This window comes from Mesoplodon densirostris, chromosome 16 (assembly GCF_025265405.1).
Source record: "Mesoplodon densirostris isolate mMesDen1 chromosome 16, mMesDen1 primary haplotype, whole genome shotgun sequence".
NCBI classification, from domain to species: Eukaryota; Metazoa; Chordata; class Mammalia; order Artiodactyla; family Ziphiidae; genus Mesoplodon; species Mesoplodon densirostris.
The window spans coordinates 33615543-33902403 of record NC_082676.1 but is presented as its reverse complement, the minus strand read 5'-3'; the positions used below and the strand labels follow the sequence as shown (position 1 = coordinate 33902403).

General features: G+C 47.8%; 5 protein-coding genes across 14 annotated transcripts; 2 read left to right on the top strand and 3 right to left on the bottom strand.

Moving 5' to 3' along the window:
- The first annotated feature begins 50577 nt into the window (after window positions 1-50577).
- On the top strand, window positions 50578-136272 carry BAIAP2L1 (BAR/IMD domain containing adaptor protein 2 like 1). Its single transcript, XM_060079190.1, has 15 exons — window positions 50578-50800; window positions 50883-51079; window positions 73152-73227; window positions 78357-78443; window positions 109614-109675; window positions 109780-109851; window positions 111103-111240; window positions 111908-112060; window positions 114738-114905; window positions 117581-117728; window positions 119491-119698; window positions 120317-120394; window positions 121814-121994; window positions 135559-135596; window positions 136197-136272. Exons 1-15 carry the CDS (start codon window positions 50578-50580, stop codon window positions 136270-136272), a joined length of 1905 nt encoding a protein of 634 aa, XP_059935173.1.
- A 442-nt stretch (window positions 136273-136714) lies between these two features.
- Window positions 136715-146728, bottom strand: BRI3 (brain protein I3). Of its 4 annotated transcripts, XR_009534621.1 has the most exons (6): window positions 146411-146728; window positions 145794-145896; window positions 139596-139647; window positions 138541-138721; window positions 138012-138068; window positions 136715-137408 (listed from the first exon to the last, which is right to left on the bottom strand). XR_009534621.1 is itself a non-coding variant. In XM_060120013.1 (4 exons), the coding sequence occupies exons 1-3, from the start codon at window positions 146553-146555 to the stop codon at window positions 138589-138591; spliced, it is 381 nt and encodes a 126-aa protein (XP_059975996.1). In that variant the 5' UTR covers window positions 146556-146728; the 3' UTR covers window positions 138012-138068; window positions 138541-138588. The 4 variants fall into 4 exon arrangements, 3 of the variants coding, with proteins under 3 accessions (XP_059975996.1, XP_059975994.1, XP_059975995.1); XM_060120013.1 differs by lacking the exons at window positions 136715-137408; window positions 139596-139647; XM_060120011.1 differs by lacking the exons at window positions 136715-137408; window positions 138012-138068 and having other exon boundaries at window positions 138308-138721.
- Window positions 146729-162270: 15542 nt separating this feature from the next.
- Window positions 162271-189302, top strand: TECPR1 (tectonin beta-propeller repeat containing 1). Of its 6 annotated transcripts, none has more exons than XM_060077708.1 (26): window positions 162338-162355; window positions 163436-163511; window positions 166025-166259; window positions 166679-166861; window positions 167132-167254; window positions 168155-168280; window positions 170503-170677; window positions 170848-170885; window positions 171439-171540; window positions 173047-173192; window positions 175341-175696; window positions 176043-176188; window positions 176791-176946; window positions 177626-177775; window positions 177867-178024; window positions 178647-178774; window positions 179728-179830; window positions 183490-183586; window positions 183661-183740; window positions 184296-184352; window positions 184771-184951; window positions 185257-185392; window positions 186177-186269; window positions 187051-187157; window positions 187306-187425; window positions 187579-189302. In XM_060077708.1, exons 2-26 carry the CDS (start codon window positions 163501-163503, stop codon window positions 187738-187740), a joined length of 3369 nt encoding a protein of 1122 aa, XP_059933691.1. In that variant the 5' UTR covers window positions 162338-162355; window positions 163436-163500; the 3' UTR covers window positions 187741-189302. The 6 variants fall into 6 exon arrangements, 5 of the variants coding, with proteins under 5 accessions (XP_059933690.1, XP_059933691.1, XP_059933689.1 ...); XM_060077706.1 differs by having other exon boundaries at window positions 170785-170885; window positions 187579-189301; XM_060077707.1 differs by lacking the exon at window positions 163436-163511 and having other exon boundaries at window positions 162271-162355; window positions 170785-170885; window positions 187579-189301.
- Window positions 189303-191548: 2246 nt separating this feature from the next.
- Window positions 191549-193053, bottom strand: BHLHA15 (basic helix-loop-helix family member a15). Its single transcript, XM_060079295.1, has 2 exons — window positions 192991-193053; window positions 191549-192331 (listed from the first exon to the last, which is right to left on the bottom strand). Exon 2 carries the CDS (start codon window positions 192271-192273, stop codon window positions 191716-191718), a length of 558 nt encoding a protein of 185 aa, XP_059935278.1. The 5' UTR covers window positions 192274-192331; window positions 192991-193053; the 3' UTR covers window positions 191549-191715.
- Window positions 193054-194696: 1643 nt separating this feature from the next.
- On the bottom strand, window positions 194697-274801 carry LMTK2 (lemur tyrosine kinase 2). Of its 2 annotated transcripts, none has more exons than XM_060120303.1 (14): window positions 274426-274801; window positions 247945-248069; window positions 244796-244940; window positions 240943-241016; window positions 237115-237233; window positions 232221-232308; window positions 222358-222494; window positions 215377-215461; window positions 214320-214441; window positions 209897-210046; window positions 205656-208617; window positions 199651-199783; window positions 199165-199407; window positions 194697-198278 (listed from the first exon to the last, which is right to left on the bottom strand). In XM_060120303.1, the coding sequence occupies exons 1-14, from the start codon at window positions 274505-274507 to the stop codon at window positions 198250-198252; spliced, it is 4494 nt and encodes a 1497-aa protein (XP_059976286.1). In that variant the 5' UTR covers window positions 274508-274801; the 3' UTR covers window positions 194697-198249. The 2 variants fall into 2 exon arrangements, with proteins under 2 accessions (XP_059976286.1, XP_059976287.1); XM_060120304.1 differs by having other exon boundaries at window positions 274432-274801.
- Window positions 274802-286861: the final 12060 nt, after the last annotated feature.

The following is a 286861-nucleotide window of genomic DNA, read 5'->3' as shown; positions in this document are numbered from 1 at the left end:
CTGTTTCCTTGAGACAGCCACTCTCTGGGTCTGGTCAGTTGGCAGCTTTGATGGGGTTATTGAACACGGCTTTTCAAATAAAGGAAACCTGGAGAATGTGGAAGGTCCTTTTTTGGTCAGTTCAGCCCAGGGTTTGGGGTGGAAGGAAGTTTCTCTCACCACGTGGGGGTCTGGTGGGCCCCATGCAGGCCTGCAGCTGGTCCTGGGCTCACGCAGCCAAGGTGCTGAGCTTGGCCTAGATGCTAAGCACAGAGACAGCTGTGCTGGTTCTCAGCCACCTTTCCCTCTGTGGCCTCCCCTTCCTGTGGTTTCAGAACAGGACCCCAACTCCCTGTCCAAGCTCAAGGTTTCCTCCCCATTTTCCTGTCACATCTCCTTGTTCCAAAGAGGCAGATCTCAGTTTCCCAGTCTTTAAAATGGGGATAGAAACAATGCCAGCGTGAATTTTTTGCCTTTCATTTGTTTTTCGTTTGTTTGTTTGTCTGTTTGTTTATTTATGGCTGCGTTGGGTCTTCGTTGCTGTGCATGGGCTTTCTCTAGTTACCGTGAGCGGGGGCTGCTCTTCGTTGCGGTGCGCGGGCTTCTCATTGCAGTGGCCTCTCTTGTTGTGGAGCACGGGCTCTAGGCACGTGGGCTTCAGTAGTTGTGGCTCGCGGGCTCTAGAGCTCAGGCTCAGTAGTTGTGGCGCACGGGCTTAGTTGCTCTGCAACATGTGGAATCTTCCCGGACCAGGGCTCAAACCCGTGTCCCCTGCATTGGCAGGCGGATTCTTAACCACTGCGCAACCAGGGAAGCCCCTTTCATTTGTTAATAAGGATCAACTCAGATGGTGACATGAACACGGTTAGTAAATTACCCAGAGGTGAGCCGCTGCTGTCACTAACATTCCTCCTTCTTGTCAGCAGCGGCTCGCTCGCCCCTTCCCGCCCCAGGCCTGGCGGCGTGCGCATCAACAATCCTTGTTTGCAGACTACATCCTGCAGAAGCACTCCTGCAGGGAGCCTCCTCGACCCCAGAATCGTTTAAGGACTCAGGAGCGCCAGGCTTCCCCCAGGCATCTCCTGCTTCCTGAAGGGATGCCCCGAATCCCCCAAAAGTTCTGAAAAGTAATTTCAGTCTCATTAATTATGGAAACAAACGACGGCAGAGGGAGAAGGAAGATGACGAGCAGAATTAAAGGACAAAGCAGCGGGGGACCCAAGGTACCTGGGGTTGGGGAGAGTGAGGGAGGGGGCGTGAGGTGGGTGCAGCGACCCCACACTCGGTGCAGGCTGGGACAGCCGGGTGAAGGGTGCAAGAGGAGTGGTGCTGGGGCGTGGTCAAGGCAGGGCCAGGGTGGGCGGGGCCCACGGGCATGGGGCCTGGATGCACAGGTCCGGAGTAAGGGGAAGATGGGAAGGGGACTAGGGCGGGGCAGGGTCCAGCTGGGACTACATCTTCCAGGATGAGTGAGTTATCCAGAAAAAGGAACAAGGGGAAGAACATACCAGATGGAGACAACAGCATATCCACATGTAATGGGTTGAACTGTGTCCCCCAAAACTTCATATGTTGCAGTCCTAACCCCTAGCACCTCAGAATGTGCCTATATGTGAAATAGGGTCCTTGTAGATGTAATTAGTTAAGATGAGGTCATTAGTGTGGGCTCTAGTCCAATATGACCTGTGTCCTTATATGGGGAAAATGTGGACCCAGGGACAGTCACAACAGGAGATGCCATGGGAAGGTACATAGGGAGAAGACGGCCATCTACAAGCCCAGGAGAGAGGCCTAGAGCAGATCCTCACAGCCCTTGGAAGGAACTGACCCAGGCCACACCTTGATCTTGGACTTCTGGTCTCCAGAACTGGGAGACAATAAATGTATGTTGTTTAAGCCGTCCCATCTGTGGTACTTTGTTACAGCAGCTCTAGCAAATTAATACACAAACTAAGTCACAGAGACCCAAAAATGTGTGGTGAGGGGAGAGTGCAGACAATTTGTAGCAAAATAGGAAGTAGGAACGGGGGCAGATGAAGCTCTGGAGGAGGGGGGCTCAGAGGGCCACGTTTAGGAGTTTGAGGTTTATCTTTGGTCAGTGGGGAGGCATGGAGGCCTTCAAGTTGGGAACGAAGGTGGTCAGTTTGGGCTTTAGAAGACTCACCCTGGCTGCAGAGTGGAGGAGACTGCCACAGCCACGTGAGCAAGAGATGGAGTTCCAGGGCAGGGAGTAGAGAGAAGAGAGAAGCTCCAGGAGAATGTAGGCATTCTCATCCACAGGACTCCCCAGGGGCCAGCAGGGTGGGGTGAGGAATGTATCACTTTGCTCAAGATGACTTAACAAAGTCCACAGACTGGGCTGCTTCAATAACAGACATCATTTTCTCCCAGTTCTGGAGGCTGGAAGCCCAAGATCAAGGTGTCAGCAGGGTTGATTTCTTCCGAGGCCTCTCTCCGTGGCTTGTAGATGGCCGTCGTCTCCCTGTGTTTTCACGTGGACTTCCTTCTCTGTGTGTCTGTGTCCTAATCTCTTCTTATAAAGACCCCAGTCCTATTGGGTGAGGGCCCACCCATATGACCTCGATTTAATATTTTTTTCAATTCAAATGTACATTTATTGAGCCCACATTAAATGGGACCTGGTTAAGAAATGACCCTCTCCTCATCTGTGTACAATGCCCTGCTCTTTCTCCTTGGCTGGGTACATCCTGTTTCACTAGTCTTCCACAAACATGCAGTCTTCCAGAATGGAGACTTCTGGACAGCAGTTCAGAATCTTCTCAGAAGTGATGGGCAGCAGAGTGGTGGTCACAGCTAGTGGAGACTTTGCTTCATTTGAAGCCCGCCTGGAAACAGACTTGTGGCTGCCCGTGGAGGGGCCGGCCCTGGCTGGGCTGGCGCTCCGGTCATGGGCTCCTTGGAATAAACAACACTGACATCTGCATGATCTCGACTCACAAAGTGTAAATGGAATTGTAATTGGCTGTTTGCCCCCTTGGCTTCTTCCCCAAAGCTGACGATGGTTGACTCCACATCGGTAGAGAATTCGAAAGCCTGTTCTCCGAACACATATCAGGGGCCGCCTCTAGGGGTGGCATGAGGAAAGTCACAGCCGGGACAAACAGGGCAGAGAAGACCAGGGCCTTCCTGAGTGAACGTGGTGCCAGTGGAAAGCAGGCAGGGAGGGCAGCCCTGGAGCGTGCTGGACGAGCCTTCCGCTGGGCTTGTACAGAAACTTCGGCTCCATTACCCTGAAAGCAGCATTCCCAGCTGGCTGTCAACCTCATTTTTTTTTTATTTTTTATTAGTTTCTGCTTTATAACAAAGTGAATCAGTCATACATATACATCTGTTCCCACATCCCTTCCCTCATGCATCTCCCTCCCTCCCACCCTCCCCATCCCACCCCTCCAGGCGGTCACAAAGCACCGAGCTGATCTCCCTGTGCTCTTTTAATGTAATTACCTCTTTAAAGACCCTATCTGCAAATAGTCACATTCTGAGTTGCTGGAGGCTAGGACTTCAACATATGAATTGGGGGGGTTCGGTATACAATTCAGCCCATAACAAAGGGATACCCACGTTTCTGTGGCAGTTTTCACTTCAAACCCATGGCTCATACACACTACTATATATAAAATAGATAACCAACAGGGACCTACTGTATAGCACAGGGAGCTCTACTCAATACTCTGTAATTACCTATATGGGAAAAGAATCTAAAAAAGAGTGGATATATGTATAAGTATAACTGACTCACTTTGCTGTACAGCAGAAAGTAACACAACATTGTAAATCAACTATACTCCAATAAAAATTAAAAAAAAAAAACCCACAGCTCACTGTGAGACATCAGAGAGAACCCAGGACAGGCCAGCTGCTCCCCTAGCCTGGCCCTCACAAGGTGACCATTTTCCTTGGGAATGCATTACTGTCTGGGCTTGGCCTTCTCCTGCAGGCTCAAAATCTAATTTCCATTCCTTCGAGTGATATTTATGGTGCTGGCTCTGCACCAGATGTGATTTTGTGGGCACAGTGAATGGTTCCATCTCTCTTGGGGGTGAGCGGGCATGAACCAACTTCAAAGAAAATGATAAATAAAAACCATGATGTCAATTTAATGATTTGCCCTGAGAAATACAGCTATCAGATGTGCAGGTTGACAGGACAGCACCCTCTCTCCCTCTGGCAGGCTCTAAGGAGAGCCAGACAACCGTCAGCTGGCCACTTTGGTGGACAGACCTCCTTCCACACTACCTGCACTCTCCTGTCCGGCAGGCAGGCCTCCAGGAGAATGACTGTGATGCCCACAAATTCACCTGATTAGCCTGGAACCAGAACAAGGAGAGTGAGGTAAACTCGGGCGGAGGCTCTGGGTCTAGGCAGCCGGAGGCTCCCTCTCCCATGCCACGGATCAGCCTTGGCAGACAACCTGGATGCCAGAGCCAAGATGCCTCCTCCCTGGCCCCAGCTCGACGGCTCTGCCCACAGCTGTCTCCAGGCCCCGGCTTACCAGCCCCTTCTCGCTATGTGATCTTTCTCCCAACAGGATATGATTCAATTGGCCAGGTTTCCATCAACTGAAATTGCAACCCCATGCCTGGCTGCCTCTGGGCAACTGCCCCCAAATCCCGGAGCACAGGGGTCCTGGGTCTTTCCAAATCCCCCTGCCTCTCATTTACTCACAGATCTTGGGTCCCACTGCAGGCAGACCCAGCCAAGGCAGAGATATGACTTTTCTAGGCAGCCTTGTTTTCCAGGGGCAGATTTTCGGTAAAGCTAACAAAGGCCCAGTGTCAGGACCCCTCCTTTGCTTGGGCCCCTGGAAGAGCTGGAAGATGCTGGCAGTCATAGAGTGTTCTAGGCGGGGAGAGAAGTCAGCTTGGATTCAGCAAGCATGTCTCGTAAATTGCCTAAAGGCATTGCAGAAGAAAAAGACCTAGATTCCCAGGGCTCCGGTACTTGATGGTGATTTCCTTTTTCACTGTAAATCAACATTTGCTTTCATACCTAAATCCATATTGTATTTATATATCCTTTCTCTCAAATGGGCTGAGCTTCAGGCCTCACAAACCTTGGATCCACTCCTGCTGGTTTCCCCTGAGTCCTCATCCGTAGGGTGCTGGGGATGAGGGGCTGCCCCCTGAGACAGGCAGCTCCATGACTTCCAGACTCACAGGGACACTGCCCAGGAAGTGGGTTGACATCATGAGTCAGAGAAAGATCCTGAGTGTTTCAGCATATGAGCCTTCAGTGTGTAATGGACGTTGGAGCTGAGCTCTGCCCCCCCTGCACCGGGCCCTCCCCCAGGAGACCACTGCGGTTGGGAATACCCGCTTGGCTGGTGTAGCCCTGTGCTTCCTTCACCTCACTGAAGGGAGAGACTGACATCTCTCAATAACACATGGCTCACGTTCCCTTCCAGGGACATTTTTCAGCTTTGGGGAAAAAAAAAAAAACAACCTTTGAAAATTCCTTTAAAAGTTAAATCATGGCTTTTGGTGCCTCCCCCTCCAAATCAAAAACATGTATTTTTGCAAACGACAGAAACATCAGACGTCTTCCCTCTGTCATCTGTCTGGCTGAGACGTTTTTCGGGACAGGCGCTTGCAAGGCTTAATTTATGTCTCTGTGTGTTTTAAGGAGCTCCATGCGATCATCCTGATCTGGGAGTTGCCATGTGGCTCTGCATCTCTCATTAGTCTGGTCATTCATCCTTTCCTCACCTGTGGAGAGTCCGCCCCACCCTGTGCTTTGTTTTGTATCTGTCGTTCCGCTCTCCACCCCACCTCCCTGCAAGCCAGTCCATCTGGGACTGTTCAGGTGCCAGATCCTCCATTCAGGATAAAGTCTGTCACATATGGATGACAGCGCGGGAGGGGCAGTAGCCAGGGCCCCATCCCCACGTGACCTGGCGGCAGGGCTCTGGACGCTGCCAGCTTCACCTCCTCCAGCCTCCATCCATCCCCCCTTTCAGAGTCTGCTCCTCCCCACAGCCGGAGTCCCTGACCCTTGCCTCCTGAGTGCACAATGCACACCCCTCCCTTTTCAAGAGCTTCACCCTCTGTGTGCAGCCATCACCAGAACTAATGCATGATTCATAGGAGGCTCTTGGCCTGGCAGTGGGCGCCAAGGGAGAGGATCATGAGGCCCACAGAAGCACTTTGGTTCAAGGAACATTCTTTCCCTGATGCACATCTGTGCTGCCTGGAAGTGCATTAAAAAGAATCAGATGAGCTGCTACTTCTAAAATAGGTTTTGAATGTGTAAAGTGCCCGGGGAGGGCGGGGGGTGGTGCCGAGCTGATGAGGTGCTGGGGCTTCTTTCCGGCTTTGTCCCTGAAGCACAGGGCACCATGTGCCCTGCAGTGGCCCTCCTGGGCAACTGGGAAGGGGACAGGCCTGCCTCAGCAAGGGCAGGGCCACCAAGGCCTCCAAGCCTCAGCACTCTGCTCTCTCACCAAGCAATGCTCTTTTGGCTCTGTGGCTGTTTCAGGAAGAGGAATGGGTCTCTTATCCTGGCCTAACAAGGAGACCCCCCTAGAGCCTTTGCCAGAGACCCAGATTCGAGCAAAGCAGCCAAGGGGCCCGACCTCCTGGCTGGTCCCAGCTCCACCACCCACCACTTGGGGGCCTTGGGCAACTCACCAAGCCTGGAATCAGGAAAAGTGTGCCCTCCTGACTTGAAACTCCCCAGGTGGTATCCCACCGATTTCTGACCTGCTTTTCTCTGTGCAAACCACATACTACAGGATATTCAGAAGGACCATTTGTCCTGGGGACCAGACCTACAGAGCTGTGAGCCAAGGAATTCTGAATCAACAAGGCATGTAAGGCCAGGACTTGGGCACAAGGCACATGCGTTAATCATGGCTTCCAGTGGTAAGTGACTGAAATCCCAACACAACTTGGTCTTGCAAAAAGAGGGAACTTATTAGCGTCTACAGGTGAAAGGTGGCTTCAGGCATAGCTGTATCCAGGCACAGAAACAATGTTGTCAGGACTCACTGCTGTTGCAGCCCAGGACTGTGCTTTCCCCTCTGTTGGCTTCACTCTCAGGCAGGCCTGGTCCCCATGGTATCTTCATGGCCTTGCCAGCCCTGTGGAAGATGGCCTCTCTTGTCCAAGGGCTCAGCTAAAGTCTCAGGGCCAGTCACTGTGACCAGGAAGATGGATTGCATAATAAACTTGGGGATGAGGGGTGTCATCACTACCCAATCCACAAGAAACGGTGGGGGGAGACCCCTAGAGGAAACTCGGAGTCATCAGAAGTCTATGGACAGCATGCTGGGAAAAGAAGAACATTAGGCATCCAACGTGGAGTGAAGACAGGGACCCCATCACTGTTCTGTGCTGTTTAGACAGATTGAGCCAATAGTTCGTGGTTTGGGGTTTGTTCTCCCTGGTGGTCAGGTTAGAGGAGTGGGCGTTTGAGCTGAGCTGCCGAGAGTACAAGTTTGCCAGGTAGGCAAGGAGGGAAAAGCATTCCAAGCAGGGGGAACAGCACAAGCAAAGCCATGAGGTGTGAAAATGCAAGGCACATTCATAAACAGTGAGCCTCATCCTTGCAGGCATCATGCGGATGGCAGGGAGCACAGAGTGGGAAGCGCTTTCATCTGGTAGTCAGGCAGACTCAGGTGCAAACTCCAGCTCTGCCACCTGCTCTCTGTGAGATCTCAGCAGGTCCCTACCCCTCCCTGGGTTCTGGTTCCCTCCTCAGGACACTGATGTGCACTGGAGATTGAGTCCCTTATGTCACTGATGTTCTCTGTGAGCTTCCACTACCTGGGATATTTGCTGGCTTTACAGTGCCACCTGCTCTACCCACCCACCTCACACACACCCACAGCTGTCGCCTGGGCCTTGCCTTCCCTGCTCTACTCTGTAATGCAAAAAACTACACTTCCCAAGCGCACTTGCCCTCTGGCTTCTGGGTAAGTTTGGTTAATAGGAGGCACTAGTGCATGAAAAGATGCTCAAAGTCACTAATCATTAGAAAAATACAAATCGACAACAGTGAGATATCACCTCACACCCATGAGGATGGCTGCTATTTAAAAAACAAAAACAAAAAACAAACAGAAAATAACAAGTTGTTGGCAAAGACGTGGAGAAACTGGAACCCTTGTGTGCTGTTGGTGGGGATGTAAAATGGTGCAGCTGCCGTGGAAAACAGTATGGTGCTTCCTCAGAAAAATCAAACCTAGAATTACAATAGGATCCAGCAATTCCACCTCTGGGTTTATACAAAAAAGAACTGGCAGCAGGATCTCAAAGAGGTATTTGTACACCTCTGTTCATAGTAGCATTATTCACAAGAGCCAAAAGGTTTCGAAGCAACTCAAGTGTCCATCAACAGGTGAATGGATAAACAAAATGTCCATCCATACAATGGAGTATTATTCAGCCTTAAAAAGGAAGGAAATTCTGACACATGCTACAACATGGATGAAACGTAAGGACACCATGCAAAGTGAAATAAGCCAGTTACAAAAAGACATACACTGAAATATCACACTTACATGCGGCAGCTAAAGTAAAGGTGGTTGGGGAGAGCGGGGGAGAAGCCGACTGGGCGTTGCTGTTTAATGAGGAGAGTTTCAGTTGTGCAAGATGAAAACGGTCAGGAGATGGATGGTGGTGACGGTTGCACAACAATGTGAATGTGCTTAGTGCCACTGAACTGTACCCTTAAAAATGGTTAAGGTGGTAAATTTTATGTTATGTGTATTTTATCCAAATATTTAAAAATTGGAAAGCAGGATGAAAGAAGCCAGGGTCTGTCCCCCCACTTCTCCGCACGGCTGCTTTTCCTCCACGCCTCTGGCACCTGCTGCACAGTCCCTCCCTCTGCGGCCCCAGCTCCCGAGGGTCTCTTGCCATGACTCCCCCTTCCACCAAATGGCTCCAGATCCCGGGGTCCAGTAAAACCACTTCCTCCCTTGGCCTCTCCAGTCCCAGGGATGGTTGTGGCTTCCAGCATTGCTAATCCCTGAGTTGCCTCACTTTAACCTTCGGCTTCTCCACTCTCTAATCACTAGAGTAACCAACAAATTCACTCTTTTTAAAAATACCCAGGTGGTTTCTCTTTTCCTAACTGGGATTATCTGTTACACAACCTAATGAATGGCTCATGTGGCAGGCGTGGGCACAGGGCTCCCCTGCAGCAACTCCGGCAATCCCCACTGGCTGGGGTACACTGGGGGCCGAGGAAGTCCAGATGTTTGGTGCCTCTGGGGCAATCTGCTCAACCAGGAACCAAACCTAAAACAGCCAGCCTGGAGTCTCAGCTTCTCCGGCAGGTGGGAACACATGAGGCAGACACTCCACGGGTGCAAAGGAGAAGTCAAAAGAAATCCACAGGACTTCCCAGGTGGCGCAGTGGTTAAGAATCCACCTGCCAGTGCAGGGGACGCGGGTTCGAGCCCTGGTCCGGGAAGATCCCACATGCCGCGGAGCAACTAAGCCCATGTGCCACAACTACTGAGTCTGCGCTCTAGAGCCCACAAGCCACAACTACTGAGCCCGAGAGCCACAACTACTGAAGCCCGTGCACCTAGAGCCCGTGCTCCGCAACAAGAGAAGCCACTGCAATGAGAAGCCTGTGCACCACAATGAAGAGTAACCCCTGATCGCCACAACTAGAGAAAGCCTGCATGCAGCAAGAAAGACCCAACGCAGCCAAACATAAATTTAAAAAAAAAAAGAAAGAAAGAAATCCACAAGCACCCTTCAGATGGTGGTTCTGTAAGTAGCTGCAGTGTTTCGTTATTTACTCCTGCTTGCAGCGGATGCTCCTCAAGCCTGGGCTGGGCCCTCCTCCAACCCCACCCCACCCCCGGGCCCTCTTGTGCCCTGGGCTGGCCGTGGGGACTCCCTGGGAGGTTGGTCCATGACCCCTTAAATCCTCCTACTTCTCCTCAGATTGGCCCCTGGTTCAAGATCTGCGATCTTGAGCTCATCTCCCTCCGGTCCCCAGGGCCACCCACACTGTCCCCCAGGGCAGCCCTTCTGCAAAGCCAGGAGAGAGAGGAAAACCTGCCCCACTCAGGTGGGCCGCGGCCCAGCCGGATCCTGATGCTTCTTGTTGAGAGCCGCCAGCCTGCCTCCTGGGCACAGGCAGACAGCATGGAGATGCCTCCTCACTCTGGACCGGTCAGAGAGGCAGACAGCAAAGGTAAGACCCTGCCAGCTTGCCTCCCGCCTTCGCCACACCCAGTTCCACTCCCCATTTGTTCTGCAACGCCGCCCAGCCCCCCACGCCACAAGCTGCTCAGCAATCTGGGAGGATCGCCATCGGCGCTCTGCACCAGGGCCTTCCCGGGAAGAAGTTGAGCATCGCCGATGTCCTCCTCCAGCCCCGAGCCCAGCATCCATGGCCCCAGCACCACAGCACTGCCCTGGCCCTCAGCCAGCCCTTGGCTCTGCACTGGGTGGGCTCCGGCCCCCCGGAGGCCCCTGCCATGTTTAGTGGGGGCAGAGCCAGGAAACAGCCGTCCTGAGCACCACCTCCTCTTGGGGCTGAGTCCGCTGGGTGCCAGAGACCACAGGCCTTGCCCAGTATTCACGGATCCAAACTCAGCGGGTGTCCGAACCTTGTCAGGCCCCAAGGGAAACCCACCCCTGGCCACCCCCTGAGCAGGAGGCTGAGCTCCCCTCCTCTGCTCCCACCTTGGCCCATAAAATAGAAACTGCTTTCACTTCCACCTCCCAGAAAGACTGTGGGAGAAGCACCCACCCGGCTCTCCCTTCTCCATCCCTGTCATGGTGGACAAGTGACCGCTGTGATCGATTGTCAAGGGCGGGGCTGGTGCTACCATGAATCAAAGACCACCCTCTGCCCGCTCACCCTGGGCAAGGGCCTGGTGGATGGGGAAGAAGGGACAGTCCTTCCTGCCTCTCACGTGGGGTGGCAGCCCCCTCCTCTGCCAGCCCACGCACCTGGGCAGCAGGACCTGGCCTTCCGCTCTGGCCCCCCTGTGTAGTGGTGCAGACCAGACTCCCCTCACAGGCCCAGCTGGAGTCTAGGTGGCAGGGGTAGGTAGAGGAAGTCAGGCAAAGAGCAGGGAACCCCCTTCCGGTTTCAGAACTCTTAGGGGCCTAATTCCCCTCTCTGGTCTCAAACTGTGCTTTTATTCTTTGAACAAAAGAATAACAAGTTGCTTAGAGTCAGAAACCATTTGCTCTTTGGCTGCAGCAGCATTGTTCTCTGCTTGGGGGTCTAGCTGGTGTCAGGATGGGATGGACAGACAGAGGGGCGAGCCCGCGGTGGGCCACATCCAGCCCTCTGCTCCAGCCCAGAGCATCCTAGTCTCTTTTTAGAACCTTCCTTGGGGCTGAGACAGCGGAAGAGAACAATTTGTCATCTTGTCCCTGGGCTTAACCCATTAGTCTTTGTTCAGACAATCTCTTTAGACCTTAAATAAAGGATTCAGCTTCTTCCCAAAGAGCTGAGGACAGCAGGAAAGACAGAGGATGTTCAGGAGATTCTTCACAGTAAAGAAGGAAGTGACCTTGGGCCTCCTGTGTTTGGGGACAGTGTCAGGAGTTTATAAATATTCTCTCTTCCCGTTGAGATAACCTCCCAGCTCAGCTGTACTGTGATAATGCTGACAATGGGCCTCTTCTGGTCCCCTTGGTCTGTCTACCAATTGACTGACACTTAGAGGGTGTAATGGGTTGGATGGTGTCCCCCCCAAATTCATGTCCACCCAGAACCTCAGAAGGTGACCTTATTTGGAAACAGGGTCTTTGCAGATGTAATTATTAAGGTTAGAGTTGAGATCATACTGAATCACGAGGTGCCCTAATCCAGTGAGAGTGTCCCTACAACAGAGACTGACCACCTTAGAAACAGGGGGCCTGGTTTCCAGGCCAGGAACACCTCAGTATAGGAACTTGTGGACCCTCATCCACCAGTTCTTCTCTGCCTGTGCCCACTCATCCCCATGAGGATCAGGATGTCCCCAAGCCCTTCCTCCTCTTAGTAGACTGTGCCCTGGGTGCACCCCAAGTGCCTGCCAACAGTTTACCCCAACCTAGTAGTCAGCAAACTCAGTGCAACTGGCACATCCCAGGAGACCTAAGGACAGAGCAAGGATGTCTGCCGCCAGCATCCTTTCTCTAGCCAGAAACGACTCCAAGTTATTCACAAACAGAATACCCCTTAAAACAAACCTGAAGATTACTTTGCAGCCCTTAACTTCATGAAGCATTTAGACTTCCTTGGTTTAATGAATTTATGTGAAAATCTGGTTCTCCAAATCTGTGCATCCTCCTAAAAATAGTAATTCCGATCTCAGTGTGTTTTTCACAGTGTCGCCCCTTTGACACTAGCGATATTCTAAGCTTCATGAATTCCTTTAGTAACATGACATTCAACAGTTAGGTGGGATGTGTGGCACCCACTGCCATGCCTGACGCAAAATAAGCTCACAAAAGATATTTCTTGCTTGAAAGAAATGCAGTAAGGCATGGTGTTCTCTTGTCTCTGCAGTTACCGCAGTGCAATTCTGACTCTACCTCTGTGGAGTTAGCACAAGTTTCACAGGTTCAAGGGTACAGTCCCCAACAAGACTGCACCCACTTCAGACACCAGCCACACTTTGGAGGCCCCCAGGCCACCCACAATTCTGACCAAGTGGCCACAAATCTGGAAGGTTTCACAACCCCCATCAGGTTCAACTATTTGCTAGAATGACTCACAGGGCTCAGGTAAGTGCTGTCCTTCTGGTTACAGTTTTATTATAAAGGATACACATCAGGCCCAGCCAAATGAAGAGGCCCCGTGGCGAGGTCTGGCAGGATCTTCTGTTCCCTCTCCTTGTGAAGTCTGGGTGTGTCACCCTCCAGCATACCCATGTGTTCAACAATCGGGAAGCTCCACCAAGTGTCAGGGCCCAGAGCTTTTATTGGGGTTTCACTGTAGGTAGGACTAGTTGAATCACGGGCCAGGTGATTGAACTCAATCTCCAGCCCTCCTACCCCCTCCCACCCCCAAAGTTTGGGTTGTGTCTTAGTCCATTCATGCTACTATAACAAAATATAGACTCTCTATATAAACTGTATAGTCTATATTTTGTTATAGGTTGGGTGGCTATAAACAGCAGTCTATAACACCATAGACTGGGTGGCTTATAAACAACAAACATTTATTTCTCACAGTTCTGGAGGCTGGGAAGTGTGGGATCATGTCACCAGCAGATTCAGTGTCTGGTGAGAGCCTGCTTCCTTGTTCACAGATGGCCATCTTTTCACTGTGTCCTCATATAGCCAAAGGGGCTAGGAAGCTCCCTGGGGTCTATTTTATAAGGGCACTAATCCCATTCATGAGGGCTCCACCCTCATGATCTAATCACCTCCCAAAGGGCCCACCTCCAAATACCATCAGATTGGGGGTTAGAATTTCAGCACATAAATTTAGGGGAGACAAAAGCATTCAGGTCATAGCAGGCTGACATCACTTGGCTCAAGGACACAGACTGCTAGTCACGTGGTTGGTCTCTATGGCGTGGCCACCCCCATCCTGAGTCGTCTCAATAACCTAAACTTAGTTGTGGGCCTAGGAGTCCACCATGTATAACAGGCACTCCTATCACTCAGGGAATTCCAAAGATTTAGAAGCTCCCTCCCAGGAACCAGTCACATTCTCTATTACACAAGAGCTCAGATCTTTGAGTGATTATTTTAATAGGAGGTGCAACTGAACACAACACCTGAGTTCTCAGATTCTGATGGCCACTCTCTAAATGTATCTGAGTTAATCCCACAGCCCCGTGTGGCAGCACCTTCCAAGAAATGCCATTAGATAAAAACTATCAAAAGATATTCTGATCTATATCCTATCTATGACTCTCGAAGAATATCACACATGGATGGTTCTTCATATATGCTTCTTTTCCTGTCTTTTGGCATTTAAACCCTCCTCACCAAAGCTGCCCAGGCTCCCCTCTCCACTCCTTACTGTTGACTCCAAGAATTCAGCCCTGGGACTTCTCTGGTGGTCCAGTGGTTAAGACTCCGTGCTCCCAATGCAGGGGGCCTGGGTTCGATCCCTGGTCAGGGAACTAGATCCTGTAACCAAGATCCTGTGTGCTGCAACTAAGACCCAGCACAGCCAAATAAATAAATAAATATTAAAAAAAAAAAAAAAAAGAATTCAGCCCTGACCTGGGCCCCAGTAGCTCTCAATGTTTCCCCTCCTCCCCCAGGAAATAAGCTGAGCTACAAAGACCATGCCTCCAATTTCATGAATGAAAGGAAGAAACTTTCCAAGCTGTGATGGTTAATTTAATGTGTCAAGTTGACTGGCTATGGGATGCCCAGATTAAACATTCTTTCTGGGTGTTTCTGGATGAGATTAGCACTTGAATCAGTGGCCTCAGTCAAGCAGATGGTCCTCCCCAATGTGGGTGGGCCTCATCCAATCCACTGAAGCCTGAATAGAACAAAAGACCGAGGAAGGAGGTATCCACCCCTTTTCAGTGTGAATTTCAAAGTTTGAACCAAAAGGGCTGCTGAAGAGCATTTGATTCCTAAGAACCAGATGCCCCTCCTTCCCCACTGGTTCCCTGGGCTCTTTGGATTTCAGGAGCAATTCATTTGAATTCCTGTTTCTAACCAACTCTGTTTCCTGAATTTCTAAGCAATCCAGGTGCCCACTACTTGGAATGAAAAGGAGAGCACGTGTGTCTGCCTGGCCTGATCATGAACTGTAGTCTTCAGAGGGGAGGTGATGCTTCTAGACATTCCCGGGTCATTCTCATCTGACCTCATCTGAGGACAGATGCAGTGAGGTGCACCTTTCCCTGCCCAGGGCCCTCCTCACAGACACCCCCAATTGTTTTTCTACAGCACTGTTTTGCCTTGAGGCGGGGTCAACACAGAGCTCCTGTCCGGGAAGCCGTGGTGTAGAGAAAGGATGGTAAGTTCCAATCCAGCCTCCAGAACTCACTGGGTGATCTTGGACATGTTATTGGATTTGCTGAGCTATTTCTCTGCCCACAAATTGGGGGCAGGAGGGACTCCCTTGCTCAGGAGTCCCACAGGCTGCCGTGAGAACCCCAGACATCAACCGTGCAGCAGAGGCCATGCCTCTGGGCGCCCTTCCCACCTCTTGCTCTTCTTCAAGAAGTCTCCCTCCTCAGGGCGGATTCCACACCCTGCCCCCAGAACGTCAGCTTGCAGTGCCACTGACAGCCCTCTAAGTCCGGGGTCCCAGTGGGGTGAGCCCCACCCTCTGCTGAGCCCGACCCTGTCACTGGTGGCCGTGCTCCCATCCCCAGCTCAGAGAGGTAAACTCTACTCCTGTCCCCCACCTTCTGTCTGTGGAGGCAGAAGGAGCATGGTGAAAGGGTCCCCAATCCCTCGGGTTTCCAGGGATCCTACAAGCCGTGCTGTGATGCTTAACTGCCAAATAGGAGAGGAGAAACAAATGACGTTTTATTCTCCTATCCCCAGATCCCCCGACCCCCGTTCTGAGCATTCTGAGTGGAGACCAGACCCCATGGGTGCCCAGCCAGGATCAGTTTGTCAGAAGTACATGGAGTGTGAGAAACTAATAAGATCCATTCAACTTGAAAGCTAATCTTATATGACTGTGTCCATTTTTCCCCCGAGAAATTTCACATCTTGACACAAATGAGGAGATTCTAAGAAAGAGAAATTTAATGTAAGTAGCATTTCCAACCATGGAGGGGTATATGGAAATGGGCCTTTTTCTCTGTGACCAGTGGCCTCCTGAGATACATGAAAGGAAGCCCACTCCCCCAACATGGTGTCCCTCCCACGACAGTAAAGCCCCAAATTGGCTCATCTCACAAGGACCTTGTACATCTGATGGTGTCTTTTTTTTTTTTTTTTTTTTCTTTTTTGCGGTACACATGCCTCTCACTGTCGTGGCCTCTCCCATTGCGGAGCACAGGCTCCAGACGCGCAGGCTCAGCGGCCATGGCTCACGGGCCCAGCTGCTCTGCGGCATGTGGGATCCTCCTGGACTGGGGCACGAACCCGTGTCCCCTGCATTGGCAGGCGGACTCTCAACCACTGCACCACCAGGGAAGCCCTGATGGTGTCTTTTGAAGGCAGGTCAGTGAGAATGATACCTGAGCTGCAATTTAGCTGGCATTACCTGGCATACAGTGAGTGCCCAATAAATGCTGGATGGATGGATGGATGGATGGATGGATGGATGGATGGATGGATGGATGGATAAGTGAGTGAGTTATTCAACAGTCCCATCACAAGCCAACATTCATTAAAGCCTTTCCATAACAATCTAGACATAGAAGAGTTGTTTGTGGAAAGGCAAGAACCGAATTTGCAAACCCTCCTGTTGGCTTCACAATAATTCATGCTCACCTGCGTCTAATAAAATGTGGAAGCAATTCTACAGGAATGTTTTGTGCTTCAGCGATTCACTTAACTGTTTCCTCCAGGGGGCAAGTCATATATTCTCATCCAGATGTGTGGGGAGTTCCACGAATAAATCTGCAAATATCAAGATGAGATGCTCCCCCCTGACCCCCGGCCACACGAGTTCTTGCTAACGGAAGCATGAAAGTGGAGACCAACGGAAGTCATTCTGGCCTCTGCTCCCAATCACGGTCCCCAAGCCCAAAGCTCCCCGTGCCTGACCCCCCTACTGCAGTGACCTGAAACAGCTAAAGGAGGTGAGTGCCCAAGTCACTTTCTTCAAGGAACTTTCCTCTGTCAAGTCCATGCCTGGCACTTGGCAGGACCTCGGAGAGATGAGATGCTCTCCACCCCATCAGCCCCGACTCGAGAACACCAGGAAGGACGCTCAGGTGCCACAGCTGCTGCCACTGTCCCTGCAGACCCCAACCACGGCCCTTCACTGGGCCGAGTCCGCCTGTGTCAGCTGCCCCCCAACTCCTTGCAGATTCAAGAACCGATGAATACAGATGAGCAACACCTGCCCGGAGCTGCCTGGCGTTCCATTCATGTCCTGATTTTCTGGGTCACCAATTTTTTTAATTAAACTTTTAATCTTGAAATAGTTGTAGATTCTCATGCAGTTAAGAAATAATACAGAGAGATCCCCAAGTCCCAATTCTTCCTCCCCTGCCCCTGTTTCCTGTGGTAATATCTTGCAAAATAGTAGTACAATAGTGAGTCACCAATTTTTTAAAATGTCACATCCCACGCCTATTTCCTAATGTGTGATAAGAAGTATATTTTCACCCAGTGGAGGCTCTTGTCTCCCCGTTCCCACTCCCAAACCCGCTTGACTTCGCCGCCCAATTATTTCCCACTTAGATAAAGGGCACAGTGTACACAGCCCCACATTCAGGATTTCTCTCCCTCTTCCTTGCATTTTCTCTTTTTTTGGTGGGGGGGCCAAAACAGTCCTGAATCCACCCACTTGTCACTCTCTGGACCACAATGACCCTGGCATTAGCCACTGTCAACGCTCTTCAGCAGAACCAGCTAAAGAATTTGCAGGGCCCAGTGAAAAATGAACGTACAGAACCCCATGTTCAAAAACTATTAAGAGGGGCTTCCCTGGTGGCACAGTGGTTGAGAATCCGCCTGCCAGTGCAGGGGACACGGGCTCAAGCCCTGGTCCGGGAAGATCCCACATGCCACGGAGCAACTGGGCCCGTGCGCCACAACTACTGAGCCTGCACTCTAGAGCCCACGAGCCACAACTACTGAGCCCGTGCGCCACAACTACTGAAGCCCACGCGCCTAGAGCCCATGCTCCGCAACAAGAGAAGCCACCGCAACGAGAAGCCCGCACACCACAAGAAAGAATAGCCCCCGCTCGATGCAACTAGAGAAAGCCCACACGTGACAACGAAGACCCAAAGCAGCCAAAAATAAAAAAATTAATTAATTAAAAAAAAAACCAAAAACAGAAACTATTAAGAATTTCAATATGGCAGCAGCACAGCATTACACCAAGCTCAGGGCACTGGTCCCACACCCACGAAGCCCCCCCTGCCCCTCAACCAGAGACCACCAGGAGCACAGCTGTCGACGAAAAGTTGGGCTTGTTAACTTGATGCAGCAGGAGTGAACACACACCTTGGGGAACCCTGGGGCATCTCAGTCAGGACCTCGTACAGGACTTGGGCTTCTGTCATATGATCTGGGGGAGGGTTCAGGGAATCAAGCCTTCACTCTGGGTTAGATGCTATCAGGAATCAGGGGTGGTGCTATGATTGGGCATCTTAATAATTCTTATCTAGAAGGTAAGAAAGACGGGACAAAGCTAGAACTGTGATAAGTTTAAAAAGAAAAAAAGAGTCACGTTAGCCAGGATGGGAGATGTTTGGTTGATTTTGCGGTTTGGATGATGTCCATGTTTTGTCTGTGTTCAGACGTGATTTCGGAAGAGTCTTGTTGCTGTCTTAACCCATCGTGGTCACAGAGTGGCTTTGTCTGAGGTTGGTGATCCGTGAAATTGTTTATGTCCAACAGGAAAATGCCTTTTTCTCTTTCTCACCCGTCATCTCCGGCTCAGCTGCCTGCAAGAGCCCACACTTGCCTCCCCATCTTCATGCTCTTCTCCACACAGCAGCCAGCGTGATCCTGTTAAATCATAAGTCAGATCATAGCTCTCCTCTGCTCAAACTTCCAGTGGTCTCTGAGTGAGTTGAACTGTGTCCAAGTCCTAACCCCCAGTATCTGTGAATGTTAACTTAGTTGGAAATAGGACCTTGCAGATGTAATTAAGTTAAAGATCTCAAGACGCTATCATATTGGATTTAGTTTCTAAATCCAATGACTGGTGTCCTAATATAAAAAAGGTACAGAGTATAACTGAATCACTTTGCTGTACAGCAGAAATTAACACAACATTGTAAATCAACCATACTTCAATAAAATTTTTTAAATTTCTATTTCTTTCTTTAAAAAAGGGGGGGCACAGAGCACACACACACACAGAGAATAGCAGGTGTAGACGGAGACAGACTTGGAGGGATATAGCAACAGCCAAGGAGCACCTGAGCCCACCAGAAGCTGGGAGAGGCAGGGAAGGCTCCCCCCCACCCAGATTCTTTGCAGGGACCATGGCCAATACCCTGATTTTGGACTTCTGGCCTCCAGAGCTATGGGAAGATACATTTCTGTCTTAAATCACCAAGTTTGTGGTACTTTGTTGCCACAGCCCTAGAAAATGAACACAGTCCCTTATTGCAATTAGAAAAGAACCTCAATCCCTTCCCTGGACCACCAGCCCCCATGGGACCTTCTTCTCTCCAAACTCTTCCACACACAACTTCTCCCATTGGCTACCATGCTCCAGCCACACCTGCCTAACTTTTCCTCCATCTCACTGGCCCTTTGCATATGCTGTGCCCGCTGCCTGGAATCCACCCCTCTGATCATTTTTTTTTTAATATTTACTTATTTGGCTGCATCGGGTCTTAGTTGCGACACGCAGGATCTTCATTGTGGTGCATGGGATCTTTAGTTGCTGCATGCAGGATCTTTAGTTGAAGCATGAGAACTCTTAGTTGCAGCACGTGGAATCTAGTTGCCTGACCAGGGATTGAACCTGGGCCCCCTGCATTGGGAGCACAAAGTCTTAGCCACTGGACCACCAGGGAAGTCCCTGCACCCCTCTGATCTTTGCACAGCTGGTCCTGGTCATCATTTCGGTCTCCATGCAGATACCACATCCTCCGGGAGGCTTTCATTAACTTCCTTGATTAAAATAACACTCCCCTGCCTGCTACTTACCCTCTATCCTGTTGCTGATTTAATTTCCTCTTGACACTGCAATTCTATCATTTATTGGTTCACGTCTGTTGTTTGTCTCCACCCCCAATGTGCGGGGTCCATGGAGTTAGAACATCCCTGGTCTCCCAGCTTATTTTTATTGAACAAACATACATATCATGTGTACTGTATGCCAGGCACTGGGCCAAATGCTTTACAAATGTTACCTCATTTAACTTTCATGAATAAGATATTTTACAGATGAGAAAACCAAGGCACAGAGAGTTTAAATCACTTGCCGAAGGTCACACAGCTTGTCAGTGGAGGAGGCACCCAGAGTCGATGAGCTTAAACCCTCTGCTCAACACAGAAGACTTCAGTCAGTGTCTGCCAGATGGGTGGATGTCCCCTGAAGAGTGAGCACTAGCCCCTCACCGGTAACCTACCAGGTAGGAGGGAAAGGGACCTGTGTCTGCACCTCACCCACTGCTCCCACTAAGGCTCAGGGGTGAGTGAGGGAGAAAAGAGCAGCACTGTGGAGGGTTCTAGAACAGCTCCTAGCCCCCCAGGTATGGGATACCTCCCAGGGTGTCAGGCTCCTTTCTGTTCCCACATCCCTCTCACCTACATCTCTCCAAAGTGCCCTCTGCCCACCTACCTGTCCACCTGGGCCCTGAGCTCCTGTGGGAGGGAGTCCAGCATTCGCCAGCAGTTCCTGCACCGGCCCCTCAGTGCCCTGTGACCCCTGCTCTGTGACTCTGCCTCCAGCTGATCAAGCCCACCACGTCCTGGAGCTGCTTCGGCAACCAGGCCCCCAAGGGTCAACCAGGGCCTGGGCCCTGGGCCGTAGTCCACCTTCCTCCAGCCACAGCACCTGGGGGTGTCTGAAGAAGGGGGTGTCTTCTTCTCTGTGCTCTGGCACTTTCTGGCATGTTTTATATGATATTAGCACTTTGGTGCATTGGTCATCACTCCCAGGAAGCAGAAAGGAAGTGAGTGGATGGAGAAATACATTTTGTAAAAAGGAGAGGGAGGGCTTCTCTGGTAGTGCAGTGGTTAAAAATCCGCCTGCCAATACAGGGGACACGGGTTCAAGCCCTGGTCCGGGAAGATCCCACATGCCGCAGAGCAACTAAGCCCAGGCGCCACAACTACTTAGCCTGTGCTCTAGAGCCTGTGAGCCACAACTACTGAGCCCACGTGCCACAACTACTGAAGCCCGCGCACCTAGAGTTCGTGCTCCGCAACAAGAGAAGCCACCGCAATGAGAAGCCCGCCCACCGCAGCAAAGAGTAGCCCCCGTTCGCCGCAACTAGAGAAAGCCTGCACACAGCAATGAAGACCCAATGCAGCCAAAAATAAATAAATAAATAAATAAATTTTCAAAAAAAGGAGAGGGAGCAATGGAGGGAAAGCATCATCGGAAACGAGGATGTGAGCGCCGCCCGGGGAAGAAACTGGAGGTGGGCACGGCTGGACGTGAGGGAGAGAAAGGAAAATTATGCTTTCACCCCAAGCCCCGGAGGAGAAGAAACTGCTCCCGAGGGCCCGGCCGGCCACCTCCAGGGCCTCAGCGACCCTTCCGGCTGGAGGCCTTGTGGTCAGCCCGGTTCATGATTCATAGATCAGCGGTGAGTTTTTATTTTCAGGTAAAAAAAAAAACATAATAGAATAACTATCTGGTTCCTTAGGCAACTCCTTTTTCTCAGCGGTTCTCTCGGGCCCTAGAAGGCTGTAAACAGAGTTTATGGCTGCCCCTGGGTTTCCTTTAAGGTCTACGGAGCTTCTGTTTCCTGCTGGCTGAGAGGTGGAATTGAAAGCAAGCTCTCAGCCACGAGCAGCCTCTGTCTCCAGAGGCATCCGATGCCACTGATTCCACACTAACGGGAGGCACTTCTAGATAAAGTTTTCCACCCACCTTGTCTGTAGGAAAACCTACTACTAAAATATCCACCTGCCTGTTCTAGATTGAAAGAAGTATTTCCCACGTCTTCTAATCAGCATCCTCCACAAGCAATCAGGATCCGGGAAAGAGAGGTCTGATTCAGGAAACTTCCCTGGATTAAAATGAGAGTTCTCCTCCACCTCTCTTAAAATTATATCCGTTGTATGCGTTACGCTTCACTATTTACAAAGCAGTTTTGCAAACATGTTTTCACCTGGCTTTCACATGTCTTCTAGGGTGAAAACTCACTCGGGAAGCTTTCCTGACATGACCCCAGCCCCCCTCTGTGAGCAAGGGAAGGGGGATAGCCTCGATGGGCGGGTCTGAGTCCAGGGCCAGTTTGGAGCCTGTTCACTAGTGGGAAGATCACTGTTATCTAAGGACTCACACGTCCCTAGGACTCACCTCTCTCCTTTGACTTGTGATCCTGGTGAACCTAGGGAGTGATGAGACTCAGGCCCGGCCAACCCTCCTCCCTGGCCCCCTCCTCCTCCTCCCATGCAGATGTAACAGAGTGCTGGGCCGGCCACCCCCACCCTCTTCTCTCATGAGGCAGCGAGGTGCTCAGTCCAGACCAGATGGGTCTTAGGGTCTGGGGGCCGATATGGTCTGTCTTGTTCTCTGCCTCTCTCTGATCGCATCTTCTGGGGCTGACAAATATGAATAATTGGTCTTTTGTCCCAAATTCCTGGACCTTAGGAAAGAGGGGGCTCCATAGGATCCAGCTTGGATCACAAAGTTTCCACACCAGGATTTGGGACCCAAGTCAAGAGACACTTTCTTACTCAGGTACCATGTCAGGGAGGAGGAGATTGACAAGGCCAGATGAGGGCATTGCTGATGTATCAGTCAGGAAAGGTTAGGTTATGCTGCTGTAACAAACAGCCCCAAAAATTTCAGTGGCAGAGAAAAAGAGAGGGAGAAAAGGAGGAAGGGAGGGAGGGAAGAAGAAAGAAAGAAAAAAGAGAGAGGGAGGGAGACAGGGAGAGAGGCTGGTTTCTCATCATCTTCATTGTTAGCTGCAGTTCAGCTGTGGTTTTTCTCCCTGTCCTCTTTATTCTGGGACCAAGGCTAAAGGGGCCACTTCTACTGGCACATTCTGGGTTTGCAGCAGAGGGAAGGGGTAATGTAGGACAAGAAAATGGGAGGGGATCCTGGGAAAGACAGGTGAGGGAGCAAAGAGAATGAAACAGATCCTTCCTGACCCCCAGGAGCTCCACTCACATTTCATCCCATGGCCAAGCCTGATGTCAGTGGGTTGGGACTTGTAATCCTTCCTTAGGGATGGCCCCGTAGGGACGAGCAGCTGATGTTGTGGCAATCAAACGGCTGTCCCACCTGGCCGCAATACAAACCAGAGTCTCACTTGTCTGTCCCTACTGTGTGCCACCAGGCTGTCGTGAGCAGCTCTCCTAACTCAGAGCTGAGACTCAAGGATACAGGGCAAAAGTGAATCCCATTTTATAGACAAGGAAACTGCAATTTCAGAGGCAAAAGCAGACCAGATACTCCCTCAGCCCACCTTCTCCTCCTGGGCACACGGATGACATTTCCCAGTAGACTGATTCTAGGACACAGAATATGCTTAGGACTCATGCATGCTGCTTCCACACCCGAATATAAGCCTCTGTCAACCTCCCACCCTCTCTCTTCCCCTCTGTTGTTCACTGTGAAGGCCGTGTTTCAAGACGGCAGCATCTAGAATTGGAAGGAGCAGGAGTCCCAGAATCAGCACTCAGCTTGCCGCCCTGCAGAGCCCCCAGATCTGCAGCACACGGGGACCTGAGTGACAAACCTCCAGTGTGGCAGGACACGGAGAGACTAACACACCTCACAACACAGTAAATCAGGACACAGAGCTGAGGAACTGTGAAGCTGGGAGACGGGCCCCAGGTATTTGGGTTTGGGTTCCCCCAAAAGCAGAGCCTGTGAGAAGGACTGGGTCAGGTAGTTGTACCGGAGGTGATCCTGGGGAAGAGGAAGGAGGGAGCAAAGAGAATGAAACAGAGCCCTCCAAAAGAGATGGGAAATCCTGACCCCCAGAGGCTCAGGTCGTAACCTTATTTGGATATAGGGTCATTGCAGTTTGTTGAGATGAGGTGATACTGGAGTAGGGTGGACTGCTAATCCAAGATGACTGGTGTCCTTATAAGAAGACAGAGGGCTTCCCTAGTGGCGCAGTGGTTGAGAGTCCGCCTGCCGATGCAGGGGACACGGGTTCGTGTCCTGGTCCGGGAAGATCCTACATGCCGTGGAGCGGCTGGGCCCGTGAGCCATGGCTGCTGAGCCTGTGCGTCCAGAGCCTGTGCCCCGCAACAGGAGAGGCCACAACAGTGAGAGGCCCGCGTACCGCAAAAAAAAAAAAAAAAGAAAAAAAAAAAAAGAAAGAAAAGAAGACAGAGACACACAGGGAAAGCACGTGATGACAAAGGCAGAGCCTGGAGTGATGCAGCCACAAGCCCAGGGATGCCAAAGGGAGGAACCCCCTACAGCTTTCAGGGGGAGTATGACCCTTCTAACACCTTGATTTTGCAGTCCTAGTCCCAGAACTGTGAGACAATACACATCAGTTGTTTTAAGCCACCCAGTTTGTGGCACTTTGTTGTGGCAGCCCTAGGAATCTAATAAAGCAAGAAGAAGGAAAAGCTCATCAACGGTGATTGAGCTGTCACCCCTGAAGGCCACCGGCTCTCAATCCACCCAGGACACCTGAGCACCCAGGAGATTGTGAATCAGACTCATCCCTCCAAGACCACAGACCGGGGCATCTGTGCACCAGCTCCTGCTTCCACTGGTGAAGGCTGTCCCTGGGGCCCGCTGGTGGCAGGGCCACCCCTGCACATGGCCTGAGCTCACCAGCTTTCCACTGAGCTGCAGATGACATCAGAGGTGGACGTGGGGACATGGGGTGGGGCAGGCGCCAAGAGCATATGCTGCACCAGGACACGGCTCCTGACCCATCATCTCTCTGTAGCACCACTTTACTCCAAGTTCAAGGTGAAGACTGAAAGTCACCCAGGCAGAGGTACCATTCACCGTATGCACTTTGGGACCTCTTATTTCATATGTGTGCATGGATGAACTTGTCAAGATGTTACGAAGGGAAGAAAGAAGGAAGGGGAAGAGGAGAAAAAAGGAGAGGAAAGTCAATATTATTATCGTCATTTCAGGGAACCTGGGACACAGATTAAGTGATGTTTTCCTGGCAGCACAGCTAGCAAACATCTTCACACTAATTTACATGAAGCCCACCTGACTCCCAAAGCCCACAGTCATCTTGAACACAGATGATTTTTTCTTCATTTACAACCTGAAGAATCCACAGTCTCAAGCACATCTGATCTGTTAAAGACAGAACTGGGAAGTAAACTGACTGAAACATTGTTCATGCTTGTGATGAATGGTTAAAAGATATACATATATTTATTTGTGCACAAAAATTGCACAACCTTGGCTATGGATCCACACAATTTAGGGGTTTGAAGGTGTGAAACGAACAGACTCAGATTCCTGACACTGACACCTTGTACTCTCGCTTTGTAAACCAGGATGGAGATCTCTAATTTTTGCTCATAACCAATTTAAGGGTCATGCTAGCTGCTATAACAAATAAACTGCATCAGGGCTCAAAAAAAGTCACTCACCTTGGAAGTTTATTTCTTGTTCACTTAGAGTCCTGAGTTGGGGTCTGGAATCATCCTTTATGCAGTGATTCAGTGACCCAGGTCCCTTCCATCTTGTGGCTCCTCCAAGGTTACTGTGCTTGTCTGCACCAACCCAAGGGAAGGAAAGAGAGTTATAAGACATATCTGGTTCTTAAAGGGTGACTATATAACATATCTCCCAAACCAGGACACTTTTGAGGGTGAATGGGGGTGTTATTAAGAATTATACCAAGACAATAAACTCAGTAAGGGCAAACTCGGATATATGATCTCCCTACTTCATAACCACCTTGATCTGGAAACAACCCGCTTCACTTTGCTTCACATGCTATTGGTGAACATGGCCACATGGTATTCCGCTGATCTGTTTTTGTGTAACGAACCACACTGAAACAGTGGCTTGAAACAATAACCAAACACGTTTTGGTTCACAAATGTGGGATGGTCTGGGCTCAGCTGGGTGGCTCTTGCTCAGGGTCTCTCACATGGAGGAAGGGGGGCTGGGAAGACTCAACCGGGGGCCTCGTGCACATTTACCTCCCTGTGGTCTCTCCAGCATGGCAGCTCCAGGGCAGCCAAACTCATGCAAAGTGGCTCAGGCTCCAAACGACACGTCACAAAAGAGAGCCAGGCAGAAGTTGCGACACCTTCTGGGTCCTGGCTCGGAAGTCCCACAGGTCATATCTGCTTACTCTATTGGTTGAGGCTGTCACAAAGACCCACCCCTGGTCCACCTCTCAAGGGGAGAGCAGCAAGTACAGATGAGACCAGAAACAGTGTCAATGTCATTTTTGGGAAAACACAGCCTGCCATGTATGAACCCACCAAAACATGAGAAGCGATGGGTGCTGCTGGAAAACAGAGACAGGCTGGGCCTCCCCTTCCCACCTCTCTCAGTCAGTTCAGGCTGCTGTAATAGAAATACCATAGACCAGGTGGCATGTAAACAACAGATATTTATTTCTCACGGTTCTGGAGGCTGCAAGTCAAGGACCAAGGCATCATCAGATTCTGTGTCTGGTGAGCACCCGCTTCCTGGTTCACAGATGACATCTTTCCTCTGTATCCTCATGTGGCAGAAGGGGCAGGGGAGCTCCCTGGGGTCTCTTTTATAAGGGCACTAATCTCATTCATGAGGGCTCCACCCTCATGACCTAATCATCTCCCAAAGGCCCTACCCCCTGATACCATCACCTTGGGATTAGGGTTTCAACATATGGATTGGGGGGGTGGGGCACAGACATTCAGTCCATAGCACCAGCCCTAAACCAACTCTAAACTCTAAGATGGAGAGCAGGACTTAGTGGACACTTGGCCATCTCTCCCACACCAGTACTGTCTGCAAAGCAGCCCACCACTTGGGTCATTAGGCCCAGAGAGGATGGCCGGGTCCTGCTGTGGCACCTGTGAGATGTGGGACCATAGGAGGAAGGGGGAAGTGGGAGAGAGCTTTGACCTGACCTCAGAAGCAGTTTCTTCCATGGGGTCAGTCTAGGCAGCATTGGACCTTGTATGGGAGGAAGGACCCAAAAATATGGGTGCCCCCCAGCTCGGCCTGGCCTGATTATTCCACCATGAGCCAACACGAGGCTGGTGACTCATGGTCAGCCTATTAGAAACGTTTCTTTTTTTTTTTTTTGGAAAAACAATAATATCATTGGTGGCTAAAATTTATTATTATTAAATGAACTGCTTTGTAAATGAACCCTGGGAAACATCTTAAATTTCAGCTTAAAGAAAACCAGCCATTTCTGCTTTCCCATTCTATTGGAATCCCAGCAAAGCAGGAATTGTGCTTTCCAATGCTAAGGCATGCTAGACCATAACATGAGAGAAACAGTTCCTAGAAGGTTCTAGAAGGACCCACTTGGTCCACACCCAGAAGTCCTCCTATGCAGCCACTCAAGGCTCCTACCCAACCTCATCATCTGTGTCTCCTCCTTTTCTTTTTTAATAAATTTATTTATTTATTTGTTTGTTTGTTTTTGGCTGCATTGGGTCTTCATTGCTGCACACAGGCTTTCTCTAGTTGTGGCGAGCGGGGGCTACTCTTCATTGCGGTGCACAGGCTTCTCATTGCAGTGGCTTCTCTTGTTGTGGAGCACGGGCTCTAGGCGCATGGGCTTCAGTAGTTGTGGCACGTGGGCTCAGTAGTCGTGGCTCATGGGCTCTAGAGCGCGGGCTCTAGAGCGCAGGCTCTGTAGCTGCAGCGCACGGGCTTAGTTGCTCCGCTGCATGTGGGATCTTCCCGTGCCAGGGCTCGAACCCGTGTCCCCTGCCTTGGCAGGTGGATTCTCAACCACTGTGCCACCAGGGAAGCCCTCTTCTCCTTTTTAAGAAGCATCTTGTCTTCCTTAACAGGTATGGTTTCCGTGGTGGTTAATTATATGTATCAACTTTGCTGGATCACGGGAGATAGATATATATATATATATATAGGTTCCGTTCTCTGGAGAACCTTGATTAATACAGTTTCCTTTTTGTGCCTAAATATTCCTCTTTTATAAGAGGTTGTTTCCTCTCCTTCCCCTCAGCTCTTCATCCCTATTCTGTAAATATTACAAGATGAGAAGCGATTAATTCACCTGCAAGAAACAGGAGATTAGACGTCTGTCTTCTTTTTTTTTTTAATTTTATTGAAGTATAGTTGATTTACAATGTTATATTAATTTCTGCTGTACAGCAGAGATTCAGTTATACATATATATACATTCTTTTTCTTACATTCTTTTCCATTATGGTTTGTCACAGGATAGTTCCCTGTGCTCTACAGTAGGCCCTTGTTGTTTATCCGTTCTCTACATAATAGTTTGCATCTGCTCACCCCAACCTCCCAGTCCTTCCTTTCCCCCCGCAACCCCGCCTTGGCAACTTGCCTTCTTTTCTTACTACAAGTTTCTATAGAGGGAAACATTTGAGTTTCCTTTGAACAAAAATGACAGCGATTTTCCAAATTCCTGATTCCCTCCATGAAAAGGTTGGGTGTGTGTCTCAGGGCCATGAACACAGAAGTTCTCACCTGCAAACTGACGTCTGTTCTGTTTAAGTGACATTCTCATGAGAATGTCCAATCTGGGTGGATTTCTACATAAAAGTAGAGCAAGCCTCCACTTTCCTCGTGAGGGTCTGAGGAGACGGGTCTAGCTTAAGTGAGGGTCTCTCTATCACAGCACGGCAATGGGCCCCCGGCTGCCCCCTTGCTCCTCCTCTGGAGCTCCATCCCCTCCTGCCACCATCGGCAGGGCATGGGCAGTGGCGCGGCCCTTCCGGGCCCCCAAGAGCGCCCTGACCATGTGCGGCTCTTCGCAACTCCTCACTCACCTTGGTAACTTGGAATCAGACGCTGTTCCCGGGAAGCTCGTTGGTGTGGGACCACAGGTCTGCAGACAAGAGGGATCAGGACGCACCCTCCAGGCCCAGCTCACTAACTTCGGGACCCCCGGCCCTGAGACCAACCCCTTAGGCCCCATCGTCTCAGGCAGGCGTGCCGATACCTTTCCCCCGGAGGTGTCCCCACCCCCACTGAACACACAAACCCTCGTGGCTCCCCAAGACTGGGCCGACCAGACCCCAGGAGTTCGAGGCCCAGACCTGGGTCCTGAGTGTCACTGGAAATAGGAAAATGCCCCAGCAGGTGGTGGGTGCTGGAACCTTTTTGCTTTTTAATGGTTGGGACCTCAGTTATGGTCCCAGCAAGGAGTGGCCTCTTGGCTTTTACCAACAGAAGCTTGTTTCCGAGGGGCTGCGAGGCCCAGGAAAGTGTGGGTCTGTGAGCTGTACCCACACTTCACAGGGGAGACTGGAGCAAGAGTCACAGGTGAGGTCACCTTGCTGGGTTAGATGGGGGGAATTCAGCTGAGAACACCGAGTGCACCCCACTCTCAGTCCAGCCCATGGCCCACGGCAGCAGGACCCCATGCAAGACCCCACTCCTGTCTCTGTCTGTTACCCCCCTCCCCCCTCCACAGATAACCATTCCGATGGGCTCCACGTGTACACTTGTTTTCATGTGCGCTCTGAAACACCTGTGTTGTTTTGTGTGCAGGTATTTTATGACCACAAATGCAAGCACTGTGGGCCTCATCGTCCTTCTGTTTCCAGGCAGCTCTCGGCTTTAAAAATGCTGCTCTGTGTCCATCTAAGCCGTTACCCGGGCTGCTGCGCAATATTTTGCTGGGTTTCGACCGCCTTGCCTGACCTCTCCGTGAGCGAGGATACCCAGGGTGCCTTCACCTCCCCGGGCTCAGTGATAGTGGAGGAGCATCCTCAGACATGCCCTCTACACACCCCTGCGCGACCATTCCGGGATAGCGAGCATCTTCTGAGTGCTGGGAACTCTGGCTGTGCCATCTCAGGTATGTCCTCCGTGGACACAGAGGTGTCCTTTTCCTCACCTGCCAGGGGTGAGAATGCCTGGACCGGGCGGGGTGAGGGTGGGGGGATTGCATGAGGACATGCAGGTCTGGGAGAGCTTTGAGATGCTGTTCTGTGTCAGAGCTCATTAATTCCCAGAAGCCACCCCGAGAGGGACATGTGTGGACCAAAGACCAGGGTCACCTGAAAGACTTGTACCAAGACCAGACGCACCCCCCCAGGCCCATCCTTAGCCAGGTGGCAATTAGAAAAATTCAGTGACATTTGGGTCCCCAACTATAGAGCCAGTTCTCCGCCCTCTAGTGAAAGTTTCCAGTTGACTAGGAAACAGGGATCTGCTAAGAGTGACAAGCCTGAGCAGCAAGAAGGGATGGGCACTGGATCTAGGGGGGCAGCTGGCTTCACGGAGGAGAAGGCACGATTCTTCCGCTGTGAAGTGGGAATGGAAAGCGGCGGGCAGACGGTGGCAGGAAGGAGGGAGCTCACTCTGCTGGCTTGTCGTTCCTGGGTGAAGTTAGAAATGGGGGCGTCCGCTAAGCAGAAGGGGGGTGGGTAGGAGCGTGGGCAGCCGAGGAGAGAAGAGGAGGTACGAAGTCCTCATTGCAGAGAGTAGGAGAACAACCTACGGGGACAGTAGTGGGATTGCCGGGCAGCACAGGGATGCTGGGAGAAGATGGAGAAGAGCCAGCCAGCGTGTGTGTCAACCACCCTGGGGTGTGCTCAGCGGGGGATGACGGCAGGAGAGAGACAAGGGAGGTGATTAAACGAGGGATGATGAGTAAGGGAGGGAGATGGTGGGAGCTCCGGATGAGGCTGGCAGGAGTGCTATAGCGAGTGGGGGGCAGGAGAGATGCTTGGATCTCTTTTCCAGATAAAGTCAGGGTCCCGGGTGTGACCACAGGAAGGGGTGGCTGGATCGGACTGTTGGGAAGATCACTGGAGGTGAGGGAATCAAGGTAGCGAGAGACCAGGGGGTAGGATGGTCCATCCACATGGGTCCTGGAGAATAAGACAGGAGGATGGAGGAAACAGTAAGCCAGGAACCATGTCCCCAGAGAATGAGATGACCAGCAGACGGACAGCAGGTGATATGGCTGGGTTTTGAATGAGAAGGAGATGTCCCGGGAGCACGGAGGATACTGACCCCGGCGGGATTCTGCAGTGCGCGGGGTGTAAGAGAAGAGCACCCATGAGAGGGCACCAGGCGAGGCGGCGAGCCAGGTAAGAGCCAGGAGAACACACCCAGAAGGGAGTTTGCTGGCCATGGATCTCACGGTGCCATCAGTCAAGTCTGAGGAAGGATGGGGGTGGGGAGGTGCGTTGAGTCAGAGAACGTGCAGATCTGGAAAGACGGTCCATGGCTCGGAGGCTTGGTCTTTTTTTGGGGTGATGGATTAACAGGGGAAGCGAGGCATGATGGGAAGAGCCCTGTAATCCCCTCAGAGGGGCACAGAATCGTTGCAAGCTCTGGGTTTGAATATTGTGGGCGCTTCAGGCAACTGCTGGGGTGACAGCTCCCCCTGGTGGCGGAGGCAAGTAGACGCTCTGCAGAGGGGAGGCCTAATCTTGCACCCAGAGAACAGGTGGCAGCTGAGGGGCGGGGTGGCTCGAACAGCAATGAAGCCCAGGTGCACCCCCTATGCCTTTCCCATTATCGTTACCTGTTGGAAGATTCCAGCCCAGTAAATACATTGTCAGGAGTAAAAACCAACAGTCTCCCCATGTGTCTGTCACCTCTCCCCAGAATGTCTGCATGAATGGCTTAAAAACTGCTACCTTGGAGAAAGAAATGTACCTCCGTCCAATGGTAGAAGTTTCCTTCCTTCCAATGGTAGGAAGGATCCTGAGCTAATAGACGTGAGTGTAGAATACCAGCATCAGAATTTCCCCCTCCAACATTTTACGATACAAATTTTCAAACTTAAAGAAAAATTGAAAGAACTTTGCAGTGATTACTCATATACCCACCACCTGGATTCTGCAACTAACATCTTATTGAATATTATACTTACTTTATCACATATCTATCCAACTAGCCATTTCTCTGTCCAGTCAAGAAGCCATCTAATAATTTGATGTATTTCAAAATGAATTGGGATGTCAGTGCATTTCATCCCTAAACGCTTCGGCACATAAACTATTAACTAGAGTCCAATATTTGTTTACAGCCCTTTTGTTTTTCTTTTGAGGTAAAATATGCATACAATAAAATGCACAAATCTTCAGCGTACCATTCAATACATTTTTGACAAATGCATACACCTGTGTAACCCATATTCCCATCAAGACAGAATAGCAGCATCAGCCCAGAAAGTTCCCACCTGTCCCTTCCCAATCACCCCTCCCATCTCCCCCAGACAACCACTGTCCTGATTGTTCCCATTACAGATTAGTTTTTGCCTGTTTCAGACCGTAATATAAACAGAATCATAAAGTACAGTCATCCCTCGGTATCCAAGAGGGATTCTAGGACCCCAGAGCATTCCAAAATCCAATCATGTTCAAGTTCCTTATGTGAAATGGTGTAGTATTTGCATAAAACCTACTGCCCTTCCTCCCGTATACTTTAAATCATCTCTAGATTACTTATAATACCTAATACAATGTAAATGTTATGTGAATACAATGTAAATGCTATGTAAATACTATGTATATCCAAGGTTGGTTGAATACAGATGTGGAACCCGTGGATATGGAGGGCTGACTGTATAGTAGCAGCTGGTGTAGCAGCAGCATATTTGAGAAGATGCCAGGTAATTCTAATAGACCTCTGGGCTGGGAACCTCTGCTCAGAACCAGGCGTTTTCTCACATTATGGATGAGGAAACTGAGTCTGTGAGTGATTTGACGTTGGGTCACATCTTGTTGGCTACAGACCTGTACTAGAAACCAGGTCTCCTTGCCAATGGCCTTCTGTTGACTGTACAACAGTGGTTCTCAAACATCAGCATCCATCGGAATCCCTGCAGGGCTGGGGTGGGGCCCAATAGTCTGCATCTCTCACAAGTGCCCAGGTGATGCTGATGCTGGTCCAGGGACTGCATTTGAGAACCACAGTTCTAAAGGCCAAGAGTAAGATTTACTATTGGAAACCAATGATGTCATTCATACAGCTGGCCCAAATGGGTGAGCATCGTAGCAGGCAAGAGCCGGAGGGGGACTAGATGCAGGTGGTGACCATATTGCAGTGTGGTGTCCTCATCCCAGCTGGCTTTCTTAAGATCTTTCTCAAGGGTTCTATTCAGCATTCACTCTACAGGACTCTGTCATGTGTGTTCTGCAAAAATATCCGCACTTCACCTCATTTTCTCTTTAACTGGGGGGGCCTCCCCCTCTGCTGAATCAGTTACACATGTATCTCAGCTGATGCCAGGGCCCCTCCTCCCTTCAGCCTAGTTTATCTAGTTGTTTTCAAGACCCACTGGCAACTTCCAAAGGCTGGGAGCAGAACCCCTCACGTGCTGTGGGGTGGCATGTGGTGAAAGAGGTGCTTTTAGGGGAACACACTATATCATTTTTTCATTTAATAGCTATGCATTGATTTTAATGTGCATTAAGAAAACAGCAAATCCATGAATTCACACCTACTGTATATTATTTAGACCAGTTCCTCTTTAAATAAGTTTAAAAAGCAAATTGATTTGAAGAGCCAATATTGACAGACTAATAAATCAGGTGTTTATACGTGTGTGGCAAAGTGAAGGCTGACTAAGCCCTGAGAAATCTGCTTCGGTAATTCCAGGAAAAAGGTGGGCTGTGGAGTCTCACAGAGTAGCATGTCCTGTTAGGAACACTCACATTCTTTTTTCCCACAAGCTTTAAATCCTTGTCCTAAAACATCAAAACAACTCTAGTTCTTTTGCATTTGTATTCTATGACTTATTTTGCATATTATTCTCAGTATCTTACAATAACTTTCTTTAAGATATGTGAATTTACATATTTGCTGCAATTTTAAAAGTGTGATTTTTATAACATTTCAGGACTAGGATTCTTTTTCCTTGAGGAACACATTTTCAATTTTATAATGAAATTCAGCTGGAATAAGACTGCATATAGGAAATTACCTTAGAGACAAATTTTCAATATCTTTTTCATTTATAAATGAGTTGCATTGTTATTAAAAAGCAACTCTATTCAGTTACATTCCTTTCTTTATTTTACACTCCACTTCATTCCATATAGACTTGAGACGACTCTAGCAAGAACACATGATAAAATAAAAATTTAAAAAACTAAGACTGGGAATTTAAAGTAAGAAGTCAGGGGGAGGGAAAGTAAAAACACAAATATGCAGGCTTCACAGGTCCAAGTGGTTAATGTAGTAAAGTTGAGTTTCAAATTTGGCTTTGAGCTCCCTGGCAACTGAAGAGAAAAGAGACACGCAATCTTTTCATGATTTTCATTTTGGGGAAAGAGGAAGCATGTCAGTTCCTCAGGGAAAGCAGAACTTCTCCCAGGACTTAGCAAAAGATGAAATTTATTAGGATGGAGGAGCATTGCATGATGCAATGGACCATGTCCTTGACATCCCTAAAGCAAAGAGAACAGAATAACCTCCCTGATACCATCAAAGGTGACAGTAAGTTCACCACATCGTCTTCCCTAATCCTCATCTAAGCCCTTAGAATCGGCCCTGGCTATAACACTGCACTTCAAAGTTCCTCTTTATAACCAGCCAAAGTGTTTTGAGACATTAAACTATTGATACCATCTTTCTGTCAATGACTCCCAAATTTATATTCTCCTAACTCCAGACTCAATCATCCAGTGTCTCCCACACATCTCCACGTGGGGTCTAATAGACATTTTATTTATTTTTCCTAAGAATATCATTTTTGGGCCTCCCTGGTGGCGCAAGTGGTTGAGAGTCCGCCTGCCGATGCAGGGGATACGGGTTCGTGCCCCGGTCTGGGAGGATCCCATATGCCGCGGAGCGGCTGGGCCCGTGAGCCATGGCCGCTGAGCCTGCGCGTCCGGAGCCTGCACGTCCGGAGCCTGTGCTCCGCAACGGGGGAGGCCACAACAGTGAGAGGCCCGCATACCGCAAAAAAAAAAAAAAAAAAAAAAAAGAATATCATTTTTATTGTCATCACAGAAATAACATATTAATAAATATAAAATAAATGAAGAGAAGTTAGCCAAATAACTTTTGAATAATTATTTAAGATTTCTTTTGTTGTTGCAATAACAAACACCCTCAAAATCTCAGTGACTTAAAGAAACAAATGTTGATTTCTCACTTGTGCTACAAGGCTCAGGGACCTAGGCTGACTGCACAGCCTCCATCTGAAATGTTTCTAGTGTCCACGTCCAGGGGCAGAGGGAAGGCTCTGGAGGGTCTCTCGTCAGTAATTAAATGCTCTGGCCTGGAAGTGACATCACTTCTCAATTCATTGGGCAGAACTGGCCACATGGTTTCACGCAATCACAAGACCAGGGAGTAAAATCCTACCATGTGCCCAGAAAGGGGAAAACTGGGACTATTTAGAGCAGTAATAACTACTATAATTTTGCCTGTTTTTATCATTTGCCACCCCCAACTCCCCAGAACATGAGCTCCACAAAGGCAAGTATCTCTAGTGGTTTGCACATAGTAGGTGCTCAATAAATATTTCTTCAAGGAATGGATGGATTGCATAGTTAAATTCGTATCTGAAACAGAATGTTAGGAGTTAACTCTAAACCCCAAATCAAACGTGTATACTGCAAACATGCAGGAAAGAGGCGCCTCATCTATTCCTGGACTGTTCTGGAAGCCCAGGAAATTATTTTCAAACTTTTTCCAAGGAGGGGTCCAATGGCTCTCACCAGGTTGGCACAGGTGCCTCTAAAACAGACCAAGAAAAAGTGATCCAGGAGGAAGGGGCGTTTGGCTGTGGCAGGTACAATGCCAGACCCCAGAGCCAACGTTAATATGTTAAAGGCATCAGGTGTATCACCTCAGCTCGCCTCTCCGTGCCTCAGTCTCATCTATGCTTTGGGCCCGCGGTGGGGATCAACTGGACAGGTGTTCTCCAAACTAGCCAGCAATTCACAAAAGCTGGGGTGGTGGGGCAGGGGTGGAGGGGGCCCCGTGCTCACCCGTGCAACCAGCGCGCCATCTAGTGGGCAGAGCGGGCAATCAGGGCAGCGGGTACACACCAGGCCCTCCTGGACCCCAGGAGGCAGCTGGTGCTCAGGAAGGTTTAAGAGGCTCCAAGTCTATGCAAGCCCCAGAGCAAGACAGTCCTTTTCACCTTCCCTGCAGGGCAAGCTGGAACTCCAGGGCTGGGCGGCCCAGGGCGATCATCTCCTTCTGTCCATCCACACCTCTCTGATTCACGGACAGCAACAAGAGGGCATTCAGGAAGAATAGGATTAGACAAGTGAGGTGAGGGAGACAGTTGACTCAGCACAGAATTGCCTCGGTGAGCAAGATATCTTAATGCAGCGTTTTAGAAAATCAAAATTACTGCCAAAAAAAAAAAAAAAAACTATGATGAACAAAATAGCAAATCCTCAAAGAAAGATGGGATCATTTTCCTGAATTTTCCATCCACCTCAGACTCCAGTAGGGTTCACGGGGCATGTTACAGGTCCTATGCCTCACCAGCCTGGCCCCGGGAGAGCCCTGGAGGGAGCCAGGGGCACCTGCCACATCAGCCGGGGGCCGGGCTGGGCCAGAGCCTGGGTTCCAGAAGCATGTCATCACCAAGAATGATATGGCCCTGAAGAAAATGGCAAACTCCAGTCCCAATGTGTATTCTGTTTACCCGGGGAAGAAGATTGGTCTCCATACGTTCTCTGCCGTGATGGACACAGGCACTGAGCTCGGAGCCCACCCTGCCCTCAAGGGAGCCACCATAGTCGAGCTGAGACACATAAGGACAGGAGCAGGGCATTAGGGGGTTCTCTGCTTGGACTTTAAATAACAGCGACCCCAGGGGAGACTAGAGCTCAGCTTCAGAGCAGCAAACCAGGCAACAGGAACGGCTGCCTCTGGGCACCCTTTCCCTGCACAGCTAAGGACACAGCTTCCCCCCTCTCGATTCCTGTAGCAAAGTGACAGGATGACCCTTGAGGATGTCTCCCACCCTGGGATGCTGGGGTCCCTCCACAGACACGTCACCACACCAAGTTAATACCCAGGGCCTGCCGTCCTTCATCTCCTCCACTGAGCACCAGGCAGCGTGGTGGCGTTTATCTCCAAGACAAACAGAGCTGCCCCCGTATCCATGACTGGCTGGCTTTACCGATGGTGTCACATCCATCCCGGGCTTCCTGATCACTGCCTGGTGACTCAAGGGTGAGCTGCTGGTCAAGGTGAGCCATACTGTGACCCACCCAAACAAGCAAGTATCTGGCTCCCTGGAGTGACCCAGCTGGAGTGAAACCCTACAGATGAGACACGGCCGCTGACGTAAGGAAGGTCGACGAAGGGGCGTCTCAGAATGCCCACCCCTCACTCAGCACCTTGTGGCAGCTCACAGCATCTCATTCCCATGTTTCAAATGAGAGAAAAGGGGCTTCCCTGGTGGCGCAGTGGTTGAGAGTCCACCTGCCTATGCAGGGGACACGGGTTCGTGCCCCGGTCCGGGAAGATCCCACATGCCACGGAGCGGCTGGGCCCGTGAGCCATGGCCGCTGAGCCTGCGCGTCTGGAGCCTGTGCTCCGCAACGGGAGAGCCCACAACAGTGAGAGGCCCGCGTACTGCAAAAAAAGAAAAAAATAATAATCCAATGAGAAAAAAAAGGCTCAGAGCGGGGAAGTATCCTGCCCAAAGACACACAGCAAGCAGTTGACCGGAGGGTTTGCTTACTCACTGGTGCAGAGGCAGCAAAATCAGGCCAGGAGAAATGATTTCAAAAGGCAGAAAGGGGAGAGAGGTATTCCACAGAGAGGCAGGCAAACCAGGTTAGAACAAATCTATCAGGGAATGGAGATCTCTTATGTGTGGGTTCAAATTCCAGCAGGTTCCTGGCTTCTTCCAAAGCAGTCTTCTCCAGACGGTTACCCAGGAATGGTTGCTTTCAGCCTGGTCACCTGGCCCTTTCTCTCCCATGACGATTGCTAAACATCAGTGATTCAGATGGGTGGGCCATCGAAAAACATAATAAATCAACAAGTGTTCACTCTGCAAAAAGTAATGATAATAATTAAACTTAAAATGCATCTGTACAGTAGTTGCACAACGTGTGAGGAGTGTGGAAATTCCATGTGCCTCGACCAACAGGCTCAGGGCCTGAAGGTGAGGGGGAAAGAACAGGCCTGCAGATCTCAGCGTGAGCTGCAATCTCTGTTGACAGTGGAGTGAAGTGATCTGGAGATCAAAGGCAGCCTGGCAGGGGAGGGAAGGGGCAGGCTGCAACCTCAGAATGTGAACCCTTGACCTCCCTTCAGCCAGCAGTCCCAGGACAGGGTGACCGGCTGGCCTACACAGCTGCTTCTCGCTCCTGTGTATTCTGAGAGGGAGCCTGGCCAGGTAGCTGCATCTCTAGGGAAATGCCACAAAAGAGGCCTCTCACTGCCCTCGGGGTCATCTGCAGGACTGTCCACCCTCATTCCGATCTATCAGGACATGGAGGCCCAGGGACAGGATGTGACTTGCTCCAAGTCACATAGGGACTGTTATCACTAAACAGAAATGAAATTCACCAGGCCTACCTTCCAACTCCCTTCCCGCCATGACAGGCACACCATCCTGGTGCCTGTCCCATTTCAGTGGCAGCAGGAGACCCCTGTCACCAAGTCACAGTGGGGACAGGCCTCAGGAGCCTAGGGCTACCCCAATGTCAAGTCAGGCTGACAACAGCCTGGCAACATTACAAGGCACAAACGCTGTTCCTTTTCCCCAGCTGCTGTTTCTACATGGAAGAAGAATCCGTTGAGTCTACACCCAAGAGTCAACCCGATAACCCAACATCTAGCTCAGTCAGAAGGAAAGGAAATAACCCAAATATTTTGTGTGCTTAATATCAAAGATCCAAATGTTTCATGACCTCAGAAGCTCTGATATTTTGTGCCAAAATCTCATCTCCTTTCGCGTTTAGAAGAAAGCTGCTACTATAGGAGAAATCTTCCAAGAATTATGAACTCAATTACAGCCCTAGAGATGGTTCTATTATTTTAGTTAACAATAATGCATGAAGACTTTTCTACTCAGGTCCCCTGGGGATACTGTCATCATTGTTGTTTTGTGGGAACAATGGCTGACTCAAAAGCAAAGCAGGTGATTTAAGCAAAGCAGGTGATTTATCTCTACATGGTTTTTATTTTCCAACTTTGAAAAATGATTCAGAAATGTATTTCTTGGAAAAGTGGGTGTAAAATTGTGTTCTTCAATCTAAGTAAAATAAAAGTGCTCTTGGAAAGTGGCCTAAGGATATAAACTCACAATAGGGGATTTTCCACGAGAGTCCCAATTTTAATAACATTCTCCCCTTTGGTCTCTATAATCACGTTCTTATTTGACAGTCCATGGGTCTTTTTTGTTTTATCTCCAAAATATGGTCATTCCCCCAGATGAAGAAATGTAAATATATTTAAAGTTTCAAGAAGCTCTTTTTCACCATTTGGATTTTTCATTTGAAGATTCATTTGTGTTTGTTGACTTCAACACAATCTCAAATTCTCCCAAATTTTAATGACAATGTACGTCACTTTAGGAATGCTTTCGGCGACAAAGAACAGAAAACTCTGTGCTCACAACTATAGACTTTAAATATCTGTAAACACAACAGATGTAGCCTAGAATGCATGCTTTTCATTGTTAAGTGCATCCTATTGAGAGTATTAAAATAGCAAAGCTCTTTCTACCATGAATCTGTGACTCCTACTTCTGGGCCCCAGGTACCGCCTGACATCATAGCCAAACGCATCCTAAAAGTTTTATAGTCATTGGATACTAATGGGACATTACAAACCGGCTTACGTGGCAAAGTCTGCCTTTAGCACTCAGCAGAGTTTCCGTTGATTCTCCAGATTTCTTGTACTTCCTGGCCAATGTCAATAGGTTGGGGACATTTTAAAAGAAACACATAAATTACTACTCAAGGCCTTTGCTTAATTATTTATAATTGTATGCATTTGCCTAATGGAAATTTTCACTTTGTGCTGAATTTCAAGATCCACGGGGATAATACTTCCCCTTTTAGTAAAAGGTTGCATTCTCTCATCGTTTATTGCTCTCATAGATCCATGGAAATTCAGAGTCAGAGCAGAGGCATCGTGTAGACAGAAGGAAAGGTTACAGAGGTCTGAGCTGGTCTGGAAACAAATTCACTGGAAATGCCAGGGCCCGAAGTTGAAGCGGCCCCATGTGATGAGGTGGTACCCAGCAGGCACATGGGTACAAAGATGGGTGTGTGATAAGTGGGCTTGCAGACAAAAAAAAAAAAAAAGTTCATCAGAGGCAGCCTTCTGCTCTCCCTGAAAGAGATTAGAACACTGAAAGACAGATCATCCTAGTGGAAAAGAATATTCCCTTATATTCCACCCTCTCAGCGCCCCCTGCTGTTCACATTTTGGAACTGCTTGACAATCCAGGTGTTTTCCTTGTGGCTTCACAGCAGGGACAGGGAAGGAAATGAGAATTGCTTATCTGGCTCAATAGATTTCTGTAAAAGCACTTCAGAGCATCTTTCCCCAAGTCTTCTCTCTCAGAAAAATTCCCAAGTGAAGGTAAAATTATTCCAGAATTTACTGCGCTTGTTTATCAAGGGAAAATATTGGGCATACCCAGCAACGATTTAAGTCCTACAAAGAGGAAACTTGCAGATGTGGTCGATGTTTGGAATTTGCTAAACACAGAAAAAAAGTCTGCTTAGGAAAAGAAAGTCTGGAGCTCTCTCTGCTGATGCTTTCCCGTGGAAAAATCAAGACAAGGCAGAAGAAGATAGGCCAGGCAGATCCGCTTCCACAGATTGGCCATTTCCCCGTGAAGCCAAATCACTGTGGTGTTTTCAGGACAACAGACCAGTGTCTCCCTTTCTGCCCTTGGAAAAATAAAGAATGCTCAGGTTATCTTGGCCTCTGGCAAAGAGCCTCTCTTTACAGAGGCCAACCTGCACCTAGAGAAAAAGAAAGACTTCAGAATCAGCACTGTGGACAGAAGTTAAAAATAAAAAACAAACAGACAATTTTAGAACTAAAAGTAACTTGAAGACCAACTACCCTATTACAGAGGTGAAAAAAACTGAGACCAAGAATTGAAAAATGCCTTGCCCAGGCCTGCATACAGATAGAGACAGACTGGTACATGATCCTTCCTGCTCGCCCAGCCTTTATCACTCCATAAGCAGTCTCACAAGGAAACTACAAAGGCCCTTTTAGGTTTCTGGCTGACTGACCCAGAATTTCTCCAGCTACAAATACTTTAAATTATAGATAAAACGTAACAAAAATATGTTAATACATAGCTGAGTTTGCAAGAAAAAAGGAAAACAGATACCAAAAACACAAAGGGAAGAAAAGCCCTGGAACAGAGGATATGGCAGCTCTTGGGGGTGTGGATGCGAGTATGGGAGCTGGAAATGGACCCAAATGTTCAGGTGTTTTGAATGTTAGGTGTTTTACCTACATAAGGACTGTGTAAAAAGGAGAGCAGACACTAAGACCCATTCACACAGTGGGACCCTCAAAAGACCACGTGTCAATAAGAGGGGCACTCAAAAATACTTAAATACTTATTGGCCCAGCGGGAGGACATGGGAATTTGACTTAACTGGGGTCTTGAGCAGAAAAAATATATATATCCCAAGAGAAATTAACAGCCCAAGCCTGTGATACGGGGCAGGCACAGAGTCTGAATTTTACAGTCTCCTGGGGGAGCTCCTTGGAGTACCTGGCAGGAACAAATACAAAACACTTCTGGAGGAATACTTTACAATTCAGGTCACATGGGGTTCCTAATGACAAATGGATTGCTACAAAAGATCACCTCATAATTAAAAATTACCAAAATAGATAAGGAAATGATGGATCCACCATGCCAGAGAATCAGCAGATCCAACCATGGATGAATGAAACAATAAACAACCAAACCAGGCAAGATTAAACAAACAAACAAACAAAAACCACACAGAATTATCTGGTAGAGACTATAAAGTAATATCGTAAATGATTAAAGACATGAAGGAATAGAAACCCGAGGAAATAACACTAAAAAATAAACGGAAAGATCTATAGCAAGAGATTGGATTAGTAATTTTGAAATTTCTCACAAAGCAAAGTTCAGATCTAGATGGTTTCACTGATGAATTCTACTAAACGTTTAAAGAAAAATAAATACCAATTCTTCGTACACTCTTCCAAAAAATAGAAGATGAGGGAACACTTCCCAACTCCCTCTATAGAGCTGGTATTACCCTAATATAAAAACCAGTCAAAGCCATCACAAGAAAACAATACACCAATATCCCCTATGAATATAGACATGAGTCATCAACAAAATACTAGCAAACTGAATCCAGCAACGATAAAAGTATTATATACCATGACGAAGTGGAATTTATCCCAGGAATGCAAGGTGGATTCAACACATAAAAATCAGTCATTGTTATACACCAAATCCACAGAATAAAGGTCAAAAAACACATGATCATCTCAATAGACACAGAAAAAGCATTTGACAAAATCCAACACTCTTTCATGATAATAACTCTCCATAAACTAGGAATAGAAGGGAATTTCCTCAGTCTAACTACTAGAACTAATGAACAAGTTCAGCAATATTGCAGGTTACAAGAATCAATTACATTTCTGTACACTTGCAATGGATAGCCTGAAAATGAAAATAAGAAAACAATTTCACTTATAATAGCATCCAAAAGATAAAATACTTAGGAATAAATTGAGCAAAAGTATAAAAGTTGTACTCTGAAAACTACAAAACATTGTTTAAAGAAATGAAGGAAGACCTAAATAAAAGGAAGGACATTCTGTGTTCATGGATCAGGAGATGTAATATGGTTAAGACAGTAATACTTCCCAAACTGATCTACAGATTCAATAAAATCCTTATCAAAATTCCTGATGCTTTTCCTGCATAAACTAACAAGCAAATCCTAAAACTGATTTGGAAGTACAAGGCACCCAGGGTAGCCAAAACAATCTTGAAAAAGACAAAAAACAAACAAACAAAAAGACAAAGTTGGAGGACTCACACTTCCCAATTTCAAAACTTACTACAAAGCTACAGTAATGAAGACAGTATGGCAGTGTAGTGGTAGGATAGATGTATAGGTCAATTGAACAGAATTGAAAGTCAAGAAATAAACCCTTACATTTATGGTCAAGTGGCTTTTTATAAGAGTGCCAAGACAATTCAATGGGGAAAAGAATCATCTTTTCAACAAATGGTGCTAGAACAACTGGATATCCACAGGCTAAAGGATGAAATTGGACCTCTTCTTATACTACACCCCAAAATTAACTCAAAATGAATCATAGACCTAAAACTATAAAACTATTAGAAGAAAATATAGTGGTAAATCTTTGTGACCTTGGGTTAGGCAATGGTTTTTTAGATATGACACCAAAATCAAAAGCAACAAAAGGAAAAAAATAGATAAATAGGACTTAAAATGTTTTTGTGCTTCAAAGGACAACCCACAGAAAAGGAGAAAATATTTGTAAATCTATGTATCTGATAAGGGACTTGTATCCAGAATAAATAAAGAACTCTGATGACTCAATAAGAAGAAGATAGGGCCTCCCTGGTGGCGCAGTGGTTGAGAGTCCGCCTGCCGATGCAGGGGATACGGGTTCGTGCCCCGGTCTGGGAGGATCCCATATGCCGCGGAGCAGCTGGGCCCGTGGGCCATGGCCGCTGGGCCTGCGCGTCCGGAGCCTGTGCTCCGCAACGGGAGAGGCCACGACAGTGAGAGGCCCACATACCGCAAAAAGAAAAAAAAAAAAAAAAAAAAAAAAGAAGAAGATAAAATAACACATTTTTAAAAAGGGCCAAGGGCTTCCCTGGTGGCGCAGTGGTTGAGAGTCCGCCTGCCGATGCAGGGGACACGGGTTCGTGCCCCGGTTCGGGAAGATCCCACATGCCGCGGAGTGGCTGGGCCCATGAGCCATGGCCGCTGAGCCTGTGCTCCTCAACGGGAGAGGCCACAGCAGTGAGAAGCCCGCGTACCAAAAAAAAAAAAAAAAAAAAGGGCCAAGGATCTGAATAGACATTCCTCCAAAGATGATATACAAGAAGTACATGAAAAATGCTCAACATCATTAGCCACTAGGGAAATGCAAATGAAAACAATTCAAACCCTGTAGGATGGCTATAAGCAAAAAGAAAGACGGGGCGGGGAGCTGATACATGAAAAAGATTGATGGAATGCTAATAATTGTTGAACTGAATGATGTAGTAGTTCATTACACTATTTTTTTCTACTTTTGTTTTCAGACATACATACATATTTCCATAATAAAAAAATAATGTGTGATGCATTTAAAAAAAAAAAGAAAGAAAGACAGGGCTTCCCTGGTGGCGCAGTGGTTGAGAGTCCACCTGCCGATGCAGGGGACACGGGTTCGTGCCCCAGTCTGAGAAGATCCCACATGCCGCGGAGCAGCTGGGCCTGTGAGCCATGGCCACTGTGCCTGCGCGTCCGGAGCCTGTGCTCCGCGATGGGAGAGGCCACAACAGTGAGAGGCCCACGTACTGCAAAAAATAAAAAAATAAAAAAGAAAGACAATAACAAGTGTTGGCAAAGATGTGGAACCCTCATACATTGCTGGTGGAAATGTAAAATGATGCAGCCACTTTGAAAAACAGTTTGGTGATTCTTAAAAATGTTAAGCACACAATGACCTTATGACCCAGCAAATCTACTCCCATGCATGTACATAAAAGAAGTGAAAATATACATCCACACAAAAACCTATACACAAATGGTCACAGCAGTATTATTCACAATAGCCAAAAGTGGAAGCAACCTGAATGTCCATCAATGGATGAATGCATAAACAAATGTGATTTATCCATACAATGGAATATTATTCGGCAATCAAAAGGAATGATGTAGTGATAGATGCTGCAACATGGACGAACCTTGAAAACTCTGTACTAAGTGAAAGAAACCAATTGTAACAACCACATATTGTATGATTCCATTTATATGAAATGTTCATAATGGGCAAATTTACTGAGACAGAAAGCAGATGTAGTGGTTGTGTAGGACTGGGGGAGAGGATTGGGGAGAAATGGGGAGAAACTGCTAATGGGTACAGGATTTCTTTTCAGGGTGATGAAAATGTTCTAAAATTGATGGCAGTAATGGTGGCACAACTTTATGAATAAACTACCAACCATTGAATTGTACACTTTAATGGGTACGTTATATGTGAATTATATCTCAATAAAGCTGTTTTAAAAAAAATAAACTGATAGTTGAAAAGGAATATAATAGAATGTAGAGAAATGAAAAAACATCTTGAACTTTTTTTTTAATATTTATTATTTATTTATTTGGCTGCTTCAGGTCTTAGCCGCAGCACGTGGGATCTTCATTACGGCTTGCAGGATCTTCTTTTTTTTTTTTTTTAGTTGCTGCATGCGAACTCTTGGTTGTGGCATGTGGGATCTAGTTCCCTGACCAGGGATCGAACCTGGGTCTCCCTGCATTGGGAGCACAGTCTTAGCCACTGGACCACCAGGGAAGTCCAAATCTTGAACTTTAAAACTCAAAGGACAGGTTAAATAGGAATTTAACACAGCCAAATAAAGAATGAGTGATTTAGAAGATGATTCTGAAGAAACTATCTGGAATGCAGCACAGAATGATAAAGATGTGAAAAATGTAAAAGAGGGGTATGATTTCTACACCCAGCTAAACTACCAGTCAGTAGTGAGAGCCCTTTCAACACCGCCAGCTCTGATTTCATCATGACAAACTTAAGTGTTCGTTGACACAAAACACAACAACTATTAAGTGTTGCTGGATAAAATACCACTTCTAGAAATAAACAAAATAACATTTTCAGGATACTTGTTAATAATTCTTGAGCAACAGAGAGGATGGATTAAGATTTGAGCTTTCTAAACAGAATAAAGTTGAAAAGCAGAAATGGTTCGAATATCACTGGAGTGACAAAATGGGTTTTCATATATATATCTTATGGAGTCTGTTGAAACTTCATGATCATATAGCATTTATGGTAAATTAATACATGTTGCATTTAACTTATTCCTAGAGGGACTTATACCAGAGTTGAATACACCCGTATGCTTTAGATACATCATTTAGTGTTTTTTGGTTTTTTTTTTTAACTTTCTTCCTTCCTTCCTTCCTTCCTTCCTTTCTTTATTTTTGGCTGCGTTGGGTCTTTGTTGCTATGCAAGGGCTCTCTTCAGTTGTGGGGATCAGGGGCTACTCTTCATTGTGGTGTGCAGGCTTCTCATTGCAGTGGCTTCTCTTGTTGCAGAGCACAGACTCTAGGCACTCAAGCTTCAGTAGTTGCAGCTCGTGGGCTCAGTGGTTGTGGCTCACGGGCCCAGTTGCCCCGTGGCGCGTGGGATCCTCCTGGACCAGGGCTCGAGCCCGTGTCCCCTATGTCTGCAGGCGGACTCCAAACCACTGCGCCACCAGGAAAGTCCCTCATTTAGTGTTTTTCTGAATTTGATAAATATGTACCTTTTTTGAGCACTAACATTTTTATTGTATAAATATATAACAGTGACTGGGTGTTTGCAATTTACTGTGCTAGAAAATTCACAGCTTTTTATCAAATTCTGTTCATGCCAATGCTTTGTTACCTTTTGATAGTTGTTGAATAGAATCTGTATATTCCCTTCTAGACTTCCGACCCACAATCGGTTTATTCTATTGTTTCTTGAAAACTGAAGAAAGCAAACCCCCGCTGTAGTTGTTTCTTATGAAATGAAGAGCATCTTGACTACCTCATAAGTTTATCCTCCTAACAGTTCTTGAGCACCTACTATGTGCCAGGGACTGAGCAGCCTGCAGTGAACAAGGCAAAAATCATCCTTGCCCTTGTGACACTTGTATTCTTATGGTGGGTGGTGGGTGGGAGGACATGATCAACAAAAAGATGAACAAGAAAAAGATTAGTAGTGTCTTCATTTCCCCTGGCCACTATAACAAATTACTGCAAATTTAGTGGCTTAAAACTACACACATTCATTCTCATGTAGCTCTGGGGCAAATGTCTGAAAAGAGTCTTACAGGGCTGAAACCAAGATGTCAGCAGGGCTAGTTCCTTCTGGAGGCTCTGAGGGGAGAATCCACATACTTGCCTTTTCCAGCTTCTAGTGGCCCCCTGTATTCCTTGGCTTGTGGCCTCCTCATCCATCTTCAAGGCACATCACTCCAGTCTCTGCCATCACATTGCCTCCTCCTCCGACTTCTCCTGTGTTCCTCTAATAACGACCTTTGTGATTATAACTGGCCCATCCAGATAATCCAAAACAATTCCCTCCTCTCCAAATCCTTATCTTGATCACATTTGCAAAGTCCCTTTTGTCATATAAAGTAACATTCACAGGTTGCAAGGATTAGGACTTGAGCATCCTGGGGAATCTTCATTCAGCCTACTATAGCTAGGGGTAAGCACTAATAGAATTAAAATAGAATGCTGTGTGAGAGACGGCCTGAAATACTATCAATACTTCAGGTGAAGGAAGGTCCCTGTAGGCTAAAATCCCCATTACAGGGAAATACTGTAGTGGGGAGAACGTTCTAGGCAGAGGGAACAGCTAGTGAAAAACTCTACAGAAGGGAAATTCCCTGGCAGTCCAGTGGTTAGGACTCGGTGCTTTCATTGCCGAGGGCATGACTCAATCCCTGGTTGGGGAACTTAGGGGAAAAAAACCAACAACTCTACAGCAGAAATAAATTTGGCATGCTGGAGAAGTTAGTGCTGCTTGGATTGGAAGGAAGTTACAGAAAAGCAAGTGAGTTTTCAATTTACATTTGCTTTTTCAGAATAAGAACACTTAAAGCCACATCTAATCTCTGGGTCTTTAAATGGTAATTTGTCCCAAATTACTGTTATCAGCACGGACCCCTTTGGTCACAAAACATAATGGAATTCTTGTGGACATCCCAGGGCACTCATCAAGGCAGAGAGCCCATTGGCAGGCCCCACAGTAAGTTCAGAAGAAGGCATAAACCTTGGACTTCCTTGGTGGTCCAGTGCTTAATTTAAGACTCTATGCTCCCAATGCAGGGGACACCAGTCGGGGAACTAAGATCCTACGAGCTGCACGACACGGCCAAAAAAAAAAAAAAAAGGCATAAACCTCAAAACGAGACAGTTTGGAGTGTGGCCTTCAAAATCTTATTGATGTTGTCACCGGCAATTGCATCTTACAACTTTTGTTAACATAAACAGGATTTTTGGTTATTTAAACTCAAGCAGGAGCTAAGAGAGGAAAGCTTGGTTGCCCGCCCCTGAAGTTGTGGAGCTGATCTCCAGTGAGGCCAGGCCAGCCCTTCAGGCTGGGGTTCCGGGAAGTTGGAGAGCAGCTGCTGTGCTTTCTCAGCAGGCAGAATCTGCCTCTCACCTTCTCCTGAGTCATTCCTTTCTATTGATTCACTTTACTTCACGCTGAGCATCATGAAATCTCAGAACAACTAAGACTGAGAGTTTTCAAGTTTGCATTAAACCACACACCTGAAAAGCCTAATACAAATGGCCTTTGGAGAGTGCTCCCATCTTTTTAAACCTATAGCACATTTGACTGTACCTCTACTACAGCTTTCATTGCAGTCCTCCTTAAATTCTACCTCCTGCACATGTAGAAAGGCTTGGGTCAAGGCCAGTACACTCTGCACTCCTCCTGCCCCCAGGAGAGCCCCTGGCACAGAGCAGATAATCAATACTCTCTTGTTATTTGGGACTGAGCGGCACTAGTCCTGATGTCAGTATAGACCAAGAGCTGACCATTCTCTACGACTTCTAAAGGAGCAGGACGGTCCTAACCAGGAAATTATTTCCATAAAGGAGAGTTCAATATGACAGTTAAATATCTGTTTGAAGATCTGCATACAACTGTGAACCTGGTCCTTCAATCAAATTCCAACCTTGGAAATCAAACTGGGCCATCTGAGGTATGTGCTGGTTTTATGGCGGTTTATTAATTGCCCCAAACCACAATGCTGAGCTGTGGGGTGTTAAAGGTTAAGCCTCTGCTCTCTTTCCTGCTCCTCGGTTGACTGCCTTGCAGCAAAGGGTGAAATGACCCCATTCATCAGAAGGCACAGAGGGAAGTTGTAAAACAAAAGGTAACCGACCTGCAAAGTTAAGGCAGCGATTTTCAAGTTTAAATAAAAACCAACAGACATCCTTGAAGAGCCCAGTAGGTAACCGTGATAATGATAAGGTCATCAGTTCACTCAATATGGCAAATAAAACCCACCTGGCAAGTCTTATGAGTCAAATGCTAGAAATCTGTTAGGAAAGAGGCAGCTGCTTCCACTGCCTGAAACCTAGGGCTGTTGTGTTATTTCCCCCAACACCCAAGGACACATAACCTTTTGGTTCCCAAGCATGATATGCTTTATAGCTTGCAAAACCTGATAACATTGTCCCAGAGTCCAAGTTGTTGATTCTAAGTCCAGCTGCATCTCATGCTCTGGTGTTCCCACCTAGGTCACACAGTGCTTTCTTTGTGTACATTTCCCAGTGAATTTTATAACAGGAGAAGTTTAGAAGCCTCATGACCCAACAGCCCATAAAAGATGAAATTGCACCCAGATAGAAGTTTTAAAAATCCAGCATAAGGTCTCCTGCCCTTGTTGGGTGAGTGTCTCAGATACGAAGCCGTATTTCCCGCTTGGAGAAGCCTTTTCTGGATCCTCAGGGTCTGGGCTGGGGCTGGGATGGAGACAGAACGGGGAGTTAATCCACAACACCTGCACTCAACAGGGTCTTCTAAATCTCTATCTTGTGAATAGCACGATCTTGTGAATAGCACGGTTACATCGCATTACATCGAATTAAAGGTCCTTCTTAGAGCAAAGTTTAAAAACGTACTGCTATTTCTGTAACCAGATCGTGGCATTTATTAATTTTTTCATGTATCAGGAGCTTCCAAAAAGGGCTGCAAGTGGCAGCCCCTTTCCTCCACCTATGAGAGCCTATGTCCTGGGGTCCCGCAGATCTCTGAGGTCAGGGACACGGGTGCGCAGGAAGGGGTCAAGCAGGGAAATCAATACAACTGGCGGACGTGGGACCCTCTTCCCGAGTCCCCAAAAGGCAGCTGGGGGTAGCACCCGCGGAGAGCGCGGGTGTCAGGGCATTCGTCGCCACCACTGAGAGGGGCACTACAGGGCTCTAGGACCAGAGAGGCCTGACGGAATTCGGTGTGGACTCCAAGCAGAGCAGCCTCGCGGGGTCCGGGCCCCGGCGCCCCAGCGGGCCAATGCGCCTCAGGTGGGGACGCTCCGCCCACTTGACCCAGCTCACCTTCGCCCGCCCACATGGGGCCGCTACACACCGCCCACCCACCGCCTCAAGAAGGGTTGCTCGGCTCATTTGGCCCAGCGCGCTTCTGCCCCGCCCACACGGGCCTCACTGACCCGCCCACCACGGGCCGCCCGCTCGGCCCGCCTCCTTCCCACTGCCCCTGCCGCCTCAGGTGGGGTAGCCCCGCCCACCCGGGCCGCCCCGCCTCGCGGCCGCCCCGCCCCCCCCGCCCGCCTCAGGTGGGGCCGCCTGGCCAGCCCTGCTCGCTCCAGCAGCGTTGGGCTGCTCCTCCTCAGCTCCTCCAGGGCGGCCGCGGCGTTGGCGGTAGCGCTGCAAGTTTTGACGTTTCGGACGCGGAGGCGCGCGCCTGCACTCCCCGGCCGACGGCTGTGGAGGCGGCTGACCCTCGAGGGCCCCTCAGCCGCGCCCCAGCGCTCCCTCCGCCCAGGGTCGGGCGGCCACGAGGCCCGGCCGCGTTCTCCCGCGCTCGCCAGCCCGGCGGCTGCAGCCATGTCGCGGGGGCCGGAGGAGGTGAACCGGCTCACGGAGAGCACCTACCGGGTAAGCTGGCCCGGGGCGGCCCAGGACCCTGGGAGTGCCGGGGTTCGGGGTTCGAGGGCGGGAGTCCTGGGGACAGTGGGGGCGCTGGGGTTCGAGGCCGGGAAGGGGGGAGGCCCCGCCGGCGGCCGGCAGTTCTCACCGGGGGAGACGGTCGGGATTTTTCACTTTCGGGGTGAGGAGGGGACTTTACGAGGGAATGTCCTTCCCTCCCCCATCCTCTCCCCTTCTCCCCTCCCCCTCCTCTCCCCTCCCAGCGCTGGAGCCGCCCAACAGATTACACATTTCACAAGGAAACGTCTGTGGGGAGAGTTGGGGGCGGGGGCGTCTTGTGTCGCCCCTGGGGCGCGTCCTCTTCCCCAGCTTCTCCTTGGGGTCGGTGACCGCGCCGGCGTGGCTGCGGCGATTAAGCTCTCGGAGAGCAAAGAGCCAAGCTCGAGTTTCCTCTGAGAATGTAGGGGGGGGGGAACTCCCAGGTAATTAACAAGCGCCAGGTGAGCTGGGCTCGGCGCGGGGGCCTCCGGGGGGCGCTCCCTCTGAGACCCTGTCTCACACAGCTTTAAGTTCAGCTTGGCTTTTTAGACATCGATTATTTTGTGAGGTTATGGGAGTCAAAGAACGCCCGAGGTTTGAATAAAATAGACCTAACCTCAAGAAATGCGTCGATGGTCATTCTCTTAACTTTCACTTATTACGAGCGAATGTTTCCAGAAACGAACATAGTTTTAGGATTAGTGGCCAGTTTAGTAAGTTTAAGTACTTATAAATGAATTCCAGTTGAAATAAGATATGTGTTTAATCATCTGATATTAATAGAATACAAAACAACTTTTGTTTTAATTCGGCTTAGGCTCATGGAACTCAAGTTCTCTAAATTCATTTGTAGCCATTTTTAAGACCCACAGTTGGGTCATTTTTATAGGTTTTTTTAACCCTAAAATTTAGTTTCTAGTTTAGCAAGGTCTGAGTGAATTCCTGAAATCAGAGTTTACTGACTTTTGTTGGATAAGAATAAAAGCATGAAAATAGTTTCATAATCCTTCGAAGTTTAAAAGATTGGTTCCCTTCATCTGGATGCACAAATACTGTCATATGTAGCTTATACTGCATAGATAGATACAATAGGTACAGTTGTCATGGTATTTTGGGGCTCAGTAAGTAAATGTGACCAAAATCCGTTCCTTATTTATGTTTCCTTAATAGAGGGCAGCTTTTAGAAATCCCAGAAATTTGAATGTTAAAGTTCTACCTTTGGGTTGAGATTGTTTAATATTTAAATGATCCTGAAGATGGTGGGGTAGGAAGTGGGGCATGTTGACAAAGTGTGTAAATATAACATTTTTACTCTTGGACTTGGGAGTAGTGGCTACTCTGATGACTGTCCAGTTAGGGACGGTAAAACTGTACATTTGTGAGGAATGCAGATCATTGCAAATTTGAGTGGAGTTGCGCCCCTCCTGCCTCCAAAACACAGACACATATATCTTTCCAACCTGAGATACCAACTCTGGCATGCAATCCTGAAGTCACTCTTCTCTGCTTTTTCTCCCAATTCTTGCTGACTTTCACTTTTAGTGGTGACTTAGTGGAGGGACTGTACTCAAGTGAATTCCAGTGCCACAAATGCCAATGTCGCATTACCCAGAGAACTGAGGCAGGAGGGGAAAAGTGTGGATTTTATAGTTTTGGTTATGTGTATTTATAGACATAAAGCATTGCAAATCATTTTCATACTTTGAAAGGCTATAATACACTGAAGATTAGAGACCAGTACCTTATTGCTTACGACTCCCAGGTGTCTTAAAAGATACGAAAATCTCACAGGTGTTTATTGACTGACTTTAATCACCATATCCTCGTTAATGTTTAGGGGTCATGTTTAGGTTGGGATGGTGGGATAATAATTTACAGCTCCAGACAACAAGTTTATATGTAATCTATGAAGTGGATGCTGCTAGCTCACGCTTTGACTGTGATGGAAATGCACAGTGAAATTTTACGTTCACAGCTCTGATTGAAAGCCCAGCATCCTTTCACCACCTCCTCTTTGGGTTCTTCCCGTCCCCCACCCCACCCCACAAAGACGAAAGCTGAAAACAATTTAGGTTTAATATGGTAAAAATCTCCCTGCAGTGTTGATGAACCTAGAAAAGAGATCTCCTTTATGTTACCTGGCAAACTAGAATGTTTTACTAATAGAAACACAACCTAACCAGGTGTGTTTACAAAAGCCACCTGCAAATGAGATTTTATGACTTGTATGGGTTTTAGATTTTTTTTTAATACTGAAATTTCTCTAACTTTGAAATAAAGGAATAAATTCTTTTTTTTTTTTTTTTTTTGTGGCATGTGGGCCTCTCACTGTTGTGGCCTCTCCCGTTGCGGAGCACAGGCTCCGGACGCGCAGGCTCAACGGCCATGGCTCACGGGCCCAGCCGCTCTGCGGCATGTGGGATCTTCCCATACCGGGGCACGAACCCGTGTCCCCTGCATCGGCAGGCGGACTCTCAACCACTGCACCACCAGGGAAGCCCGGGAATAAATTCTAGAGAAAAGGGGGAATTATAAAGTGGTGTGATCCTCTGTATGCAGTATCAAATATCTTTACATATTTATTTAAACATTTGCTGAGTTTTCTAAAATGTATACTTAGACAAATGATTACTGGAGAGCCATGCTAAATCCCAGGAAGATGTGTATTTTACGGCATCACAAACAAATGGCATGGTAGTAAGTCCCAAAATGTCAGGTAGTGTCACTGTTGCTAATTAGAATTAAGCCAAAGATCCCTCTCCCTCCCCACTCTTCAGCCTATACTATGCCCATAATTTTCCCTCAGCAGCTTGCTTGTGATTTTGCATGGTTTTCTGATGAGTACATGCTTTAGTGGTACAAGGAAGAAGTAAAGTTAAAAAAAAACCTTAATTAAAAGTAACCACACACACGCAAAAAAGTAACCACAACCTTCCTAGAAGTTAGAACTGTTGGTCTTAGGAAGTTGAGGAAGGCTGGATGTGATGTCATCCAGGGATGTCACCCCTACATTAATCTTGCTGAAGCAGCAGTGATGGGGAAGGGGACGCAGAGGTCTTTGTTTAAATGCCACCTTCTCAGAGTCCCACTGAAACAGCTTTAAAATCCCAGATGACGCTGTCCATCTCCCAATCCCACCTAAGCCTACTTTACCTCCCCCCCACAGTGCTTATGACCTTAGCATGTAATATATATTTACTTATCATGTATGTTTATTCCTACTCCAACTAGAATGTGAGCTCCCAAAGGAAAGAAGCTTTGTTTGGTTGTGTTCCGAGCAATTAGAACAGTTCCTGGCACCTAGTAGGTGTACATATTTGTTGAATAAATGAACATTTAATTAATTTCGTTAGCACCTGTCCTGTGCCAGTCTCCCCTCTCCCTCCCCTGACACTTTGTTTCATTCTAAGTGTACATCAGCCGTCTAGGTGGACGTGGATCTTGTTTACCATTGAGAAAGTGAGGCCCAAAGTCTGTGAGAGACCAGTGCCCACATGCCAGTTCCCCTGCCAGCCTTCATCCCTCTCCTTTTCTGTATAGAAATTTAGCTTGTAGTGGCCAACAAATGCACAAACCAAATAACATTTTCATACTTCAGTCATCTAAGATGTCACCCAGAAGTTTCTGTCATTGTTAACTCATCATCATTGACATGTTTTGAACAAACCTTCTTTAAATAAGAAAATGAGGTACTTTTGTTCTTTCACTGGGTAAAGCGAGCAGTCTAGGCCTATGTGCTAGGTTTTGTTTGTGTAAGGGTGGTTTATTTTCTCGACTTGGGTTTAAGTGGGGACATGTAAGTGAAAGTCCCTGCCTGGTTGGCTTCCAGTGTGGACTGTGGCATATAGGTCTAGCTTTTGAAGCTTTCAGTTGACGTTTATGTTTATTGTTGTTGCTGTGTAGGCTACTTGATATCTTCATGTGTTCCCGCCGTAACACTACTTTCTTCAGGTATGCTGAAGATAAAATGGGCCTTGCAGAAGACCAGACAACTTGCTCTTGGCTCCATGATGACTAAAAAAGGAGATTGTAAGAATCAGGTGCCAGGTAGCAGCAGAAAGCGTTGCCAGGTATCAAATATGAAACTGCACAGCCCAGTATTGTAGCTTTTTGTATGGTAAAATGAAAACACAAAGCCAAACACTGAATGTCCTTTCTTGTCATAACATTTTTCTTGATTGGAAAGAGGTTTTAGAACTACAATAACATTGCTAAGCAGACAGAACAACGTCCTTTTTAATGAAGGCTGGGGCCACTTGGACTTGTGACACCAAGTTTCAGGTTGCTTTAGAGTTTACACTTGTGACATTATTCCAGGATTAGGCATTAATTCTTGCCTTGCACTTTTATCGTAATGAGCTGCAGGCAGACCTGCAGGGGAAACCTAATGTCTGTGCAATTGCAACCAGTTGGATTTTTTTCCCCTCAACATTCCACACAGGTATTTATTCTGCAGTTCAAAAGTAAAAATCATTATAAATACAGCACAAATACTCATTTAGCTTATCTGTTAACATTTGCAAATATATATATTTTTATTTCTAAAACTTATTTTTAATTTTTATTGAAGTATATTTGATTTACAGTGCTGTGTTAATTTCTGCTCTACAGCAGAGTGATTCAGTTATACATATATGTACATTCTTTTAAAAACCCTTTTCCATTCTGGTTTAATAGTTCCCTGTGCTATACAGTAGGACCTTGTTGTTTATCCATTCTTATTTCTAAAACTTTTTATTGAACTTTAATATGCCCACTGAAAGGTTTGCTTAGGCGTATAGAGCTCACTGAATTGTCACAAACTGAACCCACGTGTGTAACCAGCACCCAGATCAAGAAGTAGACCATGATCAGCCCCCAGTCCCTCTCATGGCCCCTGCCAGTCACTGTATCCCCTCCAAGATAACTACTCTCCTGACTTCTAGCAGCGCTAATTAGTTTGGCTTATTTTGTCTGCCTTCTTTCACCCAATGTGTCTGTTGGATTCATCCATATCATTGTAGTAGTTGTAGTTAGAGTAGATCTAACTCCACTGTAGTTAGTAGATCCCCCATGCATGCGGGATCTAGTTCCCCAACCAGGGATCGAACCTGGGCCCCCTGCATTGGTAGCGTGGAGTCCCAGCCACTGGACCACCAGGGAAGTCCCTGTTATTTTTAATTTGGGTCTTCTCCCCACATAGATTGTACATGCTTGTGAACAAGTCCCCCAGATTATACTTCTCAGCATTTCCCACAGTCATTCATGTTGTATTAATTTACATGTGTGTGTTGGTTTTAATCTCAGAGGCTCTTTAAAACTATATTTTTCTCTGATACCAGAGAATTTCCAAAATTTCTATGAATATTTACACCAAAAGTAAAAGTCACCCAGAATCCCACACTGTTAACTCTTAATGTCACTCTTTCCAGTATCTTTCAGTACCTCTTTCAATGTCAGTCAGTATTGTGTGCTTCATCACTTTGATGACTATCCATTCTTCATCAGAATTTATTGATCCACTCCCCTTTTCTTGGATATAAGGTCATTGCCAATACTTTGCTATTAAAGTGCTGCACTGAACATCATTGCAGGTAAAGCTTTGCACAAATCTGGTATCTTTTCCTTAAGCTAAATCCCCAGCAGGAGTTGTGGGTCAAAGGGTAGTCAACATTGTAGAGCATATTTGTGATACATTGCAAAATGCCCTCCAGAAAACATGCCCCAATTTATGCTGTAATCTGATCGTGTGAGAATGTACCTTTCCTGAACCTCAACCAATTAAGTAGGTCTTTTAAAACTGCTTCCTTTTTTTTTTTTTAATAACCTTTAGAGGGTTAAAAAAAAAAGTAGTAAAACATGTATACCTATAACATAGAATAGCTTGTGGACATTGGCTGGGAGAACACCCTAGATTTCATGTCTAGCACTACTGGGTATAATTTCCCCTATAAACTTTGTACTTGTAGATGTGTCCAGAGTAATTACAGCTCTGTGGCCCCTGAGGCCTGTATGTTTCTGTTCTTACTTTCATCAGCCTTGATTTTATACTTCTCTTTATGTTTTCCAGACCTTGAGTCTGTCTTTCTGGTTTATCATTATTTTAAGGACTGTGTTCTGGTTGTAACTCAGATCTTTATGGTTAAAGGTAAGAGTTGTGGAAATGAGATGAAATGTTACTGGTTTCTCTCTTGTTCCAAAATAAATGAAAAATATTACCAGAATGTGTTCCCAATCTAGGAAGCAAAATAAATAAGCACCCCTCAGAGATGTAAAGGATTGCTCAGGGCCTTCTAGAGCTGTGTTCTGAGAGAGAACAGCCAGTGGGTGAAGATACTTCTGGGTTTGTTGCTTAAACTGGTTTTATTTATATGGTAATTTGGGGGTTAAATGTCCCTAAACAGTAGCAATTCGTCCACTAAAAATATTAAGGGCTGGCTGTGGTTAGCTCTAGGGCAGGGGGCAGGGGGCTTTTACTTCTTAATTACACTCTACCTTCTGGAGTGTTTACATTTTATGTGAGCAGGTTACTTTTAAAATACTTAAGCTAAAAAAAAAAAAACCCTAGAAATTGATAAATCTATTCCATTTTAATGGATAAAAAGTTTTAAAAACTAAGGTAAAATGTGCCACTTTCTACCTCTGTTTTGCAAATTAACCTTCTGAGGGTAAACCTAATTTAAAATCTTACCATTTTCTCTTAATTTTTACTTATGCGGGTACATTTTTAACTTTTACTAACCTGAGACTATGAGTGCAACAGAAGAAAAATTCAACAAAACTGAGAACCAAATTCTAGTTATTACAACTAGCTTTTCAAAGTCTTATTCCTGATGTTGCAAGCAGCTGATCCACTTCGAGGTGTGGCTGTATCCTTGAACGGTACGAAAGCAGTAAGAAGGACCAGGAAAGGTACAAAAGTGGTATTAACAACCTGCCAAAGTAAGAAGGGATAAAAGTTCAGATGATAAGAACATATTGCCTATAATAAACATGAAAAAGCCCTGGGTTGTGGGTCAGGACAGATCTCAGATGATGAGTCCAGCTACCAGCCACCCTAAGGGCTTCCCTTTGACCTTCTGTATGGAGCAGCCCCCTCCTGAGTTAGGAGAAGAGAAGCTCCAGTCTGGGGGGGCTGGGGGAAGGCAGGGGAGAGGAGGACCAGAGACAACCCTGGTCACCTCTTGGATTCGGATGCCTGAGACCTAAGCTAACAGACCAATCCATTTCTGGATGCAAAAACTCAAGTGACAGAAGAGAATCAGGAAAATCGCAATGATAATTCCTTATATTTAAGTGCTGCAATTTAAAAAAAATTTTTTTAATGGTTTCAATTGACCAAATGGTGTATTTTTTCACGGGCTTCATCTTACACTTGGAGCAGATTGAGGTGCCGGCCGTAACTATGTCTGATGGTACAATATATTTCTAAGTGTGTGAACACTTGAAACATGCAAAACACTGTCCTTACATGACACTCAGTCCAACTGTTGTGCCCCTGAGACAGACAACTTCTTCAGCAAACCAGTCCATCCTTTGTGTTACCCCAGATTCTGGTATGTACTTGATAATGCCACATTCCTTCATTTGACCTTGCCTTCAATTTTCACGTCTGTGAACAAGGGTGAGGATAGTACCCACCTCATGGTTGTTGTGAAGATTAAACATAATAATAGGGCTTCCCTGGTGGCGCAGTGGTTGAGAGTCTGCCTGCCAGTGCAGGGGACACGGGTTCGTGCCCCGGTCCGGGAGGATCCCACATGCCACGGAGCGGCTGGGCCCGTGAGCCATGGCCGCTGGGCCTGCGCATCCGGAGCCTGTGCTCCGCAACGGGAGAGGCCACAACAGTGAGAGGCCCATGTACCGCAAAAAACAAACAAACAAACAAACAAAACCATAATAAACGAAAGCTCTTAGAACAGTGTGTTGGCTGCGAGCAGTAGTAGCTTGTGTTTGCTGGACCATACCACCCTACGTGCATTGATTTTCATGTGTTTTGTTTATTGCTTATCCTCAGCATCTAGTAGAGTAACTGACACATAGGCGGGTAAAAGAATAGTATTAATATTATTGGCACAAATGTGTCTCTCAGTCGATGAACTGTACACTCCTTGAGGATTTTTTGAAATCCCTCATTGTGCTGATGGCACAGTAAGAACTCAGAAATATTTGTTGAATAAGTACGGATGTATGCTTATCTCACAGTTGTAACTAAATCCTCACCTGCTCCGTGGCCACTGAGACTGAGGTGGCACTAACAATCACAGCTACCGTGTTCTGAGCATCTGTTGGGGATGCACTAAGCTTCCCACCGACATTCATTCCTTCTGCAGCTTTTCTTGTGCCCCAGGCTGTACCAAGCACTGTGGTCACCACTGGAAACCACCCTAGAGAAGAAACAGAGCCTGTGCTTTTCTCGAGTTTATAGTTTATGACAGCACAACAATGCCAGCCTTTCCCCTCCACCTTGGCCTGCCCCGGATCATAAATTCTGCGTCCTTGCTCCTTCCCCCTGCCTCCAGCAGTACCAGAGGCGTCCTGCCTTTACCAGTTCCATTCTTCGGACTTTGTTTGCTTTGTCCCAGTATTGGAAGAAAGGAGGAAAAGAGTGATGTATGAGCAGGTTAAGGTCAAGAAGAGTTTCTTAGGCAGTTTGTAAGAAGTCTTTGGAAAGTTGGCTATATGAGAGAAGTAGATGAAAACAAAACAACAAAAGTTTTGGAAGTTTTGATTCCCCTTACTGGTATCAGAACTGTATTTAACAAACTTGAACTATTTTTACATTATTTTGGATTTTTGAACAATATTTCTCAGATTGCAAGGGCTGGGATTTTTTTTTTTTTTTTTTTTTGGTTGCGCCAGGTCTTATCTGCGGTAGGCGGACTCCTTAGTTGAGGCTTGTCAGCTCCTTAGTTGTGGCATGCTAACTCTTAGTTGCAGCATGCATGTAGGATCTAGTTCCCTGACCAGGGATCAAACCCGGGCCCCCTGCGTTGGGAGCATGGAGTCTTGTCCACTGCACCACCAGGGAAGTCCCAAGGGCTGGGATTTTAATACAAAGCAGAATGACCTGTCTCACAGGATCTTATTGAGGGCAGTTCATTAGAATTATTCCAGATATTATGTAAGAGTGGTGTTTGGAAAGAACTAGTGAACTAAAAAAAGGAATGTCGCTTGCGATATGAAATCAGCAATTTACCGCTGACGCTTGAACAACACAGGTTTGAATTTGTACAGGTTCGCTTATACTTGGATTTTTCTCAATAGTAAATACTACAGTACTGCACCATCGCATTGATTGAATCTGTGGATACGGAGGGCCATCTATACTCAGATTGAAACTGTGGGGAGCGTGGGCACCCCTACGCCTCATATTGTTCAAGAGTCAACTGTACTTTGATCTGGTAAAGTTCCTGTTGCTCGTTAAGTACTTGGGGACTTTCTAAACAAATGCAACTGAGCACATGAGACATTCTTTCCTGTAAATTCATTGCTTGCTTTTTATTCCATGACACACCTTTTAAAATTAATAACCAGGCAGGCAAGAACACTTAACCAAATGGTCTAGCGCGCCCTGTAGCCTTCAAAGTGTATGTCTGTCAACAGCTATTTTAAACCCAGTAACTAATCAGTTACTGTTTCCTTAATACATGCCATCTATCTGTGGTAAAGTTATATATTTCTAAATGATTTTCAAGTTACATTAAAGGTATTTTGCATTTCTTATTTTCACCATGTCAGTCTAGATTGCCTGGGTATTTTTTCATACCCGTCTCCCTTAGACCATGCATTTTCTTTTCTTTTTTTTTAAAAAAGATTTTTTTTATGTGTACCATTTTTAAAGTCTTTATTGCATTTGTTACAATATTGCTTCTGTTTTGTGTTTTGGCTTTTTGGCTGTGAGGCATGTGTGATCTTAGCTCCCCAACCAGGGATCAGACCTGCATCCCCTGCACTGGAAGGCGACGTCTTAACCACTGGACTGCCAGGGAAGTCCCGACCATGCATTTTCAAGGGCTGGAACTCTTACCTCATTCATCTATGGGTTCTGTACATCCAACATAAGGTTAGGCTCACTGTATGTGTGTAATAAAAAGTGAACAAATGCGTAGTTGTTTCAAAGGCCCAAACGTGAGGACTTTACAAGTTAGTGGAGTGATACGTAAGTATGTGTTCTCTAATACTTGCCATGATCTCTCTCTCTCCCTCCCTCTCCCTCTCCCTCTCTCTCCTTCTCTCTCTCTCTCTCTCTCTCTCTCTCTCTCTCTCTCACACACACACACACACACACACACACACACACACACACACGAAAGTACCAGGAAAGAAGCAAATTTCCAGATTCTGATAGAAAGTTATGTAAGAGTTGTCCTAGCACTGTGGCTTATAGGAAGGATTATTTCCATTCTTTCAAATAAGAACATGGACCTGTAGGAACCAAGCAAAAATGGATACTAATATTATCATAGCTGGAATTTCAAGAAGTGATTTTTTACTTTAGTCTCACAGGTACTACTTCCTCTGAAGTTCAAGGTCCAAAAGTTGCTTGAAATCTGGGGTAGGATCCCCAAATCCTCTTGCTGATGGAGGCTAGTGTGGGCCAGACATTGCTACCATGTCTGATAGCATTGGCAGTTAGTAAGCTAGGATTGCCTACTCTCAGCCTGGAAAGGGTTTTTAGTGCTGCCAGGAAATACATGCAACTATATGGTGTTATAGCACCTGCTGGACCTTGGACCCAGTGTAATCATCTATACTTAAAACTACAAGGAAGGGCTTTCCTGCTGGCGCAGTGGTTAAGAATCCGCCAGCCAATGCAGGGGACACGGGTTTGAGCCCCAGTCTGGGAAGATCCCACATGCTGCAGAGCAGCTAAGCCCGTGTGCCACAACTACTGAAGCCCACGCGCCTAGAGCTCGTGCTTCACAAGGGAAGCCACCGCAGTGAGAAGCCTGCGCACCACAGCGAAGATTAACCCCCTGCTCGCCCCAACTAAAGAAAGCCCGTGCGCAGCAACGAAGGCCTAATGCAGCCAAAAATAAATTAAAAAAAAACTACAAGGAAACGTGGTTTCAAATGATTCCCCTCATAGACACATGCAAAACTTTTGTCTAGTGTTTAAAGTAAAATGAAACTTTCTTTCATTGAAAGTGTTGAATAAGGTTCAGGCCATTTTTTTCCCCCAAGTTATGTTATCAGGTGGTCATGAACACCGATTACCTATAACATGGTTCTCCCTCCACAATTTTCTTTAAAAATAACAATTGAAAATTAGTACACTAGTTTACTGGGTGGGGTAGCTCTGGGACCTCATTTTCTTGACATGCTTGATAACTTCTTCCAAAACGTCTGAACAGTTATAGAACACACTTCTTTCTCACAGCAGTATGTTGGGACCTTTTTGTTTTGCTTAATTGTGCTTTGGCTTCAGAGCAGTTCTTGCTGCCTAAATGAGTAGGGAAGATGGAGTTTTGTCACAGAAATCTGTTTCTTTAAACAATGAAATAAAAGGTCCCGGAGATGTAATTGCTTCTAGTAACGGATCTTAAGGGCAGCAAGACGTACCTTTCTGGTTCTGATCACACTGGTTCTCATCACTTGGTTGGTTCTTAAGGAGCTTGGGATCTACCAGATGCTCTCAGAACTCTCTCAGAATGTTCTAGGAGAGGCTAAGCCCAAAGGGGTAGCCCTATTCTTTACTGACCACTAGCCCAGTGGCTTCTGGTGCAGAGGTCATGTTTCTGGGGGGGAGCCATGGAACCCTTGGTGCCTTGTGGCTTCATTTCTGGCATGCCCTTTGCCCTCTGAATGAAGGACCACTTTTGCAGAAATAATTATCTACAAACCAAAGCCTGGTTATGAATAAAGAAAGGAAAGGAAGAAGGAAGGCAAAACAGTGTTTAAGTCATAGTGAAAGTTTCATGGAGTGGAGTTCCCTCTGTGGGCTGAAGATTTCCTATGAAACTGTCCTTCTAGAGGGACACGGTAATGATTTTTTGCCTGGAGAAACATTTGCCAAACTCCTTCCCCAATCATAGCTGGAAAGATAACTGCCAAGCAGGAGTTTGGTCTCAAAATAGCTGGGTTATCTTTTTCTACTAATGGATCTAACTGATTGAGCAGTGGAAGTTGCTGCTAACAGCTACATGGGCATACATGCTCTGCAGACCAGGAGCATTGTTCTCTCTGGTCCTGGAGCAGTGTTCACAGAGGACAGTGGATGGCCTGCACCTCAGCACATCTGGATCTTCTGTGGGCAGGCTAGTTAGAAACCACAGCTTTGTGGCATTTCTCAGCATTGAGGATTTAGAGCCTGAATCCTTAGCAGCCTGGGATGTCAAGAAGAGTAGGGTTTTTGTTGTTGCTGTTGTTTGTTTGTTTTTTAAAGAAGTTGGGGGTAGGAGTTTATTAATTTTTATTTATTTATTTTTGCTGTGTTGGGTCTTCGTTTCTGTGCGAGGGCTTTCTCTAGTTGTGGCAAGCAGGGGCCACTCTTCATCATGGTGCGCGGGCCTCTCACTATCACGGCCTCTCTTGTTGTGGAGCACAGGCTCCAGACACGCAGGCTCAGTAGTTGTGGCTCACGGGCCTAGTTGCTCCGCGGCATGTGAGATCCTCCCAGACCAGGGCTTGAACCCGTGTCCCCTGCATTAGCAGGCAGATCCTCAACCACTGCGCCACCAGGGAAGCCCAGTGTTTTTTTTTTAATAGCTTTATTGAGGTGTAACTTATAAACTATAAAATTATAGTTTTTTCATCTATTCACCAGTTAATGGACATTTGGGTTGTTTCCAGCAATGTATTTTTTTAAGGACTGTGTTATCGCCTAATACTTAAAAAGTAATTTAAATGTCAGCTTGGGAAAACATAGGGTTGGGAAGCAAAGTGCACAAGGAAAGATGTGGCACTTGGAGATTTTGTAAGCCTGTTATGACTTAGTAGGTAAGAGGGCAGAATCTTGCAGCTTCTAGGAGCCTCTGTTGGAGCTGGTACTTTGAGCTAATGAAGCTGTGAGCAGAGCATTACCTCACTCCACCAATCCTTGCTGTGGCTAATCAGCCCACCGGCTCATTGTGTCTGTGTGTCCAGATGAGCTGAAGGCACATGATGCGGCTGATTCGTCCACGAGCACATACATCTCTTATGTAATTTTAAAAGAATTCAAAAACTGCTGCGAGTACACCTTGGGCGTTACATAGTCCAGGTACTGTTCTTGGTGCTGGAGGTGCAGTGGTCCTTGGCCTTAATTTACTTAATTTCCTTAGTTTCTACTAAGGAGACAGAGTAAACAGGTAATATCCTGTAAGGTAGTGACAAGCCTTTTGATGAAAGAGAAGCAAGAAACAGCTGGGGGGTGGGGGGAGGGGGGAGGAAGCTGTCTCTGAGACCCAGGTGGGCGGGTATCCAGGAGAAGAGCCTCCAGGCAGAAGGAGAGCAGGTACAGGATCCCTGCAGTGGAATTGGTTTGGCCTGTTCCGAGCACAGCCCAGGGGCCATTGGCCTGGAGCACAGAGATGGGGGTAGGGAGGGGAGGCCACAGCCCAGACTGGCTTGATTTCAGGCGTGATCCATGCTTTTGGTGCCTCTTCTTACCCTGTGGTGAAAAGGACAAAAGTCACTAATGACTTTACTCCATGATAGACTTGAGAGCTGAGGATAAAAACCACCTTTCATTGTTTCTCTTCCCCTGCTTAGATAGTTCCAGTCCTGTGTCCTTTTTTTTTAATGCTGACAAGGGAAACGGTTTATGGTACTTAAAAAAAAAAAGTACTGTTTTTCACCCATTGGGCAAAAGAAGTATAAAACCAAGTGTTGGTGATTGTGGTAAAATAGCGCAGCAGTTGTAGGAGCACAGATTGCAGCAGCCACTTCGGAGAAAGTATTCGGCAGTAGCTAACAAACCCGAAAAATCTTCATGTACCCTGTGCCCCAGCAGTTGTGTTTCAAGGGGAATTCTCGCCCATGTGCACAAGGAGACATCGACAGCTTCTTGCCACACAGTTGGTGTTAGCAAAAACCTGGAAGTCGCCTAAATGTCGCTCGGTAGAGGAAGTCCAGAAACCGGCTCACGCTGCTGTGCGGCCTGGAAGGTGTGAAATTGTGGGGCAGCCCAGCAGCCCGGAGTCTACGAGCGGAAGGTCTTTTTCCTCAGGGAACCTCAGTTTCATTCTTAGAGCCTTTCAGCCGACTGAAGGAAGCCCACTCAGATTTCTGAGGGTAATCTCTTAAAGTCTACTGGTAGTTAGCCACATCGACAAAATTCCTACCTGGCCGCACCGAAATTAGTACTTTCAGTTGACCTGGTACTGTAGCAGACACATAAAATTAGCCATCACAAAGGGATACCATACAGAAGTTAAATCGGAATAAAGCCGGTTAATACATATCAAGGTAGACAGGTCTCAGAAGCATAACACTGAATTTAAAAAAGGATGTAAAAGTAAAATGTATTACATGATACTGTTTATTTTATTAAATGTACAAAGCAAAATTATTTATCAATCCTGACTAAATATATGTGTATAAGTATGAGTTAGAAAGTTTACAGTCTTAATTAGTGGTTCTCTGGGGAGAAAAAAAGGGATATGAGACTTGGATAGGGTGGCGGAAACACCTGTGGTTTTGCAGTGTCGTTCTGTAACGTTTTGATTTCTTTTCAGCAAAGGAAATTAATATGACAGTGTTAACCATTATGAATTCTTGGGAGGACTGCAGGTAGTTGGAGAATCTTCTTTTTCTCCCCCACTTCCTCCTTTTTTTAAGGGAAAGAAAAGAAGAAGATCAGAAATACTTACCCATGTAGAATTGGTCCATATTGTGATGCTATTGGAAGATTAATTATATTCATCTAAAATCAGGAGTAAGATTACAAGAAGGCATCCAAAAAGAAAAAGAAAATATTGTAGAGGCTCCCATAATTTCTCACCCTAAAATAGTGCTCTCTGTCATAGAAGCGTTTTCATCTCACTTTATTGCACAATTCTCAAGGAACTTGTCAGGAGGCCTCAGTGGTGAGCGCAAAGGTTAGTGCCCGGGCCTGACCCTGCCTCTCACTGCCTGTGGGACCTTCGGTGAGGTTTTTACATTTAACATCTCAGAGCTTCTTGTCTCATCTGTAAAATGGGGAGGATAACCATCGCCTTGTTAGGATCTAATGAGCAAATCCATGTGAAGTGCTAGGCATAGAGCCTGAAACATAGGCTGCAGAGTGTCAAAATGTATTGCTAAAGGAAAAAAGGAGTAAAGAGTTTTGAACTGAATAAAGCAGATAATAATTACACCTCCAGTTTCCTTTGTACTGCAGACTTCTGGAGGATTTTGTGTTCACGGTCTCTCTCATCCTGATGTGATGCTTTGAGGCAGGAGAGCCCGGATCATTTGTTTTCATGTTACAGAAAGGAAGCGGTAGAGCCTGGAGACTTCTGTGTAAATAGCAATGCTCATCCATCTGAAGAGTTGACTAATATTTTCTATCTTCTGTCTTGCAACGTTAATTACTACAGTTGATTCAGTGCACTGAGTGTCAGGTGCCTTGAAGAACACACAATAGGTGCTCCATAAATATTAGTTATTATTTCAGTGAATTCTCATACCCCTCATGAGGTGGAAATTAGAGGTTTTCCCATATAGAGGAGGAGACTGAGGCTCAGCAAGGAGGGATGTGATTTGCCCGAGGACTCAAGGCCAAAGTATTTTTTATGCAATATTCCCCCACCCCTCAGGTTCATTGCTACTAGGGTGGCATGTTACAAATTATAAATGATACAAATTGATACGTAATACAAGTTGCTAACTGGTAGCCTAGATAGATCATACAGACTGAGGGGGCCAAAACATTGTTCACATTTGACTGACGGGAAGCATTTTTGTGTACTTATATCTTCAAATATGAGTATTTTTGCTCTAACTCAATATTTCAAACAAAAAACATCTTAGTTGTCTAACTTTCCTTTGCTTGGCTTCTGCTCCCCATTCAAGATGGGTATGAAAAACATGGCTCTTCTGACCATCAGTTAGCCCACAGGCATCTGCATTTTTGCCAAATTTACTCATCAGTACTTTCCCTAAAGGCAGGGGACATAATTACATACTGGTGACGTTAGTCTAGGAACAGCAGCTTCCGACAACACATGCAAGAGGAAGCGAGATTTTTTACAAATGACTTCTATCTAGAAGTATTCTCAGTTAGCCCTTATGAACAGGTATTCTTGTCACACGAAATTAAAATGTGCCTTGATTAGTTTAAGCATTTGTGAAATTGCTAGATTAATTCGTATGAGATTATTTAGAATAAAATATCGAAATTTTCAGACATACAGTACCTGAATCAAGTTATAAAAAAACTGTATTAGAGATTCTTTTTTTTTTTTTTTTTTTTTCTTTTGCGGTAGGCGGGCCTCTCACTGTTGTGGCCTCTCCCGTTGCGGAGCACAGGCTCCGGACGCGCAGGCTCAGTGGCCATGGCTCACCGGCCCAGCCGATCCGCGGCATGTGGGGTCTTCCCGGACCGGGGCACGATCCCGTGTCCCCTGCATCGGCAGGCAGACTCTCCACCACTGCGCCACCAGGGAAGCCCCGTATTAGAGATTCTTAAATCACTTTTAAAGTTTATTCCAGTGTAAATATAACCCACACTTGTCAACTGAGAAGATTAAGCACTGAAATCTCAAATAAGTTGTCCTTGGTCTTGTAGAGAACTGGAAAAAGAAATGGAAAGAGAAACTAATTCTTAGAAATTTAAAATCAGCTCAGTTTACCTAGTCATAATTGTATTTATGCTTCATAGTCTATAGTTTCATACTGGTAAAGGTAATAATTTTTCAATAATGAAAGAAAAAGCTAAATGGTGAGAAAGTTAAAAACCATCGTAAGGTTGTATAATTCGTTTAAAAATTATGATCTGTAACGGTACAGGAGGCAGAGGAAATGTATGAGATAAATGGACCAGCTAGAAATCTGGTGGAAAGTGCCTGTAGGGTCCGAGTGGCCTGTTTCTCAGCAGTTTTGGAAATACCTAAGCACTGATTCTCCAGTGCTGCGGAGCTCTTGTGATAGGACCAACCCTCTTCATTATGAGACACAGCACAGGTACAACAGTGATGTTGCCAGTCATCTTATTTTAGCCTAGATGGTCCATATTCTTCCCTGAATGAAGATGAAATTCATTCTGGTTCAAACTGATTTGCCACATTATCCTCTTTGCCAAGCAGTAACTGTTGGGATACATACTAAGCTTTTGTTATAGATGGTAACAAAATAGTGCTTCTTGGCCCGATAATGCCTTTTATAATTTATTTTGTTTTTGTACTTGGAATCTTAAACCTTTTATTCCTAGTGCCAAACTTAAAATGGATTTGTTCATTACTGCTGGTGATTCTCTCTAAGTTTGAGGCTCTATAAACAATTCAGGTCTTGACAAGCCTTGACACAGCATGACCTTTGACCCAACTGCTGCCCTCCCTCCAAAATGTAGAACCCATCCAATTCACAAGGACATCCACTGTAAAAATTTTATGGATTGTGGAATATGACAGCGCACTGCTTTTTTGTTCCTGGGTTTAAAAGTACATGTACTTCAGCTAAAATAACTAGATTAATGGCCAACAGCCAGTGTAGAAATGGATTTTCCACTGTTCAGAGAGGGCAGAATTTCCAGGGGAAACATTTCTGTAGCTAAACCTAAAATAAAGAATTGAAGTGTATGTTGAACTTACAAGCTTAAAAATTCTTATATTTTCTCTGAAGCTGATTGTAGTCTCATGTCTTAGTTGAACTATTTTCCTGTTGAATCATTTGGATAGTGGTTTATGCTTGGTATTAACTTTGGAAGTTCTCATTATTTCATTGTTTTTGAAATTTTAAGATAGGAGTTATATGTAAACATTTCAAGAATTATATCAAGAAATCAAATTATACTTTCCCATTATTTGAATATACTGAACAAAGAATAATCTTAAGAAAAAACACGGATCTTAGCTTCTTTTTGTAACTGCTTATCTGCTAGAGGACGGAGCTTGCTCTGTATTGATTTCCTTATACATAGTACCATCTAGACTCAGCCACGTGAGATTATTTTAAGAATTTTAAGTGATGTTTTAAAAATAGTTTTATCTTTTTATTAGAACTTATATTCTTACCATCCAGACTTGGTGTTGTAAGATTATTTTAAGGATTGTAGATGAGGTATTTGAAAAATAGGTTTTTTTTATTAGAAAACAACCATTTTCTAATAAAGTTATTAGATTTTAAAAATTACTGAAATCTCATACATTGCCGATGAGAATGTAAAATAGTACAGCCAACTCTGGAAACCAGTTTGGCAGTTTCTTATGAAGTTAAACGTACACCTACCATGTGACGCAGCAGTTGACCTACCAGGTGTTTATTCTAGAGATGTGAACACTCATGGTCACACAAAAACCTGTACATGATTGTCCATATCAGGTTTATTTGTAATTGCCAAAAACTGGAAACAACCCAAATGGTCAACAATTAAATGGATAAACTGTGATACATTCATTCTCTGGACCACTGATAGCAAAGAAAGGGAACAAACTTGATACGCCCAGCAACTGGGATGGTTCTTAAGGGCATTGTGCTGAGTGAAAAAGTAAATCTCAAAAGGTCACATACTGTGATCCACTTATATTACATCCTCACAATGACAAAACTATTGTGACTGAGATCAGCGGTTGCCAGGGCTTAGGATTGGTGAGGAGGGTGTGGCTGTAAAGGGGTGGCATCAGGGAGATCTTTGTGCTAATGGAACAGTTCTGTATAATAACTGTGGTGATGGTGACTTATACAAATCTATACGTGTGATAAAATTTCATAGAAACAAGGCACACACCCCGCAGATTAGAGACATGAAAACTGGTAAATCCAGATAAGGTCTATAGTTTAATAGTGTTGTACCAATGTTGGTTTCCTGGTTTTGATGATGTACTATGGCCATATAAGTTACCATTGGAGGAAGCATACATGGGAACTCTTTGTACAGTTTTTATAACTTCTTGTGACTCTTAAACTATTTCAAAATTAAAAGCTTAAAAACAAAACAAAGAACTTGAGGAAAGACGATAGAAATAGCAGCTGTGGCGACAGGTCCCCGTGATCAGGTACTGGGGCTGACCATCTTGCAGAGGGACTGGTGAGGGGTCAGCATCGGCTCTGGAGCTTCATGGCTACTGGTTGTGAATGAGGCTCAAACAGCTGACTGGCTCCAGGAAAACAAGCTGAGTGGACTTCCAGTTAAGCGTGGCCTATTGACCTCAAGTCTTTTTCTTCTCTTCCTTTTGAGAATACATTAAAATGATGGCAAAGGAACTTAAAGAAAATGCCTGTAAATCCATAGTGTAGAGATCTGAAAAAGGAAATATCAGTTGACAAAAGGCCTAAAGAAATTTGGGTTGTTAGAAATGGACGGAGGTGTGGTAACTGCCTTAAGAGAACTGAAAGAAACTGCGGAGAGGAGTACCAGTGAGAGCTGGTACTAGGAGAGAGAGGGCTAGGATAGGAGTTACACAGGTGGTTAAACTGCCAGGTCCCCTTTCCTGCCCCAGCCACCACTATTACAGCTGCTCCCTTGGCGTGGCAGCCTGGAGATTCACTCTCAGGATGTGTTGAATCAGAGGCACTGTGGACTTTGAAACACCAGCTGAGGTACTGGAATTCAGGAAAAATCAGCACAGGAAACCTGTGGGATTCCCAACCCCCTTCCAGACCTGGGAAAGCTGACCACCTGCTGATTGCCCCTTCCCCCGCCCAGTGATAGGAAATTAGAAACTTCTCTGGAGAGACCCAGTGGCCCCTGGTTACCGTCACTTGGCCAGTTTCTTTACAGCTGACTTGCTGTCCAGTCACTCTGAATGAAGCCTACTGGTCAGTAGCCACCCTGTATGCACACACACACACTTCCAGCCAACATTTTAGGGCTTTACTCCTAAATACAAACTGACAGTCAAGGATCACCAGACATTTGGGGAAAGCCTCCAACACAAAAGACAGTTGGATACCAAACAATGAGAAGAAATAACCAGACAATATGGGGAACTGGCAGAAAATATCCCCAAAATTACAGTTTATTCAGATAAGAGATGATACTGCATCCATAAAACAACAGGATGCTTTTAAAAAGGAACAACCAAAAAAACCTGAAAAAGCCCAAATTAAAAATATGATATCAAAAGTTTGAAAAACATAAGAGGAGTTAGAACGTACAGTTGAGGACATCTGTCAGAGATAGAACAAAAAGTGGAAAATCAGAGAAAAGGGGTAAGATGATTAGAGAATAAATCCAGGTCATATAAAATCCTCCTCAGAGTTCCAGAGAATGAAGAGGCAAGAATCAAAACAGGAACACTTTTCAGACCTGAAGGACATAATTTTCTCTATGGGTAGGGTCTGTTGAGTGCCCAGTAAAATAAATGAAAAAAGTACCCACACTGAGACAGCCCATTGGGTAGTTTCAGAGCACAGGGATAAAGAGAAGGGTTCCAGAAATAAGCTCCCTCCCACCACCTGCCCCCCACCAAAAAAAAAAAAAAGTCATGTACAAATAATAGCTGACTTCTCAATAGCAAAACTGGATATTGAAGACTGGAGCAATATCTTTAAAATCCTAAGGGAAAATCACTTTCAACCGGTAATACACAGCCCAGCGAAATACCAGTTAAATGTCAAAGTAAAGATAATTTCAGACATGTGGGGACTCAAATTTACCTCCTGCGTCATTTTTTAGGTCACTCTTGGAGAATGATCTCCAGCAGATAGCAATAAATGAAGGAGGAAGGTGTGGAATCCAGCTAATGAGACCGTCACACAGGGGACCAGAAAGGGACATGCAAGGGCAACAGTGTGGCAGGAACGGTCAGGCCAGACTGAGTAAGAGGACGGAGAGTCCTTGGAGGAAGTTCTGGGGGAAAAAATGGATGGAAGATTAGCTGACAGCTTTGTACATTTGAAAAACAGTGATAGGCTCCTGTGAGATCCCATGGAGCATGTGGAAACATTTAAGGTAGATACATAGAAAAATCTAAGGCGGGGGTGGGAATGAGACAATTATTAATCCCAGGAGAAACAAAAAGAGTATATCAAGAAAGGAAGCATAATTCTTGTACATTCCTTGCATTGTAGTGACCAGTATTTACAAAGTCATAATAAACCTTGACTGTTGATTTACCAGGAAACTGTTATTTAATTATATAGGAAAGACTGGGAAAGGAAGAGTAGGGTTGTCTACCGTAGCAGAAATCCAGTAGTTATTGTCCAAAATTGAAAAGTCAAGAATATTCATCAAAACTATGGCAGCAAATACAAAAGAGCACTTGCAAGCAAGCTGTTATGTGGGTGTAAGGCCAGGGGTAGGGAAGGGTTGGGGCAGGGGTTCTTTTTCATGATAAACCTTTATACTGTCTGATAAAGTTATTATAGTCTTTCTGTACTAACTCGTAATGGAGGACTTTTTATCCTGAAGAATAATGTGTCAAGTATCTGCCCCTTTGGATGTTGTATGGTTTTTTTATTCTTTTTGTTGCTTGGTCCTCTACAAACAAGGTACACATTTTGGGAGGGGGGTAAAGGGATTTGGCTGGTCTATCTGGAATGATTCATATTGTAAACCTTATGGTTTGTAGGTGTGACAGATATACGTCACCATGTGTTCTGGGTCAAGAAGCCAGAGACCCATAGGAATGATTTCTTGTCTGTACTTCAGATTTAGGGTAGCATTTTAAATTTAGGCCAATGTTCTAAATAGTTGCCTGTTTTATACTTGTCATAGCACTTCTCTCTATGTTTATGACCTTCTAGTGATACAGAAATGACACTTTTAAAAATGAAAACCATGACATCTGCGGAGATAGAGCATCATGAAGTCCATAATGGGAAACCACGTCTCCCCCTCCACTGCTGTGAGCACAGGACCTACCGCACACTCCATGAATAATGAATGAACTGATGGCTAGGAAAAAAATGCCAGTGACCACCTAGAAAGAAAGTTCTAGGCTGGCCTATGTCTTAGGGCCGTCAGCAGCACCCACCCCCATCCCTTCCCCAGTAATTAGGCAGAGCAAAAACAACATCTCTTGGAAATTCCTGTTCTACTGATAGCCAAAACACTGCCCATATAATTAAGTTCCTATCATGTGCCCCTGTTTCTTAGCACTATCATGACAGCCATTAACTTACCTAAACCCAAAAGGGAGCATCAGCTTCTGGACTCATGGTCCCCACAGGGTGTACTTTATAGAGATGGAATGTCTGCTACCTGCTTCATTTACAGTAAATTCTAGGCAGCTCCTGGGCAGGCAGGGAACTGCCAGGGTCACATGCACCTCACCACTCCATCAGTTAGGATGGAAGTGCTCTTCACTACTTTCAGATCATGACTTTGTGGACGGTACCATCAGGCACATGTGGGGATCCTAGGCTATGCAGTGACACCATCTAAAGATTATTTGGTCTGCCGTTTGCTTATTTTATTAATTTGGTTTTTTTGTTTGTTTGTTTTTCAGAATGTTATGGAACAGTTCAATCCTGGGCTACGAAATTTAATAAACCTAGGAAAAAATTACGAAAAAGCTGTTAATGGTAAGTCTGTTTTCTAAATTTATAAATATTAGAGTGCATATGAAAGCCATTCATTAAATATTTTACTTAATTATTTTTAAATGCTTGCTACTGAATTTTTAAAATATCTTTAAATTGGTAGAAACTGTTTACAATTAATCTGTAGAACTTTGCAGTGATAGGATATTAGTATACCTGAAATGAGTAGGTTGAATAATAGGCTACCAAAAGTGACATATCTTATATATCAGATTTTGCTTTTTGGCACTGCTTAATCTTTTATATCATTGACATAAACATATTTTCTACTTTTTACACCAAATTCTTTGTAAACTAATAACATTTATAAAAAGTGTACTTAAAATTTTAAGATCCTGAAGCATAGGAATTATTCTCCTTTTTATTTATGTAGAAGAATTTCTTGTCTTTGGGTGTATCACTTTTGATAGTAATATGAGAAATAAAATGTTTTAGCCTGAATGGTAAGACGTCTAAATTAAAGGTTGAACTTAGATTCTCATTTCAAAATGAGTGCTTAATTTAAAATGAACTCAGGCATTGGCTTTTTTTTTTTTTTTTTTTTTTTTTTTTGCAGTTTGCGGGCCTCTCACTGTTGTGGCCTCTCCCGTTGCGGAGCACAGGCTCTGGACGCGCCATGGCTCACGGGCCCAGCCGCTCCGCGGCATGTGGGATCCTCCTAGACCGGGGCACTAACCCGTGTCCCCTGCACCGGCAGGCGGACTGTCAACCACTGTGCCACCAGGGAAGCCCCAGACATTGGCTTTTGTCTCTCTGTGAACCAGAGTTTACTGGTTTGAGCAGATTTCATCTGAGGAGGCCAGTGTGCATCTACACATGCATTCCCCTCCCAAAAGAGGAACGTTACCAGTGATCACCTTGATGTGGACCATTTTTTTTAAAGTCTTTATTGAATTTGTTACTGTATTGCATCAGTTTTATGTTTTGGTTTTCTGGCCCTGAGGCATGTGGGATCTTAGCTCCCCAACCAGGGATCGAACCCACACCCCCTGCATTGGAAGGTGAAGTCTCAACCACTGGACTGTCAGGGAAGTCCCTTATCAGTGATCACCTTGAAAACTCAAGATGCTAACAATCACCAAATTCTAACATGGTCAGAACAATTCTCCGTATGTAGCAAGTGTCACCCCCAAAATATTCAGATCCCAGTTTTACCATCTACCCTGGTTCACTAAGACCAGCACGTAACATAAGCAGAAAATTTAGTTTCCACCGGTTTGAGATTTGAAGAAGGCTTCAGACCAAGCTTTGTGTCTTTTTTCCCCCTCTTCTTTCTCTCTTTCACGATACCCCACCTTTGGCTGCTCCCTGATGATGTTTTGAAAATAAACCTGCGCCCCCACACCCTCAGTGTGAGCCTGCTCCAGGAAAGGGGAGGTGCTGGCGAGACTCGGGACTTTGTATTACAGATGAACTATCGTTTCAGTCACTGCAAAAGTAAACTGCTTATTGACTTCCTTCTGGATCTCTGTGCTCTTGGCCAGACGTGTTCAGTGCCAGGATATGCAGCAGGCCTGGGATTTCCCTCCCTCTCCCTCTAGCAGTACCAGTGACTCCTATGGGTGCCCCCTCCCTCCTTCAAAGAACTGGAGCCTTGTTTTGGAAGCTGACTCTCTCCTGATGATTACCTAGTCACAAGACCACAAAGTCATTGCTTTATCCATCCCCGGGAAGGAAATCACTCTGACCTGCAGTGATTTTTTTTCTTTCTAGCATGAGCTGCCTCTCTGAGGCGGAGTTTTACAAGGTGATGCAGTGAAGAGCCCACAGCTTAGCCTCCTGCTAACAGGGCTTCTCCCCAGCAGCCTCTACCACTTTAACACCTCCTGGGGCCTATTCTGCATTTCATAAGGTGTTCCAGGATTTCTACAGGCCATCTGTTTTTGGCTGAAGCCATTGAGAAACTTCAATAAAATGTGTAAAGTCGTTGGTAAGAATCTGTAGTATAGTCGAGGATGCCAGATGTGCAGTCAACAGTTAGATTGTAGCCCAGCGCAGCAGCACAGCTGATGAAGAGCACAGGCCGAGCAGCGTCATAGGAGTTTGAGCAGGAGGCCGGTGGGGTATGGAGCAGGCAGGAGGCTATGTAGGAGCTGAGCCAGCTGACAGACGTTAGGTTTCAGTAGGCAGACGCTGCTTACTAGTGCTTCAGGCAGAAAAGACAGTATCCAAGCCGAGACCGGGGGTCCACGCTAGCATGGGTGAGAAGCTGTGAGGGAACAGTAAAACATAAGGTAGAATAAGGTCCTACTATGAATGCATTTGGATGCAGCATCTGTTAGCTATTGCCGCGTTAAGACAATAGTTCGTTATTTTCAGTCGTCCTGTAAAGGCAGTGCAGTTGTCTGTACACCTGGGACTCTGCAGTTGCAGTGGACTGGGGCTGAGCTCACTTCCTCTCTCAGGCATAGCTGGCTGTCCCAAGAGTACAAGCCCCGTGGGAGTTATACCTGCTCGTTCCCCATTGGCCAAAGCAAGTCACATGACCAAACAGCATATCAGCGTCCTAGACAACTACACCAGCTGGGAATTCCGGGAGGTGTGATTCATTGAAGGCCATGACTGTAAAAATCTACGATGAACTCTGTGGAGTGTGACAGGCTTACCCTGTGGCCATTGGGAGGCCATTGAAGGCTTTTGAGCAGAACTGTAACCTAGTGAAATCATATTGATATTTTAAGGAAAGTTTTTCTGGTAGAAATGTATAGTTTAGATTGATGAAGTAGTTGATCAACCACTAAAAATTAATAAGCTTCATTCCTTAAAACAGTAAGTGGTAGAAAATCTCTATCTACAAAAGGGGACAGAATTATGAAAATATTAGTTTATTTTTTCTGGATAAATTATAATTTTTAAGTTAATGCAGCTTTATCATAAAAGCAGGATATTTTACTAGACTAATAAGGTTAAATAGTTTTAAACATAAGTCAACAGTTAAAAAATTTCAATGTGTGGATGCAAACCAAAAATTTTATTTAAGTGTTATGTAATCCTGTATTACCATTCTCCCCCGTTAATTTGCTTTTCAGCTTATCAGCACCTTGCAATTTTAAATCTTCCCACTAAAATATTACATATATTAACTTGACAGTTTACTGGCTATAAACCTTGTTTTTCGGTGGAGTCATCTCTTTTCAGTGCTAGCTGAGACCAAAGAGTCCAAAAGCACCATGATTTAGAACTGCCAGGGTTGTGTGCACTGCCTCTGCTTCGCCATTGACCTTGGACATGTCCCAGAATATCTCTGCTCCACTTCGTGAAATGGGGTGATAACATCACCACCCTATGTCTTAATGTAGTGTGGTAGATTAATTAATTTAAGTAATGATTTGGAAAGTTTACATAAATGCTATTTGTTACTGCTCTTTTTTATAATTACGCTTTACGGTTATCCTTAGCCTTATGAAATAATAGTATAGTAGAGCATTAGATTTCATGAACTTGTATATATATGTAGTAAAGGCTGTAACTTTCATAATTTTTTTTAAATTCTACAAGACATGCAAAAATAGATTGATTTGCCATGAAAATACTACTTTTTTTTGGCCTGCATATCTTCAGCGAGACTTGGGCATTAATTCATTCTGTGACCTCCTCCCCCACCTTTTTAAAACTTGAAATACCTTTTAAAATCCATCTTTTAAAAACAATACTCATGGGCTTCCCTGGTGGCGCAGTGGTTGAGAGTCCGCCTGCCGATGCAGGGGACACGGGTTCGTGCCCCGATCCCGGAAGATCCCACGTGCCGCGGAGCAGCTGGGCCCGCGAGCCATGGCCGCGGAGCCTGTGTGTCCGGAGCCTGTGCTCCGCAACGGGAGAGGCCACAGCAGTGAGAGGCCCGCGTACAGCAAAAAAAAAAACAAAAAAACAAAAAACAATACTCATTATAAACTGGTGTGGCCTCAGGTTTTCTTCTCAGTGAGAGGAAAGGAACCTGATAAGGGTTGCTTAGGGCTCTTCTATCTCCCAAATCCTGTGGTCTCCAAAGCTACCGGACAAAGTGATGTCTGTGTATGAAGCTAGCCTTTGAGCAAGATAAAATATTTTCTCCAAAGTCACACTAAATAGGCTAGATCTTATTGAAAAGCTTGCTTGTTGTACACCTTCAGTCTCCTGAAACCCAGCCGGTGTAAAGTGACAGAAGGAATGGGTATTAGCAGCTTCCATTAGTTTGTCCAATACTCACACTGTTAGGGCATTTTATAGATTCAAATCCTTTGTTTCCAAAGGATAACTAACTTGCCCAAGAAGCTCATGTTGTTGGAAGTAACAGTAGAATTCAAACCCAGATTCGTCTTGCTCCTGACTCCCACCTCCAACCTCCCCGCACCCCCCCAAAAAAGAAAAAGGAAAGGGAAAAAAAAGGAAAAGAAAAAGAAATCAAAAGCAGATTTCTGTACCTTATAATGTAGTTTTCAGAATCAGTTTGAAAGGAGAAATGTGATTTTTAAGATAGTTAGAATCCAGCTTGTATAGCAGTAAGAGTTTTCCTGTCTCTACCAAAAAGGAGCGGAAAGAAAAGCAGAGCATTCAGTTATTTTTCAGATAATTTCATTTTTTAAAAAATGATAATATATTTCAGGTTTCATAGATTTCTCTCCTGGCAACAAGTATAGTAGTTGCTTGTGTCTCAGAATATCTTTTTCAATAGAAAAAGTAAAAATGCCATAGAAGGCCCAGGTGCCTAGACCAGCCCACACAAGCCCCTCTAGCTAACAGTATTGCAGACCTGTATTGCTGTAGAATGACCAGCTTGCTGCAGTGGATGTGTTCCAGCCCCAATTCCGTGTTAGGAACATATCGCCTCTGGAGCTGGCCTGAGGAGTAGGTGGAACCTTCTCCGGACCCCCAGCCTCTGCCGCTGCTGAAGGTTCCCCAGAGCTTGTCGGAGGCGAGGATCCCATGAGGGCTTTCCGGTGGGTGGGGGGCCTGCAGGAGTGCAGTGGAGGGACCTCTGCCCCCGGCACAGCTCGCAAGCTCAAGCCCCGCCCCTGGAGAGCCGCACTTGCCTCAGCTGCGAGGGACTCCTGGGTGTTTGGAAGAAAACCTCTGTGTCGTTTCCTCCTTTCCATGTATAAGTGATGATTGTGTGTGTCACCTTCCCTGTCTAGCTATGATTCTGGCGGGAAAAGCCTACTACGATGGAGTGGCCAAGATCGGTGAGATTGCCAGCGGGTCCCCTGTGTCGACAGAGCTGGGTGAGCTGACCGTCCGTTACATATACACCCAACTTGAGCGCGGTTCCGGAGCCTTCGTCCTGCGAGCCCTGATGAGAACATACGAAGTGGCCCAGATCCAGAATGGAAAAGAGGGCTAGCCCAGCACTCGGGTTTGTTCACCTCTGCAGTGATTGACTCCTCCGTGGTCTGTCCAAAGTGGAGGCTTAGTTAAGGGCAGGCTACTAGGAACTGGGCTTCTGCCTCTGAGGTTTGGGCCCTAGTTCCCTGCTGCTCCCTGAAGCGTGAAGCCGGGGGAGCCTTGAGCCACATTTTTAACTGAAGGGGATGTGCACGCAGCCTCCGGCCTCTGGCAGAGCGTTTCCTGTGACTCACCTTGCAGAGTCCAGCCCCTTTACGTTCTGCTCTTGGCCGTCGCTGCTTCCACAGTTGCTCTCAGTTGTGATTTTTCCGGTTTTGCTGGTATGAATCGATCCCCTGTGCACACGCGGAGGGCGAGGGCAGCCGCACCCTTGGCAGCACCAAGGCTTCTATTTACAGAGCCGGTTCACTGTACCATCTCCGAAGTGGGGAAAGGTGGATTTTTTTTTTTTAATAGCCCCGCACGTAACCATCATTTTAATAACTTGTTAAATATGTTTTACTTGACAGAGGGTAACATTTCACAGTTTAAAATGTTTGTCAGAATTTGAAAGGTTCAGAAAACCAGAGGAAAGGATTGGTAAAGTGTGTGTTTAAAGAAAGGTGTGTTCCTCTCCAATTAAAAAGTGGAAAGGGAAGCAGAGGGGCAAAGGAGCATATGTTTAAGGTTCAAATAATTCACACCATTCGTATGTTAAGTGTCTTGAGGGTTTTCAGGATTGCTTGGAAAACTCCTAACTGACCCATAAAAGCCAAGGAACAAATCAAGGTGTGATGATGGTTCTGGGGTTGGGGGCTGGGCTGCTGCGCCTGCAGTGGATCTGGGCGCTCGTTAACATTCTCTGACAGCTTTTGTACCGGAAGAGTTCATAGTCTTGAAATCTGTAGGCAAAAGCTAAGCCTGAAGTGATGCTGGGTGATGAATAAGTCAGTACTGCGATACTGAATAGAATCAGTTACGTGTAGAAAATTTTCAAAGCCCTGACTTGTATTCTGTTGTCCTGGCAAGGTCTGAACTATAGTAACTCTGTCCAAAGTGGATCAATTTAATAAAATACACACTGTGTTAGGTAGACAGAAGCAGATAATAAAATTTAGGACATTTGAGGGATGATTGGGGTGATTATAGGTTCCAAAAATAGAACTAAATTAAAAAGAAACAGCCTATTTGTGTCAGGCATCAGGGGAAAAAGAAAGTATGACCCTTATGTTAAAACATATGGCGCTTTAACTCACCGTCATTCAGTTTGCCTTTTTAATGTTTTATGATTCTTGCCACTGTTTAAATAAGACTTCTGTTCCACACCTTATTTGATTCAGCTGTGAGTTCATAATGTTGAATCAGCTGTTTCCACAGCAACCGTGTTGTTATAAACAGGAGCTTAAAATTTCGGTTTCAATAAGGAAAATATGTTGCAATGGTGCAGTTTCTTTCATGTTTGTATTTCATTCAGAGGGAATGGAAATTACTTGCTGCCATTTTTCTTCCAAGTTGTCCTTTTGCTTATATTCACTCTATCATGTAGTTAATTTCCTACTCATTTGCAGCCATTCCATGATAAAGTGCAATCCTAGTAGGAGTTGCTTTTGGAGGCCTAACATTTACTTCTTTTGATTTGCTTAGTTTTTTATTTTGTTGTTAAAGTTCAGACTAAAATACTACCCTATATCTGTTTAAATTCCTGTATGGAAGAGCACTGGACAATTCATAGAAAAAAGAGAGACCTAAAGTTGATTGTACCTTTCTTGTTTTTCAAGAAGATTTTCTGATCTAGTTACTGACATTTTGGTATTGGTCTTCATACTTTATTATGAAACTTATGTTATAAATTCCATTTGTTAAAAACTGAAGGGGTATTACATACGTGAAGATTATGAATCATTTCAAAATTTTCGTTCCTGAAGAGTACTATCTCTGAAAAGCCTTTCTTTTCCCATGCCCCACCCCCCGCAAAAAAAATCCTATAGTTATACAATTTTCCATTTAAAATTTTTGCTTTGGGAGGAAAATACCCTCTGGGTAAAAATATTTACTTAATTCATAGAAATTTGTAGTGAAGATTCAACTTGGAAAACTTGGCCAAATACATTATTAATGTAAATCAGGGTGGCAAAGCTAAGCATTTCAGTCTCTTCTCACTTTAGAGGAAAGAAAAGGTGTGTGTGTGTGGGTGTTGATTAGCCTTTTACATTTTGTCTTCTGGGTCGGCCTCTGTTAGTAGCACAGAGCTGCAGCAGTACCATTTCTGACTTCTAGCTCTGGGTGTTTTCATTTTGATATCCCTCTTTTGGCATCAGCTCACCCAGTGCTGTGTGACTCATTTAAGATGCTCTTGCCCACGAGTAACAAAATACCCAGCTAACAGTGGTGTAAGCAATAAGGATGTTTATTATCCCACATAAGAAGGCCAGGAACAAGGGGTTCTTGGTTAATCATTACTAAGGACTCTGGTTCTTTCTCTCTTTCTTCTCATCCTAAAGCCCAGCTCCTTATGGTACCAAGATGGCTGCCCTGCCATTGCTGGTCTCAGGCATCACATCCTGCCTCTTCCCACTACGTCCAAAAGCAGGAAGGAGCACCCTTTACAGAGGAGGAAACCTTTTCCCAGGAGCCCCAGCACACACCCTCTTGTCCCCTCTGGCCTGATTTGGATCACACGCCCGTGACCCAGCAGCAGTAGAGGTTTCCCACGCATGGTTGGCCAAGGGATACATCGAGGGGAGAGGGCCCAGTTGTTAGGAGGACACCCGATGGTGCCACCAGTCAGGCAGCTCTGGTTATCAAAGGTCTTGTTTCAACGGCTTTCAGTGAAAGGAAAGGACTTAACACACATGTTACTGCTTTAGCTGTGCCGTGAGCTGCAAAGTGCTGCTGCATTTTGCTTGTGTCTCTGATTGGGATCGTGTTTTTCTCCCACATGGGTTGTGTGGTTTTACTATCGTGTGTACTTCACACTCTATTTATGATTGTTGTTTCTCCAGTAGACCACAGCCATCCTTCCCAGTCTATTCCTATTTGGGAAGTGGGACTCCCAAGCACAGAAGATGAATTAGGGATGTGGGGTAGTTTTTGTTTTTCTGTCCTTTTGCTTTTCTTCTCAAGCCTTTGGGTAACTTTTCATCACGAAGTCTTGGGGCATCTTCCCTGCCTCCGCTTCTCTCTCCTTTCTTTCCTCCTCTCATCTTCCTCTCTGCTGACATACCTGCATGGTCTCACAGCCTCTTTCATCACTGCCATATTTCTTTCCAGGCTTTTCTTCTGGTGAGTTTGTGCCTAAGAGCCAACATTGAGTGCATGCTCTCCTCGTGCACAGGACCCAGTGCCCGACAGGGCCTTTAGTTCAGCGTCTCATTTAGTCCTCAGAGCCGTCCTGCACAGAGCTGGGTGCAGGCACTTCCACTGTCTCCGTTTTCCACGTAAGACCCAGAGGTGAAGTGTGTGCCTGGGTCACACAGTTAGCAGGTGGTCCGACTTGAGGATCTGAGCTCTTCACCTCTGCACTTACTGCACTTCACTGAGGCAAAGGGAAAGGAAAGAGGCAGCCAATCACGGGTTGCTGAAGAGGAAGCAAACAGGAACCCCACGACAGGGACCTTTTCAAGAAGGAGATGGGAGGGAATCGTTGGTGTCAGAGCAGCCGGAGACTGGAGAGGGGATGGCAGGTGTGGTGATTGGAGCTCACTGGCCCCCTCGGAAATGGCGGCTTCACTAGGGTCCTGACCATAAACACCAGGTGTTACAGGGTTGAGGAAGATGGAACTAACAGAAGTTTTACTTACATATGTATGCCTTCTTACACATATTGCTTGACTTTTGTACAGCTGTGCTTCACATAGAAACTCAGGTCTCACTAAGTGCGTGTTGTGTGCCGGGTCCTTCGTGTGTTGCCTCTTCTCATCCTCAGGAGCCTCGTGGATAGATGTTTCCTCTGAGGTCTGCAGGGTGGATGCTCACCCCGCATTTCCCTGGGGAGGCTGGTAGACCATAAGGGTAAACTTGGCAGTCACAGCCTTCTGCATGGTGGTGAGATAACCTCCATGGGCAACCACATTGGGTCCTGTGTCCTCAGCCATGTGCTCTGCAGCCAAGCAAGGCAGAGCAAGGGCTGTGGAGGTCGTGACCTCTGCGAGAGGATGGTAGGTGGCATTGGTGCTGCTTGGAACGATCCTGTGACCCAGGACAGGGAGGCCAGGCCAGATTGTATTTTCCCCTGAGACTGCCCAACACCTGAGAGATGCTCAGTGAAGCTTGTGTTGTTATAGTGCCGCTGTCAACTTACACCACCCTGGGCAACACGTCACCTCATAAGTGGTTGGCAGGACTAAGGGAGAGGACAGCAACACGTTCTGGGTTGTTTGAAGATGAAATGAGATAATGTGCCTTGTGTTTTCTAAAGTTTCACAGACCAGAAAGATGCCTCTCTGTTGCCACTTCATATGTTCACAAGTATTTGAGAACTCAAAAATCATACCAATTTTTTTCATTGACATTATTCTCTTCCATAAAGTAGGTGATATGTTTGTAAGAATATACACTTTTGCTTGATTATTCAAGAACAAATTATTTCAGTTCTCTCCATTGTATCTTCATTTTCTATTTCATTAATCTCTACTCTTACCCTTGTTTTCTTCCTTGTACTATCTTTGGGATTATTCTGCTCTTTTTCTAATTTCTGAAATGATACATTTAACTCATTAATTTTAAATTCAGGTAGGACCACAAAGATGACCATACAAGTTAAAACCATGAAAAACCATCTTAATAATCAATGGGGAAAATTATGATTGTCCTGTGACCTTTAAAAATGTTTGCCAGAAACATTAAAAACTCTCTCACTTTCAGTTATAAATGTGTAAGGAAATGGAAAAAATAAAACTGATATTTATTTAGTACACAGTACTTTAAAGCATTAGAAACACTGATAGTTAAAGCATTTTTATTTATTTGTAAAAAACTTGAGTTGTTTCAACAACTCTTGTCGCCTTCTTGTATAACTTAAGATACAATATGCTTTCGCAAATTGTCGTGCTCCTCTCTAAGCTTGGATCAGCTTCCAGCATTTTATCCTCGGTGATTTCAACGTTGTGAGATAGCCTTGAGAGTTCCTTTAATGTGAAGTTTTTTTGGCTGGTATCACTTTCTCTGAAACACCTTCATCCTTTTCACCACAAACGCTTTCCTCAATTATGTTGATGATTCTGGGCTTCACTCCATTCTTGTGGCTGTACATCCAGGGTCTCTCAAACAGTAGCAGTGTCGACGTTCCCACAGGCAGGTATTTCTTCTGTAATTCCATTTACAGTCATTGTTACCACTTTTAATGTCTTTGCTGCACTTCCTCTTTCAATTATTCATATTTGTAACACATCACATGGGTTTGTCACTGGGAAACAAGGAGGCAACACACCTACACACTTTGCTGTCTGTGTGCTGTATTTGCAGTCCTTGCAGCAACACCACACTGTCTTAATTACTGTAACTTAATGATAAATCTTGATATCTAGTAGGAGATATCAAGTAAAGTAAGTAGATTTTATTCAAGATCGTCTTAGCTATTATAGGACTTCCGCATCTACACGTTCTTTAGCATCAGCTTGTCAATTCTCACTAAAAAAAAAAAATCTCCGATTTTTGACTATAGATTGAATCTATAGATGAATTTAGAGAGAACTGACTCAATCTTCTAATCCATGAAGATGGTATATCCTTTTACTTGGGACTTCTTTAATTTCTGTTAGCACTATTTTGTAATTTTCATTGTAGAAGTCTTGCACATTTTTATACATGCATTTTTAGATACTTATGACATTTTTGTCCTATTGTAAATGGCTTTTTAAATTTTTTTATTTTCTATTTTTTTAATTCTGTTGAGATTTCAATTTGTCATTCTTTTTCATTACTATAAGTTCTATTTAGTTCTTTTGAAATCTGTGAATTAATTTTTATCATTTTAATAATAGCTTTATTGAGATCTGATTAACATATAGTACAATTGCCCCATTTAAAGTGTATAGTTCAGTGGTTTTTAGTATATTCACAAAGTTTTAAATTATCACCACAGTCAACTTTAGAATATTTTCCTCACTCCAAAAAGAAATCACATACCCATTAGCAGTCACCTCCCATTCACCCCCAACTCCAGTCGTATTTAACCATTAATATATCTTGTCTCCTATAGAGTTGGTTTTGCTGGACTTTTCACATAAATGGAATCATACAATATGTGATCTTTTGTCACTGGTTTCTTTCACTTAGCACAATGATTTCAAGGGTCCTTCACATTGTAACATGTAGCAGTACTTCCTTTCTTTTTATGGATGGATAATATCCTATTGTATAGATATACCACATTTTGTTTATCTGTTTTATCAGTTGATAGATATTTAGGTTGCTTCTACCTTTTAGCTATTAAAACATACTGCTGCTATGAACATTCGTGTACAAATTTTGTGTGTATATACATTTTTCTGTCTCTTGGGTATATACTTAGGAGTAGAATTGGTGGCTCATATGTTAACTCTAAATTTAACCCTTTGAGGAACTGCCAGAGTGTTTTTCAAAGCAAATGCACCATTTTACATTCCCACCAGCAGTGTACGAGGGTTCCAACTTCTTTAAGTCCCTGCCAACACTTGTTTTTGTCTGTCTTTTTGATTATAGCCATCCTAGTGAGTGTGAGGTACTACCTCATTTGAGTTTTGATTTACATTTCCCTAGTGGTTAATGTTGAGTATCTTTTCATGTTCTTACTGGTCATTACATATCATCTTTAGAGAAATGTCTATTCAGATCCTTTGCCCATTTTTACTTGGGTTATTTGTCTTTTTATTATTGAGTTCGCCAATCAACTTTTAATAAAGTTTTGTTTTTCTCTTTTGATTCTTTTTATTATCAATGCAGTTTGAGGTTCTTTCTTTATCTATCTATCTATCTATTTATTTATTTATTTATTGGCTGCATTGGGTCTTCATTGCTGTGCGTGGGCTTTCTCTAGTTGCGGCGAGTGGGGGCTACTCTTTGTTGTGGTGTGCAGGCTTCTCATTGCAGTGGCTTCTCTTTGTTGCGGAGCACAGACTCTAGGCGCACAGGCTGCAGTAGTAGTGGCATGCGGGCTCGGTAGTTGTGGCTCACGGGCTCTAGAGCGCGGGCTCAGTAGTTGTGGCATGTGGGCTTAGTTGCTCCGTGGCATGTGGGATCTTCCAGGTCCAGGGCTCGAACCCGTGTCGCCTGCATTGGCAGGCATTCTTAACCAAAGTGCCACCAGGGAAGTCCCAGTTTGAAGTTCTTGACAGTCTAATTCTGCTGATGCTTTATGGTGCCTCTTGATTCTCATTCATGTGGAAATATTTCTGTATGGGTTTTATTGTCATCTCATTGTTCTCTTCCATGTTGGGGTCACCTATGGAGGTGTAAAAGTTTTGCCATTGGAAGTCACCAAGAAATGAAATGTAGAAATGCCAAGCAATGGTGGAGCTTCTCTCATTTAAATATGTTTAATTCTTAGAAAATAAAAATAGTTGATGGAATATGACTTACCATTTGATAAAATTCTTGTAAAATATTTAGAATGTGCAAATGAAATGCTCCTTTATTTTCTGTCATATCCATACTAACAAAGGTATTCTTCCAGTTTTGCAGGGAAAGTGACTCAGACTTTATGGAAAATATCTTTAAATGTCTTAAATTTGTAAGCTATTCTGATTATCTAAAACTTAAATAATGGCAGGTTTTAATGTTCTATAAATAGGCTAGATACACAGCCTTCTCCCAAGAGTCATTCCTAATGGTTTTCTCTTGAAAATAAAAGGTCCTTTATGAATAGAGTCTGTTCTCCTATTATAGAGAATATTGAGGAAATGTGTCATTGCTTTTTCTCAACTATAATTGAAAGTAATAGAAAAATTTTACTGACTCAAGAGAAATGCCAAATTTTAGTCATTTTTATGCTAAATTGGCTGAACCACTAGAAGATTACAGTAAGAATTAGCATATATTTTGAAGTAGCCTTCAAATCCGCTTTGTTAAAGCATCACCTTTTATCAGTTGTACCTTAACTGAGCAAACAAGAACCAAGGGGCTGGCCAGCACCGATTTGAAACTAAAATTTTATTGGGACACAGCCTTGCCCACTTGTTCATGTGTTGTCTGCAGCTACAGTGGCAGAGCCAAGCGGTTGCAACAGAGACCTGAACTGTTCAACCCGGCCCCTTGCAGGCCCTTACTTGACAGCAGAAGGCCTTTAGGGTCATCCAGTTGCTTAAGTCACTCAGGACGGAGCCATTGTGTGAGGGATTTGATATCCTTTTCTCCAAAGAAAAAGCAGCTCCTTCCCATCTGCGATCTAAGTGCTTGGGTTTAAGACTGTACTTTCCGGGATCATTCCTGTAGTCTGTTACTAAGTGCTTGGGTTTAACACACATGAACAGCATGATCCCAATAACCACAGCGTGTAAGCAGCTCTGGGGCGAAACCGCCTTGCCCTGTTGGGAGAAACAAACGAACAGACAAATGCAAAGCCAAAGACCAGAGCTCTGTAGTCAGGATTTGGCAGGTAAAATATTTTAATCCACTGTGTTTGTTAAATAGTAAGTCATATGAATAATAATTCATGTGACTCAGATCGTCAGGGTGTGTACCTGTAGCCGTGCACATAAATCCTTATCACAGATACACAGTTCAACTCAAGGAACAGTGCTCATTTAAAAGAGGAAACTGAAATTTGTCTAAAGCTTCCTAAATCAAATGACGTTTATTTTTTAAGACTTAGGAAATATGGAAATGGTGGAAAGGGAAAACAAATGGTCAGGGGAAAATATTTTGGCAAAATATTCAAAAGAAACTTTGAACCAGTTTTTTCATCTTTAAACCATAGAAAAATAAAGCTTGTTCTCACTTATTTCGCAAGGAATAACAGGGGACTTTCTTCAGGGAGTTGACAAATTTCCTGTAAGGGGTAAGGACCTCAGCATTACATAAATTTAGACTATGTTATTATGTTCCAATTCAGCCAGCTATTACATTATTTATGCATGTATGTATGGCTGCATTGGGTCTTCGTTGTGGCGCCCGGGCTTTCTTTAGTTGCATCGAGCGGGGGCTTCTCTTCCTTGCGGTGCGTTGGCTTCTCACTGTGGTGGCTTCTCCTGTTGCGGAGCACGAGCTCTAGGTGCACGGGCTTCAGTAGTTGCAGCACGCGGGCTCAGTAGTTGTTGCACACAGGCTCTAGAGCACAGGCTCAGTAACTGTGGCACACGGGCTTAGCTGCTCCGCGGCACGTGGGATCTTCTCGGACCAGGGCTTGAACCCGTGTCCCCTGCATTGGCAGGTGGATTCTTAACCACTGTGCCACCAGGGAAGCCCACATTATTTTGAATCATCTTTTAAATTGTTTGGGCCAGTTTCTTAAATTGATCACAAAACAGAGGATTTTATCTCCTCACCATCAGGAAACCTAGAAAATCTTAAGTTTTCTTTTGTTATTGATAGAATGTTTATTGATCATGCAACTAAAAAAATATATTTATTACAGTTTTGTCTTGTTGACACTGAAAATCCAACCTGACAGTCTTGGGTCTTAAAAATAAGAGCAGAAAAAAATACCTGAAATATTTTTTTAATGTTATTCATTCACAGAAATATCATAGATAGATTCCTAAGGTCTAGATAAAATAAAAGAATTCATGCCAGAGTCAATGAGAGAGCTAAGTTGAGTCAAAGCAGTTGTTATTGACCAAAACCATTTATCTTTTAGTTGCAGGTGAGACGCACTTTAAAGAGATTAAAATCCTTTCCGCAAAAATAGGAAACAGTAGGGAATTCATTTTATTTGCTTAACATTGTACCTGACGTATGCATATTAACTCCTGTACTCATCGTGATAGCTCTCTGAAGTGTGGGTACTATTGTTATTATTATTTTCATTTTACAGATGAGGAAACTGGGGTTCAAAGAGAGTTAAATAACTTGCTGAAGTCACCCAGCTGGTTAACGGCTGGTTAATTTGAGCCCAGGTAGTCTACCAGCTGCGTGGCCTGTTACGCTGATTTAATTTTCTACATGTCGAAAAGATGGGCTTTTTCTGATATGATTTATTTTATGGCAGTCAGATTGTCCTGTCCATTATAGTTCAGCAGATAAAAGGTTGTGTTAAATAGTGAACCATCATATAGTCTGAAACTGATTCATCATGTGAGTATGATTCTGTATTTTGTGTTTTTATCAGATATAATCAAGAGTTTGTATTTTGTATTAGGAGCATTGATTACATGACCATTTATTCCAACTTTGCAAATGACTTGCCATTTCAATTTTCATTTGCTCCTCTTTGGGAGCAAAAAAAAGATCTAACTGTAGAGAAAGATAGGCTTATAATTTATAAATGTATAATTTATAACATCTATATAAGCACATACCATATAAGTCCATATATCATCTAGGCATATTGGTATAAGTATATATAAATTTCTAAAACTGTGAGAGGATGTTCTGTGTTGTAAATTGTACCTCCCTACAGAAGTTATTATAAGAAAAGCATTCCTTCTCCCAGCTTTGAAGTAACCATATGTGCAGATGATGTATTATAATTAGTAAAAACTACAGGTATAAAAGCTAAGATGTCAAATCAAGATGAGTTACTTTAACATTTAATGCTTCCTGACGGCATGATGGGCACATCCTGAATGTCATTACCTATTTTTCAATGCACTTTATGATACTTGCCCTTTCTCTTAAATCTTTGAATTTTGAAGTGTGTGAAGGGAAAATTATCTTGTTTAGACCCAGTTTTCACAATTATTTAAATTGGTCTTTTTCTCCTCAAAGGATATCATGTGTCCTGTCGACTCCGGATGGGGAGATGATCGGACTCCTTATTCTCAGGCTCTCAGCCGTGGCCAAAGAACAGTGGTCAGGGGGCCACAGCAACTGTCCAGGCCTCCACGAGGCAGGGGCTGGGGGCTCTGCCTCGTGACCGCCTCTGTCGTCATTCGCGAGAGCTACCCACATCCTCTCACAAATGCCCGTGGGTGTCTTACTCTATTCATGGTGCTTTGCTGGGCCTGAAATTAGGAGTCAAACAAAAACACAAAGTTCTAACACACAAATAGGGGAAGGGACTTCACAGCAAGAAAGAGTGGCTCTGGTCAGAGGCACCAGACACAGCAAAGGGTATGGCCCCTGCAGTAGGTTGAGGGGGGAGGACAGCGAAGTTAAAGGGAGAGGGACACGGCGGAGACAGGTGTAGTTAGAATCGTGGTGCGGTGAGGCCTGCCTTGACCCTGCCAGCCACATGTTCCCAAGCACACGGGCATGCTGCGGAGGAGAATGACAGCCTTGGCGGGGGGGACATGGTAGATTTGTTAGCGCTCGTGGGGTTCTGAATGTTTTTGGTCTTCCACTTGGAAGTAAATGCACTTCCTCAGGTACTCTTTCCTGGTCTGGATGCCTTAACAAAATTATTAAAAGGAAGGATGCCAGTATAAATCAGCTATCCCTCAATTGAAGGAAAAAAGAAAAAGTAAGGATGACAAAGGAGCACATGAAAAACTGGTCAACACCATTAGCCATTAGGGATTTGCACATCATAACCACAATGAGATACCACTTCACACCCCGCAGCAGCTGTAATTAAGGAGATGATAGCATGTGTTGGCAGAGATGTAGAGAAATGGGAACCCTTGTGCATTGCTGGTGGGAATGTAAAATGGAGTAGCTGCATTGAAAAGAGTCTGTCAGTTCCTCAAAATACAGTTTACCTTATGACCCGGCAATTCCATTCCTTAGATGTCTCCTCAAGAGAAATGCCCATACAAAATCTTAGCATTATTCCCAGCAGGCACAAGGTGGAAACAACCCAAATGTCCAGCAGCTGATGAACTGCTAAACAAAATATAGTATATCCATACTGAAGGGTGTTATTCAGTCATAAAGAATGAAGTACTGACACATGCTACAACATGGATGAACCTTGAAAACATGCCAAGTGACAGAAGCCAGATTAAAAGGCCACATATTGTAAGATTCCATTCATACAAAAGTTCTAGAGCAAATTCGTAAGAGACAAAAAGCAGATTGGTGGTTGCCGGGGGCTGGGGAGAGGGGAGAATGGGGAATAACTACTTGATGGGTACAGGGTTTCCTTTTCAGGTAGTGAAATTTTTGAACTGGATAGTGTTGATGGTTGTACAGCATTGTGAATGTACTAAATGTCACTATTGGTAAATTTAGGTTATGTGTATTCTACCACCAAAAAACCCCCTCAAAAATAAGTATGCCGGGCTTCCCTGGTGGCGCAGTGGTTGAGAATCTGCCTGCCAATGCAGGGGACACAGGTTCGAGTCCTGGTCTGGGAAGATCCCACATGCCGCGGAGCAACCAAGCCCGTGAGCCACAACTACTGAGCCTGCGCATCTGGAGCCTGTGCTCCGCAACGAGAGGCCGCGATAGTGAGAGGCCCGTGCATGGCGATGAAGAGTGGCCCCCGCTTGCCGCAACTAAAGAAAGCCCTCACACAGAAACGAAGACCCAACACAGCCAAAAATAAAAATAAATAAATTAAAAAAAAAATAAGTATGCCACTTCTGAGAAGTCCCCAATATATGGGATATCCTAATTAATTCATACTAAAAACAATATAATAGACACTGTAATGATTCAAGAGGCTAGTGGTACACATTTCCCAGCCCCTGTGAAGGGTTTTAGTTGGCTCTGCCCGACTCAGAATGAATTACACAGTAAATGAATTTTGAGGTGCACACTTCCAGTTATAAAATAAGTAAGTCATTGGGATGTAATGTACAGCATGATGACTATAGTCGATAATATTGTAGTGCATATTTGAAAGTTGCCAAGAGAGTATAACTTAAAAATTCTCATCACACACACACAAAATGTTTTGGTAACGCATGGTAACAGGTGATAACGACTTCTTGTGGTGATTGTTTTGCAGTGTATACAAACATTGTATCATTTTGTACACCTGAAACTAATACAATATGATATGTTAATTATACTTCAATATAAAAAAAACTTTAATGAATTTTGTTGGCGTTAATGGAAATAAAAAATTCAAGAGTCTCATGTAATTCTCACAGCAGTCCTCTGAGGAAGGAGATATCATTCCCATTTTATAAACAAGAAAACGAAAACTTAGGTTACATAACTCGTCTAACTTCACACAAGTAGTTAGGAGTGAAGCTGGGGTTTAAATTCCAGTTGGTTGATTCCATGGCGAGTGCAGGGTTTCCCACAGACTCCGAGTTTAAGCTTTAAGGCCTCTCAGTTTCACGACATCTTTTAAAACCTTGTACTTAATTTTGAATTTGTGATTTTGTATTCCTTAAAGAGGACCCCACAAAAGTTGGATTTCTACACAGGGAACAAATTACAAAAGTAGTCTTTAAAATCTGGAAGACAGGGTGTGTAACAGAAGGGTGTAGTCGCTCGTGTATTGTTCCTGAAATCCAGTGGGAGGAAGTGACAGGAAGCTGGCATTTGGTTCAGTATAGAAAATGGCCTTGGGACAAGTCCTCCTATAAAACCTGCAAAGGAGCTATGAACAGCTGTGCTTGCAGCAATGTCTCAAGAAGGATTCTGAGGCTGGGGGAGGTATCCTGATGGTCCTTCAGCAGTGTCTGCTCTAGGGAGGTTCCAGAGGGGGAGATGGCAGCAGTTAAAACAAATGTGCCACCACTGCCCTGCTAAGTGAAACTTTCAGTGAGAAGTAAGCTCTAGGATGAGCTTAGAAATGTTTGTTGATGGACTAAATGAGTGTATCAGGTAAAGGTGTTGGGCTCTTGCATTCTAACTCTATGAATCAGGTTTTTCTGGGCTTTCTTGAAACCATGACTGTCATTTACAGCATTAATAAACTTGGTCCCCACCTTCAGGGTATCTACAGCTTAGTAAGGGAGATTATGAGAATATATACATACATACCTTTAATACAGGACCCAGTGCAAGAGTAAAAGGTACAAAGGCTACAGGACTTCATGGGAGGAGGCAATCACACCCACATGCAGGTGGAGGAGGTCGAGGCAGACTGAGTCAGGGGGTGCTGTAATCCTGAGTAGGAAGGGGGTGGTTTCTGGTGGAGGGAGCAGGTGGAAGGGACAGGGGATATTTCAGTTTGCCTGGGATTCAGGGTTCATGGAGAGGGTCATGAGTGTAGGTTAGAATTGGAGCCTTATTACTTTGAGTGATAGGCTACAGATTCTGTGTTTGTATGTCTCATTTCAAATTGAAGTAAGAGTATTATTAGGACTAAAAGGTTTTGCATTATTAAAAGCTGACTAATATTTTAGGAACATGAGTTCAAAGATAAAAAATTATGAGATGACTAAAAAGGCAAATTAAATGGCACGCTCTTTACAACTAAAAACTGGACTCTTAGTGTCCAGAATAAGTCTATTCCTGTAACTCTTGAGTGCAGTGAAACTGATATGTGTATATGTCTCGGGTATTTATAACTCAAAGCCATAGCTGATAGCAGCTTCCATTTTTATAACAGTAGAAACTTGTGACATACTAAGGTTTCTTTTTTCTCTTCATATATATATGAATAAATGTTTTAATATTATCTAACTTTTATTCTGTACTCAATCCTGCCCAACTTTCCACTTCGTATTAATATTTTAAAACAACTTATGAATCCTCTAGGAAGTTTAGAACTTGTTTTATAATGAGTATTAAAATACACTTCAAATATTTTAAAAATTAATACTTTTACTGAAAAATGAACCTAAGAAAGAGTTTCTTTCCTTATTATTTTAAAATGTCTGTTTTAAAATAATTAAAACCCGTGGCTATATAAACTATCTTGGGCACTGCTTTTTTTTTTTTTTAATCAAAGTATAGTTGATTTATAATGTTGCATTAGTTTGTGGTGTACAGCAAAGTGATTCAGTCATATATATGTATTCTTTTTTTTTTTTTTTTTTTTTTTGCGGTATGCGGGCCTCTCACTGTTGTGGCCTCCCCCGTTGCGGAGCACAGGCTCCGGACGCGCAGGCTCAGCGGCCATGGCTCACGGGCCCAGCCGCTCCGCGGCATATGGGATCCTCCCAGACCGGGGCACGAACCCGTATCCCCTGCATCGGCAGGCGGACTCTCAACCACTTGCGCCACCAGGGAGGCCCTATATGTATTCTTTTTCAGATTCTTTTCCATTATAGTTTATTACAAGATATTGAATATAGTTTCGTGTGCTATATACAGTAGTACCTATATTTTATATATAGTAGTTTGTATCTGCTAATCCCAGACTACTAGTTTATCCCTCTCCCTGCTTTCCCCTTTGGTAACCATAAATTTGTTTTCTATGTCAGTAGTCTTATTTCTGTTTTTTAAATAAATTCATTTGTGTCATTTTTTTAAGATTCTACATATAAGTGATATCCTATGATATTTGTGTGACTTCCTTAACTTAGTATGATAATCTCTAGGTTCATCCATGTTGCTGCAAATGGCATTGTTTCATTCCTTTTTTTTATGGTGGAGTAATATTCCATTGTATATCTTGATATATACCACATCTTCTTTATCCATTCATCTGTCGATGGACACTTAGGTTGTTTCCATGTCTTGGCCATTGTAAAGAGTGCTGCTGTGAACATTGAGGGGGCACTGCTTTTTTAACTTAACATTCCACACGTATTTCTTTGAATTCATAAGTAATCCATTTACTCATCATTTTGATGGCTGCCTACATTTCACTTCTTTAACTTTTCCTCTGTTGGCACGGAGGTGGAGTCCCAGTGCTGGGGAGGAGGGTGAGCATTGTGGTAGCGGGATGAGTACAGGGTTTGTTCTTCTCTGCTCTTGTGAAAAATTGTCCTTTAACTAAACAGAAAAGTCCTTCTATGGTTTTCTGAAAAGCACATAAAACCAAATATTCAGTAATCAAGGGATTACAGTAGTTTTTCTTTCCTCATTTAAGTAACAGTATGCTCCATTCAGTGAGCATCTCTGCTAGGCGTTGTTCTGATCACTTAGGGGTAAATCAATACATGGAAGTCCCTGCTCTTGGGAACTTGCATTCTAATGGGTGGTAAACAGGTCTAATTTGCCAGGCAGTAATGAGGCGAGGGGCCACTGATGGAGGAAAGGGGTGAGCGCAGCTGGTTTGGGTGGGGCGTTCAGGGACGTGCAGTCAGGAGGGAGAGCGGATGTCCCAGGAGACCGTTCCATGGAGGCCGGCAAGTGCAGCGTTCCTGAGGCCTGGTGAGCTTGGGTCCCAGTTGGGAAGCCGGTCGGTTGAGGTGCAGTTCAGGATGGGGGGAGGGAGGGGATGAGGGCTGGAGGTGGGCTGCGCGGGTGGGACCAGGCCCCGTGGGGCCTTGTGGGTCATGGTAAGAACGTTGCCTTTTGACCTGAGGTGAGGGGCTTCTGAGGGCTTTGGACTCCGGAGTGGCAAGGTTCTTCCTGGCTCTGCTCAAAGAATAGGCTGTAGAAGGGTGGGAGCAGGGACACGGGCTGGGAGGCTGTTGTCCCAGTGCAGGTGAGCCAGAATGCTGGGTCGGCCTGGGATTGAAGGAAGAGGCAGTGGGCTTGCTGTGCACTGGCCGCTAGCTGTGAGGGGGTGTGGTGGATGAGGGGTCAGGGTTTGTTCGTAGATGTCTTAGGTTTGGGATGCCTGTTAGACCAAGCGGAAATGTTGAGGCAGCAGCTGGAAACGTGGGTCCGGAGTTCATTGAACGAGTAGCTTTTTATCCCTGTGGGCAAGACAGGCCCTCTTTCGCTCGCGCAGTGTGCCCTGTGGCTTCCCTCAGTCGCAAGGAAACCAACAGTTATAAGCATCACAGCGAGTCAGATGCTTCACCTCTGTGTTCTCATTTGATTCTCGCCAGGTCATATCGGGGCTGTTTGTTTACATGTCCATCATACAGATGAACCAGGGATGCAGGGACCAGCCCTCCCCACCCCACATAAAGCCTCACAGCCACAGGAACGTGCCAGTCGGGCTGGCAGCCCAGCCCTTTTCTGAGCACTCTTCCCCAGTGTAGCTGTACTGGAGGCTGTGGGGTTCTCTGCCCTTTGCAGTGGATCGTCATCTTTTTATGCCTCCCTAGTTCCTTTCCTAAAGCATTTTATTAGTTTGTTTCAAAAGTTTAGGTGCATCAGGCAAGGTGGCCATCGACCACTCTGTTTGACTTGGAGTTAGGGCCTGTGTGTGTGGTGTGTTTGGGCTGTGACAGGTGTGGGGAGGCTGATTGTCATGGGCTGCCTTGGGGATTCAGTCCTACTACTTTGGTTTTACTTCCTGCACAAACCAAACATTGAGCTGAAATGGCTTCAAGCGACCAGGCCAGCCCTCACCCGGTGCGTCCGTGCCTCTGTGATACTGCCCCCCCCCCCAGCAGAGGTAGCCTATTCCATTTTAAAACAGCCCTAATAATTAAAGTGTCCTGGTGGATGTTGGGTACACATGCCTGTCCCTGTAATTCACACGTACTGGGCATCATTCTGTCCTAGGGTACCCGGTAGGGAAAATCTAATTCCTTTTGCATATTTGAGTGAGGATGCAAAGTAGTTAAGAGCACAGACTCTGGGTCGGACATGAGTTCAAATTCCAGCCCCACCACCTTTAGTACTTGTGTAATTTGGGGAAAAATCATCTAACCTCTCAAAGTCTCAGCTTCCCCTTCTGTACCGTGAGGTAATAGAGCTACTTCTTCTTGGGCTGTGAAGACTAAATGAGGCCATTTCTGTAAGGCAGCTCGCACTGTGCTTGGCACGAGGCAAGGACTTGACACCTGTAAGCTGTCCGTGAGGATCATACAGTTGTCATCTTCCTGTCTGAAGGAGAAGAAGGTGAGGAATACTTTTGAACTGTGAAAGCACCAAGTTATCCTGTTTGCTCAGTTGTCCCTTCGGAGTAAGAGATATAAGGAAATGGATTCTGGGTTTTGTGGAATCTCCCTTAAATTCACGTCATAATAGGACTGACCAACATCCACATGGGGAGTATGGTTTTAGATTAATGGCTTTCCATCCAAAAGTTGGGAGCGGTAGCCCAGTTTTATTTTGTGTTTTTAAACTTGCCTAATTAGAACTGGTTGCCTTAAAAGAAAACAACAAAAAACCATAGTCTTTTGAAAAATTTCTTCACTTGAAAATTTAATATGGTTTTACTCAGTAATACTGGACGGAAACTGTCTCTTAGTGCCTCCTCTACCTGTGTATTGTCCTCATCTTTGCATTTGGGGTCCTGTTTTAATAATTTTAAAGAACTTAAAATTTTTTCAGATGTAGCATTTTTCAAGCTTCAATGAAAATGCGTGCAGTTAATTAGTGATTCCATGAGACTAACTGGTTGTCAGCTTCATTCATTATTGATAATGCGCACCTGCTGTCATTTTTGTTGGCATCAAAATGGTTGTATTTTAACCTTAAACTACTAATCAATGAAAAAGGAGAATAAATAATTAATGTTAATTTACCTCACTTGATGTACTAACTTATAGAAAACTTTTAATCTTTTAATGCTGTATTTTACATTCACATGTAAAGAAGACAACTTATAATCTGTATATGGATGCAAAATTGATAAATTATTTGTGTGATATAATTGATACACTTGAACAAATTCACATTATTCTTTTAGCTAAAATAAGAGTAGTACATTAAAATCCAACTTGGGAAATATTTTCATTGCAAATCCTGTACTTTGTTTAACTTGACAGCACTTATGTGTAGCAGGTAGGCTAAATTAGTTTAATTGCTAATCAAAAATGAAGTGGATAATAAACATTCAGTTTGCTTCCTGAATCAATCTAATGACAGAATTATCACCTAAGCCCCGAATCTCCACCCTCCTTGACATAATACTTGGTTATAATTTTCTGAGAGGACACCTCTACTAGGTATTACCTTAGGTATTGAGAAGACTAGATCGCTGATATTGTGGGATTGCATTTGCTCTATACCTAACTGAAAAGACTTGATTTTAAAATATCCAGAAGGTTTTCTAGTGATAATTCCCATTGAGATTTAAGTCCTGTCGTTGGGATAATAGTAATATTTTATTTTTAAAAGCATTCTTACATAAGCTTAAATTTAATTCAGTGTGTCAGTCATATGGGGTTTATTAGTTTCCATTTTTTCCTTTTTCAGACCTTATTTAGAAAAAGAAAATGTTTCTTAAAAAAGAAAAAATGTTTTAATGTTTCTTTTTCTAGCTACCTTCTTAATTCACTTTTCTTCTATTGCTAAACTTCCAAAATAAGTAGTTTATGCCAGCTTCCTCCTTTCTCCCTTGTCTCTCCCTTCCTCTCCCACTTTTTATCAGGAAGCTGGAAGGAATCAAACACTAAGTGTCTAGTGTGTGTCTTGCTCTTAGCACATTCCACTTGTTAGGCACTTAATCCTCACAACTCGGGTTGCCAGGTGTCCAGCACTGAACCCACAGAGTCTGGGATTGTAGCTTCTTGCTTGGCAAAATGAAAATTTTATAAACAAATATGTCTCTTGTTTTTTTTTTTTTAATTATCTTGTTTGTGACTCAGAAGCCTCTGAGACTGGACCTCAGTGTTACTAAATCTTGGTGATAGGAAACAAAAGATGACAGGAACTTGCTCCTGGAGCCCTGAGGATGGAAACAGCCCCATCTGGAGCCAGCCGGCTCTGCTGTGGCTGCAGATGGATGCCCAGCGCTCACACGTTAGGGAACAGGCATTTGGGTTTCACAAAACTCACTTTTCCTATAGGCATTTCTGTAATCAATATATTCATACCGATAAAATCAAACACTACAGATGCCACTTTCTGATAGGTCCAGCTTTTGCTGGTTTTCTTCTCCTGCAATCACTGAACTTCCATGCTTCACTGCAGTCACCCTTTCATTTGTGTGTTCAGTATATTCATTAACAACCAGACTTTTAAGGCCGGTGTGTTCCAGGCAGGCACTGGGGGTCACATAGGTAACGGAATCAGAAGATCAAGTTCTCTTCCATGTGTAACTGCCAGAAACGTTCAGACACTACGTGTGTGTTCCTCCAAGCAGTGTGCTGGTTCCTAATCACTGCAGGTTCCAGATGACTGCTGTGAATTTATTTTTAATTAATAGACTTTAGTTTTTAGAGCAGTTTTAGGTTTATACAAAATTGAATAGATCTCATACAGTTCTCACACACACTCTCTCCCCCACTCACTATTTCCCCTGTTTTTAACACCTTGCATTGGTGTGGTACATTTGTTACAAATGATGAACCAGTATTGGTACATTATTATTAACTAAAGATCATAGTTTATATTGGGGTTCTATGAGGTTGACAAATGTATAAACAGCCACCCTCCCCCACCAGTCCTTGGCAGTCAACGATCTTTTTACTGTTTTTATAGTTTTGCCTTCTCCAGAATGTCATTTAGTTGGAATTGTGTACTATGCAGGCTTTTCAGACTGACTTCTTTCACTAAATGACATACCTTTAAACTCCCTTCATGTCTTTTTGTGGTTTAATAGCTGGTTTCTTTTTAATCCCTGGTTAATATTAAGTTGTACAGATGTACCACAGTTTGTTTATCCACTCATCTGGGTTGTTTCCAGGATTTGGCAATATAAATAAAGATGCTATAGGCATTCATATACTGTACAGGTTTTTCCATAGGTATAATATTTCTAGTCATTTGGGTAAACACCTAGGAACACAATTGCTAGATCAAATAAGACTGTTTACCTTTGTAAGAAACTGCCAGACTATCTTGAGAAGTGACTGTACCATTTTGCATTCCCACCCGTAATGAATGAGAGTTCCTCTTGCTCCACTTCAGCATTTGGTGTTGTCAGTTTTCTGGATTATAGCCATTCTGATAGGTGTATGGTTGTATCTTGTTGTTTTAATTTGCAGTTCCCTAATCATATGATATGGATCGTCTTTTCATATGCTTATTGGCCATCTGTATATCTTACATTTTTCTTTTTTTTCTATAGTTTTTTTTTTTAAGATGTTGGAGGTAGGAGTTAATTAATTAATTAATTTTTGCTGTGTTGGGTCTTCGTTTCTGTGCGAGGGCTTTCTCTAGTTGTGGCAAGTGGGGGCCACTCTTCATCGCAGTGCGCGGGCCTCTCACTATCGCGGCCTCTCTTGTTGCGGAGTACAGCCTCCAGACACGCAGGCTCAGTAGTTGTGGCTCACGGGCCTAGTTGCTCCGCGGCATATGGGATCCTCCCAGACCAGGGCTCGAACCCGTGTCCCCTGCATTAGCAGGCAGATTCTCAACCACTGTGCCACCAGGGAAGCCCTGTATATCTTACATTTTAACTGAGTTTGTTTTCTTATGGTTGAGCTTTAAGCAGTCTTTATATATTTTTTACATGTATTTTGGATACAAGTCCTTTATCAGATATGTGTGTTGCAAATATTTTCTCCCAATCTGTGGCTTGTCTTTTCATTCTATTAGCAGTGTTTTTTGTAGAGCATAAGTTTGTAATTTTAATGAAGTCCAACTTAACCAGTTTTTTTTCTTTCATGGATCATGCTTGGCATTATATCTAAAAACTCATTGCTAAACCAAAGTCATGTGTATTTTCTCTGGTGTTATCTTCTAAAAGTTTTATAGTTTTGCATTTTACATTTAGGTGTATGCTCCATTTTCAGTTGCTTTTTATGAAAAGTATAAGATCAGTGTCTAGATGCATTGCAAGTGGATGTCTAGTTGTTTAGCATCCTTTGTTGAAAGGACTATCCTTTCTCCATTGTCTTTGTCTCCCCTGTTGTCTTTGGGTTTCTTTTGAAAATCCTTCTAAATGGAGTGTCAGTTATAATCCACTGTTATTATCCTGGAGTCCTGTTGATGGGTGATGTGGTGGTAAAGTATTGGAGAAGGGGACCATTCTATAATCTCACGTTTAAATCTCCATTGTTTTGTTTTGTTGGGTATTTTTGGTTTTTACAGTGGGCCACAGTATCTGGGATATGACCTTCGGAAGAATTTCTTAGCCTTTTTTCCCCTCCCCTTACTTGAGACAGGGAGGCTAGAGGGGCTGCAGGTAGCTAGTTGTCTTTCCCCAGATCAGATAAAGCTGATGAAAAGTGTTTCCCTGGAGGGCTAGCCTTCCTTACACAGAACAAAACAAGAACAGAACAACTTCGGGCAGATTTCAAAATGGTCGTTTTCTCCCTCCCCCTGCCAGAAGCCCCAGAGGAATTTTCTCCATTCCTAACAATAAAAACCTGGTGGCGAGGATGCCTCCTACAGATAAAACTCATGAAAATGTGAGCCGCCTGTTGTTTTTAACTCTCAAGCTGGTCCACACTGAGCCTCCAGCAAAGCCTCAGTTACCGTTTGGGTTCCTGGCAGCCATGGCTCCAGCATCAGTCTCTGCTCCTGGCAAACTCTGATTTTCCACATCAGCCTGTGAACTTAATTCTCTGATGAATCTAAGAGTTGTTTTTCAGTTTGTTTAGCTTGTTTCTTGTTGTAAGTAAGGGAGTGACGACTTCCAGGCTTTTTACACGTTGGAGCAGAAACCAGAAGTGCCCTTGCAATTCGTTCTAACCTGCAGTGGTCAGATGTACCTCTTCTCATCGTGGATCAATCCTGATAGATACTGTTTAACTACAGTACTGTAAAGGCTGTGAGGTGGAGGAAAGCAGAGTGTATTCTCTAACTGTTCCGTTTGGTAGTAGGAGAGTAGCAGTTTTTCCTTTGGGGACCCTGGGAATGGAGGGTGGGGAGGGAGGAGATGAGTTTAGGAGAGGTTGGTGTCTGTTTCTCTCATTCTGTAAGTTTTAAGAGTTATTCCGAAGCATTTTAAACATAGTACAATAAAGCATACTAAAGAATATATAGATGTATATGTATAAGGAACAAAAAATAATGAAACACGGTGACTAGTTACAAGTTGACAACCTAGTATGTGGATTTTATTTCTAGAAAACAAGTACTCACCCAGAAAATGGCGTGTTGAGGAGTGTGGGCCCCATGCTGTTGGCATATATCATGCATTATTGAACTAATTTGCTACTTCTGTCTGGACGCACACACCTTACCAGCCAGTATTTCTCTTCAACTCACAGGAAAGTATCACACTCACCCAAGCCTGTGAAGTAAGTATTTTAGTTACCACCATACAGGTGAGATTCCTGGAGAGAGGTTAAGTAACTTCCCAGGTGTGCACAGCTAAGAGGCTTGTCTGGCACCATTGTAACTTATTGCAGACTCTGACCTTTGCCCAGTCTTCGTGTCCCTTGAGTTCTCTGTGGGTGATGACAGCCCAGAGGACCCCACTTTCTGAAGATGCTTCAGTCTTTTAGCTTTCACAGTACCCTGGCCCTTTCCAGACTCCTTTACCAGCCTTTCATCTTCTTCATGAGCTCTTCTTCCTAAAGATCTTGTGTTCTATCACTAAGACATCAGCAGTAGCTGCTGGCCTCTTATTATGAAAAACCGACATCCTTTAGGCAATCTCTTCTAGACTTTTATATAAAAGTAAGTTCTGTTCGTTCTGTGTCTAAAAGGGACTCCACTCTGGTGGGGTCGGGGGCAGGGGTGGTGTTTAGGTTTGTGGTTACAACTTTTGTTTGGCTCAGAGGACTTGTCACTTTCAGATCTTTGGCCATTTCTACTATTTTCTAAAATCGAGGTTTTCAGAGGTCTTACTATTAAATAAGTAGAACATTGATGTTATTTCTCCTGACAACAGACCTCTTCATCTCTTCCTTACCTTTGTCGGCTAGTACTGGATGAACCATCAGAGAAGGATGAAATCATTTTATTCTTCTCCAACAGTAAGCAAATAAATTTAATGTTGGCAATAAAGAACTAGCATGAGATAGCCCTGTATCAGAAACCCTAAAAGGGGATGAATAGTCAGGAACGCAAGATAATAACTCTCAAATGCCAGGTCTTCATGATTAGATTCAGGTTATATGAATGCTGTCTAAGGCAATTTGTGCTCAGAATATCAATTTGGACACACAGTGTTACCTGCCTCTCATTTGTGGCATTATTTTTGACTGTCCAGTGAAGGTGGTGTCTGATTTCTCCAATGTACAGTTGCTTTTTTTTTCTGTTGCTACTTTCAGACTATGTAAATTTCTTATTCCTTATCAACATTTGTATCCTAAATTTAGCACCTATTAATGATTTTTGCCCGAACCAGTCTTTTCTGTGATGGTTGCAAACTCTACTGTGATGATTTTCCAGCTCTAACATTCCCATCATACTGACCAGTTGGCACTTGGCATTCCACTTTTAGCAGGAGCCCTCCCTTCTCCCTCATTTCTTTCTTTTTAAAATGTATCTATTTATTATTGCTATGGTCTCATGGATTCTACGAATTTTTCAATGATTTATAATATACTACTGTCCTTATTTTGGTGCTCAAACTGTCCCATGTTTGGCCTATAGGAGCTCTTTTGAGCTGACTCTTTTACTCATTCATTCATTCATTCCTGTGCACTTCCTTACTCTTTTGCATAACAGTGTGTTCTGGGCTCATCTTGTCCTTTTACGCCTCAGCTGTGGAATCCATAGCCATTTTTCTGAGGAGTGTTGCTTCCCCTTAGTGGGGAATGATTTTAGAAACCAAGATTTGGGTACTAGGTGTGCTCATTGCTATTGAGATGTCATCTGGGTCCTTTCAGCCAACAGAGCTAGGAAATATATACATGTGTATAGCTTATATTGTGTACATACACAAAAATAGACATGTGTGTATATATATATGTATACACACATATATTCATACACAAATGAGCAAATGCACTTACACTTACGTATTTTGGAAATGTTTGAGAACCCTGGCTCCCGGTAACATCAACATATTTACACACTTTCTCAATCCTATAATACATCTAAAATAGCTTTGGAATTATTAGAAATTTTATAAATTTATAATTTTATATTATAAATTTATATTATATGTTAATATATTTTATTATAAGTTATAAACTTAACTATTATTAGAGTTATGAAATATATTTTAAATACCAAAAAATGACCATACTAATAACTCTTGGGAAAAAGAGTTCAGAGTTTGTTTGTAGTTTTACCATTCACCCTGTCTACTGATTTTTTTTTTTTTTCCTATTCTGTATATTGTGGTAAAATATTGTAGAGACTTTGGATTCTGTTACCCTCCTCTTAAGAGTGTGGAGTTCTATTCTAGCAGACAGTTAAATTACTGATGAATCACCTGACTTTGTGGAGGCTTAATTTTGGACTTTTTTTCTGGTGGATCTATTTTGGTTTTGCCCTTAGTCCTGTGACTTAGTCCTCATTCCTAAGGTATAGCCCTTCTCAATTTCAGTGGGAAGCCTGTGGTGTTTACCAGACCTTGAATTCCAAACTCTGTATTCCCAACACTGTGTATCCTGAGAACATCCGCTAAGCTTTCCAACCTTCCAACTGTTGCTTTTGCTGCATTTCCTAGTCTCACCCTGAGCATGTGCAATTTAAGTGTTAGTCAAGGATTTGAGGGGAATTTATATACAGTTTGAGGTCTCCCTGCTCCTCCATTGTGTGAGTGAGTATTCCACAATTTATCCATTCTTATGTTGATGGATATTTGGGTTGTTTTTAGCTTGGAGATATGATGAATAAAACTGCTGTGAACATTCTTGTACATGTCTTGGTGAACAAATGCACTCATTTCTCTTGGGAAAAATATCTAGGAGTAGAATTGCTGGGTAATAGGGTAAGCAGATTTGTTTATCAGATAACTGTCAGTTTTGCCTTTTCTGGAATGTTTTATAAATGGAATCATACAGTATGTAGCTTTCATTGAGCATAATGTGTTTGGAATTCATCCATATTTTTATGTCTAGTTCATTTCTTTTTATTATTGGGTAGTATTTCATTAAATTCTTGAAATGGGTGCTTAGAGCATTGATTTTTCACTCATTTTTTTCTAATATATACATTTTGAGGCTATAAAATTACCTGTAACCACAGCTTTAGTTGCATCTTACATGTTTTATATGCTATATTTTCTTTTATCATTTCACTTCAAAATCATTTTAACTTCCTTGTGCTCTTTTCTTTGACTTACAGGTTATTTAGAAGTCTGTTTCATTTCCAATATATGGACATTTTCTAGTTACCTTTTTGTTAATGATTTCTAGCTTAATTGTGGTGCATTTAAAGAACATTCTAAGTATAATTTCAGTTTTTCTGAAATACCGGGAGGCTTTCTTGTGGTTCCTTTTTAGTATTTTGTGTTTGCTTTAAAATGAAATTATTGGATAAGCTTTATATGTAGGGTATATATAGATAATGTATTCTTTATATGTATTATATAGTATTATTTATATGTTCACTAGATCAAGTTTATTTATTGCATTATTCAGTCACCTATATCTGTACTGATTTTTTGTCTGCTTGTTCTATCAGTTTACTAAGAGAGATATATTAAAATCTCCTATGATGGCTATTGATTTATCTGTTTCTTTTTTATAATTCAGTTTTGGTTTAGAAACATTGAGACTACATTGAGATGCACACAAATACAAAATTTTTCTATCTTCCAGGTGAATTGAACCTTTTGCCATTATGAAATGACTGCTTTATCTCTAATAATGCTTCTTGCCTTCTTTGACTATTTTGTCTTCTTTGTTTGGTCTTAATGTACCTGCATCAGCTTTCTTTTGGTTAGTGTTTGCCATGTATCTGATTCCGTCCTTTTACTCTCAACCTTTCTGTATTTAAGTGTGTTTCTTGTAAGCAGAATATAGTTGGGTGTTGTTTTTTTAATCCTAACAATCTTTGTCTTTTAATTAAACTATATACTCCATTTACCTCCAGTGTAATTACTTTTGCTTTCTACTCTCTGTCCTGTGTTAATTTCTTCTCTAGTCCTCTTTTTGACTATTTTTTCTCCTCTCTATTAGCTTGATAGTTATATGAACTTTATTCTTTTATTGGCTACCCTGGAGATTTCACCATGCACCTTTTCTTATCAAAGTCAATTGTTGCTTGGCACTTTACTTTCATTTCTGACAATGAAAGAACTTTGGAACACTATATAATTCTGTTGTATAACTTCAGTTTGTCTCACTTGTTTTCATCAGATGGGATAAATCATGATCAATGGTAGAATAATTATAGTCTCCATGCAAGGTGTTAATTAGAGCTGTGGAACTATGATTGGGTAAGTCAAAAGCTAGACTTTGGAGGAACGTTGGATGAAATGCTCACCCTGTCACTGACTTGGCATTGTGCCTATGTGCACAGTGTTTATTTGCACAATTTCAATACTGACGAGAGAAGAGCACCTCCACCTGCATCCAGGGACTCGGGAACAGCCATTGGGAGCTATTCTTAGATGCTGGCAAAGCCTTCCAAGCTGGGTCACATGTTGGTGGGTACTACTCCGACTCTGCTAACAGTGTTGGTGACCCTGAGTACATACTTGTGTTTTCTAACGTATCCCATCTATGTGTAATTTGTTTTACTTTCATTATATTTTCTCTGCATCACATTGGGCATTTGAAAAACTCTCAGAAAAAGTATATCCTTTTTCCAGTGAAAAAAATTTTTTTCTATCAGTTTTCCTTTCATCCATACAGTGTAACTTTAGGCCAGTAGTGGGTTGGCTTCCATCTTGTCATTTTATTGTCTGATTCCACTCAAAGTCACATGGAGGAAGTAGTGTGCGCCTGTCACTGCTCTGTGCTATCTGGAAATAATAAATGTTCTGATTATACACAATCAACTATAAATGAAAAAGAATATTTATGCCTACACGTTCTGTACTACTCAAGTCTGTTAGTAGTGTCCATCTGGTTCCTCTAAATTTATACTGGGAATTGATGAAGAATTATCTAGTTGAAAATATATTAATAGTCCAATGACTAACCTATATTTCAGATGAAAACTTTCTTTGTGTTCATACTAGTAATATTTTTTAATTTTTGTTTAACTTTTAAAGTCCATACTGCCTATTGGCTAAGTGCGCATCTTCATACAGTATTGTCCAAAATGTTGGACATATTTGCTCATAGTTCCTAAAATTAGAGTGATACCACAAGTAGCTATTATTTGTATGAATTTTAGAGAAAAATTGATGGTAGACATTGACTTTTAGTTGTATCAAGTTCATGATTTTGAAAAATTCGTAAATATTTAAATTCCCTTAATATTGCCATTTAAGAATATAATTTATTCAGACCGAATTACATTACTGTACTTACTATGAGTTTCTTCCCCAAATATTGACTCAGAACCTAAAAGGGAAAAAAGGAAATGGTTGATCCAGTACCTACGGTACTGTAATTTCTGAGATCAACACTCGATTCCTGTTTAGGCGTTTACTTAGTTCTGCTCCATTAGAATCTGGGCCATGCTTTCTCGACTGCATCCTCTCGTTTCAAAAATTTTTTTCTTCCCAAATGTAATTTATGAAAAAGTAGGTTACAGGGCTAAGAGTAAAACGTGCGATACCACATTTCAGACATAAAGTAACACTTGCTATGTTAAGAATAAACTTCTGTAGATTGAACATAAAGGCTGTTTTCATTTTCTGTTTCAAGATACTCTTTTGGCAGCTTGCAAAATCACAGTAAAGATGTTTTTTAATCCTTTTTATGACTGAGGACTCAGTGGCTGCTGCTATGAGGTTGGCATTTAAATTCCACGAACTGTGAGGGACAGGAATAACAGGGGGGGAGGTCAGGTGTTCCGTCTCTGCCCACAGAGTGAATGGGCTGTTTCACTGGGCCTTTTCACTGGGCGCCTGCGGGGCGGGGAGAGACTGTGGACAGGAGGGGGAGAGTGAGGAGGGGGCTCGGGTGGCCGGGGCCCTCAGGCCGGAGCGCCGGCTTTAGCAGCGCTGGCGTTCCCGAGGGCACTGCACAAGCACATACTTTTGACAGGCTTCTCGGAGGTCCATGTTATATAAGGTTGTAGAAATTAAGTTCATGACAACATGAAAAAAAAAGTGAACACTTTGCTTCTAGCCTGAATCACTCTGAATGATTTAAGCAAAATTATTTTTAGACCTTTTTCTTTTTTAAGTAGATCTGATTTGCCCAGGATAGGGTGCTTGATTTTCAATTAATTGAAGTGGTTTTTGTTGTTGTTGTTTATTTTTCATCTCCAACTCGGAGTTATGGCTTTAAAATAGATGTGAAGGTAACTCAGATTATTTCAATATATGAAATGACATATTAATGTAATTATATTCTTGGTCATATAAAGGCTTCCTTTGTGAAGAACTCTGGTTTATTTGTTTCCTGTTGAGCTTTAGGAGAACTGAATTATGGGATAAATGGAGTCAGTGTCACTGAGGGTGTAGAGTGGGTACCTTGATACCCTGGCATGTGGACCATGAGTGCTGGGGACGTGTCTGCCCTCGCTCTCATGCTTATCCAGCAGATGTTCCTATAATCACATGGTGCTTAGGGACTTACATGTACCTATAACCTATTAACATGGTTATATCCTTCCAGGAGATTCTCTGTCCCCACCACCCACCATGGTTATTTTAAGCAACACTGCTCATGGTGGGCTTCAGGCCGAGGAGTTGTTTTATCTGGGACCCCATGGGAGGGAGTGACATTTTACATGGAGATTGGAAAGATCCCTGGCACCTGTGAGGGAGGAGATCCAGAAGAGAACAAGCTGGGAGTCATGAGAAATAAGAGCTTGAAGGAGGAGGGCGCCTCTTAAGAGGTCCAACTAGCAGGTGTAAACGTGTGGGGCAGAGGGCCTGGGGAGACCCCTGCCCACCTCTCCTAGAACAGGTCATCGAGCAAACATCGACTTCACGTCATCCCCACATGCCTTCTCTCCTGGGCAGGGGAGGGCTGGCACATTTGTTGCCCAAGGAAGCAGGATGAGTAAGAGGCATGGTTCCATGCCGGAGGTGCCCAAGTGATGGCACAAGGGAATGAGCCTTTGTCATTGGGCGTAGGCGGGGTGTTGACCCCTCATGACCGGCTGGCTGGCAGCCAAGAGCTGGGATTAGAGAAGATGAGGGTGGGGTGGGGTTCACTTGTAGGCCTGCTGAATACGGGGCACCTAGTGGGACATCCAGGTGGACGTGTTCAGGACAGGCGGAATTTCTGAGTCTGAAGATGGGGGAAGAGCCTGGGCTGCCCCCGTAATGTCAGATGTCTTAAGATGTTTCCAGAACTGGGCCTACTAAAGTCATTTGCATAGAGGTGCTCGCTGAAGCCAGAGTCTAGTCAGTAATCTTTTCCTCTTCCCCCGTGTCTACCATAGTCGTCCTTTTCATTCTCCCTCATCCATAGCCTTTCAGTTTGCCCAAAGAACTCCTTTTTATCTGCCCACCGAACCGTAGGATGGTCCGCTCGGCACGTTTTGTGGTTTGGGATTGATTTGGTGGTGGTTCCAAATAACTCTTTTGCTCCCAGTTTTTGGGTATCAGACCCATTTGATTCCTGTAGAGAAGTTGGCAGGGGGGCTCTTGTTCACCTTTAGAAGCGGGGAGGCCACGCTCTGCCGCGAGCCACAAGACATGTGCTTTGCAAATCAAGTGGTCATCTCGCTGCTTTTTTGGAGCAACACTCCTTTGTCCCGGAACATTCTCTTCTGTGCAGTCACTTCAGAGAACGGCGTAGCCCCAGGAGACGCGAGGCAGAACACTGTCCGTGCTGCAGTTTCCCGTGGCGTTGAGATTTTCCAGAATGATACGAGAACTAATATGAGAAAGAGAAAATAACCTCTATCTTTTATGCCTGACAGATAATCAGATTACCCAGGATTCGATGAAAATCGGTCCTTCGTTCCCCATAGTTAGAACTATAATGACCAAGATAATCTCTTGTAAGAGAATTTAACAATTAAACCAGATAAATAGGATTCAGCTTAGGGAATGAGTAAATGGCGAGAGAACAACGTGAGTGTGAAGACAGAGTTGGCGAGCTTTTGACGAACGGTGTTGTGGAGTAAGTTTGCTGCCAGCTGTGTCCGTCTGACCCACCCTAGCTGTCAGGACGCAGCCGCTGTTCCCAGTGCCACGGGGCTGGTGCCCACCTGCTCTGGGAGCAGCCGGGGACTGGGCTTCATCCACCACTTTACTTCCCTTTGTATCTTTACAAAAACCACGTCATGGCTTTTTGCCCTAACGTACCTGGTTTTGTCCACAGGCCACGTTCTCATAGAGATTTCGAGTATCCATAAGAAACTCAACCAGAGCCTTGATGAAAATGTATGTGAACTGTTTTTATATTTACCAAATATACTTATTTTTAAATTTTATTTCACTTCAAGTCTCAAACCTGGTCTGAATTTTTCATTTCCTTGTGTTCACAGTTCAGAAAATTCCATAAGGAGATTATCCATGAGCTGGAGAAGAAGACAGAGCTTGATGTAAAATATATGAACGTGAGTACCTAGTTCTGCTCCACCTCCCGTGGGTGGAGGTGGCCCGGGGCTGGGGGCCCAGCTCGCGAAGGCTGCACTTGCCTGATGGCTGAGCTCGAGGACAACTTCCCCCACTGCTGACTCGGCAGCAGCAGGTATGGAGCTGGCCGTCGAGTGTGTACACAGCCGCATAACACCGACAAGGTCCCTTTGGGCTGAGTGGGCCACGTGCTAACACTTGGGATCTTCACTAAAAAGCATAGCAGGAAATCCTGCAGGGAATCATACACTTCTGGAACACATTGTTTTCAAGGAACACGCATATGTGGATGACACCTGCATCTGCGTTAGTGCAGCTGTTGCTTTCACAAACCGGCACTTGCGGACGTGAGCCATGTGGGAGGACGCCGTCTGGGGCTCCCTGGGGCTCCAGGTCCCATCGTGGTGTCTCTCCCCTGTTGCCCTACGGCAGTGTCGATTCCAGCAGTTTGTTCCTTCTGCCTCGCCTTTCTGCTGCACAGTAGCTGCTTCCTTGGCCACCCGAAGCCCCCCTTCTTCTCCACAAGCCCTGCATGGCAGTAAGCGGTGGGGGTCACCCTGAAGTTGTTCTGCTGCCCTGCGTGCACGCGCTGTGCGGCCCGGAGGATGTAATACCAAGCCCTTTACGTGCATTGTCTGATTTTTATCCCCACAGAAACTCTGTAACGTAGGTACTCTCACTATCCCCACTGTACAGATTAGAGGGTAAGCATGGATTTCAGAAAAATTAAGTAATTGCTGAGATCACACAGGAAATGAGGGATGAAGCCAGAATTCTAACCCAGGTCTGTGAGGCTCCAAAACACTCGTTTCACAGCCCTCAGAATCACCAGAAGCGATGGCTCTTGTTCATTATGTTTCTGGAAATTGTTAAGTCATAAAATAGGAGTGTGTGAGTTGATATTGTTCATTTATTCATCAAAGTACTTACAGGGCACCCAGTGTCCAAAAACCTTGGAGAAAAAAGGAATAAAAGAAAGAAACGACATTGTTTTCCTCCGAGAAGCTGCCCTTCTGGTCAGGGGCTCATCATACAAACGGGGAACTTCAGGACAGGACATTGAAGTCAAAGGAGTGGAGGGGGGTGGTGTGAAGTGGGGATACCTGCAGCCAGGCAGGGCAGCGCAAAGCGTGGGCCTGTTGCCACCACGCCCAGTGGAAACGCAGCAAGAGTAACCGCCTGACACTTTGCCTGGTGCTGCAGTAAAAATAAGTGCAACGTTTAACTTACAGGCGACTCTCAAAAGATACCAAGCAGAACACAGGAATAAATTAGATTCTTTGGAGAAATCTCAAGCTGAATTGAAGAAGATCAGAAGGAAAAGTCAAGGAGGACGAAATGCACTCAAATATGAACACAAGGAGATTGAGGTGAACTTTTCAGCACTATTTTACTTTATTTTGGGGTTGATGATTTGTACAGTTAACTGGGAAGCGTGCTCACCTCAGTCAGTCTATACTTCATCCGTCACTGTTGTGCTGCTGTTGAAAGTTAAAAATAAGCATTTCGACTTGGTAGGAGCTGAAGGCCTCCGAGTTCCATGGAGTTAAGGATAATTAGTCAAGAGCATTGACATTTTCTCCCAACTCAGGGAGGGTCAGGGACTCCCCAGTATAAGCATTACTATCTCCATTTTACAGATGGGGAAAGTGAGGCTTAGGTTAAGTCACATGGTTGGCACTTGGAACTGGGATTTGAACTTGAACTTTCTGGTTCCGAACTTTTTGGTTCCACGATTTTCCAGTAAAACATGATCATATCGCTGGATTACAAAGTAATATTTTGTGCAAATTGCCCAGTGGAATGTAAGGCCTTTGGCAACTTCTCTCCAAGCATGAGTCAGGGATCTTAATGAGAATTTGCCATCTGCTCAGATCAGGTTACAAGTATGTGGTTTTGTCTAATGTTTATCTGCATTTAGCACTTATTCCATTATCAAAATAAACCAAGCATAAAGATGGGAGAAGATAAGTGTCAGGCTGTGTAGCTATTTGATTCCTCATGTCATACTTGTATAATTATTATTTATTTTCCTAGTATGTAGAAACCATCACTTCTCGCCAGAATGAAATCCAGAAATTTATTGCAGATGGTTGCAAAGAAGCTCTACTTGAAGAGAAAAGGCGCTTCTGCTTCCTAGTTGACAAACACTGCAGCTTCGCAAATCACATTCATCAGTATCACTTACAGGTGGGTGTGGTGGCAAATTGCGTTGTGTGGACTAATTTTATTCATATTTAAATGCCCTTGAAATGCTTCACCTTCCATACATGCCCAAATATAAAGCAAAAGGCTTATTTTACCAGGGAGAAGATTCCAAGGAATTATATTTTTTATAATAGTTATTTATTTATCTGGCTGCACTGGGTCTTAGTTGCGGCACACAGGATACCTTAGCTGTGGCATGCGGGATCTTTCATCGCGGCGCGCGGGCTCTAGAACACGTGGGTTTAGTTGCCCCGTGGCATGTGGGATTTTAGTTCCCTGACCAGAGATTGAACCCACGTCCCCTGCATTGGAAGGTGGATTCCTAATCACTGGGCCACCAGGGAAGTTCCCCAAGGAAATAATTTTTTACCAACTTGAATGTGTAAACTTTTAGAAATGTAGATGAAATGGTCAAATGCTTGTTTATAGTGTTTAATTTAGTAACACATTCATACTTAACGAATAACTGAGAAATGGCACTTTTTTCCTTTTCTCACCCATGAGTCAGCTTTTCTCAGACTCTTTCTGATGCATCTTCAACATCAGTGTCTTCCCCAGAACCACGGGGTGAGTCCCGGCAGGCCCCAGGTCCACCTGGGTGGCCTGAGATGCTCACCTTGGGGGTCCATGTAGATGGCGTTGCTGGAAATTCTATCCCAGGCCACAGACCCCATTCACAGCCTCAGGACAGCTGGTCGGGGCTCCTTTTTCACTCCTCCTCAGGTTGTGTGTCTGTTCAAGGTCGCATCAGCTGTGTGACTGGATTTATCCCTCTCCTTCAGCATGTGCAGTTGTGAGGTTATATTTCCAGGAATCATTACAAACCGTGTGTTAAATTTCCTTTCCTCTCTCTTTTTGTTTTTTAAATTATGAATTCTATTGGGCTTATGTAAGCATCCAGAACTAGCATTGACTGAAGTCAAATATTCATTGTTATTCATAATAAAGTAATTTAGAGAGCACTCCGTGATATGAGAAGCTTTGTAAGAGCTTGAATATAGCGCAACTTCCTCTTTTCAGGGGAAAGAAAAACTTGGACTTGTATGTATGCATGTATCACAGGTTACATATTCCATAAAGTTTTTGCAGCTTTAAGGAATATTCAGCTACCAAATCTAAATACCTAAGGTCTCAGGTTGTTACAGGAAAGAAAAATATGCTGCATTAGATGATCGCTTTTGTCACCAGTGCATACGTACTAATGTTTCCATGGTGACAGTGTCCTATTGGGGCAGGGTCGTGGGCCGGAGGGGCACAGAAGCAACATTGAAGCTCTCTGTGGTGACACCACCCCCCAGTAATGGGGTACTTGCTGTGTCGTGAGGCAACATGGCCTATTTCCAGAGAGCTCTAGTTGTTGACAGAGTCTTTCTTACACTTAACCTTGAGTCCCTATTACGTTTTTTAGTGTGACGCAAGCCAGATCTCCTCCTTTCCCTAGCAGAAGTCTCTTCAAGTCTCTGAAACCGCTTTTGTGCCTTCCCTGATCCCAGTCCTGGATGAAGCAGGCTTAGTAGTTGGTCCGCAGTGTGTCTGCATCACAGGCAGGGGACAGGGTGGTGTGAGGGGCGGGGCTTAGGATTTACACCAACTCCCCCAGCCCACTTCTGATGGACACAGAGCCTAGATGAAAACAGTGTGGTTGTTATGAAAATAGTTTCAAAAAAGATGCCCTACTTCCCTTTTCCAACTAGATTGCCGCCCTGGAAAAAGGGGTTCTCGGAAAGGCTGCGGGGAGTCTGGGAGTCCAGTTGGAGGAAGAGCCAGGCTGTGGGAACCAGGACAGATGCCTCTGCCTCTGGGGCTAAGGGGTCTCGTCGCTGTCCTTCTGCATCTGTCTGTTCAGCAATCCAGCTTTTCTGCAAGGCCCATGGTCTGCCTGCCCCAGAGCCCCAGCTGGCCTGTGGGCGGGGCTTCCCCTCAGCACTGCCCCCGACTCTGAAGACCCACCACGCTCTGCTTCTAGTCCCTCTGTCCCGTAGAGGAACTTCTTAGGGCAGGTCTGATTCACTCCTCTAACACACCAGTCCGGTTTCCCTGAGGTCCCAGTAGCTGAAACCTCAGGGTCCTGGATCTACCACGGAGGGCTGTGTTAACCAGTTACTTAGCCTCTCAAAGTTCTCAGTTTCCTCATCTGTGAAATGGGGATGAGAATGGTACCTACTTTAGGATTGTGGGGCAGATGCAGTGAATTAACAAGGATGAAGTACTTAGGACAGTGTTTAGTGCACACGAACGTACACACACACAGAGTCCACTCCTGGTCCTGTCGCTCGGTCAGAGGTGCTTCTTGTGGGAGGAAGACAGCAGGGATTGGCAGTTCTGGGGCCGCGGGGAAACATGGGGATTAAGACGGATTGCTCCGCCTTCCCTTTTAGTTTTTGAACTTCTTTTGAATCATGTACAATCCTTGTATTAGTCTTGAACTCTGTATTCACCCTGAGGGAGACGGTAAATTCCTATAGAACAGGAGCCTCTACATCCTCAGCAAATAAGACACAGCAGATCCTTGTAGGTGCTTAAGCTCCTCATTGAATTTAACTCATAGCTCCCACACTTCCGGTGGTAAGCCAGGAAGACATTAGTAGTACTTGTAATTTGTGTCAGTCCTTCCAACAGTACACATTTGTCTTTGGTTTTGTTTCTTTTGAATTTATAGTCTGCAGAATTGATCAATTCCAAATTGCCTAAGTGGCAAGAAACATGTGGTGATGCCACCAAAGTACCAGAGAAAATCATGAATATGATCGAAGAAATTAAGACCCCAATCTCCACCCCAATGTCTGGAACGCCTCTGCCTTCACCCATGATCGAGAGAAGCAGCATGGTAAGAGCTGGTTGTCTCCTCAAGATTTCGGTTGTATGTTTGCTAATAAGATTTCAGCCAAATTTGCACGACAGACCAAGGCCTTCTTTGTTAGTGGAAATCACGGGTCCTCCTGTACTACTTCTAGGGCCTGCCTTTTCTTTTATCCCCTTACCTTCAGATTTGAAACTAGATGTGAAAATGTTTCACACTGTGTTAGCACTGTAATCTTTGTTTCAGAGATGTTTTTTCTGATTCTGGGGATTTTTTTGTTTTTGTTTTTTTTGTTTTTTTTGCGGTACGTGGGCCTCTCACCGTTGTGGCATCTCCCGTTGTGGAGCACAGGCTCCGAACACGCAGGCTCAGCGGCCATGGCTCACGGGCCCAGCCGCTCCACGGCATGTGGGATCTTCCCAGACCGGGGCACGAACCCGCGTCCCCTGCATTGGCAGGCGGACTCTCAACCACTGCGCCACCAGGGAAGCCCACTGATTCTGTTTTTAATTGTAATGATTCCAACTTTATAAGTTTATTCCCATTGAAGGAAGCGTAAAGTGTCTTAGAACACAGATTAGCAAAACTCTGGTGCCATTCATCACTACATAAGGCACCTGAGGAAAAAAATAATCACCCCAGTATTCCAGGTAATGAATTCAAGCATCGTAGTTCACTGTTCTTTGAACATGGGCTTTATTATTTTTTCACAAACACGTGTGGAGATTCGAATCCAGCAGGTAGTTTGAACACATGAGTCAGTCCACCCTCCCTGTCCATATAAAGCCCTCTGAAATGACAGCAAAGATATTAATGACCAGCCATCAACCTGCCTAATAGATCCATAACCGCATGGGAAAATAAAGAGCAGGTGCTGTCAATGGACCAGAAACGCTGAAGGAGTCTCCAGAGCGAGAAAGGCAAGGTTGGCATGTGGAGAATGAAAATAGAAGGACGTCTCAGCCCCAGGGAAGATGTGCAGGGCAAGGTTCCTGCAGAGGGTGGAGCCGTCAGTTCAGAGCCAGTGGATCCAAGAAGCGGGGAAGAAGCTGGGGTGTCCTATGTGTTGTCGGCTGGGGAACTGGTGCAGCCTGTCCAGGCTGCTTGGTCCCTCCGCTGGTCCCACCTGTGCTAAAGCACAGGCAGCCTGGGCTTTCGTCTGTGAACTGAAACAGCATGTGTGGACTGAAGGGTGGGGCTCACTCCTGGGGGTGTGTCTTGCCTCTTCCCCACATCGCATGCGATCGAGCACAGAGAAAACACAGACCGTCGTGTACAAGAAAAAGAATGGGGACCGCCACCCACTACAAAGATGGACAGACAGCCAGCGGTCACTGAACAGGTGGGGGAAACCAGTGTCATAAAAAGACGCACCAAAGTAAAAACTGGAATGACAAGTAAAAGGGGCAACAGAGCCAACAGGGCAGAGGAGAAAAGAGATGAAATGAAAGGCTATCACAACCGCAGAGAAGAGTCAGTGGTCTTGGAAATTTAAAAGGATTATTATTTCTAGTTAAAATGGTATGTCTGAGATTCGCTTCAAAATAATCCAGTTGTGGGGGAAGATGGATGGGGCATACAGGAAACGAGAATGGCCGTGGATTGGTAATTGTTGAAGCTAGGTGTTGGGTACATGGAGATTTATTGTGCTGTTTTCTCTACTTTTGTACCTGTTCAAAATTTTTCTAAAATTAAAGTTTTTCATTTCCCCCTCGTCCCCTCCAAAAACATCCCAAAACAACAGCTGGGCTCCTTAGCAGAATGAATCAGCTTGGGAAATTAAGCCAGAGAACTCTCCCAAAATACAGTGCAAAAACAGGATTTAAAAAAAAAAAAAATCAAAGAGGATAAACATAATGTTAGCTGGGTTGAAACGTGGGAGGTACGTCCAGCTGCCGCCTGGGGCCTCACCGCCTGCATGTCTAGTGGGGATCTTCCCGCTCAGCGTGTCCAAAACCACAAACCTGAGGCGCTCTCACTCTAACCCCGCTTCTCATCAGTCTTTCCCGTCCAGTAAATGGCGACTTCATCCTTCCAGCAGCGCGGACATCGGACATCGACCATCTCCCTCTCTTAGGCCGCGGCTAGCCCGCAGGTACACACTGTTGTTTCCCACCACTTCTACCCCTACCCTGCTCTAACCGAGGTCCGGCAGAGATGACCATGGTAGCCTGGCCTTTAACACAGCAGGCAGGGTGATCCTGGCTGAATGGAAAAGACCAGAACCTCAACAGACGGCAGAACGCTAGCGATAAAGAGAAGATTCTGAAAACTTTCAGGGAGGGCAAAAATAGATTACTCACAAAGAAAAGAGAATCCCACTGATACTGGAAAGTAAGATGTTAGAAAGTAATGGAGTAATGCACTCAAAATTCTGTGGAAAAATAATTTTAAATGTAGATGCCTTTAGCCAAGCAGCACTTAAAAGGGAGCCTAAAAATCCATAGAGATAGGAAGGAGATGAGTGCTTTTCAAGGGGTGGGGAAAATGGGGAGTAACTTCTTTAAAAAAAAAAAAAAAAAAGACAAAAATGGTAAAACGGATGTGGTGTTCTTGAAATAATTCAAAAAGGGGCATTGCCCTACAAAAAGTTTGGGGAAAAAAATGGAATTTAAAGCACGTAATGCAAAACAGTCCTGGGGATCTGTCTAATGCCATTGCTGTATTATACTAATGTTAAACTAATAAGGAATTTTTCACAGGTTGGGCGAGGTTATGACACCCTTTCTAAATATTCACCGAAGATCCCCTCGGCTCCTTCAGGCAGAGCGTCAACCAGCCCTTTGATTGATATGTTTAACAACCCAGCCACAGTCGCACAGAATTCAGCAAGAAAAAATAATTCAACAGGTGAGATACTTAGTTGGGTTTCTTTTAAAGTACCTTTAAAATTTTTTAAATATTTAGGATAAGTGTGCCTTGAGATAGAGGTAAATACACTTGTATGGTAGCACCCCCTCCACACTGGCTTGGAGGAGCTCACACCTTCTGATGGAGTCTAGGTTTATTCTAAAACCATAAGACACGTTGCGTTGACACATGCTAATTCTATATACAGATTGATGTTTACATAGAGTGAACATCCTATTGAAAGGTGTTATATTTTCAAAGAAATGGGATATAACTTACAGAGCCTCACGCTGTGTTACGTATTTGTGGCAATTGGACTAAAATTTCTTCTTTTTCAATGAAACAAACTAGAAGTTCACATGACAAAATTAATGGTTATCAGTCTTATCAGTAGGCTTCGTTTGAATTATAATCGGTGTTTTCATCGTCTCTAACAGAGCACTTCATGCTTTCTGGGGGCTTAGGTTCTAACTGCTTGCATTTCTTAACCCAGTTGACTCTATTTCAGTAAAATGGGACCAGTTATTGTTTGCAGGCATTTCAGGTGGCTTTGGTTAGGCTCCACTCTGCCTACACAGAGTCTTTGGCACCCAGGACCTCAAGACTGTCGTGGCGCCAGACCCGTCTCTGTTGGGGGGACTCATGGGCCCCTTGGGCGTGAAGTTGTGGCAGTCACACGGTGTGCTGCTCACGAGAGCCCATGGGCTGTCCAGCGCGTGCAGCTCTTGGGGAAGAGACGGGATTTTCAGAATGTCAGCTGGAAAGATGATACTCTGTAGCCATTTGCCTTTGAAGAACTATAAGTTATATATAATATAAAGTTAAAATATACAATGCTGTGTGCAGCCCAGTCATTCAAATGATTCTTTGGTTCTTATTGGTAAAAGCTAAATGAAAATCACTGAATTCAATACAGCCAAGGTAATTAGACTGTGCGGCATGTTGAAGAGATAGCAGAGTTTACATTGTACTTAGTAAGAATTTGCGAGAATGATGCAGAAAGAGATTTTGCATTATTTTATAGTAAGTAGTGGGCTAGCAAAATTTGAGTGGAAAAAAATCTGGAAAAAAATTTTTCCATTCCAATTTTGGGGCGGCGGGGGGAGTGCTGGTAGATATCAGCCTGCGTTGAGCTGAGACACGACGTAGTGCAGCGTTAGGCCGTGGAGCCAGGCCGCCTGAATCTGGTTCAGTCTGGTTCCTGCCTCTGCCACGGCACCTAGGGGGAGGGGTCAATACACGTGAGTCGTCCTCATCACATCCCTGCCGCGCTCGCAGGTGAGCAGCCATGGCAGCAAGGACATCTGCATTTCCGGTTTCTCTCTTTTTTGTGGCACAGGCCTTGGACAGTTTGGTCTGAGTTGGTGCCTCACAGCCCTTCTGTGATTTGTTCTGGGGGAGCGGGGCAAGGAAAGCAGTGGGCCACTTGGTGATGGAGCACTTTGCCTCTTTCAGAGCCGTCCTGATTGAATCAGTGCAGACGAAGCTTGGCTACACTACTTTATCCTCTTGGTCTGGAAAAGAGCCTTTAGCCACAGGGATCCTCCTCTGAGAGGCCTCGGGCCATGGCTCTGCTGCTGTCCCTTGCTGTCCCTGTCCATCCAGACATGGGTGGAGGTGTGGAAATATAATCCGATCGGTGTCTCAGTAGAATGAGTGTGCTGGAGAGATGGGGGCGGGTGGTTTCCTGGGGTTGGCTCCTTTGAACTTGCCTGATCATCCTTCCTTGAAAAGCCATCACCGCTCGGTTCATTTTTGACAGGTTCTTTAGATGACCCCAGTTTACAGCGATCGGTTTCTGTTGCCACCGGACTGAACAGGGTAAAAAAGCAGAAAGTGAAAACCATCTTTCCGCACACGGCCGGCGCTAACCAGACCTTACTTAGCTTCGCGCAGGGAGATGTCATCACGCTGCTCGTCTCCGAGGAGAAGGACGGCTGGCTGTACGGAGAGCACGAGGCCACCAAAGTGTAGGTCTCGGGAGCGGCCTCCGCACGGGGTCCAGCGGTCCCACACCGAGATGGCTGCTGTCTCTCCTCGTAGCAGGTCTTCCTTGTGGGCAGATTAGCATTTTCACCACAGTTAGGTTCATAGTTTAATGATAGTTATAGTTAACTGCAGTTATTCTATTCCCAGTCATTCCCAAACTGTTTTCTGTATGTGTGTGCGTATATAGATGAATTTGATGCATAAATAAATAGGAGTCACTTCTGAAAGTAGTTTTAAATGTTTTTTTTCACGTGACTTCAGATTTCTCAAGATATACTTTGTTAAGATTTAGCACCTGATAGTTTAAATGCCACTGTCATCATTTCAACTGTACGTGCATAAGCTTTACAGGAAGTAGGTTAAATCAAGTTTCTGTGTAGATTATTCAGGTATTAAGTAAAACCAATATGGAAACAAAAGACAAAAAGGGAATCCAAATAAAAGTAATGCTGTATATAAGATACCTATGAGAGCCTGTGATGAAAGTGGCCCGGCCGGCCCCTGAGCTGTGACCGAGCCATTCCTGGGTGTGTTTATGGTTTGCTTGTCTGCTGTGAGCATCCCAGCGAGGTCTTTTTCTCCCCACTCTTCACCTGCAGGAGGGGTTGGTTCCCGTCGTCATACACAAAGTTGCTGGAGGAAAACGAGGAGGAGACCATGAGCATGCCCGGGCCAAGGTAGGACCTGCCTGCGGCTCAGATGGCCCAGGGGCAGAACACGCACCTCGACCTCGTGTTCTCAGGCGTGTCGGGATTAATCTGGATGTGCAGCAGAGCCCACGGGGAGGCCACAGACGGTGTGGAATAGTGGGGGGTTGCGGGGGATTGCTGCTCCATGATTGTTTCCTTCCTGACTTCTGTTGCCCACGCGCTTCACTGACCATCTGCTGGAAAGAGACGCGCCTCAGAACCCCCTTCAGCCTCAGAAGCACTCTCCCCACCGCAGCTGAATCCAGGGCCCATGTGCTCCGTCTTGGTCTTACTCGGCAGCCTTTAACACTGATAAACACTTTATCTGGAATGTTCTCTTGCCCTTGCACTCTTTATTTCCCCTCTACCTCACCAGCCATCCATCTTCAGTACCCTTTCAGACCTCTCCTCTGCCCTGTGCTTAGACATAGGTGTCCTCGGGATCTGTCCTCAGTCCTTTTTTCCTTTTTGGTGCTTCCTGGGCCACTGTGTCTGCCCCCTAAGCTCGAATTACATCAGCGGGCTTCACTCAGCGCCTCTGTGCCATCACCGCCCCCTCACGTCTGTATCCCACCCAGATATGATCATTATCACCGTTGCTTAGGAACTGTCCAAAGTGCCTTACACTGACCAGGTCATTTAATTGTCATACAACCTTGTGAGATAGGTCCCCGCTTGAAAATTGAGAAGACGGGGGCACGGAAAGGTGTAATAACTTGCTCAAGGAGCTGGAAGTGGTGGACCCAAAACTAGACTAACCCAGGCAGGTGTCTCCCAGCCAAGATGTGAATGTTTGTATGTGGTGTGGGTCCTCAGAAACATGTCCAAGCTGAACGTGGCATCGTCTTGACCACAGACCACCTTGGCCACGGTGTTTCCCATGTCAGAGCAACCGTCCTGACCCATCCCGTGTCCCCAGCGGACCACGGACGCCGCACCTGATGCCCCCCACAAGTCCTCCCATTATACTTGCTCCAAGCCATCTGTGTGTCTCCGTCCCTTGCAGAATAGCTCAGCTGCCAGTGGCCAAGGAATGAAACTAAATATTTTTAGGATGTTAAAATTCTGAGATTTTTTAGTCCGAAGTGCTCGATGCTTTTGCTTAAGGCATTTGCTGTATTTTCTTATTGAACTCCTTGAATTAAGAGCCAGCCCCTAATTGAGCCAGTTTTCCTCTCCTTTTCTTTTGTCATGTCTTTTAAAGGATTTCTTTCGAGTGTACATTTATAAGTCAGCAGAAACACTGCAGTGTCATATACAGTGTGTGTGTGTGGGGGGGTAATCTCCTCCTCCCTCACCGTATTGGATTATTAATCCACTGCAATTCTGGCCATAGGAGATTGGGGATGTTTGGGGTGCAGGGGCCAGGTCACATCTAACTTGTATCCTCTGGTTCTTGTTTGCTAGCTCGGTATCCGTACGGAGCGTGAGCACAATGAACTTGTCTGAGAAAAGCAGCGTCGTCATTCCCCCACCGGATTACTTAGAACGCTCATCCACGGGGGCGGCTGCAGAAAAGAAAGGAGCTGTTTCCCAAAACGCTTCTACCTTTAAAGCACCAGTGTCCAAACCAGAAACCACGTCTCCTGTGAGTAAGGCCCAGTGCACCCCGATCCTGAACAATAGGCTCTGGTGATGCGGGGTGCTTTTCCCTCCACACAGGAAGGTGATGACCCTCAGGTGGGGTGGAGACTTGCTCCCAGGGCCTGCAGATTCCCCTGCCACACAGCCTTTCAACTTCCTTAACTTCAGTCCCCCTTTTGTTTTTAGTTTATCTGTAAATGACAGTTTACACACAGTAGGTCCATCGTTTGCCAGACTGTATCAGGTTTTAAGCTCTCCTACTTTGGGTCGTGGCTGCAGTCCTTTAGACCTGTAGGGACCTTTTTCTGCATTTTCTTCCGTTTTCATATTGTTTTCTGAAGGAAGACTTAAGGTTGAACATAGCGATCTGATCATTACACCTTCAGAAAGTGTGCTGTGTGAACCCTGTGTGTACGTTATCTGTAATCCTAAACAAGCCGGTAAGAGGCACAGAGGCTGTGAGTCACTTCGTCTGTTCCTCTGACAACTCTGTCTTCTGGGCCAGGCCCCGGTGTGGGCTCTGGAGACGCAAAGATAAACAAGACCAGCCCCTGGCTCTGCTGGAACTTAGGTTCTAGTGATAAGAAGCAGACGATGAGAAGTAAACACAAATATTAATGCTAGAAGCTACGGAGAGGAATGAGGGATCAGGTGACGTCCTGGACAGAGGTCAGGGGTTGGGTGTTTTGGGAAGCTGACTCTGAGAACGAGTGCGGGTGCTGATGAGAGCTGCCCGGGCCCCATACGGAAGGGAGAGGCTGGGCCCGTGCCTCCACTGCCCCTGCCGAGACCTCTGGGCTGGGACGGCCCTTGGAGCTGCCTGGGTTTGGGGCAGCATCTGGGGGCTGGGGTCAGCCAGAGCGATTCCCGAGCAGCACTGCCAGCCGAGGGCCATCTCCCCACAGCCAGAACCAGTCCCAGTCCTGAAGAGGATCTGGGCGGCACATGACAGAGCCTGCAGCGGAGCACTTCTCTGGGGGGGGGGTGACATCTGAGACCCAGGGGTCAAGGGGAGGAGCTTCCCAGACAGAAGGAGCAGAAAGTTTAAAAGTCCTGAAGCGGGGGTGGACTCGGCACCCTCAGGGAGCAGAGGAGGGAGGCGAGGACTCCAGGGCGGCGGAGCCTCCTGAGGGGGCTCTCGTCTTTTTTAAACTTTATTTTCAGTGTAGATTATACAGTAGAGAAGGGGGAAAGGATGGAGGAAAGGGGATGACTGAGAAGGAAGAAGAGCACACGGGGAGGAGCCGGCCGGTGGGGCAGGGATGCGGGTCCACTGTGCCGACGGGAAGGCCAAGGGCCGGGGGCCTGGGTGCAGCTGGGAGGACAGGCTCGAGGGCTGTGTTGGGGGACGTCTGTCAGTGCCGAAGGACAGATCACCAGCAGACGGGGTGGGCAGGGTGGTGCTGAACAAGTTCGAAAGAAGAGAATTTGTGCCAGAGGTGTTTTGCAGAGTGAGAAAGTGAGCGTGCTCCAGAGAGGAGTGGGATACGAGCAGCTGGTGCGTAAGCCTGGGCCACTGTTTCTGCTTGTTTCCCTCATCCTTCGTTATTGTGTGCTCCTTCCTGTGGTGCGTGCAGAAGCCATGCCTCCCATGGGGTGTGTTGTCACCCCTAGTGGGGGCCTCTGTTCAGCTCTGAGTGGGACGGGGGCGGAGTCGGTTACAGGAGATGGGCCCGTGCTACAGTGCGAGCGCAGGTGTCAGGGACCGTGCCGGCCTCCTCACAGGCCGAAGCACGTGTTTTGGTCCAGGAAATGCACTGTTCTGAAATCTCATTCAAAAATGCCTTTGGCTTCTCCTCTTAGATAAGCATACTGCATGATTGTTTGCAAATTACCCCCAACTAACTCCAAAAATTATTTTCAGAAGAAAATGGAGCTCTTCCATTTTGTTAGCAGTAGATGTCAAAACTGGACAAACTGCTTGGGAAGGGCACATGTGAAATGCTATTTTGTTAAAGGCCCCAGTATATTTTAAAACAGTATTCAAACTCTTTGGAAATGATCTTAAGGCATTTCTGAAAGCTTAACAATTCCTTTTGCTGGGGGAAAAAAAAACTTACAATTTGCATGTCACAAAACTCAGAATCCAGGCACATGAGGCACATTGTTCAGGTGTGACCTGTCCGTCTGTAGTGCCTTCTTCTGGTTTTGATTTTCAACTTTTTCTTATAGAAAAATTCAAACACACAGAAAAATGGACAGAATAATCTAATGACCTGGTCCCCCAGGTTAGCTTTAACAATTCATTTATAAATCTTGTTTCATCTCTCCCCCACCCACTCCGAGATCAGTTTGAAGCTAACGACAGACATCATATCATTCATCTGTAAATATATTAAAGATCCTCTTTTTTTCTCTCACATGACCACAATGCCAATTATCATATCTTTTAAAATTGACAATAATTCCTGAGTATCATCACCTGGTCACTTCAAATTTCTGATTGTCTCATTAAAAATTTCTTGACAGTATAGTTGTTCGAATCTGGACCCAGGCTAGCTCCCTACATTGTAATTGGTGGTTCAGTCTCGTGATGAGTCTTTCCATATCTAGAGGTCTCCCCTGTCTCTTTTTCCTTGTAATCTCTCTGTGGAAAACCCAGGTTACTGGTCCTGGAGGGTGTGCCCAGTCTGGATTTTTGCTGGTTGCATCCACATGGTGTCCTTTACTGAGTTCCCCTTTGTCCTATATTTCCCGCTTTGATCAGATTTGTTTCGTAGAGCATTTCATCAGCGGTGGTGGTGGGTACACGTTTGTCTGCTTGTTTCCTTCCGTGATGTCAGCAGCCATTGATAATGACCGCCCGGCTCCATAGACGCAGGTTGTACAGGCAGGCCTCAGAGATGTAGCAGGTTTGGTTCCAGACCATCTCGATAACGCAAGTCACAGGAACTTTTTGGTTTCCCAGTGCATTTAAAAGTTATGTTTACACTATACTGTAGTCTGTTGAGTGTGTAATAGCATTATGTCTTAAAAAGCCTCAATTTAAAAATACTTTATTGATAAAAAATGCTAACCATCATCGGAGCCTTCAGTAAGTCGTCGTAGTGACACCAAAGACCACTGATCACAGATCACCGTGACTGTAATAATCATGAAAAGCTGAAATATTGCAGGAATTACCAAAATGTGATGCAGAGACACGAAGTGAGCAAATGCCGTTGGAAAATGATGCCAGTAGCCTTGCCACGACCTTCAATTTGTAAGAAAAAAAAGCAGCATCTGTGAAGCACAGTCAGGTGAAATGCAATAAAATGAGGTCTGCCTGTATAGTGTCTTTTAGGGTAAAAGAACCTTGCCCCCAAATCATAGCTAGCACTGGAATTATAAATGAAAACACATTTTAGCTAACAGCACCGATTTTAGAAAATAACGTTTTAATTTTCAGTATTTTTACCACGTGGATAAAGCTCAATGAAGAAAGCATTGGTGCACTTCTTAACACACTGGATGGATAGATTGAAAAATCCTGGTTTTAGATATCAATATAGTCAGTAATGATATTCATTATTAAGCATTTGGCAGTTTAAATGAGCTCTAACTTTATTTTTAAACCTCTCTGTTGGCTGGATCATAATAGACTGTCAGTACCAGGAGGCTGTCTTGAAAAGCATGGAGACCAGCTAGGGAGCAGCACTGCACACCGTGCCCACCTTTTTATCCCTTCCCACTTGCTGAGCAGCAGAGCTTCAAGCACACTACTTTCTCCCGAGGCCCAGGGTGGCCTGGCTGCCCTGGGGCCGCCTCCTCCGTGGCAGGCCCTCGTGGAAGCTGCTGCCCTGCCCCCTGGACCGGGTGCAGGCGTCCTCAGCTCACACCCTGGGGGTCCCGGTCTGCGGTCTGCGGTCTGCGAGGTCCCGGGCCGCCTCCAGGCAGAGCTCCACACCCGAAGCCCCTGCCCACCGGTAACTTAAGGTCTCCTGACAAAGCCCAAAACCCGATGGCTTCACTGGTGAATTCTATCAAACGTCTAAAGAACTAATACCAATCCTACTCACACTTTCCTTAAAAGTGGAGAGGAGAGAATTCCTAACTCATTCTGTGAGGCCAGCATTGCCCTGACACTCTGGTCAGGCCCCCTATTTCTTTTTTTTTAACATCTTTATTGGAGTGTAATTGCTTTACAATGTTGTGTTAGTTGCTGCTGTATAACAAAGTGAATCAGCTATATGTATACATATATCACCATATCCCCTCCCTCTTGCGTCTCCCTCCCGCCCTCCCTATCCCACCCCTCTAGGTGTACAGAAAGCACTGAGCTGATCTCCCTGTGCTATGTGGCTGCTTCTCACTAGCTATCTGTTTTACATTTGGCAGTGTATATAGTCCATGCCACTCTCTCGCTTCGTCCCAGCTTACCCTTCCCCCTCCCCGTGTCCTCAAGTCCATTCTCTACCTCTGCGTCTTTATTCCTGTTCTGCCCCTAGGTTCTTCAGAACCTTTTTTTTTTTTTTAGATTCCATATATATGTGTTAGCATACGGTATTTGTTTTTCTCTTTCTGACTTCACCCTGTATGACAGATTCTAGGTCCATCCACCTCACTACAAATAACTGTTTCGTTTCTTTTTATGGCTGAGTAATATTCCACTGTATATATGTGCCACACCTTCTTTAAGCATTCATCTGTCGATGGACACTTAGGTTGCTTCCATGTCCTGGCTATTGTAAATAGAGCTGCAATGAACATTGTGGTACATGACTCTTTTTGAATTAAGGTTTTCTCAGGGTATATGCCCAGTAGTGGGATTGCTGGGTCGTATGGTAGTTCTATTTTTAGTTTTTTAAGGAACCTCCATACTGTTCTCCATAGTGGCTGTATCAATTTACATTCCCACCAACAGTGCAAGAGGGTTCCCTTTTCTCCACACCCTCTCCAGTATTTATTGTTTGTAGATTTTTTGACGATAGGCCCCTATTTCTGCCTTGCAGGCTGGAAGGCCTTTTTCAGTCTTTCATTTTAGTGGCCTTTATTTCTTTATTTCATATAAGAATATTTAAAAGCTCTAAATATGTAATGAAAACGCCCTCCTTCTGTGATTCCAATGGCGATTAGTTGCCGTTGATTTTGCAAATGTCAGAATAATGAATGTTGACGAACACTTTTCTTAATAATAAGTGAAACCTCGCAGTAAAAGGGAACAGGTATAGAGTCGATAGTTACAGTGAGGTCACATTTATAATGCTGGCAACAAACATTTCTATGGCATCAGACTACTGTGACCAACGAAACTTTTTTAAACATAATCACATGGCACGTGAAGGTACACTTTGTAGAGGGGATCTGCGGGTCGCATTGGAACTCGTCCATGGAACATTTATTGACGAGCTTATTACGGTCCAGGCCCTGGGCTAGGCTCTAGAGAAACAAATAGGAATCAACCCCGGAGCTGAGTCCAGTGAGCGGTGTTTACTGGGGCTGCGGACAAGGTGCAGGGTGACAGGAGGCGGGAAGGGCCCTGGCTCAGGCTCCTGGGAAGCATCAGAAGTGGCTTCTTGGAGGCAAGCATTTGAGCCGAGTCCTGAAGGAAGAGCTCTGATGAAACCCAAAGCCTTCCAACGGTGTCGTGGGGTCTGCGTGGCTGGGCGCGGTCGCGGCAATGGCGGAGAAGCGGGGGATGGGCAGGCCAGGGGTGACGCTCCCCGAGCCAGGCCGCCTGGGCTGTACTGCGTCCTTTCCCGTCCTTCCGGGTGGCATTCGGTCATCCAGGAAGGGGACGGTAGGAGCCCCGTCCACTGCTGGGGATGGGGTGACAGGAGTTGTCAGTACTTAAGGGGAAGAACTGATAGAGCTAGTGACTAACTGCTGGTACCTACACGGGAGAGAGCGCTGTTCTGTCTCAGCTCTGGGAGCAGGTCTGGTTTACTCGTGTTTACATATTTTGGAGCCTTTTTCTTTCTTTGGATAATTTATATAACGAGCACATACATTAGATCTTTAACATGCCAGCATTAGAAAGAAAAAACATTCTTACACATTTAACTACTAGAAAAATATAAATATTTATTTTGGAGGTTCTGAATAATTAAAAATAATCAGTGTCCAATAAGTATGATTGTATTAATTAAAGACAAAGTTACTTATGGTTTGTTAAAGTACCTACAATTTGAGAAACCGCCCCCTTCCCACTTTTGATTAAAAAACAGATAAAAGTTGCCTTTCATGGAGGTATTTATATATTTCATGATTTGACTACTATATTAAGAAATGGCTTTATGGCAAGATTTTTATCTAAAATTCTACTTTGCAAGTAAACTGATAAATTATCCCACTCTTGAGACAGAAATAAGGATGAACTCTTAAATTAATATTTATCCATCCCATGCTTTAAGTAAACAAAAGTATGTTTTAATATTTTTTCACCTCCAATGTTGCCATTTGCTGGGTACATTAAACATACACTGAAATGAGGTTTCCTTTTAAATCCGGCTGGCAGTCAAAGCTACAGGTTTTGGCTAAACAGCAAAATCCAAGTTTGGTCAGGGTCTCTTTGTAAAAATTAAAACATCTAATCATTACATCTCATTTTAAATACTACTTCTAAAAATAACACTTTCTGCTCATAAAAATAATCCAGAGAATTTTTGTTTTGGTAGAAAATTTGGGAAACATAGAACAAGTATTAAAAAGAAAATTCTATTTATAATCTCACTTCTAGGATAACTCCTGTTAACATTTCATTATATTTCCTTTGAGATATAGATAAATATTGATATATTCAGATATATAGATATTTCCCCCTCCCTCACCAGCACCCACCCTCATGGTGGGACCATAGCATTTTCTCATGTCACCTTAGAAGCATTTATGCTTCTAACAAGCCCCAGCACTGTGCCTGGGCTGTGATGAGCTGCAGGCCTGCGGCAGGAACCCTGTGAGCCCATGAATGCACCTCCGCGCCCCTCTCGTCCTCACGGATCAGCAGCCTGTAGGTGTCCCTCCATCAGAACTCTGTTGATGAGACAAGTACTGCCGTCACCTGTGTGCTGTTTAAGAGGTACCAATAGGTTACTATGTTGTTCTGATCTGGAGAATAGTGGAAAATGCCAATTAATAAAGGCCACAAGAAAATATTAATTGGCTTTTAAAAATCATCAAAGGCCACAAGGTTCGTGCACTTCCTGAACGAGGCACTGCCAGCCGTCATTTCAGGGCCTCTCACCCAGTCACCCTGACTCTTCTGGATGTTCAGTTTTCCACATCTGTAAACGTGCATCTAACCTTGGGCTGAAGATGGTAATAACCCACAAGTAAGTACAGGGCGTTCACAGACGCATCGTGAGGTATAATGACTGATTGGTGCTCCATTTCCATCGCTTCAGCTTCTGAAGTAATATTTCAGTATCCTCTGCAAAGTGCCACAGAAAGAGCTGCAACTGTCAGCGGTGTACACCCTCAGACGCCCCCGCTGCCTACATCCTGTCCGTCAGACAAGCTACCGCGTTTCATCGCTGCCAAGTCAGAGTGGGAGTCCAAGAGCGCAGCAAAGCGGACAGAAGGACCGGCTCTGCCCCAAAGAGAGCCCCTGGGGAGCAGGTGAAAAGGCCTGTTTTTAATAGGCCACCTAGTCGTCGTGGCCTCTTGCAAAGGCAGCCGACACAGGATCCAATCATCTGTGCGTCGGTAAACAAACCCAGAGAGATTATGGATCGGGCAGAAATGTTCCAGAACTGGGCGGCCCAGCAGAGTGGCCACTGGACACGGGGGCTGCTGAGCACTTGAAAACTGGAGAGTGCAACTGTAAGGAACTGAGTTTTTAATTTTAAATTCGTATTTTCATCTAGTCATACAGTGAGCGGCTGCCGTATCAGTCAGGTACAGATCACACAAGAGAGAACGAGATTCCATTTAGAAACCTGATCCAGAGAGTGGTGGTGGAGAAGCAGGTACCATGATGAGGCCCTTCCAGGACCCCCTGAGGGCTGGAGACACAGCCCTGGAATTTCGTATCTCAGAGGTTCTTACACCCAACTGGGCTGGTCATTTATCTTTCCTAAACTGTTTTACCCCAGCTGATAACACTGGAGAAAAAAGTATGTTCTGTCTCAGCCAAACTCTGGGGTCCGTGGGAGCTGGTAAAGCAGCCTAACACTTTTATATATGTAGTTTTTACACACAACCATCAGAATACTGTCAGTTACACACAGAGTTTTGCTTAAACACCAGGAAACCTAGGGTGTACCTGGGAGCCACCCATCAGAGAATGTTCCTGAACCCAGTGAGGTGGACCCAGCTGCCCTGGGACGTCCCATCTCAAGAGATCAGATGCCATCTTCTCACCACCCAGGGGCTGGGCGTCGGTCACGTGCTCTCTGCCTTAGTGGCAGTAGCTTTTAAGTAATCCGATAACTGGGCTTTAAATAGCTATTGAGAAACCAAGCCCTCAGACCCACACACAGATTTCACGGTGCGTCTGCCGACCTCTAAGAGCTGCGCTGAGCGGGTGCTGCCTCCAACCCCCATCCCTACCCCCCGCCTCACCGAGTGGGCACCTTGGTTTCAGAAAAGAGCCCTATGACCAGGGCAGCGGCTTTCCCCATCTGGGCTTCAGTTCCCCTTTTAAGAATAAACGGGTTGGGCTTCCCTGGTGGTACAGTGGTTAAGAATCCACTTGCCAATGCAGGGGACACGGGTTTGAGCCCTGGTCCGGGAAGATCCCACATGCCACGGAGCAACTAAGCCCATGCGCCACAACTACTGAGCCTGCGCTCTAGAGCCCGCGTGCCACAACTGCTGAAGCCCATGCACCTAGAGCCCATGCTCCGCAACGAGAAGCCACTGCAATGAGAAGCCCGCGCACCGCACCGCAACGTAGAGTAGCCTCCGCTCTCCACAACTACAGAGAGAAAGCCTGTGCACAGCAAGTAAGACCAGTGCAGCCAAAAATAAATAAATTAAAAAAAAATAAAGAGGTTGAACTGGGTCAGAGGTTGTGAACTGGGAGAGTCCAGCCTGCAGCTGAGGACTGAGTTAGTTGTTAACACGTAAAGCTGTGTCACTCAGGGTTGCTCACACTGCGGGCCACGCAAAGCTGCTCTCCAGCTGGCGGTGGAGAGGAAGGGACGTTCTGTCCGAGGAAGCAGCCGTGCAGGAGGGTAGGCACCAAGGAAGCCCTAGGGCCCGTCCCTCAGGCCCTGCTGTCTGCAGGGTGGCTCGGTCCCCAGGGGAGTGGAGGGCTCCCTGTGAGGCTTCTCAGCAGAGCCTTGGCTGGGCTGCAGGTCCCATCATCTCTGTGCATCTGAGCTGACCCGTAGGCTGGGACCGCATCATCATCTTCAAGGCACACGGGCACGCAGTAGACACCCGGCAGAACTCCGAGGTGACACGGACACCGTGACAGCCAGCAAGGGCCACCTCCAGATGGCCTGGGGTTTGGGGTTTTTCGGGAGAAGTCACCAGGCGTGTCCTGTGCCTGTTCCCACCTGTGGGCTGTCTCACCATCCAGTCCCCAGGCCTCCCCGGCCCCGCTGTCCCCTGGCAGCCTGGCCACTCGCAGGGAGGGAAGCATGCTGGCTGCCAAGCGGGGACACAGAACATGCGACAGCCCGTGGCCACGGGTGCAGCCCAGCAGAGGGACCAGCGCCTACAAGTCGTGCTCTGTGAAGCCTGAGGGAAGTCGGGGCGGGACGCGTGCTGCGAACTCGAGCAGAGCCCAACAGGTGAGTGAAGACCAGCGTCTCCCCAGTGGACGGCCCGGAGCTGTTCCGAGTGCATGCTGTGTGGCCCGCACTGCGACAGAGGAGGTGCCCCGGGCACGCCAGAAGCTGTGCCGAGATGGGTCAGAACGACCAAGAAGAGCCTCCCGAGCCCTCGGTGGCACAGGGCGACGTGTGCCAGGCGATGGAGGAGGGAAAGACGGGGTGTGGGGGGGAGACCCCCAACCCCTCACCGCAGGCTGGTGGAGGCAGTAGAGGGACAGGTGGCTCCCGGCTCAGCCGGCGGGGGATGGGCCGTGCGGGCGGGTCTGAGGCCAGCGTTCCGGAGCTCCTCGCTGGGTAAAGGAGGTGCCTTCGCCGAGGAGAAGGGAGCAGGGAGGAGGGCGGCCGTGGCAATAAGCTCGCTGGCAGATGTGTTAAAGAGGACGCCTTTCTGAAAAGGTCCTATTTTTTTAAAGTAAATATTGAATACCATATACAGAAAAGTGCAAGAAAAGTCACTTTTCACAAAGTGACTCCATATAACCAACACCCAATCAGGAACTGGAGCATTACCAGCCCTCCAGGAGTCCCCCCGCCACTGTCCCATCTCACAGGCCAGGCTGCCCTCCTCTGGACGCTGGGTGCCTGTCTGGTCTGGCCCTGCGTAGACAGAACTGTGTCCCCCTGTGGTTCCACTGGTGTCTCAACAGAGGCTGTCATCCCTCCTGTTAGACAGAATAACTGACTTACAACGTTGCATTAGTTTCGGGTGTACAGCACAGTGATTCAGTTACACATACGTATACATTCTTTTTTAAAATATTCTTTTTCATTACCGTATATTACATGATACTGAATATAGGACCTTGTTTACCTATTTTATGTATAGTAGTGTGTATCTGTTAATCCCAAACTTTAATTTATCCCTCCCCGTGTTCCCCTTTGGTAACCATGTTTGTTTTCTATGTCTGTGAATCTGTTTCTGTTTCGTAAATAAGTTATTTGTGTCATATTCTATTTCTTTAAAATATTTATTTTGGCTGCACCAGGTCTTAGTTGCAGTATGTGGGATCTTCTTTGTGACACGTTTAGTTGTGGCACGTGGGATCTTAGTTGCTGCATGCATGTGGTAGTCTAGTTCCCCAACCAGGGATCGAACCCGGGCCCCCTGCATTGGGAGCGTGGCGTCTTACCCACTGGACCACCAGGGAAGTCCCTATGTCATATTTTAGATTCCACATATAAGTGATATCATATTGGTATTTGTCTTTCTCTTTTTGACTTCCTTCACTTAGTACAATAATCCATAGGTCCATCCATTTTGCTGCAAATGACATTATTTCACTCTTTTTATGCCTGAATAATATTCCATTGTATATATGTACCCCATCTTCTTTATCCATTCATCTGTTGATGGACACTTTAGGTTGTTTCCGTGTCTTGGTTACTGTAAATAGTGCTGCTATGAACGTTGGGTGCATTTATCTTTTTGAACTAGAGCTTTGTCCAGATATCTGCCCAGGAGTGGAATTGCTGATTCATATGGCAATTCTATTTTTAGTTTTTTAAGGAACCTCCATGCTGTTCTCCATAGTGGCTGCACCAATTTACATTCCCACCCAGTGTAGGAGGGTTCCCTTTTCTCCACACCCTCTCCAGCATTTATTTGTGGACTTTTTAATAACGGCCATTCTAACCAGTGTGAGGGTGGAACCTCACTGTTGTTTTGATTTGCATTTTTCTAATAATTAGCAATGTTGAGCACCTTTTTATGTGCCTGTTGACCATCTGTATGTCTTCTTTGGAGAAATGTCTAAGTCTTCTGTCCATTTTTGGATTGGATTGTTTTTTTGTTACTGAGCTGTATGAGCTATTCGTATATTTTGGAAACTAAGCCTTTGTCGGTCACATAGTTTGCCGAGATTTTCTCCCAGTCTGTAGGTTGTCTTTTCGTTTGGTTTATGGTTTCCTTTGCTGTGCAAAAGCTTGCAAGTTTGATTAGGTCCCATTTGTTTGTTTGCTTTTATTTCTATTCCCTTGGGAACCTGACCTAAGAAAACATTGCTACGATTTATGTCAGAGAATGTTTTGCCTGACCTCTCTCCTGTTGTGAGGAAAGGGCTGCCCCATGCATCCTAGCGGGTGTCTCAGTGCCAATGTGCACGCACGTTGCTTGTACCAACCAGGAGTGGGCTCGCTGGGGCATGTGCCAGGGCCCGGTAGCTTCGGGCTGCCGTCTTAAGAGTCATTTTGCTCTTTCCTCATAGCACAAGTTGTTACTTCTTGCCACTTTACCGCCAGGGCTGGACTTCAGTGCATCTCCTCCAGTGTTTCTCTCACCATGTCGTGTCACCCAGATAACACAGCCTGTGAAACCATGGCTAAGCTCGTTTCAGAGTTCAGTCGGGCTCCAAGGTTTCTGCCTTGAGGGCAGCGGGGGCGCTGCTCAAGTTGAGGACACACAGGGGAGGGAGACAGTGTCCTGCCCCAAGGACAGGCAGGAAGGTGGTTTCTGTTACATGCCCTGCGGAGACTGCATCCAGGGAGTCCAGCTTGGCCGGACGTGGGCCTTCCAGGCCGGGAGGATGCAGCCAGCCTCCCCCTGAGCCACAGTCACAGCCCGGACTCAGCCTCCCCAGTCTGGGGGCACCTGCTCTGGGCAGCAGGTTAATGCCAGCACCCTGAGCACGTGTGGGACTGCACGACAGGCATTCTGGGGTATTTTTTAAATAAATCATAAGTTAGCCCTTACTCATCCTGTAACATGAATGTTACACCAGAAACTGCTCACTCCGAGGCCTGCTGAGCAAGCCCGGCGCGCCCTGTGGGACAGGCCCTTTTAGGATGTGCTAACGAGCAGAGCAGCTGCTTTGTGCTTCAGTCCTGAGAGGGAGACATTGAATCCGGACGCCGGGCTGGCTGCCCCTGGTGCTGGGGGCTCCCCCTCGGGATGACCTTGCTGGCCCCAGGTTCATGGTCAAGGTGTGAGGTCCCCAGAGGCCCGGAGACAGCAGGTGCAGGTCTGAAGTAGCCCTGGTGCCCCCAGCCCCCTTCTGCCTTGAGTCTGTATATCCAGCACCCAGGAGAGGCCGTCCCAAGGGAGCCCTGGCCTGGCTTTTACTCCAGGCGTGGCCTTCAGCCCCAGGCTGGCAACTGGCAAGGGGAAGTGAGAGGAGCTCAGAGGCCTGCAAGCCCCGACACCATGGGGCATCCTGGGAGCTGGCCTGGTGGCCCCGGTCAGACGGCATGACACTGCCCTCTCCTGGGCAGCCATCTGAATAAGCCCACCAGCTTGGGCCAGTGATTTCTTACAACAGCCAGAGCAGATTTAAAGCAGATTCTTTGTGGAATGAAGGAGAGGACACACGACCACCTGGCCCCCGGCCACACTGGGAGACCCCGAGCCCCTGGGAGCCGGAGGCCGGGGCTCCGAGAGGGCTCTGGCAATTCCTGAAGGCAAAGACGGTGCCGGCACTGTTCCGTCCTCTCTCCCCCCGTTACGGAACTTGTACAAGATCAGATCTCTGCTTGGCGGTTGGCACCAGTCTACGGCACCGAAACCCAACAAGGTTTTCTTCTGTTTCTCATGGCATCGTTCAGGATCGGGCTCCCAAAAAGCCAACCATAATCACTACAGTTTTGCACCTGAATTCAGGCCACAGGCAGGGAGCAGCAGACCCTGTGTTTCCCTCTAAGATGTTCCAGCACTTGTGAGGGTCCCTCACTGTGTTTCAGAATGTCTTCTGTTCTTGCCCTTACGCCTCTGAGTGAATTTAGTTAAATGAGACAAATGAATTGAGACTCCAGGGCACTTTGAAACATGCATAGCTTTAAGCAGTCCCTTATGCTTTAGATGTCTTTACCTTCAGGTCTTATTAAAAATGCCCCGATTTCATGAGCCTTCCATAAACTTCTTTTTCTTTCCCACAGAATGATGCAAATGGGTTTGCAAAGCCTCCTTTTCTCAGGTATGTTACTTTCCTCCACAAGGGCCCTCCCCCTTGCTCAGCCCAGGAGGACTGGGCTTGCAGGATCTCAGTTCCCCGACCAGGGATTGAACCCAGGCCCTTGGCAATGAAAGTGTGGAGTGCTAACCACTGGACCGCCAGGGAAGCCCACCGCTCATTACAGAACTATCAGAGCTTTAAACATTTCTGACAGAGGGCAGCGTACCTCTCTGCAGTCCTGTGTGGGGCGGGGAGGTGGTGGTGGGAGAGCCTTCTAGGACAGCGGCTGCATTATTAAGTGCCAAATGCAACACGAGGCCAGGGGAACCCCCTTCTGGATCAGGTAGATGCTGGGCAGGCCCCGCTCCCAGAGGACCCCCAGGCCTGAGGCTTTCTCAGCATCAGGCCCCTCTGCGGCCAAAACGAAACAAATTAGCAGCTTATAATGGGCGCGTGGAGAGAACTGTCACAGAACAAAACTTTCATGTTCAGAAAATGTCTGGGATTTATATACGCTATATAATTTTACAGAGCAAGAGGAGTTATTAGCTCTTTTTCTGAACCAAATCCCTGTCTTGAAGTATTTCTGCCAACAATTTTTTTCTCCCCCCGCCTCCCCAGCAGAGAAAATCCCTTTGCTACTGTGAAACTCCGACCAACGGTGACAAACGATCGCTCAGCACCAGTCATTCGATGAAGAGGTGGGCCCAGATTCTTCTGGTTCCCCGTTCGGTTCTCGCTTGGGAAATGATAGGTATACGCGTGTGATAAGTGCTGTCCTGTTGTAAAGCTGCACAGGAGGGTGCCTGATTTTACATGTATTCCACTTGAGCAAATCAGTGCATTTTCTAATTTAACATAGTTGGGTTTACGTATTTCTGTCTTTAAGATAACTCCGTCATAGTTTAGATACAACTCAATCATTTCAAGTATTTTCTTTCTATTCTGCTCAAGAACTGTAAATTTGGTTCCAATCCTATTGTATCATTTTTTTAAATATTCTATGAATTTTTTTTTAATAGCCAGAATAAGGGACAGTCGATGCTTCTGTGACTGGCTTTCTGCACCTGAATGCAAATAAGATCACAGTTTTATTTTATAAAGCATGTGCTCTCAAATAGCATTATGATGTTTAAAGAAAACACTGTGTAGATTTGCATCCCAGCATGCAAATAATCTTAAGCAATATAAATTATGAGAATATTGTATAAAATTTAATTTTTTAACTTAAAAACTTTTAAATGTTTGCTTAAATCAAATGCAGCCCTACCCAAGATAAAGCATCCCACAAGTTCTCGTGATCTAGACACAGCGCTAGGGCACTGAGAATTCACCTGTCCCCTATCACAGCCATGATATTAGCACTTGAATAATTTCTAAGAGGTACTGAATTCGGCGTTCTGAGTAACCAACTGGAATACCAATGAAAAGATGCCAGGCCATGCTACATGCGGGCCTGGCTCACAGGGTAACACATGCATCTGGGGACTCCGCATGTAGAAACCCAGGGTCCTCTTGCTAAGCTAGTTGACCAAAGCTGCCTCCATCACTGATTTACTCTGAAACCTCTTGGGGTGCAAGTTTCTCCACTTTTCAGTCAGGTGCTGAAACTGCAAACAGCGCTGCTGAAGCCAGGAGGACCTCTGGGAGCCAGGGGAGGGTAGTGGGAGGCTGCACCTCGGCTGAGCCCCACGCCAGCGTACCCGGAACCTGCGCTTCTGCAGCGGCGAGGCGAGGCGGAGCCAGTGGCAGGGTTTATCTCTGGCTGTCAGGGACTACGCCCAATTTGGAGGAGTGGAGAGAGGTGATGAAAACTCACACGCAGGCCATCCACTGTATGGGGGCAGGGGAGGGGAGCTTGTTGCTGACCACAGCTTTTGGCTTTGCCGTGAATATTATTTTTCTGTAAGCTTGAAATTGGTCAAGGTCAAATGCAGGTAAACCAGTGTAAGCATGTGACGCTTTGGGTTCTTGGTCCCGTCTTCCTCCTGGCTGGTCGACTATGACCCCTTGGTGGTGGGGGTCTGGGGCTGTGGGAGGGCTCCCAGGACCCGCAGGCTAAGGGCATCTGTCAAGCAGCACACTTATCTTTTGAGAGCAGACCCGTCCACCAGCCAAGAAAACACAATCAAATTAGTCACGTGGCCCATTGCTCCTCTCACCGTTTGACAAGAGTAGGGTTCACAGAAGCCCTTCATTTTCAACAGTGTGGAAGGAGTGAGGTGTAGAAGCTTGTTAATAAGGGAAAGGGGCAGGGGGTATCACACCATGGCCCCGGCCCCCAGAGCTCCGCTGCTGGGGGTCTTCTGGCTGTGTTTGTTAGGCTAGGTTACAGGGATGGCACAGGTCCTGGGATTATCAGATGCCACTTGCAGGCCCGCCTGGCTCACCCAGACCCTCTACACCTCCACAGAAGGGACGATAGCCATCACTTACCTGCGTCACACAGCACGGGAGGCCTTGCCTTAGGTCCTGGGCACTGGGGTGCGTGCTCTGTAAATGTCAAGGTATTAGGTTTCATTATTATAATACAAACTTGAAAACAAGCACATTTTTTGAGCTGTAAATGCCTACTGAGGAATAAAAGAAGGTCGGTGTGAACTGGATAATGTTGAAGCTGAGTTAGGAGAGGTAAACGCTCTTCTCTATTTTGTATATGTTTGAAGTTTTCGTAACAAAACTTGATTTCTGTAAGTGGCAGTGTGCAAACACTGAATAAGCAAAACCAGGTAAACAATGGTATGGATCTCATTTATTTAAAACAGTATTTCTCACCTTTCTCAAAGTGAAGACTGCGAAAAGTAAAAGCAGTGCTTTACTGAGCTGTCGTTGACCTGGGAGCAGTGCCGTGCGCGTCCACACTCCCGACCCCTGTGCCCTCGGCTCCAGCGCCCAGTCCACCCACCTCCCTTTACAAAACAGTCCTGAAGCTGAATCCCATGAAGCTACTGTACACGACATTTACATTAGAAAAAGAGAGCTGGGTGTGGGGAAGCCAGGCGTGCTGTTCCCTTTAAGTAAAGTTTGCTCCACAGTTGGGGCATCTTCGCTTCCTCAAGGCAAAACAGCAGATGAACCCAAAGGGGAACAAGACGATGGCCAAGAAGATGCCCAGGAAGGTGAAGGAGTCCTCCAGAACCCCGACCCTGCGGAGAGAGAGGGGGCACGCGGGTTAGGGCCCTCGCAGACCCCAGGCCTGCCGGCCCAGCGGACCCCTGTCCCCAAGGTGCCTCCAGAGCTGGGGCGCCGGTCGTGGAGGGAACGGCCAGCTGCCACCAGTTGCTGCACAGAAAATGTGAAGAGGACAGAAGAGCCGCTTGGGAGGCACCAGCACCTACTGATAAAGGCAAGAACATCCGGCTGCCATATAACCTGCCACATGTTTTCTCTTACAAAACAAGCAACAAGAGGCAAATGCTGGTTTCTATAAAAATTCTTACGTCTCTGAGAAGAACAAGACCAAGAAACCCAAATCACTTTAGGATATTTTTTCCCAACGCTGAAAAGTTTTAGACTTATTTTCCCATTCCCTACAGGGAAATTCCAAAAATAGTGATAAGAGTTTGGATTTTGTGTGATTTTTATCGGTTTGGGCGGTGGGGGGGGCAGATTTTAGTGAAAGACTAAAATCAGCCATGTTCACACCATGTTCACACAATGTCACTTATCTTGAGAAATTTAATCTCAAAGCTTCCTCTTTGGAAAAAGTCACGATAACCTTCAATGTGCACCGTACATAATCCCTCGGACCGCTAGGGGCCATCCCCCCACCGTGTGCCCACGAGGGCACCACCCCGGGTCTCGGGTCCTTTTCAAAGGCCCCGAAGCGGGGGAGCAGGAGCCCTGTGCTCAGCTCCTCCGGGACGCACAATGATGCCCGCCCCCCAGAAGCGTTTCTCTCCGGCCCCACAGGCCCAGCCCCGCCCCAGCTGCAGCGCAGAACCAGTGCCCCGCCCTCGGGCCCCCAGCCCATCCCCCCACGCACACACCAAGGTCCTTGGGCTTCCTGAAGCCACTTACCGTCCTCAAACATGGTAAGGATCCTTTATGCCCACAACCCTCCTCTGGCCGCCTGTGTGGAGAGGAGGAAGGTTCGGCCCAACCAACAAGCGTGGGCGGGGGGGGGGGGGGGCGGGCAAACAGCTGCGGGGGCCCAGCGAGGGGCAGCTCAGCCGGGACTCCGACTCCAAGCCCTGCCCCGGAGGAGAGCGCGCGGGAGACACTCCACTCCCGCAGCACCTCCCAGCGGGCCTGGCCAGCGGGAGCCCTGGGAGCTCTGCAGAGAGACCAAGGGCGGGGAGTGTTGGGGACCTGCCTCACGCCCCGAGTTAGTTGAGGAAAGGTTCTGAGCAGCCCTGCAGCAGAGACACCTGCTGAGCCCAGACTCACGGACGCCGCCCACAGGCCAGGCCCGCCCCAAGGGAAAGCGCATGAGCTGGCCAGCATCTGTCAGCAGGGCCGCCATTTCTGGCCCAGACAGTATAACACAGGCTGTCAGGTCACCACGCCGTGTCCCGTGCCCGTCCAGACCCCACCTGCCCCAGCTTCGAGGCCCTCTCAGACCAGGTGGCAGAAGAACCTGCTGAGAGAGCGAGCACCTGAGGCCACGCGGCCGAAGTAGGGAGCGGGGGCTTCCAGAAGGCCCTGAGCCACCACCTGTGGCTCCACACAAAGGAGGCCGTGACAGGCTGCCCCGGGCCCGGAACACGCCTGCTCTGTGCAGTCGCTGCCAGCAGCTCCTACACCTACTGGTACTCATCAGGCCACCTGAGAATAACTGGGGGCGGCCAGGCAGCCGGGGACCACTCGGGGAGCCATGGCCCCATCTCCCTGCTTCCTCCAGGTACCGAACCAGGTTCCACCTACAGCTGAAATCCCCAGACTCAAACCGGTTTGTACGTTCGGTTAGAATGTCCAAGGGAGGAGAAGCACAGGACAGAGTTGAACTAGGCCTCACAGCTGGGTCACCTGCACCAGCTGAGAACCTTCTGAGTCACCAGGGTGCCTCGTGTCCCCTCCAGGGGCCAATGGGGCCCGAGGACAGTGACTACCAGATGCTCTGTACTATCTCACCTAAGGATCAAAGCTGTTCAGAGGCAGAGCGTAGAACCCAGTGTGTCCACTCAAAGGCTCCAGGAGATCCCAGGAGGAGGCTGGGCCCAGGTGGGGTCCCGCCCTGCTCCCCTTGGTGCCCTGGAGGGCACCCTGCGCCCCCTAGCTGGAGAAGCCCTCCAAGTGGCGGCCGTCTCCCCACAGTGGAGGGGCAGGGCTTGCCCTGTGCTGCCTGGTGCCCGCGTCCGCGTGAACTGGCCCGTCTGCGACTCGTTCCTGTCCTCTGGGGTCGGGGGTCAAACAGCAACAGCCCCCCATCTGCTGCTTCCCTAATTCTCCACCCAGACCCCAGACCCTGGTCGACACTGTCTAAAGCTGGAGGAAGCCCAGGAGGGCCAGTCACTCTCATCCGGGCCCTCCCCACCATGAGGCCAGTGGACTGGCCCCACGTGAGCACAGCTTTCCAGCAGCAGCCAGACCAGCCGGGGGAGGCCCTGGCAGCCCAGGCAGGAGGAACACACTCCCTCATTCCACAAACCTGCAGTGCTTTCTGTCCAGATCCATCACTCCCTCGAGCCAGAGCAGAGCAGGCAGCTTGGGCCTCCCCTTCCCAACACCCTCAGTCAGGAGTCCGGGTTTGATGGGGAGAAACCCCACGCCCTCTCCCCGGTTCACCTCCAGCCCACCCCAAGAAGGCGGCAGAGCCAGGCCGTTTCCCTTCAGCAGCCAGGGAGGTGGGCAGAATCCGGGCCCTGCCAGCAAGTCTGCTCCACACTCAGACCTTCCACGGAGAACCACGGCCCGACCCGCCAACGTGGCTTCCCAGCCCAAGGGACCTGCTACCCGCAGTCCACACCTCTTACCCACAATTGCAAATGCCAAAAGCTCTGAACGCAGAACTTCTTTATAAGTTTGTAACGAACCCAGCTGGCAGCCACATGTGACCTGAACTGACATGTGGCCTTTTATAGTCTTAATGCGTCCCCTTAATGGGAATATTTGTGTCTTGCTGCAGAAATGTTAACATTTGACCATGGGTACTGCCCAAACCTCAAAAGCAGTGCTGGCATGATTTACTGTTTTTAAACATCCAAAATCTTCTGAACTGAGAACACAATCTGGTCTCTAGGCCAGTCCTGACGCAGCAACAGCAGGCTGCAGAGCAAACCTGTCCCTCTGGGACCACGTAGGAGGGAGGAGACCCCCTGCCCGTCCTGCCAGCCTCTCCTAAGTGGCGTGACCTCTCTTTCTCTCCAAGCCCCTCAAAAGCCCTCACCGTTTCAAAGTGAGTTTCACCTCTTCATCCATTGGCTCAGAATCCAAGCGGCTCCAGCTGTGGTTAAAAGGCCCCTCCCCCATTCCTGAACAATGGGGGTGGGGAGGATATAGAAACTGGAGAAATCTGGGAACTGATTCTGAAAACACTTCCTTAACGGACTCTGACCTTATGGGGAGAGTGGTCACTCGATTCCACTGACACCCATCTGCTCAGGGAGCTGGGCTGGGTGGGGCCCCAGGACGAGCGCAGTGGAGACCCTGCAACCCACATGTCCCATCCCATCCTCACCACCCCCCGTTTCCTCACAGCGTCCTCCCCGTCCCATCGCGTCCCCCTTACACGAAGCTGGAGCCCGGAGCCTTGTTCAGGCAGCGAGTGGCCTGGCCGGGAACAATCCAGACCCCAGCCCAGGGCCTCCCTACCCTCTGAGCACCCCCGCCCGCCCCCCCCCCCCCCAGTTAGTGCCACCACTGCTCCCAGCACAAGGTGGCCTCAGGTCAGGATCTGCCGCAGAACAACCCCAGACAAGCCGAGAGAGGGGAGCAGAGGGCTTCGTGCCGGTGGCCATGAGCCTGCAGACAGGCAAGGGGCGGGGCATGATGCCCCATAGCACCTGGCCAGCCCCCTCCAGAGACCAGGTCATACCTCGCCCCCAGCTGTCCCACGGTCCCACAGGGACGGGGAGCCGCCGGCCACTCCAGGGGCGCTTCTGAGCAAGCCTGCGGCCGGGTAGCCCAGAGCCTCCCCAAGCAGAACAAATGCTGCAGGAGGCCTGCAAGGTGGGAAGGCCTGCCTGGGGCTCCGGGGGCTCCCCAGACCCCAAGCTCAGTCCAAGCACATCTGGACGGAGAGGCCCCGAGCGCTCCCAGGCCCCCACGGTCGGCACGGCCTGCCCGCGGCAGCCCGGGAGCCGGGACCGGCTCATCAGTGCTCGGGGCCGGAGCCCTGGTCTCATCACTGTCCTGACCTCTGCGCAGCATCTGACCTCCACAGCTATTCCTTGAGCCCCTGTCTTGGCTTCCAAGACCCCAGCCGTTCCTGGATTCCCTCCTACCTCTTTGGTCACCCCCAAGACCGAACGCCCAGCGACGCCCAGCAGGAAGCCAGGTGCAGCCAGGCCCCGCGCCTCGACGCGCCTTCCAGCCTCCGACCCGCGCTGCCCAGCGCCCTCTGCACAGGCCCTCCCACTGCAGCCCCGGGCCCCCAGACCCGAAGTGGCCTCATCCAGGGACAGCCCACGCCCCAGAGAAGGACAGCTTCAGAGAGGCCCGAGGCCTGGCCGAAGCCCCACCAGCCAAGGCTGGTCCACAGGGGTCGCGGGCGGGCAGGGGTGGGGTGAGGCGCATGCTCAGTCTGCAGGGGTAGAAAGAAATGCTCTCATAGTGGCTAAAAAGGGAAGATGGGGTCAGGCTGCTTAAGGGAAAGCTCAGACGGTGGCAAAGTGACAAGTGGCACAGGCCTCTGACGCCAGGCCTCACTCAGAGGGAATCACAGACGTGTGACTTCGGCAAACTCCTGCCAAGCTCCCAGGGAGGGACGGAGCCTGGCGGGCTGGCTGGGAAGGAAGGAAGTGTGGTCACATGAGAAGCCGCTTGTCTCCCAACCCTATGACGCCGGACAGCAGCCACACGGGCTGTCCCCAGGGACTAGGCACCCTCTCCCCAAACCACCGCGGAGCTTCCTTGGAAGCACCCGGCCTTCCCCTGCTTCCTGCTGCCCACCTCCCCGGGCCCCCAGCCCACTCTTCGGCAGCAGAGGGCACTGCAGGCAGGGGGCCGGGACACCCCTGTGTAAGAGCCCAAGCGCCGGGAGGGCCCTAACCGCCGGCATCTGTCCTCAAGCTGACAGAAGGGCCCACGGAGGACACGTCCTGGCGGGAGTCAGAGTGTGTGCTCCCCACCCGGGCCCCAGACTTGTTCTCAGAGCACCTGCTCCCCGTCGTTGCGCCCACCACCCAGAGGCCGGCGATCCGACAAAAGGGAAGAAACGATCCCGGGTGCAGGCGCCCACCCTCAGCCTTCGAGCAGCCCTGAGCCCAGACCCCTCCTCAGAAGAGCAGAGAGACGGTGACCCACATTCTGCACGTTGGGGGCTGAGAGCAGAAGCCGGGGCCTCCGCTGTGACAGCCCCCACCCCAGGGAAAGAGAGCAATCAGGGGAAATGCTCCCCATCCTGCAGCAGCCTGGAAGCCCACAACCCTGGGGGATCCGTGCCCGGTAAACCCCACTGCTGGTCTCCCCTCCTCCACGCTCAGGGCCTTGAGCCAGCAAGAGCCTTGGACCATCCTATCAGACACCCCATCTCCCAGATGGGGAAACGGGCCCAGCTGGCAGCTGGCAAGGCCAGGATCGGAGCCCAGCTCGTCTGGCAGGCTGGGCCCTGCGGGGAGACGCTGAAACCCCAGCCAGAGGGCTCTGCTCCAGGTGCGGCGCCTCCTCAGCTGCCAGCCTGAAACCCCTCCTTACACTTAGGATATCGCTCGGAACCCCTCCCGCCCGGAAACAGGCCTTTGGAATCGCCCAGCTAGGCTCCTTGGGGACAGAAGGGCGTGCACACAGCAAGGCTCTGGGCACCCGGAACCAGCCTCAAAGGCAAGCACAGCGGGTTTCCCGTCGCCCACCTCTCTGTGCAACTTTCCAAAAGGATTCCCAATGGCTCTCTCCACAAGGGACCAGCCTCCCAGGCCATGCCCCCATCTCCAAGCCCACCCATATGCCCCCAACCCCAAGAACTCTGCCGCCTACAGGTGCCCGGTGCAGGGTGCAGAGAGCTCCTCTCCGGAGGCGGCCAGCTGTCTCCCCTCCCCCTTCACATTCTCCAAAGGCTAGAGTATCACCAGATGTGTCCCAAGAGACACCTGCTTAGGGTTTGCAAATCAAGATCCACCTGGCCGGCACGCAACCCAGAGGGCTCTCCCCTGCCCACAGCCCCTTTAGGAAACTCACGGTTGGTTCCGGGGGTCCAGCCTCCTGCCCTCACTTCCAGACGTCCCCCCTCTTCCCAGGCCCTTGTCTCCCCACACAATTGACCCTTGTGACTCAAACTGTTAACTTCCCTTCGACTCCACTCTGGGTGTCCCTGATACACTTTTGAAATTAAGCCTAAGTGTAAACCAGGGCTTCTCAGTTCCATCTCACGAACTCCAACTTCCTCCGCCACCCGCCTCTCCACCCAGGCTGAACACCCCGTCCTTGCCAAGTCTGCCCTGACTTTCTAAACTGTCCATGCAGTCGAATCCACCAAGGGCAAGGACCAAGTCTTATCTGAATTTGAATCCTCAGGACCCACACAGAACAAGCATCTAACAGCTGCCTCTCAGGCCCTACAAAAACAGAAAATTCTAGAGGTTCAAGGTTGAGAATCTGAAATATCGCTCCCACCCCAAAGAACCTCGGCGTTGCTGCCCTTATGCAGGTAAGGGCCCTGATGGCATGAAGCAGCCCTGACACCGCCTGCTCCCCTGGCCCCCTGGCCTTCCAGCTCCTCTAACACGGGCCACCTGAGTCGGTCTCTCCTGCCCACGCACTTCAAACTGACCCTCCCGCGAGAAGAGAACCTTCTACCACCTTCAAGAATCAACCGCACAGCAAACTTGCAGCTCCCAGAACCGGGGATGAGAGGCTGCCAGTCTAACTGCTACCATTTCTTCATCCCACCCACTTGGGACTCAGTGGCCCCCAAAGCATGCAACTCCCCTAGGAAAGAGAACCCAGCCCCCTCTGCCCCATGAAAGGTGCATGGACCCAAGGACCACTGAACCCACTCTCTCCCATGCCCCAGTGAGCAGCCTGTCCCAAGACTGACCGTGTCTCCAAACGACCCTGCCTTTATGAGTTTCAGTAAGTGTGTTCTTAGAGGTTTCTGGGGCCCCCAGCCCCGTAACATACCTGCAGACAGGGCAGCCTCCAACGACAACGATGGAATTGGCAGGGTACCGGGTGACATTTCGACTGTGGATGTTGTAGACCCTGGGGTGGTGCGTGGGTAACCCTGTGGGCAGGAAAGCACATCAGAAGGGGGCAGGCAGGAAAACGCGGGGAGTCAGAGGTCTACTTCTCCAGCCCTTCCCCTCTCCCCACCAAAAACTCGCATCCTTTTCAAAATCAAGACAACAACAGCGTCCACTAAGTGCCTACTATGGGCTTTATCAGGTGCTAACTTGCAGACAGCATCTCATTAATAAAGTTAATTTGCAAGGAGATGGTGATGCTTCCCGGGAAGGGCGAGCCGGGCGCGCGCGACCGCGCAGGTGGGCTGAGGGCCCTCAGGCAGCACCCAGACTCGGGGTCCCGACATCAGGTTCGCGGAGCGGAGACTGCCCGCCACCGGGTCTCCCCTCGGCCGCGCCCCCGCCGCAGCCGCGTCCGGAGAAAAGTTGGTTTCGGGGTTAAAGGTCGCCACAGAACTCCGCCCAAAGTTTGCTCCCGGGGCCCCGGGCCCCGCCCGCTCGGCCAGCCCCGGTCCCGGGCCGACCCCCACCCCGCCCCCCGGGCCCCGGGCCCACCTGTGACGAGGTAGGGGTAGGGCGGCGGCGGGGCGGCGGCGGCGGGGATGGCGCCGTAGCCGTGCGGGCCGCACGCGAAGTCGCCCTGGCCGGCCTCCAGGTTGTAGGCGGGCGGCCGCTCCTGCAGCAGGGGCTTGTGGTCCATGGCGGGCGGCGCCCACCGCGCCCGGCCCGGCTCCCGCTGGCGCTCTGACTCGGCTCCTACTCGGACTCGCGGGGACGCCCGGACGCCCGGCGGCGGGACCCGCTCTTCGCGGGCGGCGGCGGCGGCGGGGCTGGGCCCCCTGGAGGCGGGTGCCGCGGGCTTCCCCCCGCGCCTCCCCCCGCCGGTCACAAGACCCGGATCACGTGGCGCGGCTCCCGCGGGGGGGTGGAGCGGGGCGGGGCCGGCGGCGTCTTAAAGGAGCCGCGCCCGCTCTCAGCCGCCCCGCGGGCCTCCAGTCCGGGCGTCCCGACATCCGCAGCCCCAGACCTCACACCGCGAGGAAAGACCCCGCCCCCACGCCGACCCAGAGACGCCGCACTAGGGGCGTGACCTTATGGCCTGTCGACCCGTCCCTCCCGGCGCTCCTGGCCCGCTGGGCCTCGGGGGCCCGAGCCCAGGCCCGAGCCCACCCACCACTGAGGAGGGCTGAGGCCTGGGGGGCAGGGGCGGCCCGGAGGAGGTGCTAGGCGGGGCGAGTCCCCAGGCTGCCCCCTGGTTGTCACGCCCCGGGCAGAGGGGCCGGGGCCTCCGCATTCTGAGCGACCCTGTGAATCGTGCCTGCTCGTGCTCAGCTGGTGTTCAATTCCGCGGTTTTCTTTTTGACAAACTAAATTCGGTAATTTATAGGGGTTGTGGCCACTGATTACAAATTAACTCCCCTGTTGGGGACAAACCCTAAATATCGGGCACCGCTGTGTGGCAGGTTCTGTCCCACTGTTGCTCCTCGGTTCGGTAATCTTCACGGCAACCCAAGGAAGTACTGACCCCTGGTCCACAGTCCGGAGACGGCTCAGAAGAGGGGAGTGACCTAGTCTGGACCGCCAAGGCCGCTAAGTCCCACGCCCTCACGGAAGCACTATGTCACATGCTAAGAGCTTAATGGTTTTGTAATAAAACTTTAAACAAACAGATGTGTGAGCTTCAGGCCCTGACACCCTGTAGCTCCCCCTGCACCCCTCCCGGGCCTTTTGCAGCGTTTGGGGTTTCCCAGCCTTTCTCACGTGACCCGCACTTTGATCTAGCTCAGGGACAACTCTCAGACCCCGCCTCATTTTCAACTTTTCTTAAGAGACCATCGAGATTCTTTATCGCAAGTGTAGCCCAACAATCCAGTGGGAAGGGAGGAGGGGAGGCCGGGTAAGGGCCTGGCTGGCACTGGGGGGAAGAGCCAGGTACAGAATGGAGGCTGGCCCCGAGTGGCCAAGGACTTCCGGCCAGCAGAGGTCCTGGCTACGGTTGGGAAGCCCTGCACTCCAAGGGGCAGCTGTGAGCTGTGACCAACCATAGGGTGAGAGCAGCCAAAATCAAGACCGCCCCCCCCCCCGTGCCCTAGGGAAATCTGAGGCGCAAGCCCAAGCCTCACCAAGGAGTGCGGAAAAGTGGGTTCGGGGCAGGCCTCCTAAGATTCGTCAGCTGTGGACACTCCTGCGGGGCCCCCATCCTTCCCCGCCTACCCCTCAGCCTTTCCTATCAGACTCAAGTTGGCAAATGTCTCTTCAATTTCAAGGTTAATTTTCCCTTCCCCACGTGTCTGTGTTCACAGGTCAAACTCCGAAGAATCCATAGCCACAGGCTCCCTTCTCTTCCAGTAATAGATTTTCGCCCCCAGCAGTGCCCCCCAGCTTGGAAATCCGTCTCAGTGAATGACAGCAGGCCCCTCCCTGTCATTCCTTCACTGAGCCGAGGGTGACCGGCTCTCCAAGCTTCCCCCAAGCAAGGCCTGAGGGGAACAAAGATAACTGGCCATGGAAAAGGAGCGGTCCAGTAGGGAGCCTCACTACAGCAGTGCAGCAAGCGAGGCTTGAGGGGGGAGAGTTAGAGGTGCCCGTGAACCCTGGGTGCCCCGGGAGTGCCCCACCTGAAAGTATGGCCAGCAGTGACTGGTCCCGAGGGACCAGGGGACGAGCATTCCAGGCAGAGTGAACTGCGGTCCCAGAGAGCATCAGCTCACTACCTGCTGAGACTCTAGGTCACCTGGTGCGGCCGGAGCCCTGGGAGGGGGCTGAACCGCTGGGAGTTGAAACAGAGAAGTAGGAGCATCAGATCTATTAGAAAAATGACTTTGGCAGCAGCGTGAAGGGTGAGAGGTGCAGGGGGATCAACGAGGAGGGACAGCTGCAGGGACGGGGAGGAGAGGCCAGGTGCGTGAGGTGGAAAGCCCGCTAAGGCCTGGCGACCGCCTGGCTGGATATGGGAGACTCAGGACGCTCGGCTCTCGGGCTCAGGTGACAGTGGTGCCAAGACCTGGATGTGGATCAGGAGGAGCCAACAGGAGGGGACGGGGCGGGTGGGGAGGCTGAGGGGCCCGGGTGGACTCGGAATGTGCACATCCTGAAGCGACACCTAACCAAAGGCGAGTGTACGCATCCGTGAAGCACTAGCCTTCAGATAAAGACCTGCGCCGTCTCAGTGGCAGTTCACCCACAAGTATTTTGGAGCAGACACTCTGCCCCAGGAGGCAACAAAACTGGCAACATCCTGCCTTGTGGAGCTGACACTCCAATGGGTTGGGGCCGGTGCTGCAAAGTCAGCGGGTGGGCGGGGTGGGGGGTACAGAATGAGCAGGTCAGGGGCATAGGGAGTGAGGCAGGCAAGGCGGTGCAGTGAGTGGTGTGCGATTTTACTTTGCTGTTCAGAGAGGCTGAGCCAGTAGGTGGGCAGTCTGGAAGGAGGTCGGAGAGCCAGCCGTGAGGAGGCCGGAGGGACCAGCTTTTGTGTGTTTGCCAGTTTGCTGGTGTTTTAAGGGAAAGGGGAAGTAACAGCACAGTTTGTAAGTTGGGGGGAACAATTGGATGCAGAGGAGGGGGGTGTGGGAGAAAGGGGGGGAGGAGGAAAAAGGGTGTGGGGTCCCTGGCAGAGTCCCAGACGAGCCACCCACAGAAGCGGGAGAAGGTTGAGCACGTGGGCACTCGGACAGGTGGGCAGGAGGCGGGAGGGGACGCTCGCTTCTGATTGCTTGTTTTCTGTATGAAACAGGAAGCAAGGCCAGCCTCCAGGAGTAACCTCACCTCCAAGCTACTTCCTATCTCAGCTCATCCTTGGGGCCATCCTGAGAAGTAGGCACCAACATCCCCCAATCGCTTGACGAGGAAACCCAGGCACACAGAGTTTCCGTGACCTTTCCGCCGTCTCCCAGCCACAGAAAGTGGATCTCTGGATCCCTGATCCAGCACAGGTGACCCTAACGATCCCAGCACGTGGCCTCCATGACAAATGCATGAGAGGAAAGCCAGCCACTGTGTGCTGATTTTAACAGAAACACTTTCTTCTTGAAGAAGGCTTGGAAACATACCTTCCTCTGTGCCTATTTTTCAGGTCTCTGAAATTCTGCTCCCAATCCACTTTTATATCATGCATACATTAACAAAAGAATTTTTTAGCATTGCCAGTTCCATAGAAGTGAGAATATGATTTTAACTGCTATCCGTACATGTTTTCGCTGGGAGCACTCAGCAGGGGACCTTGTCGGGTAGGGGACATGCTGGCCCCTGGCCAGGGGGCCAGGGAAGGTGCCACTGTCCTCCAGACCTTGACTGTCACCAAGGACTGTCCTCAGATATAGCCAAAGGAAACCAAAACCGGGACTACACCCTTTCTGGCAGGCTTTGAGAAGTGCTGATAACCCGTCACGTGTGCTGCTTGCGCATCTGAGAAGCTAGCACCTCACGTGGTTGGGATTGTGGCAAAAATAAAGTAAAATTTAAAAAAAGGAAGCAAATATCATTTCCAAATTCAAGGCTGTAACTGATTACAAGTGCCTGGCTTGGAGAAAGCCCTTGCCAAATATTTGCTAAATGTTTATCTTAGATGAACACCGAGGTTTCCGTTTGATGGCAAGCCTTACAGTTCTACCAGGAATATCTTTCTAAATATTTTAGAAATTAAGCACAGATGCTTTTACACAACACAAATGACAATTTCATGCAAATCACGAGGTCAGTCTTATCACAAGTACAATACACGGGCAGACCTCGTTTTAGTGCACTTTGCTTTACGGCACTTTGCAGACCTGCATTTTTTACAAGTTGAAGGCCCGCGGGAAGTCTGTTGGCGCCACTCTTCCAACAGCATTTGCTCACTTCATGTCTCCGTGGCATATTTTGGTAATTGTCCCAATATTTCAAGCTTTTTCATTATTATTATCTTTGTGATGGTGATCTATGATCAGCGATCTTTATGTTACTACTGCGACTCACCGAAGGCTAAGATGAGGATTAGTATTTTTTAACAATAAATTATTTTTAAATTAAGGTATGCACATTTTTTTTTAGACCTAATGCTATTGCACACTTAACAGACTACAGTGTGCTGTAAACATAACTTTTCTATGCACTGGGAAAAGAAAAAATTGTGTGACCCGCTTTATTGCGGTGGTCTGGAACCAAACCCAAAATACCTCCGAGGTCTGCTTGGATGTATTACTATATTTAAATCCATACTACGCCCTTCAGTCTCTAAGAGGTGGTCCTCACTGCATAATCCTGCTCAGCAGAACACACTTACTTGTGCAATGAAACACAGAAGCATCTCTTTAAGTCAACATTTTCTAGCAATTCTCGCAGGAACAGAGAGTAAGTTCTGAATAGAAAGTTTCCAGCTAAATAAGTTACCAAGCAGCTGTACTCAAAACCTCTGAAAACACTGCAGTATCAATAGATGTCAGTGATGTATCTGGACTAACGATGAGCTAAAACACAGAAGTCCACACATTTATGGCAACCACACGCAAGATGAACTGAACGCCTTTTACATCTGCCACATTCAGAGTAACAGAACAGGGTGCTTCTCCAGGACTTCTTGACTGAGGGCAGGGGGAGTCCAAGAAAACTTCAGCCACATTTGGATGCTGAGGAGGCATGTGGTCCCCATCCTGATGGTTCTACAAACTCCCTGTGTGACTTGGACAAGTCACTTCACCTCTGGGAGCTGGGCTTTCTTACACGAAGATATCCACCATCCTTTCAGAAATACAACGTCTCTTCTGTGGGGGGCAGTTTTACCCCATCACCTTCCAGAATGACAGAATCGCCAATTCTAAATGGAACTTCGAGAGAGAAACCAACGTGTATCCTGCTCCTGCTATGCGTTGGACACTGTGGGGACTCATACTTCCTATCAAGGCCGTGATACTCGGGTATCACCCCCAACTTGGAGGAAAGAGGCCACCTCCCCACTGAGCTGGGTCCACTGAACCCCTTGTATCTTATCTCTGCATCCCCAGTGCCTGGAACGTAGTAGGTGCTCAATGAACGTCTAATGGAACTCAGGGTCACTTGCCCAGGTGAGGGTTCAAACCTAGGTCCTTCTGCCTCCAGACTGAGCTCCGGCCCAGAGACTGTGAGGTGTGTCCCCCACCCCACCCCTGCCCCCGCTTCAGGCTAGAAATAGGTCTGGACCATTCCAGAAGGCCATTCCTGGTTTTATAAAATCAAGAGTGCCCAGATAGTAGGGGAGACACTCGTTAAGATGATGACTGCTCTTTGGGACTCACTCGGTGTTTTCTGTGATTACAAAGTGTCATTCAGGCAAAATGATGGACTGCTCAAGTTTTCTACCCTCTGCCAGGCATCAGTGAAAGTTACTCAGATTTACAGAAAGTACTTCCCTTTGAAATCTGCCGCCAAGTGGACTTGTTACCATTTACCAGAGCACTGAATTTGGTGACAACCAGGCATCTTCTTTGTTTGGGGGCAAGCAAATGACCACTCCCAAGCTGAGGGGAGAGGTCACTTCCTTAGGTCAAGGCGGGACCTCTGTGGGTCACCCAACCACCTCCCCTCATCGTGAGTGATTTTTAAGGGGCCCTGCAGGGCCTGGGAGAGTCTTGGTCTCCTGCTCTCTCGGTCATTAGTCTATTCTGCCACATAACTCAGTTTTCCTGTAGGCCGCAGAGGGAAGCAGAAGAAACCAAGTCGTCATGGGGCCCTGGCTTTGTAAAACAAGTGGCCCGGAAGACTGCAGAGGGCAGGGGTCCTCAGGAAGGAGAGGCCGCCTCTGCCGTGAGGGCCCCCTCTGTCCCACCCCACCTGCTCCATACCCTCCTCCAGCCAGGCCCACCCTGGGCCCCCTCTCCAGCCCTGTTTGGTGGCTCCTACCTGCTGCCTGCACGGTGGACATGGCTGGCTTCAGTGAGATACCCCTGGGCGGTGGGCGGGAGCCTGAGGACGGGGGCCAGGAAGAGTCCCCTTACGCTCCAGCAGAAGATGGGCAGGGGCCAACATGAATGGGTGATGGAGAAGGCCACGGGGGCGGGACAGGAAGGCCGAGAGAGCTGGGCTGGGCCGGGCCTCTTGGGGGACAGAATGCTGGCTCACAATCCAAGATTCTCAGGTTCTGAGCCTGGAGTCCCGCCTCTAGGAAGAGGCTCGAGGTGCCACCACCAGATTTAACCCCTGGGAGCCGGGAGGGTTCGGCGAGAAGCCCATTTAAGAGCACTGCCCAGGGGATCCCTGATGAAAACCACAACTGATGGTCTGTAGGGGCAGGAGAGCCACTCAGGTGACGACAAAATGTGACTGGCACCAAAGACAAAGGCCCAGCATCAGGCTTTTTCCCGTGTCCCTATAAAGTGTCAGCAGGGACTGGAGGGGTGGGGAATGTTGACATGAATAACCCCTGAAATTCCAAGAGCCAGGCCCCCCTCAAATGGGGCCACTGTTCGTTCGCTTTCGCGGGTTCCTCCCTTTACTTTCTGAGGACAAGTTCCTTCTGCAGTTTTGACAAAGGCCCAAGGAAAGGGGAGTGGTGTCGTGCACCTCCGCCAGGAGGAGGGGGTACCCGGGGTCTGTGCAGGGAGCTGGCAGGAGGACCCCGGAGGCGTGCACTCTGTCCAGGGCATGTCCTGTGCTCCCTGGGCTGCCCGTACTTTCAGCTGCTGCAGGTGGAAAGCGGTAACAGGTGTGCTGTGTGGGAGGGTTCCCAGATGCTTACCACGAACCGCCTTGCCCAAGGAACCCGTTGGCAAACTGAGCTGTTACCTGCAATTCACATCCTTACAGCGAGCAGAGCTGGGTGCTGTAGACTAAGTTTTGGTCTTTGGCGCTACCCACTATGTAACCCTTACCCCTCTTTCATTTAGGAGGAGTGGCCTTTAGTGAAAACAGGTCTCCTTCCTGTCTTCCTACCTGTAGCCTGTTGGGAGGTGTAATCGTGTGGTCTTTCTTTTAAAGGCGACACAGCCTGCTTTTCCATCTCAGGGCTGCGGGTCCTGGCCTCTGTCACCTGCAGGCCTCCCATCTCCCCAGGCGCCCCTCACGCCATGCCTGAGAGCCTCCACGCTCAGCACGCAGGCGCCAGGAGGCCAGGCAGTCTGGGGTCTGCTACTCCGTCTCCTTAGCCTGCTAAGGAGGAGCCCACTCGTGACTCAGTTTCCTCAACTGTAAAATGAGGTATTAATAGCACGTACTCATCCGATCTTTGTGAGAGGTCCAGGACACGGCACGTGGCACCAAGTGAGCGACCATCAGCCAAGTGTGGTTATTGCCTCTGAGCACTGGCTGCTGCCTGGGGCCCCTGCACAGGGCAGTGGCACGTCAAGCATTGACATTCGGTGAGACCTGACTGTCCCCCTGCTGCCCCCCACCCAGCAATCTTAGTGAATGGTGTGGAGTGGATCTTGTCATCTTTCCTGTCAGTTACATGCATATGTAATAGACTAGGGTTGCCTTTTCCCCACGTGGGGACATGTTCTGTCTTGTTGGGTAATTTGTTTTTTCCACTTGGAGATCTTTGCTTCTCCTCTAAGATACCCATGATCTCTGTCCTCTGTCTGATCCATATACGTCCCTGCTTGTTGGAAGGCCAGGTCCCCCAATTGGGACCCCATACCCAGATCCCTTTCACTTGCTGATGGGGTTCCCAATTGTCCCAGGAGCATCCACACTCCCTGCACTTTGTTTAATGCTCAATGTAACTCTCATGTCCAATGAACCAAATTTTACACATCTTTCTTTGTTTTGCACATCTAAACAACGATTACAAATACATTAAAGTAATTCTCTTAAACAATGTAACCTGCAGTTTTAAATATGGCATGGTTGATTCTTTCGAATACTGCAAACACCTCAGACAGCAAATAAAGCTTATATTAATGTGATGACTACAAAACCAATTTCTTACTCCAAATATCAACATCATGGATTTAACTAACATCTTCGTTATTTCCTTTATTATTTTTTTCAAATACCTTTTTCGGGTTACAGTTATCTTTACTTTGATAATCTTCCAGGATTGACGGCCCCAGGGAAGAAGAATACCATCTCTAATCAGCCGAGTTAAGGCATTTTGGTTATAGACGGAGTAATTCCTGGATAGGGCTGGATCTAGACGGCTCTTCCCAAGGCCATCAGTTGAAAGTTGCTGTTTATAAGTAAATGCCATTTGCTACATCGATCAGATTTGAAAGCTCAAACCCTTCGCGTAGGTTTTAATTCTTTGCCGCCTTGTGTCTCCCCTAAAACGATGCATTTGTAAAGTCTTGCTTGGTAATACAGTATTATGTAATCCATCTTTGGGTTTTTCTGATCAACTAACCTGGTCCTGTCATTACGAATTAGTGACTTACCTGTTAGCATTATTAAAGTTATGTGTGTCTTATTAGTATTGCATTAACATTAGCAAAGCCATGTAAAAATTCCATCTCCCAGAAATGAAGGGTTGAATCTTCGTGGTTAAGTTTTCTCTTTAGGACACCTGGGGAGTGCAGGATCTGGGAACACCCTGCTGCGCCTGCCCGTTACCTGGCTTCTGTGTGTGAGTGCTGGGGCAGACCCCTCCTGGTTCTCATGAGTGACCACCAGTGTGGACACTTCCTGCTTTTTGGGCGCCACTAGCTTTGTCCCTTGGTCCACGCATTTACCAGTTTCTACTTACACAGACAGAAACAAGTACACAGCATCCCTTTATAATCGGGGCGGGGCGGGGGGTGGACAGCACACCTATACATTAGCAGCCGCCTACTGTATTAGTTTTCTGTGCTACACAAGAGGACCACAGGTTTAGCAGTTGAAAACAATGCCCATTAATTATCTCACAGTTTCCGTGGGCCAGGAGTCTGGGCTCAGCTTAGCTGGTCTTCTGCTCAGGGTCTCACAAGGCTGCTATCAAGGGGTCGACCAGGCTGCATTCTTACCTGGAGGTCTCAGTGAGGAGAATCCGCTGCCAGGCCCATGCAGGGTGTTTACAGGATTCATTTCCTTGCAGCTGATGACTGAGGGTCCTGGCTTCTTGTTGGCTGTTGGCTGCCCTGGGATCTAGAGGGTGCCCCCGGTCCCTGGAGGCTGTTCACAGCCTGGCTGTTTGCTTCTGCAAGGCCAGCAGCAGAGAAATTTCCTAGCCTCAAAGAGCCAAGTCTGTCTTCAAAGGGCTTTTCCCTAATTAAGCCAAGCTCGACCAGGATAATCTTCATTTCGATTAATTCAGAATCAACTGATTGGGCACCTTAATTACACCTGCAAAACCCCTTTCTCTTTGCAGTGTTCTGCCACCTAGAAGGATGTCACGGGTCAGCCCCCATTCAAGGGAGGGGGCTACATGAGGGGCAGAGATCTCGGGGGCCACTCTCCCCCATCTTCTGCAGTTACAACTACCTTTGTGCACACATCACAGTAATGGTTCCCTTGGAGTTTCACTATGAGCTTGTGGCTTTGCCGCAGACCCTAAGGCCGTCTCCCTCAAGGTGTCCTGCGCCAGGTCTCCAGCCACCTGGCCTCCCTGCTGGTCCCGGGCCTTTGCACTTGACGTTCTCTCTGTCCACTTCCCTCTCCCGAGAGAGCCACATCCTCGTTCCTTTACTGTATCTCTAGCCTCTGCTAAACTGTCGCCCCATCAGAGAAATCAGAAAACCGCTCCGAGAGGCGGCAGTGTAGGGGTCAGGAGCCAGGCTCCGAAGGGTGAACCCCGGCTGCCTCTGGACCCACCGTGTGACCTCCCACCCTGAGCCCGAGGGTCGTCCTTGGTCAAGTGTGGACGGGGGTCTGGGCTCTCATAGACCCCTGGCCCACATACACAGTTATCCAGCTGACTCCTTTCTACCTGGGATGAAAGTGGCTCCTTGTGTGGTTTCAGGGCAAGCTCACCTGCCTTCTTGGTGGTCAGAGGCCCTGGCGGGGGATCCCATGCTGCTCCCAACCCCTTGCTGGTCCTTTTCACTTTCTGGAGGAATTTCCTTTATGAAGTTTCCCTTAATTTGACTTCCTTCGGATCAGGAGACGTTTTTATTAGGTAACCTATGGAAGGCTCTCAATACCGAAATCAGATTCATCCTCTCTCTCCACGACCTGCCACCTCTCACCGTTCACTATTATTTGTCAAGTACTTACCATGATGCCCAAAGAACTACATCAGCCAGTGAAGTAGCTTGTCAAACAATCCCGAAATTCGCATTCCTAAAGCTTCCTTTAATAGATGAGCTTTATCACTTGGGGAGAAAGAGGCGTGACCATAACTGTAAAACATAAATTGGAAAAGAGATTTCACACAGAGTACTTGACCCCTAAAATATATACTTGGAAATACAATGGGGGACCAGAATAGAGGAATTCAGGAATTTTACATGAAAGGCATTCACGGTAGCAGTAAGATACAACTGGTATTTTAGGAGGGTAGGCAGCAAGCTCTTTAGAGCAGGAGCCTGGAGTTTTTCTCTCTGCACCTGCACATTTATTGGCTTGAAAGTAACTGAAGAGCTGCTGCTGGGACTTATTTTTGTGAGGGGACCTCAGGAGCTTCCTGCAAGTGGTCTCCAGTCCAGGCAGGGTGAGCTTTCTGTTCATGTGGGATCTGAGACCAGCAACCATGCAAGGGGGTGAGAATGCTGCCACTGGTGACCAGTGGTCACCACCCGTCCCATCCCCCGGGTCCAAAGCAAGATGGAAGGGACAGTAAAATTCATGTACATAGCCCTGGGCATCAGTCTCAGCCCTGCCACTGAATGGGTCTATGGGACGACTTTTTTTTTTTTTTTTATAAATTTACTTATTTATTTTTGGCTGCGTTGGGTCTTTGTTGCTGCATGCGGGCTTTCTCTAGTTGCGACGAGCGGGGGCTACTCTTCATTGCAGTGCACAGGCTTCTCTTGTTGCGGAGCACAGGCTCTAGGCGCGCGGGCTTCAGTAGTTGTGGCATGTGGGCTCAGCAGTTGTGGCTCACGGGCTCTAGAGCACAGGCTCAGTAGTTGTGGCGCATGGGCTTAGGTGCTCCGCGGCATGTGGGATCTTCCCGGACCAGGGCTCGAATCCGTGGCGCCTGCATTGGCAGGTGGATTCTTATCCACTGCGCTGCCAGGGAATCCCTAGTGGTCCGGTTTTGAACATTCTGTGCGAGTTTAGTGCCGTTAGAAGCTCCTCAAACTGCTGTCGACCAGTAGCTGTCATGTGGCGTAGCGCAGGTAACACATAAAGCGAGCGGAAGGTGAACCCTGCCTAAGAAGCTTCTGGCAGATAATAGAGAAATACAGAGACCCATATACCAACAGGTATATAAACACTAGGGACTGAAGGTATGAGTGCAAGTTTTATTTTGCTTCCTGGAGCATAGCTTATGCTAAGCAAATTACCCTGGGTCTTCTTTTGGTCTACTCCTGACCCTTGTACTTTACCCCTGACCTTATCAGTTTCTCCTCCTTAACCCCTAATTAATTGCCTTTATACACACAACTCAAAAAAAACCTCACGGGTTACAGTCTTTCCTGCTTTCTAACGTATTTCTCTCTCCCCTTCTCAGCTCCAGGAGAAAAGGTCTCTTGACCAATCTGAACTCCCAACAGTGCCTGCACGGAGCCTAACACGTAGTAAGCACTCCTAAAATGTTTGTCAAACGAATGCTTGACTTGGCTGTGTTTACATGACTTTGCATAACTGGGCGAGGGTCAGGCAGCTGGGACAGTGACTATCACTGGCTTCTAGGTTTCGCTCACTCTTTGTCTGTTTGCTTTTAGAGGTTTTGTAGGTTTTCTCTTAGACACAAAAACATCATCTCTTCACTTCAAGGCATCGTCGCCTGTACTTGGATGTGTGAATCTGGACGTGCACATGAACTCTGAGTTGCATTTTTCTACAGACCGTTTCTGCAAGTTTCCCTTTGCCAGAGATGGGGGAGACAGCACATTTTTAGCTGCTTCATCTAGCACCGTAAGTATCAAAGGAAAAACGAAAGTGCTGAAATTAATTTCATTAGCAGAGTGTAAAGGAAGGACCTGTGCGGTGTGGGCCACCCCGGGAGCTGGGCACCACCGGCTGAGCGGTGAGAAGGGACCTGGAGAAGGCAGTCTGCCCAGGGTCCCGCCCTAGGAGTACCAGGCTCAGGGCAGACATCACTTCAAACAGTGATTAACAAAGAGATATGCCATCAGAGAGTTTAGGAGCAACCTGGCCTCCTCCATCTGGCACATGGCGGAAAGCCTACTGCGTCAGGAGAGGGTGAAGACAGCCACGCACAGTGCTGGTGGAGGTGGGGGTGAGATGCAGGGGGCTGAGATGTGTGCAGGTCGGTTCTGCTAATCTATACCCCTTTTGTTCGGGCTCTTCCAACATTTTTCAGTGCGTGACTTACCCATTATCTGGGGGACTGAGGGAGGGATATTCATTCCTTTAATAAAAATTGAGTACCTATTGTGTGTTAGGCAATGATAAAGCCCTGGAAATTCCAATGTCAGTAAGAAAGGCACTCCCTTGGAGATCTCACAGTGTGGTCAGGTAGACAGATGGGAAGACAAACAATTACGATACAACATGTGAGGGGCTAGAATGGAGAAAGTACAAAGTATGAGGGCGCAATAACGCAGATCTGCTTTCCCTTGGGTTCAGTAAGACTTGACCTTTGATCTCAGACTTGAGCCTGAATGAGAATGGACAGTGGAAGAAGGAAGGTGGGTGGGACGTTGGCACAGTGGGAGCTGCGTGGGGGAAGCCTAGGGGTCTGACGGAGTGGGGAGGGCCCACATAGGGAGCTCTGCCAAGGCTAAAGCTTATAGGTTCACAGGAGACGAGGCTACCACAAAACGTGGAGCCGGGGGGGGGAAGCTGTTGGGAAGAGCCTGAGCTCTTGCCTGTGGCTGATGGGCAACCACTGGGAAAGTCTAGCCAGCCCATCCTGGCATCAGTCCAGCCATCCCTCCCTGTCCCAAATACCAGAATATACACGGTAATGTCTGTCACCTTGAAAGCATCTCTCCATCAATCATTTGGGAGGGTGCTGGATCCAGGGTTGTTTCTAAAGTGTTTCTGGAACTTCCACTAAGCAGTGATGCAAATGGCAAGTGCCCCAACCCAGCTACACAGAGATGATAAGGATAATACTAGGAATATGTGAGTGCTCTGTGGGCACCAAGCACTGCTGTAAATGCTCCACATGCACTTTCTCACTTCATCCTCCCTTCAACCCAAAGAGGCAGGTGGTGGTGTTATTCCCATTTTGCTGATGAGGAGGACACAGGCTCAGAGGGTGAGTGGCTCACATAGTAAGTGATGGACCTGGAACCTGAACCCACTGTGTCTGGCCCAGGAGAGAAGTGGCAGCGTTAGGATGGAGAAGAAACAGGAAACGGGGACTTCCCTGGTGGCGCAGTGGATAAGAATCCTCCTGCCAATGCAGGCGACACGGGTTCAAGCCCTGGTCCAGGAAGATCCTACATGCCGCGGAGCAACTATGCCCATGTGCCACAGCTACTGAGCCTGCGCTCTAGAGCCTGCAAGCCACAACTACTGAAGCCCAAGAGCCTAGAGCCCGTGCTCCGCAACAAGAGAAGCCACCGCAATGAGAAGCCCACGCACCGCAACGAAGAGTAGCCCCCGCTCGCCACAACTAGAGAAAGCCCACGCACAGCAATGAAAACCCAATGCAGCCAAAAATAAATAATTTTTTTAAAAAAAGAAACAGGAAATGAAAGTTAAAAAAGCAGAAATAGGAATGAGGATAATCAGTTGTGGTGAGGGCAGAAAAATGCAGACCTCCTGACAATAACTGAAGAGTCAGCTCTGCGAAGGCTGGAAGGACTGGGGGGTGGGGGTGGCCGATGGGGAGGAACATGGGTCCCCAGAGAGTCCACTGGGTCAGACCCTGAATCCAGGAAAACTGGCACTGAACTCTGTCACAGCCCATGAGCACTGCAAAAACCTTGGAGAGTTCCAAATTCACGCTTCTTCTAAAGTACAAATCAAGGCCAGAGAGAAGAAATGGCTACAAAGTGTCACACACAGAACAGAGTCCAGTGGTCTCGACTTTGAGACTAAAATGTTTCTGCAGACTAATGGCCACTCATGCTCCTGCTAATAGTACCCTAATTTTCCTCTGAGGAACCACCCCCCCTGTCTGGCTGAGCCCTTATGCTAAGGGTCTTAGCTCAGGCTGCTACAACAAAAATAGCACAGACTGGGGACTTAAACAACAAATATTTCTCACAGTTCTGGAAGCTGAAAGTCCAAGATCAAGGCACTAGTAGAGATGAGTAGAGATGGCATCTGGGGACAGCCTGATTCCTGGCTTGAAGACACAGCCACCCTCTTACTGTATCCTCACAAGGGGAAGAGGCGTGAGGTCTTTTGCGTCTCTTCTTATGAAGGCACTAATCTCTTCATCAGGGCTCCACCCTCATGACCTAATTACCTCCCAAAGGCCCTGTCTCCAAATACCATCCCACTGGCAATTAGGGTTTCAAGGTATGAATTCTGGGGGCGGGGGGGACACAAACATATCATCCACAACAACCCACATCTCCAGACTAAGCCAGTCCACAAATGCCATTCCCTCATTACACACAAGACTCCATAATGCCATCCAGGGTGAATCAGAGGCTTCTGCCTTTTCTCCCTCTGGAGTCAACCCATGGGGGGCTTCCCCAGTGCGTCCTCAGGAAGAGCAAGAACCAGAGAGGAAGGGAGCGAGACTAGGTCCAAGTGACACTGCTTCAGCCTTTCTGTCTGGCTGTGCCTGGCCTTTCATCAGTCACATCTCCTTTTTTTAAATTTTTCTTTCTCCATCCCAAGATCCACGTACAGCACTTACACCAGAGCCTGGCACCTAGCCAGCGCTCACATGGCAGTATTACTATATAAGCTACCTCGAATTAGGTTTTCTGTCATTGGCAACACAAGAGCCTGAACAAAACGGTGACCTGTTATTGCTACCACACCATGCCATAGCCACAATTCCTCCCAAGAAGGTTAAAACTTGATGTGTACTCAGACATTTCAGTTAGATGGAAACCACCTAGACACCTGTTTCGATGCCCGAGACCGACCAAGCGCCCAAAAGCCGGCTCCCCTCCCCCCTCCTCTGGTCCCTGCAGAGCCGCGCACCCAGGCACCTCCCTACCTGGCCCCTCTCCTCGCCTGCGGCCCAGAGAACACACCGCCTGCTCCGGCAGGTGGACCTGGGGGTGGCGGGCGGTCTTAGGGGGCGACCAGCCAGGTCCTGGGGGGCGGCGGGCGGTCTGCAGGCCCGCCTCGGTCCCGGGAGCGCTGGCACCTCGCCCCACCACCGTACCCCCGAAGCTCAACTTCTTCGAGACCCCGGAAGTGGGCGGGCGCGCGACCCCGCCGAGACCCCAAAGCCGGCTGGTGACGCAGAGTGCCGCAGCCAATCGCGCTCCTCCTGCGTTTGCGTTATTGCGAGGTCGGCCAATGGGCGCGGGCCTGGCTGCCGCTTCCTGCCCACAGGCTCGCCGGCCCCGGGGGAGAGCCGGCTCGCTCTCCCGGCCTCAGAGGCTCAATCGCCGCGACCCGGCCCTCCGGGCGCCGGCCCAGGTGAGTGCAGCGGCGGCCGGGAGGTGGGACGGGCGCCCCCGCCTCTTCGGACAGGTTGGGGCGGCGGAGGCAGCAGCAGCGTTTGCCCCACGCGCGGCGAGGTGGGAAGGGGTTGTGCCAGTGCTCTTTCCTGCACACCCGGCGGGGCGCCGTCCCCGGACCCCTACCCCGACCCCTGAAAGTGACACCCCCACCAGCCTTTGCGCTGGAGTGACTTGGGAAGTGATTGGCGGGTGTAGAGGATCGAGCTGCGAGCAGCCCGTCTGTCCCTCCTCTGGGCAGTGGTGCGAGCAAAGCTGCTTGGCGTGGGATTAGCTCAGGCAGATGGTCAGGGCCCGGCGCTCAGATACTACTGGTAGCCGGGCAGGGGACCCACCTGTCGCCCAAGGGCACGGAACCTGAACGAAACCAGGCCGACCGCCCAGATGATGGGAGCCGGGGGTTCATCTTCAGAGCTTCCGGCTCAGGGCACCTCCTTCCCTGTGGGAATGGAAGGACTCAACTAGCGTGCATGTCCTGCTGTTTTCTCCCACCTCTTTAGACCCTGATGTCGCCTTCCAGCAGCTCCCACAACTGGCGGGCAGTGAGCTGCTTTAGTAGCCAGGGTTTTCTCTGTTCAGGGGGTGGGTGTGATAGGGTGTAATAATAATAATAATAATAATAAAACCGCAGGAAATCTTGGGCAGGAAGCAGTCCTAAGGTGGCCTGGGAAGTAAATGCTTTAGGCACTCCCTTGGGACCGTGTCCCTCCCTGTACCGCACCCCACGCTACTCCCTCGACCCCCACCTTCCCTTGGGTACCTTTACATCTCTGAAGGGATCTGTTAATTAACCCGAGCAGAAAGGTAGATGACTGTGCGGGTGGTGAGCAGGCCTACTGAGCAGAATGAGTGAAGGTCCACCTGGAATTCATTGTGCAGAAGTTCTTGGTGAATGGAGGTTGCTTTCTCGGAAGATGTTGCCTCCCTCACTCCACCCCTAGAAAACAAAGAGATCCCAGGATCCCAGAATCGTGGAACTTAATGCTCCAACCTCCCGTTCAAGAGTCCTCTGATCCAGTGACCCCATGTCCCTGAACAGGTTACCCCCATCACCTCACAGCCAGGAAGTGGCTTGGGAGATCTTGGGACTACATCCTGGCTGGCATGGAAAGGAGGTGAGGCTGACCAAGGATGTCCACCTCGTGTCATCTTTAGGTGGGAAGTGACGGGTACCGGGATTTCCACACCAAAGGGAATTTGCAAACATAACCCCCCCATCTTTTCTCTGCAGTAGAGTCTTCTGGTATTTGCCCAGAAGGCTGAAGTACATCTATCTGCTTAGTCATTTCTCTGGAGGAAAGTGTATCCAAGTGCAACATCACCATTCATTGAGCTCAACATGCAGACTGAGCCTGACTTAACTGGCTACTTGTACAGTGACCTGTGAGCCAAGAAATATCTTTGAAGACTGTATTTATATTAAAATGTCACCATGGGAACCGATATCTCCCCTCCCCCCATGTAAAAATCTTACTTTTTTTCCCAACAATTTATGATAAGGATTGTCAAACATACAGCCAAGTTGAAAGAATTATACAGTAAACACCCACACACCCACCACCTAGATTCTACTATTGACAGTTTACCATACTTGCTTTATCACATATCTATCCACCTCCTAGTACCTTACTTTTATTTTAACCTTAAGTAACCGGTGACATTCAGCTTCCCTGGAGCCATATTTCCGTCTCTTAGCTCAGGGAGTGGTGGTGTGGTGAATGTAGGTGGCGGTGATTTTCCATAACTTTGAACAAACACCCACTTTGTGCAGAGCAGTGGGAGATGCAGAGGAAATGAAGAGGCCGGAGACTCAGGCTGACCAGAAAGGGCTTTGAGTTTTTTGTTTTTAAGAGATACAGATAAGTGGCAGCTTGTGAAAAGCAAATGGCAAGTAATAAAATGACTTCAGTGACACTCATTGAGTTCTTGCTGGGTACTGGGCACTTTATTATAACTGTGCCTGTGTTATCTCATTCAGTTCTCACAACAACCACATAACTGGGTTAGTCTTCCTTTCTTCCTTTTACAGATTAGGAAATCGAGGCACAGAGAGGTTAGTCAGTAGTGGGCTTTTGTTCATGCTAGAAAGTGGTGGGGCCGGGATGGTGTGGGGCTGGCGTGGCTCTGGGCACTCTTAGTCACGGCATAGATGCCACAGGGGGGGGAGTGGACTCTCAGGCCTGCCCAGGGAGGAGTGGAGGGGCATCGGGGGGTACCACAGCTCTTCCAGGGGTCCCATCTCAGGCACCCGGATACAGATGCCGGTTTTCAAATGGCTTCAGAAGGCTAGCGTCCTGACTTCCCGTGTGTTTGACCTGGGCGTTGGGGCCCCGGGAGGAGAGATCAAGCTCCTCCACTCTGCTGGTCAGGCTCCCCCACCCCCACCCCCGTCATCTTCCTCCACTTCCTGTTCTGGGTGTTTCCCAAAGCTCGGTACCTGCTCCACTTCCCTGCTTCCTGTTCTTTATCCTTCAGTCACTTCCTTCCCCGCCCACTCTCTTTCTTCTCGGTGTTTGTAAGACACACTTTTTTCCGAAAGAGCCTAATTGCTCGTAGCAGATGCTCCTGTTTCCAGACGTGTTCCATCGTCCGTGTTGTCATTCCAGTCGACACGCTTTCTGAAGGGCCCTGGTGCCCCTGGCGGGTCTCGGGAGCAGAATAGCCTGGCCCCGGCCTCGAGGTGCCCAGGCTGTGTCTCCCCGTAGCTCTGGTGTCCAAACCAGACAAGCCGTGTCTCGCCCTGGGGCAGTGATGGGTCTTGGATGTGGGAGCTGCCCTGTCCAGCAGAGCTGCTCACTGGGATTCCCTGCACTGCCTTCGTCCAGCTGCTCTGTTTTGCTGCCATGGGCCTGGCCACGTGGCCCTGCCACGCCTCAAGGAGTTACCTCCCAGCAGCACTGTCAGCCCTGGGGTTGGGAGGGTCAGTGGTAGAGCATAGCCGTGACTCTGCCCATCCCCCCGCAAAGAAGAAAGGAAGAGGAGAGAAGGAGGAACAGGAGTGGAGAGTGGCAGGAGCGGGGTCGGGGAAGAGAGGGAGGTGGTCGCACAAGGAGGGCAGAGACAGGCCCCTCCCATCGCTGCCATGCACACAGCCACAGAGCTCCTGCGCGACCATAAAGGGCTCCCGGGGTGGGGGGGCGGTGCCGGGCCTGTGGGGACGCCCCACGAACGCACAGAGGAAGGTCACGGGGGACCAGCACGAGGGGGTCCCTCTCCACTGTGGGGCAGAGGTCTCCCAGGGAGGCAGCAGGACGCGTGTAGGTTTGGGATTCATTAAATCTACAACTTTTCACTCATTCTTTAGACAAGAAAGAGCTGAACGAACTATGACCAAATAATAATAACATTCATTAAATTGGGGGCAGTAGGTATTCGGATGTTACACGTTTTGTCCTCTGGACTTTTTTGTGTGTTTGAAAAAAAATCCCCATCACGAGAAGGGCGAAAGGCAGAGAAGAGAAAAGGGCCCTGGACTGCAGCTGGGCTCTGCCCCTGCTTTGCCGGGGGCCGCTCGGCCCCCTGTGGCGGGAGATGGTCATGGCCTGGGCTTCCTGCTGGCCCGGCTGGCCCCGGGCCGGGGGCGGCTGTGGGTGCTGACCCTCGCCCTCCCGCCACTGTTTTCCCGCAGCGCCGCGGCCATGCCCAGCTCGGAGCTGTGGGCGGTGGATCTCTTCGGGAGGGTGTTCACGCTGTCCACGGCCGGGCAGCACTGGGAGCTGTGCAGGGACGCCCAGCTGGAGTTCAAGCGGGTCAGTGCGGCCGCGCCGTGCTGCTGGGGCATCGCCTGCGACAACCAGGTGTACGTGCACGTGGGCGCCAGCGACGTCCCCATCCGCTGCCGGGAGGAGGCCTATGAGAATCAGGTGGGGTCCCGGGCGGTGAGCTTGCTGGGCTGGTCGCTCTGCCGGGAGATAAGGGCCCCCGCACCCCGGGCTCCCGGCCTGTTCCCGCCTTCACCGCCTTCATTCTGCTGAGATCCGAGTGTTGCGGCATCCGAGTCATTGAGGCCAGAGCCCCTGTGGGTCCCTCTCCAGGCAGCTGACCGGGTTCCCCGCACAGGCACGGGGCTCCGGCCGGGTTCCAGGAGCCCGGGACGGCCGTGTCCTCCACTGCTCGGCGCGGCAGGTCCTCTGCCCTTTGGGACCGGGCTGGGCTGTGGGCTCACGGTGCAGAGCCAGGCCCTCTGCTCCCTTCCCGCCCTGGAGACAAGAGGAGGTCCCCACTGGGCTCGGAGAGGCCCTGGCCACCAGGCCTAAGGCTGGTCTCTGCCTCCGGCCCCCAGCGCTGGAACCCCGTGGGCGGCTTCTGTGAGACGCTCCTGCCGAGTGACCGCTGGCCGTGGAGCGACGTGAGTGGGCTCCAGCACCGGCCGCTGGATGGGGTGGCGCTGCCCTCGCCGCATTGGGAGTGGGAGTCGGACTGGTACGTGGATGAGAATTTTGGAGGGGAACCCACAGAGAAAGGGGTAGGTGCACTCGGGTCCCGCCGGGGCTCCCCTGCGGGGAGGGAGCGCCTTGGGCTCGGCCCGTCCCCCACCCCGTGCTATCCCCAGCGCCCCATGGCATCAGACCTCAGCCTGGGCCCCGCGTGCTCCCCGCTTGCCGGACGGGATCCGTGGGGATGCTGCTTCGGGCCGCGCTGCTGCTTCTCCACCCCTCCTCCATCCTGCTCCCCCTTCCCCAGCTCTTTCACGTCCTTCTTCGAGAGCCTTACGGACACCCCCACATCTTTGCAGGGGTGGACATATGCCATTGACTTCCCCGCCACGTACACGAGGGACAAGAAGTGGAACTCGTGTGTGCGGCGCCGGCGGTGGACCCGGTACAGGAGATACAAGTCCCGGGACGCCTGGGCCAAGGTCCGGGGGCCTGCGTGTGGCCGGGGGCAGGGGGCGGGGCCCAGAGCGCAGTCCTGTAGTGGGGAGGGTCACGCGGCCCTCAGCCCCACCCTCCCTGCCCTGCTCAGGGGACGCCATGCCCGCCCCGGGGCCTGGCCTTTCCTGCTCTCCTGTTCGGAAGGCTGTGGCCCTGGGCGGGCCCTCGTTTGGGAGATGGCTGCTCGGGGAGCCGGGCCAGGCCGTGGCCCAGGACAGCACGGAATTGTCTTGACCTGGTCTCCAGGCTGCCCTGTCCCAGACTCAGGCTCAGTCTGTGCATGTCTTCCTCCCCTGCCCCCCACCCCGCGTGGGAGCCGCTCCGGCTCTTGTATTTTTCCAGTGACCCACAAAAACCAGCTTAGGGACGCAAGGCCTGGATTGGGGTCCTGCGTGGCCTCAAACGAGAGGAAGGCCTCAGGCCCTCGCCTGACCCCTCTGCAGGGTCCATGCCGCGCGGTGGGGCTGCCAGCCCAGCCTGCCTGGCCCTGGGGCTGGGAGCAGCCTGGGAGCAAGGTGACGGCCAGTGTCACGGGAGGCCTTCACTGCAGGGCCATGTTCTGTGATCGGGGTAGGGAGCCACAGCAGTCAGGCCACTGCAGAGCGGGGGCAGGAGTGACTCCTTGGGGACAGCAGCCCAGGCCTGGCGGCCAACAGGGGGAGGACAGGGCAGAGGGGGCCCAGGGCTCTGTCCTGATGCTGCTGGCCCTGCGAAGTCAGTTGGGGCCGAGCTGGAGGACGGAAGGCAGCGTGCTGAGGGCCGGAGGGGAAGCCGGGGGTGAGAGTGTGCACGTCCAGGTGTCCACCAGGCGGGGAGCAGGGCCACCTCCTGGCCGGGGTGCCCACAGGCACTGACTGCAACTGCCTCACACCTCCTCGTTTCAGATCCCATCGGAGGATGACCCCCAGCGGTTGCCTGACCCCTTCAGCGACATCTCTGTGGGGGGTTGGGAGATCACAGACGAGCCCGTGGGCCGCCTGTCAGTGTGGGCCGTGTCTCTGCAGGGGAAGGTGAGGCCTGTGCCCCCCTGGCCTGGCATGAGGGGCGGCTGAAGGAGGCCGGCCGCAGGGAGCGGGCAGGAGAGACGCTGTCGTCCACTGTCCTCCCAGAGGTGGAGGAGGGAGGAGGGCTCTCCCCGGGACCTTGTCCTCGCCTCCTGTCCCCGCAGCTGGGGCTGCCCTGAGCGGTCAGCCTGTTACCGGGGTCCCCACAGAGTCCCCCTCCTGTGAATCCTGCTCTCCTGGGGACCCACGGGGTCCTGTTCCTCCCAGAAGCCTCTGACCTCCCACTGCATGGCTGCTCTTGGCCTGCCCCTCCTCTGAGCCCCTGGAGCACCGATCAGTGTCCACCCTGGGCTCAGAGAGCATCAATACCGGCTCCTCAGATAGAATCTCAGCTCCCTGCCTGCTGCCCTGTGGTGCCTCCCACATGGTAGTCTCCAGGAGTATTATGGATGGGTGGGTGGGTAGGAGGATGGATGAATAAGTAGATGGATGGATAGGGGTGTAGATGTGTGTGTGGGCGGGGGGTAGATGGATAAATGGATGGACGGTTATGTGGATGAATGCATAGGGGGATGGATGGATGGATGGATGGATGGATGGTTGGTTGGATGGATGAGCAGGTGGCTTGGTGGATAAGCATGTTGATGAGTGGACAGGTGGGTGGATGGAGGGATGGCTGTTTGGACGGGTGGGTGGAGGTAGCTGTGTGGGTGGTAGGAGACGAGATTCTTTTCTCAGGGAGCTTGTGAACTAAGCAAAGGAATAAAACCCACTGCTGACAGCAGCAGTGACAGTGACATAGATGGGCCTGGGTGCAGGTGACCCAACACTTCGGCTGTGGCTGTAGAGCGTACTTCGTGACTGTTCAGTACTCAACACAAATTGACCAAAATTCTCTGATGGGCTTTGGAGCAGCCACAGCAGGCTTTTATCAGGCTTACCTTCAGGTCCTGCTTGGTCTGGGCTTAGGTCAACCCGTAGTTGTTTTCTCTGAACCACACTGAAGGGTAGTGGGGAGCTGGCCGGGGACAGAGCCCCCATCGAGGGGCCACGCCACCTGGATGCAAAGAGAGGGGAGAACGGGTTTGAGAGCAGCGCCAGGTGTGAGCCAGCGCCGCCCTGCCTCACTCCTGTGGTCTGTACAAGGTGAGACCAGGACCCAGGGCTCCTGGAGGAGCCGGGCAGACAGTTGGGCCCAAACCAGCAGGTAGCAGAAGCGGGGCTGCCAAGGCCGGGTTCTGCAGTGCAGGAAGGCAGCTGATCCAGCTGCTGATTTATTCACTGGATAAGGTGTTCGAAGAAGCACCCAGCAAACCATCACGTGCAAACAGGGCCCATAGCACACGCATTTGTGAGTGATGGTGATCACGATGGAGGCTTATAACCAATCTATTGTCTCTTTCTTCCTTGGAAAATTCTGTCTATACTAAATCATTGAAAATGTTTTATTCATTATTATAAGTGAGATCATGTCACATAATTCACAAGTGTTAAGGCAGTCTGTTCAGATAGCATAGAATTTAAAGTTTACAAATAAAATTAGTATGAGTAATAAATCCCACTAACTAATAAAAGAATTTTAAAAAGAAAAAAAAGGGCAAGGTGACAGGGCTGGGAGGCCGTGGACCCCAGACCTCATGGACCACGCAGCAATGTGCTGCCCCCTCCAGATGAAATCAGCCAGTTTGGACAATAGGAGCGGGTGGCTCAGTCTTAAATATTTGATTATGCTCCCTGTCTTCAGGTTAAGGAGAAAAAGAAGTGGACGTTTTAGACATTCCTATGAAGGGGGCTTGGGGGTTTTCTCATCCAGCCGCTGGGGCCCCGGCTTCCCCTAGAGACAGGTGTCCTGAGGGCATTGTGCCACTAGGGGGCGCAGGACACCCGGGCTTGGGCTGGAGTTCTCACAAGTCAAGCAGACGACAGAAGAGGTCTGTCCCGTAGGACCACCAAAACCCAGGTGTCAGTGTTGCATTTTTTAGCAGGGGTGGGGGAGTCATCTAATCTGGTCAAGAATCCCGATGGCAGTGGGGGCAGGGTGAGTGAGATCTGGACAGTCCCGGCACCCTGGTCCCCAGTCCCCTGGAGACCCTCGGTCCCCTGGAGACCCCATGCTTGGGCTGTGCATGGACTGATGCAAATGCAGCCAAGCTCGGGCAGCCAACCCGGCCACAGAGCCCCGTCCTGACCCTGCCTGACCCTCCCCATGGGTTTCTCTCTCCACCCAGGTGTGGTACAGAGAGGACGTCAGCCACCCCAACCCCGAAGGCTCATCGTGGTCCCTGGTGGACACCCCGGGGGAGGCAGTTCAGATCAGCTGTGGGCCCCACGACCTGCTGTGGGTGTCGCTCTGGGAGGGACAGGCCTTGGTCCGGGAAGGAATCAACAGGAACAATCCCAAAGGTGGGCAGCCCTGCACCTTGCGGGGGAGAGGAGGGCGGGGGTGCCCACCTTCTTCCTGGAGCTCCCAGTGATGGGGGCCACCTGCACTGTCTTCTGGGGCCGGGTAGGAAGTTCGTGGTCCGTGGTGGAGCCTCCCACGTCTGAAAACGGGATCCTGCATGTCTCCGCAGGAGTCGGTGTCGTCTGGGCCGTCACCAAGGACCGGAAGGTAGGACGGGGTCCCTGGGGGCTGGGTCCAAGGGCTCTGTTTAACACTGAGGGTCGTGTGGTTTTTTGTTCTCGTGAGAGTGGTCTGCACCCTTTGGAACAAATCCAGCGGCAGCCAGGCACCGTGCGTATTCTGTTGCTGACGTCACTGGTGATCTCCAAGATGTTTGGTGACCCCCCAAACGTTGCCTGCACCCCTGTACAAAGTGCAGAATGACTGTATTTATTGCACAACAGGCTGTAACATTTCAAATAATCAGAAGCTAATTTTCTGAAACCCTCAGCTAAATGAATGCCTCCCCTCTCTCCTGTCCAGAGCTTGTCATTTCGACTTTATCAGAGGCAAGTCCAGTGAAATAAGCTGATTTCACGTTGCTTCTGTGATCTCTTTCGAACCCCATGTCAGGGGCATCCTTTCTCAACAATGTGCTGTTCTCATCTGTGGCCTGAACCAAAGGACCAAATTATTCATTTGTTCTTCCCAAGCCTTGAAAAAAAAACCCTTCTATTTCAGTGGCCCTCCAGGGAGGTGTGTTTATTTCTGACTTTCCCAGGTTTGGTTCCGAAGAGGCGTCAACTCTCACAACCCCTGCGGCACCAGCTGGATCGAGATGGTTGGAGAAATGATGATGGTGAACGTGGGGCTAAACGACCAGGTGTGTGTGGTCTGGAGCCTTGGTCCCCAGGGGTGGGGGTGGGGGGCGGCAGAGGAATCAGAATGGGGCCCCCCATGCTTCCTGCCGTCCCTTTCCACTGGGCATGCTCATGAGGCTGGCACGGGAGGGCATCCCAGCACCTCTGCCCACTCCAGGCCCGTGAGGGCACCTGAGGGGGCTGCTTTCCCCCGAGTCCTGGAGCCCCTACTGTCCTGGGTCACAACCCCGAGGACCCTCAGAGCAGTGGTAGCGAGCACGGATCTGGGGAGGGACATTCATCCTGGAGACTGGAAAGTTTTGTTGAGAAATTTCGGGGCGAAATCAGATCACTAAGTAAAGGACAAAACATCTTCCAACTTTGTAAGAGCAGCATCTTTTTTTTTTTTTGCGGTACGCGGGCCTCTCACTGTTGTGGCCTCTCCCGTTGCGGAGCACAGGCTCCGGACGTGCAGGCTCAGCGGCCATGGCTCACGGCCCCAGCCACTCCGCGGCATGGGGTATCTTCCCGGACCGGGGCACGAACCCATGTCCCCTGCATCGGCAGGCGGACTCTCAACCACTGCACCACTAGGGAAGCCCAGAGCAGCATCTTTTAAACATCACCTGCATGGTTCCTATAGCATAGCCTCTTTCTGGTGGATAATGTGGTTTGGCTAGTTTTAAGACTTAGGGCTTGAAGGTGATGCCTTTCCCGATGCTCTGAAAGCTCTTCCTGCGGGCCGGGGCGGGGGCTGGCCTTCCCTGTGTCCGCACACACTCCTCACCTGCCCAGGTGAGCTGGGCACGCAAGGGCAGGGGTGAGGGGTGCTAGCTGGTGCCCACGGGCCTGAGCACAGAGGCCACGTGCGATAACCAGGTGACAGAGACGTCGTAGCCCCCCCCCCCAGCAAGGCCACCTGGGGCCACGGCTCCACCTTCAGGCATCCCCAAGGCCAGGGCTCCCAAGGGGCTGCTCCCAGGCCCCTCCCCTGGGGCCCTCAGCTGCCCAGCACACTTTCCTTCCTCAGTGCCCGCCCGGCCACCTTCCCCATAAAACTGAGGTCAGAATCAAGGAGGTTATTTTGCATCTTTAAAAGGACCAGGCCCATCCTCTGGGTTCACTTGGGGAGCAGCTCCCTTCCCACCAAGGCCACAGGGAAGCTGGGAACATGGGTGGACTTCATGTCCCGCACAGTGCCCACCGGCACCAGCACCTCTGGACGCTGTTGCCCCAAAGGCCCAAGTCGGCCTGAGGTCGGGGAGCCAGGCTGAGGTCCCTGCTCCTCCTGACCTTGGAGCCGCACCCTCCCCCAGCCCCCTCGGGGCTCCGCTTCCTGCATCTGAGTCGACTCAGCTCACGACCACCCCAGCCCCTTCCCAGCCCACCCACACAGGCGCACCCCCTACCCCCTGCCTGCATTTGCAGACGTGTCCTCCAGACCTGGGGGGCTCCCCCCATGCCCCCAGGGGAAGGGAGCTCCAGTCTGCACCCGCCCCCCTCCCCAGCAGCACCTCTCTCTGTCCCAGGTCTGGGGCATTGGCTGGGCGGACCGGACCTTGTACTTCCGTCATGGCGTCACCCAGAGCGAGCTCAGCGGGAAGACGTGGAAGGCCATCGTCGCCAGCCGGGAGTGTGACGGCTCACACTCAGGCAGCTTGTCCAGCCTCCTCAGGTGATCAGGCGGTGGGGCTCCGCGAGGTCGGTCCGGGGTGGGGGGCAGTGTCAGAGGAGGCTGCTGCCCGGCCTCACCCCAGGCGGGAGAAAAGCAGGTCCCGACCCACGAGAGCCGCGGCTGTGTGGCCTCCTCCCTTCCTGTGCCTGGGGTCCTGCTTGGCCCGAGGTCGGGGGCAGCACGCGGGCAAGGCCAGGATGTCCTTCCATGTCGGGGCTGGGGGCCGTCCCTGAGCAGGACTGGCCTGTTGGTCCTGAAGCCTCAAGGTCTGGGAGAGAAAAGCCTTCTTTGCGGGAAGGATGCTCAGGCTCCTGTGTTAAAGGAAGGCAGAGAAGAAGATGGAGGGTTTCTAGCCTGGAGAAGAGGCCCTGAATTAAGACGTGCCCCAGAATCACCTGGAGAACTCATTCCCGAGGATCTCCATGCCCCACCCCCAGAGCTACTTTTTTGAGATTTTGCATGTCTTGCAAGGTCCCAGGTGTGCTCCTGCTGCAGCTCTGGGGACCACGCCTTGAGATCCCTGGGGTTAGAGCGTGTGGACCCATCCCAGCCCTGCCCACTGGCCCTTAGAACGCAGGCAGGTGACTTAGCGTCTCAGCTGGGGACGCCCCAGCGCTCACCTGCCCGGTCATGGGGCCCAGGGCCCTCGGCACAGCACTCTGCAGCCAGCTGCCATCCGTTTGCAGCTTGGGCCCTCGTCAGACCCTGGTCCACACCCTCTGCTCCCCCAGCTTGGTGGTCCGCGCTCAGCTGCACCGTCAGCCTAGAGATGCCCGGAGGCTGGCCAGGCAGGGTTTGCTCACATTCACCTGAGGGTTTAGGCTCTTCAGCTGGTCGTTCTCAAAGGGAGCAGCACATTGGGATCAGCTGAGAATTTCCAGAACCTTCACACCCACCAGAATAGCTGTAATCAAAAAGGGAGACAGTAACAAGTGTTGACAAGATGTGGAGAAATTAGAACTCCCCTGCACTGCTGGTGGGGTGTAAAATGGGGCAGCCACTTTGGAAAATAGTCTGGCAGTTCCTCAAGAAGTTAAAGATAGAGTCACCATAGGACCCAGCAATTTCACTCCTAGATAGATATGCAGAAGAACCGAAAACATGTTCAAACAAAAATTTGTACTTGAATATTAAAAGAAGCACTATTCACAATAGCTGAAACGTGGAAACAATTCAAATGTCCATCAATGGATGAATAAAACATAGTGTATCCGTACAAGGGAATATTATTTAGCAATACAAGGGAATGAAGTATTGACACATGCTACAGCACAGATGACTCTTGACATCTTACACTAATTGACAGCAGTGAGTCACAAAAGGTCACATACTGTACGATGCCGTTTATACGAAGTGTCCAGAATAGGCGAAGCCATGGAGACAGAAAGCAAATTAGTGGTTGCCAGGAGGTTGGGGGAAAAGAGGAGGCTAGAGAGTGACTCCTTAATGGGTACAGGGTTTCTGTTTGGGGTGATGAGAAGGTTCTGGAAATTGGTAGTGGTTGCACAACATTGTGAATGTACTTAACGCCACTGCATTTTACAATTTTAAATGGTACATTTTACATCACACGTATTTTACGATGAAAACTAATAATACTGCCAGATCTCCACCTAACATTGATTTGGTTGGTCTGGGTGTGGCCTGGGGACCTTTCAGAGTTCCTGAGGGTGGGACTTCCCTGGTGGCGCAGTGGTTAAGAATCCACCTGCCAACACAGGGGACATGGGTTTGAGCCCTTGTCCAGGAAGATCCCACATGCCGCAGAGCAACTAAGCCCGTGCGCCACAACTACTGAGCTATGCTCTAGAGCCTGCGAGCCACAACTACTGAGCCCTCGTGCCACGGCTACTGAAGCCCACACACCTAGAGCCCATGCTCCGCAACAAGAGAAGCCACCGCAATGAGAAGCCCACATGCCGCAACGAAGAGTAGCCCCCGCTCGCCGCAACTAGAGAAAGCCCGCACGCAGCAACGAAGACGCAACACAGCCAAAAATTTAAAAAAAAAAAAAAGTTCCCAGGGGTTCCAGCTCCCTGGGGAGCAGGTCCTGGTATGTGTAGCACAGAGAGGCCATGACTTGGCCAGGGGTCACACCGCGCATGGTCTTTCCCCGAGGGAATCACGTGTCTGCCCCTCTCCTTCCAGCGCTGGCTGCTTCTTTGGCGACGAGGTGAGGGGTGGTGGCGAGTCCCGTGTGCCAAGTGACTCGGAAGCCAAGAGACCCGGGCCTGACCCTGAGCATGATGTGGAGGTCGCCGGCCCTGCCTCCGCCCCGGCCGAGCTGCCCTGGACCAACATCGACCTGAAGGAGCCCAAGAAAGGGCCCAGCCGTGCGGCCGCCGACTTTCCTGAGGCCACCAACCTTTCCTCTCTGGCACTTCTCCCGCTGGGCCTGGAGGAGCCCGACAGCGCCAACTGCCACGCGCTGTGGGCCTGGGTGTCTGGAGGAGGCTGTGCCGTGGAGGCCCACACCACACTCAAGTGGTTCACCGTCCACGCGGGTAAGGGCAGCGGCCCAGCGCCCCAGAGGGTGCCCCAGGGGAGGCGGGGCAGGCCTGATGCTCCCACCGTGCTCAGCCCATCTTTCTGGAGCCTTCCAAGACCAGCCCAGGCCATCAGGAGGAAGGGCGTGGGCCTGGAGCCCCTTCCTTCCCCCTGTCCCAGCAGTGGTGGCCATTCTAGGCTGACCTGGGGGACATCAACTTTCCCATCAGGGTGAATGATGGGAGGGAGGGCTCACGGGACATTTTACAGAGATGGTAGCTTTCTAGAAAGAAAGGGCTGGTGAAAAACAGAGCAGAGAGGCCTGGCCTGCTGCCCAGCCCTGAGGCTCCAACTGGCCCGCAGGCCTGTCCGCCTCCATGCAGATGCTCTCGCTGTCCATCACGCCGGCCCAGACTGCCGCCTGGCGGAAGCAGATCTTCCAGCAGCTCACAGAAAGGACCAAGCGGGAGCTGGAGAACTTCCAACACTACGAGCAGGCTGTGGAGCAGGTGGGCAGTGCCCAGGTGCACTTTTTCCAGCACACATTCATTGAGCACCTGCTGCATGCCAGCCCTGAGGTGAGGTGGGAGGGACACAGATGGATGCAGCCATCCTTCTGTCTGTCCATCTCGGACGTGAAGCCATCCCCTCCAGGCCCGTGTGGAATCAAAGATGAAGAGATAAGTCCATCTGTTGATTCACTTGCCCTCAAGAACTCCGTGCGGGCCCCACTGCGTGGTAGTCACAGAGGACCTGGCTGCGTCTCGGGTGGTGTGGGTCCCGGCTTTGCCGCTGACTCACTCTGACATCGGGCCAGGCACAGAACCCCCCGGGCCTCAGTTTCCCTATCCAGAGCATGGGGTAATGGTGCCGATCCCACAGACTGCTTGAGAATCATAGAATTCGCTGGCTCGGGGCCTGGCACCTGGCGGGTGTCTGATGGCGTCACTTCTGTCCTTAGGGTGAAGGGGGGGAGCCGGGAGGGCCGGGCAGGAGCCCCCAGTGTGGCAGTGAAGGGAGCAGAGTGGCCCCGGGGTGCCGGGGACTGGGCCGGAGTGTGGCGCCCCAGGGCCTGCCTGTGACCCTGTCCCACCGTCCCGCTGTGCTGCAGTCGGTGTGGGTGAAGACGGGGGCCCTGCAGTGGTGGTGCGACTGGAAACCCCACAAGTGGGTGGATGTCCGTGTGGCCCTGGAACAGTTCACGGGCCACGATGGGGTTCGGGACAGCATCCTTTTCATCTACTACATGGTCCACGAGGAGAAGAAGGTGGGTGGGGGCGCCAGGGGGGAGGTGCAGGGGTGGGGTGTGGAGGGGAGGGTGGAGGTGCAGGGGTGGGGTGTGTAGGGGAGGGGGGAGGTGCTGGGGGGAGGGTTGTGTGTAGGGGAGGGGGGAGGTGCAGGTGTGGGCTGTGTAGGGGAGGGGGGAGGTGCAGGGGGGTGGGGTGTCCCAGGGGAGGGGTTGCAGAGCCGGGGTGCAGGAGTGGGCATGGGACACGGGCCCCGAGGTGGCCCAGGACAGCGTGTGGCGTCTGCAAAGCACCCGTCTGCGGTGGCAGCAGCCGGGCAGTGGCCGGCAGGCATGTGCTGGCCTCACCCCCAACAGCTGCTGAGGGGCCCTTGTGTTCCAGATAAGCAACCAGTCTCTGGAGGCAGAGCCGCCCCCTCCGGAGCTGGGGTTTGAACCCAGTCGGTCTGGCTCTAAATGCCCTCGTCCACATCGAAAACATCACTAAGGCTGTTGCTCACGAGCAAGGCGTCCCCCTTCGAACCTGCCCACCCACCACCAAACCCCGTGGGCCCGGGGCCCCCAGGGGTCGGCTCTCGAATCGGGGTGACCCAGCCGTCCCTGTTGCCACAGCACACGGGGGCTCCGCCCAGGGGCCCGAGGCGGCCCCCGCCCCACGGGTTCCCCGGTGACGGCCCTGCTGCCTGTCCTCTGCCGACAGTACCTCCATGTGCTCCTCAGCGAGGTGACAGCGCTCGTCCCCGTGCTCAGTGAGGCCAAGCACCCCTTCGCCGTGTACACCCCCGAGAGGACACGGCAGCGGTGGCCTGTGCGCCTGGCCGCCGCCACCGAGCAGGACATGAGCGACTGGGTGAGCGGGCGGGGGTCCCGCGGGCGGGCGTGAGGGAGCCTCGGTCTTGGGCGCCCGGCCTCGCTGACCAGCCACCCCCCCACCCCCGCAGCTCGCCCTGCTCGACCTGTCCTGCTGCGAGAGCCGCAGGGTGCACGGCCGCCCCTCCCCACAGGCCATCTGGTCCGTCACCTGCAAGGGGGACGTCTTCGTGAGCGAGCCCAGCCCAGACCTCGAGGCCCCCGAGCGCTGGCTGCCCTGTGACCAGATGTGAGTTGGCTGCGCCTGACGGAGCTGGGGCCCTGTCTCAGAAGGTCACCCAGAGCCCGTGAGGACCAGGGGGATGTGGGTGAGGCTGGGAGGCCCTGCACAGGAGGGAGAGGGGATGTCTGTCCACCCTTCGCTCGTCCGCTCTTGGCGGCCCTATGTGCCCGGCGCCCAGTCGGACGAGTTGCCTCTGGACAGTGGCAGGGCCTCCGCCCACAGGAGCGTGCCCCAGGTGGCAGCTGCACCCTGCACTCCAGGAGGCCGTGCTGGCCCGAGTGGTGGCCCCTCCTGGTTTGGCGTGACACGCCCATCCCAGACCCCAGGGGGCAAGGGGGACTCAGGCGGCTGACCTCGCTCCCAGCTGCATAACTCCAGGGATCAGGGGCTCTTGAAGCCCCCGCTCGCTGGGGGCTTGACCGGCTCCTGCACCAGCTCAGGGTTCGCCTTAGCTGGTTAATTCCCAGTGGGAAGCCAGGCGGGTTCCCTTGTGCTCGATAGAGTCTGTCATTGGAGGCCGAAGGTGAGTGAAGCAGGACGTCCCGGGAGGCCACGGAGCAGAGTGGTAGCTGCTGGAAAGCCCTGCGGGATGGTTTCTCCCCTCCCCTCCCTCCCTCCTCATCTCCAGGTTCTGGCGGCAAATGGGAGGCCACCTGCGGGTGGTGGAGGCCAACAGCCGGGGCGTGGTGTGGGGCATCGGCTACGACCATACGGCCTGGGTGTACACGGGTGGCTACGGCGGAGGCTGCTTCCAAGGTGAGGGTGGCAGGACCGGCTCCCCCAGCCCTGCCCCCAGCCTCCCACACGGGCCGGGCCCCCCTCTAATCCCTGGCTGGCTTCCCTGCCCCACGCTGGAGCCGCTGCACCAGTACTGACGCTCAGCTGACAGCTGGCTGACAGGTGACCTTCACCACTGCCAACCTCCAAATCCCGGGGCCAGCGCACAAAGCGTGAGAACCTAGAGACCAGGCCTTGCCCGCAATGGGCCTTCCTGGGCACCCACTGCTGAGCTGGAGGCCATGAAGGTTCTAGAAAGACAGCCGCCAGGGCCAGTCTCCTGATTCCCAGGCCCTGATTTCAGCTCCCCTTTAGATAGGTTGTGCCTCAGGGGACGAGAGCTTGCTGAACCCCTGGGAGCTCCCCGAATTCTGGAGGTAGGGTCCCTGTGTCTCCTACTGGTAAACGGAGGCAGAAACAAACACCGAAGTGGGACATTCCATGCCACAGCCCACACGCCCCACAGTGGAGGTGGCTAATCCTGTAGAACTGTGGTCCACTGAGACCCCAGGAACGCACATCCGTGCAGGTTTAACAGCTTCCCTGTTTGTGAGGCAGGAATTTCTTTTGTCCCCATCTTACATATGAGGAAAGTGGGGCTCATGGGGTTACATGAGGGGTCCAAGTTACCTTTGTTAGTGAGGAATGAGCTGAGTGGGCCTCACACCTGCCCAGTGCCAGGTGAGTGGGCTGGAAGGTGGGGGAAGAGGAGCAGGTGAGAATAGGGCGTGAGGTGGAGGAGTGTCAGATTCTTCCCACCCAGGGCAGGCAACCCCAGGATAATCCCAGAGGAGAGAAACCCAAGCCGGCCAGCCCCTGGGAGATAAGCTCAGCCGGCCTGTGAACTCCTCTCGGCCCTCTCTTTCTGCCTGCTCTCACCTGGTCGGGTGGGCAGTGTGGCCTGGGTCCAGCATCCTCCTCTCCACCCCCAGGCCTGGCCAGCAGTACCAGCAACATCTACACGCAGTCGGACGTAAAGTGTGTCTACATCTACGAGAACCAGCGCTGGAACCCCGTCACGGGCTACACCAGCAGGTGAGTCAGTCGGGCGCCCGCGGAAATAGGACCGAGCTGAACGGGCGCATCTGCTGTAGCGGGAGAGCTGGCGTCTGGCCCCAGATGTGGAACTAAGTGGATCTTACTGCTTACCTTAACAGGATTTTCTCCCTTAAAGTATAATGCGTATTTTAAAAACTCTTCTTACTGAGAGCACGACATACATAAAGTGCGTGAAACATACACGTATACGTACATACGGTGAGATGTATCTAAATATGTTGATATGTCCATGTATACCATGGAGTTTTCACAGATCAAATGCCAGCGAAATCACTACCCGGGTCACGAAATAGAACATCGCCACCTCCCTCCCCATCCCCTCTGGTGCTTTTTTTTTGAGTGGGGTGGTTACTTAACTTTCTTAAAAAGTTTTGCTTAATTGAAGCTGCTGAGAACATCACAGCCTCCACCAACATTATTTTAATTCTCCCAATGTGAGGCTTTGGGACAAGACAGTTAATATGTTGTGTTTGGTGCAGAAGCGGGACACTCTAGAAAATCTAGATTGTATGCAGCTATTTATTTCCTGCCCACTCAGCACAGAAACATATTTCTCATACCCTGTCCTGGGGTATTTGGTTCGTTCGTTTCAGAAAGCAAGCGAGTTGTGGTATTTCTTAGCTCTTAAAGCCGCTGCAGGGGTTTCGGCTGGCCAGAACAGCGGTTCTCAAACTTGAGCCTCATCCAAGCTCTGCGCTGGGGCCCCTCCGAGACTTGGCCCTGTGGGTCGCCTCTTTCGACTGGTCCCATTTCACATCCTGTATAATAAAACTACGATCCTAAGTAGAGAGCTTTCCTGAGTTCCCTGAGTCGTTCTAGCAAATTATCAAACCTGAGGAGGTAATGAGAACCGCCCCCGATTCGTAGCCAGTTGGTCAGAAGTGCAGTATGGCTGGTATCTGAAGTGGGGGCAGTCTTGCTAGGGACCATGCCCTTTACCCTGTGGGGACTGAGTGGTGTTGCAGTCCACCCAGTTGGTGTTGGAATAGCCAGTTCTCTGCAGTGGGTGGACCTGTCCACACTCTCACAGGCAGGGCATGCCCCACATCTTTGCTGGTTTCTTATGTTTTAGCCACACTGATGAGCGTGTAGTAATATCTCCTGTTTCCAGTTTCCGTTTCCTGGGGGCTCATGGGACACAGCACCTTTCAAACATGTACTGGCACTTGGATACCCTCCTTTGTGAAATGCCCCTTCAAGTCCTTGTCCCATGTTTTGGTCGGATGATCTCTTTTTCTTGATTTGCCGGTTCTCTTTACATATGAAGGTGGGAGCCCTTTCTCTGTTATTTCTCCTGTTCTGCAGCTTGCTTTTCACCCTGTTAGCAGTGACTTAATTATTAAATGTAATCCTGTTGATCATCCTTTTCTTTACATAAAGATGGGGCCTTTAAAAAAACCTCTTAAGAAACCTCATTAACCCCAAGGGGATTAATACATCCTTCTATCTCTGGAACAGCAGTCAGCAAACTTTTTCTATAAAGGACCAGATAGGAAATAGTTCAGGTGTGGTGGGCCTTAGGGTCTCTGTCACAGTGACTCACTCTGCAGCTGCCGCTTGAAAGCAGCCACGTAAACGAGTGAGCATTGCTGTGTCCCAATAAGACGTTATACCTGGACACAAATTTGAACTGCGTAGAATTTTCACGTGTCACAAAGCATTATCCTTCTTTGAATTTTTTCCAACCATTTAAAAATGTAAAAACGACCCGTACTCTGTAGGCTGTGCTGAAACAGTCCTGATTAGGCCTGTGAGGCATGTTTTTGTCCACCCTGTTCTGGAAGCTTTTTCCTCTGTCTTGTCCATTTAGGTCTAGAACCCCCTGGCCTGAACTACTTGGTATATAAGGTGAGGTAGGGGTAAAGTGTTTTTGGTTTTTTACTCTCCAGTGACCCACACCATTTATTGAAAAGACTGCCCTTCCCCCTTGCATCACAGCGGCCACCTTTGCCTTAACTCCAGTGTCCATGTGGGCAGTGGCTGTTCCCAAGCCCTTCTCTTCCGTGTGGTTTTGGGCATCCTCGTGCTAACCCTACATTGTTCCAGCTGCCGTCCCTTTATGGGAAGTTGTCAAAGCCTCTCATCTTCTTCATCTAGCTTTGGCTCTTCCTGGATCAGTTCTAGGTGAACTTTAGAAGCAGTCCTCAAAAGCTCTTGGGGTCTTGGTCAGGATGGCCTTGGATTTATAGGTCAGTTTGGGTAGAAACGTTATCTCACATTCCTAAATCTCCAAAATCTGGACGCAGTTTATATCTCCATTTATGTAGATCTTTAATTTCATCTTAATAAGGTTTTGTGATTTTCTATAACGGGGTCTTGACATCTTTTGTAAATGGTATTTCATATTTTTGAGTCTATGATAAATGGCACAAACTTTAAAATTTCCTTTGTGTTTTCAAAATTGATGAAAGGAAGAAATTTCAAATAACATGAAGAATAAATTCTAATCCCACCAACCAAAAATAGTAGCCACTATCCACATTTTGGTGTGTTTCCCCCTGCCCATCCCCAGTGTGCCTGCATTTGCTGGTGGCAGGGGGACAGTCGTACATGTACAGATGGCCTGTGACAGCCTCCCAATTTGATCCCTGAGGGTGGACCTGGCTTATCTCACCCCTCGTCGGTATTGGACATGTAGACTGTTTGTGACCTTTTGCTGTCGTCTGGACAGTTTAAAGGATTTCCTCGTGTGTAAATATTTGCGAGTCTCTCCATTCACCTCAGTAACTCAGGGGTTGAGCCCTTCTAAGGGAGCTGATACACGTTGCCTGCATGTGTTCTGGAAGCCTCTGCCCCGGCTGTGTGTAGGGTCCACACGGGATGCTGACCTGCTTGCCTCTCCCCTTCCTCCTTACTCCCTGCTTGGTCCTTGGGAGAAGAAAAGCAGCGCCGGGCTCCCCAGCCCGTGTGGAGAGTGCAAAGCCAGGGCCACAGCTGCCCGCAGAGACCACCGTGCGCTGTGTGTTGCTGGGAGTGTATCAGTCAGCCGGGGCTGCTGTAACAAAACACCACGGGCTGAGCAGCTTAAACAGCAGACGTTTATTCTCTCCGTTCTGGAGGCCGCGGAGTCTGAGATCAGGTGTCAGCAGGCTTGCTTCCTCCTGAGGGCCCTGGGGAGGATCTGTTCCGGCCTCTCTCCTGGCTTCCGGGGGCTTCCGGTGTTCCTTGTCTGGTGACTCAGTTGTCACGTGGCCTTCTCCCTGTCTTCACGTCATCTTCCCAATTTGGGAAACTTGGGTCCAGATGTCCCCGTTTGGTAAGGACGCTGTCCTAGTGGACTGGGGCCCACTAAGTAACCGTCTCATCTCAACTTGATTCTCTGCAAAGACTCTATTTCCAAATGAGGTCCCACTCTTAGGCACTGGGGTTAGGGCTTCAACGTCTTTTCGGGACACGATGACCCACATCACAAGAGAACGAGGTGTGGAGTCCCTCGGGTGGGTGGGTGGCCTGGCTGTGGTTGGTTGGCGCCTGGCCCCCGGGTGATGTGGGGTCCCCCTGTTGCTGTCCCGGCCCTGGGGCCATCCTGTTTCCGCCCTCTAACCCCTCCAGAGATGCAGCCGTCCCAGGGGCCTGGGCAGGGGGGCCGTTCTCCCCTCTCTCTGGCGTCACCTCAGCCCTGTTGTCCTGCACAGGGGTCTGCCCACCGACCGGTACATGTGGAGTGACGCCACGGGCCTGCAGGAGTGCACCAAGGCCAGCACGAAGCCCCCGTCCCTGCAGTGGGCCTGGGTAAGCTCCGGGCTGGGGCGGGGCGGGGGCTGCAGTGGGGGGTGTCCGCCTGCACTGACCCGCCCATCCCCCAGGTTTCTGACTGGTTCGTGGATTTCAGCGTCCCTGGGGGCACGGACCAGGACGGGTGGCAGTACGCCAGTGACTTCCCTGCGTAAGCATGTCTCTCTCTGCGTGGGGAGGGGGCCTCAGGGGGCTGCGACCCTGAGTGTCAGGCCTGGTCAGCCAGACAGAGTCCCTGCCCGCTGCCCGGCAGTGCAGGCCCTTCACGGTACACAGTTCATGTCCAGATGGAGGATGGAGCCGGGCGAGACTGAGCCAGGGCCTGAGCCTGGCTTCAGAGCAAACCCAGGCTGGTTTATTATGGACTTATCCCCCCCCGCTTTGGCCTCGGGCCCTGAGCTTGACTGCTCCCCAGAAGGGCTCTGATGGCGCCTGGGGGTGGGGAGGGCTCAGAGGCCCCTTAGCTAGAACCCACCCCCCAGCTGGGCAGCTGCCAGCCCCAGGGAGACCCCGCAGGGAGGCCCGGGCGGGGCCAGAGGCATCTGAAGCAGGAGGATGGTGTCCTCCCTTACCTGCTGCTCCCGAGCCCCCAACTCGGCTCACACTGAGGTCTGGGTCTGTAACTCCTGGGGAAGGGATGTGCGTGCAGCGTCACCTTCCAGAAACTTCCACGGCATGGTCTCGACGTCAGCTTCTTCCTCTGCAGCTTGTACCACGGGCACAAAACCATGAAGGATTTTGTCAGGAGAAGGTGCTGGACCAGGTAAGGAGGGAGGTAACAGGCGTGCCGCCATGCCCCTCCCTGCCTCAGCCTCAGTCCCTGTGGAAGCAAAGGGGAGGTCAGAGGGGGGAGGAGAAAAGGGGATCAAAGTAAATGTCAGCCCAGGAAGTGCCCTCGGGCTCCCAGTGCTGTTTCTGAAGAGTTTGTTTTCAAGAACAAACAAGAGAAATGTTGGCAGGCTCTACAGGACACGCAGGACGGGAGGAAGGCCTGGCTGGGGGTTGGAGGCCAGGCAGGGGCGGACGGCGTGAAGGGTGGTGCCCACCGGCTCCTCTGGGGGGTCGGAGGTTGTGGCCCCAGGGCCAGGGGCCTGGCTGCTCCCTTCTGTCCAGAGCAGACGGCCCGGAGGCTCACGGCGGCATCAGGGTGCCCGGGGCTTTGCTCTCTTTCTGCCGCACAGAAAGTGCAAGCTGGTGACCAGCGGGCCCTGGCTGGAGGTGGCCCCCATCGCCCTGGGGGACGTGTCCATCATTCCGGAGAGCCCGGGTGCCCACGGGAGCGGGCCCGGCATCGCGCTCTGGGCTGTCAGTGACAAGGGGGACGTGTTGTGCCGTCTGGGCGTGTCTGAGCTCAACCCCGCGGTGAGCACCTTGTGGGACCCAGGGCCTGCCCACCTGCCCATCTGCCGGCCCTCTGGAAGCTCTGGCGGATTCTTACCGAGATGACTCTTTGGTGGAGTCGGGCAGGGATCAGGCCTCCCCAGGCCTCTGCCCAGGACGTTCCCTGGGACCGGTGGACACCGCTTGTGGCCCGAGGGGTCGCCAAGCCCTGCGGGCCGTTGGAGCTGAGGACGAGGTTGGCGTGAGGAGCCACCAGCTCCCGGAACCCGGGTGGGTGACAGAGGCGGGGCCCGGCTGCCCTGAGTGTCCCTCCTCCCCGCCTGCAGGGCTCCTCCTGGCTGCACGTGGGCACCGACCAGCCCTTCGCCTCCGTCTCCATTGGGGGCTGCTACCAGGTGTGGGCCGTGGCCAGGGACGGTTCTGCCTTCTACCGTGGCTCCGTGTCCCCGTCCAAGCCGGCTGGTGAGTGCCACCCCTCGGGGTGACCCCCACCTGCCGCCACCGCTGCCATGTTGTGATGGGCGCCAGGGGGCGGCTGGAGCTGCTTCTGCTTCCGGGGAAGCCAGCTGACGGGTCTCCGTTTAGTTCAACAAGCATTTACCGAACACACCTGTGGACCAGGTGCAGGGGGCCGCCCCCCTCTGCTGGGACTGACTCAGGGGTGGTCACCTGGCAATAGGGCTGCCCGTCACCATCCTTGGCCTCCTGCCCCACGGGGACAGCCCTGGGCACCCCGCACGGCCCATCCACAGTGTCCACCCTGGCTGCCCTCCAGGAGTGCAGGCCGTGCAGGCTTGTTCTTCGCTGGACTTCTGGACAGTGTCCGGCACAGGGATGGATGGACCGACGGGTGGGTGGGTGGGTGGGTGCTGCCTGGCGCATCGCCACCCTCCACGAGGGGCAGCAGGTTCGCACAGTGGCCCTGAGGCTGTGTCTCCACCGCATGCTGGGCCGGGCACCTTCCTGTCCCTGTTGGGGACAGCGGCCCATTGGACCCCACCATCTGGAAGCCGCCACAGCCTCGGGCGGGCCCTGGGGAGGGCCCTGGGCAGGCCGGGGCATCGAAGGGACAGCAGGACCCAGGTCAGCTCGCGCTGGGCCCTCTCACACCTGTGGTCCGGCCAGCCTGGGGACAGAGGCCGGCCGCACCTGCTCGGCCCCGTGAGCTGCAGAGGAGGCCATGTGCTCCCGGAGCACCGGGGTGACGGTTCCGGGGCTGCATCCCAAAGCCAACCTCCCATCGCAGGCGACTGCTGGTACCTCATCCCATCTCCTCCCAAACAGAGGTTGAAACAGGTGTCTGTGGGGCACACAGCGGTGTTCGCCTTGGACGAAAACGGCAAGTGGTTTCTGATCTCCAGTGGTCACCAGGGGAGGTTTGGGGTTCCCTGAGTGCCCCGATGGGATGAGACCAGACCCTCGCCTACCCCAGGCCCCAACACAAGACCTTCGTAAGCCCCATGAGAGGCCACCAGCCTGAGGTCAGCCTCCAAGCAGGCCCCTCCCCCAAGTCATGCAGGGTCGGGGGCCACCAGTCCCCCCAGGTGCTCAGGCCTGCCTGCACCTCAGGAGGAGGACCCAGTGCCAAGGCTTGGGAGCATCTTCTAGACGGTGCCACCCAGGCCCGCGACTTGGGAGACCCACGGCAGCTGGGGCTGGCAGAGGTCACCTGCCCGGCCCAGGCTATCCCTGCCCCGCCCCCGTGCCACCTCCAGCCATCTCCGCCCATGCCCTTTAATGGTCTGTAGTTGTTGTCACAGCTGAGCAAGGCGAGGAAAGGGCGGAATCGGGACTGGAACCCAGGGATTTTATTCCAGACCAGGTCTCTTTATTGTTTAAAGAATTCCTTGTCCTCGATTTCTCATGCATAGAAAGCAGGCGAGGATGCCAGCCCAGCACAACAGGGCAGTTATGAAGTGAGGGGGAGGCAAACATGGGAAGGGCAGGGCTGGCTCCGGCCAGGGTCTCTCCGGCTGTGGGTCAGCAGGAGCCCCGGGCAGTTGCGGGGGGGAGGTGCAGAGGGAGACCCCGCCTGTCTCGTGGCCAGACCTCCCGGCCTTGCAGACCCCGAAGTGGATCCCGACGCTCGGGGCCTCACGGTATTGGCGCTTCTCTCCTAGGGAACCTGTGGTACCGCCAGGGGGTCACACCCAGCTACCCGCAGGGCACCAGCTGGGAACACGTGTCCAACAACGTGCGCCACGTGTCCGTGGGGCCCCTGGACCAGGTCTGGGGCGACAGGGGAGGGGGGTGGGTGCTTGCCCTGGGATCGGGGACTTGGGGGGGATCTGGGTTTCTGCTCTGGTCTCCCCGCTGCCGTCTCCACGGTCCCCCTGCAGCGGTGGGGCTGGGCCTTCAGTGGGTCTGCCTTCCAGGTCTGGGTCATCGCCAACAAAGTCCAGGGGAGCCACAGCCTGAGCCGGGGAACTGTGTGTCGCCGCACGGGTGTGCAGCCCCTGGAGCCCAAGGGGCAGGGCTGGGACTATGGCATCGGGGTGAGCAGGGCTGAGCACGGGGCGGCTGTGCTGGCCTGGGGCTCCGAGCCCTGAGGGCTCTCGGGTGGGAGGCCCCGGGCAGAGCCCCCCAAGAAGGGGGTCTCTGCCCCTTGAACCCTGGCAGCCCCGGGTCACTCCGCTCTCTCCTTTCAGGGGGGCTGGGATCACCTGTCCATCCGGGCCAGTGCCACCAGGGCCCCCAGGAGCTCATCCCAGGAGACAGCCGGCGAGCGGAGAAGGGAGCAGGGCCTCCCCAGTGGGCCCTCGCAGGTGGCCGGTGCCCTGCAGGAGACCCCCAATCCCGTCTGCTGCTGAGGCCGCTTCCCCTCACCTGGAGCATGCGTGATGCTGGGTTTGAAGGACCAAGGTTGATGCAAGCCTTCCTGTCGGGAGCTGTTCTCGCGCTGAACGTGCTGAAACGTGGATCCCAGGAGTGGTATCTCCAGGCCCAGACTCGAGACTGGGGAGGGAACCTGGCCTGAGATCATGGCCACCTTGGAGGCACTGAAACAATCCAGAAATGTGAAGCTCTGTGGATGCTGTGTGTCCCCGGCTGCGAGGAGAACGTGGGGTGTGGGGTGCAGACCCCTTCGCCCTGGCCTCTCCTGCCCGTTCCTCCCCTCTCTGCCTCCTCCCTTTCCAGGACAGGAGCCTGGAGCCTTCCAGGAGCACTGCCCCTGGGGAAGAGAGCCCACGAAGGACCCCTGAGCCCCGGGCATCCCCAGACGGCGTCGGCCCTGCCCCCTAAAGAAAAATGGCTGTGGGGCTCAGGGTGGCTTCGCCTGGACCTGATCGGTTCTCAGAGCAGGATTCGCAAACGGGGTTTCCTTTCAAAAGTTAAGGAAGGAGTTGGAAGGTTGGAAATAAGTGCTGGGGAGGGGCGTCTTCTTCCCCGGGTGGGCCGGGCCCTCCTGGGGTGGTCGGAGGACGGAGGGGCCGCCCGTGGCTGCGAGAAGCTGTCCAAGTGCAGAGTCACCGTCGTCGGTCCTCAGCCAGCCCTTCCTCTGACGGGGTTGGGGGCTGGGGGCTCCTTTTACATCGGATCGTGTCGCAGGGGGTGGGGCGGGTGGAGACCAGCCAAGAGGGGCCTGGAGGCCTCAGCCCGGAGCAGAGGCCTAGGGAGGCATCCCCCAAGCAGCCCCACTCCCAGCGGGCAGCTTCTCAGCTGCTTTTGTTTTTTTTAAATCAGAAAAAGGCCCCATTTGGTGAGGTCTCAAGTTTGCTTCCCACAGCCAGACGCATTGCCCAGGGCTCATCAGAGCGCATGTCCCGTCTCTGCTCATTTTGAGATGGATCGAGCTGACCGCCAGCTTCCCCGGCGTTCCGGTCAGGAGAGCTCGGCTGTGCGCTGTTTTGTGGTGCAGTGTTTGCCGCCCAGAAGCTGACTCTAAGAAGGTCTCCCTTGGGTCCCCTCCTGAGGGGCACTGGAGGGGCTGCTGGCCTCTGCCTCATCTCCTGGAGGTGGGACCGGGAGGCGTGAGTCTGGGGGCAGTGCCCAGGCAAAGCAAGTGAAGGGCCGGGTGGGCGGCGCCCTCCTGTCTGTTTACACTCGTGGTTGTCAGGTTTCTCCGCACGGGCATTACTCTTTCTTCTGTGGCAGCGCCCTGGCGTTCTGCTGTGACTCGCTGGTCTCACCCTGCCTTCTCTCCAGGGCGACCGTGTCCCCTCCTTGTGGAGCACCAACTGCTGACCTGCTCAGCACCACCGAACCATCTCGATTCCTCGGATGCTTCATTCAATAAAAACTTAGGCCAGACTGTCAAGGACGCGATATTTTTTATTGCTGCACTATGATTAAAATGCACAGTTCCCCACCCATTCGAGCTTGGGGCAAAAGTAGCAATTGCCATGAAACCTTTTATTTTGGTTTCATTAGTACTTTGAAGAGGTTGTTAGGAAAAATAAAAGCAAATTGGGATCATTTAAGAAACATTTTCACCATAATTATAGCGGGGGCACTGGCTGTTCAGTTCCAGGTTGGTTTTCTCTATAGAAAAGTCGCAGTTCTGGTTTCTCTGTCGTCCCTGAGCTCATGCAGGTCTGGTCTGCAGGTGGGTCCGTGGCCCCCGGTGCCGGCCAGGTGGCCAGGGCTCAGAGTGCGTGAGTCTCTGACTTTAGGAAATGCACAGCCTGGAAGGGTAGGGCAGGGCCTTCTAGCAGGACAGAAGCGTCCAGCCTGGACTTGGAGTCCAAGACGAGGGTCGACGGAGTGGACCTGGCAGCAGGCTCACCAGACCTGTCCCCTCACCACCCCTTTCCCCATATTCAACACCCCAAACCTGGACTGGGACCTTTAAGGCTCCTTCGTGATGTGGCCACAGGGCAGGCAAGTGCCCTCCAGCCTTGGGTGGAATAGACTGCACATCTGGGCCCAGGCAACCCTCTGGGAAGCAGAGTGGGGGCAGATGCCAGTTTGGGACAGAGGGACAGAGTCACAAAGGCTGTTGTCCTGCAAGGTGGTGATCCACAGGCCCCCAGTCACCAGGCATGGGCTGCTGGGCGCACCCCACCCCAGGCTTTCGGCTCAGTTTGTCGGCTCATTCGGCAAGTTCAGGGACGCGCTGAGCCCTGCTCTGGCCTCAGCTCAGCCAGAACAAGAGGCACCAGGCTTGCACGCCTCCCTCTCCTAACACGGGCCGTGTGGGCCCCATCTGTCCCGAGCTCAGAGTTGCCCTCAATCTCGGCTCTCATTGGTGGGCCCCCGACCACTGACCTTCCTGCGTGGCCACCCTGGGGGACAGGCCAGGACACCTGGGGTCCCCCCGACCCATGCTGAAGGTCGGCTGGGGTGATGGGGCCAGGACCAGACCAGGCCTCCGGGGGTCACCAGGCACTGGGGCCTAGCGACTGGGGTGTTGGGGGTGTGAGGGGGCCGGGGGTGTCGGCTGGTGTCCGACCTGGAAAGTTGGGACTGAAGCCCCTCATGGCTCTTTCCATGGGTGCCACCTGCTGTCCTTGATGAGGCCAGGGCTGACGCCAAGCCGGGCGGGGCGTTAAGTGGCCGGGGCCAGGACTGCCGGGGCGGGAGGGTGAGGCTGTACACGGAGGCTGGGTCCTCAGCTGCCGCAGCCCCGCTCCTGGCCTGGGTCAGCCCCACGCAGAGTGTGCAGAGGCGCCTGGCCCCCGACGGCTCTGCAGCAGATCTGGGCACGGGGAACCCGGCCCCATGTGCCAGGCCAACTCCGGCCTCTCCGCAGCCCTGTGGCTGGGCTTCCTGCCCGAGATGCAGAGGGCCCTGTCCCCTCCCCATGTTGGCCGTGGGCAGCCGGACAAGGGAGAGGAGTTGCCAGCAGGCTTGAGAGCAAAGCCACCAAGCCTGTCAGAGCCAGCGGGGCGGGAACACCACAGAAGGAAGCATGGCCCGAGGCGGTGGGGACCTGCCAAGCTTCAGTCCCGTCTTTAAGGAGCAGCACCCGCTGGGGGAGGGGACCCCTGCCACCCCAGGCTCCTCCCCGCAGGGCCCGCAAGTGCAACCAGGACCCAAGAACACCCTGAAGTCTGTCAGACCACCCTCTGCCACTTGCATGGCCACAAACACGACAATGAGTGGCAAACCTCGGTGGGACCCTGAGGGAGGCCTGAGGACAGACCCTCTCCCTGCAGGAGACCCCTGACTGCTCAGGGGACCCACGGCCTAGCAGCCTCTCTGCCCGACCCCGCAGCCCCGTCTCCGGTACCCTCGGTGGCGGGCCGCAGACCCTCCACGGTCAGGAGCCCCACCCGGAGGAGGGAGCCAAGACTCCAGCCCCTGTCCCCGACAAGGTCCCTTCAGAATTAATGGGAGGGGACCTGACTGGGGCTTCTCCCTGACAGATGCTGAATTAGACACTCCAAGCACCTCTGCTCAGCCCCACTCCCCTCGAGGCCGTGGGCTTTGTTTGCTCCGTGCCTCAGTTTACCCCGAACGAGGAGGCTACGGTGCAGGTTGGGGGAGGCCCCGCCCTGGGCCTGGGCCTGGGCCTGAGCAGTAACTGGGGAACTTACCCAAGCAAACCTTTGCGTGGAATCTCCCCTCACCTCAGGAGGGAGCGGGAGTGAAGAGGAGTTAGTGACAAGGGCCGGCCAGCTCCTGCCTAGACGATGACGAAGCAGGCCCTGGGACCTTGTGGAGGTATGGGCCTCATGCTGCCCAGAGCCGTGGCCTCCACCAGGCCACTCACCGGTCTTGTCCCTGGGCCCTGGGACGTGCCCAGGGCTGCGCCGAGAGTTCAGGGAAACGGAGCCGCCGGGCGCGGAGGGCCCAGGGCTGGGAGGGACGGGCCAGGCCGCTGACCCGGGCGGGGTGGCGCGCTAGGAGCCCTCGCGGAAGCTGTGGATCTGCGTGGAGTACTTCTGCAGGTGGCCCTCGGGAGGGGCCTCGGAGGCCCCGAGCGCGCCCCGGGCCACCTGCTGTGGCTGCTGGTAGTGCTGGTAGAGCTTGGGGACTGGCCCGTCCAGGCCCGGGAGGCGGCCGCTGGACATGGTCAGGATGGTGGCGGTCAGCGACTTGATGTAGTTCTTGGCCAGCGTGAGCGTCTCGATCTTGGAGAGCTTCTTGTCGGCGCGCACGTGCGGGATGACCTCGCGCAGCGCCTGGAAGGCGTTGTTGAGCTTGTGCATGCGCTGCCGCTCGCGCTCGTTGCTCTCCAGCCGCCGCTGGACGCTGCTCTCCCGCCGGCTCCCTGGCCCCGGCCGCCGGCGCCCGCCCTCTGCCCGCGCCCCCTGCGCGCGCGCCCTCCGGCTCCGCAGAGCCTTGGCCGCTTCTGGCCCCGAGCCCGGCGGTGGCCTGTCGGGCGTCCGCTCCCCTGGGGCGGCTTCTGGGTCTTGCGGGGGCACCCGGCGCCGGGGAGGCCGGCTCTTGGTCTTCATGGCTCCAAACTGGTTGTCCTGGGTGGGGGGGGTGGCTCTGAGTGGGGAGCCTTTGGAGCTGAAATCCAGAACACAGGCCACCCCGCGGTCACTCGGCAGGCCAGTGGACGCTCAAGGCAGCGGTCCCCAGTGGCGGCTGCCCAGCTGGTGCACAGTGACCCCAGGGTCCTTCCCAGTCACTTGCAGGGCCCTGAGCTGACCCCACCCCCACCCCCCATGCCCCTGTTTGACCTTACACTGACCCCTCAGACCTTCCCCTGGTCTGGTGGCCCCCTCTCCCCCTGGGTGACACGTATTGACCCCTGGACCTTTCTCCGGCCCCATGCCCCTCACTGCCTCCTGAGTGCCTCCTGGGCTTAGGTGGCTGTTGACACTTGGCTGAGACCGCCCAGAGGCGCGGCCCCATCCTAGCCCAGGGCAGGCCCTCTGCCCGAGGCTGCACTACCTCCTGGTCGCCTGGACGGACCGTCTTGCCCCACTGGACGTCACACATGCAGGGACAACACTGGTGCCAGAATGGCTGTGGACGTGAGGCGGCCGTCGGAGGTCAGATGTGGATGGTGGCCAGAGCCCGCCGCAGTCCCCAGGCCCAACACGTGGATGGCCGAGGCCAGAGCTCGAGACCTGGACCCCCCACCCAGGTTTTCCTCCAGACGCCACCCGGCCCTGCCCCAGGGTCCTCTCCCCGCCGCCCCACCTGCACCCCACCCCCGTTACCTGGGGATCCGTGGCCGCACGCGCTGGGGCTGCCCACGGGGGACAAGGACACGTCGCTTTAGGCTCCGCGGGCGGGGCGGTGGCCGCATGTAAATGAGCCCGTGGGGCGGGCACGGGGCGGGGCCGGAGTCCGCGTGTCCCCGCCCCGCGGCGGGGGCGGGGCGCACCTGCCGGCTGGGGACCTGGGGCCCCTCCCCGCCCGCCCGCGAAGGGTTCCCGGGCCGCCTCCCCACCCGGCGCAGGCTCCCGGAGCCAGTTCCGCGGGCCTCGCTGCGAGCCGGCCGGCGCGGAGGGGAAGCTCCTGGCCGCCGCACATGGCCTTGGGGTTAAGGCTCAGCACACGGGGCCAAAGTCAGAGTCGTGGAAACGCCGTTTTGCAGTTAATACGAGTTTCTCAAACGGGCGGCGGCCACAGCCCCGAAGAGCAATAGCCCAGGCAGCCCGCGCCCTCACCCCGCGCTTCGGGAGGACCCTGCAGCACCGGGGGCTTCAGGACCCGACCCCGCCACGCCCGCGGAGCCGGGCCAGGTGCGAGTGTGCGGAGCCCTGCCCGGGGAGCACCTGCCCGGCCGCCTGTGGGCAGCTCACCGAGAAATAGCTGGTCATCGGTTTTAGGAGGTCTCCAGGGGCGAGAGGCAGCTCGAGCTCAAAACCAGCTGCCGCCCACCTGCTTTACTTCATCGTCCCCTGCCTCAGTTTCCTCACCTTTGACCGGAGCACTGTAAGGCGTTAAAAGCAGCAACTGCACAGGGGTTCTGGGGGCTGATGGGAGGCGCCGGAGCGCAGCAGAACCCGCGGCGGCACACGGGCCTGGGCTCCCACCGGCCCCGGTCCTGCAGGCCCAGGGTCTGCGCTGCCCCCCGCACTTCCCCCGGACACTGCCTCTCGCTGCCTGTCTTGGGCTCTGGGAATGGGAGCGCACAGGTCTCCTCCACCTACTCCCCGAGGGTCACTCTGCAGTTGGTGTAACCTGAGCTGGGGCCAGGCCCCTATTTTGGTACAAGGAGGCCCATTTCCCTGCTTGTGACAGCTGGGACCAGGACAGCAAGGAGGGTCGGACACTCGGGGAACAGGAAGGCTGGTTTTGAGCTGATTAGCCTCTGGGCTTAGCGCTCCTTAGAGGCTGGACCTCAGAAATTAAAACACTTCTGGGACTTCCCTGGTGGTCCAGTGGCTAAGACTCCGCGCTCCCAATGCAGGGGGCCGGAGCTCAATTCCTGGTCGGGGAACTAGATCCCACATGCGTGCCGCAACTACGAAGCCCTCGTGCCGCAGTGAAGATCCCGCGTGCCACAACTAAGACCCGGTGCAGCCAAATAAGTAAATAAATACTAAAAAAAAAAAACAAAAAAAAAAACCCAAAATGCTTCTGAAATTCATCAGTAAGTCCAAAGGTTTGAATTACAGGTACACTTTATGGCAGCGCAAACAGTCTATGCTAGTTTTCCGGTGATTATGCAAACCTTCGTGTTCTCGGGAGCGTGGGGTTTAGGTCTGTCGCAGAAAAGGGCATCCCATCTCTAGAGACCAGGGCAGTGAGTGACCCAGGGCTGCAGGCTCCAAGCACCCACAGTGGGGCAGTGCCAGACCGCCCACCCCGGGCCTTACACCGTGGAAAACACACAGAATCATTGCGGTAACAGAATGTATAAATATATAACTATATTTATTTTGAATATTAAATAGTTTTTAAATTACAAGCAGTTTATTGAATCACACTATGCATCAATATACAGTAAAAATCTTACAATTTAAAAATGTACACGATTTAAACTGAAAGTTCATTAACTATTATATTGCCGTGAACCTCTTACAACTGTGTTAAAGCACAACAGGGAAACCTCGGAGGTGGGATGGCCCCATGCGTCCTCATTTGCGGCTGGAATGAAGCAGTGGGTACTCACAGCGGGCCGCTGTTACCGTCCATCTACGCCCGTGCCAACTTGAACTTAACCATGTTCCAGCCATTCAAATAACAGGTTGTTGGCGATTCAATACTGTCCACACATCTTTTAAGAATTAATTTACATACTAAAGAGTGTTTTCCTTTTTGATAGCCAAAGCTTGGGCCAACCCCATTACTACTTAGGAACGTTGTTTTTGAGACTTACACCTGAAGTAACTGTGTACACCCATTCTTATTTTAAGGCTACTTCTCCTAAGGCTAATATTTTGAAGCCCCTCGTAACTGAAGCCCGGCATCTCCAGCCTCACACTTGGTTCGCTTCTGAAATTTTCAGATGACGGGCTGCGTAGAGTAAAACCAGGAGCTGCCTCCCTTGCACCTGGGCCCTCAGGACAAACGTACAGAAAGTCATTAACCCCACGAACACCGTGTGGAAAGTGTTAATAAAAGAAGGAGGCTTTGAAAGGGGTTTCAGGGCAGCAAGACCTTTCTTAGATAAACCCATTTTCATAGAAACAATCGCCTGTACACTCAAAAATAGAACAGATACTCTGTTCTCCATTCAGCTTCCTGGAGCTTCTTCACCCTTAAGATGAATGGCTTCTTACCCAGACGCACAGTCCAAGTTTCAGAAGGATTTTGGGGGAGCACTTTTTCTACATTGTTCTTACTGGCTTATGACCAAGTCCTTTGATAACACAAATTAACATCTAGCTAGGAAGGAGATGAAGGTTAGATTATTTTTATTGTAGGACTTAAGATACGTAAACTCCACCAAGGTAAGACAGAGCCCAAAGGAGGCCAGGAAATATCCTTGTGAACCAGGTATGACAAACCTCACCCACATTATCTAGAGAATTTCACTGATACTATTTCATTGTGTAACTTATTAGAACAAAAGCCGTTTAAAAACCCACTACTGGTAACCGAGTGAAAAGAAAACTGAAACAAACAACAAAGCACATGCTGACATTTCAAAAATGGGCAGAAAATTTTAATCTACATAATTTCCTGTGTATTGCTTGAGCTTTCAAAAGAACATGTTAATTCCCATGTTTATTATAAATATAAAATCTACCCGACCATGCAACACCACACTAAGACTTACTACTCCAACCCAGCCCCACCCCTAGCTCCCTGTATAAAATGTTTTTGGCAATTCATTATCAGAGTGATGTAGATCTTAAAATAAATTAAAATGGGAATTATGTTGTTAAAAATCTCCTTAATCATAGTGAAAAATGTACAGCCCCAAAGCATCAATAAATTTACCACAGGCTGACTGTATAAGACTATCTAGTCTATGGATCTACTTGATTTTAGTCATTAGATTTGAACTCCTTAAACGTGTAAATTTAAAAAAAACTAGTATAACTGCCTCTCATTTTTCCTTTAACCAAGACTGGTAGATGTAAAAATTCAGAAAACTCTGGAAGTCTCCAGAGCAAGAAGTTGAGAGTTATGACAGTTTTGGCAAAATCACCTCCTAATGCCCTGTTAACTGTGTTTTCAACATGCACGTCCCAGGGTCCGGCTCTGGCAGTGCTCTGTGCTCACACCGGGGGAGGGGAAGGGCGCCCCTGCCGCTCTGGAAAGTCATTGCTAGTATAAAAAAGGAGCGAGCCAGAATTGATAACATAGGTCACAATTTACTATGTCAACTCTAGCCAGCACACACACCTGCATCGGGTCCCCAAGTTCCCGTGACCGATGTCCTGCAGCCCCAGGCGGGCCTGGAGGGTCATCCCAGCCTCTCGCTCAAGTCGGGAAAGCATGTCAGCACCGGAAACCCCTAGGGTGAGGGGCCAGTGTGCAGGGACCCAGCCCCAAGGCCCCACCCGTATACACTGGCTGCCACGCTGCTGGCAGAGCAGAGCTCGAGGGCCGCAGAGTGAGGTCAGCTTTTTATTACCAACGCCCGACACCTGCCAACATCATGAGGCTGCACTGGACACACTTGGTCCTTTCGGGGAGAACTGGGAGCTAATGCAGAAGGGGAGGGTCAGTGCAGATGAGCCCGGGGCGGCGTCTGGGGGTGATGGCCGCTCGGGCTGCCTGAGGGCCCAACCAGGAGGACGTGCTGGCTGTGGAGGCTCCTCTGTCGTCCTCACGGCTGCGGGATGTCGTGTATTGCCTCGGTTACAGAGACCAGCCACACGTGGACGGGACATGATCCGGACTGGCTCTGGGGGCTATGAGAAGCTCAACACCTCAAGAGCACAGACAGAAGGAACTCAAACTGTCCTCAGCCCCCAGGGCCCTCTGTGGAGCAGCTTCTATGCTCCTGAAGGAAGGAGTGACCACACAAGGGCCCTGAAGCCACCGCCGTCTGCGCTTCCAGAAACCAAGCAGAAGAGCCGGCTCTGAGGGGAAGTGACTTGGGGCCCAGCTGGGAGGAAGCCTCGTGGCCCCTGGGGACAAAGTGGGGACCTGGATGTTCCAACCAAGCCGAGCTCTGGGAACCACCTGTCGATTTTTTACCAAAAGGGTTTTTTTTAAGTTGGGGGAGGGGTGGGTGGGAGAATCACACAGAGGGGGTGCAAGACCCGTCAGCCCCTCAGAGAAGCCTCAACTGCAACAGGGAAAAAACCACCTTAGAGAGAAGAGACAGAAATGTGTTTCATTCAATCAGCAAAACAGAGCAGTCTTCTTGGACTCATCAAAAATATTTCCTATAAGAACATAAAACACTAACATTCAGAATCATTTATCATTTACGAAAGAGTACCATATGTACAATTCCAACAATTTCTAAAGACAGCATAACACTCAAAATACTTAAGCTTTACAAGTACCATGCAAACAAACTATAAAACAGAAGAAAAAAAAAATCAAACTAGTGGATAGCACCAGCTTGACCTGCCTTATTTTCCTTGAATAATTTAAGATTCTGTACAATATCAGGGACTCTCAGGACAGTTATCCACAGTGCAATTACAGAAAGCAATTAGTGATTTCTTTAAAAACAATAAATATGGCTCACTGGTGCCAATTCCCATCGTGGTCCTCGGGGACCTGTGCATGGACGGGATGCACAGGTGCGGATGCAGAGAACACCCCACGTGGGAACCAGAAACCACCCGGAGACGACAGCCCCCCACGCCGGCCAAGCTCAGGCTCCCTGCGGACGGCAGGCCCTTCCAGCGGGCGGGGCGGCGAGGGCAGCAAATAGCTCTGGACGAGCTGGATGAGCTGGGAGACCACGCCTGGGCCGGGTGTCCTGCGGCGCTGTTCCCTCGGCCTCCTGAGTCCGCCTCCCCTTCCCGTGTCAGCAGCTGTCGAGTGGGAGCCACTGGGCAGCCGGAAATGCCACCGCCGGGGAGCCGCCTGGGCCCGAGGTGCCTCAGCATCACCTAATCTTTCTCCCCGTCTTCGCTGCTTCCTATTAGGAGAGAGCAAGCAAAGCTGTGTTTTAAAACGATCGTCACAGATAAAAACAGTGTGGACGGCGTCTGAGCTTCGCTGCAGAAAGAGGAACTGAAGCTAGAAGTGTGGCTCTCAGCCACCTGCCCGGCCACTCGCCGCTTCCTGCGACAGCAGCACCTGCCAGGCTCTCTCACAGACACATCTGCGCGGCTCACACGCTGCTCAATGCCAATGCTTTGGGCGCGGGAGAGAACTGGCTCTGAGCCCCACACATCTGCCCCCGACAGATCATTAGGTCATGGGCGTTATCTAATCGGCACAATTAAACCCAGGACAAACACAAATAAAAGCCTTTATATTTTGCAGTTATTATTTGATCTGCAAACTTCACATCAAAAAAGTATACCTATTAACATTTATCTTCAATCTAGTTGTGGGGAAAAAAGGATCCATATGTTCAGATACCACTACTTCAAATGTGCCCGGCCCATGACCTCCCCCAGGCCTTCTGGTGGCACACGAAGACTAGGACTTAATAGCAAAATCAACATTCCCGGGGTAGGGCCAGAGTGCATTTGGGTTCAAACCCGAAGTCAGGGCCAAGTGTTCTTCAGAGCATGAGCTCTCTGAAGAGCTGCTCCTCTCTGGGGGCAAGAAGGAGAGATGGGGGTTGGGGGCTAACAGAACAAAGGGGAAAAGGAGAAGAAAGGTGGCGGAGCAGCCCCAGGGCCACCAGGCCCAGCAGGGCAGAGACGGAGCCCGGAAGTGGGGGACAAGGCCCCGGAGCACACTGTCAAGGCTGTGAGCTCTTTGTAAAGATTCGTACAACCTTGTCTGCCAACACCGGGCGAGCATCCCGTTCCCGGGCAGCCGGCCCTCCCCTAGCTCCGCACCCTCCTCACCTCCCTGCTCCATGTCCGAGTCTGTGAGGTGCGTGAGAGAGAAGCTGGCGATGCTGGCGGGCGTGATGGAGAACCTGGAGTAGGGCGCCCCGTGAGGCCAGCTGGGCTCCGTGCTCCGGGGCGGTGGCGGCGGGGAGAAGTACTTGGATGTCTGAAGAGAAGGTTTGGAGCGGAGGAGGTGACTCGTTGTCTTTGACATAAAAGGGTCCGGGGAGAAGTCATCGTCCCATTCAAAGCCTCCACCTGGAAGTAAGAAATAAAAGTAACTCTCCTTTCATGACTTTGTTTTAAGGAATAGAGAGGGCAGTGCAGGCGTCCAGGTGGGCTCAGAGGGGCACAGACCACCCTGGGCACAGACGGCAGAGCTGCCCACCCCACACCCCCAGGGTCAGAGGGGGTCTTTGAAAGCGACATGTGAAGTTATCCTCAGAAACAGCTCACATCCCACTCATGTTTAGTTGCTTTTTAAACCTGCCAATGAGATACCTTCTTCATCAGTGGAACTTTCGGAATTCATGCACCTGCTCGGGTAGGGGGAGCCTGACGACGGTGTGGGGCTGCTCAGCCCCGGCCCACACGCCTCTCCTCCGCAGTGGCCCAGCTCTTTGGTCGGGGTCTCCTGAAAAGCCCAACATAAGTTCCCATCAGCCAGCGCCTGCTCTCAGGAGCCCTGGGGCAGGGGCCCTCGCTGACCATTTGTGACCTGTCCCTCCCACCCCTGGGGAAGGTGTGCCAGGAGTCCGTGCCCCATCTCTCCCGTGGAACGGGCTCTAAATCCTGGGCAGACACACAAAGCGGCCACGGGAGACCTCGGAGGAGGAGATGCAGCAGGCAGGTTGGGGAAGAGAGCTGGAGTCAAAGGACATCAAGCCAGTGGTGAACCAACCCCACCCCTCCACCCCACCCCCGCCACTTGGGTCCTGGCTCCAGATGCAGGAAGGGGGGTCTTCTGATGCTTAGAAAGAGGAGAGGAAATTCAGGGGTTTGCTCTTTTTCCCCTGTTCTCTTGCTCCCAGCCCAAGCAATCCTGGGTGACAGCAGCGGGGTGGCAGGCACCTGTAATTCTGAGGGCGGTGAGCTTCCTCTCTGCCTGGAGAACCCACACGCCTTATCCCTGTCCGTCCTCCCGCTGCACAGCTGCACAGCGTACTGTGGTAACCCAAAGCCCAGCCTTCTGGCCAGAGGACCAAGAAGAGAGGGGCCAAGACACTGGACAGCCCAGGGAGGGGGGAGCTCAGCAAAGGGATCCCATCAGTTGTTGATGAGCTCCCGGCTTACCCCCAGCTGCTCAGGGTAGATCTGACCCTAAACAGCACACCAAAGCATTGAGAACTGAATTTCAGGGAGACCACTGCCAAGGTCCAGTCTGGCCAGGGGGTAGCACATGCACAGGGCAGGTTCAAACAGCACAACAAAGGCTTTGAAAGGGGACCCCAATCCCCAGAAGGCTGGTTGGAACTTGTGACCTGAACCCAACTGGGTCAACGCCTTCTAAGAAGAAAATATCAACATTATCCATAGAATCTAAACAAGGCACAGAATCGGATAAAATAATAAGGGTACAATCTAAAATTTCTCAGCAAACAAAGAATAAGGAAAACCTCAATTCCCAGGAGAAAAAACAATCAGCAGATGCCAATGCCAAGATGTCCTTAGATGTTGGAATTACCTGAGAAAGACTATTATAAATATGCTCTTACAAAGTATGGGAAAACACACTGGAAATGAATGGAAAAGTCTCAGCAAAAGAATAGATAAAAATAATGAATTGCGGATTTCGGAACAGAAAAATACAATAACCAAAATTTTAAAACTCACTGGGTGGGCTCAATAGCAGGATGGACATGAGAGAGGACAGAATAAGTTAATGTGAAGTAGATCAACAGAAATGATCCAATCTGAACAACAGCAAAAGCAAACACTGAAGGGAAAGAAAAGAACAGGGCCTCAGGGCCCATGTACAAGGATATTACCAAAAGGTGTAACGCTGGAGTCCCAGAAACAGAGAGACAGAGTGTGGTGAAGAAGAAAAGAAGAAACAATGGCTGAAAACTTCTCAAATCTGGTGAAAGACATAAAACTACAGGTTCAGGAAGCTTTGCAAACTTAAAATGAGATAAATACAAAGAAATCCATGCCTGCAATCCAGAAATCCATAATCATACTACTGAAAGCCAAACACGAAGAAAAAAACTCCTGAAAGCAGCCAGGGACAATGATGAAAGAAAAGAACTGTCACCTCAGAAATCTATGTTCCGAGAAAATATCCTTAAGAAATCAGTGTAAAATAAAGACACTCTAAGATGAAGAAAAACTAAGAGAATTTGTTAAAAGAAAAAAAAAAAAAAAAAAAGGCCACACAAACTTCTTCAAACAGAAGGGAAATGATAATAAAAAGGAACCTGAAACATCAGAAATGAAAAAAGAACAGTAGTAACTATCTGAGTGAATATAATCCTATTCCTCTCCTCTTCAGTTTCTTAAAACATGTTTGATGACTAGAAGTAAAGCATAGAGCACTGTGTGATGGGGTTTTTGATGAATAAACATATGACACATCAGACAACCTGAAGAAAAGGGGTAGGGGTGGATGAAGGGCCCACAGGGTACAGGGGTTCTTATATTCCACTTGAAATGGTAAAACACTGATTCTAAGGAGGCTGTGAAAAGTTAAGTATGTACATTGTAATCCCAAGAACCACTCCAAAAACTACACTAAGAGAAGACATATAGTAAGAAATGCAATAGATAAAAGGTAATTCTAAAAATTGTTCAAAAAACAGAAACACTGAATAAAATGGTGCACCTAAATCCAAATACAAATAATTCTATTAAATGTAAGTGGCATAAAATACCAATTAAAAGACAAAAAGTTTCAGAATAGATTTTAAAAACCACCTATGTGCTATCCACAAGAAACTACTGTCAAGTACAGGGATGCATGTACATATAAGGATGAAAAAAGAGACATCATACAAATACTACTCAAAAGAAAACCACAGTAGCTTTATGAATATCAGAGAAAGGAATAAAGAATGACATCATATAATGACAAAAGGTCAATTCACTGAGAAGATATAATAATCTTAAATGTGTATGAAGCTAACAACAGAACTACAAAACAGATGAAGCAAAAACTGACAGAAATGAAAAGAGAAACAGACAAATCCATAATTATAGCCGGAGACTTCAACACTTCTCTCTCAGTAATAGACAGAACAAGTAAACAGAAAAATCAGCAACAATACAGAAGAAATGAACAACCAACTGCATCTGACATTTATAGAGCAATCCACCCACCAGAAGCAAAATACACACTCTTTCAGGTGCACATGGAACATTCACCAAGATAGACCATATCCTGGCTCTACAGCAAAACAACACATTTAAAGGAGTTGAAACCCTACAAAATATGTTCTCTGACCAAAATGGAATTACAGTAGAAATCAGTAGCAGAAAGGTAAAAAAAAAAAAAAAAAATCTCCAACCCTTGGAAATTAAACAATATTTTTTATAAATAATCCGTGGGTCAAAGGAAAATCAGAAAATGTGTTGACGGACTTCCCTGGTGGCTCAGTGGTTAAGAATCCGCCTGCCAATGCAGGGGACACAGGTTCGAGCCCTGGTCTGGGAAGATTCCACATGCCACGGAACAACTAAGCCCGTGTGCCACAACTACTGAGCCTGCGCTCTAGAGCCCGCAAGCCACAACTACTGAAGCCTGCGTGCCTAGAACCCGTGCTCTGCAACAAGACAAGCCACCACAATGAGAAGACGGCACACCGCATCTAAGAGTAGCCCTTGCTCACCGCAATTAGAGAAAGCCCGCGTGCAGCAATGAAGACCCAACACAGCCAAAAATAAAATAATTAATTAATTTAGAAAAAAGTCAATCATGTTTCTGTATACTGGCAAGGAGCACATGGAAACCAAAATTTTAAAATTACCTTTTAAATTAGCTCCCCAAGAAATGAAATACTTAGGTATAAATCTAACAAAACACGCAGAGGATCTGTCTGCTGAAAACTACAAAACACTAAGAAGAACTGAATAAATGGAGAGACATACTGTGCTCATGAGTTGAAAGCCTCAACATAGTAAAAATTCTCCCCAAACTGATCTATGGATTTTATGCAACTACCATCAAAATCCCAGTAGAATATTTTTGTGAATATAGAAAAGCAGCACACAGGCTCCCAGGCTCCCCATCTGCCCCAGGAAAGGCAGTCCACCTCACACCTCTGGGGGCTCCTGGCTGTAAGACTACGACCCAGGTGTCCCAAGCGTGGCTCTACACGGCTCCAAGGCCACACTGCTGAGCCCCGGCCCCGTCGTTACAATGACCAGCGCTGTGATGCATGGGACTGAGCTCAGAGCTCATCTGCCCTGTGACAGGCTGGAGGGCAACCACGCGGCCCTTAACTGCAAGTAAGCATCACTGTCCACCGTTTTGGCCTTGAGAACACTGTGCATCCGGAAGGGGCAGTGTGAGAGCTGAGGGTCAAACACCCCGCCAGGCTCACTTAGGGCCCACGAGAGGCATATGGGAGACCACCAATGTGTGGGGAAGCTAAGGAGACTCTGTGCGTGAAGTGCCAGCACCCAGACCACCCACTCACTGTGCCGTGATTTCACGAGAAAGTTGCTTTACATACACTAAGTGTTCACCAAGCATTTGCTGAACCAATGGTAAAATAACCAAGACACAGAACTGCCAAAACCAAGGAGTGCTCAGTTAAAACTCTGGAGTTAAGGTACTGAAACTATTCAAACTACTTCAAAACCAGCTCATTAAGCTGCACAGTAAGAGCAGGAGAAAATCTACCAGCCACCTGCCTGAACCAGCAGGTAGTTGTTACTCCAAGGAAACTGCATGGAACACATGAGAAAACTAACTAGAGATCACAAAAAGGAAGATTCTCAGGACTTCATTCTGGACTTCACCCACTTTCCAACTTTCTCTACACTAAGCCTCTCAAATCTCACATCTATTAAGCATGTCTTACACTTGATTTCTGTACCTTCGTTCTCATGCCTTGAATCTCGATCTCATGCCATCATGCCCTGTCTTCTGAAGCCACCAAAACATCACCTCCCCCCCAGCCAAAGTCGTCACACGAGTGCAGCCCTTCTCTAGCCCAGGCGGGGGCTTCCACGGGAGCCGAGTCCATCCCCCTGTTGCAACTAGACCCCCAGACATCTTCCCCAGCCCTCACCCACACTGCTCACGGCACACACTTTGTAACTCTTTCTATCCCACCTACAGATCGTCTGCTCTGTGGTGAAGTCTCGTACAATTCAAGTTCACAGAGAAGGTGAAGAAAGGGATACGTGAATTCGAAAGACTGATAACAAAACACAAAATCTGGGGCCAGGTGATCCCTTGTCTCTTCCACTCTCAGTGAAAAAATGGCAAACCAGTTTCCTAGGCTCCCTGAGCCCTCAGGTTCTGAAGCTGGGATGTGTATAAGCCTCCTGGCCCCTCTCACAGATCTGATGAACTGAGGTTGGGGCCAGGAGTCTACTTTTTCTTTTCCCAAACACTTAACTACCTCTACCTTCCCTGCCCCACATGCCACAGTTCAAATTTTTTTGAGCGACACCGTAGAAAGAGAACACACAGAAGCGACAAAGCGTAAAGTAACGAGCAACTGAGCAGACCCAGCTCCCAGGGAAGAGGCGGGGCAGCACCCAGGACCCCCACGGGTGTGGGCAGAGCCTCAAGTGTGGGGCCCAAGAGGCCCAATGCTGAACGAGAGGCTGAGATACCAAGGTCTCGGTTCCAAGGACTAAATACAAAGGGAGGGCAAGCAGATCCAAGAAGAAACCAACAAGGACTCCCATGCCTTCTAGAACGGGAGCTTCACTTATAATCCAGGTGATTCAAGAAGCAAATTCAAGGGCTACAAAGACTAGTCAACAAAGAACATTAAAAACAAAAAAAGCTTGAATTGTAGGCTGCTTCATTTTTAAAGAAGCCGAAGGCTGGCCCCCTGAGTGGTGACAGCAGGCAGCCTGCCCAACCGCAGGGAGGAGGGCAGGGCCAGCCCCCGGCCGGGAGGGCCACAGACTGTCCTGCTGCCCCGTCCCCGTCCCCACTCCACAGGCAGGGCCGCTGGTCGGTGTCGCCAGGGCTACATGTGAGCCTCGGACTGTTGGAGCAGCACCTGCACGCTGGGCATTACTGCCTACTGTTAGAGTATAAAAATCTGGTCTGGAAAGGGTAAGCAACTTCAGCAGGACTCTGCCAGGACACCCAGGAAGAGCACGCAGATCTTCTTCCCGTAATGTAACGGGAGTTTCCTGTGCAAACCCCATTTCTGCGTGTTCTTGGAACTGACACTGTAGCCAACCCCAAATTCCTTTTTCTGAGTAACCACAAAACAATCGTGGCCTTGAGACGGCAATCGGAAAAACCAAGCATGCTCGTCCCCCTAACACGTTCTGGAATTCTCTAACAGGACAACCTGGAGGTGACAGACAACAGATACCTGGTCAAAGAGATAGACTGTGACATCATCGAAAAACGTCACCGCCTTCTTCTCTCTCTTCCAGTCGTCGGGCGGCTGGTCCACGGAGGCTGGGGCTTTCAACAGGCTCCGCAGGTGGCGGCCGTCCTCACAGCTGAGGACCACAGGGACTAGCTGCTCCGCCTCGTCCTCCGACTCGGAGCTGAGGCTGTGCAGCGTGAAGGCCCGCAGGTCCTCGTCCGAGTCGTCGCTGTTTTCGTCCTCCTCATCCGCGTCGATTCCGTCCTCAGTGAGGTCGAGCACCCCTGGCACGCTGAGTTTCCCCAGGTACTTCCCTTCGACATCTGGCTCCTTTAGCTTGGGGCCCTCCGAGTGGCCGCGCAAGGCCTTCTCCACCATCGGGGCTGCTGGGCCGCTGGAGCGGAGGGGGGCATCTGCAAACGCCAGGAGTTCGTTGGTGTTGGTTCCGGCGGAAGCCAGCGTGCAGGGGGGCGCCTCCTGGGCCTCGAGGTCATCCCCGCTGCTGAGCTCCGAGTTCAGCGGGCTTGAGGGGCTGCCGGCCTCACTGTCCTCGGGGGGATGCATCTGTCTGGAAGCGTCAGCGGGTGCTGGTTCTGCCACTTCTCCTGATTCCAGGGGACTGGCATTCTGCCGAGCAGGGGGACACCTTTGGCCAGGCTGGCTGCTGCTGGTTTCCAGGCAGCCGTCCGGGGAGCTGGGATTCTGCTCTGGGGCGCCTGGCTCAGGCAGGGGCTGGTCCGCTCCCAAGGCCGATGCCGAGGCTCCCGGGACCCCCTCCGACTTCTTATCGGGCTCAGAGTCATTGTCTGAGAAGTAAGCGGAGTCTCGGTACGAGCCCTGGCAGCCGGGGGCGGAAGTCTGAGAGGTGACCTCTGCACCCCTGTGGCCATCGGCTGTGTCTGAGACGACGATGACAGGGGTGGGAGGTGGCCCCCCGCGAACGCCGTCGCCCGCCGAGTCTGCGTCAAGGGCTATGGTGCCGTCGGGAGCCGGGTGCAGCGTCCACTCGGGGGACTCCAGGTTCTCCGTCTCGTAGCCACTGTCCGCAGGCTTGTCGGGGGGCAAGAGTCTCTGCGGCGTGTGAGGGCCTAAGGAGCCCAGTAAAACCTCACAGACGTCCACTGAGTCCAGGGAGCCTGGGGTCTCCACGGACTGCTCCGAAGTCGGGATGGGCATCGACAAGCTGTCCTCTAGAAGGCTGTCCTGACTGGCAGAGTCCAAGGAGAGGGCAGACACCAAGCCCCGCTCCTCTGTAGCAGCATCTTTACAGCCCAACTGACTCAGAGCATCCACGGCCTCCAAGGCTCTCTCAGGCAGGCCTCGACGGCAGTGGTCTTCCAAAGGTGGTTGACTCTGTAAGTTCTGCCTCAGTTCTGGAAGGCTGTTCCCTATACTCACCTTACTGGCAAAAGTGCTGTGGACAAGGCCTGAGTCGCTCTGAGTCAGTCTCAAGGCCCCCTCCCTCTGGGGAGTCAGGTCTCGGGACCTATCGCCAGTGGGAGGTGTGTCCACCAGGGCGGGCGCGGAGTCTGGGTTTACCTCTTGGCAGACACTGTCTTCACGGACACCGACATCCAGACACATGGGCTTGGCTCCACCCTGCTTCAAGGACACACCTGGAGGGACATCGTGAGGCGGCCCCTCTGTTTTGAGCGAGGTAGGAGGTACCTGCGCCTGCGGGCAAGGCAGCGAGGCCGTGTCCCAAGTGCCGTCCTTGGGCGCCACGCCCGGGCCTCTACCCTGCGCGCTGACGTTTTCCTGCAGCAAAGAAGAGCCTGGTTTATTTTCAGCAAACTTAAGCTCAGCATCTAGAGAGTTTCTACTCGGACTTTCTAATATGGTTTCAGGAAAACCAGCATTTCTAAGTTCTGTTTGAAGATCATTTATATGTTCTTTGCTGGACAAGGAGTCTTTCAGTAAGTTCTTCTCTTGAAGAAATAAAAAGTTTTCTGACAATTCTTCAACATCCAGCTGATCAAAACCATCTTGGTGCACGAGGTTTCCTGATGAGCAAAGAGGCTCACAGTCAAAAAGCTTACGGGGCTTTTCTTTCTTCAAATGGCGTGTAATTACTGACTCTCTGGGGTCATCCAAACTTGAGCTTAAGGTGGTCGGCTTAAAGTCAGCTTGGACTCCATTTAGTTCCATTAAGTCAAATATTTTTTGGTGACTGGGCAAAGCCTCTGATTTGTCAAGATCATTAAATATACTGTCGAAAGGGCTCTCGGGGCCCTTGGTAACATGCACATCCTCGGGTACCCTGGCATCCTTGGGGTCTGTAGTGTTCTGGAAGAAATCCTCATCTGTACTAGACTCCTCAAATTCGACATTCCTGAGGGTCAGAAGCTGGGATGCTGTGTCACCGACCCTTTCTGGATTATCCATTTCCGTTGTGAGCAGTGCAGGTGGGTAATCTAGCTCCAAGTTGCTACCACTTTTTTCTTCTAATTGGATGTAATAGTCGCTTCCGACGGAAAGGTTGTGGGCATCAAAGACAGGCACTACTCCGGGGGCCCGCAGGGGGACGTCCTGGCCACTGTCATCTTGCTTCCCGGGTCCGGGATCTGAGAGAGGACTCTCAAACGCTTCGGTGGCAAAGAAGATGCCGGTGTAGGACACGGCTTCGTCTGGGGGGCCCCGGCCGCATTCCTCGAAGTGGTCGTGCTTGGCCGCCTCCCAGACGTACTCGAAGCTCAGGCCCTGGCTGGTTTCGGTCACGGTGAGGACCTCCTCCATCTCACGACCGAGCCGGTCCCTGGCAAAGTGGTCGAGGATGGGGAAGGCGGCGTTACTTGCAGCATCTCTGTTGTTTGTGTTTGGCTTGAGTGCATTCCACTGCTGCTCAAAGTCGACTTCCGGGTCCCTCTGGCTTTGCATCCTCAGGTAGGTGAGCAGTCTGTGCACATCCTCGGCCGCCGGCCTCTTGTCTGGTGACAGCCAGCAGAACTGTAAGACTTCATACCTGAGCGACACAGACAGGTGATTAGCAGATGGATGATAAATTGTTTTAAAATAAGGAAAGACCTCACAAGGGCCCCTGGGCCAACTCAACACCCCAGAAGCCTCGACACCTTAATCACTGCCGACCACCTGAAGGGGTTCAGCTCACGGTGATATCAATGTGAAAGGGAAAATGGAGACAGAGGAAATCTGGCCCGCTAATTTTCTGTGTCCTCAGGACACTGCACAGTGTCACTGCAATTCTTTTGCTTTGTCATCTGTTCTTCTGGCGTTTTCCAGGGACTTAGCCACCGAATTTAGAAACAGTTCTAAAATGCTCTCCTCTTAACACAACCGACATAGGTATTCTGCTTAGTAAAAGATGTACGTATCTAATGTTCTGAGATTTACTCACTTTATTTTGCAAGAATTCACAGACAGATGCTGTTGTGACTAATCTCTAATTATTCCCCCAATAAAAAGTGACACCATGATCTCCTGCAGCACATGGTTTCCTCGGATCATGCAAGGAGCTGAGGGTGGAAGGAAAGAGTAGAGAAAGAAGCCCAGAGACAGTGGCAACCAGGAGCTGGTCCTCAAAGGGTTGGCTGAATACAGCCAGCATCTTAAACTGTAGCCGTGAGTGGAAGGGAAGACAAGGACGATGTCATGGTATTAAATTTACAGCGTGTATGTCCAGTTATTCTGGGTGAGTTAGTTCTAGCAAGTAGGGGGGCTGAGCAACACCCACACAGAGGGGCACCGAGCTCCAGGGGCAACATCAGCCGGGCACAGGGTGATGCAGACAGAGGCCTTGACACAGGTGAGCCCGATCCTAATTGGAATCCGAGTAAGAACTGGTCTGGAGCATCATAAGAAGTAAATATGTTTTGCAAATGTCAGCATACATTATGCAAATGAGTCTCACGTGCCAATTTAAATATGATCATGTCTATGCCACCCATCTCTCTTCTTGCATGTTGGGTACCACTTAAACAAACAGCCTCATTTTAAAATAATTCCACAACAGGAAACTCCCTTAGAATTGACTTTTCTAATTAGTTCAGACTTAACATTTTTCTTATTGCATGTAATACATAAATTCCTGCTTATTCTACACATTTTTTAAAAATAACATTACATTAAAAAAATGGATGTTAATTCTAAAATCAGTCATGAATAATATACAAACGATTGCTTTTCATAACGTTTACTGTTCAAAATTAGAGAATACATAACTAAGACCCATGCAGACAGGATTTCCTTATCTTCTGAAAAGAACGTGACGTGAAGTTACCCACCATCTGTCAGAGTAAGGCTGCTCCAGCTGGGGCTTTGGGAGTTTTGTGTCTCTCTCTCGAATGACCTGGTTGAGAACCTCTAAGTTGGAAAGGTTGGAATAAGGCTGAGCGGCATTCTCAAAAAGCTCCCAAAGTGTCACACCCAGGGACCTGCGGAAAAAAGAACACGGTTATTTCTTTCTCTCTTCGGATGTCAAAGTTTTAACACCTACATTTTTACTTGTACAGTCACTAGTAATTTCAAGCACAAGGTGTCTACTGAAAAGGTCACTCAAGATAGCTCTTTAACATGATTTTAAAAGCAAGCATTTCCATTAAAATGAGGACCACAACAAGAATACCTCCTCAGATTTACTAACGGAATATTAATTTAGGAATTTTGGCCAATGCAAAAAAATATGAGTTGGAGCTAAGAGGCATAATTACATGGAGAAGTGAATATGACCGTCAACCTTAAAACTCAAGAAATTAGAAAGATCATCACGATGACTTTTAAGAGTTCAGCAACACAGCTAGGTACAAGGTAAATACACTGAATTCTGAGATTTGGGGTGGGGAAAAAACATCCCATTCACAACAGCAGTAAACGTCGGAAATCTTGACATGAACAATCCTTCCCCGTTTGCCCCATGTATTTCTTGCTGTAGCTATTCCTGAGTATCTGGGGCTTCATGCTCTTCGGAAGGACGCCCCCCACTACTCTGCCAGAAGCGGCCACCTGCCCGAGCCCCTCACCACCTCCAGGTGCACAGCCATCACCACGGGCAGGGCCAACCTTTGCAGTACCCGGCCCACTCACCCGCACGCCCAGTGCTGTCCCCATGGGAACGGCCTCTGTGGCTGAAGCCAGAGGGACACTTCCTCTCTGCTTCCTCTGTGTGATCCCTGCGCTCGTTCCCACCACCTCCACTTCTGCCACATATTACAGTCTATTTTCTGCAACGGCTCCCAAACCCGGCTGACCGTCTGTGTCATCTGGATGCTGGTACTTAGGACCCTCCCCGCCCCATCCACCCCGAGGATTCTTCGTTGGTGGATGCAGGTGTGGCTGCATCTTTAAAAAGCTCCCTCATGGTTCTGACATCCAGCCAGGTTTGGCTATTGGTTTCCGTGACTATGATCAATACCCACCAGAATGCTTGTGTGAATAATGAGCTGTACTTGAGTAAATAAGTTTATTATTTGACGTGGTAGAGTACAATATAACGTATGAGTTACATTCTCTTATACTAATGTCACAAATCAGTGAGAAAAATCAACATATTCAGTATCTAAGTGGAGAGGGCATTTCAACCAAAGGAAATAAAAGGACCCAAATCTCCCAATCCAATTCAAGAAGGGAGAAGTTTCCCTGGCACAGAACTGCTAGGGGCAGAGGGCTGTTTTGGATACAAATAAGTTTAAGACACTGTCAACGACTTTAGGGAATTAACAATGTATTTGATGGAGGAAAATAAGAAGTTTACATGAAATGCTAAAGACCACAAAGGTGGCCTATGATTAGGGGCAAAATGAGTGTTATCAGCACCAAGCCTGGTTTGACCCTGGGTGCGTACCTCTACCTCTACCTGCCTTATTTTCTCCAAATCCCCGGTGTAACTACCTTTCTCTCTCCCAGCAAGGCCTGTTCCCAAACCAATCCCCTCCCCAGTTCTTCAGAGACCGTGAAGCATGGGTTTTCTTCTTAACTTCCCACTCCCCCAACTCCTAACATCTTCCTTGAGCATCCCTTTCTCCTGGCACAGGCCACATAGAAAGAGGAGACGTGTGCCCACCCTGCCCTGCAGCTCTCTATCCCCTAGTCTTTCCCGCCCAGTCTCCTCGGGGACAAGTGCCATTGGCCACCGCCAGCATTCCCTTCTCTCCAGCTCTTTGCCTCGCACTGGCCTGTGTCTCCCTGGGGACCAGCAAGCCTCTTTCTTCTGGGAAGAAAAATGTCCTGTAGCTCTTATCCCCTCTTCCACCAAACTCACTGAGAGAGGACCCTCTCAGTCACCCCTGGCACAGGGCGGTTTGGTCCGTGCCTCGCGTGGAAGCTGGCACCACTGCCAGCCCTGCCACCAGAGGCTGCTCAACCTGTCAGAAACAAGGGGGAGGCTCTGTCTCTGGGAACGCAGGCTAAGTTTTCAGGTCGATCACTCTGCAACAACAGTAAAAATATGAATGAAGCATGAAAAGCAACTGCTTAAACACAACAAACAGCAGATAAGATAGCAGGGAATTACCTGGACAAAATCTAGAGCTTAGTGAACTAAGCAGAACACTAAAACCACCTTTGACTGCAGCATCTGCTGAAGCACAGAACTTGGGCTTCTGTGTCTGTGGTGCACCAGGCTCAGTGGGGGTGATGGTGGCGGTGGACAGGCCAAAGCCCTGGGCCTGCACAAGGTAAGGGGTCTCACAGAGACCTCCTCACAGTGGGAATAAACCTGCCCCCTGCCTCTCTCAGGGGCCTGGAAGGCAAGCTGCCTTGGCACTGAGGTCCTGTGAATGAGTGGACACGTGGGAGCATGAGTACGTGTGTGTGTGTTGGCGGGGGAGTGTAGTCCCAAAGAAGTTGTAACCACAGAGCTGGCCCTTACTTGGACTTACAGCCCAAACTCACACCATCTGAGTGCTCTAAAAGATCTTGAGTTGGATACATAAAGCCCTGAATTAGAGTAGTTCCTTACATGATGGGACATCCAAGTACCTGACAAAAGCAAATGTGGACCCTCTCTGGAGAAATGTTTCTCAATTCTAGGTTTCCAAGATCCTCACCATAAAAAAGTCCCCAAGGAAACAAACCACCATCAAGAGCCAGCAAGATCAAATCCACAAAGACTTCAGATACTGGAATTATCTGATGTAGGTCATAATCAAATAGACCTCCTAAAACCAAAAAGCCAATATCTGAACTACAGAATTCAGTAGAGAGATTTAATAGAAGAATAGACACAGCTGAAGAGGGAATTTTAAAGAGAGAGAGAATTAGTGGATAGAGCACAGGTCTGAAAAATTATCTAGAGTGTGGCACAGAGAGTCAAAGAGATGGAATATATAAAAGAGAGAATAAGAGACAGAAGACAGAGAAAGAAGGTATAACACATATCTAAATCAGACTTCCAAAAGGAGAAAAAATGGGGCAGAGGCAGTATTTGAAGGGTAAATAAGGGCTGTGAACACCAACCTAAGATATGAAAAGCCAAATAAATCCCAAGCAGAAAAACAAAAAAATCCACACCAATACACATTATAGTGAAGCTACAAAAATCAAAAGACAAAGAGAAGAGTTTAAAAGTAGCCAGAGAGGAAAAAGTCACGTTACCTTCAAAGAGCTTAGGGAGATTTACAGCTGACTTCTCAAGAGCAACAATGGAAGCCAGAAGACAGTGGAGTGAGATCTTCAATATGCTGAGAGAAAATAACTGTCATCAAGTAAAAATATACTTCAAGAACGAGGACAAAATAAAGGTACACTCAGACCTACGGAGAAAGACCTGAGAATCTATTACCAGTTGAACCTCACTAAAGGGAATTCTGAAGGACATACTTCAGACAAAAGGAGAGTGATCCCAGATGGAAGGTCTGAGATTTAAAAAAAACAAAAACAATAAAACAGCAAAGTGATTTGATTATGTGGATAAACCTAAACAAACACTGATGCTAAAAAAAAATAATAGTAATGTCTTGTGGGGTTAAAAGAAAAAATCAACATACCCAACAATAATGACATATAATTGCATGTGTGTGTGTAGAGTAAAACTAAACCAAGTTAAAGTATGTTAAAGTAGCCTGGGGTCCTTGTATTGCTCAGAAACAGGGCCAAGATGAGAACTACTATTAGACTAAGTTAAGTGAAGTATACATGTTATAATTTCTAGGGTAACCAATAAAAGTACAGGAATAGAGTATACAGCTCCCAAGCTAAGAGGAAAAAACAGTTTAAAAAAAATTAAAAGAAGGCAAGTAGAGAAAAAGAAAATAGAAAAAGCAGGACAATAACACAAAAAAGTGTAAACATAAATTAAGGAAGCTGTAATAGAAATTGCTAAAGACTCAGATACATTTTTTCAACTTCCATTAAACTGACATACATCTCACTATTACATAATGGTCCAAACCTTTCTGTTTTTTCATTCACTTCAATAAATATTTACTAAACATCTATTATAAGCCAGGCCTTGTAGTAGGCAAAGAAAATAGCCTTGGTTCCTGCTTTTATGGAGATTATTACTGTCAAATGGGTAAGAGAAAAGTTAACTGCATCATGGCAACTGTGATAATTGCTATGATGTCAATAAATTGTTTTTTTTCACACCATCAGGCACTCTGGTGTTCCTCGTCTTATTCAATTACCTTCCCTTAAGAAAGTACTTGAGAAGAAAGAAGTCAGGACTTTGCTAACAACAAAAGCCTAACAGAATGATAAATCAATACATACCAGATATTACTATACTTAGTTTGATCTGCAGTTAGTAGTCTGTCTTGAAAGCTGGTTACTAATTCTGGAGCAGTCCATCGCAGAGGGAAAAATTTTTTATCATCTGTTTCAATATAATCCTCCTGTTTTGTCAGAAAGCATACAGAATTTTGAATTTTATAACACTTTTAGTGAGCTCAATGATTTAATTCTAGGTCATTCTCAGAAAACACAAACTCCACCCCAAAAAAACATGTCAGAAAAAGAAGGCGGCATGAGGCCGACTTTCTGGGCAGAAGGTGGGTGAGGGTTTCCCTGAAGCCTCCTGGGCCTCATGAGCTGGTCTCTGAGCCATGAATGTTTGCTCAGTCATCCTTCCTGGAAAAGGAAAGTACGCCGTGTCTGATGCACAGAACACAGACTCTGAGCAAAACATCTTGTAAAATATGCTGGGCCGTATCCCCGAACAGGGGAGCGGGGTGGTTAATGAGTAAGAGCACAGGCTTTCCAATCAGACAGACTGGCTGAGTCCACGTTCAACCATTTACCAGCTCTGTGACTCTGGGCAAGCAACAAACATACTGAGCCGTCTTCCTGATCCGTAAGATCAGGAAGACACACCTACCTCCCTTTACAGTGAGGATTACATGAGATCGTGCAGGCAAGTACTTCATAGTGCCTGGGTGGTATACAGCAAGCGCTCAAGACGCTAGAGCTACCATGCAGACAAAGAACTGACTTACATTTGAGTGATATTTTTTTGCCCCACATTATGGCACCTCACTCAGCTGGGCTACGCAAACACACACAAATAAAAATCTCGCATACTTCATTTATTTTCTTCGGGGATATAGTTGTAACAGAGTTTAAAAATCCAAATCCCAAGCTTACAGAATTTGAGCTGAAATTTTACTGAACATGTAACAGAGAAATATTTATATGACGTGTATTTTATTATACAGGTAGCAATAATTATTTACCCCGCTTTCCAAAAAGGCATGGCATTTTGTGATATGACCACCTCATGAGTATGAAATTAAATCAGGTCAAGGAGAGGACCCTTAAACCTTTGGCTTACCTTGTACCTGCTGAATCCTATTCCATAATCTCCCACTTTCACATTTAAGTCCGAGGTAAGAAAACAATTCCGCAGGGCTAAATCACTGAAAACAGAAAGAGTGAAGTGAACATGAGAGCAAGGAGAATCAACACCCAGGATGACGTGACATGAAATTGCTATGGCTAAAGGCTTTCATGAGTAATCAGTTAGTGTACTGAGCTCCCTGCTTAATAATTTGTGTTTTAAAATCCTTTTTCACAGAAAAAGGTAATACCATATTCCTAATTACTTAAAGAATGGAGATGATCAGATTTTTTTGTAAATCACTCTGACTGCTAAGGTTAAACACTGACCATATCCGTACCTTGTTCTGCATTAATACCAGATTTATGGCTCATTTCCTAGTATTTTTAGAGTTACCAAGAAAGAATTCTAAGTTGGCTAAATTGTCTGAATTTTTAAAAATAACTTGCATTACCTGAGTAATAGTCTAGCAGTAGTCTCTTTAATGTAAGTAAAGAAGAATAAAGTTACAATTTCAAGCACCCGAAAATAATCTACATTATTAAAAATGTTTGGTTTTTAACTCCTTTTTCAAAGATATGCAAACAAGCGTTATAAGGAGACTCTTTCCAAATCACCCTCATCTCTTCCAAACTCCACCTCCCCAAGAGGGAGGCAAAGAGCATATTTTCAAGACTCACTTAAAACAACTTACTTATATAGTTATTTAAGAACAAGTTAATTTTCAAAAACACCTAATTTGCAAAGTAAAAACTACTTTTTCTAAAGGAACTTCCCATAAAAACAGCAGATTACATTTTTTAGATTTCAGCTTTACCCCTTAGAATCTTTTTAATTATCAATTGGCACATGAATTAAAAAGCCACTAAATTAAAATACAATCGGATACGTAATTTATAGTTCTAAATCACAAATAAAAGTAATCAGAAGCTGAATTTCTATAGTCCAAAATTTAAAACATTTGTCTTTATATGACTGTAGAAGACCAAAAACTTTATCAAATTCTTATTTCCGATGATTTTAATTTCCAAAGCTCACATGTCTGAAATATAACAATAATGAGAATGAGGACAGCAACAGCTAAGGCTGATGCACTTCAGTGACAGCCTGGTGTGTACAACGACACTGATCCAATCATACAATAATGGCTAATGTGCGCCAAGCACTTTACACAAGGTGTTTCTCTAAGTACCTGACACATATTAGCTCACTTAATCTTCACGACAAGCCTTTGAGGTGGGCACTATTATGTTCCCCGTTTATAGAAAAGGAAACTGAGGCACAGAGAACTGAAGTGACTCTGCCAGGGTCAGTATTTCCGCCTTTCACCATCAATAACCACCACCACCAATCCATTATTACCAGTCAGAGCACAGTGCCGTGCATGCAGCTGCTGCTCAATAAATGTCCTGATCTCAACTTCCAGTTAGATGTGTTCAATTCTACTTTACACTATGCTTACAAGCCGTATTTTCACGGTGCACCATCCAGAAGACATCAGGCCTGTGGAGGCATCTGGGGAAACCTCGGGACACCCCTACTGTTATAGACAGTACACAGGCACACGTGGGAGATGCTGCGGGTTTGGTTCCAGACCACCACAATAAAGCATATCTCGCAATAAAACGAGTCACATGATTTTTTTGCTTTCCTAGTGCATAGAAAAGTGATGTTTAGGCTACACTGTAGTCTACTGAGTGTGCAAGAGCATTATGTCCAAAAAAGAAAAAACAATGTATAAACCTTAATTAAAAAATACTTTATTGCTTAAAAAATGCCGAAATAATTACAATAAGTAACATCAAAGATCACTGATCACAGATCATCATAACAAACATAATAACAATCAAAAGGTCTGAAATATTGTGAGAATTACCACAGTGTGACACAGAGACAGGAAGTGAGCAAACGCTGTTAGAAAAATGTGCTGACAGACCTGCTCAGCAAAGGGCTGCCACAGGCCCTTGATTTATAAAAAACCGCAGCATCTGCGAAGCGTGATAAAACAAGGTGTGCCTGTAGAAACTTCCCATCTCAAGGAGAGAAGTGGTCCCTGTCTTTTGGAGTGAAGAAGAAATGGAGGGGGGCCACATGTGGGCAGGAGAATACAAGGCTCTAAGGCAGCCTGACCCTCTGGACCAAGAGCTGCCCCAGTACGGCCCTGTGGGTCCTGCCGCAGACACCCTGGGCACCTCCAACCAGGATTTCTGGAGCCCCTGCAAACAGATCTTTCCATTTATTTATGAATTTATTTATTTATGGCTGTGCTGTGTCTTCGTTGCTGCACGTGGGCTCTTCTCTAGTTGTGGCAAGTGGGGGCTACTCTTCGTTGTGCACAGGCTTCTTACTGCAGTGACTTCTCTTGTTGCACAGCACAGGCTCTAGGTGCATGGGCTTCAGTAGTTATGGCAAACGGGCTCAGCAGTTGTGGCTCGCAGGCTCTAGAGCGCAGGCTCAGTAGTTGTGGTGCACGGGCTTAGTGGCTCCGCGGCATGTGGGATCCTCCCGGACCAGGGCTCGAACCCATGTCCCCTGAATTGGCAGGCTGATCTTAACCGCTGCGCCACCAGGGAAGCCCCAACAGATCATTCTCAACCTCCCCAACACCTGTGTCCTAGGACCAGAATTAAAAGCTAGGTGCCAGCGTTCTGGCCGGGGCGTGCGCGTGTCATCTGTGGCGGGGCAGCAGGGCGAGGCCAGCAGGGCACCTGCAGAGCCCCTGGCACCTTCCACTCAGGCCACTAGAGCCACTCCAGGACCACCCAGCTGCCTCCCTCCTCGCCTCTCTCCTCGCACATGTTCCCTGCAGGTCTTCAGATACAGGAAAGGAGAAGCTTAGATAAAAGATGAAAAGTTACACCTGCAAAAGACCTGCGGCTCTCATTATAAACGACATTGTGAAACTCTTACACAATTCAACTGTTGCTCTCAGAGAAGGAGGAAGTGCTTCTCATTACCTGAAAACCAGGGGTAATGAGAAGGAAAACAATGGTGTGACTGAGAGAATTTCTTCTAAACCTGCTCCCTCCCTCTACCCCAAACATCCCGTCACCAGAGTACAGTGGCAAAAGCACTGCACAAAGTCAGAGACCTGGGAACGAGTCTTGGCTCCACTGCTAAGAACTGTGTGACTTCGGGCTAAGTCAATTCCCACATCAGAGCCTCATATTTCCTTGCCAGAAAAAGGGGGGGGGCTAACCTGTAAGGGTTAACTCATACGGTTTTTATAAGAATAAAATTTTTTTAAATATGAAATGTTTTCAAAACATTGAAGTGTTATCCAGATTCTAAATGATGATATAATTCAATTCAAAATTAGTAAAAATAAACATTCTCTGAAGGTCAATAACATGCCAAGCTAAAGAATAGGAAAACGCAAAAGTGTAACTTTTTAATGGCAGAGGTAACTCTTGACGTCAATGGCTGGTTTGGGTCAGGAAATACAAACATACCCAGTATATTCTTCCTTCAAGTTGAAAAACAGGTCTAGTGGCAAAGCTGCCAAGCGATCCAGCCCTGAAAGGCTCTAAAGCTCTGGCCCCGTCCCCCTTGGCTGGCAGCGCTCGAGGTGGCCTCAGCTGTCAGTGGGACCCAGCCACGTGAGCAGAGCCGCCAGACACAGGAAGCGTGCGTTCACAGAGGAAAGGGGTTCTAAACAGCTTCCCATCCCGAGTCACAAGGAAGCATCACCACTTGTTCTCTGCTTCCACTGGAATGAGAGTGTACCTCTCTCCAGGAGGACTGCTCTCATGGAAACGGCTCAGTGTGGCTGGAGCCACTTCCAAAACCATCCTCTCCTCTATTTACGTTACCACTTAGGGTCTCCCAAAGACCCTGAATTCCTGATCAAAAGAGCAACAAACGGGCTTCCCTGGTGGCGCAGTGGTTGAGAGTCCGCCTGCTGATGCAGGGCACACGGGTTCGTACCCCGGTCCGGGAAGATCCCACATGCCGCGGAGCGGCTGGGCCCGTGAGCCATGGCCGCTGGGCTTGCGCATCCGGAGCCTGTGCTCCGCAACGGGAGAGGCCACAACAGTGAGAGGCCCGCATACCTCCCCCCACCAAAAAAAAGAGCAACAAACAACCGAAAGTTACAGAATACTCTTCTAGGGCTTGGCCCATGTTACCTTATGTAATCTTGACCAGAGCACTTCGGGGCAAGATTATTCCCATTTCATAGAAGAAACAGGCTCAGAAGGATTAAGGAACGTGGCTCACTCTGGTAAAGCTGAGGAGAGGCCACTTAACAGCACCAACCTGCCGTTGGCAGCCACGAAGGTTTAAAAAGAAAAATCCTTACGTGGGATGTGAAGAGACTCTGCCACTTACCACTTGAAGGTGGGGTGCAGCTCACAGAGATACAGGTAGAGGATTGAGGCAAGAGGACTCCGACATGGCACAAAGAGGCAACTCTGCTTAGGGTCTGGACAGCTTTCACCCCTGCTTATCAAGTCAGCGCCCATCATGCTTCTCTTCCCCGACACACAGCACAGCCAGCCCACAGGTCTACAGCCGTCCTTCCTAACCCTCTTACACGTACCTTCTGTGTAAGCTGGGTTATATGAACACTGGGCTCCTGTAACACTGGACACCCACACTCTTAGGGCTGGATGACTTAGTCACCTCGGTGTTTCTCAGCAGAGAGTAACTTTAACTTTAAAACTGGGCAAATCCTACAGAGGTCCTTTCATGCACAGCTGCCACCTGGGTACTCCTCAAGGCCACCGTCACACAGGTCTCCAGCTATGTGAGCCACCACAAGGCCCACACTGCGGGCTGGATGCCCTGTGCACTTAGCTCGTTGCAGTGACCTGGTGGTTTCTCATGGGAGCTGCTCCTTCAGGAAGACTGACAGGCTGGGGACAGGAAGTCCCAGGCTCTTGGCCAGCAGGGCAGGATGGTGTGGAGCATAACACACTGGCAGCTCCTGCTGTTTATGCGGCCTTCACGAATGTCACGTGTTTGACTGCAGAAACACAGGCTACCCAAGACCCAGGCATACGTCTCCTCTTAGACAATAAGTAAAAATAAAATTTAATTGGAGGTGCTTTACTAGATCAGCTTCCAGTTGGACATGTAGGATATTCTATTTTCAACCAACACAGAAAGTCCGACTTTGAGTTAGCAAACAAATATTCTAAAGTCCAACTTAAAAATACGCTACTATGTATTCAATACCTTATAATAACCTATTGATATAATGACAAATAATCTGAAAGAAATATATATATATAACTGAGTCACTATGCTGTACATGTGAAACTAACACAATACTGTAAATCAACTATACTTCAATTTTTAAAAGATGCTATTACGATGTGCTACCAACAAAAAAATAAAGCACAAAATTTTGCCCCAAATGGAAATTTTACATAAAATATGGCTACTTTTTAAAATAAAATGAAACAGTTGTCAATGGTTTCAAGAATTTTCTTTACCTTGAGTTTATGCACCTGAATTAAATCGAAACCACATGAGTAAATTTATCAACTTTATTTGTTCTAAAGTTCACAAGATTCTAAATTAAGTAAAACTTTAACCTAAAGAAATTCACAGGAAGATAACATTTACTCTGACATCTTTGCCAATTTTTAAAATACAAGAGTAGAAACCGACTTGGGCTTTAAACACAATTTCTAGCTGTCTTTGATAACTTTATGTTGCTGACTCTGATATGATATTCTTTTTAAATGCTCCATTCTCCAAAATCTAAAAATTCCTACACCAAGTATTAGGTAATAATTATCTGTGTTTCACAAAAGATTAACAATACAAATATGCTGGGAATTAACCTGTCATGAAGTTAAAAAACAAAATATAAGATTTCTCCATTATAAAACAAATAGATCTTTATATTTTGAAGTTTTGTGTAAGGGTTTCTGCCTTGGGCCTGAAGAAACTCATGATCTTCTGGGTCTCTTAAAAAGCACTTTATCAGAATGATTTGCTCACTATGCAAGTCAGACAAGACAGATGTGTAAGAAAAATGTTAATTTTCCTTCTTCCCACCCTGAAGTAATGTTGAGAATTTGATAGGTATTTTTCCATGTCTGTTCACACACACACACACACACACACACACCTACACACACCTACACACACCTACAAATACAAGAGATTTTTTTTTAATGTTGTCATATTATAAATATATTCCTGTGCAACCTGCTTTAAAAAATATATAATACTTCATAGACATCCTCCACATCAGTACACACAGGTGCTCCTTTTCAGGTCTTTGGATTGTTAAGAGTTAAATGACTTAAAGTCAACTAAAGAGACACTGCCCGGTTTGTCCAGAGACCTGAGAAATAATTTTAAACATAAATCAGAGCTCAAAAGGCTATTCACAGAATCATCATCTCAGACAGGACTCAAAGCCCTTTGTTGTTTTAATTACGGAAATTACATTGACGATCTGAACAAGATACGATGCGCTCCAGAGAGCTGCAGTTATTCAAGTAGGAACAGAAAGGCTTGGACAGGAACGTGTTATCCCGAACACTGTGCTGCTCACACACAACCCCCGATCACCCCCAGCCTGGCCTGGGTGGTGTTGGTTGGAGACCAATGCTGTGACCTTCTATGAGAAGATGATGTCAGCCCTTCAGATCCCTTCTTCCCATCTCCGGAACGGGAGGTGGGCCACACCGTGAAACCCAGCGGGTAGAGTCGGAGCCTGAAGCTGACAGGAGGAGGATGCAAGACTGGAACTGTTCCCTCTGCACTCTTTCGCATTCTTTGAAATTCTGGGACTAATTTCTAGGCCTTAGGCTGTATTAAGGCACTCGGTTCCCCGGGAACTGGTTTAAATGGAGCCCAGCTCAACCCTTATTCTGACACTGGGCAGGAGAGGACACCTTGTTTATACATCGAGAGTTCACGTTACAGCTGGTCCTCCTTAAGCTTCCTGCAGGGCCTCTTCCCACACTTTTGGGGTCAGCAGTGCCGGAGGTGCACGTGAGCAGAGGGACCCACCTGTGCAGGAAGTGCCGCTTGTGCATGGCCGCCAGCCCCGCCGCGATCTCGCACGCCAGCCTCTGCAGCAGCATGGTCTGCGCGTCCCCCCGCGCCGGCTCGGGCTCGCCACCGCGCAGGTAAGCCTTCAGATCGCCCTGCGGAAACCAGCCCAGGTCAGTTTCCAAAGAGGACCGGGGGAACAAACGAGCATCTCCACACACTCCTCAGCTGACCGAGATGGCTAAGATTACTTATTGGAAATTATTTCGATTTGAGCTTAATAAAGAATAATCTCACCCTGAACAAGTTTGAAATTACAAAAAAGCAATTCTAACCAAATACTTCAATGGTAGAGAAAACACTATTCTCCTTTTAGGATCATTCTAAATTAAACATTAGTTTACCTTTGTTATATAAACACACAGACAACAACAGTTAAAAAAGATAAATTGGCAATAATGCACAATTTAAGTGCAGAAGTACAGAAATTTCCAGGTAACTAAGAGATGAGATGGAGAGTAAAAGAAGTGCCATTCACACCACCTTCAGGGATTCCAGGAGAACATCACATCACAAAGGCCACCACCAAAGCACTCATGAGCAACAGAGAGGGAGATGAGGAAAGAAACATGGGTGGAAGAGGAAGAAAAAGTACTCAGCACCGGTAACTGCTTCAGTTCTCTGCCGGCTTCCCCAGGGCCCTGTGTTGCCCAGAGACCACTGCGAGAAAGTACATTCTAGCCACTCCAGAAAAATTCGTTATGTTAATTTAAATAAGCCTGTCCAAAGGACAGCAGCACAGGCAGGAAAATGGGCAAATTCACATTTAGACACCCAGCACACGTGTTTCAATGCCGAGTACCCCACGTATTCGCACAGGACTCCCCTATCTTATCCTGTTTTTGTTTCATGACTTTAATTTTAGGGCTGTGTCTTGGGGGATTATAGTGTATCTCTTTTGGGAAATACACTTTTGAGGCAATCTTCCACATTCTGCTTACCACATGATTAAGTATTTATTGATGTGATTTAACTCCAAGTTTAAGCTTTATATAATCAGTTAATAAAATTTAGAAAGCAAGCCAACAGCTTTCACTTTTCTTTACATCTGAGTCAAAAAAGACTCCAGAGGAAGGAAATTTTTCTCAACTAATTAAAGATTCTGATACATTTCTTTCTTTTTTTTTTTTTTTTTTGTGGTACGCGGGCTTCTCACTGTTGTGGCCTCTCCCGTTGCAGAGCACAGGCTCCGGACGCGCAGGCTCAGCGGCTGTGGCTCACGGGCCCAGCCATTCCGGCATGTGGGATCTTCCCGGACCGGGTCACGAACCCGTGTCCCCTGCATCAGCAGGCGGACTCTCAACCACTGCGCCACCAGGGAAGCCCTGATACATTTCTTATAACTGCTACTGAAGATAGCAAATTCCTCCCAGAATTAAACTTTAAAACACAATATTCCTTTACTAGCATTTGTCCACACTGAATAATAAATACATTCTAATGTAACTTCTAGGTCCACACCAAGAATCTAAATTCGTTTTCATTCCCAGTTTCCATCATCTTGATATGAACAATAATGTTGACATCAATAACTGTTACCACTGGAGCTTTCGAACGTTTGCCAAGCACTGTTCTGGGAGTTTCCACACCTGCTACCCTCAAATAACTCTCACAATTTAAAACACTTTCCAGATGTGGAATAGGCTTCGGGAGGTTAAGAACTTTGCCCAAGGCCACAGAGCTAACAAACAGTGGGGCTGTACTTCTACAGTTTACCAACTTGTCAAGAAAATTCTATTTGGTGAGTGAACCAAATTAGTATGTAGATCAAATCGATTATTCTGTAAGAATGAGTGTCCAGCAAATTCAAGTCAATCACACAGCTGTGGAGGAGTCTCCCAAACTCAGTGAACTGCTCTGCCAGGGCAGCAGCTGCTCCCCTCGGGACCAAGGTGTGTGCTCGCCCACGTCGCTGTCCTCCTATTTCTTTGCGAATGTGGTGCTTTCCCTTTTTGCTCCCCTAGCAATTACAAGCTGCTCCAGCGGAGAAACAGAAACCTTTTCTTCCCCTTTAAAAATACATGCCCCTCCCCGTGCCAACCCCACCTTCACCCAGGCTAGGCTCTGTCCAGCATGGGAGTGGTGGGAATAAACCCAGCTTTGGGCGACAATTAAATTAACCCAGGAAAACTCCAGCAAAAACCACCAGGCTATAGGCTAATGGGATTTTCATAAGGCAGCTCATATGGAAACGAAATATGAAAACAAAGAGCTGAAGCTTATTTACATTACCAGGGAAATGACCAGTTAAATGCATCTGTCTAACCCCTTTCTTACAATATCCATCTAAGGAAAAAACTACCCTCACACAAAAGTAGGATTATGCTGTGCTGCATCTGGCCACTTCTCAAAACAAACAGAAGCTTCGGGCAAACAGCAAGTACTTCCCAAGTGACTTTGGCCATGAAGGCAGGAATGGCAGAGTGGGTGTAGCTATTTTTCAAGGTTACCTAAAGCATATTCCTTACCACTCACTGTTCTAAAGTTATCTTCTCCCCACAACAGGCCACTCCCCAGATCTCACTAGAAGATAAAGTATAATAAACAGAAGGGGATTTTGCTTCAGACTGCTAACGCTCTGAAAGTTTCCAACTTGGCAAAAACTAAAAGCCTCTCCCAACCCGCACTGGGGGGGCGCAAAGTGAGCGCGACCCCGGAAAAGACGTCTCTAAACTGGGGAGTAAACATGAGCGATTACTGAGGAGCCCATGACTGTTTCGCAAGGATGAGACCTGTGATGGGTTGAGAGGGAGTCTTTCTATGTTCTAGAAAGAGCCTCAGAGCTCTCCTGGCACCACCATTTGAAAGAAAAATCAGCATAAAATCTTTAAGTACAGAAAAAAAATTTATATTATATAAGTACTAAAAATTGACTCATTCTATCCAAAACAGATAAAGCTGTATTTAGATATCTGGCTTATTTTATTTATGTTTTAATGATGCCTAGTGAGTAGACAGGGATTATTACTTTGGTCCATTATTTGAAGAGAAAAACACTGAGAACAGCAATGTATTCTGAACTAAAATAAAGTTTCCTTTATCCAAGTTTTAAAAATTTCTCAGATCCTCCCCAAACTGCGCCCCTCTGCAAAATACTCGAAAAGAAAAATGTATGACACTAGATGGCAGCAAAGTGCTTATACTAAGATCTCAGATACCAGAGCAGCCCCTTGGCCGACTTCTTGGAATGAGTCACTCGAAGACCTTTAGATGGTTACTCACAAGGGTCCTCTTAAATCCCAGCATCAGCTGCCATGAGGGCTTCGTCCAGCTTTTCGCAGGACACTGAGAACAATGAATTAATTCCAACACAATGTAAAAACCCAACAAGTAAATAGCTTTGTAACTGAAAAATTAGTTGTTTACACATTTAATAGAAGGATTTGGGAGGAAAATTTATGTTTTTAAACAAAAATCTGAGGACTTCCCTGGTGGTGCAGTGGTTAAGAATTTGTCTGCCAATGCAGGGGACACGGGTTCGAGCCCTGTTCCGGGAAGATCCCACATGCCGTGGAGCAACTAAGCCCGTGAGCCACAACTACTGAACCTGTGCTCCACAACTACTGAACCTGTGCTCTAGAGCCCGTGAGCCACAACTACTGAGCCCGTGTGCCGCAACTACTGAAGGCCGCACACCTAGAGCCCGTGCTCTGCAGCAAGAGAAGCCACCGCAGTGAGAAGCCTGCACTCCGCAACAAAGAGTAGCCCCCGCTCGCTACAACTAGAGAAAGCCCGCGCACGGCAATGAAGACCCAATGCAGCCAAAATTTTAAAGATTAAAACAGAAAAAAATCTGAGTGAAAGGAGGAAAGAATGGCAGCCACAGCCGCGTGCTGGGTGTCCACTGACAAAATGAAACAGGGAGGTAGGGCGGGAGCCCTGGGAACGCCCCCAGCCTGAGGGTTTCTTAACTCCCTCAAGCCCTCTGACTGCGCCTACTTTTCCCTCCACCACTCGAGTCCCGCCCCACCCCCCAACATCCACACCTGCACAGCACCTTCTGTTATCACGGATTATTCTCCCTGAGCCCATCCCTTTTCTGCTCAAATACCTCTCAGGTGAATCCCACAAAGAATCAGCAAGTGCCCCTCTGCCTCCAAACCCGGTTCCCGCTCCCACCCCACTTCCCTCCCCTCTTCACGGACAGACGCCTCAAAAGCCGGGTCTGCGCTGGCTGGCCTGCCTCCTGGCCCCCCAATCTCTCTCGAACCCCTCGCCCCCCAATAGGCTGGGCTCTAGCTGCTCCTGCTGGGCAGGACCAAGTGAGGGGCCCGTTCCTTCCTTCCCCACCGGTCTCCTGGCTTTCTTCCGAGCTCACTGGCCACTCCTTGCTGGGGCCCCTGTGCTGGACCTTCCCCCTCTTACTGGTCTGTAGGCGTCGGCACGTCCAGGGCTCTGTCTGTGGTCCTCATCCCTCCTCACCGTGACACTCATTCCCGGGTGACTCTATCACCCTGTGGCTTTGAAAATCACCTCTCATACATTTCTCCGGCTCAGACCCCTCCACCTCCTGAGCCCCAGACTCATCTGTCCAGCTGCGGACTCGACACCCTTCCCTAGATGCCCTGAGAGGCACCTCAAACCTAACACGCCCAGTGCAAAGCTCCGACGATCTGCTCCATCTCAGGAAATGGCGTCACCGCTTTCCCAGTGGATCAGGCCAAAACCAAAGTCCTCATTCTTCGAGTTTGCTCTCTCTCTAGACGCCCACATCCAACCCATCACCAAGGCCCGGATCTATTTTCACAAAGAGCCAGGGCCTCGGGGCCCAGGGCAGCAGCCACGTGTGGGGAAGGGGAGCCACTGGCAGGGCCCGGGGACCGGGGATGTGCCGCCCCCACCAGCCGCCCCCCTTCCAAGCCTGATGATGCCGTGTCATTGCTCTGCACGTGTCCCTCTTGCTGGCTCCGAGTGAGAGACACCGTCTACATGCACCTCTGTTCCACGGTAAGCCCATGTCCTTTCTTTTCTACTCCCGCTCCTGAGTGGCAGGGACACATTACCCATCTCTGTATGCCTGGGAGGGTCCCAGTGCATGGGCTTATGTAACGAACTCATTTACAAATAAGACACGGAAATGGACTAGGCATTTTCTGTACAAAAGGCCAATTCAAAAATGGAGGCTTCCCACTGGTGGAAGACAAATGTACAGCCATTAAACTACCTGATATAGAAGTACATAGAATAAAATTAAGTCATCAGTTAAAATCCCCACTTTACCATAAGCAATCATGCGACATCAAGCAAGTCAATTAACCAAAGAAGAGAAGACAGAAAGCCTGGTCCTGAGGTTGGGCATGGGTGTGGCCCCAAGAGGCCCTTCATCTTTTGCAGCCCGGTTTTCTAATCTGTAAAACGAAGAAGACTGAGTCAAGAAGACTCAGTGAAGGAGAAGCAAACACCTCAGGCCCAGCACAAGGCCTGGCACAGGTCGGAGCCCTCCCTCCTCACACCGCCACCCCTGTGTGGGCAGCGGCCAAGCTTCCCACAGCCCTGGGAGCCCGGGACCCTGCATCCCTGCCTCTCCTGAGTGGCTGAAGCAAGCCCGGCCCGCAGAGGACTGTGGAAATCTGCACACGACACCAGGATCGCTCCCTTGCAAAGAAAAGACTATCATCTTTTTGTGTGTGTGTGTGTGTGGTACGCGGGCCTCTCACTGTTGTGGCCTCTCCCATTGCGGAGCACAGGCTCCGGATGCGCAGGCCCAGCGGCCATGGCTCACGGGCCCAGCATCTCCGTGGCATGTGGGATCTTCCCGGACCGGGGCACGAACCCGTGTTCCCTGCATCGGCAGGTGGACTCTCAACCACTGAGCCACCAGGGAAGCCCAAGACTATCATCTCTTGCTTCGGAGTCTGGTGACTGAAGAAACTGCTGACTGTCATGGGAGATGAGACGGAGTGGAGGTGATCTACTTCCTTGTCTTTATCACCTGGGCCTGCAGTCTGGCCTCCAAGTAGTTGGTCTCGGCTTGTCACCTTTCCAGCTGATCTTCCCAGCGGATGCCAACCAGCCTCTCCTAACGCAGTGCTCTCTCACCTGGTCCCCACGCCACCCACTGTGGGACCATCTATCGCCCCCCCCGCCCCGGTCCACATGCACAGTTGAGCTTCCCTGCCTGGCTCACGCTGTTCCTGTGACCCTTTCCTGTGGAGGAAAGTCCATCCACCCACCTGTCCACACTCAGACCAAATGCCACTTCTTTTGTGAAGCCTTCCCAAAGGAGCCAGTGAGCCTAGTTAGAATTGCTACACAGAACTACTCAAAGCTTTAAATTATGATCAATTAAGAAACTAAAAATGAATAAAAATAACTACTACTTCCTGAGCACCTACTATGCCTACAGGGTGGGCAGTATCACTCCCATTTTACAGATGCCTACACTGAGGCTTAAAGAGGTCAGGTAACTCTCCGAGGTGATACACAAGTAAGTGGCAGGACCAGCACCTGAAGGCAGGCCCGCTCGGCTCTATAGGCAGAAAGGGCAGGATCAGGGTGACTCACCCGTGTTCCTGAGAGCACTGGGCACAGCTCTTTGTACTCAACAGGTGCTCACACATTTCTGCTGAGTGACCCTTACCCCCGAACAATCTTGCCCGCACAGACATGTGAGAGCACGGTGGCCACAAGTTACACACCACACCCTGCAGTGATCTCTCCCCTCACGAACACTGCACCATCGGCAGTACACAGCGGTGACTCTGGTCCAGCTACCAAACTCAGAAGAGTTTTCATTTTCTTTCATAAAAATTCTAAGATAAAGTGCTTTTCAGAGACTGGTAATTCCATCTCACAAGGAATGACTTAAGTAAGTGTGAAAATATTCTCTCCTTTCTCCTTAAAAGATGTTATCACTGAGCATGATCACTGCCTGGTGACGACGGAAAAGGCCAACATTCACTCAATAGCTCCTGACCTACTAAGAACATGTGAAGATAGTGGCTCCTTTCACTGTGGCTGCAGCTGCTGATTACCAATCCTGGGCTACAGGCCTCTGGCCTCTGGACCCTGGCCAGAAGGTGCTTTTGCCCTGAATGACGCCCCTCTGCTCAGTCTGGCCTCTTTCTGGGAGGGTTCTGGGCCATCCAGGCTGGGAGCAGGGCTCAGGTGAAGCCAGGCTTTGGGGTGTGCTGGGAACGTCCCTGCAGTCCAGGCTGGAAGGCACCTCTATGGCTCACGGGCCTGACACGAGCTGACTGTTTCTGCTACCTAGTTTCTGCACACACTGAGCCCCGAGGACCTAACTGCAGGGCCAGGGAAGCCCTCTTAGTGTTTCTTTATGAGGTATAAACTATTCCCAAGAAAACAAGGCAGCTTCATTTAAAAACAAATTAGAGGGGCTTCCCTGGTGGCGCAGTGGTTGAGAGTCCGCCTGCCGATGCAGGGGACGCGGGTTCGTGCCCCGGTCCGGGAGGATCCCACATGCCGCGGAGCGGCTGGACCCGTGAGCCATGGCCGCTGAGCCTGTGCATCCGGAGCTTGTGCTCCGCAACGGGAGAGGCCACAGCAGTGAGAGGCCCGCATACAGCAAAAAACAAAAACAAAAACAAAAACAAAAACAAAAACAAACAACAAATTAGAGGGCTTCCCTGGTGGCACAGTGGTTAAGAATCCGCCTGCCAAGGCAGGGGACACGGGTTCGAGCCCTGGTCCAGGAAGATCCCACATGCCGCAGAGCAACTAAGCCCATGAGCCACAACTACTGAGCCTGCGCTCTAGAGCCACAACTACTGAGCCCATGTGCCACAACTACTGAAGCCCTCGCGCCTACAGCCCATGCTCCACAACAAGAGAAGCCACCACAATAAGAGTAGCCCCTGCTCGCCACAACTAGAGAAAACCCACGCGCAGCAACCAAGACCCAACGTAGCCAAAAATAAATAAATAAAAAATTTAAAAAAAACAAAAGCAAAAACAAATTAGAACAGCACTAAAACTAAACCCATTACCTGAACCCACTTAGAAGAAAACACTAAGCTTTTACTATTCCAGGAAAAACAACAACATTGTCTAGTAAAACTTTCAGGAATGGACAAACAGGGTAAAGAATAAGAAAATGCCAAGTACACGAGCTAGTTTTATAAACCACCTCGATTAGCCTGGAAACATGCTACTTCAAGAAGATGGTGATTCCTGCTGTTATTTCTGTTACAGTCACTCATGAAAAACGTTCCCATTGTTATTTATAATCAATATCAGGAGCTTAGGGACCCAAAGAAGATACCATTAAATGTCTCAGAAAAGCAGAACTCTGACAAGCAGACTTGTCTCGTCACATAAAAATGCATCTTTGGTCTTCTTTCCTCACCTGCTGTGTCACCCATCATACTGGTCACCAAGAGCTAGACTAAAAGGAGTTATTTTCATATTATGATAAGTAAAGATCATACATACCATAGCTCTGATAATTCTGAGATCATCAAAACCAGCTACGCAATAAAACTATGAGAAACATCCCTGCGAACTCCTTCCTCTTCGCTCTCGTGCCTCTATTAAATAATCAGGCTAAATGGCAATTATCATGTGTCTGCTCCCTCTAAGTAGGAGACCTAGAGGACAACGACCAGTTTTCTCTCTGGGTCCCTTGAGAACAGCACGCTGCCTTTCTACACCAAGTGTTCAATCAGGAAGCACCCTCCATGACAGGGGAAAACGTGGGGAGGGCACAGAAAAGTAGGATTAACTCTGGTTTCTTTACATGGAGAGAGAGCTTTATGAGGTCCCAGCATCTCTGGAGAAGGGTTAAAATATTGATTAATTTTAGACCTTGTTACACTAAATATGCATGTTGTAACTTCTAGTGTAACCATACACAAAATTAAGAAACAGTATCTAAAATAGTAGATGGGGGAAAACTGAAACAAACAAAAAAATTCAAGAATCTAAAAGAAGCTAGAAAAAAAGCAAAAAAGAAAAGTTGAAACGGGTAAGAAACATAATACACAACAGGCACATAACATTCCAAATATCTCATAGGTACAATAAACATAAATGGATGACCTGTTCCATGTTAAGTGACCGAGACTGACAGGTTAATAAAATTCTAACCGTAAGCTATTTACAAGAGATGTCAACCAGAGAAGAGGATTGACAAGAGATAAACGAGGCAAATTCTAACCAAAAGAAAGCTGGCATAACTACATTAACATCAATAAAAACAGGCTTAATCCTCAGTAACGCTTTTAATCTTAAAGAGATTACATTCATAATGATAAAAGTTTCAAATTAAGGTAAGTTATATCAACTCTAAATTTGGATCCCTGACACAGCAGGGTATCAAAATGTACAAAGCAAAACAACTAGAACTGTAAGGAAAAATAAGGAAAATCCATAATCATAGCAGGAAGTTTTAACATGCCTCTCAATAACTGATAGAAAACTGACCCAGGCTCCCTTTGTCCCTGCCCCCACCCCACAAATCAGAAGGACACAGAAGATTTGAACAGCCTCATAAACTTGACCCAAAAGATCCATACAGACATACTGTACAGATCACCAGAATACACGTTTTTCTCCCCAGCATCTACAGATAGACTAAAACACTGACCCTGGGGTAGAGGTGAACATAGCCTGGAACAGAGCTGAAGCTGACCCAGAGCCAATGAGAATCACTTTGCTCTTATCAGCCACTGAGATTTGGGGGGGTTACTATAATATAGCCCACTGAAAGCTAATATATCAAGTTTATTAATAATTTTTCTTTGGAATTAACTAGCTGGGACAGAAGTAAAAGCAGTCCCTCATCCAGCATTTCTATCTGTCAAAAACACTTTGGTATAAACTTCTGAATATTTGACTTTGAATTTCTACTGAAAACTTACCAAGTCACAGAACTCAAACACCAGAAGATAGGGGATTGCTTCTATACACTGTCCAACACACTGAAGAATATTTGGATGTTGAAGAATACTGGTAAAAATAAAAGTCATAGTATTGTTCATGAGGGAGCAGGCTAGTAAAATTGTTCAAACAGTAACCGCAAATTTAACATTCTTAACGATTTAAATATGATCAACTGAAAAGAGCACAATAAGATTCTATTTAACAGATGTATTCTAAGTTATGTAATGATTAAGTAATTCAAAGCCAATCAGGCGAACATTTTCACAAATTAAAACATCTCCTAACATAAGAATCTTTAACTTTAGTAATTTAACTTTATAGATATCATTTTGAAGAATCGTTTAAAAGAAGGCAAACTATATTCAATGAGCATTTCAATCCACATAATAAAATACTCAGTTACCTCTTAGGCTATCTAGCTTATATACTATTTTCATAAATCACAGTACACACAAACTCTTTTTGGAAAATATTTTGTCTAAAACAAAGTTAAAAAAAAAAGAGATGCCAAAATGGTTTTTTAAACTTCAAAACTTTATTTTGAAGCAATAATGATTTAAGAGTAAGTTGCAAAGATAGTACAAAGAGGTCCCATGTCCCCTTCACCCAGTTTTTCCCACTGGTGACACCTGACACAATCAGTGCAATCCCAAAACTAGGGCCCTGACACTAGGGTGCGGTGTGTGTGTGCTTGCAAGTCCTGTTATCAACATGTGTGGATTTGTGCAACCACCACTCAACAGAAATGCAGAACTGCCCCCCACCACGAAGATCTCCCATGCTACCCCTTTCTGCTACCCCTTTATAGTCACACCGCCGCCACCCCCAACCATTCCTCAGCCCTGGCAACCACGAATCTGGTCTCCTTTTCTATAATGTTCTCATTTTGAGAATACTATGTAAATGAAATCACACAGTATGTGGCCTTCTGAGATTGATTTTTTCACTCAACACAATGCCCTCCAGATTACCCGAGTCACTGCCTGCATCAGCAGTCCCTTCCCTTCTACTGCTGAGCAGGATTCCATGGCTGGATGGACCATAGTTTGTTTAACCGGTCACCTATGGAGGGCATTTTAGTTTTTCCAGTTTGAGGCTACTATAAATAAAGCTGCTATAGATAATCACACAAGAGATTCTGTATGGAAATAAGTTTTCATTTCTATGCGATAAATGCCTAGGAGTGCAACAGCTGGGTTACAAGATGTGATGGTTAATTTTCTGTCAACTTGGCTGAGCCACAGTGCAGATATTTGTTCAAACATTATTCTGGACACTTCTGTGAGGGTGTTTTTGGATGAGATCATCATTTAAATCAGTGGACTTTCAGTAAAAGCAGATGGTGCTCCAAAATGTGGGTGGGCTTTGTCCAAAGAACAAAGACTAGCCTCACCCAGTGAAGAAGGAATTCTGCCAGCAGATGGCCTTTGGACATGAACTGAACAGTGGCTCTGCTCTGGGTCTCCAGCCTGCTGGTCCACCCTGCAGACTTGCCAGTCTCCATAACTACATGAGCCATTTCCCTAAAATAAATTACCTATCTATCCATCTATCTCTCTCTATCCATCCATCCATCCATCCATCCCTCTACCTCTCTATCCATCCATCCATCCCTCTATCCATTCATCTATCTATCTATCTATCTACCTATCTATCCATCCATCCATCCATCTACCTATCTATCTATCTACAGATTCTACCGGCTCTGTTTCTCTGGAGAACGTTGACTAATACATACAGTGGTAAGCATATGTTTAGTTTTTTAACAAACTGTCAAACTGTTTTCCAAAGTGGCTGCACCATTTTACATTCCCACCAGCAATGTGTGAGAGATCCAGTTTCTCCACATCCTCACCAGCATCTGGTATTGTTGCTATTTTATTTTAGCTTTCCTAATACTTGTGAAGTGGTCTCTCATCATGATTGTAATTACCTTAGTTAATGATGTTGATCTTTTCATTGCTATCCATAGATCCTCTCTGGTGTCACTTGATGTCTCTTGGATTGTTTATTTTGTTTTTTACTGTTGAGTTTTGTCTATCTCTCTGCCAAAAACACAGTCCTACTTATGTAGCTATATAAGAGGTCTTGAAATTGGGTCAAATGATTCCTCCAATTTTTATTCTTATTTTTCATAATTGTTTTGGCTATTCTACTTTTGCCTTTATATATAATTTTAGAATAATCTTGTATATAGGTTTTTAAGATCTTGCTGGGATTTTGATAGGAACTGCAGGAATCTGACTGGGAAGAACGGACATCTTCACGAATCTTCCAACCCATGAATATGGTATGTCTCTTCGTTTATTTAGACCTTGATTTCTTTCACCAGTTTCTATAGTTTTCAGCATACAAGTCCTGTACATGTACTTAAGTATTTCTTTTCTGTTTTTGAGTGAATATAAAAGTTATTTTATTTAAAAGTTGGTTTCCACATGTTCACTGATAGTACACAGAAATAAAACTGACTTTTGTATGTTGATCATGCATCCTGCAACCTTGCTGAATTCTCTTACTAGTTCTAGGGGATTTTTTTGAGAGTTTTTAAGTTGCAAACTCCATTTCAATGATTATAGGTCTATTCAAATAACCTATTTCATATTGGGTGAGTTGTGGTGGTTTGTGCTTTTTGAGTAATTGGTTCATTTCATCTACGTTGTCAAATATATATATATATATACGTAGAGCTGTTTGTCCCTTATTATCCTTTTGATGTCTGTAGGGTCTCTTTCATTCCTGATATTAGGAATCTGTGTCTTCTCTCTTTTATTCTGTCAGTCTTGTTAGAGGTTTGTCAATTTTATTAACTTTCCAAACAGCCAACTTTATGTTTCAATGATTTTTATCTACTGTTTTTCTGTTTTCAATTTTATCGACCTCTGCTCTTATCTTTAATATCTACTCCTTCTGTTTGCTTTGAGCTCATCTTGCTCCTCTTTTTTTGGTCCTTTAAAGTATGAGCTTAGGTTATTGATTTGAGACTTGTCCTCTTTTCAATGTAACCCCCCTACAGGTGAGGTGGTGTTTCTTTCTCCCTGCTTTTGAGATTTTTCTGTCTTTCATTTTCAGAACTTTGATTATGATGTGTGTTGGCATGAATTTCTTTGGGTTTATCCTGTTTGAGATTTGATCAACTTATGAATCTGTAGGTCTGTCTTTTCAAAATGTGGAACATTTTCCAGTTAATATTTCTTCAAATACTTTTTCTATCCACTCTCTATCTCCTTACAATCTGGGATGTCTTGATCTTTTGTTCAAGTCCCCCAAGTCCCTGAGGCACTTTTCATTTTTTTAAACCTATTTTATTTTTGTCGTTTGAACTGGGTGATATTTATTGTTTTATCTTCAACTTCACTGACTTTTTCCTCTGTCCTCTCCATTCTGCTGTTGAACTCATCCACTGAGTTTTTACTTTGTTATATTTTTCAGTTCTAAAGTGTCCACTTTGGTCTTCTTTATGTAGTCTATGTCTTTGCTGAAACTTTGTTTTCTTCATTTGTTTCAAGGGTACTATAATTTTTTTAAATATAAATTTATTTATTTATTTTATTTTTGGCTATGTTGGGTCTTCGTTGCTGTGGGCGGGCTTTCTCTAGTTGCGGCGAACGGGGGCTACTCTTTGTTGCAGTGCATGGGCTTCTCACTGCGGTGGCTTCTCTTCTTGCAGAGCATGGGCTCTAGGCATGTGGGCTTCAGTAGTTGTGGCACATAGGCTTAGTTGCTCCACGGCATGTGGGATCTTCCCAGACCAGGGCTCAAACCCGTGTCCCCTGCACTGGCAGGCAGATTCTTAACAACTGTGCCACAAGGGAAGTCCCAGGGTACTATAATTTATTGCTCATTGAAGCATTTTTACAACAGCTGCTTTAAAATCCTTGTCAGATAATCCTAACACCTCTGTCATCTTGGTGTTGGTATCTGTTGTCTTTTCTTTTTTGTGTGTGTGTTTATTTTATTGAAGTATAGTTGATTTACAGTGTTGTGCTAATTTGTACTGTACAGCAAAGTGATTCAGTTGTAAATGTATATATATTCTTTTTCATATTCTTTTACATTATGGTTTATCATAGGATATTGAATATAGTTCCCTGTGCTGTAACAGTAGGACCTTGTTTATCCATTCTATATATAACAGCGTGGATCTGCTAATCCCAAACTCCCAGTCTATCCCTACTCTGGCCCCCCTCCCACTTGGTAACCACATGCTTATTCTCTATATCTGTGAGCCTGTTTCTGTTTTGTAAACAAGTTCATTTGTGTCATATTTTAGCTTCCACATATAAGTGATATCATATGATATTTGTCTTTCTCTGACTTACTTCACTTAGTTTGATTATCTCTAGGTTCATCCATGTTGCTGCAAATGGCATTATTTCATTCTTTTTTATGGCTGAGTAGTATTCCGTTATATGTAACGTACCACATCTTCTTTATCCATTCCTCTGTCGATGGACATTTAGGTCGTTTCTATGTCTTGGCTATTGTGAATAGTGCTACTATGAACAGAGGGGTGCATGTATCTCTTTGAAATTAGAGTTTTGTCTGGGTAACTGACCAGGAGTGGGATTGCTGGACCATTTGGCAACTCTACACTTAGTTTTTTGAGGAATCTCCATACTGTTTTCCATAGTGACCGCACCAATTTACATTCCCACCATCTGTTGTCTTTTCTTACTTAGTTGAGTTCTCTTGGTTCTTGCAAAGATGAGTGATTTCAGCTGAAACCTGGACATTTTGGGTCTTATGCTATGAGACTCTGGATCTTATTTAAATTTTGTATTTTACAAGCAGAAATCCCAAAGGCGTTTTAAACACCTGATTTTCAACAGACCACAGACCATGTTTACAAAACATTCATTATGGTTTACTTACGAGTATGGTTCTCCATTTTTCAAAAAAGTATCGTGTTCCTTTGGGCTCGCACTTGCTTTTAACTCCTTCACTATTACTCTCACTACACTAGTGCCTGTGTAGATCTCTCCAAGGAGCACCTAAAACCAAAGAATAGTTTTTCACTTCACTTCCATCAACATGATAAAGATGTATGTTACACTTACCAGGAAATGGAATACAAGAAAACAAATTAAGCAACAGTCAGATGGCTTTCTATTATTTTAAATTCTACCTCACAAAAAGCTTGGAAAGCTAAAGTATTTTCCTTAAGTTTTAAAACATTCATCAGATGTTTACAACATTCATATATTTATATGTACTTCTTTTCTATTTACTTAAAAATGTTTTATACTTTAACAGAAATTGCCAATGACATTACAGAAGAGTAATTTATTAGTTTGGTTCAAATATAATCCAAATATTTCTCAAAAACACTTCAACTGAGTTGTGTTATTTTGTTATGTCTACTTCACATAGGACAAAGTAAACTGACAAACAGCCAGTGTACAAACTATCATTGCATTATAGCTTTAAAAATCCATGGCATGCCAGTTATTCCAGGCCTTTATCTTGTACTAAAGCTTCTGTCAAAACACAGGGAAAAAACACTCCACTGAAATTAACAGAACACAAAATGTGAATGAAAATAAGAACAAGCTACAAGTGATATATTAAGTATTAATATAGGACAATATAAAGGCACTCCAAAATACAATATTTAAGATGAAAATGATGATGAAGTAAAGATTTTTATCTAATTTGAGAATGGTCAAAACTAAAAGGCTTCCTTTTAAAATAGGTTTCTTATATTTTTATAAAATAGATTAATTTTATTAAAATAGAGAATGAAAATAGAGAATAAGTACCTGAACAGAATTTAACGTTATATTAGGAATATAAGGGCAGAAAAATGCATAGAACAGGAAACTCTGATAATTAACTAAGCCATATTCTCTGTTTCAAATAACCAGTTTGCACAGATATAACAAGCCTAACACATCCATGGTGTCGATTTGCAAAGAGAGGAGAATGACTAGGGGACCAGTGCAATGATCTGGCTCACCGTCTCTCTCTCTCCGTCGCCAGCACTGTTGTCATCCTTGGAGGGCAACGTATGCAGGGACTATTCACTCAACACCGGGATCTCTCAGTTTTCTGACCTCACTCCCGCTCATCTTTCCTATGACCCCATCTCAGCAAACACTCCCAGGGGTCTAGACCTAGCTAGTAATTATGTTATGTCCAAAACCTTGAATTGTAACTTCTTCTCTACCCCTCCTTCCATTTCCAGCTCACTTACTTCAACAGTCGAATCCAACAAGTGCACAATTTGCCCCCCAATCCACTAATGATCCCGCTTTTCCACCCTCCTGTCCTGACTGCAGGCCCCGCTCCCCTCCCTGACAGCTTAAAGCCCACGACCCTTCACTCCCATCACCCCTGCGCCCTCTCACTGAGGTCTATTAGCTCAGCCAAGCCTCAGTGCTGAGGCTTGCCTACAATAAAAAGCATCAAAAGTAGACAAAAGCCATGATGAGTGGTCTCATTTTAAATCTGTGAGGGTCCTCAGCACTGCTCACCACCACCCCCATTTCCCCAGCTGATATACTTTCCCACCTTCTCCTCCTGTTCAAACTTCATGTACATCTTTTCACTCCTGCATTTCAAACGGGCCTCCTGTTTACTGAATAAAATGATCAGAAGTGAACCTGCTCATTTTAACACCAAATCCACCTGCACCTGTGTACACATCCTGTTTCTGCTCCCATTTCAGGAGAAAAACTGTCCCTGTGCCTAAGACCAAGTCCTACAAAAATGCTATGGATCCCTTCTACACTTACACCCCCTCCCACAGTATCAGTCCCCCCTCCCATATATACATGCTAAAATAGCAGCATATACTATAAAAAAAAACAATCAGAAAACCTTCCCTTGGCCCTTGGATGGGCCCAAACAGCTCATAATTTCTCTGTTCCCTTTTAGATTAAAACTCCTCAACAGAGCTATCTAAATGTGCTATCTCCAGTTTCTCCCTGGAACCCACCACACGTGAGGATGTGACATGGCCCTTCTGAGGTCACAAGGACTGAATCTTTTGAGAACACCATGGACTGCATGCTGCTGGGTCCTAATTCTCCCAGCCTCCATCTTGCTCAGTGTGTCCGCAGCACCTACTGCAATTCATCTTCTGGAGCTCCTCCTCAGACCTTCAGAATAATGCTCGTCTCTCCTGTGCCCTCTCCTACTCACTGGCTGACTCTTCTGTCTCCCTCACAGGGTCTCCCTGACTGTGTTGGCCTCCCCGCTGCAGGGCCTCAGGGCTCCCCCTCTCCTCTGTGTTAGCATTCTCGGTGATTTCATCTAGCCTCAAGTACCACCTCTATACTGAGTTCTCCCAAGTTTATATCTCTGTCTTGAACTCTCAATTTGCATTTCCAACTGCCTACATGGTATCTCCATTTGCACATCTGAGAGCCATCTCACCCCTGATGTATCCAAAAGTGAACCCATCTTCCTCCTCCACGTCTGCTTCTCCCTAGTCTTTTCCATCTCAGATCACAGCAACTCCATGCTTCTTGCCAATCGGGCCATAAGCCATCATCCTTAACTTCTTTCCCTCTCCAGACTCCGTATCTGCTCCATTCCAAGTCCTGTGTGCTCCTGTTGGAACCTCGACCTCTCCATGCTATCATCCAGGTCCAAGCCTGCCTGCAACTCTCCCTAGACAATTGCAACAGCCTTCTTACCAATTTCCCTGCTTCCCCGTGGCCCTCTACAACATGGCGATCCTCTCAACCTGTAAGCCAGGTGATGTCACTCATCCCCAGATCCTGGAGCACCTTCCTAGCCCCCTCTGAGGAAAAGTCAAAGTCTCTAAATGCAGGAAACACCTCATGTCCCCTGGCTCCCCTACCCCTCTCTGAGCCTGTCTCCTACCACTGACTGTTTACTGTCTGATCACCCCCCAGCCCCAACTAGAAAATTCAGCTTTGTCAGGGCAAGGGTTCCATCTTGTTTGCTGCTACATTCCCAGGACTCCACAGGCCAGGACTTTACCATCTTCCTCCACATCGTACTCCCAGCACCAAGAACAACGTCTGACACATAACAGGTTTTGCTTAAATGGCTTAGAAGATCTGGTAACTAATAAAGTTTGGACGACATGAAAGATACAGGACAAACAACTCTTATCGGAAAGATGGAAGCATGAGATGGTTGACTACAGAGCAAATACATCTTCTGGTTGTGACCGCCCTGCTTATGATGCAATGATCACTCAGTTACACCCTTTTACAAAGAATGATTGCTCCATCATAGAAACAGTTGTTATAAAAAGATCATTCCTTCTGTGGTAAAAAGATCAACAAAGTGTGTTATTACAGGTCACTTGACAGGCTACGAGAAACACAACAGTTCTTCACAATGGTTTTCATTATAACCATACTACCCATCTATTATAAAGTGGTTTAAGTGTCATAAGGGAAGGGGGAGAAGAAAGAAGAAACAAATAATTTGAGGAGGACAAAAACCTTCTAAAATTCCCGTCTCTTTTCCCTTCTTACCGTTGTCTGCCAACAACTAGAAAAGTCTCTGATATAGAAATAAAAGACCCTCTTAGAAAAACTCACACACCCAGGAATGCTGACACTCACACTTCCACATGGTTTCAGGGGCCAATGGAGAAATTCAATTGGTACCATAGTGTGTAGACAGTATGTGGAATGTCACGTAACACAAGTCTTAATTAGCTTTAAATTCTAAACAGTATAAGTAGGAGGGGAAAAAATGAAAGCGAACAAACTTTACCTTTCCAAACCAGCCATTTCCAATTTCCTGTATATAGTTTAGACTGTGGCGGGCAACTTGAGACTTCAAACCTTCTGTAGGAAAAAACATTGAAAACTAAAGATAAGTATTTAACTGAAATAAATATTAAATATATAACCTATAAAGTACAAACACTAACATAAATTTAATGTTCGTGATAATACAGGTAGAAATAAATACATAAAACATCTCTCTCAAACTAATAATGCCAAAACGGTCTCAAATTTTAAAACTGACAGTATTTGTGAATGAGTATCCTGCCCTGACTTTAAGCTCTTGCACTGAATCCTCTGACCAACTACCCTACTATAACCAGCAGTCACCACCAGTCACCACCACCTCACTGGTCTTTACTCAGTCCTTACTTTTATGGCAGAGTAGGGACCTCTGGGGCTGTCCCTCCCTAGAAACACTGAAAATCTTGTCAAAAAACTGTAAGCATCAACCTTATCAGAACTCTGGAGGGTGGTAAAGGTTTATAGCAACCGAAGAGAACCAGGAGGAAGGCCACTGAAACAGGGAGACTTGCTTTGTGGCCTTTAATTTACTCATGTCCTACCTCCATCGCAGCACATCTTAAAGATGACCCATGTGCCAGAGAGGGGGCTGGTTCCAGAGGGAGCACAGTGGCCTTCTTCCCCAGGAACTGTGCTTCTTTTTGACCTGACTGGGGTTTCCCGGAAGGCCTGCTGCAGTGGTGCCCCTTGTTCCACCTAACTTGGGCTCTATCAGGATGGACAGGCTTCACGTGCCTCAGAAACAATGAAAGCCAACTGGACAAGGCGCTGCTGCCCAGGGCAAATAAAAAAACCCAACTGAGGCAATAATAGACAGGCTGGAGCTTTAGCAGAAAAGCCCAGTGAAATTTGGGGGATTTGGGGGGATATGGGCTTTTTTAAAAAAAGCTATTATCACACAAACAGGGAAACTTAGAGAGCCACGTGCATGCCCAGGGAAGCACACACACTCAGAAAAGACCCGAGAAGAACAGAGGCTTCACCTCTGGCAAGTCTCATGCTCAGCAAAGCAGGAAGTGAAGGCTAAGGCAGAGCTGTCAGCGGCCAGGCTGAGGACTTGCCCCAACACAGAGCCAGTCTGCCAGGACCTAGACAGCATCTGTCATTTGTTTCCTTTCTATTTTCTTCTTTTTTTGCATATTATCCAAAATGTCCAGTTTTCAACAAAAAATTACAAACTAAATTAAAAACAATAAAGAATGCTTACATGCACTGGTACAAAAGATATTTAAAAGAAAGTGTCCCTGAGAAAACAGACATTGGCCTTACTGGACAAGACCTTAAATCAACTGTCTTAAACACGCTGAAAGGGCTAAAGGAAACCACAGACAAAGAACCAAAGGAAACTGAGAGAATGATATCCCAATAGAGAAGACCAATAAAGTGATAGAAATTATTAAAAGGAGCCAAATAGAATTTTGGAGCTGAAAGTGCAATAACCAAAAAAAAAAAAAAAAAAAAGCACAAGAGTGTTTCAACAACAGATTTGAGCAGACAGAATAATCAGTAAACCTGAAGGGAGGTCAAATGAAATTATCCAATCTGAGAAGCAGAAAGAAAAAAGAATGAAAACATTAATGAATGAAGTCTAAGGGACTTGTGGGATACCATCAAGTGGACCAACATACATATAATGAGAGCCCCAGAGGATGAGGGAGAAAAGGGAGCAGAAAGAATACTTGAAGTTATAATGGTAAAAAATGTCTCAAATCTATGAGAAACATGAATCTATACATCTAAGAAGTTCAACAAAGTCCAGGTAAGATAAACTCAGAGATCCACACCAAGACACATTATAATCAAACTATCAAAAACCAGCGATAGAGAATTTTGAAAGCAGCAAGAGAGAACAAGTCATAACATTCAAGGGATCTTCAATAAGAATAACAATTCCATGTCTCATCAGAAACCATGGAGGCCAGAAAGCAGTGGGATGGCACATATAAAGTGCTAAAGAACAGTACCATCAACCAAGAATTCTATACCTAGCAAAACCGTCCTCCAAAAATGAAGGAGAAATTAAGACATTCCCAGATAAACAAGTTTAGGGAGTTTGCTGCCAGTACACCTGCCCTGTAAGAAATGCTAAAGGGAGTCCTTCAGGCTAAAATAAAAGGACATTAAAGAGTAACTAGAAGTCATATGAGGAAATAAAGATTTCTGGTAACTACACAGGTAAAATAAAAGCCAGTATTATTGTATTTTTGTGTGTAGCTCCTTTTTATTTCTTATATGACTTAAAAGACAAACACATTAAAAAATTGTATAGTTGACCCTTGAGCAACACAGGTTTGAATTGCACAGGTCCACTTAAATGTAGATTTTTTTCAATAAATACTATAGCACTACACAATCCACAGTTGGATGCAGAACCATGGATACAGAAGGCCGACTATAAAGTTATACACAGATTTTCGACTGTGTGCAGGGCTGGGGGGGCATGGTTGTGTGGGGTGTGGGTCAGCACCCTTAACCCCCTCATTGTTCAAGGGTCAACAATAAATCTATGTTAATGGGCACACAATGTATAAAGCTGTAATGTGTGGCAACATAAAGGGAAGGAACAGGTTTAATATGCTGGTGAATATAAATTCAGTTGTTATAAATTCAAAATCAGTTGTTATAAATTTAAGGTAATTGTAATCCCATTATAATCACTTTTTAAAAATATAAAAAAATATACATAAAAGGGAATGAGAAGGGAATCAAATGATATGCATGCATGGGCACACACATGCCCACATACACACACACACACACACACATTCCAGTGGCCTGTCTTGCAGAAATGGAAAAACTGATCCTAAAATTCATATAGAATTGAAAGGGACTCAGAATAGCCAAAACAATCTAGAAAAAAAAAAAAAGTTGGAAGACACATACTTCCCAATTTCAAATCTTACTACAATGCTACAATAATCAAAACAGTGTGGTAATGGCATAAGGATAGGCATATAGATCAATGGAATACAACTGAAAGTCTAGAAATTAACCTAAATGAATATGGCCAGCTGATTTTCAACAAGGGTGCCAAGACAATTCAAGGAGGGAAGAAACGTCTCCTCAAAACTTGTTGTTGGGACAACTAGTTATCCACCTGTAGAATTAACCTGGATCATTACCTCACACCATATACAAATATTTTGTATGAAACACACCAGCTGTGTCATGTTTTAGCTAGGTTTTTTTTTTAATATAGCCTATAGCAATATTAATCAACTGTTCAGTTTATACTGCCCTAAACATACACCACTGTGTGTGCAGTAGCAAGGCAGGCTTGGTACCTACAAAGACTTAAAGAACCTTCTCAGCAGTATTAGAAATCCCTAATTATTGAACCACTAGTGATACTCTATTTTATAATAAGAAATTAATTAACATGTAGTCAAACCTCTATCCTCTATTTTAGCATGAAAAGTAATATCCAAATTACCCCTCCTCCCCAAACGCAGGACATCCCAGTAGAAAACAGCAGTGTCCTACTCAGCCAGACAGGCAGTGTTGAGAACTGGCAGAGAAGCCTGCCTACCAACACAGAGGCCAGGAGCCTCTGTCAGAGTATTCCATTTTGAAGAATCGAGGAGACCAATTTACTCTTATGCCAGAGCCAAGGTCCAAAAGGAAAGGACTCAGCTTTTGCAGGAATGCAATGGGCCTGACCACTAGAATTCAGCTTCACTAGAGAGCAGAAGGAAGAAAAGTTAGCAAGCAGAGGAGACAGGCAGTCCAATTTTTTTATGATTAGTGGCAAGGCTCCCTTTCTCACTTCTCAGAAATTATTCATGGAAACATGACATCAGGATGGAAGGTCTTACCTACAGAAGGCTGGAATTGTGATGGAGCTGGTAGTGAAATATTTGGTACTGAAAGTGTGAAAACTTCTGCTGGGGATTGAACAGAGGGAGTATCTTCTGCTGGTGGTGTGAAATCAATCTCATCATCAAAATTATCTTCAAATTCCTAAAATTAAGGACGAGCAATGTTATATCTAATATAAATCAGCTTGAGAGTAAATATCAAAAACATCTGCTAACATTTAAGATATGAACATTTATTCACTCATTTGGAACACACTGCCATAATTTTTTTTTCCAATTTGTGCTGACTTCAAGTAAAAAGCATATGTAATTGTGTTCTCCAACTCAAAATAGCAGAATAAATAAGATCTGAAAATAAATTATACATATTTTATGTAATTTTTAAACTGATAACTTGAAGTTAAATGCAAAGTTTTCTAAAATGACCCTGGAACTTAAAAGGGAAATACTCTTCCAGTTTCAAAATTTTATGTTTAAGTTACTATAGTTTAAGGTATTCTTTTTATTACTATTATTCACTTTCACAAATCTCTCTGCATATTGAATCAAAACATTTATTTTTCAATTGTGTATGTACTTCTAGTTGCTGTGTGATTTCAATCAAAATAAAGATAGTTAAAAGACTCAGAAAAGATATCTTTAAGCGAGTCCTACTTCTCTGGAAAGAGTATAATGGATAAATTATTAAACTGGGTAGAAAAATCATCAAGGTCTGAACCAGGAAGGTCAGTACTAAACTCTGTACCACATAAGTGCAGTAAACATTCTCAGAACATCCAGCTTTCTAAAGATGGCGACTTTAATATTGAGGCTGCACCAATAAAGCTGTGGAAGGAAACCTTTTAAGTGACTCTGTCCAGCAGAAAGCTATCCTGACTCTTCCTATCATCATTCCAGTGAGCTGGGCCTACCTTGGTGTCCATGTTAATTTAACACAGATACAGATGATTATCAAGGTCTTTCGTTCAGATAATTAATGAGCATTACCCCACCAGGAGCCATGACAGAAGCTGAACGAGACTGTTTTCACTCATCTACACAGCTCTACGACCTCCCTCTACCCCACCCGCCCCCATGCAAGGGAGAAGCTGAAAGTTGCAAGGGTGGATTTCTCTGATATAACATTTATGCTCTCACATGCATGCAAGAGGGCATATTCTTATATATGTCATAAACGTTGTCAAATGCATTAGGACACTATCACTATTTGTATCGGGGGAGGGGAGAGCAGGACACTTCAATCTGTGACGTCACCTCTAAACACAACAGCTTTGTCCAATTTCCCTTTCGGACATTCCTAAAGGTTCTCTCATTAAAAAAAGACTTCATCCATCACTCCTAACCTTGGCAGCGGCAGGACATACCATTAGGCAGCAGATGATTCTAAAGATTCACAGAAGTAATACAGTATAACAACAACAATAAAAATAACAACAACAACAGTATAACAATAATAACAACTATGGGGCCGTGAGAGAAGACCGGGTCACTTGTAAAAGACTGCAGCTTCTTGGCCTGTAAATGACTTCCCAGGGACCATTTAGTTCTGAAATGCCACACTTCTAAGTCTAAAGGAAACCCACGAATGATAGATGGTGACACTCTTCTTCAGTTACAGTCTGGAAGCTGGAGAGGATCCTCTGTACGGTGTGGTCCCTGAGCCGCCTGCATCAGAATCACCTGGGGAAGCCCGATAAAAACACACCCTCCCTGAATCTGAGTCGTCATAAATGCCCTGGGTCCACACTAAGCATCAGGGGGGGTTAGAACAATTCAAGGCAAGAATGAGGTATCGTGATGTGAGACAGAAACTGGCTTTCATTTTCAGAAACACTGATCAGGCTTTATCTTTGTCCCCAAAGGGCCAGGGAACTGTGCAAAGTCCCTCAGCAAGACTGACAGTCAAGGGACATGGATTCTCTGCCCATCTCTGTGGCCCCGTGCGGCGCAGTCGCTGGGTTCCCACAGAAGTGTCTGCACTGATCCGAGGGCCTAGGCGTTCAGGTCCTCCATGGCTGGGATGAAATCTTCTAAAGAAAATGACCTGTGCTCATGAGCCTTTTCCCCCAGATGCCCACCCCAGTCCTCCACCCCCCCATCCTCTGTGTGTATAACACTGGTGTCCAGCCAAAGGGACAGCACATCTTCTCTCCTCAGAGCTGCCACCAGACCCAAGGTAAAGGGAACACACGACAGAAACAGGTGTGAGGCTCGAGAAATAAGGTCCACACGTCCATGAAAAAGGTTTTCCCCTGATTTGAACCACCCTGATTTGTCCTCAGGACTCCTGGGACAGACCTAGTCCAGTTGGTAAAGCTCTACATTAAAGACCATTGCCTCTGCATGCGCACATTCCTTTTTTTTCCTTCTTTTATGTACTCGTTTTTAATAAGTCTTCACTGAGCCCTAACACATGCCAGCAGTAAGTTCTAGAGGGGATATCCTAGCTGGTTTCTGGCAGACTCCACCCATCCTCAGCAGCTACGACAACAGTCCTTCTGTATTATCACCTCCCCCACCTCCACCCTCCACCCTGGGCAAGCTTTACAACTGGCACCCTTCTTTTCTCCTCCTTAGGGAACTCAGGGCTCGAGGTAAACTGAAAGATGCTCTTCCTCACGCACAAAACACACTGGCCTCAATGATCTCAACAACCACAAACTCACCAGCACATAGTTTGGAAAAAAATCAAAACCAGCCTGCTTCTCCTTACAGGCCTTATAGCAAGTGAATTCAATCATCATTCCTTATTCCTCACTTGACAAAACTTAAATTAAAACAGGCAAGTGGCTACTGTCAATGATGCTCGGAGGCAGGGCCAGCACCTGCAGCCAGTGAGTCAAATCCAGACCACCCACTTGATTCTGTACACGAGATTTCACTGGCACACAGCGGTGACCACCTGTTCTCATGCTGTCTGTGGCTCACGTGGCTACAATGGCCGAGCTGAGTAGCCATGACAGAGACTGTATGGCCCACAGTATTTACTATTTACAATAGCTCTTTATTTAACTTTAATGTTTACTATCTGGCCCCTACAGAAAAAAATTTGCCAACCCCTGCACCCAAGGGACTGTGATATACAGCCGTTCTGTTGGTAAATGTATCAGAGGATGACTTTAAATGTTCCTACCATCTGTGCTCACCTTAAAGTCTATTTCTGGGTCCTTACAGCAGGATACACAGTTTGCAATTAACACTATTAATATCATTAAACTGCACACAGACAGGATCACAAAAGATGAGGAAATTTCTGCAGCAGGTGCCTCCCCTGGAAAGAGAAATAAACAATATTAACATGCGCATTCCAAAATCAACTTTAATAAGTGAATCAATATATTTTCTGCCAGATACAATTGGGACCAAGAGTTAATAAAATAATGCTCAAGATAAAGCTGATGACCAACCCAGGATAAGAAGTTAGAGGTTTTTTTTTTTTTAACTTCTGATTTGGGGACTTCCCTGGCAGTCCAGTGGTTAAGACTTCACCTTCCAATGCAGGGGGTGTGGGTTCAATCCCTAGTCAGGGAGCTAAGGTCCCGCATGCCTCAAGACCAGAAGCAATATTGTAACAAATTCAATAAAGACTTTAAAATTGGTACAAATCAAAAAAAAATCTTAAAAATTTCTGATTTTGAAACAATTTCAGATTTAGAGAAGAGTTGCAGAGACAATGCAGACAGTCCTTATATACCCTTCACCTCGCTTCCACTAACATTAGCATCTTACATAGTGTATTTATCAAAGCTAAAACAGTAACACTGGTACAATACTATCAATACCAATTGAACTTCTGACTTTATTTGGATTTTACCAGTTTTTCCATCAACACTTTTTCTTTTGCAGGATTCAATCCAGCCACCAATGTTGCATTTACTCATCACGTCCCCTTAGTCTCCTCCGATCTCTGATGTCTCTCTGTCCGTGTTTCATAACTCCAACACTCCTGAAGAGTACTGGTCAGTTATTTTGTAGAATGTCCCTCAAATGGGGTTGCCTGATGTTTTCTCATGACTGGACTGAGGTTACAGATATCTGGGAAGAATCTAGAACACCACATGGTGAAAGGTCCTTCTCATGACATCGTATCTGGGGCATGTGATGTTGGCACAATCATTACCAATGACATGAAACTGGATCCCTTGGCCCAGGGGGTTTCTGCCAGGTTTGACCACAGTGAAGTTACTCTTTTCCCTTCGCATATGCCTCTCTTCAGAAGCGGGTCACAAAGTCCAGGGAACACGCACAGGTAAGGGAATTAAGCTGTACTTCCCGGACGGAGGAGTGTCCCAGGATGTGTAGACACAGGTTAAAAGGACTACAGTAACTGATACCCGGGGATACACTTTGAGGCTCTTCACACACCCTGGGTCTCCGGGAAGCTTTACACCATAGTTTTCCCCGGAGTCATGCGTCTTCCCTGCAGCAATGAATACTGTGATGTTCTAGTGGTGATTTTTCTATTTCCCTTATTCCTTCTACATTTATTACATGGTACTCTTCTGTAAGGAAGATTTGTCCCTCCTCCCACACTTATTTATTCAGTCATTTACAAAGTTATGAACTCATAAGATATTTATTTTATTCTTTGGGTTATAATCCATTCTTCTCATTTCTTTGTGGCTCAAATTGTTTGAGCTTTGGCCCCTGGGAGCTGTTTCAAGCTGACTCCTGGGTCCTTCAGACATGCCCCATCCTTTACTTTTTTCCTCCTATACTTCCTCACTCTCTGATGCTATGGGAAGCTCCAGGCTCCTCTTATATTTTCCCTCCTCCGGCTATAGAATCAGCCACTTCTCCAAGGAGCTCCTGTCACAATAAGGAAACTGAAAACTACAGCCTGTGACCAGTTTTTGCGTGCAGGGGCGGGGGCAGCTAAGGATGATTTTTACATCTTTAAAGGGCTGTTTCAGGGAAAAAAAAAAAAAGAATTTGTAATAGATACTGCTTGTGAGCCATTGACAGAAAAAGTCTGCAACCCCTGTCTAGAGCAGAAAGATTTTCTCCGCTTACTTTCAGCAAAGACTTAGTTATCTGGAAAGCATCTTATTCAACTAGGGCTAGTTTGAATCTTTTTTTGTTAGAGCAAATTGTTAAGTCTTACCTACCAGCATTTTACTAAGAAATACAGTTTTCTTCTTTTCTTTCCTGCTTTGAGATATAACTAACATATAATACGGTGTAAGTTTAAGGTGTACGACATGATAATTTCATATACATATATATTGTGAAATGATTATCACAGTAAAGTCAGAAATAAACTTTTCCTTAAAATCCCCACCAACGGCTAATTATGTGCTCAGAGGCACCAAGCAGGAGGCCTGGAGACAAGTTAAGGAACGATGCCACCATTTTTCTTAAATGAGATCACAGTACCTAAAGAAAGCAAAAACTAACCAAACTCTTATGTGAGTAAAACACATTCTTGAACATAAAATGCTCTTCTTTAGTGAAGAGCAGAGAAGCCTAAAGGAGTCAGCACATCAAGTGCAAAGCAGGAATGAATTCCTTTCCAATAACAAAAGTCTATTTGAGAATGAGCACTGCTGGAACCTGCTTTGTCACAAGGGGGCTTGGACTCCGTTGCAGCCTTCCTTCTTAAATATAATGCCATTAACCAAAGGTTGTCAAGCACCTGCAAGCTCTAAACCCACAAATTCGAACACAGAGGGAAATCCACACATGAACACAGGAGAACGCAGAATTCCCTAACTAGGAACACTGGTGTCCATCTGTAAAGCTAAGCGAAGCAAGGAGCCTGAGCCACTGAGAGCCGACCTTCTAGAACCAATACCCAGCTCGGCCTGTGCTGCCCACTGGTATTTTCTTATAACTCTGTTTCACTCCCCCGGACTCATATAATAAGGATTAAATACGACTCCTGAGGCTTATGTGGCAAAGCACTTTTATATACACTGTATTTTACTGATTATTTTTAATAAATTTATTTACTTATTTATTTGTTTATTTTTGGCCACGTCGGGTCTTCGTTGCTGCATACGGGCTTTCTCTAGTTGCAGTGAGTGGGGGCTACTCTTCATTGCAGTGGCTTCTCTTTGTTGCAGAGCCTGGGCTCAAGGCACGCGGGCTCAGTAGCTAGGTTCCCAGCTATAGAACACAGGTTCAGTAGTTGTGGCACACGGGCTTAGTTGCTCCGCGGCATGTGGGATCTTCCCGGACCAGGGATCGAACCCATGTCCCCTGCATTGGCAGGTGGATTCTTAACCACTGCACCACCAGGGAAGTCCTATTTTACTGATTTTTAAGATGAGGTTTGCCCACTGCATTTTAAGATCTCTAAATTTCAGGGCTATCTTACACTCGAAAGAAAGCTGTCTTCATTGGCAGCATTTCTTCTTTCTTAATGGCACAAAAATAAGAGTGTGTCATTATCGGTCATATCTGAGATTTGATAAAATATAGTATTATTTCATTTGATCGTCACAATGCCAGCTCTGTGTCACAGACGAGGACACTGATGTGCCTAAGGACACCAGGTAGGAAAGCGGCTGGGCCAGACTCTGGGTTCAGGGGTGCTGGGTGCAAGTCCCTTAATACCACATTGATTTGCCTCATTGTTTCTAACATTTAAAAACAGCCTAAGTACTTCAAACCGAAGGCTCTCACTGTAATTAAGACAGGTCATACTTCTCCAAACTCCAGAGAATGAATAGTAAACAACTTTTTCCCCTCTTTTCATCTATAATTTATCATCACACCCTATCATAAAATTTGATCAAAACTGCCTGAGGGCCAGCGCAATATCTGATCCATAAAACTCTCTTCTGTGAGTCATCAGGCAGGCATGAAAAGTCATACCCGTGTTAAAAATAACTAGTTATGCGGAGTTTTGCCCGACCTTGATAACGTATTTATTTCTGTTAAGACACTGCAGGGGCCTCTGCTCTCCTGGACTCAGATTTCCTCAAGGCATACAAGTCTACTCCACCTCTATGTCTACCAGGCCCACTGAAAGGATTCTAAATCACTACCTGAGAAATTTACTAGATAGCCTCTAGTAGAAATTTTTACAGTTTTACCACTTCTAGAAACTATTTTACTTACTGTATTTTTCTTTTGATCAGCCCAAAGTCCTACGCTTTAAAAAAAAAAAAAAACTGTATACCAACAGAGGAAAACTTCCATACAATAAAGAAAAACTTGTGTAAAATGAAGAAATCAAACCAGCCTTCTATAGGCTGGAAGGTGAGATGGGTTTGCATAAACCTCAGAGAGGAAGTAAATTCTAGACTTGAGGAACTACAACTAAAATCCCCGTGGCCCCAGTGGTCAAACTACAACCCAGGCCCCTGGAAGGTTCCTGGTTGCGACAGCTGGAAACTATGAAGAAAGACAGTTTTCTTTTGACATTCTCAAGTCTGCAGCATTCAGAGACGTGTTAAGTCAAACCAATCATCGCCTACAGAAAAACATCAATAATGACAGGAGTGTCTCCGCACACTGAGGCTGCCTCGCAGATTACAAACTGAGAACAAGGATAATTAGAGGTTTGGGGTACTTCGTACACCTCCCCAAGACACCGATGCAAAAACACATGGCATCTCCAAGGTATAGTCTATGAGTTTTCATTTTAGTTTCCAAACCATTTTAATAGATACCTAGCACTTGATTTAATAAGCAGAAAACCTAAGAAACTCTGAGAGGTAGGTGCATATTATCTGTTTTATCAACAGGTAATCTGGGGAACACAATTTCTCAGTAATGACACAGAGTAAGTGAGGAGTACTATCCGATTATTAATTCAACCATTATAAATCCCTGCCTAGAACCATGATTAGAACTTGAGCACATGCGTAATTAACTGAAGAGTCACCTGTGAATCCTTTTTCAGATTAAATTAAAAATTTTAAAGGTTCACAGATAAAAAGAAATGATGATCAATGTCTAGATCCATGAGGGATTGCAAAATGTTGATATTCTAATTTTGTCATTCCCTCTTTGGTTACCAGCTGATACACTGTATCAGTTTACAAAGAAAATTTCCCCATATTTACTATGGGTTAGCCAGTGGTTCAAGTCGTAAAGGGTGAGACTGAAACTTCAAACCCTTTAATCACATGGTTGGTTCCTCTGGTCACCGGCACCCATCCTGAAGCTACTTAGGGGCCAAGAGTCGCTTCAATAGCATAAATTCGGGTGTAGTTGGAAGGTGCTTGTTATTAATAACAAGAGGTGCTCCTGTCACCCCATCACTCAGGAAATTCCAGGGTTTCAGGAGCTCTGTGCCAGAAGAGGGGACAAAGACCAAATAGATATTTCCTATTATGTCCAAGATATACAGACCCTAGAACAGGGCTCAGGAAACAATGGCCTGCGGGGAAAGGCTGCCCACTGTTAGCTTTGGTATGGCGTGCTGGCTAAGAATAGCGCTTACATTCTTAAATAGCTGTTTAAAAAAAAACCCAAAAGAAAAATACTTCGTGACAGGACATTTGTATCGATAGTTAATAATGCAAGAAGACAGACAACCTGACATTACATGCCTCCAGATGGAAAAACACACCACCACCCACTACACAGTACTACCCAAAACAAACAATCCAATAGTAACAAAATATCAAACCTGTATCTGACCAAGCCTCTAGATCTAAATACCAATTAACAGGAAATAAAGAGAATAGTGGAACATATTAAATTTCACAACAAGAACATAATCAGCAAAATTTAGGCTATGAAATACACTCAAGGAGAAAACCCTGATGAATTACAAGGAGAAAGAGAGATGGAGAAGGAACTAAAAGAGATTTTAAAAGACAAACCAACCAACTGCAATGTACAGGTGTTAATTTGAATCATGATTCAAAAACCTTAAAAAAATTATGACATTGAGACAATTGGAAATCTGAACACTGACAATTGACCATATTAGGGAAGCATGATCTAGTTCTCGTAGGAGAGAGTGATAATGGCTCTGTTTTTAAAAGTTGTCTTTATCTCTCAGAGATAGTGACCTATTTAACAATGACTGGAATTTGGTTCAGAATAGTATGAGGGTAGAGAAAGTGATGGGGGTATTATGAAAAAAGATGGCCCCGAGCCGAGTCAATGTGAGTGAAAGGTACGTTTGTGGGAATTCATTATAGCCTCTGTCTAGTCTGGTGTATGTTTGAAGTTTTCCATTTATTAAATAATTTCTTCACATCCATTAAATAAAAAGTTTAAATAGGAAAAAAAGTAGATATAACAATTTACAATCTGTGTGTCATAGTTTGCTAGAAATGCTGTAACAAAGTACGAACTGGTATGGACAATTCTAGAGGCTACAAGTCCAAGACAAAGCAGGATTGGTTCCTCTGAGGGCTGTGAGAGACGGATCTGTCCCAGGTCTGTCTTCTCCCTGGGAATCCTCACATCACCTTCCCTCTGTGCCTATCTCTGTGTCCAAATTCACCCTGTTTATAAGGACACAGTCATGTTGAATCACAGACCTCCTAATGACCTCATTTTAACTTCATAACCTCTGTAAAGACCCTGTCTCCAAATAAGATCACACTCTGAGTTATAAGAGGTTAGGACTTCAATATATGAATCCGGGAGGGGGATACGATTTAACCCATCTCCAGGATGTATGTTTAAATGAAAACAAGAAAAAAAAAAAAAAACAGAACAGGTCGGAACAGTGTGTACACAACGTCACCAGCGGGCAACAGTGGGCACCTACAGGGAGGGAGACCAGGAGGAGGGGACACAGGGGGAGGTGCTCCAGCCTTTCACGTCTTGACTTCTGTACCAGGGGCTTCCCACGGTTGTCAGCCAAAAGTCCAAACCCCTTAACAAGCCTTACAGCGTCCCTGGTCCTCCAGCCCCCGTTCACCTCTTCGCCCTGCACCCTCATCACTCTCCCCAGCTCTCCACCTGGAGTGACAACGGACCTCTCCCAGTCCTTCCAGATGGATTCTCTGTGACCTCAGTCTTCAAGTTCACCTTCTCCCCCACCAGAAATCCATCATTAATCTACTGGTTAACAGGATAAACTCATGCTTTCAGGGTCAAACAAATAAGACCAAAAAGTAGCATTCCTTCAGTAATTTTATGCTCTTACTCAGCAAAGATTTTCTCCCCCATCACTAATCACCCTATGTCCACGGCACTGAGGTGTCCCTCCCTTGCTCCAGTCATGGCTTATCACTCGCTCCCCAGGCTGCACACAACTCCCACAAACACTCTTTACTTGCCCATTTTGCAATTCATGTTTAGCAGTGTAACTCTTAAGTTGTTTTCTTTAAAAAATAAGTTTTCTTCAAGAGTGGGTTTCCCCCAACTTATATTCTCCTGTGATAGTGGGTATTTACTTCCACACGCCATGCTCTTTGCACAGTCTCATCTCACTGGAAGCTGTCAGAGTGGTTTCACCCCACGCCGGCAGAGAGGATCCAAAGGCACCCTCTCCTCCATGGGCCCCCGATGGTGCTGGACAAGGAGCCTCCATTGTCGGTACCCCAAGTAACAGGGAATCTTAACAGATGCCCTCTAAGACACGAGCCTAAACCTGCGTATTAGTCTGCTTGGGCCACCATAACCAGACACCAGACATTGTGCAGCTTCAACAACAGAAATCTGTCTCACAATCTGGAAGCTGGAAGTCCAAGATCCAGGGGTCGGCACAGTTGGTTCCTTCTGAGGCCTTGGCTTGCAGATGACCATCTTGCAGATGACCATCCTCTTTTTTTTTAAATTAATTAATTTTTTTATTTTTGGCTGTGTTGGGTCTTCGTTTCTGTGTGAGGGCTTTCTCTAGTTGTGGCGAGCGGGGGCCACTCTTCATCATGGTGTGCGGGCCTCTCACTGTCGCGGCTTCTCTTGTTGCGGAGCACAGGCTCCAGACGCGCAGGCTCAGTAGTTGTGGCTCATGGGCCCAGTTGCTCCGCGGCATGTGGAATCCTCCCAGACTAGGGCTCGAACCCGTGTCCCCTGCATTGGCAGGCAGACTCTCAACCACTGAGCCACCAGGGAAGCCCCCAGATGACCATCTTCTCGCTGTGTCCTCCTCTGAGCGAGCATCCCTGATGTCTCTTTGTGTTCAAATTTCCTCTTCTTGTAAGGACAACAGTCATATTGGATTAGCAACTAAAGAGCTAATGGCCTTATTTTAACATATTCACATCTTCAAAGGCCTGATCTCCAAATACAGTCAGTCACCTTCTGAAGTTGGAGGGGGATTGAGTTCAGCCCTGAACACTGTAAATCTATTAATTTAGGAACACCATCCCCACTGGTAGGGGATCCATTCTTGCTGGCACCAGAGACAAGTATACGCAGCCTTCCTCCCTGGCGTCCCAGGACGCAGTGGTTTGAAAATGGCAATGGACTCTATAGCAGTTAAAGCAAGTGTCAGACATGTACCTAACCCTTCTGTTCTCCACCCTCACCTTCAGGAAATGCACAGGAGAGATTTACGTGTCTACTTGACAATTAAAGCTGGTGCCCACTGGGCTGACTAGACAAAGGAAACCTGGCAGAACTCAGAGAAGCTAAGGACCAGCAATCTTCCAAACTGGACCTGACATCAAGCCCCGGCTTTCTTTCTTTCTTTCTTTTTTTTTTTTTTTAAATAAATTTATTTATTTTATTTTTGGCTGTGTTGGGTTTTCGTTTCTGTGCGAGGGCTTTCTCTAGTTGCGGGGAGCGGGGGCCACTCTTCATCGCGGTGCGCAGGCCTCTCACTGTCGCGGCCTCTCTTGTTGTGGAGCACAGGCTCCAGATGCGCAGGCTCAGTAGCTGTGGCTCACGGGCTTAGTTGCTCCGCGGCATGTGGGATCTTCCTAGACCAGGGCTCGAACCTGTGTCCCCTGCATTAGCAGGCAGATTCTCAACCACTGTGCCACCAGGGAAGCCCTCTTTTTTTTTTTTTTAAGGGTAGGACCAACAAGTCCACCTTCCTTTTCCAACATCCTGACAAGCAGCTCTACATCTGGGAGACCAGTCAAATGAATCATACTACTCAAGGAAAAAGATTCAGACAATCATTGCAACTCACACATTTTTATTTAACACTTCAAAATTACAAACACATCTATCATAAAGGTTTCCTGCACACAGAATCTTCAGTCACTAAGTGTTTTCCTTGCCTCTTAATTTAACAATACACCTATTTATAATAACATTAAACACTTTAGACTCTCCCTGATGAATTCTAATATTAGGAAGGGAAAATGAAGCACAGCACTAAATATACCCAACCGCAGGGAATAGTGTGTTGATGATCTAGCTGATGAATCAGAGATTCCACAAAGACCCCTAAGCCAGGACATCAACAGCCTAGAAAAACAAACCACGCTGTGTGCTAACCAGTGAAGTGCTCTTCTTGTTCAAAAACAATTTCCAAGGTCAGCCAACCCCACTGTTCTCTCACACCTGCAGAAAGGTTATATACTTTGAGCACTGACTGAATACCGGTGAATGAGATCATTTTAGATGAAGTCGCTGTTTCTCTCAGCTGTGTCCATTAAAATCTGTTACCAGAGGCTCATTTTATTCCAATTTTAAAATCACTAACTAGGATGGAGACTACCACAAAAGAGCTTATCTCAGGTGAGCTTGGCCAAAGGAATGTCAGATTTAGATGACCTCTGCCAGACTACCCTGGGCCCACACCCCAGGAAAATGACGGCAGGGATAATATTTTATGAACTAGAATCTTAATTAGGTTGATGGCATAGTTAAGGTGTGGAGTCATCCACAGCGCCAGATGTTTGTAACAGCTCTGAATCAGGACCTCCCTGTGGTCCAGGAAGCCAGCTGATGAACAGGCAGCATCTGGTCTCAGAAGTAGAAACCCTGGGCCAGTTTCCCAGGGCTTCTTCCCCCACACCTGGCCACTTCAGTGCACCACTAATGTCTGGGGAAAAGGACATTCTGTCTTTCCATACAACTTTCCATTGAAATCTGTAGCATCATGTAGGCAAGTCAATGGCAGTATTGTATTCACAACACTTAGCTGGTACACTTTCTGCAAAATACGGCCAAAAAGGAAAGGAGAGATGACCTAGGTGTGTGCTCCTTACTTCCCAGGCAGGGCAGACCCCAAACATCCTAGATAAACATGTCTACCTGTTTCTTAATATTTCCTACAACACCTTGATAGAGTCTATGGTCTCAGAACCTTTCCAGCTTCCTAAGGTCTAACTGAAAGTCTTGCCAATATAATTGACACATATTCTCCAGCCATGTCTTTAAAAGTTCTCTCTTTAGAGGAAGCAGATGGTGGTACGGGTGCAGTTGGACTGGCCATAGGGATGGTTGGACTGGGGGAGGGGTACAGAGAAGTCATTACACTCTTCTGTCTACTTTGTGTATGTTCAAAATTCTCCATAATAAAGTACTACCTTCATAACTAAGCCAGAAACTGCTTACAATACTGAACTGGACAAGGGTCTACGGAACATCAAGGCAAGATTACCTAGGGCTTCCTATCTGATAATGCTCCTCTGATACTGTCTTTATATTATACAGAAAAATAAACCCAATATAACTAGGTGCTTCCAGACACTCAGGTGTCCAGCCCAAGTCAAGAGACCCACAGATAATTAGAAGAGCTCTGGGGACAAGGTGTCTCTTATGGAAACAGCTGCTCCATCACCAGACTGTGAAGTCTACCCACCAGTAAGCCCCACCCTGCACATCGATTCATTCAGCAAGTGTTTACCAAGCATCTTCTACAGAACAGGCACTGCCACAGGTTCAGGGAGTACAGAAGTGGAGAGAACAAAGGCCCTGCATTCACAGCTTACGTTCTTGTGCAGGAGACGGACCACAGGCAAATTAATAAATATATGGTACCTCGGATGGTGATAAGCAATGTGGAAAAATAAAGCAGGGAACACATTCTGATATTAGAATAATTCACATAAAAAATGATGGTGGTTTGGCCCCAGGTGGTTATAAAAATAGCTAATACATAAATGGTGCTTACTATGTGCCAGGCACTGTTCTAAACTCATCCAACCCCATAACGACCCTTTGAGGTGGGTACTATTATTAGCCCCACTTTAAAGTGAAGAAGCTGAACCCGGGAGAGGCAAAGATGCTTCTCCCAGGTCACACAGCTCCCACGTGGTGATGCTCAGGGGCACACTCCTACTCCAGGGCACTGAGGCAGGAGTGCCCGGGACCTGGCGGCAGATGCGACAAGGAGTGTGAGGGGAAAGGGTTGCAGGGGACACCTCCCATCGGTGTCCCTCATTCTTTTTTTTTTTGCGGTATGCGGGCCTCTCACTGCTGTGGCCTCCCCCGCTGCGGAGCACAGGCTCCGGACGCGCAGGCTCCGGACGCGCAGGCTCAGCGGCCATGGCTCACGGGCCCAGCCGCTCCGCAGCACATGGGATCCTCCCAGACCGGGGCACGAACCCGTATCCCCTGTGTCCCTCATTCTTAAACATGGGCAGGCTTTCAAGGATCGCCTGACATTTGAGAAAACCCTCCTTAGAAAAGGTGAAAGAGGGCTTCCCAGGTGGCGCAGTGGTTGGGGGTCCGCCTGCCGATGCAGGGGACGCAGGTTCATGCCCCGGTCCGGGAGGATCCCACATGCTGCGGAGCGGCTGGGCCCGTGAGCCATGGCCGCTGAGCCTGCGCATCCGGAGCCTGTGCTCTGCAACGGGAGAGGCCACAGCAGTGAGAGGCCTGCGTACCACAAAAAAAAAACAACAACAAAAAAAAGTGAAAGAAAGTGACCAACCCAAAGACAGAAAAAGGAATCTGAAGGAGGCAGACCGTACAGTGGTTAAAAAAAAAAAAAAACCTAAAAATTATTACAAAACTATAATGAATTAATTTCCTCCTGTATCATGAGATACTACACTCATGAGAAGATGCTATTTAGAAAGGGGGTGGGGGAGGAAGGAAAAACTCTTGGAAATAAAGTGTAGTAGAAAAAACAAAGGCCGTCACATAGTAGAACAAAGAGATAAAACATGAACAAAAGGAGAGTCGAAGCTCACTCCAAAAAAGCCCATCATTCAACTAACAGACGTTCCAGGAGGAAAAGAACAAAGAAAAGGAAGAGAAAATTATTCCCTAAAAAAATATGTGTATGAAACTCTTCTGCAACTAAAGGACGCCACTTTCCAGATTCAAAAGGCCCACTGCGTACCCACCTTGATGAGTGGGATGAACGGTAAAGACTCACACCAAGGCATCGCTTTGCAACCTTCCGGAATTTAGAGAGAAAGTCTCAAAAGCTTCTATCCAAGGCAGGGAACAGAGGCCACGTGGGAGAGGAAATCAGGTGGCCTCAGACCTGGCAGCAGAGTGCTGGGGGCAGTGGGAGAGCCACCCAAGCCCCACACAGGGTGCAGCCAACCCACCGAGAGGACATTTCAACTCCTGCCAAGGAGTGTGGGACAAATTAATGATACACTCACGAAGAGCTAAGGAAATGATAACATCTAGCGAAAACAAAAGATGCCGAAGAAATTTAATCATCAGAAACACTATAGGCTCAGCTGCGAACAGTATTTGTAGTCATAAAAATATGAATGCTGAATGCTGATTTAACCAAAAAGTGTAAATAACGAAGCTGAGGAGGGGGAAAGTGTGTACGTGTGTAAGTATATAAATCCTCTTCTTCCATAGCAGAAATTCAGTACCTACTGAAACCAAGAAATAGCGGTTCCACCCTGTTCTTTAGCAACATGGCTAAAAGAGCTGGCGGGCAATGCCCAGGGGAGCAGAGAGTAGGGATGAAGTAGAACAGGATGGGACAGGGGCTCCCTAAGCTATTTTTATTATAAGCCCTGGAACACTTTCAATTTAAAAAATATCTACATGTACTAATTGATGCAAATAGAGAGGAGATGGGGAGGGGAATAGAAAAGAGAGGGCCAAGGGGGTGGGAACAACATTTAAGGGATGGGGATGGGACAAAGAAACAGGGTCAAACAGGAAACAGGACACTGTAGAGGCAGATGGAGACAAGGGTGTATGGATGGCAGAGGAGGAAAGCATTTTTTAAAGTGTCTTGGAAAGAAATATGGTGATTAGTAGCAAAAGAACCATAAGAATGGTTCACTTTTTTTTTTTAACTACTCCTGAGAACTTATACTAATAAAGTTATTCAAAAGTAGAATAAAGCTATGCGGGAAAATATATACATTAAATTGTCATCTTTTATACGTGAACTGACAGAGAGGGTCCAGGAGAAAATATGGAAGCTACTGCTGCTGCTGACTGAGCCCTGGAGGGAAGCAAGAGATGAGGAAGGATGGGATGAAGGGCATCAATCAAGGAGGTGGTCTTAAAGAGCTGAGAGAGGGCTTCCCTGGTGGCGCAGTGGTTGAGAGTCCACCTGCCGATGCAGGGGCCATGGGTTCGTGCCCCGGTCCGGGAAGATCCCACATGCCGCAGAGCGGCTGGGCCCGTGAGCCACAGCCGCTGAGCCTGCGCGTCCGGAGCCTGTGCTCCGCAACGGGAGAGGCCACAGCAGTGAGAGGCCCGCGTACCGCAAAAAACAAACAAAAAAAAGAGCTGAGAGAAAGAGGAGGAAAATGACGTGTCTACGACACCACATATTTTTCTTGACACCTGCCTGTGACTCTTCAAAGTACACACAAACTATCTGCTCGCGAGCGCTCTTCTTGGGATCCACAGCGTCCAGCAGACTCTAGACATGGTCCACGCCTCCACAAAAGCATTTATTTAATCACAGTGTTTAAGTATTTTTCATGTTCACAAGCGAATGTTTACAAGTTTACGATTACATTTCTTTCAGGTCAGAAATATTTTAAAATCACCTTTAATTAAACAGTGCAAATCACTTCATAGGTGTAAGTTGTTCTTACAAATTAAAAAAAATAAATATGAATGTGGTTTTGTGAGCCTAATTATGGAAGTTAGCCCGTTTCCTAATTCAATAAGGAATTATCTATAGTACTTCAAGAATCAAGTATATCATAAATATTTTTAAATTTAACTCAGGACTTTCAGATAATAAATAGAAATAAATATCCAAAGGAAAAATAACTGGAATCAGTCTATGCGTGTGCATCACATTAATAAAAGTTTTCCTGAAAGTACGAGGCAGTGAACCGGAGAACAGGGTGGACTGGATGTCAGGTCCCCTCAACCCAGAATGAAGTCAGCCTCTGACAGGCTGTACAGGATTGAATTTACTGCTTCACGTCTCTGGGCCTCAGTTCCCTCACCTGTAAACTGGCATTCCAGCTCTAAAGTTCTATACAGAAGGATTATAATTCCAAAATTGCATGAGTTCTCCAAGTGCCTCTACAGTGAAAATTGGTAATCGATCTTTTATTGAAATTATTTTTTTTAAAGCAAACAAAGTTAAGTTACAGACTTCTGGACTGCACTGCAGCATCAGGCCTCTGGTAGAGTGTTCCCAGGGGACTATTTTGGTAAGTTTGTTATTTTTCAGTGCCTCACCTGCAATCAGTGTCCGGGTGTTGCATTTTAATAACAGTCTGAAGTCAGAGACAAGTGGGGCTCTGCGCCTGGAACCTGCAGCCTGCATCCTTGGAAAGTAACGCTTGCTGCTGACACAGAACCATTCTAGGGAGGCACACTGCCAGGTAGCACCAGGAAGAGGAATTTTTTTTTCCTTCTGAAAGGAGCGCAGGTTGAATTTATTGAGGGTTCTGAGGAAGAATCTGCAGCGTGAAACACACTAAACTTAAATTCAGAGGCTAATCTGAGAGGTAACCAGTGGATCACAACCTTCAGTTTTGCAATAAGCTGAAACTACAGAATTTTACAATTACTGGTTGGTTAGAGTAGATATTTTAAATGTGCAAAATGACTGCAAACTCATCCTCCTCTGTCTTCTAAGTCCAAAATGTCTTAGAGGTTTACTTGCCATAATTAAAGGCTGCAGTTATATCATATCAAACTCAAGCCTCCTGTTCAGTGTATCAAAAAGGGGAAAAAGACACTTTCAGGATGGACTTTGAACACGGACCTCAAGGAGAAAAAAAAAAAAAAAACACGAGTTCTTAAAAATTAAATTCTGGACTTCCCTGGTGGCCCAGTGGTTAAAAATCTGCCTTCCAATGCAGGTGACGCAGACTCGATCCCTGGTTGGGGGACTAAGATCCCACATGCCGTGGGGCAACTAAGCCTGTGCACCACAACTAGAGAGCCCACGTGCAGCAACTACTGGGCCCACGCGCTCTGGAGCTTACACACCACAACTAGAGAGAAGCCCGTGCACTGAAACTAGAGAAGCCAGTGCACTGCAACGAAAGATCCCACGTGCTGCAACAAAGATCCCGCGTGCTGCAACTAAGACCCGACGCAGCCAAATAAATTATTAAAAATTTAAAAAAATAAAAATTAAAAATTAAATTCTAGTGGTTTCACTTTAGGATAAGAGCAACTTCTCTCTCCAAAATCACTATCCTAGATTCTTAGAATGAAATTCTTTTCTCCTATGCAAGGCATATGTATTGCCAAAAAACCCCCAACAAAAAACGAAAACAGAGTCCAGAATTATCTGTACTAGTGTGTGGGCCTATGATGTTTGATTGATTGATTGATTGATTGATTGATTGTTGCGTTGGGTCTTCAGTGCTGCACGCGGGCTTTCTCCAGTTGCAGCGACTAGGGGCTACTCTTCGTTGCAGTGCACGGACTTCTCACTGCGGTGGCTTCTCTCGTTGCAGAGCATGGGCTCTAGGTGTGAGGGCTTCAGTAGTTGTGGCATGCGGGCTCAGTAGTTGTGGCTCGCGGGCTCTAGAGCGCAGACTCAGTAGCTGTGGCGCACGGGCTTAGTTGCTCCGCAGCATGTGGGATCTTCCTGGACCAGGGCTCAAACCCATGTCCCCTGCATTGGCAGGCGGATCCTTAACCACTGCGCCACCAGGGAAGTCCCAGGCCTATGACGTTCTTTTTTTTTTTTTTTTTTTTTTTTTGCTGTACGCGGGCCTCTCACTGCTGTGGCCTCTCCCGTTGCGGAGCACAGGCTCCGGACACACAGGCTCCGCGGCCATGGCTCGCGGGCCCAGCCGCTCCGTGGCATGTGGGATCTTCCGGGATCGGGGCACGAACCCGTGTCCCCTGCATCGGCAGGCGGACTCTCAACCACTGCGCCACCAGGGAAGCCCCCCTATGACGTTCTTAATCAAACCCAACTGATTATATAATCATCACATTGTAGCAGTTTCAGAGAGAGATAGTTTGCTTTCTTTAGCTTGTCATAAAAATATTTTGTACACATCAATACACCCACAGCAAATACATCAAATTACGTCAACTAGCTTTAAAAAAAGTACCTGTTGAAAAATACAAAATGGGCTACAAACTCAAGGCTATTCCAAAATAAACCAGTTTAGAAAAACAAACTTTTTTATAGCAAAATGTTAACAACATGGTATTATACTAGAAAAAAATAACCCTGCAAGTTCTTGTACAGGTCAAGAATCAGGGACTCTCACAAAGCATGCACCTCTGTCACCTGGAGAACTAAGAATGTCATGAGTTATACCTGCTCAAGTTTAGTTTCCTTGCTGGTCTGAGCTGCAGTGGGCAGAACCCTGGCAGGCCAGGGCAGGAACATCTACACCATGAGGTTCACAGCTCACAGTACTGGCATCTGACTGTCAGGCTACCAGCTCACAATTCTCTTTTACTGATTATTTATACAGGAGATATATAAAATGTAAAGAGGTTATTATTTATACTGACTCCCAGAGAAGGGGCTAAAGTTACAAAAAAAACAAAATGGAAGAAAGAAATAGTCTTTGGAGCGGTTAAGTGCTGTAAGTGTGTTCTACCCTGTTTAAATTCCTTTGTGGTTATAGCACACATACTTTGCACAGGAGGTTTCTTCAGAATGATACTCACGTATGGTGGTCAGGAGCAGAGAGCACTTCAGATTTTAGGTGTTGACATTAATCTTTTAATTTTAAATTGTTCTTTCCTTCCTTGAGTCTCACTAGCTCCACAAGTCAACAGATTTCTATTAAATAACTGATATTATTTTGTCTCTAGTAGGAGACAAAATATTTTGTGTCTCGGGATTGGAGAAATCGCCTGAAAAGTACTACAAATGCAGATTTCTGGGCCAACATCCAGAATTCCGACTGAGCTGGTTTGTTTGGGGGCCCCCAAACCTGCATTTCTACAAGTACCTGGGTGATCTTGATGCAAATGATCCTGTTTTATAAAAACATCTTTACTTTTTCCTGAAACAATTTCAGCTGAACTTGATACCGTGGCTCGGATTTATATCAAAACAGTGGGGGCCACTGGGCCAGTGGGAAAGGTACACGTGAACAAGATTCACCATAAATTCAAAATTGCTGATGCCGGGTGACGGGCACATGAGGGTTCATTATATTAATTATTCTACTTTTGTGTATGTTTGAAATTTTCCATAATAAAAAATGAAAAGAGGGGCTTCCCTGGTGGTGCAGTGGTTGAGAGTCTGCCTGCCGATGCAGGGGACAAGGGTTCGTGCCCCGGTCTGGGAGGATCCCACATGTCGCGGAGCGGCTGGGCCCGTGAGCCATGGCCACTGAGCCTGCACGTCCGGAGCCTGCGCTCCGCAATGGGAGAGGCCACAGCGGTGAGAGGCCCGCGTACCGCAAAAAAAAAAAAAAAAATAAATAAATAAAATAAAAAGAAACAAAAAGCTCCGTAAAAAAAATCACAGCAAGTCTACAGCCCCCTGTACTTTCCAAGAGACTTGCCATTGGACATTTTATCTGAACTTTCACCAATTAAATGAGTTGCCTATGATCCCTTTCAACAATTTCCAAAGCTGATAGGCCCCCTGAAATAATTCTAACTAGATCCTTAAGCTTACAAGGTTTCCCTCCTATTCTTAGAGATTAGGCTGCTCTTGGAGAGAGTCAATAAAATCTTTCAAACATCCATTACTCTGAAAATAAAAATAACATCTTGCCAATACCACTCTACCACAAGTGTGGGATGTGTAGTATTTACGATGGTATTAATAGGCGGTTAAAAGGTGGTCAAGTGACAGGGTCAAATGTGCACAGGGTCCATCCAAGTTGTCTGTCTCTTAGAGGCCCTTTGTCCCTCCAAAATCTCTCACTCGTTCTCTCTCTTTTCCCAACACCTGGGATTAGATACAGGAAGCAGAGGATCAAACCCCTATAATATGGGACCTAATGAAACTTAAAAGCTTTTGCACAGCAAAGGAAAACATAAACAAGACGAAAAGACAACCCTCAGAATGGGAGAAAATATTTGCAAAGGAAGCAACTGACAAAGAATTAATCTCCAAAATTTACAAGCAGCTCATGCAGTTCAATATCAAAAATACAAACAACCCAATCCAAAAATGGGCAGAAGACCTAAACAGACATTTTTCCAAAAAAGATATACAGACTGCCAACAAACACATGAAAGAATGCTCAACATCATTAATCATTAGAGAAATGTAAATCAAAACCACAATGAGGTATCACCTCACACCAGTCAGAATGGCCAGCATCAAAAAATCTACAAACAATAAATGCTGGAAAGGGTGTGCAGCAAAGGGAACCCTCTTGCACTGTTGGTGGGAATGTAAATTGATATAGCCACTATGGAGAACAGTATGGAGGTTCCTTAAAGAACTAAAAATAGAACTACCATACGACCCAGCAATCCCACTACTGGGCATATACCCTGAGAAAACTATAATTCAAAAGGAGTCATGTACCACAATGATCATTGCAGCACTATTTACAATAGCCAGGACATGGAAGCAACCTAAATGTCCATCAACAGGTGAATGGATAAAGAAGATGTGGCACACATATACAATGGAATATTACTCTGACAAAAAAAGAAACGAAATTGAGTTATTTGTAGTGAGGTGGATGGACCTAGAGTCTGTCATACAGAGTGAAGTAAGTCAGAAAGAGAAAAACAAATACCATATGCTAACACATATTTATGAATCTAAAAAAAAAAATGGTTCTGAAGAACCTAGGGGCAGGACAGGAATAAAGACGCAGACGTAGAGAATGGACTTGAGGACACGGGGAGTGGGAAGCGTAAGCTGGGACGAAGTGAGAGAGTAGCATGGACATATATACACTGCCAAATGTAAAATAGCTAGTGGGAAGCAGCCGCAGAGCACAGGGAGATCAGCTCTGTGCTTTGTGACCACCTAGAGGGGTGGGAGGGAGACGCAAGAGGGAGGAGATATGGGGATATATGTATATGTATAGCTGATTCACTTTGTTATAAAGCAGAAACTAACACAGCATTTTAAAGCAATTACACTCCAGTAAAGATGTTAAAATAAAAACAAACAAACAAAAAAGAAAAACCCTATTATAAATGTGCCAGTAGCAGCAAGCAAATCCAGTGCCCAGATATTGGTTTCTAATATCACTCTCCAATAAAAGGAAGCCGCGTGAGACATGGCTGATCCTAGGGCTGGAGCAGGGAATACACAAGGTGAGCCTATAGCATCTTATAGCACCAGAAAACAAGGAAGTGCTTAAAAAAAAAAAAAGAAAGAAAAAAAGATGGACATATGTCTACAGGACACAGGAGCCAACTGAAAGGGCTCCCAGGGGCCCATTTAAGCAGCAAAATAAATAACAGTATTGAATTATAACCCAAAGTGTAAAATCAATATCCATGTGTCCCTACTGATATAAATAATTGAGTAAGGAAGTAAGTGGGGAAGAACAGTTAAATATCCTGTACAGAATCCCAGGTAATTTCTACCTCAAGGAGGTGGCACGGAACTCATCACCACTAAGTGCGGGCTGTGCATACGCGCAGCGCAGAGAAGGGAGGAAAGAGTAACCTGACAGTGGAGAAGGCTGACACACCGCACCTTGGCCAGAGGATCAAGGGACTAGTAGTCTTGAAAGCACGGACCCTTGACATGATGTGATGAGAACAGCATTTCAACTCTGTGGTCTTCCTCCCCAAAACACAGAATCCCAGCCTAATAGCTAGAAAAACATCAAACACGCACCAGCTGAGGGATATTCTACAAAACTCCTGACCAGGACTCCTCAAGATGTCAGGATCATCAAAAACAGGGAACAGACTGGAGGGGCCCAAGGAGCCATGTCAACCAGACACACTGTGGGATCCTGAACCAGAAAAAGGACGTCAGGGAAACACTGACACAATGTGAGTGAAGTCTGCACGTTGGTTAGTAACAATGTATGAGTACCGGCTACTGGTCGTTACCAACATCAAAAGGGAAAACTGGGCAAAGGATACATAGGAGCTCTTTGTACCAGCTTTGCAACTTTCCCATAAATCTACATTTGTTCTAAAAGAAAAAGTTGATGGCTAAAAATAAAACAACTATCCATGGCCTCATTCCAGGTGAAGGGCTGGGGCTGGATGAAGGTGAAGTTCGCAGGACAATGACAGGGTCTAAGCTGACACCCCCTCCTTTTAACACACGCATGCTCTGGAGTTCTGGTCTGGTGAACTCAGTTCTCCAGCACCACTTCTCTCATACTTCAGCATCACCCACAAACTTCAAAACCACGCAAACACGAGAAATACCGAGGCGATGAGACACAGAGCTTACAATCCAGGTGAAGAGACAGGACTTAAAGCAACAGGTGGTATTTGCTAAGTGCAAGCGGTAAGCCGGTACAACAAATGCAAACCTTTTTTGATGGCGCAACCCACCAGTAAATTTTCTTCATAGTCCTTCCATTTCATGTAAATTTATTTACAAGTCATACAAGTGCATTAGTGTACCAATACATTCTATCCCTCAAAAGTCACATAAGTCAAAAATTTTTAAGGGCGAAATGAAAATAAATTAGAAAGTTCCCACGTTTTCATGCTGCATCCCCTGGAACGTCTTGTCCCACAAGGAAACACTCTAAGAGTTCATCAGGGGTGGCAATCGCCAAGCCTGGGCAAGGAGAAAGGTCTTAGTAGGGAAACTAGGGCTGCAAAGAGGCTAAAAAAAAAAAAGACAAAGAAGGAGATGACAGCACTTAAAAGATACAAGGGGAAGAGTCAGGCAACTGCAAACAGAATATGAAGCACTGGAAGATGGAACTCTGCACAGGATATTTGCAAACTATGAGCAGATCAATTTAGCTGTTAAGAAAGTGCCATGAGAGGGGGAGAGCGGAGGCTGGGACAGCAGAAACTCAGTTGCCATGACCTCCCTGCCCAAAGCTTCCCAAACTGGGGTCAGATGCCAGGTGCCCAGAGCTACTCCAGCTGCACCATAGCACCTGGTTGTGGCACATCTGTTTCAGGTGATGGGAATTTAAGCCTTTTAAAACAAACATATAATGTAGTAAAATGCAAAATCTGCCAAGCTGTTAAAAATAAAATGTTAGGTTTACCACCACCCCTCTGAAGCCCCAGGAAGGCAGAAGAGTACAAAGTGCTCTTTTGCAGTCAGGGTGGAGGGCAGTGGGTGGGGGGCAGAGGCTTTCAGAGAAGTAAAGGCGCTCACCGTGTTGTGTCTCAGGCACCTGCGACATTCGGCATCAGCTGTTCTCATGTTGCCCACTTGAATCACAATAAAGTCCAATGAAATCTGGAATCTCTGCCCTGGGCTAACCTTTGCACAAAACCTTCTTTTGAAATATTGAGGTTATTTTTCTGATATGCCTGTTCTTTGTGGCAAATAACTGTAATGCCCAGGCATGGTTCCAAATCAGTCATTTACTACAACTTAAAAATACTTCACTCCAACATTTTGCTCTGACACAGGTTTTGCCACATCTCCTCAGCTTTCTTACAGTGTCTTCATATGAGGATTCACAGAAAAGGCAGGAATTCGAATCTAAAAACCACCCCAGATACAGTAGTTTGTTTTAGACCAGGAACGTTTGTCCAGCTTCTCCTTTCTATAATATTCCTTTCCTCGTGTCTGAGTAATAAATAAAAATTTCAAAGAGTGAAGCACCGCTAGAGGACTGCAAAAATACATAATTTTAAAAGAGAGAGAGAGAGAAAGCAAGTCTGTCACATTTGTCTCTCCGAATGACATTTTCTAAGGGGAAGCCTCAGCCCTGTGCTGGTCCTACCACAGTCTGGGTGAACGGGCTGCCTTCAGGGACGCTTTCTGCGAGTACACAATTTTGTTTGGGATCAACCAAACTTAGATTGCCTGTGGTTCCTTTAAGTAAATTAAAATCAGCAATTGTTCACATGCAAGAGCTTTCGTCATCTCGATGTTCAGAAACAGGTTTATTATATAAAAGCAGACTAATCCAGATCATCTTAAAATTTTCTAGCATAATTCCCCAAGACTATGAATTTCAAGGAGTAGGGCTTCCCTGGTGGCGCAGTGGTTGAGGGTCCGCCTGCCAACGCAGGGGACACGGGTTCGTGCCCCGGTCTGGGGGGATCCCACATGCCACGGAGCGGCTGGGCCCGTGAGCCATGGCCGCTGAGCCTACGCGTCCGGAGCCTGTGCTCCGCAACGGGAGAGGCCACAACAGTGAGAGGCCCGCATACCGCAAAAAAAAAAAAAAGAAGTAACACTACCAGTTTATACATCATACTTCAATAAGCCAGATTTCTCTCTAAAGGATCTTCACCATCATATAATTTGCTATTTTGAGAAACAAAGATTTTTTTACATCCATAAGTTCTAGGCATTCCATGATACGCAGCTACCACGGTGACTTCCTTCTTTGAAGCCATACCACCCACCATTAGTCAATTCTAGGATAACCCACCAAATTTACAAAGAAATCTTTGTAAAAGAAGCAACGAAGGAATCTATGTTGCCAAGGGCCAAACCCGTAGCAGACATGGCTATCACGTGACAGCAACCCCTTAGGTAAATATTATCATCATCCTTTTTTAATAGTTGAATTCTAAGAAGCTTGGAGAGGTCAAGTGACTGGGCAAGGTCTTAAAAACTTTAAAGTGGCAGAGGAAGGCCTCACACCCAGACTAACTCCAAAGTCCAAGCTCTGGCCACAACACCTGCTCCTCCTGTGACTGGTTCATGAATTTTACTCTCAACTGAGCTGAAAAGGTGGATTCTTTTTATATGTCCACCTACAAGGACTTTTTTGAGGACTAGTCTGTTTAACAGTTTCAGAACCCTGGCTAGCCCCTACATGACATTTACATTACAAAGTGTTTTTCATCATATGTACAGCTGTTCTAAGTGACACAGCCCACGGGAGCACAGAGGGCCCAAGGACTCTAAATTTCAAGAGAATTGTGTGAACAGTCAGCACATCGATATCAGCAAAACTGTAGAGATCTGATAACTTCGATGCTGATCAGCTACAAAGTTGATGGACAGATTTCCTATTACTATGCAAATTAACATATTTAGTTAACCCCAAAATATCACCAACTGAAAGCAATTAACAGCATTCCCAGTCTAAATCAGATCTCAGGCCTTAGAGCCATATATCCTGACAAGAATTTGCATGGAAAGCTCTCAGAAGCTGTTAAAATAAACACAAAAATTCACACTTTAGAAAGCACTTCCTTTACTTCAGAAATCTTTTTCAAGATACAAGCCTGTTTGCTTAATCTAAAACAAAAGCCCCGGTTTCACAAGCTGCTGTTTAATCAGTAGCTGAGTCCCACCGGCTTCACAGACTTCCGTGAGGTCCTTTATCTGGAACTGTTAAAAGCTTCCTCTGTACTCTGTGACCTAATATGCCACAGAACAATAGAAGTGAGTTTCCTTGTCTCACCACTATCCTAATATTAATAACAAGTTGTGGACTTAGACGAATGCCTTCACGCATACAACATCTTTCTTTATGATGTGAATTCTGAGAATCTTACAAAAGGCACATAAATATTTGCCAAGAGAAGAAAGGTCTGATAACTATGATCTGGAGAAAAAGAATTTCTTAACTGTAATCTTAGTTTGGTAACTGAACTGTGTGTGAAACAGTGGACTTCCTCCCTTTACGTAGGCTTCCTAAGTGAGGACCAGGATCTCAGTCTATATAACAAGGGCCCTTGCAGATATACAGATTCTCAGGAAAAGATACCCCCCACCCAGGGAGGACATAAGGGACTCTCAGAGTGATAAAGAGACTCTCCCCCCCCCAAATTCAACCTAGAAATGCCTTCTTGCCTGATGGGCAAAGGCAATCCACATATTTACAAAGCTTATTATGACTGAATGGGTAAATATCTTTTTTCAACTTTAGAACCTAGAAATGATTTTGAATGACAAAGAAACGTGGGATAAATGAACTTCGATTTAAATGCTTAATTTCAGTTAACTGTCTCACTTCCCCCATGCAAACAGGCTGGCAAAGGATACAATTCAAATATTTTTTCCAACCTACTGGTGATAAGCCATGCTTTCTCCAAGGCAGTATTAACCAGTTTGAACTTTAAGCAGAATAAGGCCAAGGAGGCAAAGACCATATACAATGGATCTACTCTGAATTTGAAAATGGCCAGCTCTCCCTTTGTTAAGGAGTACAGGCCCCCAGATAATCAAAAGCTTGATAGTTGTTTTCAATGTTTAACTGCTCTTTTATCTACTATGTATGTTCCAGAGGGGTTCCTCTTTCTTAAGCAGCGAACTCACTTATCAGGATTAGCTCAAAGGTTTCTTTACTCTTCTTGGTCAAGAATCTACCCCCATTACCAGGATTAACAATCTCTTCTGAATGGAAATAAAAACTCCCAAATCTATGTGTGATTGTACATCTTTTCCACATAATTTAACCATAGCAGGTACTTGTCATCCATAGGCCACAAGTCTCACCATACACCCTCCAAGCAATAGAACATGAGAGAAAATCTACAAAAGCTGCTACAAGTCACCGAATAGTTCTTTACATTTTTTTAATGCCAAGATTTAATATTTGTATTTATGGATTCGTTTTCTTGATTGCTTTGTTTTACATACAACACTCCAACAAAAACTTCAATTTTTTGATTCATACCTCCTTGAAATAGTAAAAGAAGGGAATAAACACATTAAGAGGTTTATAGGGACTTCCCCAGCGGTCCAGTGGTTAAGACTCCACGCTTCCACTGCAGGGGGCACGGGTTCAATCCCTGGTCGGGGAACTAAGATCCCGCATGCCTCACGGTTCAGCCAAAAAAAAAAAAAAGGTTTATAAGCAGCCACATTTCCAAAGTTTCCTAAATAGAATCTGTTTTACAAAATATGTAAAACTTCGATTAAGAGCAAAGTCATTCTGGAAACTTCTTGAATCCCTTTCACATATGTAATCTTTATCCACTATCCTATTCTAATGTTAATTTTCAATTTCACTATGAATATGTTTCAATATCAACATCGACACTTCTCCCTACAGTCTTTTATAATTTCCCAGGTACTTTCTGTGACTCTTACCTGGGCTGCCTATACATTCCTCATAATATTCACTCTTCTTATCTCTCAGGTCAGAAAACAGAATTCACCTTACACATATTTGATCTAAGGCAGTGGCAGAAATTTAGCAATACACTACATGGTACAATGATAACAGTTTATACCCAACTAAAGGGCACTCAATGACATAACCGGGTGTGTCTCTGGAAACAATTATATTTAGCTTCCACTGTAGATGTGTTTGAAAAATATGTCTTTACTAGGGACAGTACCTTCCACATTCTGTACCCAACTAACATCATTCTAAAATAACTCTTGACCTCAAGAGTATTCTAAACAGCTAATAAGAGACCTGAAGTGGTAAAGCAGAAAAATCACACAGCTAGGGGAATCTAAGACCTGGGTTTAAGTTGTGGCTCCTCCTAAAATTTAGCTGTGTCACCTTGGGTAGGTCATTTGACCCCCAGGGCCTCACTATCTTCAACTGCAAAATGAAAGAAATTGGACTAAATTTTCTTTAAGGTCTCTCCCATCTCTAAAATTCCATGATTTTATGAAACTTCAGTCTCTCCTCATTTCAAAGATAAGCAACAGATGATAATGGCAAATTAGCCTAGATTATTTTTTTCCTTAAAAATTATCCAACTTGAGATGCTTTCCTGGACTGAAGTTTTATCTGAGAAAGTAAACCACAAACGAAAACGATGTGGAGAAAAAAAGAAAATCACACACTGACGTAGCTAAAATAGAAACTTCAATCACCCTTGGGCCATTTTGTCAATAGTTATTCAAAGGCTGCTACTCTAATTACTGGCTTCCTAAAGTAGAGATATTTATAGAGTGGTTTCCTTCTCATCCCCAGAGATTCAATCTGAATAAAACGCACAGCGTCTAAAATCAATTTACAACTTCAGAACAAGTTACAGGGAGCGAAGGAAACTGCACAGCTCTCCAAGTCATTTGCATTTAAGTATGATTAGGGCTAAGAAACGGTTCTTATCATAAGATGTGAGAAAAGCACAGGAGGCAGGTGACATCTGGAAAAGGAAGCAGAACTGCCAGCAAGGGATGTAGGCTAAGGACCTTCAGGCAACAGGTTCAGAGCCGGTGCTGCAGTCTACCCCGGGAGGGGTCGGTCGCTGCCGCCCCGCTCGCAGTCCTCCCCAGACCCATCCGCATCGCCTCGCCCCCGCTTCGGCCCTCGAAAGGCAGCCCGCCCCCCGCCCCAACACGTCCCTGCTGCAAAATCTTCCTAATCACTCGCTTCCCCGGGCCTCCCGCCCCGGCAGGCCCTCCGATTCCTCGGCGCCGAGGCCGGACCGGGCCTGCAGCCTCCTTCCCAGTCACCCCCCGTCGCAGCGGCCCCGCAGCCCGGTCCCCTCAGCCCCGTCCCTGCCTCGGGCCCGCTCACCTGCACCTGTTTGCGGAAGTGGCGCGGCCCCGGCACTGCCGGCGGCCAGGAGCAGCAGCAGCAACGGCGGGGGCCCCGGCATCTCGCCCACGGCGCGGCTCCGGAGACTGCCTCTCGGGTTGCCTTCCGTCCGTCCGTCCGTCAGTCGGTTCTGCCTCCCTCCGCTGCCTCAGCGGCACCCGCGCCGGCTGCTCCTGAGCACACGTCGTTTCGGCCAAACCTCAGCCCAGATCCTGGTCCGCACCCACCGCTCCAACCACAGAAACACCATCCTTCCTGCCCGCCCGCCTGCGCCGCCGCCGCCGCCTCTCAACAGAAGCAACGGCAGCAGCTCTGCGGAGCCGCGAGCCAGTGCAGCCGCGCTCCCACCGCCATGATGGGCTGCGTCATGTGACGTAGAGGGGGGCGGGACGCCGTGATAGACAGCCCATCCCGCCAATCGCCAGCTCCACACCCGCCTGGGAGGCCCCGCCCATCACCCTGGCTGAGGGAGGGTGGCCGCCGGTGCGCCCCCTGCAGACCAAGAAGTGCGTGAGCAGCAGGTGATGCCAGCAATTATTTTACAATTTTTTAAAAAGGGAAGTATAAAGAAGACAATGAAAAGCATCCAGAATCCATTCTGAATTTTTTTCTCAGTATTTCAAAACGTGTAACAATAGGCCTGTTTTGTCTTCTGCCTTTTTTACTTGCAACAGACGTTTAAGACTCTTCTTAGGTTGACCTATCAGCCACCAAGGAGCTTTGGGCTTTTTTATTTCAATTCAACAAGAATAGAATACCTCTGCCCTCGCACCCACTAATTCAGTTCCTGACCTCAAGCTGTTCCTCTTGGCAAGAATGCCCTTCCTGTCCTTTCTTGGCCACCTGGCACACTCCCTTTCCACCGTCGAGACTCACCTGAAGAATGATGTCATCTAAGATGGCCTCGCCCAACCTCAGGAGAAATGACTAGCAACTCCTAGTGCCCCTCCCTGGCCCTGGGCAGACTGCTATCCCAGCTGCCATCTTTTATTGTTCCTGTGACTATAAGCTCCCTAAGGACAGGAACTGTGCATGTGTCCTCTGGGGGTGGCTCCAGTAGGAATTCTCCAAAGCAATGGTGCCTGGTCCTGGGTGCCCGCCTCTTCCCACCAAGTGACAAGTCTCAGCCAACACATGAGGAGAGCATCCTTCTGCAGAAAGGGTAGAGAAAAAAATACTTTCCAGGTAGAAGTGACAATGATCAGAAGCCTGGAGGCTGGGAAAATGCTGGGCTCTTCCGGAGAATGCACTCATAGTCCAGTTTGTGCATGAGAGGGACTGTTTTGAATCTTATCAGTTGGGGCAGCACGGGGGAGCCTCCCCAATTCTCCTGACTCCTCAAATGTCCATCCCAAATGCCAGCACTCTGTGGGGGGCTAACCCCGGGTGGACACATGGACCATGCCCAGGGGATATTTGTTGAATGATTAAGGCAAGCCAATAAACACCTAAGTAAACAAATAGCTGGAATGTGGAAGTGCTGGGTTAAAGTGTATATGGCTGTCTACTGATCTCTGTGTGGGAAAGGAAAGGAAGGCAAAGGTCTGGAAAAGAGCCACAATCACCCTGTTGTGCTTCTCCTTGGATCAGGAAGCTCCGGACTTGGAGTCTGAGAATGCCAGGGAATGCTCACAGTTTCCCGTGGGGAGTCACTGGATTTGTGTGCAGCAGTGCCGGCCCAACCAAAGCCCTGACTCATAATCCTTGTGGCTGTTAATCATAATTAAAGTGAGCTCCAACGACCACATGTCAGACCACAATCCCAAAGCAGGTTTTGTTATTATTCGACCAGCTGAAAAGTTTTTTAAAAAACTTCTTTCCTTTCCACTTCACAGAGCAAGGGTTAAGGTGCACATTCCTCAGACGGTGTCTAATGGAAACCTTTAACCTACCACCTACCTCACTGCTCACATCTTTGCCCAGTACTTCTCTTGAAGACTTCCAGTTAGAGAATTTATAAAGCAAATAAGAACATGTTTGCTTTGTTTAGTTTCCTCTAGGAATCAGAAAACAACCTTTGGCACAATTTGGGATTAGATCCCTAAGACGAGAAGCAATATCTTTCAGTGTTTCTATAGCTGTTCTCACCTGTGCTCGGCCTTTTCCAATTTTTCTTGCATGCCAAGCCATCACTTGGATGATTCTACAGGCATTGTCTGTCCTGCCAGCAAGCTCTGGCTGAGGGCTGGATTCAAGGGATATGGATTCAGTTTAGTACTGGATGAGCATGCACCTCTGAGGATCTGGCACTCAGCGAGTGCCCTAAATGTTTGCAGGGCTGAGCTGGATCAAATGGGTGCATCTGTGAGGGTCCTGTCAGTGGTATACTGGAGCCAGCTGGTACCAGCTTGTGAAAGCCAATTGTTAAATCTTCAGGAATTTTGCATGCCAGTTGTTAGACACAGCCACTGTTGAAAATTAATTTATATAAACTTGCAATTAAATAAATTATATTAAAAACAAAAGTAATAAGGAGAAGCATTTTCAGAATGGAAAGCAATGAGAAGACTAGCAAAAATTGTCAAAATCAACTTCTTCAGAACTCTAGAAATTAGCCAAAGGTTTGCAACAACACAAGGAGCATTTATTAAAGAAAAATGGCTGACCTCAGTAAGAACTGTGAGCTTTGTGGTGTTTTCACTTGCTGTAGCCACATTCTTCTCTCCCATCTCCGTGGTAGTCTTGAAAAACATCAGCCTCACAACCATGGTAGCTGTGAAAATGAACAGCCTAGCTAAGCTACTGGAGGGGGCAGAACAGGTTTGGAGCTCTCCCAAAAGCTGCATCCCCAGAAAACTATCACTATTTGACCTGTCAGGCAGCTCCCTAGAAAGGCATCATTCTCAGGATTTGTCTTTATTTGACAGGATTCAGAACTCCCTTAGTGCAAACAGCACTACCCACAGTTTGTTGAAAACAATCAGTGGCAACTGTTTAACATCGCAGCTGCCTGAGCCAGTGACACCAGATGGCTGATAGAAAATGTAAAAGAAAAATTGAGGAAGTGAGGTGACAATGGGCAGCTGATTTGGAAAATAGTCTGACAGTTCCTCAAAATGTTAAACGTAGAGTCACCATATGACCCAACAATTCTACTCCTAGATATACACCTAATATAATTGAAGACATATGTCCACATCAAACATTGTCCACCGACATTCATAGCAGCATTATTTATAATAGCCAAAAGGTGGAAACTATGCAAATGTCCATCAACTGATAAATGGATTAACGAAATATGGTATATCCTTGTAATGGAATATTATTCAGCAATAAAACAGAGTGAAGTACTGATACATGTTACAACACAGATGAAACTCAGTGAGACCAATCAACACAGATGAACCTCAGCGTTATGCTCAGTGAAAAGAGCCAGTCACGAAAGGTATATTGTATGATTCCATTTTTATGAAATGTCCAGATTAAGTAAATCCATAGAGACAGAAATTAGGTTAGTGGTTGCCTAGGGCCAAGGGAAGAAATGGGGAGTGACTGCTAATAGGTATGGGGTTTCTTTGGGGGGTGTTGGAAATATTCTAAAATTAAATAATGGTGATCATTGCACAACTCCGTGAATATACTAAGATCCATTTTAAAGGAGTGAATTTTGTGGTTTGTGAATTATATCTCAAAGTTATTATTAAAAAGCAAAGGTTATAAATGCTAAAAAGTCAATTGTTTTGCTACATTTACTGTTATCTATGCTTTGAGGTGATTTACATCTGTTGTAGCTATATAGTATAGCGGAAATGCTATATAATACTGTACTACTGCACAACTCTTGCCAACTCTGACTCCAGTGATATCATGTCTATAGCTTGAGTATTTACACCATGGAAATTGGCAAACATTACTAATCAAGGCTCTTTTCCTCCCAGAGAGCCACTTGTTATGTGCACTAGTGGTCTTGCCATAGGGCACCCTCCATAGGGTTTCTATGACTGGCGCTTGCTGACTTGAATCCTTTTTTGTGGTTGCATTACTTTAATTCAGCTTTGAGCAAATAAAGAGACCATGCAGCTTGGAAATCACCTCTTCCTAGTTCTCTGTCAATGAAACAAAAGCCACACACCTCATCTTCAACTTGCCTTCTAAGTGCCTTTGTATGAAGTCCTCACCTTCTGCTGCCTTCTAGATCCTCTGTCTAAAGCTGACTGAGTCAAGGACAGCTCACCAGATGTGGTGGCCTTTCAGAGCCCTGAGCCACCACCCATTTATGGAGGTGGGGCCCCAATATGGTAAAAATGAATGAGTGAACAATGCTATCCCCAAGATAATTACAGGATTTATAAAAGTACTCAACAGACAGTGAGATTCAGGAATGGAATACCACTTTAAAATCACATTATGAGCATATTTTTCCCAAGCTCATCAAGGTGAATGCCTTCATTTGGAAGTGAGTTTTACTTAACCATGACTTACAAATCATTTTCTATATCTCAGGTACTGCTCTAAGTATTTTATGATAACTCTTTAAACTTTATCTAATTTTAGGATATTTTCATCATCCCTAAAAGAAGCTCTGCACTCATTTGCTGTCACTCCCCATCACACCCCTCCTTCTAGTCCTTGGAAACCACGAATCTACTTTTTGTCTCTATGGATTTACTAATCTGGACATTTCCTATAAATGGCATCATTCATTACGTGGCTTTTTGTGACTGGTGTAAGCTATTGACATTCCCATTTTACAAATGAGGAAACAGAAACAGGGGGGTTAAGTACTTTAGCCAAGGTCACATAGCTAGTAAGTGGCAGAGGCAGGATCCAAACTCAGGCAGCCTGGCTCCAGAGTCCTTGCGAGTCTCAAAATCAAAACTGAATAATGTCAAAAGCAAACATTGAAGGACTTTTGTGAATATGAGCTGTGAACCAAATTGCCCTATGTGTGCCCCTCAGGTGAGAGGCCCTATTAGGGGTTGCCTCCTGGCGGGGCCAGAGGTAGGGATGGGGGAAGAGAGGAGGTGGGGAAACAAATACTACCCTGAAGGCAATAGTTGCTCAAGAAAATAAATCTGTTGCGAAAGACAGTTTCTCCTCCTGGGATGAACACTTGGGTCTTTTCTCTCTTTGGCCTGCCCAGAAGCTGAATTCCTTCCCATATTGAGAAACCCCCATGATATGAATCTTGGTGTAGGAAGGTCACCTCCCACTATGAAGACTATGGACCAGGCATGCCCTCTGGGGCCCCAGCAGCCAGGGTATAGCACATCTTTCCAGGTCCAAGGTGATGCTGGCAGCTGCGTCATCCTGGCACACAGTTCCCTTCTGCCCAGCCCGCTTGGTGGCTGCCCAGCCCCCTTGGTGGCTGCTCATGTCCTGAACCCAAGCCCAGCTCTTCTGTGGCTGTCCACTGCTCTCCAGCCACTTCTCAGCCCCGTGCAACCTCTCAGAGCATCAGAAGATTCTTGAAACCAACTCTCAGCTACTTCAATCTTCTGCAAGGATTCTTGGTGGCTCCCTCCCGTAGGTCCAGCCAGCACCCTCGGGGCTGCTCCTGAGTCAGACCCTCAGGTATTCACCGAGCATCAGCTGCAGTCAGTCACTGCACTGGGCAGAGAACATGATGGACACCTCTGTTTGTTGCCTCCCTTGGTGACCCGTCCCTGTCACTGTCTGACCCCCTACTCAACATCATCATTCCCCAGAGCAGTTTTCACTCTCTGTGCTCAGGCTTGTCGCCTGTTGCCCTCTGCTGGAACAGAAGTCCCATGTAGGGACCCCTACCTGTTGAGTTCTCGGCTGCATCCCCACTGCTAGAAGGTGCCCCGCGCCAGTTGGATCTCCGTCCACCACTGTTGAATGGCTGTGGGTTTGTGGCGTGTCAGGACCCAGGTGGGCTGATGTCTGTGTGTCTGGCCAATGCACCACCTCAGTCTGCAGGGTGAGCCAGAGGCGGGGCCACATGTGCATCCACTCTCCTCTGGAAGCTTCTCCAGGAAAATCTGGTGCAGGCTTAGCCCTCTTATCCTCATTCAGCCAGACACAGGGTTTTACTGTAACTCCTTCCGCGTCTCTCCATGCCCACTGTGCTCCCACCTGAGCACTAATGCCCAGCTGGGTCCCCGGCTGAGCCCGCAGTCACTGTGTCACTCTCCCTCTCTCCCATCTGCCCCAGTCCGCCTTCTGCAGTGTCTTCTTCCTAGATGAAGGTCTACGCATCAGTCCTCTTCCGAAAGGCATCAGTGGCACTTGTCCACCAAGGGCCTCCCACTGGACTGGCCAGCAGGCCTTCCTCAGCCTCCGCTGGCCTCTCCTCCTGCCCTGCCTCTCTTCCACTCCCACCGACCCCTCACCTCGGAAGTGTTCCCTCCATCTAAAAGGCCCTTCCTTCTTGCTGTTGATGCAGCCTGGGTTGCTCTCCACACCCCTCTCCTGACTGCTTCCCCAGTGTCTGTGGACCGAGGGCTTCTCCAGGGCAGGGCGTGTGTACTGCTCACATCTGCTCCTTACCCGTCATTCACTTGTGAATGTCAACAGACTTTGGAGGCGGCTGTGATGTGTCGGGCCAGGTTGAGGCACCAGAGTGAACAAAAAGATGAGGCCCCTGCTCTCAGGAGGTGGTGTCCCAGGACAGGGAGCGCCAAGGCTGCTTTGGGAATCCCCTCCTGACTCAGCTTCCCTTGCCCCAAACCTGTAAAACTGAGGCTGATGTACAGGGGTGAGCACCTGCATCAGCCCCTCCAGGCCAGCCTGTGCTGGGGGAGTTTCACCAGGGGGAGGCTGGTACGTGGGCACAGGGTGGCTGGGCAGGTCGGGCGGGTGCCTCGCCCGGACCCATCAGCCAATGCACACCATTCTCGGGCTCTTCCTCGGCACTAGGAAGCGAGGGCTGGGAGCTTCCGAGCGGAGGGACTCCTAGGGAGGCTCCCCCAGCAGTGCCACCCTGACCCATCCGAGGTGCTCTTGGTGCCCCAGGGCGGGCAGCAGAAGCAGGAAGTTTCCTTATTCTTTATTATTTCCTTATTCTTTCTGTCTGTCTACCCCCGAATGTCGGGGAAACAAAGCCTTCATGGGACCCCAAAGACGAGGACAAGTAAAGAATCGACTCCGCCAGAACCCAACTGGCCAGAACCTGGGGCCAAAGTCACCCAGATGAACCACAGGCCGCTGTTTACAGTTGGTGCCTGATCCTGCCTGCGCTCCTTTTCGGGCCCAGCGCCCAGGAGGAAGCCTCGGGTCACCAGTGCCACCCTCACCCCCACCTCGGCTGCCGGAGCCCAAGTCAGGGAGGCCCAGGTGACTTCCTGCACCTCCCCGCGCCCCACCTGCTTGAGCCTGAAGCTGTTTAGGGCGGTTCCAACATCTGCCAACAGGCTGGGCCTGAACGTGTGGCTCCTCTGTTGCTCAGTGAATTTATTACTTACTAGCAGAGGGAGGTGTGGCCGTTTTTTAAATTGCCAGATTTGATTAAAACAGGTCTCTTCAGGCTTCCCTGGTGGCGCAGTGGTTGGGAGTCCGCCTGCCGATGCAGGGGACACGGGTTCGTGCCCCGGTCCGGGAAGATCCCACATGCCGCGGAGCGGCTGGGCCCTTGAGCCATGGCCGCTGAGCCTGCGCGTCCGGAGCCTGTGCTCCGCAACGAGAGAGGCCGCAGCAGTGAGAGGCCCGCGTACCGCAAAAAACAAAACAAAACAGGTCTTTTCGCTGCTCTTTGCACATCTGGGTTGTAACCATAAACCACAGTTCTTCCGGGGGGCAAGTGTGTGTCCCTCTCTCTGATTCCAGGGACAGACAAGCCAGATTCTGCTCAGGATGCTCAGACAGGAGCTGTGTCCTGGGTGACACACAGGCATTTCTGGTGCGTTACTTCATTACGTTGCAGAATGACCCTCTGGGGTCGGAGCTGTGCCCATTTTACAGGTGCGGGCATTGGGGCATCTTAATTTTCCCTGAGGATGATGAGGCTGTGGGGTGATATTGGGTCAGCGGCAGGAAGGGCTCATAGGGGGGCTGACCTTCCGCCATGGGCTTCACTTGGGTCCAAGGCCATAGTCTCCCTCCTCACACCTGTTTCCTCTTGGGGGAGATGGGCCATGTCCCAGCTGCTCACCTTTCCTCATGAAGGGTGAGGCTGCCATCTGTGGACAGGTAAGGCTCGTGCCAGGCTGGGTGGGCTGGCAGAGACCCCGAGGAAGGACGGGGCAGAGGGGACCTGGGCATCAGGGACCAACACCAGGTCTGTCCTAGGTCTTGAGAGGACAAAATACCTCCAGCAGCTCTTCAGCTGGACACGGGGCTTTCCTGCTCCTGGGACTGTCAGGCGTGGGTGTGAGGGATGTCTCCGGGCATCCCTGGACCCAGCCTTCGTCCTCCTCTGCTTGTGCTGTGTTTATGTGTGTCGTGCTCAGCCACGCCCCAGATTCCTTTGAGAACAAGCACCTGCGACTTTCTTCTTATCAAGATAGCTATGGAGCCGAAGCCATGGAAGCTAATGATTCCCGTGGGGAAAACCAATTGCAAACTCCTTTGCCCTCCAAGAAAGCATTTCAAAGAAAAGACCCGAAGCCTCCTGAGCCATTTAAATCCAGGCTGGTGAAAGAGCTGGAGGTGAGACGGGGCGAGGCGGGGGAGACTGAATGCAGAGGGTGCCCTGGCTGATGAGAGGCCTGACCAGAGAACCAGGGTCCAACGGGGCTGGCTGTTGGGTACCCAGAAGGGTCTGATGACCTCACACAGGCCCCGAGCACAGAAACTCCAATGAGGAGGCATAAATAGCAGAAAATCACATCGCAGTAAGGCTGGATGAGAAAGGGAAGTGTGAGGCAAGAGAGAGAGAGAGCCCATACAGAGGACAGAGGCCAAAAGGCCTTAAAAGGCAAGAAGGGGGTCAAGACCAGAGTGACCACGTTAACAAGGGAAAATGCCATGTTGCCATGTTAAGTTAAAGGAGGCAGCATAATCCCATGTTCATATTCATATGCATATCATACATATTCATAAGGACTAGACGGAAATCACCAAAACACTAGAATAATAACATGCTTATGTCTGAAAGATAGAACTATGGATGTTTCCATTTTTTTCTTCCTTCCGTTATTTATTTATTCTTTTCTTTTCTTTTTTTTTTTTTTTTGGTATTTTCTCACTTTTCTATAATGAGCCTGAATTATTTTATAGGGAAAAGGGCAGATTGTTTTCTTTGTGTGTTTATTTTTGTTTTTAAGCTGCTGGATTTTTACAGACTCGACTCTGTGATATTCTGTCAAGGACAGAAACTTGGTCACCAGCATTGCTTCCCAAGTAGAGAATAGTGAAGAATTTTTAAAATATGCTTTCCGTAGAGGAAAATATTCCAGATGACAATAAAATGATAATATCCATTTCTAAACATTTATATTCATGGCGTGAGGGCACCGCTGCTCCTGGCCGAGCCAGTCCGCATTTTATTTTACACCTTGGGCTCTACTTGCTTGATTATGTACTGTTATCCTCACCAACTCGCTGAATCTGCTGCTTGCTGGGAGGTGTTAAAAAAAGCCCTTTTTTGGAGAGATAATTGAATCGGCTGAGGGCAGTGGAGTGTTTTATTTTTGGTGGGGTGTTTGGCTATGTTCCAGGTACTCTCTTTAAATCTGACCTGAAAGATTGTTGCTGTCTGGTGATGACGGGTAGCTTTTCCATTTGGCTCTTCTGCATTGTTTCTGTGCGAGGTACAGACGCATGGAGTTGAAATTCTATTTGTCATGTCTTTATTCAAATCTGGGTATGTGTGTCTATGTTCAGAAGGAAGCTGGAGTCATGAGCTGGCTTGTCTGGGGACAAGACATCCTTTGTGGATTTTGGAATATCTAAGCAGAAATCGGCACCTTTCCACGAGTCAGGTTTGAGGGCTCAGGGGGTGCTATCTCCTTTACGCGAGAACAGGGAAGGGTTGACTGGTTATTTTTCTCTGTATTGATTACAATTATTTATGGACTGAGTGAGTTGATGGGATGTTTTGGCAATAGGTTATTTGGCTTTAGTCCTGCTAGTGAGATCCAGCAGAGAGAGTCTTTGAAGACACTGGGCTCTGAGCAAGCAAACGTTTTCAAATTATTATTATGGTAAAATATATGACATAAAATGCAACACTTTATTTTTAAGTGTACATTAGGTACATTCACATCGTTGTGCAGCCATCACCACCATCCGTCTTCAGAACCTTTTTTTTTTTTTTTTTTTTTTGCGGTACGCGGGCCTCTCACTGTTGTGGCCTCTCCCGTTGCGGAGCACAGGCTCCGGACGCGCAGGCTCAGCGGCCATGGCTCACGGGCCCAGCCGCTCTGCGGCATGTGGGATCTTCCCGGACTGGGGCACGAACCCGTGTCCCCTGCATCGGCAGGCGGACTCCCAACCACTGCGTCACCAGGGAAGCCCCAGAACCTTTTCATCTTCCCAAACTGAAACTCTGTCCCCACTAAATAACACCCCTCCCCCTCCCCCAGCCCCTGGCTACTACCATTCTACTTTCTGTCTCCATGAATTTGACTCTCCTAAGTGCCTCATATAAGTGGAATCATGTACTATTTGTCCTTTTGTGACTGTCTTCTTTCACTGAACATAATGTCCTCAAGTCTGGTCCACGTTGTAGCAGGTGTCCATTTCCTTCCTTTTTAAGGCTGAATAATACTCCGTTGTAAGGACAGACCACTCATCTGTTGGTGGACACTTAGGTTGTTTCCACCCTTTTGGCTCTTGTGAATAATGCTGCTAGGAACGTGGGTGTGCAAATAACTGCTCGTGTCCCTGCTTTCAATTCTTTGGGGTATATATATACCCAGAAGTGGAATTGCTGAGCAAGCAGGCATTTTAATAGAAAAGGAGACGAGGCCAATTGGAAAGTCTTCTGGCTCCGGGTCCTTGGGGTCAATAACACCTGCATCCCGGAGGGACCCCAGGAAGTTTAGAAAATGCAGCAGCACTGAGGCCCAGAACATCAGTTTGGGCTGGAAGGGTCTTCAGAAGCATGGAGCCCAAAGCTCTCTTTGTGGATGAAGAATCTGCATTGAGTTCAGGTCTTACAGTGAGACAGTTCCTCTGTCCTGGTCATGAAGCCTGAGCCCTTCTCCTCTTAGGGATAAAGAAGAGAAAGCCGAAACTCCAGAGTAGGAGTTGTAGGGGGAATTTTCTGCTGGATCAGGAGTTACTTGTGCCCAGTAAGAGCTCGCCACACATGCATTCACTTCTCCCGAGGACGGAGGTGAATTTCAAGAGGCACCACACAGATTGAATTACATCCAAAGTGACAGGCAAAGCATTAAAAAGTGCGGCTGATTAAATCCTAGGGATAAGCCCCTGTCCATCAGAGATCCCCTCCACACAGACATGAATCAGAGGCTCCGTGCAGCGAAAAGCCCTCTGAGATTCTGGTTTGGCAACAGCTGTGGAAAATGCCAGAGATGGGTGTAGTGGCCTTTTGTCCTTCTTTCTGCCTCCCAGTGCCAGCCACGGGAGGCTGCCAATCATTTTCCCAGCCTCCTTTGAAGCTAGGGCCCTGCCATGTGACTGTATTCCACCAGTCAGATGCATGGGTGCCTAGTCAAGAGGCTAGAAACAGGAGCAGGCATATCCACTTTGAAGCAGGGAGGGAATCAAAGGGAATGTTATTCTAACGGGGTTCCCATCTAAACCTGTTCTGTAGTGTGCTTGGGGCTTGTTTCTGGTGGTGTAGACTCCAAGCCACGTTCTCCAGCCTTTCTGGAGATTGTGAGTTACTTAGCACCCTTTAACACATCTCTTTTCTGTTCAAAGCAGCTAGAATTAGTTTCTTTGGTTACAACTAAGAACCCAGGCTGATTCATCAGATTACTGGTTATCAGTTAGAATTAGGTTCAGCTGTGAATATCGGCGACTCCCAAATAAGAGAGCCTTAAACAAGACAAAAGTGTATTCCTTTCTCATTTAAAAGTCTGGGCCAACAGTCCTGGCAGCACGAAGGCCCCAGATGTCCTGGCTCCTTTCAGCTTCCTGCTCTGCCATCCCTAGGGTGTGGTCCCATCCTCATGGTCCAAGGTGGCAACTGGAATTCCAGCCATCATATTCACATTCCAGATTACAAAATGGAAGAAAGGACAAAGAAGGGGCAAAGAGTTTGTCACAGCTACCTTTCAGGGAAGGTTACTGGAAACTTAAAACTCATTAGCCATTCTGGAATTCAGTAGTGGTGATGGTTGTACAACTTTGTTAATGACACTGAAAATCACTGAAATTCCCTTTAAAAAGGGTGAATGTTATGACACATGAATTATATTTCAATTAAAAAAAAAACTTTTGGCCTTTCTCACTTTCTGAGATGGCCCACACTCTGTCTGTGGAATGTGTTTCTCTCTAAATAAATCCACTTTAAAAAAAAAAAACTTTTACTTGCTGTTCAGCATCTTCTCCATTGTCCCATTGGTATATAAGATAATGCTAAAAGAATTTCCTTGAATGA

Excerpts from the sequence above, each read along its gene's own strand:
- BAIAP2L1 (XM_060079190.1), top strand. The coding sequence starts at position 50,578 with ATGTCGCGGGGGCCGGAGGAGGTGAACCGGCTCACGGAGAGCACCTAC. Across the intron at positions 109,852-111,102 it reads TTGATGTAAAATATATGAAC|GCGACTCTCAAAAGATACCA; the intron begins GTGAGTACCTAG and ends TTTAACTTACAG. Across the intron at positions 117,729-119,490 it reads AAGAAAAAATAATTCAACAG|GTTCTTTAGATGACCCCAGT; the intron begins GTGAGATACTTA and ends CATTTTTGACAG.
- TECPR1 (XM_060077706.1), top strand. Across the intron at positions 171,541-173,046 it reads ACGTGGGGCTAAACGACCAG|GTCTGGGGCATTGGCTGGGC; the intron begins GTGTGTGTGGTC and ends TCTCTGTCCCAG. Across the intron at positions 184,353-184,770 it reads AGGAGAAGGTGCTGGACCAG|AAAGTGCAAGCTGGTGACCA; the intron begins GTAAGGAGGGAG and ends TCTGCCGCACAG.
- BRI3 (XM_060120011.1), bottom strand. The coding sequence starts at position 146,555 with ATGGACCACAAGCCCCTGCTGCAGGAGCGGCCGCCCGCCTACAACCTG. Across the intron at positions 139,648-145,793 it reads GGAGGCTGCCCTGTCTGCAG|GCGGCCAGAGGAGGGTTGTG; the intron begins GTATGTTACGGG and ends CTCTCCACACAG. Across the intron at positions 138,722-139,595 it reads CCTTACCATGTTTGAGGACG|GGTCGGGGTTCTGGAGGACT; the intron begins GTAAGTGGCTTC and ends CTCTCTCCGCAG.
- LMTK2 (XM_060120303.1), bottom strand. The coding sequence starts at position 274,507 with ATGCCGGGGCCCCCGCCGTTGCTGCTGCTGCTCCTGGCCGCCGGCAGT. Across the intron at positions 244,941-247,944 it reads ACCCAGAAATAGACTTTAAG|GAATTTGAAGATAATTTTGA; the intron begins GTGAGCACAGAT and ends CCTTAATTTTAG. Across the intron at positions 222,495-232,220 it reads TGTTTGAGTTCTGTGACTTG|GGCGATCTGAAGGCTTACCT; the intron begins GTAAGTTTTCAG and ends TGGTTTCCGCAG.
- BHLHA15 (XM_060079295.1), bottom strand. The coding sequence starts at position 192,273 with ATGAAGACCAAGAGCCGGCCTCCCCGGCGCCGGGTGCCCCCGCAAGAC.